Source organism: Mesoplodon mirus (assembly GCF_964341445.2).
Source record: "Mesoplodon mirus genome assembly, chromosome: 15".
Lineage (NCBI taxonomy): Eukaryota > Metazoa > Chordata > Mammalia > Artiodactyla > Ziphiidae > Mesoplodon > Mesoplodon mirus.
Window position 1 is genome coordinate 84944575 of NC_138991.1, and position 288358 is coordinate 85232932.

General features: G+C 47.3%; 2 protein-coding genes across 8 annotated transcripts in view; both read left to right on the forward strand.

The window, feature by feature from the left end:
• The first annotated feature begins 42089 nt into the window (after positions 1-42089).
• CARD11 (caspase recruitment domain family member 11) lies at positions 42090-150178 on the forward strand. Of its 7 annotated transcripts, XM_082600544.1 has the most exons (26): positions 42091-42366; positions 55037-55105; positions 111402-111523; positions 119570-119782; positions 121345-121482; positions 122578-122903; positions 126023-126202; positions 127152-127304; positions 127772-127897; positions 128449-128646; positions 130507-130683; positions 131615-131666; positions 133257-133339; positions 134378-134478; positions 135468-135520; positions 137641-137773; positions 138339-138540; positions 138954-139080; positions 141601-141841; positions 142483-142579; positions 142957-143052; positions 144541-144676; positions 145465-145644; positions 145944-146068; positions 147509-147624; positions 149503-150178. In XM_082600544.1, the coding sequence occupies exons 3-26, from the start codon at positions 111517-111519 to the stop codon at positions 149705-149707; spliced, it is 3465 nt and encodes a 1154-aa protein (XP_082456670.1). In that variant the 5' UTR covers positions 42091-42366; positions 55037-55105; positions 111402-111516; the 3' UTR covers positions 149708-150178. The 7 variants fall into 7 exon arrangements, with proteins under 7 accessions (XP_082456671.1, XP_082456672.1, XP_082456673.1 ...); XM_082600545.1 differs by lacking the exon at positions 55037-55105 and having other exon boundaries at positions 42090-42366; positions 134381-134478; XM_082600546.1 differs by lacking the exon at positions 55037-55105 and having other exon boundaries at positions 42090-42366; positions 127772-127876.
• A 40504-nt stretch (positions 150179-190682) lies between these two features.
• Positions 190683-288358, forward strand: part of GNA12 (G protein subunit alpha 12) — a 116069-nt gene continuing 18393 nt past the window's right edge. Inside the window, exons 1-2 of the mRNA XM_082644436.1 lie at positions 190683-191073; positions 242246-242461. Of these exons, the coding sequence (XP_082500562.1) occupies positions 190762-191073; positions 242246-242461 (528 nt within the window). The 5' untranslated portion in view covers positions 190683-190761. The remainder of the gene's footprint in view (positions 191074-242245; positions 242462-288358) is intronic.

Consider the following 288358-nt stretch of genomic DNA (forward strand, 5'->3'; position numbering starts at 1 on the left):
AGGAAGCCTCTCCTGAAAACCAGCCCATCCAATACCTCCCTACCCCAGCCCCAGCCCCTAATAAATGCAAGAGCTCAGTTTTGAACTCAGATCTCTGTGGTTCTCAGACCAGGGACTCCTGCAGCTCCGTCACCTGGGGAGGCTGTTAAAAGGCAGGTACCAATTCTGTAGCTCTCCAGCGAGGCCTGGGAGTCTAGAACCTATATGTATTATTATTTTTTTTTTTTCCAGTACGCGCGCCTCTCACTGCCGCGGCCTCTCCCGCTGCGGAGCACAGGCTCCGGACGCGCAGGCTCAGCGGCCATGGCTCACGGGCCCAGCCGCTCCGCGGCATGTGGGATCTTCCCGGACCGGGGCACGAACCCGTGTCCCCTGCATCGGCAGGCGGACTCCCAACCACTGCGCCACCAGGGAAGCCCCCATATGTATTTTTAACACGTTCCCCCAAGGGATTTTTATTCATACCGAGTCTCAGAACAGAGCTCTCAGAGGTGGTTTAGCAGTGAAACGTAATGTCTTTGTAAAACTACTTTATCATTTAAATTATTACATACTCATTCACTCAACAAGTATTTGTTGAACTGAGGGTACGACGCCTAACGAGACAGGCGTGGGTCTCTCCTTCTCTGGAACTTCCATATACACTTGTTATTTTTGTGATCGGAAAACGAATTGAATCTGTTTAAAAAGAAATAGAAACATCTGTTGATTGCGTGAAGGGCTGGTCGCTTTCCTGGGCTGCCGGTGGGGATTGCCTGAGTCTGGTGTCCGCCCCCTAAGCAGCCTGCCCTGTCTGGGGCTGACTCAGCCATCACTTGTAAGTCAGTGGTCACTCGGACAGCTTTCTCCAGGCATTCCTACCGGCTCCTCTAAGGCCCCTTTCTCAGAATCGAGTTGTCTTCCTTCCTGATTACAATCTATTGCCCAGTGCAGTGTGCATCTCCTAGAATGTTGGTCCATCAGAATGTTAACAGGCATCTCAGAAAGTGGTTCCACAATCAGGTGACTCTGGGGACATGGTATATTGGGAAGCACAGCACAATGGAGCCCCGCCTTGGAGGTTCACAAAGAACACCAGCATATTAAAGGCTCTGAGAAGTCCTTCGGTGAACATAAAAAGTCAAAACATTGTGCTTCTTTATCTGTGTCTCATCAGTGCTGCCTTGTGAATCTCAAAGAGGAAAGCTCCTTATCCAGTCCCAAACCAACCTCCAACTTTCAAACCATAAACATTGACTGTATGACCTGCTTCATGTCAGCCACCACGATGGATGCTGGGATCATGATAATGAATGAAATGGACACAGTCCTTACCATCAGAGATCTTGCATTTATCAGGGGAGACGACCTATGTATTCAATTACAGTTGTGACCTGGGCGGTGATGGGAAATTCCAAGGTCAAGAGCATGGCTCTCCGAAACTAACCTGCCTGCAAGCTTCTCCACAGACAGAGCTCGGACTCAGCACTCGCTCTGAGAAACATTGGTCCGGGGCAGTGGTTCTCAAACTTCTATAGGGGACCTTTTTGTTGTCGAAGGACTTCACAGCCCACCCACTCCATTCTCTGTCATTTTCGTGTTTGTCTAGAAAAATGTTTTGGTTGTAATAACATACAAAAAGCAATGTTCAGATGTGTATTCATTTATAGGCAAATCATTTCACATCAGAAATGAATAAGCATGTGCAAATATAGTTGTCACAAAGTCTGCTGGAAGGTGTTTATGGATTCCAAGTTCTGAAGGTCCTTTTGGCTGGAACTTGGGCCTGAGAATCCTGGGTTTAAACCAGCCAGGAGTTTTCCAGAATTCCTCATGTGTCCTGTTGCTGAACAGAAATAATCATATTCCTCCTCCTTCCTTGTTGAGATCTTTTGAGACAAAAGACAGATTGATGTTCTCAGCAACCAAGACCCCCTAGGTAACAGGCTACTCTTGGAGGCAACTCAGGCGGTTTCCCAGCTCTTTCCAGGCTGTAACCCCATCCTGGATGGTACCCCCAAACTGGGCATGGAGCAAGGAGGAAGCTTCAGGTGAGAGACTTGAAAATAATCAGGAGAGACTGCTTCTGGTGAGGGGATTGTCTCGGATTCAGGAAAGCAGAGACCAGCCTTGTGGCATTCGGAAGCGCCGCTGCTCCGTGGTGAGAAGCCTTTCTCCTGGGTCGAGAGTAATTCACTTTTCTCTTCTGTAAAACTTTAACACCTTGATGAGAAGATAAATTGTTCTTTTTTCGCCACACACTTGAAGACTCTTTTCCAGGCAACATCCCTTTGGTGGGGAGTGAGGAGGGCAGATCTTTCAAGGATCGGCGTTTCACAGTGAGGTGACTTTGTACTGTCGAGGGGCTGTGCTCTGACAAGGTGATCTGCTCACCCAACCAGGCCTTTCACAGGGACACTCACGTTTTGGACTTTATTTTGCGATCTGCCCCAAAGTGAGGTGACGCCCTGTCTAGACCCGGCTATACTTGGATTATTTCATTGCAGTGAGATACCAAGAGACTGAAAATGGTTAAAATCTCTTCCCCGCTATTTTTTGATCACCTCGGAATGCAACGCCCCCAAAAAGCTGGTTGTACCGCACCTCCATCTGCCCCTGTTTGGAGGTGGGCTGGGGAGCTTCTCATGTTCAAGGGTCCCAGGCCCCGGTCTAGGGTCCCCACCCTGCACCTACAGTCCAGCCTCTGCTGGAACCATTCAGGCCTTTCTGATCCATGACCCTGGTTTATAACTCGGGTGGGAAGAGGTGCTATCTTCCTGAAAAGAGTTCCTTACTCCTTTCTGGGGTGCAATCCCATTAGACCTCTCCGGGCACAGCTCTGTGCCCAGGCAGCCTTAACAGACCTCAACGAAAGTCCTCTAAACATGCTCAGTCAGGGTTGGGTGAGGGCATCCAGGATGGCTACTATACAAAGGCCTGGGTTCTGCCTCCTTTGCAAGTGTTACAGAAGAGAATGAGGTAACCTTCTGGCATACCTTGCTTGGGAACAATATCACACATTTGTAGACATCTTTCTTCCCAAAGGGAAAAGGGACTCTCACGTGGCAGGCTTTGGAGTTCAGGGAAGTCCTACAAACCTGAGACATTAGGGTGGGGGGGGAGGTGCAGACCTAGGGGGCAGGTGAGGAAGCCAGGATGTCTTAGTACAAAACACGCAAGAGATCCTGGATCTTTATCTGGAAAGGTAGCCGTATGCTGGAGGAGCCTTCTGCACCCTGGATTTACTATTATTATCATTATTATTACTATTATTAATTATCAAAGTGAAAATCACATGCACACAATTCACCACTTTAAAGCGTATAATTCGGTGGCATTTAGGACAATCGCAATGTTGTTAACCACCAACTCTCTCTAGTTTCAAAACTTTTTCTCATCCCAAAAGGATACCTGCACCTTGGATTTTAAAGCAATATGTGTTGAGTGCCCACTGGATGTCTCATTTCATCCCCCCAACAGCCCTTCAGGTGTGTATTAAAATTCCCACTTTACTATGGACTGGATAAACAACAAGGTCCTACTGTCTAGCACAGGGAACTCTATTCAATACCCTGTGATAAACCATAATGGAAAAGAATATGAAAGAGAATATGTATATGTATAACTGAGTCACTTTGCTGTATAGCAGAAATTAACACAACATCGTAAATCAACTATACGTCAATAAAATTTTTTTTAAATCCCACTTTACAGCTGAAGAAGCTGAGACACAACTGCCTAAGAGGCTGATTCTCCCGCCCAGGTGGCCGAGATTGTTCCAGCCCACACTCTTGAAACCCCGCTGCTAAGCCTAATGCTAGATGTTTTTAAAAATGCAGGTTCCTGGGTCCAGCTTCAAAGACTCTCATTTCCTGGGCCTGGGGTGGGGCTATAAGCAATCTGAATTTTTAATACTTATCTCAAATTACTTTGATGGTACAGGGGCTTATGTGGCTCTCACCTGCTCACATTTTATCCCTTCTCTGGGAAACAGTCCTTCCTCTTTGAGGAAGGGGTTTTCCACTCCCTGGGGGCCTGTGAGACCCTGCTCTGCACCCCCAGCCTGCACTGCGACCCAGATCAATCTGCCTTGCTTTCGGGTGTCTGCTTCGGGACCCCCTTCACCCTTCCCACCCATTCACTCCTGCACTCCCATCCTCACCTGAAAGGGGAGGATTCAGGTGCCTTTGCCTGGTACCCTGGAGCCGGTTCTAAGTTGGACCTGGCACCATAGCTCTGATCCGCAGCCGTAGCCTTACTGGGGGACACGGTCTCCTCACTGCACCCTGTGTAAAAGCTCCAAGTCTCCATCCTTTGCTCTGAGGCTGCGTCTCTGTCCCAGTAACCTCCTGGGAAGTGATCTCTGGGCCTTTGGAATGTCCTGACTGATAGAATATTTGTTGACTGGGGTCCTTTAGGCCGTGCCAGGTAGACCAACCATGTGATTTATCAGCTCAGCCTCAGGAAGGGCTGGAGCCTGAGGTCAGTCCCATGGCGAGTCAACCATGACCATGCGATGGAGCCCAGTGCAGACTCTGGACACCAAGGCTCAGGGACTTCCCTGATGGCCGACGTTCCATGCACGTTGTCACACAGCACTGCTGAGAGGGGTCAGCTCTGTGCACACCTCCACTGCAGGGCAGGGGGGACCCTCCTGGACTCTGTGCCGTTGGCTGATTTTCATCTATACCCTTCACTGTAATGAACTATAACTGTGGGTATGACAGCTCTCAGTGAATTCTGTGGCTAATTATCAAAACTGAGGGTGGTCTTGGTGTCCGAAGTGAGGAGAGTCTTGCTGACTATGCCCTGACTTCAAAGACCCCCAAGTTTCCAGGGTTAGGACCCCCCTTGTCCCTTCCCAGGCCTCAGGTCCCCAAGCCTTGGCATGCTGGCTGGGACACCGCCCCCGCCCCCCATTCGGCGGTGTGCAGTGTGCTGCCGGCCTGCACACCCCGAGCTGGGCTTCCTGACCTGTTTCCTGCCCTCCTTGCTCCAGGTCAGTCTCCCTAGTCCATCCTGTCCTTGTGCTCCTACCTTTTGGAACCTGGGTTCTGTCTCCCCAGCACCTGCACCTGCGGCTGGATTTCTCCCCTGTCCCCATGCACACGGGCGTCCCTCCAGGTCCCAGCCCTCCCCTGCCATCTCGTCCCCTTTCCTTCAACCTATAGGAGAACGAAGCAGGCCTCCTCTTCCCTCCAGGTAGCGCCATCCTAGGTCCCATCCACCAGAGACACCTGTCGATTTGGGAAAAGCCCAACAGAAGATTTCTCTCTGGACTTTCTGGTTCTGTGGCCCGTTTTCACCCGGGGATGTTTCTCTAGTCCAAGACGGAATCTTTCATTTCCCTTTTTCACAGAACAAGCTTGTATGAGGTTTTTAGCCTCCGTGGGCTCCAGAGATGAGGAGCAGCCCTTATTCTTGTCGTGACCACATTTCCCTCGTTGGGCATCGATTGAGACGCACGGATTTCACGGCTTTCTTGGTGGAGGGAGCATGAAAGGATCTGCAGCGCGGCTGCTTACGTTTCAAAGGAGGCGAGGCTTCCACCTCCCGTCTTTCTTAGCTGTCGGCCCGCAGCTTCTTAACTTCCTGACATTAAACAAAAACGAAACCGAGGTTTCCCTAATTGGGGAGCATAATCAAGAATCTGTCACAGGGTCTCTTAGAAATTAATTCAGCTCGATCTTTAGACCTTCGCTAAGGAGCTGGCATGTCTCTCTTGATGCCAGCGTGTCCCGTTTTCATCCCATATTCACTCCTTAACAAGACTGCATGATCGGCATTTAGTTCCCAAATTAGAAGAAGGGTAATGGTCCCAGCAGCTCGGTCCCCGTGCTCTCTCGCTGATTGCTGTAATGGTCCCACCGACAGCCCTCCGGATCTTTCTCCATAAGCTGAAATTGGTTCCAAGTGTAACTTCGTGTTGGATATTTCCCCCCCTTTCCATCAGTGCTGTCACGGTGCTCTGTTTTCTTTCTTTCTTTTTTTTTTTTAGAACTTCACCTGGTTACCCACCTCATGGAAATTGGAATAGGGTGTTGACATCTTGTATAGTGAATGGAGCTTTCAAAAAATTGATCCTCTGGATTCCGTCTAAACATATCTCTGGCCACCGACATTATGCGTCTAATTCACTTTGGTCAGGATGTGTGACTCTTCACTGAGGGGCATCACTGGGATCGATTCTGATGCAGTGAGGGGCCCCGGCGGGGAACACCCTGAAATTTCTAGTTTTAGTCCAAGGTAGTAACTGATGTCTTGGTCCACGTGGAGCTGGGCCATGGAGCTAAGTGGACCTGGGTTTCCAGCTCATGCCAGTCATTTTCTAGTGACACACCCTCAGGTGAGTTTCTAGCTATGTCGAGCTTCAGGCTCTTCATCTGTCAAATGGGGATAATCACAAACCTCCCTTCCAGGGCTGTTGGGGGACTTAAAGGAGATAAAAACCCTGTGCCTGGCCAGGGTGGGCACCACCAAGCCGCCATCCCTGCTAACCTCCTGGCCCTTCACACGTTCGGTATTTTCCCCTTCGGTCTGGTGTCTGAGGTCTTTGTGTATCTGAAGGCTGTGGTGTCAGTCAAATCACAGTTACAATTAAAAACATCCAGCTTGCAGCTCAGCTGCTCACCCCACCTTAGCTGCACCCGGCTCTCCCCTGTGGGGAAGTCACAGTGCATTATCAGAGAAATAATTGTGTTGTCAGAACCCTGTGCTATGCCCTGGTGCCAGACAGTAGCTGTCGAAGGAAGAAACATTCAGCCAGACTACAATTCTTAAATCATCAACAAAAGCCAGAGAGAGAAGTGAAAAAATGTATGAGTGCTAAATGAATCGATTTTCATAAAATTACCATTATGCTGTATGGTAATGTTTCCCAGTGTAAAGAGGTTTCATATTAATGTTTCTAACCTTGTAAGGATTCAATCGTACCTTTGTGATTATTTTCATCTTTTTTTAATCTTCTTTTCCAAACATAAGAGTTGGCTGTGGGTTGTTTTGGGGTTGAAGGTTTTTTTTTTTTTTTTTTTTGGCCTTTATCTCCAGAATGTTCTGGTGGCATTCTGAATACTTCCAACAGGTAGATCTTGTACCTTTAGTAACGGTTACAAACAACACACACAAGAATCCATCCTGGAGTTGGGGGGACTGAAAAGTCTGCTTCGACACCCAGCTTGAAAACGCTTTTCTCTTTTCCTGTTTCGTTTGCGCTCTTCTCCCTCCTTTGCACGTGGCTTGAGACGTGCCTGGGAACGGAGAACCGCACACGGGGGCCGGCCGCCGCTCCGCCCCTCTGCTGGGGGCTCTGCCGCCTGGAGGTGGGTCTGAGGCGGAGGCGGGGAGCGCAGGTGAGCGGCGGCAGGGCGGGCGCCGCTGCAGCCCCTGAGCCCCCGGCTGGCCTCCCGCGCGGGCCGACTCCTGAGCTGTGTGCACAGAAGGTGTGCCCAGAGCCCCCAGGCAGTGCAGGAAGCCAGCCCCGCAGCCACATCCCGGGGCCTCACCCCTTCAGCCTGGGGGAGGCGGGGAAGCTACCCTTCTTCCTTTCACAGCAACAGATTTTCTGTTTTTTAAGCATCACTTTTGGTTCCTACGTACCAGTGTTTAAAGTTTGGGGCTTCTCTGTGAACCCGTGAGCTCGTCATTTGAGCTGAGTAATGGTGAGAGGCACACGGTTTACCCAACCACCGAGACAAATCACCACGCACGGCGGAAATGTACTGTCTCCCGGTTCTGGAGGCCAGAAGTCCGAGGTCAAGGTGTGGGCAGGGTTGGGTCCTTCTGAGGCTGTGAGGGAGGCTCTATCCCAGGCCCCTCCCCGAGCTTCTGGGGTTTGCTGGCGTCCTCAGCTTGTACGGGCATCACCCCAATGTCTGCCTTCAGCTTCACAGGATGTTCTCCCTGTGTGTGAGTCTCTGTGTCCAAATTCCCCCTTTGTGTAAGGACCCCAGTCGTATTGGATGAGGGCCCACCCCACTGACCTCATCTTAACTGGATCCTCTGCAAAGACTCTGTTTCCAAATAAGGGCGCATTCACGGTTACTGGGGTTAGGATGGCAACACCTTTTATGGGGGACACGACTCAACCCATAACCAGTCCCCACCTCCCTGCCCTCCCCACCTCAGTGCAGACCACCAGCTCCCCTGGCCTGACGCAGGGAACTAATCTCCTCACCCTGCACCCGCTCTGATCCCTTCTCCTACTGTAGGGCCTCAGGCTGGGTGTCCCAGGAAGCAGACTCAGGGAGCTGAATGTGCAGGAGCTTTGTCAGGGAGTGGTCTTAGGAATATCCCCTGTGCAGGGGGAGGGTGGGATGCAGGTGTAGGCAGAGGACATTATCCAACTTCAATCCAGCCTCAAGGAAGGCCTCCAACGACCCCACAGGGAATTCTGGAGATGGGATGACCCCTCGGGCTGTCCTGGGGTTGATCAGGTACCAGATGCTGGCTCTCCTGCAAAGGGGTGTGACTTGGGCCAGCACCCTCTCCAGCAGAAGCCATCCTGAAGGGGTCAGATGCTGAGGGCTTTCTGCCAGCAGCCCTCCCGGCATCTGCGGGACAGGCCTTTATTTCTGCAGAGCTAGCTGATGGCTCATTGCAGAGCCCACCTCAGGGAGCCCGAGTGATCTTCTTACGAGCAAATTTGACCATGTTTCCTCTTTATATCCTTCAGTGGGTCCCCTGCTCTTGGGATAAAGATCAAAACTGCTCAGCTTGGCCCTTGCTCACCTCCACAGCCTTATCCAGCACTGTGTACCCATCCCTCTCGACCCTGACCTCGTTGCTGCCATAGGCCCTCCTGCCCCAGGGCCTTTGCAAATGCTGTCCCTTCGACCCAATCACTCTTCCCTCTTCCACCTACCTAACTGACTCCATCTCATCCTTCAAGGGTCGCTTCTTCAAAAAGCCCTCCACCAGCTCCATGACCAAGTCAAATCCTCTTACTGTAGGCTGTTAGAGCACCATGCAACTTCCCTGGAACACAATTTGCAATTTTACATTCATTTATGTGATTATTTGGTTATCATCTCACTTCGGACTGGATTGTAAGTGCCTTGAGGATAGGGACCAAGTCTGGTTTTTTTTTTTATCACCATTGTTTCCCCAGAGCCTAGCATGAGCCTGGCACATAGTAGGTGCTCATAACTTTCATGAATGAATTAAGGACTATATATGTCCACTCATCAATGCCTAACTCCCCACAATGGAGGAGTTCACAGGAAACCTGGGAGGCATTCATGTTGGCTGTCAAAAAGTAAAAACAGAAAGAAAAGCAAGAACTGGCCGTGTTTGGGTCCCTGAAAGCGGTGAAAGATTGGCTCTCCAACAGGTTAATAAACAGCAGTGGGCCCCGGAAGACACAAGGGAGCCGTTTTTCCAGGCGAGGGCCCGATTTATCTGCTGTGGGGATTTAGTAAATGGCCCCCTGGTGGACTGAACACGAATTCGCTTGCCCAACTTGGGCCTGACCCACCCCCTCCGCGGGTCCCCTGATGGAGGCGGGGAGGGTGTATGTGGCTGTCTGCCTAGAATTCTTTTCCAACAGGTTTACAATCCTAGCCATGTAGGTCCTGGGCTGGGATTATATAGCAAGAGCCAGAGGGAGCAAGGACAGGAACAAGGGTGGCACACTGGCCTTGGAATATTTGCACCTTGAATGATCCACACAGAGTCCCATTTGTGTGTCGCGACGAGTTGGACATGCCCCGGTCAAGCCGTCAAGAAGCTGCCCTCTGGTTTTGGTACTGAACCCAGGTCTGGCTGCTCGCCGCTCGAAAGCCAGTTCTCGAGAGACGAGTGTTGGTAGGAAAGGAAATGTTGCTTTATTTCAGAGGCTAGCAACTGGGGGGTGGGGGGGGGAGGGCGGATGCCTGTCCAAAGGCCGACTCCACCCCCACCAACAATCAGGGGGCAAGAGCTTTTACAGACAGAGGGAGGGGGCTACATGGAGGAACAGCACAGTGAGCTCTGACAGTCGTCTTGAAATTGGTCATCAGTGGTCTGACCAGCGTCATCTCGATTATTTTAGGTACAGTTAATCGTCAGTTCCAGGGTCGGTTTGTTTCCATTTCTTTGGGCCAATTTTTGGAATTGTGGCAGCTTATGTCATGGCTACAGCCTGGTCATCATGTAGTTAACTTCTTCCACCTGGTGGGGTTTCAGTATCTATAAGACAGCTCACAGGATATGGCTCAGAATATTATCTATAGCCCCTAAGGAAGAACTGAAGGTCCTTGACTTTGCTTAATGACTAAACTCTTATTATTTGGTCTCCTTTGACTGTGTTCCTCTGTTTCTGCATTTTCTCACTTCTCTGATTAAACTTATTCTTTGGCTAAATTTTTTCCACAGACAGAAGGCAGGCGGAGGACGTGGCGGGGTGGGAAGGACCATAGCGTCCTGCTCTGTTTCAGTTTGACCCCCTTTCCTCAGCCTCCTTCCCTTTCTGTCACATCCCATCGTTCCTGCTTCCTGGGGTCCCCACGTCTTCCTCTAAACCAGCAGCGCCGACACTGAGCTTCTGAAGGCATCAGCTTGTTGGCAGCAACCTGGCGAGGTTCCCATTGTACAGAAGGGAAAGCTGAGGTTAAGCCATCTGCCAGAGCTTGAGTTCTACCCCAGCCCACGGGCGCCTTGCAAGGTCCACGCGGACAGTGCCGAGTGCAGGGAGCTGGCGGGAAGGACAGGGTCCCGGGAGGGGGTCTAAAGAGCAGCAGAGACAGGTGGGTCATCGGTGGTCAACGTCTGCCCTCGGCAACCATCGTGCTTTCCCAGGCCTGTGACTGGGGCGAAAGGATGCTTGTCTTTCTGCAGGGCCCGGAGGATGGAAAGGCCTCAGACGTGAGACGCTGAGTCCTTGGTGATCCAGCCCGAGGCTCGCTGCCTCTGCCAGAAACCTCTGGCGGTTCAACCTCACCCCCCAATTCCCTTGTTTTCATTCTTTGTTGTTGCCGCACCAGCCCTTTGGAGGAAGTGGGTCCCACCCCGGGGCCTGGGAAACCGTGAAACCAGCCCCAGACAACTGCCTCGCTGCTGTTCTTGGCCCTGGCATAGCTGCGGACACAGAGAAATGCCTCTGGACCCCGGAGTGTCTTCCTGGCATCCAAGCCCTAAATGGCAGGTCAACCAAGGGGCTACCTGACAAGGAGAAGCAGCGCCCCTCGCCTCCCATGGCTTTCTGTTCCCAGCCCTGCTCTGGAAAGTAAATGGTATGCAGTAAATTCTTTCCTAACACATCAGCAGTGCATGACCAGAGCATTTTCCCCCCACCGACAGGATCATCCATCAATGCCAGGAAGTGGGATGCAGGTTCCTGAGCTCCTGGCAAGGCGCTGCAGCTAAAAGCACACACCTGTTTCAGGGAAGTTCTGCCAGGGCAGGAGGATGACAGCGTCGTGGAGAGAATCCCACGGAGGAGAGCTTGAGTCTGAGCTGCTCCCCTCCTCCGGGTGAAAAGAGAAGGGTCTTTAGTACCCCGGTGGGGGGTGACCTGCGGTGGCGAGAGCTGGCCATGGCTCCTGGTTCTTTGGGGACTTTAATGCCATCTTATTAGGGTTAAGGTCAAGCTCTCTGTTATAAGGAAAAGCCGCTTACTTGGGGGTACTTGGGTCACCGAGTGGAACCAGGATCTCCTGCAGCCCCGCTGGGTGCCACCCCAGGATTCGGATGGCCATCTCCCCCTGAGTTTGGAAAGCAGTTCTTCTCTCCGGAATCTGAGACGCCTCATCTTAGATGAGAAGCAGCAGCCACAGCTAATGAGAAAGTGCACTGAAGAGCATCTAAAACACCAAGTGAAAAATGACACTCTTCAGCTCAGCAAAATAGAAAAGAAAGACCGCTCCTGAATTTCTCTGAATGCTTGCTTTGTAGCCTTCAGGCAAAGCTGTCATTTTGGACTAAACTCAGCCAAGGAGGAACTAATGCTGATGCCTTATCAGTGGCTCCCGGCTCTCTTGATTTTGCCTTGTTAATACATCCAGAATAATCCACCCGCCCCCCTCCGGAGTTAACGATGGCTTGTTTCCTGCCTGGGCATCTTGCAGGTATGGCAGTGAGTTCCTTGGGAGAAGATTCCACTGTCACCATTAAATAAATAAGATGAAATCGTCCACTTTTCCTGGCCTGGCACCCCATCTCAAAGTATTAAGTCCCTGTTTTTCAAATATGCAGCCGGCATCCCTATCTGTGATCCGTAAGGACAAAATAGTAAATATGACCTCTCTTCTCTGGCTATCAGCTGAGGACGTGGGGGGGGGGAAACAGCGTCGCAATTCTTCTCTTTATGGAGGTGAGAAGCATCACCCCGAGGACATTATCCAAGTCTGACCTGGAGTCTGCAGTGGTTTTGGTTCTGCCGGCCTTCCAGCCATTGCAAACTTGCAACCTCCCTCTGCTAGTCAGCAGACGGTACCCCTGGGCTTGCATCTCTGAATCTCTGAGCCTCTTCACATTTTCTAAAATGAAAACCGGCTAAACTTACAGGAGTCCAAACTATGTGGGCCGGATGACAGAATCTAAAACAAAATAACACCAAAATATAAGGTGCAAAAAAAAAAAAATTCATCTCATTGGGCTTCTGATTTGGTTTGTTCTCTTTCTTTTTTAAAAATTTTTGTTCTCTATGATGCTGACAGCTGATTTTGCCTGATGTCCTCTATTATTTCCAGGATGCTCTGGATGCACTGAGGCTTTATAGCTTAATTTCTATTTTTGCTTTCAGGGAGTTCATTTCAGACCCATGTACCAGGCTTATGCTGGAAGTCGTTTTCAGCTTGAGAACGCTGGATTTAGAACTGGGGACCTGGATTCCCAGGGCAGCTTTGTAATTGTCTTTGCAACAAGTCTCCGCCATCCTGAGCCCCAATGTGTCTGCTTCCCAGGGACTCAAAATCCTTCCTATACAGTGAAGCTCCATTTGCCGTCCTCACCTAGCACTTGGTGACTTCAGGATCCAACCAATGTCACCCCTGATGTGTCCTTCAAATATTGTCAGATAAGACTCCCCCACCTCGATCTTCCTCTTCTTCTGACCCCCAGAATAGGAAGAGTAGGATTGGGTGTGACTTTCTTGCCTCCCACAAAGCTGGGTCCCCTAACCCCGACCCTCTGCCACTTCCAGGGGGCCTCTTTGGTGCAGCCCTGCCTTGGTTATCTCTCCCTGGAATGTCTCCACTGCTGGCCCCCCATCCCAGCCCATCCACCTCGCCATCTTCAGCTGGACACACGGGTGATCCATCTACTGTCACCACAAAACTTTATGGCTCCTGGTCCACATCAGAATTTCAATCAAAACATCACCCCTGCCCCCTGAATTGCCCCTGTGTCCCACACATCCCCAAACAGGACTGGCATTGCTTCCTCACTCCTGATCAATCCCCTATGTGCCCGGTCCTTCCCAGGGCATCTTGGCTGTCTGTGCCAGCCTCCCAGGAATACCCAGACCCCTCTGGCCCTGACATCTTCCCCACTGGTGACCTTTCAGCTCCTAGTTAATGGTGCCATCAAGCCTCTCCTTGGCCCGAACGAAGCTTGGCCAGGGGCGCTCCCCGTGTCTGTAATTGTCCTACAAATGTCTTCTGATTCCATCCGTTTGATTAATTGTGCGCTATGTACTCTGCCCATATTTGCATAGAAAGTCGGTAATTAGCTGTGGAGCGTTTTGTTAAACTTCCACTTGAAAGATACTAGGGAGAGGGCGTCCCTAGTGGCGCAGTGGTTGAGAGGCCGCCTGCCAATGCAGGGGACACGGGTTCGTGCCCCGGTCCGGGAAGATCCCATGTGCCGCGGAGTGGCTGGGCCCGTGAGCCATGGCCGCTGAGCCTGCGCATCCGGAGCCTGTGCTCCACAACGGGAGAGGCCACAACAGTGAGAGGCCCGCGTACCACAAAAAAAAAAAAAAAAAAAAAAGATACTAGAGAGAAATAAATTGCATCATATTTTATGTCACTCCTGAGCCAGCCCCCGCGTGCCCGGCACCAGCCCGTTTCCTGCTGCATAGCCACCCCGTGCGTTGCTATTCCTGTCTCGACTGCTGGGTCTTTCCAGCCTCAGAATTAGTTTTCAGGGGACAGGGCAGTTTCTACCAACTCCATCCTTTTTCAGAAGGGTCTTATTTACCAAAGTTAATTTTGCTCCTACTGCAACGTGCTTGAAAATAGGTATGAATCTTGTTTATTTTCATTTGCAGTGTTCCACCAGCAAGTGGCAATTGGAACTAAATTGCACGTGTTCCAAGAATGTGCTCGCATATTTCTGAGCTGTTGAGAAACATCTTGCTGGACTAAGCTGGGTTCAAACACAGCCATAAACCAAACCATGGTTAGCTTTAGGCCACCCCAGAGAACGGGGCCGTTGGTGCCATGACAGGCCTACTGGTAGTGTGGTTTGTTTTAGTTGCAAAGCTGGTCACAGTTTTACCACCTGTCTCACTCCCTTCATCTTCATCTCTGATAGCTGCATGGCAGGGACCCCAACCCTTTATTTCTAAGTATTCCTGTCCCCCTTAACCACTCCAAATTACTCAGACTTGAAGTTCGGGTTTTTACACTCAAAATAAAATGTTCAGTAATCCTCTCAGTTGATGGCAAAAATGACCCCATTTCTCCACCCCTCCCCAAACCCACCCCCTTTGCCTCTCAGCTCTGCAGCATCCCCCGGGGGTCTAGTTCCCCACCCCCTGAAGCAGGGCTGGTCACGTGATTTGCTTTGGCCAGTGGGATGTAGCAGAAGTGATGGAGGACCCGCCGAGAGCCAACCCCTGACGGAGGTGAGCTCAGCTGGGATCAGGAGAACCACCTGGCACACCTGCAATCACAAGTGGTCCGACTGGGTGGCTGAGATAACAGAAATTTATTTTCTCACAATTCCAGAGGCTGTCGGCAGGGTTGGTTTCTCCTGAGGCCTCTCTGCTTGGATGGCGGGCGGCCGTCTTCTCCCTGTGTCCTCACGTGGTCTTTCCTGTGTGTGCATCGTGTCCTAATCTCATCTTCCTATATAGACACTGGTCGTGTTGAATTAGGGTCCCACATATGACCTCATTTTACCTTAACCACCTCTTTATTTTGTTTTATGAGTTTTTTTTGATGTGGACCAGTTTTAAAGTCTTTACTGAATTTGTTACAATATTGCTTCTGTTTTATGTTTTGGTATTTTTGGCCACGAGGCATGTGGGATCTTAGCTCCCCGACCAGGGATCAAACCTGCATCCCCTGCATTGGAAGGCGAAGTATTAACCACTGGACCGCCAGGGAAGTCCCTTAAGCATCTCTTTAAAGACCCCGTCACCAAATGCATTCTGAGATCCTAGAGGCTAAGACTCCAACCTATACATTTGGGGGAACATAATTCAGCCCATTACAGGATGTTTTGTTTCACAGCATTTTTACAGTAATTAATAACAGGTGCCCTCAGTAAGGACCAGGCCCTGCATTTGCACTGGGGTTATACGCAAGCGCAAGACAGAGTTCATGCCCTGCCCAGCAGCTCAAAGTCTGTGGGTTTTCTTCGCCTGCAACCTCGTGCCCAGGGCCAGCCACATACATCCCAGTCTGGAGCCATCCATCCCTGGCCGGCAGACTCATGCTCTGCCTTTGCGAAACAGACTCCAAGAAACACAGCGGGAGAGAGAGAAAACGTTCTACTCCCCGTGTATCCTCATATTCAGTCACATAATAAGCGGTTACATTTTGCTGCCCCAGGCAACAGCTTGTTCTGTTTTAATTAACTTGCCTTTTATTGAATTTCCATATCTGTCACCAAACGCCAACGCACCTTCACGTGCTTCTATAAAGTCGGTGGTCACAGCAGCCAGGTGCTCTGGGATGCGTAGGACCTCTGATCCTGGGGAGGAATGGTCTGGCTCCCATTGGGGAGTGTATTCACAGTTTGATGTGCATGATTGGGGTGGGGACAGCAGGAAGAAGGTGGGAGGAGGAGAGGAGAGCCGTGGGCAAGCGGGAGGCGAGACTGGGGCCCTCCGCAGTGGTACCAGGAGCGTAGCATCTGTGGCTTGGCTACACTACGTAAAGGTTGAGACCCGCCTCGCACTGGCAGCTGCATGTAACGTGCGCTTGATTTCTGCTTGTAAGAGCAAGAACCAGAGGCAACGCAGAGATACACCAGGCACAAATCAAATCAAATCAAAACTGAGGGTCGCCTTCTCCAGTCTCCACCAAGACCTCGTGGGGATAAGGCTGGGCTGACAGTAACAAAGCAGGGACCAGCACGACTGGAACAGACGCATAAATTCCACCCCAGCCTAGGAAAGCCTCCTAGTGAGGCCAAAGGGAAAGATGTCAGCCCCACCAGCAGAGGCGTTCTGCCTGTTTGCTTCACGGCTCTGTCTCCAGTGTCTAGAAATAAGGCTTAGCAGCCAGCAGGTGCTCGGGGAATGTTTGTTCTCATGAATGCATGTGACTGCACCATGCCTTGCTCCTGTCTTCACATGGGGTCTGTCTTAGGTTGGGTTTCCCTGGAGCAGATCCTGAGATGAGGACTTTTGTGCTCGCAGGAGAAACTGCTGAGGGAGTGAGTGAGGTGAGTGGGGAGCACGCAGGGAAAAGGTGAAAGAACCCAGCGAAGCTGAGGGGTCGTGGGGACGCACCGTGGAGCGTGGCTTCCGCCCGACCCCACGAGGAACGCGGGGGAGAGATCAGGTCTCCGAGGTGTCTCAGCTGGAGGCGAGGGGCTGGACTTCCCACTCTTACCCTCTTGGGTCAGCTGTGGGTTAAGGACCACCTTGGCAGCAGAGACCCCCGGGTGCTCCAGCCCTCTCTCTGAGGGCAGCCTCTGTGGAAGAGGTGACATCGGAGCTGGGAGACAGCTGCCCGGAGACAGGAAAGGGACCCAAGGGGGTCTGGGTGGGTCCTGGACAGAAGTGTCATCTGGGCGACTGAACGCTAGGTGGGGGTCCCTCACGGTCGGCTCACTGCCCCCTGTGAGGGTTAACTTTCTGTGTCAACTTGGCTGGGCCACGTTACCCAGATATGTGGTCAAACACCAGTCCAGATGTTGACAGTGAAGGTATTTTTTAGACAACATTAATACTTAAATCAGGGGACTTCCCTGGTGGTCTAGTGGTTAAGACTTCACCTTCCGATAGCTGGTGGGAAGCAGCTGCACAGCACAGGGAGATCAGCTCGGTGCTCTGTGATGACCTAGAGGGGTGGGATGGGGTGGGTGGGAGGGAGACGCAAGAGGGAGGGGATCTCTATATACATATAGCTGATTCCCTTTGTTGTACAGCAGAAACTCACACAACATTTTAAAGCAATTATACTCCAATTTAAAAAAAAAAAAAGACTTTGCCTTCCAATGCAGGGGCTGTGGGTTCGATCCCTGGTAGGGGAGCGAAGATCCCACATGCCTCCTGGCCAAAGAAAGCAAAACATAAAACAGAAGCAATATTGTAACAAATTCAATAAAGACTTTAAAAAATGGCCTACATCAAAAAAAATCTTTTAAAAAAATACTTAGTAGACTTTAAATAAAGCAGATTATCCTCATAATGTGGTGGGCCTCATCCAGTCAGTTGAAGGCTATAAGAAAAAAAAAAAAAAAGACTGACATCCCCAAAGGAGGAAGAAACTGTGCCAGTCAACTGCCTCAGGCCAACATCAGCTCTTCCCTGAGACTCAAGCCTGATGACATGCCCTGCAGATTTTGGACTTGTCAGCCTCCATAATTGTGTGAACCAATTATAGATAGATAGATAGATAGATGTATATGACTATATCTACATGTATCTATATCTAGTAGATAGATTCAGATATAGACACATATAGGTATGTATGTAAACAATATATCTATAGCTGTAGCTAGAGCCACATCTACACAAAACCTCCATGGGGGAGGTTAGCTAGGGCTGTGTCACCTGAAGGCTGAACCGGTCTGGAACATCAGTATCATTCACTCACCGGCTGGCAGTCGTCTCTGACCGCTGCCTGGGGCTCCTCCTGTGTCTCCTCATGCAGCTTGGGCTTCCTCACAACATGGCATCTGGGTTCTGAGAGGGAGCATTCCATATATGGGAACTGCAGATGGTTCAGGGTCCAGCCTTGGAGTGATGTAGTGTCCCTTCTGCTGCACGTGTTGGTCAGAGCCAATCACAGGTCAGCCCAGACCCAGTGTGAGAGGTTCTACACAGGACATGAAGATCAGGAGGCATGGCTCACTGCAGGGAGGGGGGAGGCTCCTCTTTGGAAACCAACTATTGAAAACTCAGATTTAGAATTTTTCACACCATTATCAAGGCCCAATTAATCACCAGCTGGCCAGATTTGGTCTATAGCCTGCAAGTTTGAAATCTCTGGTCCAACACCTAATTTTCCCAGAGGAAGACCCCAAGATCTGGTGGGGGATAGGGATGGGGGGGAACTTTTTTAAAATTGAGGTGAAATTCTCATAAGATTAATCATTTTAAAGTGAACAGTTCATTGGCATTTAATACATTCACAATGTTGTGCAACCGTCACCTCTGTCTAGTTCTGAAACATTTCCATCACCTCAGAAGGAACCCTGTACGCATTAAGCTGTCACTCCCCATTCCTTTCTCTCCCTAGCCCCTGGCACTCACCAATCTGCTTTCTGTCTCCATGGATTTGCCTACCCTGAACATTTCATATAAAAGGAATCATAAAACCTGTGACTACTTTTGTCTGGCTTCTCTCACTTCACATCATACCTCCTTCCTTTTTATGGAGGTATGAGTAGTATTCCGTTGTATAGAGATACCACAATTTTCTTATCCACTCATCCACTGACGGACATTTGGGTTGTTCCCATTTCTTGGGTCTTGTGAACAGTGCTGCCGTGAACATTCACAAACAAGTGTGTGAGTACAGGAGTTTATTTCTGAGACCATGCAGGCAGTGAGAAGCAGATCTTAAAACATGTAGGTTCCCTGGCTCCCAACCTAATGTATATTCTTGGACTGTGTTAGACTTAGACACAGCCAACAGATACAAGGATGCAGGTGGGCAGGGAGCCAGGTCCTGGCTATTTCTGAGGTGATTTTAAGAATGAATCAGAACCAGAAATTTGCGGCCGAGTCAGACCCTTCCCAGATGTTCAGACAAGTCTAATATCATACAGATCAAGCCACCTGGCGAAGAGGATTCAAAGAACCAAAAAGCGTTTGATCTTATCCTTTCCTTTAAAAGATAAGCACATGCGTGCGAGCACACACACACACACACAAAATCTCACACACACACACACACAAAATCACACACACACTCCATCCTATCATAAGCTGAGCTCCTGAAACAGCACCAAATATTTTAAATACTTGGAATTGATTCTCAAAAGATTCCTCCGAGCAAAACCCATTCAGGATGCTCCCCTGGGCCTGGTATTTCTTTCATCTTCCCAAGACCAGGAGAGAACCTATGGTAAATGACAGCTACTCAGAAAAGATGAGCATTGTTGCCGGAACAGCCGGAACAGAAAGGACCCAACATTTCCAGCTTTAAAACCTCTGCATTTCACGGGTCCCTGGAACTGTCTTTGCTGCTGTATTTTGAAAGAAACATTATCAGCCCCAGGGGCCCTGGCAGGTTGCAGGCTTTGAGTTACGGCTTTGGATCTTGCTATATGTTGGCTGTTATGCAAAATTAATTCTCTTGGTCATTTGAATGTTTTCCCCAAACATAATATAATCTCACTACAAACTACTCCACACCAGAGTGAATCTCCAGCCAAATTCCATTTAGGAAATTGAAGGTAATTTAGAGTTATATGATTTGAAAAAAACAAAAAGGAAGAAGCAGCCCCTTTCTGTGCTAAATGCTAATCTGGTCTGTCTCTATAATGTAGAAGTGACATTCATTTGCTGGGGAATGGCTGTAAGTGTGTAGGAGACTTGGGGCAATGGATGGGGCAGCTCAGAATTTTTGAGTGAGTTCTCTGGAAATAGACTGTGCAAAAGAATTCTGGGATACAGGCTGCAGAGGACAGGAGGCCACCTGGCTTTCCAGAGGATGGCATTTGTTGGCTGGCAAGCAGGCGAGTCCATGGGAAATATAGCCCTTCTACATGAAAGACAGCTGTGGACAGAGAGAAGGCAAGGCTGTGGAGGAAGCAGAAGGGGAAGGGATGGCACCTGGACCACATGGGCTGGCCTGGTTTTAGCTAACACCGTGTGTATTAGTTTGCAGGGGCTGGGGGGCGGGGCTGCCTTAACAAAGTACCACAGTCGGAGCAGCTTAAACAACAGAAATTCATTTTCTCACAATTCTGGAGGCTGGAAGTCCAAGGCTGCACTGTCTGCCGGGTTGGTTTCTCCTGAAGTACCATTCCTTGGCTTATAGACAACTGTCTCCCCGCCGCCCCCCATCTTTATGTGGTTGGCCCTCCGTGTGCATCTAGGTCCTAATCTCCTCTTCCTATAAGGACATAGTCAGATTAGATTAGGGTCCATCCTTACAATCTCATTTTACCTTAATTACCTCTTTAGAGACCCCATTCTCCAAACACAGTCATGTTCCAAGGTCCTGGGGTCAGGTCTTCAAAACATGAATTCATGGGGTACACAGTTCAGACCATAATGGAGTGTAAAGCCCCAGTGACCCTCCAGCCAGCCACCAGCTTGTCTCACCAGATGCCCAAGAGCTGAACCTGCCCTCCCTGCTCCCACCCTCCCCCATTCCTAGTGCTTTCTGCACACAGTAGCCAGAGTGAGGGATGTTCTTAAAACATCTATCAGATCATGACGTTCCTCCAGGCCTTTGGTGGCTTTCCATTGTGTTTTGAATAAGTACACCATAAGTCAAGGAATGCCGAGGATGCTGACAGCCACCAGAAACTGGAAGAGGCAAGGAACCGAGTGTCTCCTAGAGACCCTGGAGGGAGCATAGCCCCACCAACACTTGGTTTCAAAACAAAGATACTGATTTCAGTCGTCTGGCCCCCAGAACTGTGAGAAAACAGTGTCTGTTGTTTTTCAGTCATCAAGTCTGTGGCCATCTGTTATGGAAACCACGGGAAACCAATATAGGAAGAAAACCAATACTGTGCATGTCACCAAGCAGCTTAGTGCTGTGGGCAACTGGGGCTCAGTCCTGCAGGGCCAGCGGGACACTCTGTGGATCCCACCTCAGAGCCATCCCAGCTGGGGGATGAGGAACTGGGTAATTGATTCAGTCTCATCAGTCATTGGTCAAAAGGCCTTCCTGGGAGGCTCCACTCTCTGTCCCAGGTGCAAACCAAGCAGGTGCCAGCAGCCAGAGAGAGCTCTCAGAAAGAGCTATAGCTACTGCAGTTACAAGCCAGTGGTGGGTCAATGTGCATAGAAATGAGGACTGCCAAGGGCACGTGGGCAAGGCACCAACAATGTCTACTACATGTACGAAGATAAACAAAAAACTCAAAAGTGAAAGCCCAAGCTAGGGCACGATGTTGGACATGCACTAAGACCTTTTTCAGTGAATACATTGGGACGCTGATAGATGAAGCTGAATACCAACCCATAGCTCCAATGTTACCTATTAAGAATGCCTGGAATAGCAAGAAGAGCTAGCACTGGTTGAGTGTTGGCCTTGATCAAACACTTGTGTCCATCTTTCCACTTTCTGTGCCATAATTCTGTATAGAGTACGAGGTCAGTTTCCTAAGGCTGCTGTAACAAATTACCACAAACTGGGGGGCGTAAGACATCAGAAGAATACTGTCTCCCAGTTCTGGAGACCAGAAGTCTGAGATCAAGGCACTGGCAGGGCTGGTTCCTTCTGGAGGCTCCAAGGGAGAATCCACTCCATGCCCCTCTACCCTAGCTCCTGTGGTCGCCAGCGATCCTTGGTGTTCCTTAGCTTGTAGATACATCACTCCAGTCTCTGCTTCCATCTTCACGTGGCCTTCCCCAGGGTGCCAGGGTATGCCTCTCTGTATCCTCTCCTCTTCTTATAGGGACACTCATCCTTGGATTTAGGGTCCACCCCAAACACAGATGATCTCATCTCAAGATCCTTAACTAACTACATCCACAAAGACCCTATTTCCAAAGAAGGCTACATTCTGAGGTTCAAGTGGACATGAATTTAGGGGGGACACCATTTAACCCACTATAAGTAGTTGTAGCATTGGCATTTTTACAAATGAGGGAATTGAGTTTGCCTAAGATCACAGAGTTTGTGTGTGGAACACGGATGATTTCAGCACAGGTTTTTAGGACACCCAAGTGCTTGAAGTCTCACTGGATCTTCTATAGGGAGGCTGCGGAGCTATGGGAAGCTCTAAGAAAACGTTCCCAGCAAGATTGGCCAGAGGTGGACCAGGCACAATTCAGGCTCAATCAATATTAGTTGCATAACTGAAATGAATATTCCTAAAGAACCCCAAATTCCAGGTTCTAAACACAAATAGTGCATTTCTCTTTCATGTCTACCCAGTGGGGACGTTTGACCTGGAAAACTGGTTGCGGGAGGGTGGGGCATGATCTGGCCAAGATCAGTGGTCCATAGTTTGTGCTTCTGTCTACTGCTGTTGTCCTTGGCATTAGAAAAACCCTCAGCCACAATCGATTTTGTAGTTTATTGCATTTTTACCTGGTTCTCAAACAGTTTCAAGTACACTGGAGCATCTTTTATCCTTAAGGATCTGTCCTCCCGAAATTTAGTTTTCGAAACCAGTGAGTAAACAAAAGAAACCAAACCCAGCTTGATCCCAATAACTCTGAACCAAACAAATTGGGTCTTCTTTCTCATTTCTTTGCTGCTTACAGGGCTTTAACGATCTTATGAGCCATTAATTTGTTGGCTCTTGTGGAAGTATTTATGCAGAGCCATTAGGTAGCACAAAGTGTGGAGGGAGGTTAGGATTCTTTATGAATCTGGCCTCTGACCCTCACTGCCCATCTTCTCTTAAAAGGGAAACACAGTCAGGGCTTCCCTGGTGGCGCAGTGGTTGAGAGTCCGCCTGCCGATGCAGGGGACACCGGTTTGTGCCCCGGTCCGGGAAGATCACACATGCCGCAGAGCGGCTGGGCCCATGAGCCATGGCCACTGAGCCTGAGTGTCCGGAGCCTGTGCTCCGCAATGGGAGAGGCCACAGCAGTGAGAGGGCCGCGTACTGCAAAAAAAAAAAAAAAAAAAAAAAGGGAAACACAGTCAGGACTTCCAGCTCTGGGGCTGCCAGTTCATTATAGCCTGGTTTTCAATCCCCAGGCAATCATTTTCCACCCTTATCCTCACTGTGATCAAAAACAGAAAACAAAACAGAAGGGCAGAAGATTTTCTAAGGGGAAAAGCTGGGACCCTGAGTAATGAATTAGTCAAACCCTAAAAAGTGATTTTTCCACCCAGAAATGGCAAGTGCTCATCTAAATTGTATCCTCTTAGCCACGATACAAGGAGGAAACACATTACAATGCAATTCTGACACAAACTATGGGGAGTTGGGTCAAATTTTACAGGTTAAGACAGTCTCACTGTAGACACTGCAAGCTCAGGAGTCCCCAGGCCACCTGCACTTCTGACCATCTGGCTACAGATTCAGGGCCCCCACTGTTCCCTCAGGTTTGGTAATTCACTAGAATGACTCCAAGAACTCAGGAAAGTGCTGTACCAACTATTACTATTTTTTTTATAAAGGACACAAATTAGGACCAACCAAAAGAAGAGACCCATAGGCTGATGACTGGGAAAACCCCAAAGGCAAGATTCTATGTCCTCAGACACTTCACACTCCCCAAACAGAGAGGTCTGATTACCAACAAATAGGGCAATGAGCTTCAGTGTCCAGAGTTTTTACTGGAGTTTCACTACACAGGCATTATTGTTTGATTCATTGGTTACATGGTTTAACTCAATTTCCAGCTGGCTCAGCGCCCCACCCTCTAATCACATGGTTGGTTCTTCTGGTGTGGTGGGTCCCCATCCTGCATCATCTTTCTAGCATAAACTCAGGTGTGGTCTGAGAGGCCTACCATGAACAACAGACACTCCTGTCACATGGGAGATTCCAAAGGTTTAAAAGGCCCCTCCCAGGAACTGGAGACAACCAGACTTGTTCTTATACAACACAATACAATTGGTGGGGCCCAAATTAAGAAAGTATTCTCTCTCCTCTTGAGCTGATAAAAATCTGTTGTCACTGGGTCCGTTTTCCATCACCTAAAGAGAAAGGATTCTTGCTTGCTGGAATCTTATCTACAGGACAGCCTGGGAAGGGGGGAAAAGGGACCCAAGAGCCAGGGCTTGGGAAAAGGTTGTTGCGGGGGAGGATGAGTGGGTGGTGGGAGCAGCTGGGGATCAGGGGCAGTGGGAGGGGCTTTAAGGAGTGCTCGTGATGGTTTTAGGTTGGACTCCCTGTAATATGTTTGGAGAAACATGACGTAGGAATGAAATTCGTTTGGATTTCTTTTGACTGTGGACCCGTGCTTTTAAATGTCTTCTCTCTGCAAAGATTGAGCTGCGAGGCTCGTCCCCCTGGGATGAATCGTGATTTTGTGCATATATAGATCTTCTCCTCCTGATGGTGAACTTTTCCTCTTTCACATGCCATCCTCACACATGGAGCCAGTTCAAATTCAGCCTGTGCTTCGACAGTCAGGTACAGGCAGGAAAGGTGTGAGCTAGGCCCAGTGGGAGCCCAAAGATGAAAAGACAAGGCCCTGGGCCTAGGGGCTGGCAGTTTGGTCGTGGATGTTATCTGTGCTTTTTCCTATATGACTCGGTCCCTCCTGGTGCTGGGTACAGGGCACGGAGTGGGAGGGACAGTGGGAATGTCCGGTTCTACTACGAGTCAGTGGCCACGGGCTAATGACTGAGCTTCTTTCAGTCAGCACTGACTTCCTGATCTGCCAAATGGGGACTGACTCACTCTGAGAATCAGGTAAACACAGCCAGCATCCTCCCCTGGGACCTGACTATTTTCGTGAGCACCTACAGGCTCCCCTTAGCTATACCTGCATCTCTGTGCCCAAGGGATGCTTTCCAGACACTCCAAGAGCTGTTATGTAAAGGACAGTGGGAATTCTCCAGCGGTCCAGTGGTTAAGACTCTGCACTTTCATTGCCAACAGTGCAGGTTCAATCCCTGGTTGGGGAACTAAGATCCCACAAGCCATGCGGTGCAGCCAAAAATAACAAAAAATAAAAATAAAAATATCAAGAACAGCTCCTTTGTCCCCAGGTGAGATTATCCTGATGCCACTGTAAGTCATCCCCCATGGGGTTGAGGTCCTCTTGTTCCCAGTGGTGACTTGCTCATCAGATACCCTGTGTTCACCGCCTTCCCTTCTTGGCCTCATTTTCCCTCACCCCTACCAGTGTTTCCTGGGATCACCTCCCCAATAAACCACTTACACAGAAATCCTCATCTCAGTGTCAGCTTCTGGGGAAGCCCAAACCAAGAGGCAAAGTTATCGTGAGGATTAACTGAGCTTCTATATAAAGAGCTCGCACAGTGCTGACACATAGGAAGGTGCAGTAAATATCAGGTGCAATCGTAGCCTTTGCATGGGTGGGATTTGGAGGGGAGATTGGCCATGGAGAGCATTGGAGGTGGTCCAGGTGGAAAGGAGGTGGTGGACAAAGTCACCAAAGGGTGGTGCTGAGGCAGGAGAAAGAGCGCCACCTAGGGGTAGGAGAAAGAGGCGCCGGAAGAGTAGAAGGGTTGGCCAACATCACCCGCCCCGGAACAGAGAGCTTTATACTCCTCAAGTTCTCATTCTCAGCAGGAATGAACTTAATTTCTCAGGGTCTGTGCCCCTGCTGCCCAGGTTCTGTGTAGCTCTGTCCTTCCGGTGGAAAGGTGGGTCTATCATTGTCCTCACGCCCACAGTTCAGGTAGGAAAGGTGGACTCCTTCACCTAGACTACACATTTTTCCTTCTTTTAAATTATTATTGTTATTTATATCAATTTGGGCATAAAGCTTAATTAGCATCAGAGCAACATGTTATATTTATAAACCGCCTTTCATCTAACACATGTCTGACACTCACCAAAGGCTCTGAAACTTTAAAGAAGCCAAACAAAGGTGGGCTTGACTCCACCCTCCTGTCAAAGGCCAGCACTGGGGTGGGGAAGGAAACGCATCACAGGCTTACTCACCATCCCCACCGACTTCTCACAACAGACCAGTGAGGTAGGAGTTATGATCCCCTTTCCACAGATACAGAAAAGAGCTTCCCAAAAGCAAATTTACTGGCTTCTCAATGTAAGGACACATGACCCAGACCACACATTCCCAAAGGGCCTCTCACACAGACCTGTGAGATCTCCAGGTGAAGTCCACCGACATGTTAGAAAGAAGACAACGTTCTTCATTCATCTATAAAGCAACCCACACACCACCCTGCAGAACGAGTCAATGTCTTTTTAAAATAAATCCCCTAACCAACTTGGAAGAAGCACAATTGGAGTTCTCATCACAAGAAAAAAATTTTTTTCTAACTATGTGAGGTGATGAATGTTAACTAAACTTATTGTGGTGACCCTTTGCTATATATTCACATATCAAATCAGTACATTGTACACCTGAAACTAATACCATGTTATAGGTCAATTATATCTCAATAAAACTCGAGGGCAAATAACTTAAGTGAGATTCTCTAAGAGTAAACATCCTTCTATCATGAGATCATAACAAAACAAGTAAAGACAACTCTTAGCTCACAGACTTTACAAAAACAGATTGCAGGGCAGATTTGGTCCATGGGCTGGTGTTTGCTGACCCCCTACTCTGGCGGATGATGAATTATCTAGAAAAAAATGGAAGTGGCTGGCTTTCCTGGTGGCACAGTGGTTGAGAGTCCGCCTGCCGATGCAGGGGACACGGGTTCGTGCCCCGGTCCGGGAGGATCCCACATGCCGCGGAGCGGCTGGGCCCATGAGCCATGGCCGCTGAGCCTGCACGTCCAGAGCCTGTGCTCCGCAACGGGAGAGGCCACAGCAGTGAGAGGCCCGCATACCACAAAAAAAAAAAAAAAAAAAAGGAAGTGGCTCTGGCCTCTCCTGGTTCCCGAGAGCCCCTCAATCAGCCCTCTTCATTTTGCCTTTCATTCTGTCTTGGGTTGGGGACCCCAAAATGGGACCCTGAAACAAAGATTCGAGGGCTTGTCATTTATATGGGAGGTGGTCCCCAAACTCCCCAGCAGGGCAGTGAGGAAATGATATGGGAAAGGGAAGGCAAGAAGTGCACGGTCTGCCGTTGATCCAGTAAGCACGGCGGGCGGCTGGAGCTGGTCCTGCTGGGACCTCCGGAGACAGAACACACCTTGGAGTTACCCTACTAGCCAGGGGGTGCCTCCGGATAACTGTCCTCCAGCCCCACCAGTTATTTGCTGAGCGCTGCTCCAGGGGCTGCTCCTGTGGGTCAGTGAGGTTCCCCAGCATTTGCAGCTGACAACGGCAGGGCCTTTGTACCTGGAGTGGCGAAGTACCAGGGACCTTGAGTGGGGCCCTGCTAGCATCCTCTCCTTTACAGCATCTTCAGGAGCACACGCTTTCTTTGCAAAAGAATTCCTTTTCTCCCTAGAAATAGTGCGCTCCTGTAAGGAAACGATACCCTCCTCATTTCCCCCTAATCTGTGCAAAAAAATGAAACACGTTTTAAAATATATTTTGACGAGCTCAAGGCTGTGAGCCCCTAGAGGGCGGGAATGATAAAAGGAGGTTGTTTCTCCCCCTTTTTATTCACAAGGCCTCATTCCTTCAAAAGGCTCAGTAACCTAGCCACACTGACAGTCTTCCCATTCCAAGGTGGGCAGCGAAAGGGGGAGGGGCCCTGGGTGGTGGCACCAGGTCAAGATTGCACTTTGATCCCCATTTCACAGAAGAAAAACCAGAAGAGCCGCGGCCGTGGGCCCAGGGTCACACGGTGAGTAACAGCAGAACCACGTCGTCCTCACATGCGCTTGCTCCCCCCAAGGGGGTGCGGACACAACCCCGCAGCCCCTACAGCACTGTCATCCCGTGCCCTCTGCCCACAGGCCCCCGAGAGCAGTGCTGAGAGAGAACAGAGACTGCCAACCAGCCGGTCCCCAGACCGTCTCAGTCGACTCAGCAGGCAAGTGTGAAGGGTCTTCTGTGCAGGGAGGGGAGGCAGACACAAATGGATAAGACACAGCCGTGCCTCTGTGTGATCTGCTGTGCACATCAGAGACAGAACTGTGTCAAAGCAGGGTTCAGAGACTGCCGCTAAGTGGGATGGGCACGGGTGCGCCAGGGGTGGGGCAGTGGGAGCCGTCCGCCCTGGGTGCAGGCAGTAGGGGGCATGTTCTCCATGGAGAATTGTAAAGTAACAGAAACCCAACTGAAAGTCGGTCTGTTTCTATTATCAAGGTGCCAGCAGCACAAGATAATGCCACAATTATATTGTGTATAATTCTACACGATACCAGTGATAAACTGCTCTCCCCTGAAAAGTATCTTTGGTTGGTCTGAGTTCTAAACAATGACTGTGGTTACTGTTGGTTTTGGGGGAGTTTTTTTGACTTTTTTATTGAAGTATAATTGATTTACAATATCATGTAAGTTTCAGGTATACAGCACAGATTCTTTTCCCTTAGAGGTTATTATATAATATTGAGTATAGTTCCCTGTGCTATACAGTAGGTCCTTTTTGGTTATCTATTTTATACATAGTAGTGTGCATGTTAATCGCAGGCTCCTAAGTTATCCCTCCACCCCTCTTTCCCCTTTGGTAACCATAAGTTTGTTTTCTGCATCTGTGAGTCTCTTTCTATTTTAGAAATAAGTTCATTTGTGTGGTTTTGTTTTCATTTTTTTTAGATCCCACATATAAGCAATATCATTTGATATTTGTCTTTCTCTATCTGACTTTTTTCACTTAGTATGATAATCTCTAGGTGCAACCGTGTTGCTGCAAATGGCATTATTTCATTCTTTTTTAGGGCTGAGTAGTATTTCATTGTAGATATGTACCACATCTTCTTTATCCATTCATCTGTCAATAGCCATTTAGGTTGCTTCCATGTCTTGGCTGTTGTAAATGGTGCTACAGTGAACATTAGGGTGCATGTACCTTTTTGAATTATGGGTTTCTCTGGATATATGCCCAGGAGTGGGATTGCTGGATCATACGGTAGCTCTATTTTTAGTTTTTTAAGGAAACTCCTTAAATTGGCTGCACCAATTTACATTCCCATGTTGGGTTTTAATAATATATATGTGAGCTTCAGATTAGCACATTTTTATTACTTGAACTTTAACAAATATTGTACTCTCCTAGGGAGTTAATTTAGTTCTGCAGTCTGCCCCCAATACACACCAACCCAGCTACACAACATGCTCATTTTAAAAGTAAGTTCCTGTGGAACACGACAAGGATACTTGTCTTGGGTACTTCTATCAGAGGGACTGGCCAAGGCAATTAGGCAAAAAGACAAAGAAATAGAAATAAAGAAATGAAAGGCATCCAGATTGGGAAATAAAAAGAGTAAACCTATCTCTATTCACAAACAGATGACGTGCTCTCATACATAGAAAATCCCAAGGAATCCACCAAAAAAACATTAGAAGTAATAATCAAATTCAGCAAGATTGAGATATAGAGGATCAATATAAAAACCAATTGTAATTCTATGCACTAGCAATAAACAATTTGGAAACAAAATTAAGAAAACAATTCATTTACAATAGCATCAACAGGAATAAAATACTTAAGGATAAATTTAACAAAAAAGTGAAAACGTATACACTGAACACTATAAAAACATCATTGAAACAAGATCTAAATAAATGGAAAGACATCCCATGTTCTCACTTCTCAAACTGATGTATAGATTCAACACAATTCCTGACAAAATCTCCTTTTTTTGGCAGAAATTGACAAGCTGACCCTAAAACCCATATGGAAATCCAAGGGGCCCAGGGTGTCCAAAAATATTTCAATATTCTTGAAAATTAAAAACAAAGTAGAAAAACTCACACCTCCCAGTTGCAAAACTTACCACAAAGCTATTATAACCAAGAAGTGGTGGCACTCGCATAAGGATAGACCTATGGATAATGAAATAAAATTGAGAATCCAAAAATAAACCCTGGGCTTCCCTGGTGGCGCAGTGGTTGAGAGTCCGCCTGCCGATGCAGGGGACATGGGTTCGTACCCTGGTCCGGGAAGATCCCACATGCCACGGAGTGGCTGGGCCTGTGAGCCATGGCCGCTGAGCCTGCACGTCCGGAGCCTGTGCTCCGCAACGGGAGAGGCCACAACAGTGAGAGGCCCGCGTACAGCAAACAAACAAACAAACAAAAAACAAAAATAAACCCTAATTAATAGTCAATTGATTTTTGACAAAAGGAGTCAAGACAATTCAATGAGGAAAGAATTATCTTTTTAATTATGGTGTTGGGACAAAAAGATATCCAGGTGAAAGAGAATAAATTTGAACCTCTACCTCACACCATATACAAATATTACATCAAAATGTATCACAGACCTAAATGTAAGAGCTAAAAATATGACACTGTTAGAAGAAAACATGGGAGTAAATATTTGTGATCTTGGGTTAGTCGATGATTTCTTAGATATTTCATGAAATACACAAGTAACAAAAGAAAAAAATAAATTGGACTACATCAAAATTAAAATTTTTGTGCTGCAAACAATACCACCAGGAAAGTGAAATGACAACCCAGAAATAGGAGAAAACATTTACAAATCATAAATCTGATAAAGGACTTGGATCAGAATATATAAAGAACTCTTACAAATCAATAATAAAAAGACAACCTCACTTTTTAAATGGGTAAATGATTTGAATAGACATTTCTCCAAAGAAAATATACAAACACATAAAAAGATGCTCAACATCATTAGTCATTAAGGAAATGCAAATCAAAACCACAATGAGATACTACTTCACACCCATTAGAATGGCTGTACTAAAAAAGACAGACAGTAACAAGTGCTGGCAAAGAAACGGAGAAATTGGAAGCCTCACACACTGTTGGTGGGAATACAAAATGGTATAGCTGCTTTGGAAAAGAATTTGATAGTTCCCCAAAATGTCAAACATGGAACTACCATATGACCCAGAAATTCCACTCTTAGGTATCTACCCAAGATAAATGAAAACACATGTCAACACAAAAACTTGTACATAAGTGTTCATAGTATTATTCATAATAGCCAAAAAGTGGAAACAACCCAAATGTCCATTGACTGATAAACAGATAAACAAAATGTGGGGTACTTACAGAAGGGAATAATATTTGGGAATGAAAGGAATGGCATACTGATACATGCTACGACATGGTGAACCTTGAAAACAATTTGCTAAGTGAAAGAAGCCAGATATGAAAGCCCGCATGATCACAAGCTATAATTTTTGGGGGGGTAAGTACAAATTTTGGTTCATATATGAAATATTTACCTGAATTTGAACACTATCTTTAATATTTAAATTCATTCCTTTTATAACTGATCATTGTTTTAAAACCAAAACACAAACAAATAATGATTGTTACTGATTCTAGTATAATTATTACTGAAAATAATTCTGAAATATAGAGGAGATTGTTAAAAATGATCTGCTCCATGTATCAGATAAGCTGGTGCTACTGGGAGTTGGACATGTCATAAATGGTTGAAAGGACACACTTTAAAGAAACTAGCTGTACCCAGAGTAATATATGCAAGCCCAATGGATCTTAATAGTTATCAATAAGATATTGATATATTTCACGTATCTAGTCATGTACTTTAACACGTACTTTAACATTATGGACCATTTCATAATTTAATCTCAGCATCCCCAAGTACAAAAGCCAATGCTAAAAAAATTTAAAAAACATGTGTATGTATGGAATACATAACTGGCACATGTTGTGTGTACGTGTGTGGTTGTTGGTTGTTCTCGTTTGGTTTGGTTTTGATTTTGCTCCGCGCGTTTCCCATCTTACAGCTCTCAGGACGGGCGGCTCACAGAGTATGCCAGACGAAGCCCTTCCACCTCGGCAGTGGTTAGTGTATTTATTTGGTGTGTTTATCTCGTGGCCTCGGTCCTTTGGGCTGAATAGTTTTGAACCTTATTGGTTCTTCCCAACATTTGCTTCTGTACGATCAACCCTAGAGTGGTTCATTCTTGCTCTCACTTCCAGCCATCCTTTCCTTTCTTCAAAGAAAGAAAGTTTCTTTCTTCCTCCTTGGAACATTTCCTCCCCTCCTATTTGCTCTCTCAACTAACCTTTTATTAGCAGTGGTACAGTTTCTCCATGTTCTTACACAATCAACTCAGCCATTTCTGTACAAACATTTCCAATGGACACAATTCTTTGATTAAGAAAATCAAAGGTCAGAGAAACAAATCTTCCAAACACTCTATGCACAGTTAAGTTCCAAGTAGATAACAATGCACTTAATTTTATAGAATGTAAACAATTCGAGGGCTTAAGCTAAAAGGATAGCATATATGCGTGCGCAGAAATGCATATGATTCTTCTAAATAGTCATAACACAATTGTCACACGTTGGTGTCGACATTGATAAAGTGACAGGTGCTTTTCACATCAGTCATGGACGGCTGACTTCCTCCTCATTGGCTGGAGTGGTCTTGTGAATGCCGTGCCCAGCTGGACCTTGGGGAAATATACTGAAGTGTGATATGCAGATAGATATTGAGAGATGCCTCATAAACACCCCGACTACTATAAAACATTTGGAGAACCACTGGTGTGTAGACGACTGTGTTTAAAGCGGCCAATTCTATAAGTTACAACATTCGTATTTTTAATGAGCCCTGAATTTCCTGCTCAAAGTTGTGTGCTTGGGTGTTTCTAGTTGCTCAGAGCCATTTATATTGCTTGGGTGTTTCTAGTTGCTCAGAGCCATTTATGTTGCTTGGGTGTTTCTAGTTGCTTTCTCTAAAAGCAAGGGGAAGGGGAAAAAAGCAATTGGCAGGCATGGTGATGGATGAGCAGAGCTAAATATTTTCCATTTTCAAACAGGGGGAACCTAAGCAAATATTGGGCCACTCTTAAGGTCCGTGCAGAGAGGAACGGCCTCCTACTTGATGGAGCACCTTTCAGGCCTCTGGTAACCCAGAGCGTTTCAAAGTTGCATGCTGGTAATACAGTCCGTGAAGACAAACAAAGCATCCAGTATGTGCTCGATGCAATTGCTCACACACATTTCTGGTCATTACTGAGATTATTCATTATTTATATAGCGCGCCAGCACATACACCACACTGTAAAATGGATGCCAATTACCCTAACGCTGACTAACCGAGAAAAAAAATGGCGGTCAAGTTTCAGAGACTGTCATCCATCCCCTTGGAGAGGAAAAATGGACAGGATGCAGGAGCGTGCAGTGACTGGGATGATTCTACATTTTCTCGACATCTGCCTCCTGCACAAGATGGCGCCTCCAGGGCCCATCCTGAACCTGCCCTCCTGGGCTTAGACCAAAAAGCCCTAAGCTCATTGCAACAATGGGCCCACCATCATTTTGCACATTTCATGCAGAAATGTCTCCCCACTGTACTGTTTTTAGAGTGAAATTCAAGGTATCTTTCCCCCATGAGATATTTAGATGGCTTTCATCATATTTCATAACTCAAGCAATTGAAAACTACTGAACGTACATTACCAGCCTACAGATGGGGACATTTTCCTCCTGGATTTAAGCCATGCTTAGAAGAAGAAAAATAAATAAATGTGATCCTCATTTTAGAAAGAACTATGATCTTTGCTCTTAACAGTTATTTATATTTGTTGCTCTTTTGTCCTTAAAAAATAAAACTCACATGAAGAGGGACATCCAACAAAAAAAGAATTAAAAAACAAACAAGTCAAGGGTCATTTAAGGTGTTCACCAAAAGGTGGACCTTTCGGTGGGTTGTCTTTTCTTTGTGTGGGATAATGGATACACTGATGCCTTTCTGGAATCAGCTCTCTGTAGGGAGATGGCATTAAAACAATCTGAAACTAAGAGGAATGAGCTTGAAGGGGCAGCAAAATCAATAAGAACATAAAGGTATAAAGTATGTAAAACATAATTAAAGGCCTGGTAGGTTCTGCTTTGCTCTCGACGCTACTTTGCGGTAGGGGTGGGTTGTGGGGGATGTGTGTGGTATTAATACATAGAATGGCAATAAGGGGTGGCATCGGGGAAAAAAGCAATACATTCTCGGATCAATAGTTTGTGAAATACCTTTTTGCTGTCCCAAGCGTGTGACTGTTCCCCTGATAAGGAAGGATTTTCTGGGCGGTGAAGGCAGCCTTCACAGGGGGAGAGTGCTCTCTGGAGGGGAGGGGTGGCCGGAGGGGGAGCACCCACAGAGGAGGGGTCCTTTAAGAGAGGGGAGGAGAGAACCACGTCCTGCCCTGCGTTCCGGGTCTCACTGCATTTGGCTTTCAAGGCAACACAGAAACAACTCAAAGCACAGCACTGTGACCGGAGCTAAGATTTGGCGCCGGGTAAAACGCATCTCTAATTTTTCCCGTTTCTGATCTCCTGTTGGGGCTCAGAAAACTCTGCAGCTGCGATGTACAGCTGAAATTTTTCAGCGGGGAGGAAAACTGAAGTTGGGGAGCGTTTGGCAGACATATTGAGACCTATAGGGGACCAAGAGTGAGAAAGGGGGGGCACAGCAAACAGAGCTGGCAATTCCAGGAACGGAACTGATTTCATGACCTGCCTCCAATTATGCAGCTGAGACACGGCTCCCTGCTGTTCTGCCCTTTCCGTCTCTGAGAGGCTGGTTCAAGGTGACCCCCTCTTGAGAGAAGCCCTGTTACACGCACCTCCCCCTGGCAGCCCTCAGGCAGTGGGTAATCAACCCCAAGCTCCAGTGCTCCCAGAGGGATCAGGCTAGACTCCAGCTGGGATCACCTTCCCCTTCAGCCCCACCCCGCCCCACGTTTGGGAAAGTGGGGTCTCCTGGTGCTCTTCCAATAGTTGCACAAAAGGACCCCTCTCAGGCGTGGGTGTGGGTCTGCCCCTTGCGAAACCTGATTGTCGCAGCCTGTCCTGCGGAGAGAGACCTGTAGCCTGGGCTTTCCCAAGCTCGTCCCAAGCTCCCCCGAGACAGGTGGCCCGGATGGCGAGTGAGAGCCTGCTACAGCCCTTGAGGAGACCCCAGAGCAGAGGCGGCAGGGAGCCTTCGGGCTGGGTAAGACCACGGCAGATGCTCACCCAAGTCAAGAGGGAAGCAGACCAGGACCCTACTGGAGCTGGAGGTCAGCCCTGAATTCCCGCAGGGTGAGGGGCAACCAGGCAAGAAAGAGACATCTTCCTCGTGGTCCTCAGGTCCTCCAAGCCACTTTCTTCCCTCACACTCGGGTGCATCTTGTGGGGAACACAGAGGGAGGGGCGGCCGTAAGAGAGACTAAACATTTTTATTCCAGAAAACCTAAAAGGACTGTTAAGTTACTGGATTGGGCTATATTTTAAGGCAGATAGAGCTACAAGTTTTATTTCTCCTACTAACGTGGAGGGGGGGCCCAGAAGGAAGACAAGATAACTTCCAGATACAATAGAGGTTTTCTCTGAACATACATCCGGTGGTGTGAGCGACACTGCGACCCCAGCAGGGGCTCAGATCATAACTTGAACGCAGGGAGACATGGGAACTAAACTGATCAGTTCCCTCCTGGGTTCTCCCACCCGTTTCTTGTAGACATGATTTATTTTTATTATAAAAGAATTACACAGTATGGAAATACACCGTTTCTGGTATAGAAGGACATCCAGTGAAGACCCTTTGACCCTCCTTGCTCCTTCCTAGTTCAGTCCCTTAGAAATGACCATTTTTCACCAAATACGCCTTTCAGATCCATCTGACGTCATACTTTGTCCAATCCAGTAACTTCACAGTGCTTTCCAGTTCTTCGGGTGGCGAAGATCTGACTGAAAGCTCAGATACATCCTGACTCTTTTTTTTTAGGCCTCCTGCATAGTTGCTATTCCTTTTTATTATTTTCATGGATTTATTTTACTCTTTCCCGGATCCCATGTCTTCCTCTTCCCTAGATTTCTTTTTCATTTCATTGTAGTACCTTCTCAAGTAATTGTTCTTCTCCCCTGCCCCTGCAACATGCACAGCTTCCCACTTTATCAACATTCCCCATCAGAGCAGTACATGAACCTGCAACAACAGATCATAGTCCCCCAGAGTCCACAGTATACCTTACTGTTACATTCTGTGGGTAGTATACATTCCATGGGTGGTTTTTTTTTAACTTTTTTATTTTTTTAAATATTTATTTATTTTATTTTGGTCTGTTGAGGCACATGGGATCTTTGTTGTGGCATGTGGGATCTTTCATTGTGGCGCACAGGCTTCTCTCTAGTTATGGCGTTTTCTCTTCTCAGGTTGTGGCGCGGGCTCCAGAGTCCGTGCGCGCTGTAGTTTTCGGCACGCGGGCACTCTAGTTGAGGCGTGTGAGCTTAGCAGTTGTGGCACGTGGGCTTAGTTGCCCTGTGGCACGTGGGATCTTAGTTCCCCGACCAGGGATCGAACCCATGTCCCCTGCATTGTAAGGCAGATTCTTTACCACTGGACCACGAGGGAAGTCACTGTTTTGTTTTTCAAGTATCCTTTTCTTTTCATATATATGCCTATATATTTACAGATGAAATTATATGATATTTGGGATGTGACTCAAAATAATCTGGAAATGGAGGGAAGTGTGTTGGAGCATAGACAAGATTGGTAATGAGTTGATAATTGTTGAAACTGACTTAGGGGTACATGAGACTTCATTATGTTATGTTCTCTAGTTTTGTTTATTTTTGAAACTTCCCATAACAAACACTTTTTTTTAAGTTAAAAAAAAAAAAGGAAAGTAATTGTGTTTCTGGAGAAGTGCTTGGGGGATCAATTTCCAAAGCCCCTGCATGTCTAAGAATGTGTTTATTTTGCTCTCACACTTGATCAAAAATTTGGTTGAATACAGGACTCTACATTTAAAGTAAGTTTTCGTGAGAACGTTGAAGCATTACTTCATTATCTCCTTGCTGGAAGACAATCCGGTGTTGCTGATGAGAACTCTGAGCCCCATTTGAGCCTCGGCATCAGTGTGCTTTTTTTTCCCCCTCCTACAAGGTCTCAGAATCTTCTCATTATCCATCTTTTCCTTTTCTTTCCTGAAATTTCATGAGAATGTATCTAGAGGCAGGTCTTTTTTTATTTATCACATTGCTTCTCACTGGACCCTCTCATTGTGGAGAATCATGTCACTCTGCAGGTCTGGCAAATATTATTATCATTTCATGATTAACTCCTCCCTCTAGTTTCTCTCTTTTCCTGCCTGGAACGCTTTCTAAGTGGACAAGGAACTTTTCGTGTTGATGATTTATGTCTCAACTTTTCTCTCACACTTTTCCCGTCTTGGTGGGTTTCATTTGTTTTGGCTTCCAGCCCAAGAGACACACTCGACAGACATCTTCTTCCAGCCCTTCTATTAAATTTTATTTATTTTTCCTATTATTTTGTCAATTGTATTTTTAATTTCCGTGAACTGTCCTTTCTTCAGGCAGCCCGTTTCATAGCAATCTGTTCCTATTTTATGGATGTGATTTCTGCTTGCATCTCTCCGAGGACACTCGTTAGAGGGTTTTTTGGATCATTATACTCTGTTCCCTTCCCAGTGATGCCCGTTTCCTCTCCACCCTTGGGAGACAGTGGTTCTATTTGTTCATCTGGATCCCTCACTTTCAAACAGCTGGTTTCTGCCCGTCTCTGCGAAGGCCCAGGGTGACTGATGTCTCCCGACCTCCTCGTCGAGAGGCTGGCTGGGCTCTCAGGGCAGATGCGGTGCCCCAGCAGGCTGCCTTCCCTCCAGGGCCGCACCACGCAAAATCTGGCCCGTGGACCCGTGTCTTCCTGCGCGCTAGTCCTTGACGAGTGCGATGAGAACAGAAATCAAGACTGAGAACTCAGAAACCTTTACAGCGTTTTGACATTGACACGATAACCAAGCGTGATCAGCGGGCCTGTACCTTGAGCATCTTTTTTTGTTTTTTTTTGCGGTACTCGGGCCTCTCACTGTTGTGGCCTCTCCCGTTGCGGAGCACAGGCTCCGGACGTGCAGGCTCAGCGGCCATGGCTCACGGGCCCAGCCGCTCCGCGGCATGTGGGATCTTCCCGGACCGGGGCACGAACCCGTGTCCTCTGCATCGGCAGGCGGACTCTCAACCACTGCGCCACCAGGGAAGCCCGAGCATCTTATTTTTAAATCGATTTTCTAAATTCATTTTTATTATATTTTACAAAAGTATCAGTCTGTAACAGATCAGAATTTTTTCTAAGGCTGTGGGGGATGGAGGGTGTCTCTCACTACAGACAGTTCAGACAGCACTGCCCCAGGGGGCCCGGGCAGAGCGAGGTCTAGGCAGGCCGCCCTTCTGCTAAATGTCACATGGGAAGGGGTCTCCTTGGGCCGCTGCCCTCATTCCAAGAGCCCTTGACCCTCCCTCGGAGCAGGTTTCCTTAGAAATACTTCTCTGGCTTCGCCTGGGGGAGAAGCTTAAGGCGCACAGTGGAAGGTCAGAGGCGGGGAGCGCCCAGGGTACTCTACACTCAGCAATTCCATCCATCCATCATTCAATGTCTGCCCCGCATTCCGCCCTGCCCTACCCTCAAACCTGACAGATCTGTGGGGTTCCCAGTGAGAGAACCACTCCCATCTTTGCTGCTGCCTTTTCCCCTGCCCGCTCTGAGCTGGGGCTTCTGTTCACCTGCCTTCTATTCACCTGTCCACTCGCTTACTTTCCTGGCACCTGGATTAACTCATCGCCCACTGTTCTTTGCTGTCATTCCAGCAGGTTTCCAAAAAGGGAGGTGAATGTTTGCATTTAGTTTGTAGTCTCGAACCATCATCCTTCAAAGACATTCAAAACACCTTCGCCCTGGGGTCACAGAAGAATCAAGTTTTAAAAGGGCATGCCTGACTCTTTTTGAATTATTGTTTTCTCAGGGTATATGCCCAATAATGAGATTGCTGGGTCATATGGTAGTTCTATTTGTAGTTTTTTAAGGAACCTCCATGCTGTTCTCCATAGCGGCTGTACCAATTCACATTCCCACCAGCAGTGCAAGAGGGTTCCCTTTTCTCCACACCCTCTCCAGCATTTATTGTTTCTAGATTTTTTGATGATGGCCATTCTGACTGGTGTGAGATGATATCTCATTTTAGCTATTTATAATGAGGTGGATAGACCTAGAGTCTGTCATACAGAGTGAAGTAAGTCAGAAAGAGAAAGACAAATACCGTATGCTAACACATATATATGGAATTTAAGAAAAAAAAACAAATGTCATGAGGAACCTAGGGGTAAGACAGGAATAAAGACACAGACCTACTAGAGAATGGACTTGAGGATATGGGGAGGGGGAAGGGTAAGCTGTGACAAAGCGCGAGAGAGGCATGGACATATATACACTACCGAATGTAAGGTAGATAGCTAGTGGGAAGCAGCCGCATAGCACAGGGAGATCAACTCGGTGCTTTGTGACCTCCTAGAGGGGTGGGATAGGGAGGGTGGGAGGGAGGGAGACACAAGAGGGAAGAGATATAGGGATATATGTATATGTATAACTGATTCACTTTGTTATAAAGCAGAAACTAGCACACCATTGTAAAGCAATTATACTCCAATAAAGATGTAAAAAAAAAAAAAGGGCATGCCTGGGCAGGAGGGAACTTCCTGGGTGATGGTAGCATTCTACATTATATCCATACTGTCCCATAAAAATATAATGTAAAATTTAAAATTTTCTAGTGGCAACATTAAAAAAGAAACATGAAATTCATTTTAATAGTATATTTTATTGAATCCAACATATCCAGAATATTATTATTTCAACATGCAATCAATATCAAAATTATGAGTGAGATGTTCTGCATTCCTTTTTACATACCATGTCTTCAAAGCCTGGTGCAGTTTTTACACTTACAACACCTCAATTTTCCTTGAAAATACTTCACCTGTATTTTGAGCTTTTATCAAATTTACAGTTGAAAAAGCAGATTAATATACTCAGGATGCTCCCAACATACTTAAAAGTTTTCCAATAACAGAATTGAGTAGCAGTGTTTAGATTTTAATTAAAATTAAATGGAATTTAAAATACGGTTCCTTATTCACACTGGCCACATGTTCAACAGCCAAGTGTGGGTAGTGGCTGCCATACCGGACCACACAGTTCTATATCTTCACAGGGATTGGGGTTACACGGTGTATACATTTGTCAAAACTCATTTCATGATATCATTAAAATCTGTAGGTAAATTTCACCTAAAAAAGCTCTCTAGTTAATGATATGCATGATGAAGTATTTAAAGGTGAAGTATGTTGATGTCATCAACTTTGAAATGCATCAAAAAAACAAAGAAGGATGGATGGCTAGAGGGGACAGATGGTATGCATGTGATAAAGCAAATATAGCAAATGTTCATTTTTAGAATCAGGTGGTGGGATATATGGGTATTCACTATACAATCCTTCTAACTCTTCCCAATGTTTAAAAAGTCTAATAAGGTGTTGGGGAGGAAAAGAGACAACATGTCTTCAACAAACCATACCTGCATGTAATCCCATGGCTAAATCTGAAAAACATCATATTGAACGAAAGAAGCTAGGCGCAGAAGGGAATCTATGGATGGCTCCATTTATATAAAGTTTCTGACCTTTAGAGACAAGACACCTGGCGAAACTGACCTATGCTGCTGGAGGTCAGAAAGTGGTTTATCCTTGGTGGGGGGGAGGGGCTGACAAGTAGGGGTGCGTCAGGGGGAGTTCTGGGGTGCAAAATTCTCTGTTTTGGTAACTTGGGTGTGTTCACTTCATGAACATTCATCGAGCTTTTTTGCAGAATTTCTATCAGTTTTTGTTGTTGATTTAAGGCCTGCCTGCACTTTGTACCCTGCATGAGGAAAACCAGAGTTCCCCTTCAAAACTGCACGGGCTGATTTAAAGATTCACCAAGTGCAAGAGAGATTCCACCCAGGTCCCCAGCGAGTCACTGAGGATGGAGGACCTGGATGCTGTGGGCCTTGGCATTTATTTTAGGAACTTTCTCTCTCTCTGGTTCCTGATTGAGTTTTTGAATATGCTGTGCAGACAGCAAACTCATGTCTCCTTTAGTTCCTGGCCCATGTGCATCCATCAACTGCACCCCTCAAAACCGCCAAGATTTTAGTCTCCTGTGCTTGGACCACAGCACCATCATTTATTGATCTTCGTGCTTAGTTGCTTAATCTATTGAATGCCTTTCCCTCCAGGAGCTCAAGGAACTTTTCTCAAAGAACTTACAACACGAAACAGGAGGGAATGTTCTCCAGCTGTAATGGGGGAACCAAGAGGTGCAGGATGGACAGAAGTCAGGGGTCACTGAGGCAGAGGAGAAGGAGAGGTGCAGGGGCTGGGGAAACCGGCACATGAGCAGAACCCAGAGTTCTCTGGATGAGCCTGGTTGGCCCAGATTTTTAAGTTCATAATTCAGAAAAACCCTTGGGACCTTCCCCCCACTTACAGCCCTGTGAGAGAGTAACACACCCAGGGGCCCGGGCCGCAGCTTTGGGGCCAAATTATTAAACCGATGACATCCAGAAGTCACAATTTCCCCTACAGGTGCTGAGTCTGAGAGCACTGGGCGGGGGAGGGTGGGTGCGGAGGGTCAGAGGCAGTGGGGTGACAGACTCTGTCGCCATCACGGGTCCAGGAGGGGTGTGTGCGGCCCTCGGAGGTGTGCTGACCGCCAGGCGAGCCCCAGGAAGCTTCCAGAACAGAGGCTGAGGGAGAGAAGAGCCCTGGGGGTGCCCAAGGCTGCAGGATCCCTTGCTTCCCACTTCTTTGTGGGAAAAGCCTCCCCCGCAGATCGCAGTGACGCCTCTGGGAGTTCTTCAAAACGGGGCCAATTCCTCCGAGAGGGCAGCTGCTCCAACCCCCCTCCCACGCAGAGCCTGGAGAGCCTTCAAGGGGGTGTCCCTTCCCACGGCCGCTCTGGGCTCTGAGCCGGGCTCGGTGGCCTTGGTATCGGAGCCGGCTGGGGCCTGCGGCCCAGGCAGGGGTCCAGCCTCACGCGACGCGGGGCGGGGCCTGCCGGGGTCTCGCGGCCCCGGGCCCGGCTCTCCCGCCCCATCTCCTCGCCGCCCTCCCCGCGGCCGGGACCCAGGCTCCGCCCCTCCCCCTCCCCCTCTTCCTTATCTCTTTTTCTAACCTTTTGCATTTTTTTTAAGTCTCATTTCCTGTCGGGTTTTGCATTCCCCTCCCCCTTCCAGCCTGTGACACACTTTCTCTCCTTTTTTCTCTCTTTTGCCTCCTTTGGCCTCCGGACTGCTGCCCGGGTGGCGCGCGGCCCCCTACCGGCCCTGCAGCCCCTGGGTCGGCTGCGCCCCTCGGACAGTCCGGGCGGCGGGGACCGAGGGCCGGGGCCCCGGGGGGAAGACGGCGGCCTGCGCGGAGCATGAGCGGCCCAGGTAGGCGCGGCGGACGCGGGGGTGGGGACACGGGGGACGGCGGGGGCGCGCTGGGGCGGCGCGGTCGTGGGCAGGGGGCACGCGGGGGGCCCGGGGTCCTCGGCGCGCGGCGCGGAGTCGCGGCGCCGTGCGGGGGTCTGGAGGGGCTCGCTTTTCTGGTCCCCCGCTGCCGGACCGCCATCCCTCTCTCACCATCTCTTTCCCCCTTTCCCCTCTGGCTCCATCTCTATCTCCCTCTCCCCGCCTGCCTTTGGAAAACTTTATCTCCACTTTCCACCTCCCTGTATCCCGCCTCCGAGTTCCTCTCGGACCGTCTGTCTCTGGGTGGCCCCGCCTGGCAAAGTCCCCAGCCCCTCAGAGAAGAAAGGGATGAAAGGGGGGGGGCGGGCCCGGCAGGGCGCCCCTCGGTGCCCCTGCCCCAGAAGGAGGAAAAGAACTTTTCTAAGACCTGAAAGGACAGGAAGTTTCCAGACCACAGCCGGGCCTGACTCGGAGGCTCCCGAGAAGGTGGAGCCCCTGGGAGGGGAGGGGAGGGCAGGGCAGGGGAGGGCAGAGGGAAGGACAGCCCCTCCCACGGGGAGAGTGTGGAACCAGGAGGGGCCCAGGTTCCCCGCAAAGCCAGGATGAGGTCCTAGTGGCCCCGTGCCTGAAGTCCCCACCCCCGTGACACTGACCCCCCCCCGGCCCCCCGTGGTCTCCTGAACTCTGGGCACAGGCAGGGGAGAGGGCTTCTCTGTCCCTTCAGAGTTCAGAGAACAGTTGGAGGGGCCCCAGGGAGACAGTTACGGTGCAGGGAGCAGGGCCTGCTTGACGGGGGCGTGTGTCGGAGCTCCCAGCTTCCTGGCACCTGGTCTGCAGAGTGTCAGCAGAGGACCATCCCCACAAACCTGGTCCTGTGGACCAAACCCATCTGTGCCCAGCCTGCCCCCAAACCTTTGATTTGTGGTAGGAAAGAATTTCTTCTGACATTTACCACCTCTCCTGAAAGTGTAAGGCTACCAGCCTCCCAAGGAAGGAAAGAAACGTTGGTCCATCCCTGGGCGATTATTGGGTGCCTCCTCTGTGGTTATTGGGTGCCGGAAGTCCCGAGCCCGAGCCGTAGGTTAATGCGAGGACAGGAATTTAGCCACAGCGTTCCACTTGTGTCCTTGCCCTGAACCTCCACTTCTCAGGCCGCTGTAAAGAAATGATGGTCCCCGCTGTGGGCCGGGGCTGATCAGAGGGCAAAGGGAGCCTGGGACTGATTCAGCCTCATCACATCCCAGCAAAATGGTTTGGATGTCTGTGCATTTTATTAGCACCCATATCAAAAAGGAAGTCTCTTAGCCCCACCAGCCCATACAGTCCTGACTCTGTGTACAAATGCTCCTTTGTGTGATTTTTTTTTAATTGTGGTAAAATACACATGACATAAAATTTACCATCTTAACCACTTCGAAGTGTATAGTTCAGGGGTATTAAGTACATGCACATTGTTGTACAACCATCACCACCATCATCTCCAGAACTTTCCGTCCTCCCAAACTGAAACTCTGTCTTAAACAACAACTCCCCATCCCCTTCTCCAGCCCCTGGAAACCACCCTTCTACTTTCTGTCTCTATGAATTTGACTCCTCTAGGGACCCTATAGAAGTGGAATCCTGCAGTATTTGTTCTTGTGTGACTGGCTTATTTCACTGAGCATCGTGTCTTCAAGGTTCATCTATGTTGTAGCAGGTGTCAGAGTTTCCTTCCTTTTTAAGGCTGAATAATATTCCATTGTGTGGATGGACCACAGTTTGTTTATCCATTATTCCTTTATGTGATCTTTTATTTTATTTTTTATTTTTTTTAAGATTTAATTTTATTTACTTTTGGCTGTGTTGGGTTTTCATTGCAGTGTGCAGGCTTCTCCTTGCGGTGGCTTCTCTTGTTGCGGAGCCTGTACTCTAAGCGCGCTGGCTTCAGTAGTTGTGGCTCACGGGCTCTAGAGCGCAGGCTCAGTAGTTGTGCCTCGCGGTTCTAGAGTGCAGGCTCAGTAGTTGTGGCGCACAGGCTTAGTTGCTCCGTGGCATGTGGGATCCTCCCGGACCAGGGATCGAACCTGTGTCCCCTGCATTGGCAGGCAGATTCTTATCCACTGCGCCACCAAGGAAGTCCCTATGTGATCTTTTAAAATGACTTGTAAACCTAACTCTTCTTCTTAAGGTGGTGGCCCTTGTTTGAATCACTCAGTGGACACTGTCTGGGTGACACTGTACCAGGTACCGTCGGGGACACACAGAAGGAACTAGAGACCCAGACATCCTCCCCTAAATAGTTCAGGCCCTACAGTCGTGTTGCCATGACCAGAGGGTGGCAGAGACTCAAACTAGAGACAAGGATTGAGGGAAAGAAGGATGGCAGGAGGCGAGTGTGGGCGATGGTGGGACTCAGGGAGCCCAGCAGTCGGTGGAAGGTTCCAGGCTGAGACTGTGCTGGTGGGGCGACATCCCAACTGACTTCTCCACTTTCCGACACGCGTTTCTCCACCTTTCCAGTGGAAACCTTGCGGTGCCTGGTTTGCTGATTATAGCACTTCATGCGTGAAGGGCCAGATCGAGTCCCAGTGCTCAGGTGATTATGGTGAAAAGGGACACCAGATGCTGATAAACGGAGCTCCTCCCATAAAACTGCCTTCCGTTCTCTCTTGCTTTGTCCCCACCCTTGGCCTTGAAGGCAGGGAGTGCCTCCTGGTAATCCGGCCGATGGTGAAGTCCCGCGAGGGCCAAAAAGCTCAGATGACCACCCCGACCGTAGAGCGTGACCAGATCTGTGAAGCTTGGGTTAAAAGAGGTCAGATTGAGGGGGAAAGGCCTCAGGAGGTCCACGGTCCACCTTCTGGATCGGAGGCCGAGGCGGGGGGTGGGAAGGAGTCTCGGGCTATGTTCCAGACGCGGCTTCCAGTCGTGACTGCCCACCTGGGCCGGCCTGTCATCCCTTCAGCTCTCTGGGAGACATCTCTCCCCAGTGAAATCAGGATGTTAATACTGATTCTTTTCAGTCTTGTCAGTTACACCAAGCATAAAATGAGAAAACTCGAGCTGTGCCATATTCTTCCCGTTGCTGTTATTCCTGAGATCCGGGGAGGGTGGACGCTTAGGTCCAGACCTGGGGCCGGAGTGCGGCTTTCCCCACCCCGCGGCGGGTGGACTTCCTTTCTTAGTCTCCTGCTCTGCAGTCCTAATCTTCCAGAGCAGCCGAGAGGATTGAAGGAAATCTACCCTGTAGATGTACTGCATTATCCAGGAGGTCTGGAGCATTTTGAATTGATTTAAATACGAGAACAGAAAGAAAAGGAAAAGAAGACTATCAAGGAAGCCCCTTAAAACCGCTTTTCTGCTAAGGAAAAATTAGATTGGCATATTCCCAGGTGCCACCCTCCTCACCCGTGCCACGGCACATGGGAAGAACACGGCTTGTGCGCTTCACACGCAAGGAACACGCCCCGTACACCTTCCCCCAAAGTCTCCTTGAGCAGCTCCTGCTTTGTGGGTCAGTGGTTTTAATGGGGTGACTATTTCCAGGGGGGCTCACCTTTTTGGTTGTGATTTGTTCAGGGCTCTGAGAATATAACGGTCGCTGTCAGATTGGTGTAATGGGCCAGTGCCGCGGGGTAATGAAGGGTCCCTGCTCCTGCCTCTGGCAAAAGCACTCTGTCTTCACTGGTCCAGTCCCGCAGTCAGGCTCCCCAGGCTCATGTCTTATGTCCCGGTCCTCTGGTCCTCCCAGCTCCTCACTAGTGGGTGAGCCAGAGCAAGGGCTCCATTCTCCCCGGGTGGTTTCTGTGTCAGGGGTGTAACCTTCCTTCTCACCCCAAATCCAACTCTGGAATGTACGTCCTCATACTCGAGTGTGGCGCTGACAAAGCGGGGCCCCAGGCTCTGTCCACATACCTGACAAATCCTGCAGGTACCACAGCAACACCTGTCACACTCTGCTTTGTACAGTCAGCGCCATCCCCCGTGCTGGACCCGTCCACTGAGAGGCAGGCTCCTCCGAGTGGAAACATCTGCGGACTTGGAGCCAGGCAGAAAGGGTGTGACCTCGGCAAAGTCACCGGTGGCTCTGAGCCTCAGTGGCCACGTGTGTAAAATGAAAGTACCACCCCTAAATTAACATAGACCAAAGTGTTTCCAAATGAGAGCTTGCTCTGCTTTTAAAGGTACTTCTGACTTGGTTATTTTTGACAGAGTTGGGGGTAGGAGGTAGAATAGAGTGATGAATTTGATGCAAAAGTGAATTTATCTGAGAGAGCTATTTCCTTAATTTACAGAGAACTCTGAAAAGAAATCAGTGAGATGCAGGAATCGGCACACTTCTTCTGTAAAGGTCCAGATAGTAAATATACCTGAGGCTCGGAGAGCCAGAAGGTCCCTGTGGAAACGGCTCTGCTCTGTTCTTGCCATGTGGCCGGGTTTGGCCAGTGGGGCAGGATGGGCAGTGCAGGGGTGGGCACTCCACTGCAGTTTGCTGACTCCAGAATTAGAGAGAACTCGCCCGAAGAGAAAAATGCTTAAAGGATGTGAACAAACAGAATATGAACAGACCAATCAATTTACAATGAATAAATGCGAAGTAATACAACAGAGAGATGCCTTTTTTCACTGTCAGACTGGCAAAGATCAAAACATTTGATAAAACGTTATATTGGTGAGAGAAACGGGAAGCAGGTAGTCTAATACGCTATGGATTTGACAGTAGGTACCAGCATGATAAGTGAATCAACCCAAGAATTCCACTTCTAAGAATTATCTCACAGATAGACTTGTCCATCTTTTTGTGCATGCTGATGTTAATTGTAGCATTGTTTTTAATGGGAAAAAACTTGAAACCACACAAATGCTCCTCAAAAGCAAGATCCATCCATCCATTGGAATTCTGTGAGGCCATTAATGAGACAGGGGCATAGAGGGAGTTTCTGGAAGAAAGCAGTAGCACGTATAAGAAACTGCTCTAGTAGGACGTCTAGGGAATGGTGGCTGGGTGGACGAAGGGGAAAATTCTAGTATTCATTTTTTTTTAACATCTCTATTGGAGTATAATTGCTTTACAATGGTGTGTTAGTTTCTGCTTTATAACAAAGTGAATCAGTTATACATATACATATGTCCCCATATCTCTTCCCTCTTGCATCTCCCTCCCTCCCACCCTCCCTATCCCACCCCTCTAGGTGGTCACAAAGCACCAAGCTGATCTCCCTGTGCTATGCGACTGCTTCCCACTAGCTATCTACCTTACGTTTGGTAGTGTATATATGTCCATGCCACTCTCTCACTTTGTCCCAGCTTACCCTTCCCCCTCCCTGTGTCCTCAAGTCCATTCTCTCTAGGAGGTCTGCGTCTTTATTCCCGTCTTGCCCCTAGGTTCTTCATGACCATTTTTTGTTTGTTTGTTTAGATTCCATATATATGTGTTAGCATACAGTATTTGTTTTTCTCCTTCTGACTGACTTCACTCTGTAAGACAGTCTCTAGGTCTATCCACCTCACTGCAAATAACTCAGTTTCATTTCTTTTTATGGCTGAGTAATATTCCGTTGTATATATGTGCCACATCTTCTTTATCCATTCATCTGTTGATGGACACTTCGGTTGCTTCCCTGTCCTGGCTATTGTAAATAGAGCTGCAATGAACATTTTGGTACATGAATCTTTTTGAATTATGGTTTTCTCAGGGTATATGCCCAGTAGTGGGATTGCTGGGTCATATGGTAGTTCTATTTGTAGTTTTTTAAGGAACCTCCATACTGTTCTCTTCTGTATCAATTTACATTCCCACCAACAGTGCAAGAGGGTTCCCTTTTCTCCACACCCTCTCCAGCATTTGTTGTTTGTAGATTTTCTGATGATGCCCATTCTGACTGGTATGAGGTGATACCTCATTGTAGTTTTGATTTGCATTTCTCTAATAATTAGTGACGTTGAGCAGCTTTTCATGTGCTTCTTGGCCATCTGTATGTCTTCTTTGCTGAAATATCTATTTAGGTCTTCTACCCATTTTTTTATTGGGTTGTTTGTTTTTTTAATATTGAGCTGCATGAGCTATATTTTGGAGATTAGTCCTTTGTCCACTGATTCGTTTGCAGATATTTTCTCCCTTTCTGAGGGTTGTCTTTTCATCTTGTTTGTAGTTTCCTTTGCATTGCAAAAGGTTTTAAGTTTCATTAGGTCCCATTTGTTTATTTTTGTTTTTATTTCCATTTCTCTAGGAGGTGGGTCAGAAAGGATCTCGCTGTGATTTATGTCATAGAGTGTTCTGCCTATGTTTTCCTCTAAGAGTGTTATAGTGTCTGGCCTTACATTTAGGTCTTTAATCCATTTTGAGTTTATTTTTGTGTATGGTGTTAGGGAGTGTTCTAATTTCATTCTTTTACATGTAGCTGTCCAGTTTTCCCATCACCACTTATTGAAGAGGCTATCTTTTCTCCACTGTATATTCTTGTCTCCTTTATCAAAGATAAGGTGATCATATGTGTGTGGGTTTATCTCTGGGCTTTCTATCCTGTCCCATTGACCTATATTTCTGTTTCTGTGCCAGTACTAAACTGTATTAATTACTGTAGCTTTGTAGTATAGTGTGAAGTCAGGGAGCCTGATTCCTCCAGCTCCGTTTTTCTTTCTCAAGATTGCTTTGGCTATTCCGGGTCTTTTGTGTTTCCATACAAATTGTGAAATTTTTTGTTCTAGTTCTGTGAAAAATGCCATTCGTAGTTTGATAGGGATTGCATTGAATCTGTAGATTGCTTTGGGTATTATAGTCATTTTCACAGTGTTGATTCTTCCAATCCAAGAACATGGTATATCTCTCCATCTATTTGTATCATCTTTAATTTCTTTCACCAGTGTCTTGTAATTTTCTACATACAGGTCTTTTGTCTCCGTAGGTAAGTTTATTCCTAGATATTTTATTCTTTTTGTTGCAATGGTAAATGGGAGTGTTTTCTTAATTTCACTTTCAGATTTTTCATCATTAGTGTACAGGAATGCCAGAGATTTCTGTGCATTAATTTTGTATCCTGCTACTTTACCAAATTCATTGATTAGCTCTAGTAGTTTTCTGGTAGCATCTTTAGGATTCTCTGTGTATAGTATCATGTCATCTGCAGACAGTGACAGCTTTATTTCTTCTTTTCCGATTTGGATTCCTTTTATTTCTTTTTCTTCTCTGTTTGCTGCGGCTAAAACTTCCAAAACTATGTTGAATAATAGTGGTGAGAGTGGGCAACCTTGTCTTGTTCCTGATCTTAGTGGAAATGGTTTCAGTTTTTCACTATTGAGGACAGTGTTGGCTGTGGGTTTGTCATATATGGCCTTTATTATGTTGAGGAAAGTTCCCTCTATGCCTACTTTCTGGAAGGTTTTTATCATAAATGGGTGTTGAATTTTGTTGAAAGCTTTCTCTGCATCTACTGAGATGATCATATGGTTTTTCTCCTTCAATTTGTTAATATGGTGTATCACGTTGATTGATTTGCGTATATTGAAGAATCCTTGCATTCCTGGAATAAACCCCACTTGATCATGGTGTATGATCCTTTTAATGTGCTGTTGGATTCTGTTTGCTAGTATTTTGTTGAGGATTTTTGCATCTATATTCATCAGTGATATTGGCCTGTAGTGTTCTTTCTTTGTGACATCTTTGTCTGGTTTTGGTATCAGGGTGATGTTGGCCTTGTAGAATGAGTTTAGGAGTGTTCCTCCCTCTGCTCTATTTTAGAAGAGTTTGAGAAGGATAGGTGTTAGCTCTTCTCTAAATGTTTGATAGAATTCGCCTGTAAAGCCATCTGGTCCTGGGCTTTTATTCGTTGGAAGATTCTTAATCACAGTTTCAGTTTCAGCGCTTGTGATTGGTCTGTTCATATTTTCTATTTCTTCCTGGTTCAGTCTCGGAAGGTTGTGCTTTTCTAAGCATTTGTCCATTTCTTCCAGGTTGTCCATTTTATTGGCATGTAGTTGCTTGTAGTAATCTCTCAGGATCCTTTGTAGTTCTGCAGTGTCAGTTGTTGCTTCGCCTTTTTCATTTCTAATTCTATTGATTTGAGTCTTCTCCTCTAGTGTTCATTTTGTGTCCTTTTCTTTTGTTTTCTAACCCTGAGCAACTGTTATCGTTCTGATTAAGAAAGCAAGAAGGAAAAGCCAGGTTCATAAGAGAACAGCAAGGGTGGTCCCCATGAACTGCTTTCCCGCTTAGTCTTAGCTGTCCTCATTCCCAACCTGCTGGGTTGCAGGAAGAGAGTTCCTCTTGCAGTGACTTCTGATTTCAGCTGTGTCCCAGTAAGAGAAATCACAGGGCCTCTGCGCTCCTGTGGAAAGGCAAAACTGATTGGTTAAAAAAAAAAAAAGGATTTATTTTAAATTAAGGCATAGCACACACACAGTACACGTCCCAAATCTGAAGTGCACTATGGGGGAGGTTTCACACCCACCCACGTAGCCGATCATCCAGATCGAGACACGGGTCCTTTCCAGGCCTCCAGGGGGTAGGGGTCTCATGCTCCTTCCCGGTTGCTAAGCCCCCCACCCCTTTTGCCTGTCCTTGAATGTCACATAAATGGCATCACACAAAGGGCGCTCTTGTGTCTCCAGCTTGATTCATCCATGGGTGTCGCAGTCATTGGGGTTTGTTCCTTGCTGTATAGTGTTGCGCTGTGAGCGTTGACCACAATTTATGTATCCATCCTACCGCTGATGAACGTGCGCGTTATGTGCCGTTTGGGGCTATTGTGAGAGCTGCTGCGAACACTCTTGGAGAAGTCTTGGTGGTGATGATCCACTTTTTTTTAAATCTGAGGGCAAACAGAAACCTTGTGCCGGCATTACTGGAGGTTTAGCCAATTGTTATTTCAGTGGATGAATGGGGATACGAAGTAAAACTGCGTTTTATTGACATTACTGCTTTGTTCCCTGCCTCTGAGTAAGGATTCGCTCATTCACTGAACTTTTCTAAGAAGAACTGGCCTTCTTAAAAAGGGATTCGAGTGTAGCTGGTTCGGGGGGGTGTGGGGGAGTGTGCGGTTGAATAATAATGATACCTTGCACTTCTCTCCGAGTCTCCTGGCTTCAGTTCTCAGATGCTTTTCAAAATCAACTTGTGAAGCTCCGCGGTGCCTGGGGAGCTGAGGCCACAGCCATAAGCCGGTTTGCGGGTGGGAGGCAGAGACGCATGGCGATTTCCAGTTCCTTTGGGAGTTCTCCATCCTCAAAAATCGTGTCTTCTGTACTCTTAGAGGAGGTTCTTTCACGGGGCCCTGGAGACGCAGGCGTTCTGAGTTTGGGGAGGTTTAGGCTGTAAAGGAAAGTGGCCCTAGGAAGGAGAGGGTGGTTTCCTGTAACTGCACCGAGCAGGGGAGACCACCCAACGACAGCAGAGCAGAGGGCTGTCCCCAAGGAATGGGTCAATCTCCTTCCCCCTCAGTTTTTTTTTTTTTCTTATTTTTATTTTATTTTATTTTTTTTACATCTTTATTGGAGTATAATTGCCTTACAGTGGTGTGTTAGTTTCTGCTTTATAACAAAGTGAATCAGTTATATATATGCATATGTTCCCATATCTACATGTAAAGTATGAGATTAGATCACTCCTTAACACCATACACAAAAATAAGCTCAAAATGGATTAAAGACCAAAATGTAAGGCCAGACACTATCAAACGCTTAGAGGAAAACATAGGCAGAACACTCTATGACATAAATCACAGCAAGATCCTTTTTGACCCACCTCCTGGAGAAATGGAAATAAAAACAAAAATAAACAAATGGGACCTAATGAAACTGAAAAGCTTTTGCACAGCAAAGGAAACCATAAACAAGACCCCCTCAGTTTTGTACAGAAATTCTGTGTAATGTTGTATCTTTCTTAACTGATTTAAAAATATGCTTTTGAAACCCAACCATTTATGTCGGACTACCTGGGCCCAAGAGGCTCCCCTGCCCTAAGCTGATGACCATCCTTGGTCCTTCGAACCACCAGCCGCCCCCCGCCTCTCCGGGCCCCCGGCCCCCTCCTCCACCGGCCTGGTCCTGCCTCCACGCAGGCACCAGAACCACCTTGTCCATGCAGAGATGCTTCTGTAGCGGTTGTCTCCTTTTTCTCCAGTATCATCAACTTTTTTCCTTCTCTCCAAGGATCATTCCGACCAGAGTACAAATATGCTGCAGTTCCCCCCATCTTTAAAGGAAAAACCCAGACCTGCCTTGATTTCATATTCCCTTGTAGTTGTCACTGCCTTGCTCTGTACCCCTCTTCTGTTAGTCTTTCGGGGCTGCTGTAACAGAGTACTGCAGACCAGGGAGCGGCGGGGGTGAAGGGGGGTTAAACAATTGAAGTTTATTCTCCCAGTTCTGGAGGCTGGAAGTCCGAGATCAAGGTGTGGGCAGGGCTGGTGTCTCCTGAGGCTTTTCTCCTTGACTTGTAGGTGGCCGCCTTCTAGCTGTGTCCTCACGTGGTCAGCCCTCTGCGTGCATGCACCCCTGGTGTCTCTCTGTGTGTCCAACCTCCTCTTCTGACAAGGACACCGGCCCCCCTGGATTAGGGCTCACCCTAACGGTCTCACATGAACTCAGTCACTCCTTAAAGGCTTTATCTCCAACTACAGGTAGTGGGGCTAGGGCTTCAGCATATGAATTTGGGGTGATGCAACTCAGCCATCACACCTTTACAGACAGTCTCTTTGAAAGTGTTGTCTACACTGTCTATCCCCATTTCCTGTCCCTGCATTCTGTCCTGGACCCACTTCAGTGAGACTTCCGCCCCCAGAGTCCCCAAGTCCAGGTCCACTCTTAGTCCTCGGGGGAATTAGCTCAGTCTGTCTACCTCTCCTCTTCGGAGTGTGGCGTGGGTTCCCTCTCTTGGTGTCTCCCGCCTTCCCGGCCACTCCTTCCTAGTCTCTCTTTTCTGATTCTTCTGTGTCCCCTGACCTCTGAGGTCAAAGGGCCTCGGCCTCTTCTCCCTCTGCACTCCTTCCTGGATGGTCTCATCTAGTCTCACGGCTTCAAAGCCATCTCTGTGCTCATGACTCCCAAGTTTATGAACTGTGCACTTCAGTAGCCAATGGTCTTGACTACCTGGACATGGAGTTGATGTGATTTTCCCATCCCTAAGTCCTCTCTTCCATCCTGCCAAGCGCTCAGGCTTTGAAACCTTGGGGTGGTCTATGATTCCTCTCTTAGAAATAGGAATGTGTCCACTTGCTCAGCACAGAAAACGCAAGTGTTCTGGCTTGGTCACAAAGAATGTCATTCCCATGCCTTGTTGGTGCATCTTTCAGGGGACTTGTACCCCTAACAGATGGGGCACAGCATGATGTGCTGGAGAGAACCCGGGGCTCGGAAGGCAGGGGTGAGATTCGGGTTCTGGGCCACTAACCCATTGGGCCGTCTTGGCCAAGTCCCTTCTCTGCTCTGGGCTCAGTTTCCTCATATGTGAAGTGAGACAGGAGACGGGGCCGGGGATGACAAATGGGTTTCACCTTGAGGGCCAGCTCCGCGGAAGAGAGTTCTGTGATCGATTGTCCATGTCTGCTGTGGGTGTGAAACTGACAATTGGAGCCCGAGTGCCGCCGATTAGTCACCCCTGCCCTGGTTCCTTACAGCCACGAACCCTTCCAGCTTTAAAAATCTGTGAGCGCGCCCTGACCTTGAGCAAATCACTTCACTGTCCCAGGATTTTGTTTCTTCGCAAGCGAGGTGGAGATAAATAATCCCTGCCTTCCTACCACACAAAATTGCTCTGAGGAGCGTATGAGATAGTGGGTGAAAAATTGCTTGGAAAATAGCAGCACGTTATATAAATGCAAGGTTTCCTTGTTATTAGCTGACCTCCCTGGTCATGATTTGTGTTAGTCATGCCTTCCTCTGAACCGTCTTCTAGGGCTGGGCAAGAAGCCTTTGCTTTCATTTTTGCCCCTGCCCCCCACCTCGGGCAAAGTGCCATTTGGATTTCCCTTGTGAAGATGAGAAAGGAGATTAGTATGGATGCTGGGTGTGCGGTGATCTTTCTGTGCTTGGAAGATCTCAGCATCTTTCACAGCCCCCGGGGCAGGTGAAACCAGGAAGCCTTCTCCAGAGCCTTTCAGCTACTCGGCACCATCTTACCCTCGCACCGTCACCCCACCACTTTGTGACACTTCTGCACAACAGGTGGGGAAAAATCTTCCCAAAGTAAATTTTTGTCTCCCTCAAGGGTTCATCTGTATTATCCAAATGTCTGGAATTAAATTAATTCTCTGGTTGGGCAGTTGGGAGTGGTGGGTCTCCCCTGAGCCCTGCTGAGCACAGCTCTGGTTAATTTCTGGAGCAGGCTCCTGCCCTGAAGCCTGTGGGAATCCAGGGGAGATATCCAGATAGAGCTATTTTTGTTACCTGATGAAAAAAGCATCCCTTCCCTCAATCTACAATTCTCCCCTCTTTCACCTTGAATGTTGTTAATGCCCCGTCTTTTCTGCCAAAATCCCAAAGAGAGTCTGTTTGCAGCTTCCTGTGTGCATTAACTTTTCCCAGAGACCCAGGGGAGCTATCTGTTCCTACATTATTTGGTGTAAGCAAAGCTTTGGGGCATTTCTTCTTGCCAGCGGTGTATTCTGAGTTGGTTTCTTTGCTCAGGCTCATATTTATTGGTGAGTGCGTCTCATTTCCTTCTTCGCTCCTGCAGCCTTTGTCGTGAACAGTGTTCGGTGCGGTGTGAAATGAGCAGCATTCAGAACTCTTCTAAGACATAAAGGTTTGATTTTTTTTTCTTTTCTCTCTTTTTTTTTTTTTTAAGTGCTAGAAGAATAAAGGACTTGAGTTTCCTGTAGGCCTGGAAACAGTGAATCAGATTTTTGTTTTGCTTAAAACCTGAAGATCTCAGGCAGCAGTTGAGAGTCTCTGGACAGAGTGCTGTGTTTGGGGGTTTAGGGTTATGTCCCTTCCCCGTGGGCCATTCTACGGGAGAGGGGGTGGCCACCCACGGAGACTGATTTGAGAGGGACCAGAAAGGCTACCTGAGTCACAGAGCTGCCCAAGGCAGAGTGGGCACTGACACTTCCTGCCTTGCCTTTCCTGCTCCGTGAGGCGTTTCAGGGATTCAGTGCATGGTGTTACCCACAGACTAATGGGTGCAGTGAGCGTGAGCTCTCCCTCTCCCAGCAGGCGACCTTGGACAAGTCGCTGAAGTCATTGGTGAAATGGGGATAAGACGGCACCCTTCCCACAGGAAGTTAGATGAGTGCCATGAGGCAGGCAAGACATCCAGGGAGGCACGGTTGGGACAGGTGTGCACTCGTGATACAGGTGTGCCATGCTCGTTAGCAGGATGCCCTGGAGAAGGTTCAGAAGGGCCCCTGACAAACCTATAATCTAGCATGAGCCATTTGCTTACATCCCTTGCCTGATCCCCATTCGTTAACATCCATTACTACCATTATCCTTTTATTCATCCCTTAACGAGTACCCAGTGCCTGCGACTCCCGGGCACTTCGCTAGGTGCCAGGGATAAAAAGAGGTAAGGGCGGGGTCCTCACCCCAATAAGCCGGTACTCAGGTGAGGAGACAGTCAGCTGCAAGATAAAGGAGGCACGCATTGAAGACGGGTGTGAGAGAGAGGGGCACCCGGGTCTGCCCAGGGAGACAGAGACCCCCAGGGCCAATAGAAGCTGAAATGAGACTTGGAAAATAACGAGGCTTTTGCCAGGCAGAGACGTGGGAAGGGCCCTCTAAGTAGAGAAACCGCACGTGCCCAGCCTTGGAGGTGTGATGAGTGTCAGTGTTGGCAAAAAGACGGGAAGATGTGGGGATGGGGGAGGAGGGGCCCCCGAGAGCCCCCGGATGCCTTGCCGAGGGAGCAGATGCTGTCCTGTGGGCGAGCACCAGATACTGGGGCGACTGAGCCGTGACTGGGGGCCAGGATGGACGTGCAGGTTCGAAAGATCACACACAGCGGTGCGGAGAACGGATGGGAGACTGGGGGCAAGAGGCACGGAGGGCCCCCTCTGATGGGACGTGGGCCAGGATGAGCTGTGTCTTTATTTTAAGTAAACTTTGTATGGATGCATAACATTCCTGCAGGAGGCGTGCACACATCCTAAGTGTGCAGCACGACGGATTTTCGCAAAGTGAACACACGGTGTCCCCAGCACCCAGATCAAGAAACAGAACGTGACCAGCTGAAAAATAATATTTTAATGAAAAACAATGATGGCTTTTCATAGCATAGTAATTTTTAGTATAAGTCTGTCCCCAATACTGCACGGGACATTCACGTTCTTCAAAATGATCGGTTATTCAAGATACGAGTCTAACTGAGCGCCCTGTGTTTTACCTGATCACCCTGGATGCACCCACACTGCTGCAGGCGGCAGCAATTCTTTCATGTTTTTATTGCCAGCAAGAGTCTGCCTTCTGACTGTTGCACAGTTTATCGAGTCTACCCCTGATGGATAACTGAGTTGTTTCCAATTTGAGGACATGATGAAGGAGGCTGCTCTGAGCACCCTTACACTTACCTTCTGGAGCCACGGGCTCGTATTTCCACCCAAGAGTGGATTTGCTGGATCTTAGAGCATGTTTCTCTTCAGCTCTAATAAATACCACCAAATAGTTTTCCAAGAACGTTGCTGCAAACTACACCCCGTCAGTAGTGGAAGAGCGTTCCAGTTGCTCCACATCTTTTCTCACACAGCATTGTCTGTCTCTTCATTTAGCTATTCCAGTGGGTGTGCAGTCAAAACAAAGCATTGTGTAGTTTTAGTTTGCGTTTCACTTGTGGCTGAGCCGAGTGCCTTTTCATGTATTGATCGGCCATTTGGGCTGTCCTCCTCTGTGAAGTGTCTGTTAGAGTTTTGCCCACTTTTCTGTTGTCATGTCTTTTTCTTACTGAATTGGAGTAGTTCTTCATATATGAGGAGTCCTTTGTCAGATAAATGTATTGCAGATATCTTCCTTCAGTTTATAGCTTGCCCTTTCGCTCTCTTATTAGAGTCTGCTGATGAACAGAAGTTTTTAATTTTAATGTAGTCCAGCTCGTGTAGGTTTTTCCATCATGGTTCACTCTTTTTTGAGTCCTGTTTAAGAAAGATATGCCTTATTAGTTTATCCAGTTTCATTACATTTTTTAATGTGGCTACTTAAAAATTAAAATTATATGTGTGGTTCAAAAAAACAAAAAAGAAGGAAAGATATGTCTACCCCAAAGTGTGTGTTTCCTCCTAAAAGCTTTATTGTTTCATCTTTCACATTTAGACCTATAATCCATCTAGAATGGATTTTTCCTTTAATAAAGGATAACGTACGTACAATAAAACACACCCATTTTAAGTACACAGTCCAGTGAATTTTGATAAAAGTATATACACATGTAACCACAACCACAGGCAAGATGTAAAAGATTTCCATCACCCCATAAAGTTGCTTTATGTCCTTTTGCTTCTCAGAGTGTGGTCCATGGACGAGCAGCATCGGCCTCACCTAAGAGCCGGTTAGAAATGCAGACTCTCGGGCCCCACCCCAGGCCGGCTGAATTAGAATCTGCATTTTAACAAAATTCCTAGGTACTTTGTATGCACTTTAAAGTTTGGAGACAATCTGAGTTCCTTTGAAGAAAGGTGACAAGCAAAAAATGCTTTTTCTATTGTTATTAATGATATTGCCTGAAGCAAGACAAGGTAAATGATAGATTATTGAGTTTGCGGAAAAAATGAAAGAGAAGAGAAAGACAAAGTTGGAAAGAAATTTTGAAGTCATTATATTACAGGAGCACCCTCTATTCCCTGGACCACTTCCTCTCCTGGAGACCTGGCCCCACTGACGTCCTGCAAAGCAGAGACACAGTATTTGCCGTTGGGGAGGCTTGGGCTCCTGGGGCAGTGCTTCCTGGTCTGTGCCCTGGACTAGCATGGAGAAAGCCATCCTAAGGACCAAGTCCAGAAAGACCATAATTTTTGGTTTGTTGTGGTTTTTTTTACTTTTCTTTTTTTTTTAAAGTTTAATTTTTATCTTTATGTAATATATGTACTGCTTTAAAATATCGAATACTTCCACATGGCTTATAATAAAAAATAGCAGTTCTCCAGCCCACCCCTCCCCACTCCTCTGACATTTTAATCGCCTACTTTTTGGATGACCCCTTATCCCTCACACCGGAATCCGGTTTTCCAGTGAGTAAATGTTCCTTCTGCCAGAGCTGGGGAGAGGGTCTGGGGGTTTAACTGCCCCTTTTACATACCTTCAGCCAGTCCTCCTGGTGTTAATCCCACCCTGGTTGTCCCCTTCTGTGGTCCAAGGTACCTCTATTTTCGGGGCTTTTCTGGGATTCTGCAGAGCAGTTGGCTTTTGTTCCTTCCAGCTCTTCTGCCGTTAAGCACTTAGGTTTTCTTCTCTACTCACATAAGACGTTTTTACATTATAAATTAAATTTCTTTTTTAAAAAATCAAACAAAAGAATATATACATATATTATAAAGAATACTAACAAAAGGCTTCATATTTCAGTCTGTGGAATTTATTTTGTGAGTGGTTTGAAATCCAATTAAATGTGTTAAGTTAAATTAAGTTTATTTCCATAAGGGCTATCCCAGCCCCATCCCTTCCCCTCTGACCTGCGGTGGCGAGTTTCTCATGCATTATATCCCTGGCTCTAAATCTGAGCTCACAGTTCTGTTCCTTAGATCTTTTGCCAAAAAAAAAAAAAAAAAAACAGGCTATCTTTTTCCCCCTTTGTTTTCTGCCTTCTCAGGTTTTAAATGAGCATTCATGTTCCCATTTTACCTCTCCCAGCATCTCAATTGTACTTCTTGTTAAGTTGTTGTTAGTGGTTGCCCTGTAGTTAAGAAAATACATTTTAAACTAATCCACGTCCCCCTTGAAATGACACTGGATGGTTTCACATGTAGAGCAGGCGCCTTATAACCCAGTGTTCCCAGTTCCTCCCTCCCCACCTCTGAGATTGTTGTCCATCATTTCACTCATCATCCACTGTCAGTTATGTGATATGTTGTTACTATGATTACTTTAAAAAACAGTAATCTTGGGCTTCCCTGGTGGCGCAGTGGTTGAGAGTCCCCCTGCCAATGCAGGGGACACGGGTTCGTGCCCCGGTCCGGGAAGATCCCACATGCCGCGGAGCGGCTGGGCCCGTGAGCCATGGCCGCTGAGCCTGCGCGTCCGGAGCCTGTGCTCCGCAACGGGAGAGGCCACAACAGTGAGAGTCCCGTGTACCACACACACACACACAAAACAGTAATCTTGTAGATCAATTAAGAATAAGAAAAATAAGGAAATCCCTGGCGGTCCAGTGGTTAGGACTCGATGCTTTCACTGCCGTGGCCAGGGTTCCATCCCAGGTCAGGGAACTAAGATCCCGCAAGCCAATGGGCGGGGCCAAAAAAAAAGAAAAGAAAAGATCTCATTTGACTTTTATTTATTCCTGCGCCAGTGCCCTTCCTTTCTTTGTTTTTTTTTTTTTTTTATGTTTTTCTCCTGCCCGAAGATCCTCTTTTAACATGTCTTGCAGGGCAAGCCTGTTGGCCATAAATTTCTTCCATTTTTGTTTATCTGAGAAAGTCTTCATTTCTCCTTCACGTTTGAGGACGATTTCGCTGGAAATTGACTTCTGAGCTGGTAGTCTTTTCTCTCTTAATACTTGCAGTATTTCACTCCACTCCCTTCTTGCTTGCTGGTTTCTGATAAGGAGTCCACTGTGATTCTTATCATTATCTCTTCATAGGAAAGGTGTTTTCCCCAACTCTGGCTTCTTTCAGGATTTTCTGTTCATCTTTGGATTTCTGCAATGTGGATCTCATGTGCCCAGGTGTGTTTTTCTTGTTATTTACCCTGCTTGGTGTTCTCTGAACTTCCTGGATCTGGGTGGTTTGGTTACAGACCCATTATTAGTTCAACTATTAGTAACGTTCTTGGCCGTTATTACTTCAGCTGTTTGTTTTGCCTTCTTCTCCTTTGCTTCTTCCTCTGCTCATCACATTACACTACACGTCCGATGTCATCCAGTAACTCTTGCTTATTCTGCCCTGTTTTCTTTTTGTTCTTTTTTCTCTTTACACCTCAGTTTGGAAGTTGTATTGACCTATACGCAAGCTCGCTGATTTTTTTCCTTGGCCACATCCAGTCTACCAATGAGCCTGTCAAAGACACTTTATTTCTGACACTGTGTTTTTGATTCTTCCTAAGAGCTTCCTTCTCTCTGCTTACGTTACCCTTCTGCATGGTGTCCAGCTTTTCCATTAGCGCCCTCAACCTATTACTCATAGTTATTTTAAATTCTGTCTAGAGTAATTCCAGTATTTGTGTCATATCTGAGTCTGGTTCTGATCATTGCTTTGTTACTTCAAAATGTATTTTTTCTTGGCTGTCACTTGAAAATGTATTTTCTCTTGCCTTTTGGCATACCTTGTGCTTTCTTATTCAGAGACATACATGCTGTGTTGGGTAATAGGAACTGAGGCAAAGAGGGCGTTAGGGCTTTAAGTGTGAGGGTATCTGTTAATCTGGCCAGGCTTTGGGCTCCGTTCAGTATTTTTTGCAGCTGTAGGTGCCAGAGGCTTCAGCTTCTCGAGCACCCTTGCTTGTGTCTCCCTTCTTGACCCTGGGCTTCCCTCTGTTCTCGTCCTTAAAGAGAGTCTGTTTTTTTCAGCTCTTGTGGCTTTAACCACCGTGGTACTGGAGCCCCGTTGCTGTGGGGGGAGGGAAATGGTCTATAATCTACTACGAAATTTCAGTCTTTTCGTGGGCTGTGTTTCGGGGCTGAGGCGTTCACGAGGGATTCTCCGGTGATGTCATTTTCCCCTCTGTTGTTGCCCCCCACTCCCTCCCCAGGTGCAGCATTCCCAGTCTGTCTCCTTGAAGCCCGATCCTGTTGACTATGGTCTCCCCTCCCGCTTTGGTGAGACAGGAAGGCTGGAGGGGTCCAGAGAAGGGAGGAACTTCTTCACCTGGGTGGGATAAGGCTTCTGAATTGCATCTGGCCAAGTCCTCTCCCCTGGAGAAAAGGCCTTTGTTATGACTAAGGCTCTGGGTCTACTTCACAGTGGTTCATCTTCCCCTCCCTCTGCCAGAGACACCAGGGGGTCTTTCTGAGATCCTCACCATGAAAACCTGGAGGGGTTCCTGGGGGTAAACCCAAAAGGGTGTGGTGGCCCCCTAAGCCTGTGTCCCCTCCAGTTTTTCACTTTCACGCTAGTCCTCACTCAGCCTCCAGCAGTTCATCAAAATCACCATTTAAGTGTTCCTTCCTGTTTATGGCTCCAGCAAATTCTTCTCCCTATAAGTAGATCTCATTTGCTGTATCCCTCTAGATGTCCCCATCTCTCGGGCCTTCAGGATGCCATTTGTCCTGTGACCTTAGTTCTCTGATGGGCCCAAGAAAATTGTTGATTTTCAGTTTGTCCAGCTTTTTCTTGGAAGGATGGAAATGATAACTTTCAAGCTCTTTACATGTTGTAGCTGAAACCAGAGGTCAATACCAAGCTGTCTTCATTACTGTAACATATTAGTTAGGGTCGGCTACACTGCGTAACAAATAGACCCCCCCCAAGTATCAAGGTCTTAAAGAGCAAGAGGTATATATATTTTTTCTTATGTAAAATCAGGGTGGCTTTCAGGTCAGCAGGATAGCTCTCCTCCATGCAGTGCTTCAGGCACCCAGGCTCTTCCCATCATGTGCCCCACCATGCCCAGGCTACAGTGTTGTTTGCATCCAGGCAGCAGAAAGAATAGGGCAGAAAGGTGCACGTATGGGAGGTTTAGTATGGACCTGGCCCAGAAGCAAAGCACAGTACTTTTGTTCACATTGCATTGAGAAGAACTCAGTCCATGCACCCAGAGAAAAGGAGAATGGAATTTCAGGAACAGCTACCATCCTTGCCACGTACTGCTTTACATTAGCTCTACCAGTCTACTTGACCATGTTCTTTGTCAGATGTGTCTTGACTCTTTTGGTCCTTTGCTTCTCCTTATGTACTTGAGATCCAGCTTCTCGTGTTCTGTTAAACACTCTGTTGGGATTTCAATTGTATTAAATTTGTAGATCAATTTAGGGGGGACTGGCATCTTTATGATAATAAGTTTTTTCATCTGCGAACTTGGTTTGTCTTCCCATTTTTAAAGATCCTCTATAATGTCTTCCAATAAAGCTTTACATTTTTCTCTGTAAAGATTTTGCTTAGTTTTTGTTCAACTTATTCTTAATATCTTTTGGTTTTTACTGCTATTATAAAGAATATCTTTTAAAACTTTGCATTTATGTTGTTACTAATGTAGAGAAACACAGTTGATCTTTTTTATATTTAACCTTGGATTCATAACTATACTAAACTCTTTTTAACATTCTGATAACTAATCTCTAGATTTTTTTCATTTTTCTAGGTAGATAATATCATTTGTGAATTATGACAGTTTTTTCTTTTTTTCCATTTCTTAGATCCTTTGTTTCTTTTTCTTTTCTTCATTTATTTTTTTACTGTGCTGGTTGGCATCCCCAGTAAAGCATTGAATAGTAGCGGTAATGGTGAGCATCTATGCTTTGGCCTCAATCTTGAAGGAAAAGCTTTCAAAGCTTCACCTTTAACTATTGTGTTTGCTAGAGGATTTTTGTGGATATATTTAGTTAGGTAATAATGTTTATTTCCTTTCCATTCGTAGTTCACCAATATGTTTTATCAGGAATGCATGTCAAATTTTATCAAGTGCTTTTTCTACACTTTTGGGTTTTTTTTTTACTGCAACGACTACACAGGCACACCGTGGAGATACTGCAGGTTCGCTTCCAGACCACCTCTGCAAAGCAAGTCATGTGAGTTTGTTCGTTTCCCAGTGCATATAAAAGTAGATCCTTGTTGCTTATCTATTTTTGGATAGTAGTTTGTATCTGTTAATCCCATACTCCTAATTTGTCCCTCCCCTCCTCCCTCTCCCCTTCAGTAACTGTAAGTTTGTTTTCTATGTCTGTGACTTTGTTTCTGTTTTGTGTATAGATTCATTTATGTTATTTTTTAGATTTCACATATAAGTGATATCATATAGTATTTGTCTTTCTCTAGTCTGTCTGACTTCACTAAGTATAATATTCTCTATGTTCATCCATGTTGCTGCAAATGGCAATATTTCATTTTTTTAGTGGCCGAGTAATATTTCCATATCTATTTTTTTGTTGACTAATTCTCACCTCAGGTGTATCTGTTCTACTGTTTAACCATCCTTTGAGGGCTTTAAAAGCCACATGACTAAGGACAATTTCAAACATACAAAATAGAGAGATTCAAATAAGGAACCCCCTCCTTTTTCCCATTGTCCAAGTTCAGTAATTATCCACACATGGCCCTTCTTCCTGTATATCTTTTTTTTTGTAATATTTATTTTTTTGGGCACACCAGGTCTTAGTTGTGGCAGGCGGACTCCTTAGTTGCAGCTCCAGGGCTCCTTGGTTGTGGCATGCGAACTCTTGCAGCATGCCTGAGGGATCTAGTTCCCCAACCAGGGACCGAACCCAGACCTGCTACATTGGGAGCGCGGAGTCTTATCCACTGCGCCACCCGGGAAGTCCCTTCCTGTATATCTTTACACCCCACCACTTCTCCCTTCACAAGCTTGCTTTTTAAAGCAAATCCCAAATTCCACGTCATTTCATCTCTAACCATTTTAGTCATAAAGTTTTTAATTTCAATGATTATAGTTTTTCATTTCTAATTCTATTTGGTTCTTTTAGAAGTCTGCCTGTTTGAGTGGTTATTTACTTTTTATATTTTGGTTCTCTTTTTTATTTATTTAAACATACTAAATATCATAATTCTATATTCTGTATTTGATCAACTTCTAATATCTGAATTCCTTGTGTATCTGATGCTGCATTTGCTGTCCTGCTAACTATTGGTTATTGGGCTTTGTTTCATTTTATGATTTCTTTAAAATCGTGAGCTCATGTTCTTTGAAACTTTATCTACAGGAAAATTTTGAAGTCTGATTGAGGGTTTGCTTCCCCCAAAGATGGCATGGGTTTGTTCTGCCAATGACTAGGTGTAGTATGAATGGATCACTGTTTGTTTAATGTGACAGCTTTATTGAACTATAACATACATACAAAAAAATACAGATCATTAGTGAACAGCTTTTGTGACCAAGAAACAGAAAATGATCAGAACTACAGAATTCCCTCCTACTCCTTCTAGTTACTTCTTCCCCTCAAAGGTCACCACTGTCCTGAGCATACCAGTTTTCGTGTAAATAGAATCATCCAGTCTGTGCTCTTTTTTCGTACCTGGCCTCTTTCACTTAGCATATGTCTGTGAGTTTCATCCAGGTAGACGCATGAGCGGCAGGGTTCATTTTGCTTTGTTGTATAGTATTCCATTTTGGTTATCTCTTCTATGGCTGGTGAGCACGTCAGTGGTTCCCACTTGTGGGATGATGACGGTGCTTCTGCAGACTTCTTGTGCATGTGTTGTGGGACATACCATGGCTTCCTTTCAGATTCATAAGTAGGCATGGATCTAAGGGTGGTGGGCATCCACAGGATACTGCTGCTTTAATACTCACAGTTTTCCAAAATGGTCGTACTGACTTATATTTCCACCAGCAGCACAAGAGTATGGGGTGATTTAAATTAAATCGTCAGCTTGGTGCTTTTTGGTCCATGAAGTCGAGTGAATTAAGGTCCTCAAGCCACATGAAAGTGGTGGCTGCAAATCCAGAGAGAAGACTTTCCCCTCCACTCAGCTAAGGCCGAGACTGTTGGGTTTCCTTGCAGTCTCCGTCTGTGGGTTGTGTAATTCATCACTTCTCTAGGAAGGCAGCCCTTGAGGGGTCCCATGCTGTAGGCCTGGGTCTCTGGTCTGACTCCCCATTGCAGTCTGGCCCTAATCGGTTCACCTGGGCTTAGGAGAGGCCTTCCGGGCAGCCTGAGCACCTGTTCCCTCCCTAACTTCTCTGGACTTCTGCAGCCGATTCACTTTCGGCCCCTGAGGACTTCTCTTAGTGTCTTGCCAGGTCAGTTATGCACTTTAATAAATATTTTAAAGTATTTTATCTGGCATTTTAGATATATTATGGTGGAAGTGCTTTTAGACCACATAATCTTCCCCAAAATAGTGGTCCCTTTCTGCTTTCCATTTTCCAAAATTTTGCTGACATCTCTCATCTGCTGCGGTCTTCTCCATTCTGTATGACCATGTGAACATACACACACACACCCACACACACATTCCTTTACTGTTGAACTGATGCATTTTCAGGAGAGAGCAGAGAGAAATGTGTATGCATTTAACTGGAAATTCAGCTAAAAACATTTTTCTTTTTTTTTTTTTGGCCGTGCCACGTAACGTGCAAGATCTTAGTTCCCCAACCAGGGATGGAACCCGCTCCCCCTGCAGTGGAAGCATGGAGTCTTACCCACTGGACACCAGGGAGGTCATAAAAGCATTTTAAGTAATGTTTTTCTCTGCATTTACTGATAACTCTTCTCTGGTGCTCCTTTCTCTTCTCAAAAGTCTGGTCATTAGACCAGCAGCTCTGATGTCTCTTGGATTCTCGTTAGAAATCCAGGCCCCTAGACCCCACTCCAGACTTTCTGAATCATTTCAAGAGCCCCAGGTGAGGGACTTCCCTGACGGTCCAGTGGTTAAGACCCCGTGCTTCCAATGCAGGGGGCGCATGTTCGATCCCTGTTCGGGGAACTAAGGTCCTGCATGCTGCATGGTGCGGTCAAAAAGAAAAAAATGAAAGAAAGAAAACAATAACTGAGAAAACAAATTAAAAAAAAACTATTATATATAGAATGGATAAACAACAAGGTCCTACTGTATAGTAGAGGGAACTATATTCAGTTTCCTGGGATAAACCCTAATGGAAAAGAATATGAAAAAGAATGTACATATGTATAACAGAAGCACTTTGCTGTACAGTACAAATTAACACAACATTGCACGTCAACTATACTTCAATAAAATAAATTTAAAAAAAAAGAGCCCCAGGTGATTCCTCCATGCAGTGAACTTTGAGAGGCACTGGTTGGCACCGAGGGTCTCACCTGGGCCCCTCCCCTTTCCTGTGCCTCCTCCCATCCTGGCTCCCTGCCCCTCTCCACCTTGGGTCCCTGAGAAAGCCGGGAGCTTAGGTGCAGACGTTCTCCACCTGGAAGTTAGAAGCAGCTTCCCGAGCTGACCCTGCCTGGGCAACACCAGGGCTAATCACATCCTTATTTGGGGCTGGGCTCTGAACTTAGTACTGTAAAGCCTTCACAGGAGATACTAAGGTATACCCAGGAGAGGCAGAGATGGTGAGAAACAGCCCTTGACCTTAAGACATTCTCAGCCTGGATCTGGGAGAACATCCTAGAGAACCAGAAACAGCCCCGGAGGGCAAACAGTAGATTCCTGCGCATTTAATGTAAATTACACGTTGTTACACTGGCACTTTATTGTCTTGGAGTCAGATGCCTGGACTTGTCATAAAAGCCCCAGAGCTTTGTTTTCCTGGGACCTTGGATTCAGTCGAAGCTCCCAGTGTTTTGCTGGCCAAGCTCAGGCCTCAGGTGATAATGTCATCCCACTGAACTCCATCCCTTGATCCAGGAGCCGCAGGGGGACCCAGGATGGATGGGAAGAAACACGAGACAAGGTGCCGTCGAACTCCATTCCCTCATGATCTTTCTCCCCAGACGCTCTGGCCTTGCCCTCGGTGGCCTTGTTTGATCTCAAAGGTGGAGGGGCCCACCCTTCCAGAAGTCTCAGGTGATATGAGTTGGGTCACCCCGGCCCCTCAGGTAAAACAAGACTCTGGCCGCCTGACATTCCATATCCTTCTAACGCCGCATCCTAGTTTTACCTGTTTCTAAGAACCAGGCCTTAGTGCCCTAACATTACTAAGTGGAAGACGGGCACTCTCAGAGTTCCGTTCTCCAGGACCGTTGCTTTCTCATCTGCCAGGTGGATGAGTCACCTCAAGTTCCACCGTGATTCTGTGAGTTTTAACTAACAGTGCTATGAAAGTGGTTTGAGATTCCTTGACGCAGCCTGCGGTGAGTCAGTGCCTCATGTTGGTATTTTAAGTAACAGAGGCTCAATGCCCTTAATTACTTCCCTGGACGGGCTCTGGAATCAGTGTGGAACCTGCTGCCCACGCAGAGTCACCTGACTCAGCCAGGGGAGGAGGGGGCTGGCCTGGGAGCCACTCCATGCCGAAGGCCCCTGAGCAGGGGGAGTGCTATGGGCTGAATTGTGTCCCCTCCCCAAATTCATGTTAAAGTTCTAACGGTGAGTACCTCTGACTGTAGGTGGAGATGGGTCTTTACAGAGGTGATTCATGTAAAATGAGGTCACTAGGGTGGGTCCTAATCCAATAGGACTGGTGTCCTTATAAAAAGAGGAGGTCAGGACACAGACACCCTCCCTGGGCGCCAGAAGTCGTGGTGCGACGTTAAGTACCGCAGCTGGCCGCAGTGCAGCTCCTGGGCTCAGCGGAGATCTTTCTCACGTATCTACAGCCCTCGGGTCCCCAGAGCAGGGCGGGAGGGTTGGCTGCAGGAGAAGCATTTAAGGTTCATGCTGTCCCCCTCATCCCCCGCTGCCATTCCCGGTATTATGGAGCACCTCGGTGGGCATCGTGCTGAGCTAATTTGTTTTAAATTGGCTCGCCCGACCCTCTGTGGGAGCTTCTGGGAGTTCATTTTAAAGTCAGAGAAGAAGCAGGAGCTGCCTAATTCCCTGGTCCAGTCGCACGCGAAATCTCGTTTGGTATCGTCCCCGAGTGACACGTCTCTTTCATGACATTTGGAAGCAGATGACAGCTCTGGGTGCCCTACCTCTGCACAGAGGGGTCAGGACAAAAGAACGACCTTGTTACGAGGCCCCCGCCCTCCCTCCAGGCCTGTCTGCCTCTTATCGCAGACTTCCCATTATCCACTCAGACGCAAAGGGGCACTGGTGACACACTCCCGAGGCCACCTCTGCTAGAGGGCCCTCAAACCACCAGTCAGGTAAGCTTTCTAGACTCAATGTATGCACTCAGCCTAGCTAGTCACCCAGACGCAGGCCCCACCTGCAGCTCCGCCCCAGGGTGCTCCGTGCCCATGCCACCTGCTCTGCCATCAGCCGGTGCAGAGCCCACCTGTCATGTGTCTCACTGAAGCCCCATGAAACCTGTTCTGGCTTTTCCTCAGCACTGCTGCCTACCTTCTCTGAATTTCCATTGCATTTTGTGATTAAAAAAGAAAGCATGGGGCTTCCCTGGTGGCACAGTGGTTGAGAGTCCGCCTGCCGGTGCAGGGACATGGGTTTGTGCCCCGGTCCGGGAGGATCCCACATGCCGCGGAGCGGCTGGGCCCGTGAGCCATGGCCGCTGAGCCTGCGCGTCCGGAGCCTGTGCTCCGCAACGGGAGAGGCCACAGCAGTGAGAGGCCCGCATACCACAAAAAAAAAAAAAGCATGGTGGGAACGTAAAATGGTGCAGGTGCTGTGAAAAAGTCTGGCAGTTCCTCAAAAGGTTAAACACAGAATTACGATGTGACCCAGCAATTCCACTCCTAGGTAGGTACCCGAAAGAAACGAAAACAGGTTTTCAAACAAATCCTGCACACAGATGTTCACAGCAACACTATTCACAAAATAGTGGAGAAGCCAAAAGGGGGAAATAACCTAAATATACATTAGCAGATCAGTGGATAAACCAAGTGTGGTAAGGCTGTTATTCAGCCATAAAAAGGGATGTTGCAGTGACACAAGCTACAATGAGGAGAAACCGTTGCGCTCAGTGAAAGAACCCAGGCACAAAAGGCCACTTATTGTAGGGTCCCACTTTATGAAATGTCCAGAATTGACAACTCCAAAGAGACAGACAGCAGATTAGTGGCTGGCAAGGGCTGGGGGAGGACCTGACTGCGGAATGCATTTGGGGTCTCCTTTAGGGGTGATGAAATGTTTGGAATTATGTAAAGATAATGGTTGCACAGCATTGTGAACTTATGAAATGCCACTAAATGGAACACTGAAAGTGATTAATTTCATGTTGTGTGAATTTCACCTCCATAAGAAGGGAGAAACCGTGGATTCTTAGAGCTGGAAGGAACTTTGATCCAGTCCAACCTTGTAGGGGATGCAGGAAGACACTGTAGGGTGTCCCCGACAGTCTCCCTACCTAGTCACCCATGATGTATGAGAGGTGACACCTGATGAGGAGAAGGGGCCCAGGCAGGTGACAAGCATTCAGGTGTGGGAAGGTGGCCCTCTCCTCCTTTCTCTCCTTCCCTCCCCTGTTCAACAGTCGTGTGGAACATTACCAGTTCTTATTTTAGCCTTTGGTTTCCCAGCAACGGCAGGTGGAGAAGCAGCATAGCTCAGTGGCTATGTTTTTTCAACTTTGGGGCTGGACAGGTTCGGTTTAAATCTGGCCTCTGCCAATAGGAGCTCTGTGACAGTGGGCAAATTCCCAACTTCTCTTAGCTCTGGTTCCTCTTCTGTGAAATGGGGGTGTCATCGGGATCTATCAGATATATTTAAGTGAGACATCAGCTCTGTGAGGCTCAGGGCCACGCCTGGCACAAAGCACCCGAGAACAAGGTCAGTCGTTGTTGGTATTTGTGATCCCAAGTCCCTCCACTGTCCTTGTTTGGGTTTTCATATTAATCACCAACTCCATCTTCTCCTGGGTAGTTAGGGTGACCTTATAACTTACTGTCCAAACCAGGACACTTTTCGTCTTAATGAACAGATAGAGGATTGACTCCCTTTGGTGTGTAGTTCTATGAATTTTGGCCCATATATGGATTCAAGTGACCACACCACCACAATTCAGATTCAGAACAGCTCCATCACCCCAAATAACTCCCTGAAGCTGCTCCTTTGTAGTCCACCCTTCCCTAGTCGCAACCCTGGCAACCACTGATGGGTTCTGACACTATAGTTTTTTCTTTTTTAAGAATATTGTATGAATGGAATCATTTGGTATGTAGCCTTTTGAGACTAGCTTCGTTCATTCAGCGCAATGCCTTTGAGATTCATCCATGTTATCGTGTGTATCAATAATTTGTTCCTTTTTATTGCTGAGTAGTATCCATGGTATGGATGTACCATGTTTGTTCACTCTTAGGTGGATACTGGGGTAGCTTCCATTTTGGTAATTAAAGAGTGCTATTATAAACATCCGTGTACAGGATTTTGTGGGAACATAAGTCTTCATTTTTCTAGGGTGAATATCTAAGAGTGGGATTGCTGGGTAAGTTTATATTGAACTTTATAAGAAACTGCCTAAACAGTTTTCCAAAGTGGCTTGTATGTGCCAGTTTTCAGTCCCATTAGCAGCATGTGAGAGTTCGATTTGCTTCACGTCTTCACAGGTACTTGGTACTGTCAGTGATTTTTATTTTAAGGATGCAAAGAGGGGTGTCGTGGTATCCATATCTCATCATGGTTTTAACTTGCATTTCCCTAATGGCTAACAATATTGATGTCTTATCATGTGCGTATGTGTCATTCATATATCCTTTCCGATAACATGTCTAAGTCTTTTGACCATTTTAAAACTGGGTTGTTTTCTCAGTGGTAACTTCTGAGAGTTCCTTCTGTGTTCTGGATCAAGTCCTTTGTCTGAAAGGTGATATGCAAAAATTTTCTCCCAATCTGTAGCTTGTATTTTCATTCTTTTAATAGTGTCTTTTGCAGAGCAAACTTTTTAATTTTCAAGATGTCCAATTTGTCAATTTTTCCTTTCATGTACTTTGCTTTTGGTGTCTTGTCTAAGAATTCCTTGTCTAACCCATTGTCACAAGTATTTTTTTGTTTTCTTCTAAAAGTTTTATAGTTGGATGTTTTATATTTAAACATGTGATGAGTTTTTTTTTTTTTTTTTCTCTTCCGTTGCGGAGCATAGGCTCCGGACGCGCAGGCTCAGCGGCCATGGCTCACGGGCCCAGCCGCTCCACGGCATGTGGGATCTTCCCAGATCGGGGCACGAGCCCGTGTCCCCTGCATCAGCAGGCGGACTCTCAACCACTGCGCCACCAGGGAAGCCCTGAGTTAATTTTTATATAAGGGGTAAGGTATCTGTTGAAGTTAATTGTTTTGCATAGGGCTGTCAGTTATTCCATCACCATTTATTGAAAAGACTGTTTTTCCTCTATTGAGTAGCTTTTGAACTTTTGTCAAAAATCATTTGGCCATATTTCTGTGGGTTTAATTTCTGAGCTCTCTTCTGTTCCTTTGATCTATGTGTCTATACTTTCACCAATACTCTGTTGATGACTATAACTTTATAGTAGTTTCAAAATCAGGTTTTCAAAATCTTTTTGATTATTCTGGTTTCTTTGCCTTTCCATGTACGTTTTTAAAATCAGCTTGTCTTTATCTACAAAAAGTCCTGCTGTGATTTTTATTGACATTGGGTTAAATCTGTAGATCAGTTTGGCAAGAATTTACATCTTGACCATGTCAAGTTTTTAAATCCATGAACATGGTATATCCCCCCCTTTATTAAGGCCTTCTTTGATTTCTTTCATCAGTGTTTGTTCAGTAAATAGATCCTGTTCCTGTTTTGGGAGATTTTTACCTAAGTTTTTTATTTTGGGTTTTGGTTGTTTTTTGTTGTTGTTTTGGGTTTTTTGTTTTTTGTGGGGGTTTTTTGGAGCTCCTTTAAATCAAACTTACTCTTAAGACTAAGAAGAGGCACTATTAATAATTACACCAGGGCAATAGGCATAAACCAGTGTCGTCCTGGGCAAATCGGGAATTATTCTGATAGAGCATGATGCTCAGCCTGGACACAGAACTCCAGATGTTTTCTGACCTCCCAACACACCATGAGGCTGTAATCTCCCACTGTTAGGAAGGAGCCAAGATTGCATTGTTGTTTGGGTTTCTTTTATATTTTATTTTTATTTCTAAAAACTCATACATGAAAACATTCTTTAAAATTTTTCAAGTAATGTAGACAGAGCTCTTAGGTTTCCCTTTACAAGCATATCATCAGTGCTGGTACACAGCCTGAGGAGGGCCGTCAGTCTGGCGTGGCACCTTCCAGACCTCTCTCTAGGCATGTGTGTGCAGCCACAGAAATACATGTTTTGGTTTTGTGGGGTCTGGTTTCCGAAGTAGCGTCATACGGTACTGATTGTTCTGCAGCTTGTTTTCTTCACTTGAAAATTCGTCGTGTGGATCTTTCCATGCTAGTGTACGTGCCACCTCATTCTATTGACACCTGCAAGGTCTTCTGCAGCATAAAAGCATTATGTTCAGTGTAATAGCCCTCTATGGATGGGCATTTAGGCATGTTTCCAGTCTTTGCTCTTCCTTGTCTGCACATGCCTCCTGTGCAGAGAGGTGAATGTTTCTCTAGCTTAGGTGCCAACACGGAATTGCCAGGTATAGGGTACATGTATTGTGTGTCTTAATGGATGTTGCCAAATTGCCCACAAAAATTGGCTGGACCAACTTATATTCTCACCAAGACAGTGTGAGAGTATTGTTTCCTCACACTCTTGCCAAAACTTTATTTTACCAAAATTGAAACTTTTTGCTGCCCAGATTGCTGCAGTGTGCTAAAGGTAATCATAGCTAATGCCTATAGATCGTTGATTATGTTCCAGGCACTGCCCCAAGAGCTTTACTTGTATATATTGACTCATTTAATCCTATAACAATCTTTTGAGGTGGGGTCCTTTATTGTTCCTGTTTTATAGCTGACAAAACTCAGGTGCAGAATGAAATCTTATTGTTTCAAATTTTTCCTCGATGATTACTGAGCCAAAGTATTGCTTCATGTTTACTGATCACATAAAACTCTGTAACTTGCTGGTTCATTTTCCTAATTTCCTTTTCTACCATATTCCTTGTCTTTTTCTTATTGTCATTTTGCACACTAATCTTTATTTCACATATTACAGATGTTTTCCTAGAACACAGCTTACATTTTAACTTTGTTGCACTATTTTCCATCACACAGAAATTTTAAATTATGATGTACTCACATTCATCAATCTTTCCCAGATGACATTAGCATATTATGCCTTGTTTAGGAAGGCCTTTCTTATCCCAAGGTTATAAGCATATTTTAAATTTTGTTTCCTATGAAACTTTTGGAATTCATTATTTAATTTTAAGTCATTAATCTATCTGCAAATTATTCCTGCAAAGGGTCAAAGTAGGAATTTAATTTTCTCCAAATTGTTAGCAGATTATGCCAACAGTTATTGAATACTCCTTTTACCTCTGTGTTGATTTGAAACGTTACCCTAATCATGCACTAAATTTCTACACATAGGTGAGTTGTGTACCAGGCTTTTGTTCATCGGTCTAATTATCTGTTTCTGTACCACTATAGCCTATTGTTTCTCAATATGTTTTAATACCTGGAGAGATACAAGTTAACTTGTATTTAGCTACCTTACTGAACTCTTATATTCTAGCAGTTTATGATCTCCTTATTGTTCCTTTAAAAATAACTTTTAATTTATGTTTTTATATTTCTTTGGTGTATAGATTGGAGATGGTATTCTTCTGCAATTTAAAAAAAATTTTATGTTTTCATCAGCAAATATACCACATGTTATTTCTGCTTTTCATTATTGCTTGAATTTTTTGTGGCTAATACATGGTGAATTTTTGTAAAATTTCCACATGTATTTGAGAAGAATTTGTATTCCCTGTTTGTTGGGTACAGAGTTCTGTAGATCCATTAGGAGCAAACATGTTAATTATTTTGAATCCTCTATAACCATGCTTATTGGTCCCCTTCTTAGGGGCTTTATGAAGTCTCTTACTGTAACAGTGTCTTTGCCAATTTCTTCTTGTATTTCTCTCCGTTGTGCTTTATGTGCTTCAAAGCCATGTTGTGAGGCACATAAACATTCATGATAGTTGATAGCTCCTCTTAGTAACATAAAATCTGCTTTGTCCTTTTTAATGTTTTCCCTCTCAATTTTCTTGTTAACCCTTTTATATTTGTTGTAATTTATGATGCATTGGACTTATTCTTAATACCTTAACTTGTGATTTTTTTTCTCAAAGGTTTTTTTTAAGCTTCTTCCCTTTTGCAGCATAAATCAAGTTCTCTTTGTTCTACTTTTTCCTGTAACTGTTTGCTCATCATTGTTTCTTATTGATCATCTGTCTAGTTGTTCTGTTCATTATTAAAAGTGGCTTACTGAAGTCTCCAACTATTACAATTTCTCCCCTTAATTCTGGCAATTTTTGCTTCATGTATTTTGGGGGCTCTGTTGTTAGATGCATATGTGTTTATAACATATTTAATCGATTGATTGACCCATTTATCAATATATAAAATCCTTCTTTGTCTCTTGTAACATTTTTAACTTAGAATCTATTTTGTTTGATATTAGTATAGTCACCCCAGCTCTCTTTGGTTACTATTTGGATGGAATATCTTTTGCCATCCTTATTAGGACCCCATCCTATGGCCTCATTTTAACTTAATCACCTCTTTAAAGACCTTATCTTCAAATACACTTACATCCTGAGGTACAGGGGGTTTGGTTGTCAGCATGTATACTTGGGGGACACAATTCACATCATATCAGACAGCTACCATTGTTTCTTATATCCTATTTTTTCCCCTTGGAATTTCTTTCCTCCTTACTAATGTGCATCATTTGGTGATTGTTTAATTAAAGGTATGTGGATGATAAATATTTTGAGTCCTTGCATATGTGAAAAATATGTTTTTTCCCTATCTTATACTTGAGTCATTGTTTAGCTGAATATAGATTCTAGTTTAAAGATCATTTTCCCTTGGAACTTTAAGGATAATGCCCCCATTATCTCCTTGAATCTGGTATTGCCAATTAGTCGATCTTATTCTATTTCTTTGTAGGCAGTATATCTCTTCCAGCTTTTAGGACTTTTCCTTGTGAGCCTTGTGTTCTGAAACTTCATCACAACGTGAATAGACGTGGTCTTCTCTCTTGGCATCTTCCCTGCACTTTTGTGTGTCCTTTTAAGCTTTTTTCAATTCTGTCTTTTTTCAATTCTGGCATTTTTTTTTCTTAGAATGTCTTTGAGTTTATCTTGTCCATTCTTTTCATTTTCCCCTTCTGAACCACCTATAGGAGAAATGTTGGAACGTCTGGGATTCCATTCTCTTGACTTTTCTTTCCTTCTGTCCAGCATTTTTTTTTTTTTTCTTTTTTCTGGATCCTGGGAGAATTCCTCAGTTCAGTCTTCCAGCTCAGCAAGTCGGTTATGGGCTGTATCCATTCTGCAAATTCAGTCCACCTGCTGGTTTTTGTTCCAGTGTTCTTTTAAATCTCCATTGGCTGAGCCCATATTGCTTGCATCTTTCTGGGGACGTTAAGTGTGCATGGTCTAGTGCTTTGTTGTGCTGGCTCTGTGAACCGCTCCCCTGGTGCAGGCTGTTTGTTGCACGTGGTTGTTCCTCTGTCGTGGTGTTGCCTTGAAAGTCTGGTGTTTCTTGGTGAGGGGACTGTATTTACATTGGACATTTGTTCTCTATAAGCTGTCTGTCATGGCTGCATCTGTTCACTGCAGCCTTTGTGTGAGACATGATCCCAGGTGTGTTGTGGGGAAAGATGCTTCAAGAACCCCTTTTCTTGGCTCTGAGACCGCCTGTTCCTCCAGGGTTTTACCTGCACACCCTATCCCTTACCCCAGATACTGCCTTGCCTTTCTGACCCCCAAGCCCATAGTCACAGCTCTCACCTGCAGGAAGATGGCCTCAAGGTTTGCTGCCTGGCCACGGGAGGTGGAGGGGTTTGCAGGGGGTCAGCCAGCCTGGCTGCTCCTGCCCTGGGCTGGGTTCTAACTCGTCACCCTAGGGCCACTGCTGTATCTGGCACTTTCAAGCTTGGAAGTGACCTTTTCTGCTGCCATTTGGACTCATGTTTTCTCATTCAGTCTTCTAGTTATCAAGAGATTCTTCATAATTTCTCATCCACTGGGTTAGGGATGGGAGGAAAGGGAGAAATTCCATCATGTACAGAATTTTCCTTCGTCATACAATCTTACATTATTTTTTAAGTACCCATTTTACATTATTGTGTCACTTTGAACATTAAGTTAATCAAAGGAGCCCAGGATGTTTTTTGTTTCTTTTTTTCTTTTTTTCTCACAAGTCTCTGCCATGCCAAATCTCCCTTATCCTGTCCTTGTGCACTTTTTCAGGGCAAAATTCAGCACTGTACATCTCTTTCTGTTGAATTCCACCTTGTGGTTTGGGCCTTATAGTCTTGCCTGTCAAATCTCTTTGAATATTGATGAGAGCATTTATCATATTAACTATCTCTTCCAACTCTGTGTGACCTGCAGAACTGATAAGATTCTCCTTTATGTCTCCACTCCCATCATTGCCAAAAATGTTGGACACAGTGGGGCTAGAAATGAGCTCTTTGGTGTCACCGCTTGCAACCTTGCCCAAGGTTTATTTATTTATTCAACAAACATTTATAAAGACAGAGCTGTTGTCAGTACCCTTTAGGTAATGCTGTTCAACAACTTGTGAGTTCACCTATCAGGAAAAACAGTCGATCCAAATTCTATTATCTTACCCTCAAGGTTATCATGAAAAATTAGTCAGAAGCTACCATCGGACTGTACTGGTTGTTAATCCTAGCAGATTAGCATATAACTGTCTTGCTTTTTCCCGGTTGCTCTGGTGTATTGGTTTGCCTTCCCAGATGGAGAATGGGTTTCGTGGGGAAGGGTATTGATGTCATTTCCTGCGGTGGGGGGATGTATAGTTATGCATACACACTCATTCTGACATGGAAGCCATGGCAGCCAATGCTTTCTGAGTATTCGTATTAATATTAGTATTAGTATTAATTAATTATCTAATTCACCACACCGTGGTCCTGGAGATGTTATGATTTCGATTTTATAGATGGGGAAATACCTTGCATAAGTTACCCAGCTGGTTATAGTGGAGTTGGTTTGACTGTCTGTCTCCAAGCCCAGGCCTCTGCATTGCACATGCTTCCTCACGATTTGGGAAGAGGTTCAGAAAATGCCATCCTCGGAAATTCCAACTGACAAGAATTGAGGTTAAAATGAATGAGGTGATCCCCTTTTAGGGGGTCACCCACCTAAAAGGTCAATTGAGCTGGCTTGCTGGAGGGACTGGCTCCTTCCCCCACCTTACCAACAAGCACCAAGCCAAGTTGTAACTGAATGCAAGGTGATGTCATTCACTGAGCCTGTCCCTTATGGCGCCATAACAGAAGGGGGGCACTCTTACCTAAGAGTAAGAATCGGCCACGTGCTTTGTACCTGAGCTGCCCTGGGGAGGCCATGGCCTGAGGCTACTGACAAGTTCCCACTTCCCAAACAGACGCAGAAAGGCCTGGGGAGGACCTGAGTTCATCAGGCTTCTCCAGGTGGATCGATGCGTGCCCCGAGATGGTGTTTCTCAAAGTGGGTGCCGCAGAACATTAGCCCTGTGAGTTGTCTCATGAAACAAAGATTCCATGGTCAGACAGCTTGGGGAAGGCTGAATGCTGCGCCTCCCTCAGGGAGATTCACACGCAAAGGCTTTGAAAAGTCCTGCAGTAACCCAGGTTTCCAATCAGTTTGACCGTATCACATACTGGACTGCTCGCCTTTTTTTTTTTTTTTTTTTTTTTGGCTAAACACACTTTGAGGGACGTCCTGACCCTGAAACCTTCCTTTCTTTACTCTCATTTGAACTTGTCCATTGGGCAGGTACCCCTCTCCTTTATCCTCTCTCCGGCATAACATTCAGTTTACTTCCTTCTGATCTCTTATCGCAGTTTCTTAAGATGGGCTTATTTCTTTCATGCTAGGGCGCCACCACTGGACCGTAAGCTCCATGAAGGCACGAATCACACTATTTTACTCACCACTGTAAACTTAGTGCCAAGCAAGCGCCGGCACATAGTAGGTCCTCAGAAGGATGTGTTGACAGAATAAATGTGTTGCTGAGTTTCCACGTGGCAGGGCCTGAGCTAAGCTCTTCCTACACATTATCCATTTCCTCCTTGCAGCCATCCTGTGAAGCTTATACACTGTCCTCACTCCCATTTTACAGGCAGCACCTTCGAGGCTTGGGGAGTTGAAGCCCTTTTCCCCACTCACTCAGCTAACAAGCAGCAGAGCCAGGTTCAGACCCAGGCCGGCCTCACTCCAAAGTCCACTGTGCCGTGCTCCCCTAGGGGAAAATGACCACGTATAACGATAATAAAAATAAAGTTGTGTTCTGGTTTATGAGTCGGCCCCTTAAGAGTCCAGATGACCCAGAACGAAGAGGAAAGTGTTACATTTCTCAAAACTGAGCCCTACACCCCAAGGGGAAGGTGACCCCACGAAAGCATCACCAGCTCCCTGGTCTCTTTCTGGAGATTTCACTTTCCTCTCTGTGGTCAAATTTTCCTGCCAAAAGAGACCTAGCATGGCACTTGGCATGTTAAAGCACACCGTAGACAGCTGCAGAAGCAACAGTTGAGATTAGCTGGCATGAGTCCTTACGTGGGAAGGCCTGTGGGGTCTTCATGGAGGGCTGGGACTCCGAGGGAGCTGCTCACCTCTCTCCCAGCCCATAGTTGTGCTTTACAGCCAGTGTCTGATTTCTTTAGCTTGCTGGAGGTTGGCCGTTGGTTATCCTCAAAACGCCCCAGGATGCTGCCCTCGGCTGGGCGCGCTCCCAGCAGGTAATCTCAGCTGTTTCTCCTCTTTTGGCCTCTCTTGCAGTTTCTTTCCCAGACCATTTGGAGCTTTGAAATCTCCACTCTAGCCGGTCCCGGGTCTCACAGCCCCTTAACCCATAACACTCGTTCCCCCGGCAACTCTGTGAATGTCCTGTCCCCGTGGGGACCAGACATCCCGTCTCCATAGTAGCCTGCAGAAAGCTCGTGATGGCCGGGGACCTGGAGTCCTTGGGTGTGGCCTCTCCCCACAGGGACCCCAGGTGGAGAAGAAGTGATTTGGGGGGAGGGGACGAGGAGGTCGCAGTGCCTTCTGGGGCAGATCGGAGGCATCCTGTCCTGTGCCCTTCCTGACTTGGCGTTCTTACCAAAAACGTATCGTGGAGCTGATGTGACGCTGGATTACGGCTCGTGAGAGGCCCTTCAGGCAAAGATTCATTATTCATAGGCCAGGTTGTGATGATTAGTTAGGCAGGAGAACAGCAGACCACCTGGGGAAGCTCATGCAATCTGCTTCAGTGCCTACGGCCTCCAAATGACTGGGGGCTCAGAACCAGGTAGGACTCGGCCAGCACTCGGTGACTGTTTAATGAGGTCTGGGCCAGGCACCAGGGAGACAGGGGTGAGTGAAAGGGACGTGGTCTCCAGTGTCAGGAAACCTTCGGGATGGCAACAGCAGTAGCGTCTTGTATGCGCACACCATCCGGTACCTTAATAAGGTCCTTCTCCGTGGAAACGGTCAGCCCTTCCACGTCCACTGCCAACATCCGACGTCCAAGGTAACTGCCATCCTCTGCCTCCCAGGCTGTCCCCCCTCCTCCATTCTTGTCTCCCCAGAGTCTGTTCCCCATCTGAGCCTCTTCAGTCTGTTTCAAATGCAAAAGCCACATCCTGTCAGTCTCAGACCCGAAGCCCTCCAATAGCTTCTCCAGGGTCCTTCCCAGGACCCTCAGGGCCCCCCTGACCTGGCCCTGCCGCCCATTTTGATGACACATCACGCCTCCTCTCCGTGTGGTCCCAGCGCTCCAGCCCCACCCACCGTCCGACAGGCCCTCCCTCTGCGCCATCCAGCGCGGGGGCTGCTCCCCAGCGAGGCTGTTGGGCACTTGAATATGTTCTGTCCAAACCGAGATGTGCTGTACGTGCAAATACACTCCGGGTTTCAACGTCTTAGGATGAAAAAGAAAAAGGATGCAGAAGATCTCATCGATGTTTTTTATACTGATCACATGTCCAAATGATCATATTTTGGTTATATGAGGTAAAATACAATATGGTATTTAAAATTAACTTTACCTATTTTTTTTTACTTTCTTTAACGTGGCTGATAAGGAAATTTAAGATGACACTTGTGGCTTGCATTCCTGGCCAACGTCTTCCTGTTGGACATCGCTGTCCTGGACCACTGCAGGCCCTTTTATTCTGTATCTTTGTGCCAGGATCTCTGGCCCCCTGATGTTTCATTTAGTTGGTTCCTCCTCACCATTTGGGTCTTGAATTAAGACTGACATAGGCCTCCCTGACCTCATCCAAGTGCCTGCACCTCGGTCAGCACCTGTTGGTTTCTTTCCTGGCATTAATCACACTAACTGTTGCAATTTATTGTGTCTGTTCCCCAGACACACGATGTGCCAAGCACTGTTCTAAGTCTTTCGCATGTATTCACTTTCTAAAGCCTCACCACCACCCATTTTACAGATGAGGAAACTGAGGGATCCCCACCTAGGGGTCTGGTCTCAGAGCCTGCTGTTCTGACCCAGCAAGGGCAGGGACCCCGCCTGCCTTGAGTTCCCATTTGGTACATGTTGTGCAAACTAAGTGTTTGTTAACAATCCAAATGTCCATCAACAGATGGACGGACAAGCACACTGTGGTCCATTCACACAACGGAATACTATTCAGCCATAACTAGGAATGCGGTGCTGATGTGTGCTACAGTATGGATGGACTTGGAAAACATTACACTAAGTCAAAGAAGCCAGACACCAAAGGCCACGTGTTGTAGGATTGCACTGATGTGAAATGTCCACAGAGGGAATCCATAGAGACAGAAAGCAGGTTAGTAGTTGCCAGGGGCTGGAGGAGAGAAGGAATGGGGATTGACTACTCATGGGTACGGGGTTTCCCTTGGGGGTGGAGGACAGTGTTCTGGAATTAGATGGTAGTGATGGTCGCACAGCCTTGTGAATAGATTAAAACGCACTGAATTAACTATACACTTGAAACGGTGAATTATGACATGTGAATTAGAGCTCAATTAAAACAAACATATATATAAATCGGGTGTTGATTGGATGAATCCTCACAGAGGCAAATGGGAAAGCCCAGGGTTCATCACCTTTCTCATGGAGCCACCAGGAAGCTGCACAGATGCAAAGAAAAGTTGTACCCGAGTCATTACTCATCGGTATTTCTCCTGCATCTGCAGAGATGCCGGGCACTTTGCCAGGCATCACGTGCCCGCTTCGAATAAGACAGGTGGGGTTCCTGACCTTTGGGCTCCTGCAGGGAAGACAGGTGGTTCTATGAGTGCTTACAAGGGAATGGGAGGAGGGGGACCCCTGGGGCAGGGTTTCTTAACCTGGAGCTCAAAGGCCCCCCTAGGGATCCACGGAGAGAATTCAGGAGGCACATGAACTTGGATGGAAGAAATTACATCTTTATTTTCGCTAACTCTAACGAAAATACGCCATTTCCTTGAATTATGAATTCAGGTGACAAGCCATAGTCGTATCAGAGGCACTTTTAACTTTGTCGCCCACAGAAATCACAGATATTTTCTTTCATATCCCATTATGGTTTTTGCAGATACCTCAGGATATGGTTTGTCTATTCCTATTTCAAAATCGGGGCAGTTGTTAGGCCTCAGTGCTAGATATTAGTTCATGCATTAATAAGGAGGCACACATATTAAAAATTCACAATTCTTAAAGTATTTGATAACTCTGTTTCAATATACTAATTTGTAATCCTCTGTATGTTATTTCATGTATTTAAAAACATAATTCTGGAAGTGGTTCCAGATCCCAAATGGATTTCAGAAAGTTAAGAAGCGCCACCCCTCAGGGACAGGGACGCCCCTCCTTGTTCTGTAATGAAGGGAGCAGGCAGGCCTGAAAAGGCCTCTGACAAATAAGGGCCCAGGTGGCCACACCAGGGCCCAGAGGAGTGATGCTCGCATTCTAAAAGTGGCCGCAGGGCAGAGTGGAGCTTGTCATGTCTGGTCCTCAGTGGGCCCCAAAGAATGTGAGTTGTCGTGTGTTGACAAAGGACAAGATGGCCAGAGAGTTCTGGGGTCCTCGGACAAAGGACAGCTTCTTCAGAAGGAAATTATCCTTCTAACCAGCCTTCGGTTGTAGGGTTTGGCCTTTGTTGCTTGAAAAACACTTTGAGGAAGTGTAGATGGAGAAAGCTCCAAGGAAGTTCCAGAAATACACAGTTAGGGTTGGCAAGCCCTTGTCCACTTATTCCAGTATAAGAGGGGAGCCTCCACTTCAGGATGGTGATGAAGTGGTCCCCCGTTTCTGTTGCAGGAACGGCAAAGGCAAGGAAGGCGCATTACGAATGGCGCGTCAGCCATAACTCTGAGTTTCTTGGTTTTATTGGTCTGTGTCATAACCTTAACATTACTTAAACGTAATTTGGTGGTGTTTTTTAGTACGGTTTCCCCTTCTTTTCCTCACGGCCACTAACATCCCCTGTCTCGGGAGACCTTGTCACCATTATCCATTACTGCCACCGCCCTGCCAGGATGTCCTTGGAGGGGATTCTTAATGGAGCAGTCCTGGTTAAAGAAATTCAATGTGATTGAACTGCAGCGAAGAATCAAAATCCAAATATCTGAAAGGGATGAATAATGACTAAGTATTGAAGCATATTGGTTATTTATTACTAGCAGAAGGCAGGAAAACATTAGCATGGAAAAAGCTGTAAATTAATCACAGCTGGGGATAGGAAACCTGAAAACGTCACCTCTATCTTCGTGAACTCTGTTTTGTTATTCTTGATGTGTCTCCACTTCTGTCCTTCCGTGATAGATTTTCATCCCAGCTGGCTAGCTGCAGGCACGGAGAGGGGAGATTAAACCCCCAAAATGGTTAATCTCATGTCACCTGGTGTTTAAAAGAGGGCAGCTGGGGGAATGTGCGTCTGTGAGCTGACCTAGATTCAGACCGTGGCCACACTACTCACTACCTGTGACCTCGGACAAGTCACCTGACCGCTCCAGACGTTGGGTCTCCAGTCTGTCAAGTGCAAATGATACTAAAACCTTCCTCATAGCACTGTCACAGGGATTACATGAGATCCTGCCTTTGTGTGTTTAGTCCCGTGTCTAATGACTGCTGTTGGTGACAAAGGGACAGAGGCCTTGCCAACTCAAAGTGCTGTCAGTGGTCCAGCGTTGCATTAACGTGCAGATTCCCAGGCCCCACCTCTGGCCTCCTGTATTAGAGTCTGCATCCGACAAGATCCCTGGGTGAGACAATTAGACCTTAATGTTTGAGAAGCCCTGACACAAGTGTTCTTGTACATATAAGGGATTTTTTAGTGAACTGGAGAAAGGGTGTTCTGTTTTATGATAAAACCAGGAAAAAGCTTATTCACGTTCAAAGAATGCATTGACTATTTGAGCTGAAAGGTACGCTGGAAGGCTTTGAATCCTGCCCTCTTTACCGTTGAGGACTCTGAGGTCTGGAGAAGTGAAGCCTCTGTCTGAGGCCACAGAGTTGGTGTTCTGGTTAAATGCTGTTGCATAAAAACCACTCCAAAACGGAATGACTTTAAACCACAGTGATAATTTATTTCGCTCACGAATCGGCATCATGGGCTGAGCTTGGCTGGAAAAGCGTGTCTGCTCCATGTGTGAAAAGTCTGGGGAACCAAGACAGCGCACTCCATGGCCATGGGCTGGGAGCTGGGACTGAGGGCTGGGAACCTCCCTTCCGCTCCACAGGGGCCTCTCCCTGGCTGCTTCAGCCCCCTTATAGCATGGTGGCTGGGTGTTTAGAGTGAGTGTCCCAAGACACAGGCTGTGGGAGCTGCCAGTTTCTTGCTGCCTGGGTCCGGGCCCTGGCTGTGCATCACTCCACATTTTTGTATGGATCAAGGAGTTGCAGAACCCAGATCCAAGGGAGGAGACATAGGCCCCACCTGTGGATGGGAAGAATGGCAGAGAATTGGGAGTCATATTTTAAAACTGCCACAAGTAGCCATTAATAGAACTGGGATCCAGCACGGGGCTCTTTCTACAGTTCCAAGTTCAAACTTCCCTTCTGCTCTTTCCTTGAGGAAAAGTAGACCCTGTCAGCTTGATTTTGCATGGAAATAAAAACTCCATCTTTTCACTTTACAGTGTGAGCTCAGAGCCCAGGGCCTACCTGGACCGTCATCCTGTTCCTAGACAGAGCCCCCAGGAGCGGCCATGGGGCATGTCTCCGCGGCAGCTGCCTTCCCTGCCACGGGCCTGCTGGGCTCAGGACTGACTGAGTTAACACAAGCCCCCAGTAAGGCGTGGCCTCAAGCTTCGGCTAGCTCTGCCCACCTGCACAAGCCCAGGGCCTTGCTCCTCCATCCCACGCAGGTTGGGCTGCAGGCAGCTTCTGGGCTTCCCGACTTTGTTCTCCCTGAGAAATGGTGCGTGTCCATCTGCCTGGTTTAACGTTTGGGGGTGGGGCTTTGTGTGTGTTGTTTGGTTTGAATCCAGTGAGCCTTTGTTGGAGCTGGGATTTGAGCTCAGCTTCACCTGCCCACAGCTCTGTCTACTGTTCCAGACCATGACGTCATCTGGGTTCCTTCAGAGTGGTCTATGAGACAAGGATTTGAACTGGGATCACAGAGCAGGGAAGTGGGACAGGGAAGGGAAGGCAGCTGATCGATGAAAGCCTTGGTTCCACTGGTGAAAAGAAGGGTCTCCTGCCTCAAGGGCAGATCCCTGAACAGAGAAGGCACGTGGGCCGAGTACAACCCGATGTGACAAACGCTGTTCTGAAAGTCGGGTTTTGGGAGACACGAGGGAGGGAGCCACACTGCTGCTGGGGGGCGGTTCAGGCAGTGGTGGCTCTGGGCCCTGACGGGTGTGTAGGAGTCTGCCAAGTGGACACAGCAGAGGCATGGCTAAAATGCTTTGGCATGGCTGCTGTGTGGGCTCTATACCTTTTCCAGGGATGATGTCACACACACAAAATGATTGGAGTCCTCTCCTTTTGCAATTGTTTTTCAAGCTTTGGGACTGTAGCTTGTAGCGCTCTGTAGCTCCCTCACTGAGGGCATTTCAAAGGAGTTTCCGTCAAATTTGTTGAGCAGTTGCAGCGTTGTTGGAAAGACTGTCTTAAAGGACTGTGTTCGTTTGGGTGTCATCAGTGAAGTCTCTTTTGTTTAAAAAAGTCTATTTTGGGGCTTCCCTGGTGGCGCAGTGGTTGAGAGTCCGCCTGCCGATGCAGGAGACATGGGTTCGTGCCCTGGTCCAGGAGGATCCCACATGCCGCGGAGCGGCTGGGCCCGTGAGCCATGGCCGCTGAGCCTGCGCGTCCGGAGCCTGTGCTCCACAACGGGAGAGGCCACAGCAGTGAGAGGCCTGCGTACCGTGAAAAAAAAAAAAAAAAAAAGTCTGTTTTGGTTCATACATCCCGTCACGTTGGGGGAAGAGGAGGGATGTTTCGTTACTGCTTAGGGACTGAATTGTGGCCCTCCCTAAATTCATACATTCATGCCCTAAGCTCCAACGTGACTGTATGTGGAGACGGGGCCTTTGAGGAGGCAGTTAGGGTTAAATGAGCTCATAATGGCGGGACCCTGATCCAGTAGGGCTGGCATCCTTATGAGAAGAGGAAAAGACACCAGGGGTAAATGCACCCAGAGAAAAGGCCATGTGAGGACACAGTGGGAACAGCCGTCTGCAAGCTAAGAGAGGCCTCCCCAGAAAACAACCCTGCTGGCACCTTGACCTTGGACTTCCAGCCTCCAGAACTGGAAGAAAATCAGTATCTGTTGTCTAAGCTGCCCAGTCCAGGGCGAGCTGACTAATACAGTTACCAACAGAGAACTCAGCATTTTTAAAGGGGGCATCTTTAAACATTCTTGCAGACTTCTGAGCTCTGTCTGGCATTCATGTGTGGACACCATTGCAGCTCAACCCTTTACACATACGTTTTCTCGTGTGTAAACAGTGTTATGTTTTTGCCGCCCCTCCTTTTCTGGAAAAGTTCTGCCCCTCCCCCACCAACACACACACTCAGGTCGCTGATGTTTGAAAACCCTCAGTCAGGCATAGCTATTTTCATGGTTCCGGAACAGGTGTTCATAGAAGAGATGACCAGCTGCTGAGCCAGACGTACCTGAGCGGGGATGGGGCCTGGCCAGTGCCCACTATGTTACTTGGGCAAGGAATTCACGTGAATTAATGTGCACAGGAATATCTGCATCCCAGGGGTGTGTGAGCCCGCTCCACCTGGAGAAGGCAACTGGAGGCTCTGAGTCTCCCCTCTCCATGCCTTTCCTGAGAGAGGGTCTTGATGGGACAAGATTAAAGAGACATAAGGACTCTTGAGTCCTTGGTGGATAGAACGGGGGCCCTCCTGCCTGGAGAAGGAAGAGGGGTGGGGTGTTGGGGTGTGTCAGGGCAGGTTTACTGAGAACCAGCTCTGCAGCCAAACCTGCAGGAGGTTCCCCAGCTGAGGATCAGTTATTCACCCTGCAAAGGTTAATTCCTCTATGGCGAAAGCAAATGGCCTTAACTCCTTCAAAGAGAAAGGTAAAGGCAACTCTGACCAGAGCAAAAGGCCCAGCCTTTGGCTCTCTCTGTGGATGGGAGCTTCTCCCCAGCACAGCCCACTCCTCTTTCCTTCAGACTTAACAGATGTATGTTTGATTTTATGAGAACTGCCAAATTATGTTCTAAAGTGGTTGTACTATTTTACAGCCCCACCAGCTGTGTTTGAGAGTTCCGGTTGCTCCACGTCCTCATCATATTTGATGTCATCAGTTTAAAACTTCTAGCCATTCCGCTGGTTGTTTGGGGGTATCTCATTATAATTTGCACGTCCCTGATGACTAACGATCTTGAGCTCTTCTTCATGTGCTTATTAGCCATTTGTATTTCTTCCCTTCTGAAATGCTCATTCAAGTCTTTTGTCCTCTTTTTATTAACTTGTTGCTTTTAGTTTTTATTTATGTTCTTTATATGTTGTGGGTACAAGTCCTTTATCAAACATTTATATTGTGAATATTTCTTCTATGACTGACCTGTTCATTTTCTTACTAGTGTTTTTGATGAGCAGTTTTTCATTTTTAAGTTTTTTTGTTTTGATGAAGTCCAGTTTATTCATTTTTTTTTCAGTTTTGTATTTAGTACTTTCTGGCTCTTGTCTAGGAGATCTTTGCCTACCTCAAGCTTGTAAAGGTAGTCTTCTTTTTTCTTCTAGAAACATTGTAATTTTGGATTTTACGTGTAAATCTGTGATCTACTTTGAATTAATGTTAGTGTCCCGTGTGACATGGGAGTTGAGGTTTATTATTTCCCATGAAATGGATATCCAGTTGTTACAGCACCAACTATTGAAAAGACTTTCCTGGCACCTTTGAATTGTTTTCGTGACTTTGTCAAAAATTAATTGACTGTATAGCTATAGATCTATTTCTGGACTCACTCTTCTTTTTCATTGATTTATTACTTATCTTTACACAAAAACCACAGTGTCTTGATGATTGTAGTTTTACAGTAAACCTTGAAATTGGGTACTTATATTTATCTAGAAAATATTCATAATATATAAATGATAATACAATATATAATATGTAAGTATATATAATTAATACATATATTAATATGTATTCCTCCAATTTTTTTTCAAAATTGTTCTAGCTATCAAAGTCCCTTTCCTTTCTATATAAATATTGGAATTAGTTTGTTTATACCATACCAAAAAAGCTTGTTGATATTTGATTGGAATTTATTGAAGTTCTAGGTCAATTTGGACCTAACTGGCAGTAATATTTAGGAGCCTTCCAATCCATGAACATGATATATCCCTCCATTTGATTTAGGGCTTCTTTAACTTTTTAAAGCAATTCTTTGTAGTTTTCAAGGTAGATATTTTACACCTCTTTTTTATATTTAAATCCTATTTTTTTATATTAGGTTTTTAAAATTTTTTTGTATATTGACCTTGTATCCTGTGTCCTTACTAAATTATTGTATGATAATTTAGTAGTTATTGATTATTACTGATTCTGATAGTAGGTTTCTTTTTTTATAGATTCCTTTGGATTACTTTTCTGTACACAATCATGTTGTCTACAAATAATGACAGTTTTACGTCTTGCTTTCCAATCTTTGTTCCCTTTAATTCTTTTTCTTGCCTTATTGAACTATCTAGAAACCCTAGTACAGTGTTGAGTATAAGTGCTTAGCATAAATATCCTTGCTTCATTCCAATTCTTAGAGGAAAAGCATTTAGCCTTTCATCACAAAGTATGAGTGAGGATAGTTGTTATCAGGTTGAAGGCAATCTATTCCAGTTTGCTGAGAGTTTTAAAATATGAATAGGTGATGAATTTTGCCAAATGATTTCTGCATCTATTGAAATAATCATATGCTGTTTTCTTCTTTATTCTCTTAATATGATGAATTATATTGGTTGATTTTCAAATGTTGAACCAGTCGTGCATTCCTGGAATCAGTCCCACTTGGTCATGATGTATAATCTTTTCTCTATACTTCTGAAATTTTGTGCTGAAATTATGTTAAGGATTTTTTTTGCAACTATCTTTATGAGGGGTACTGGTCATACTTCTCTTTTCCTGTAATGCCTTTGTTTGGTTTTGGACTCAGCATAATGTTGGCCACATAAAATGAGATGGGAAGTATTTCTTCTCCCTCTATTTTATGTAAGAGTTCATGTAAAATTGGTGTTATTTCTTCCTTAAATGTTTGATAGAATTCACCAATGAAGCCATATGAGTCTAGAGCTTTCTTTGTGGAAGGGTTTCTGATAATAACTTCAAATTCTTTAACAGAAAAAGGGCTAACTCAGATTTTTCTGTTTCTTCTTGGGTCAATTTTGAGAATTTGTATCTTTTGAGTAATTTTTGTGCTTATCATCAGTGTTGTAGAATTTATGGTCATAAGGTTTTTCATGATATTTCCATAATATCCTCTCAATCCCTGGTGGATCTGTAGTTATAGCTCATCTCTCATTTCTGATATTGGTGATTTTGTTTTCTCTGTTTTTTAATCAGTCTAGCTAGAGGTTTATCAGTTCTGTTGATCTTTTCAAAACTTTTGATTTCACTGGTTTTTCCACATTGCTCTTATATTTTCTATTTTATTGTTTTCCACTCTTATCTTTATTATCTCTTTTCTCTACTTACTTTGGCTTTTCAGGCCTCTTAATGTAGAAACTTAGATGATTCATTTTAAATCATTCTTCTTTTCTAATATTAGCATTTAAAATTATAAATTTCCCTAAAAACATTGCTTTAGCTGCATGCTAGAAAGTTTGATATTTTGTTTTTATTTGTATTCAGTTCAAAACATATTCAGATTTTCCTTTTGGTTTCTTTGATCAATGGGTTATTTAGGACTATATCATTTGATCTCCAAATATCTAGGGATTTTCCAGATACTGACATTTAATTATCAATTTCTGATTTAACTCCCTTTTGTCAGAGAACATATTTTATACAATTTTTATCCTTTTAAAGTTATTGAAACTCATTTTATGGCCCAACCAAAAGTCTTGGTGACTGTCCCATATTCACTTGAAAAGCATATGTATTTTGCCGGTATCCTGCAGTTGTTAGCTGGAGTGTTTCATAACTGTCAGTTAGTTCAAGTTGGTTGCTAGTGTTGTTCATATCTTCTGTATTCTTAATTTTTAATCTACCTGTCCTAACAATTACTAAGAATGTTGAAATCTACAACTGTAATTATGGAATTATCTAATTCTTTCTGTTTTATCCATTTTTGCCTTATGTGTTTTGAAGCTCTGTAATTAGGTGCATTCAGAATTGTTATATTTTCTTGATGAATTGACTCCATATCATTGTAAAATGTCCCTCTTTATCTCTGATAATACTCTTTTTCCTGAAGTCTGCTTTTCTGGTATTATGTATCCATTCCAGTTTTTATGAATAGTGCTTCCTTATTTTACTTTATCTGTGTCTTTACATTTAAAGTGAGTCTCTTATAAACAGCATATAGTTGAATAATGTTTTAATCTACTCTGATAATCTCTGCCTTTTAATTGAAGTGTTTAATCCATTTCCATTTACCATCTAAGTGTTTTCTTTTTGATGCGTCCATTCTTTGTTTTATTTGTTCCTCCTTTTCTGACTTCCTTTGGATGAATCAGGGTCTTTTTTGATATTTCATTTTATCTCCTCTGTTGACTTGTTAGCCTATTTTTGTTTTATTTGTGTACATGTGCAGTTGTGCTATGGTTTATACAATGCACCTTTAACTTACCACCGCCTACCTTGTATTAATATTACATCACTTCGCATATAGTGTCAAGACTTATGGCAGTATATGTTCACTTAACCCTCTCTCATCCCTTGTGTGATTATTGATTGTCATGTATTTTATTTCTACATATGTTATAAACTGCACAATAGATTGTTGTTAGTTTTGCTTTAAGCCATCAATTATGTTTTTAAGAAATTGCAAATGGAAGAAATTTTATCTTTACTCACATATTTACCATTTTGGCACTCTTCAGTCCTTTGTGCAGATCCAAGTTTCCATCTGGCTTCATATTTCTTCAGTCTGAAAAATATCATTTAACATTCCTTATACTGCAGGTCTGCTGATGATGGATTTTTTTCAGCTTCTGATTTATCAAACAAAGAGCCTTTATGTCATCTTATTTTTGCAAGTTATTTCGCTGGATAAAGAATTCCATGTTGGCCTTTTGTTTCAGCAGTTTAAAGATGTGGTTCCATTGTCTTCTTTCTGACATTGTTCATTATGAGGAGTGATCAGTATTTTTATCCCTAGTTCACTGTATGTAATGTATCTTTTTTTCTCTGTCTGCTTTTAAGATTTTCTTTTTATATTTAATTTTCACCAGTTTATGATATGCTTATGTATGATTTCATGTTTATTTTGCTTAGAGTTCATTGAATTTCTCGGATCTGTGGGTTGATATTTTTCATTAAATTTGGGGGGAAAATTAAAGTGATTTTTCTTCCACAATTTCTCTTTTTCCTCTCCTTCTAGGACTCTAATAACTACATGAATGTTAGACCACTTGATAGTATTCCTCAATTCACTGATTTTCTGTTCATTCTTTTTAGTCTTTTTTCCCCCTCCATGCCTTAGGTGTGTAGTTTCTATTGCCCTTTTTTCAATTTCACTGATTTTTTTCTTCTGCAATGTCCAAATGGTTGTTAAGCCCATCTATTGAATTTGTAATTCATATATTCTAACTTTTAGATTTAGAATTTCCGTTTGGTTATTTCTTGTTTCACATCTTTTTCCTTATTCCGTTCATATTTCCTTTAAATCTTTGACATACTTATAATAGCTGTTTTAAGGTTTTTGTTTGCAAAGTTCAACATTTCTGTAATTTCTGGGTCCATTTCTATTGACTGGTTTTTCTCCTTGTAATTTGTTGGCTTATGCACATGTATAGCAAAACTTTTTAATTGAATTCTGGTCATTGTGGATGCCAAGTTTCTGGATTTTGTTGCCCATAAGTTGTGATAAATTTTGATCTGGCAAATAGTTATGTGTGGATAGGCTTGATTCTTTTGGAACTTACTTTTTTTTTTTTTTTTTAATCTGTGGTACACGGGCCTCTCACTGCTGTGGCCTCTCCCGTTGTGGAGCACAGGCTCTGGACACGCAGGCTCAGCAGCCATGGCTTACGGGCCCAGCTGCTCCGTGGCATGTGGGATCCTCCCGGACCGAGGCACAAACCCGTGTCCCCTGCATCGGCAGGCAGACTCTCAACCACTGCGCCAGCAAGGAAGCCCTATAAACTTTTTTCTAGAGTGTAATCGCATGTGCCTTGAGTACAGAGGAAGTCTAAAGTTTGATGCTGCAGACTCCATCAGGAGAGGGTGTGGCCCTTTCTCACATCTAAGAGGTACTCGTGTTTGGGAGTCCATGCACCTGCTCCCGTGTCCTGTAAAGGACACATGTCACACCATCCACACGTTCTTGGATTTTAGACACTGTAATGCAGAACACACTTAACAATCACGTTTTAACCTCAGCTTCTTGGATAACGCTTGCAATAGTCCATTTCTTCTTAATAGGACGTCAGATGTTAGTAAGTTCTCGACTTTGGGTTTAACTAATGAACTCATACACGGATGATAATGATGAAAGCTCCCATTAATTGAGCATCTACTATATTCCAGGCAGGTGCTTTAGAAACGTGTTTAATCATCACTAAAATTCTGCCAGCTGTGGGCATTATTATTCCCGTTTTATAGATAAACTGTTTATACGTTATTTATGGGTTCCTATTTACAGAGGAACCGAGGAGAGGTAGTTGGAGGAACGGGGTGGGTGTCTGGTCTGGCATGTTTTGTGAAGTGTAGGCACCATGAAGTCACTCACCCACCAGTGTTCAGCGTCAAGGAGAGTCACTGAGCTCTCTTGAAGCTCTAGTGGCTTTTCCTTCAGCTTCTTGGCAAAGACTCCACTTTCTTCCCAGCCCCTTTGTTCTGCCGGGCAGACAGAGCCAGGCCTCTGACCAGGCCAGCGTGCCCAGGAACTTCTCACCAACCCAAGGAGGGGGACATCTGAGCCCACAGACACATGCAGTTCTCTGCTTGAGTGAGCTCCTGGCCCCCGTCCTTTCTGGCCTCTCTGCTCTCCAGGCCTTGCAGGGGATGAGGGGCAGAGGGAGAGGCGAGAGTTAACGGGAGGCCGGCTCTGTTTTACACGGGATATGCTCTCTTCCCCTCTCTGTTTCCATGGCAACTGCTAATTAGCAAGCTACTAATTAAAGTTCATATTTATGATCAGAAAATAAAATCATTGGACCTTTCCGAAATAGGATTTTATGAGTTTTGGCTCCAGCAACTGAGTCAGCAGTGAAGGGCCTGTGGTGTTCAGGACCGCGGTTTCAAGGCGGAGATAAATAAGCAAACAGCGCGGGGAGGAGGCTGAACCCAAGTCCTTGGGCAGGGCTCGCCTCGGCGGGACTGCCGGCGGGAAAGATGGGGCTCTGGGACGAGGTTCCTACCCCGAAGCCGCCAGTCCACGTCGGCTGTGTTTCGTCTCCGGGGTCACCGAGCTCCCGTGGGGCGGGTTTCTGTCGCAGAGCCACCTGTTTCTGTTCTTTTCTGTTCTCGCCATACGAGAAAAATCATCACCCACAAGCTCAGGCTCGAACCTCCCCAGGTGTGTGTGCAGGAAACTCTCAATGCCACTTCCTTTCACGTGTGACTTGGTTACTGCTGCTTCTCCGAGGGGTGTCCGGGCACCCTGTCCACCGTGGCCTCGAGGCACCCCTCTTCCTGGAAGAATTCAGCTCCTTGGGCCCTTGGAGGTTGGCTGCATCCCTTTTGTGGGCCCTTGACGAGCCCAGTGGGAATCTCCTCACCCAGTTGTGGAAGAAGTGTGCCATCTACGTTTGGTCTCTCCGACGGGGCGTGTTTCAGAATCCCAGAGTTGGAAGGGACTTCGAGGGCATCTGGTCCCCCCAGGGAACATGGCTGCACGTCCTTCCCCTGAAATCTCCCCCAGGGCCAGGCAGCTGCCTTCCGCTTGCCTTGGGCGATGCCATCCTTGCTGCCTGCCCTGCCCGAGCTTGGAAGGATCAGCTTTCTCTGAGGGGCAAAGGTGGGGGCGGGGGGGTGATGGAAGGTCAGTGTGCCGAGCTGGGAAGACCACCGTCAGTCCCCACTCCTCCCCTCACCCCTTTGGGGGTCCCAGGCCCGGCGTTCAACGCCTCCACCTGTGGACCGTCTTCTGCAACACGGAGGGCAGAGGGCCCTGTCCCACTGGGGTGGGCGGCAGGAGGGGACACGGACGGACGGCCCAGCAGGCACGGAGCCGTTCTCGCAGGGCTGTAACTCAGCCAGTCCTTCAGCTCACCTTGGCTCCTTCCGGCCCCTGGAGTGTGCGAGGCCGTGCTGGTGCCTGAAACGGCCCCCGAGAACCCTGCCAGCTCTGAAACTCCATTAGTGTGGGCTCTGACCGTGTAACACTGAATCCTCACGCTGTGCTTAGCTCCCATCGATTGGCTCAGGGAGTCGTCACTCCGTTGACGAAGTCCCAGTGATGCTCACAGCACAGCAGGTAACGAGGGGGTCCTGAGCCCACGGGAGGTCCAGCGGGTCCCCCCTCGTCCCGTGCAGAGCCAAACCGGCAGCACTTCCCGCCGCTTCTCACGGGCTGTGGGCTGAACGCTGGGCCCCCGAGTTCACATGGTTGAAGCCCAAACCCACAACGGGATTGGGGGCGGGGCCTTCGGGAGGGATGAGGGTTAGATGAGGTCTGGGGGGGACCCTCATGATGGGATTAGTGATCTTAGAGAAGAAGAGACAGCAGAGCTCCCCCGCCCTCCACGAGCTCAGGAAACGTGAGGACGGCGAGAAGGCGGCCGCCTGTGACCCAGGACGGGGTCTCTCACCAGACACCCACCTGCCAGCGACCGCTGGTGGGAAGGCAGGGTGACAGGGCCACTCTTCCGGGAAACAGAGTGGGGACTTCTTACAGAGTTCAGCGTGCACCTCCCAGACGACCCATCAGAAGACATGACAACATGTGCCCCCGCGAAGATGCATACAGGAATGTCCCGATAGACAAATCGGGCCAACAACCTAAATGTCCGTCAGCAGACATATGGATAAACCATGATCCACACATCAGTGGACAGAAAGGGACAAGCCAGACCCTAGAGAGAGCTGGCCGTGCTGATCCATTTTCCTGAGTTCCAGAAAAAGTTAAAACTGAGAAAGCACAGTCGTGGTTGCCTCTGGGGTGGGCGTGGGGAATAGGATGAAAAGGGCCGTGAAGGCACTTGCTCGGGTGGTGGCCGTGCCGTTTCTTGATCGGGGTCTTGGTCACGGGGTGTCTTCTTTGCAAAACTCATTAAATTTAAGATGCATGCAGCTTACTGGTCATACTGCAATTTTTAAGAAAAGGAAAGGGAACAGAAAGGCTACAGACTGGGAAATAGAGGAATTAGGCAGAACTGGTAGGTCTGGGCTCTGTTGTGTAGGGCCGCGGAGAACAGGGTGAGAAGCTCCTGTCTAGCTGAGTGGGACCAGAGGGGCCTCGCAGGCTTCTAGGAAAGGGGGAGGGCCAACCTTTAGGGATCTCCTACTTGTGCAGGATGCTCGGACAGGACAGGCAGGCAGGCGACTGTCACCCGTCACCTCAATCTAACTTGCGCTCTCGCTGAGAGTTGGCCAACCCATGCTCCTCCAGGCATCTATACTGTAGGGCCTGCCTGGGGTGGGGTGGTGGGGGTGGTCCCAGCCCTGCTGCAGCCCGCAGTGGAGGTCCAGCTGGATTGGGCAGAGAGAAGACACAGTTGTCAGAGGACCTGGGTCAGTGGCCAAGGCGGATACGGGCAGGGGAGTACGAGATGTTGGAGGAGAAAAGAGGGTGATGGTGTATTTGGCTCTGGGAAGCCCCGCGTGAGGCCCACAGGAGCATCCTCCCTGGAATGTTCTAGGCCCCGCACCTTCCATTAGCTGGCCTTCCTCCTCGGTGCAGTTCAAAGTCAGGACCATGGTCTCCGGGGTGAGGGCTGGCACAGCCGCCAGGGGCAGCAGGAAGGGCGGGGCTGAGCTCCTGACCTCCCATCCTCACCTTCCCCCATGGCAGACACGGCTCCCGCTCTCTGCAGCACACCCCCTGCCAGAGAGAACACAGTCTCCTCCTCTTCTCCCAGCCTCCCCCTCTGCAGAAAGTCACCCACAGCCTCTGCTCAGAACAAAAATAAAAAGGGAAGTATGGCAGCCCACCCCAGCCCACACCTCTGCCCCTGCTAAAAACAGAGGCAGCCTGTGAGTGGGGTGTTGCACCAGCTTCCGGGGGGGGCCACTGCTCCCTGCAGCATCAGCGCTTTCTGGGGGCCTGGCAGCCACTGTGCTGGAGGAGAGGGAATTTGAGAGGACCGCGGAGAGACCCCCTAGCCAGACCTGGGGCCGAGCTAGTTTGCAAACACGTGAGTATACTTTCCAACCGGCCGGTCCTCTTTACTCTGACACATGTGTGCCCAGCTGGTGAATCCACATCCTCAGTCAGGGAGCGTCTTCTGTGGCAGTTCTGGGGGCTGCCGTGGAGCCCGCCACCCCCCTCGCCAATCGATCGTGCTCTCCTCCGAAGCACGAGCTCTCATGGCTCCACGCGTGTTCTTTTTCCATCTTAATTTCCTAAACAACAGGGGAGACTCGACAGTGGGTGCTGGGGCAGCTATTTTATGCTGTAGCTTTGATTGCACAGAGCGTGGACTTGAGCCCAGAGAAGCCTCTCAATAAATGCCTGATGACCGATTTGGACCAGAACGCTCTCATTTTTACGTGCTGGTTTTTTTTTTAACTTTCTTCTGAGGGAGGACGCTGCAGAGGACCAAAGGAGTGGGGGCGGGTGCCTGGCGTGTGTTTCTGTTGAAGGAGTGAGATGCCCGCAGCCCAGCTGGGTGGAGGGGAAGTGTGTGTGCATCTGTTCCCAGAAGCTGGGGCCCTTGCCTTTATCGGCAGCTCGCAGCCCCACAGCCTTGCCCTCTCTGGGGTTCCCGCCCTCCCCGGGGAGCACCTTTCAATCAGTTCCTCCGAGGTTTATTGAGGTTCCGTATGCAGAGAAACGAGCCTGTTGCTAAACGTTGTCCAACAGCTAACGCAGGCCCAGGCCCTGCCCGGAAGCAAAATGGCATGAGAGAGAGAGAGATGGCAGAGCCAGGCCAGGCAGGAGAGGTTTGATCCAGAATCCGGGGAGGAAGGGCGCAGTGCCGGGCGAGCGGCTTACCAAGCAGGCAGAAGGACCAGGCCCCCAGGGACGTCGCCCCTGCAGTACCTCTTGGAGGCATCTGAGAAGGTTCCTCATTTCCTAACGACATGCTGCAGGAATCCAGTGAGTCCTGGGAGGCTGAAGAAACTTTTGCAGCAGCCCCTGCCCGTCTTTTGCTTATCAGAGACTGGAGTCTAGTTTTCGGGGGTGGGGGGGGAATCAAACTAACGTCACTGGTTTGAAGAAGTCAGCTGGGTCGTGGAGGCGTCCTGTGCAGACATGTCACCGCCTGCCGGGTGAAGCCTGGGCCGGCTCACAAGCCTGGCTTCCTGCGTGGACTCGTTCAACGATCACAAAAGCAGCGGGGTCCCCCGACGCCCTTGCTACGCAACATCTCTAACGGCCTCAAGTCAGTAACCGTCTACAGTGTCTGGGTTTCGTTTTGATGGGCGCCTTAATTACTGGTGATTGTGTCACTTGGCACATGCCAAAAAAAAAAAAGCCTTTCCAGTTTGCACCTTGACTCATAAGCTTTCGCTTACATGGCAAGAAGCTAGAGGTGATGTCTGAGCATAAAGATTCCCGCATTCCCATCACTGTTACTTTCAGAGACTGGGTCAAGTTATTTCCATCCCAACTGTGTGGGAAGGATACAACATCAGAAAAACACGGGCTCGTATTTGCTGGTGCCTGGTGGCAGAGAAAGTGACAAAGAAACGCCCACCAGCCTCCAACCCCGACAAGTTCAATCAAAGACACCTTGTCACAGCAGACCATTCAAAGAGAGGCGGGTGACACCAGCCCTCCTCAGAAGGAAAGTCCGCGTGTTTGGAGACGTTTTGCGACGTTGCCTTCTCTTCCTGACTTCCCTGATCTCGCACAGCTTCGTGGAAAATGTGAGTCTCGGTATTTGTATGTTTCGAGCTCGCGTGTGGCTTCAAAACAGGTGAGCCGGATTACAGGAAATTGCTCAGGTTCACGTGCGCGGCGCTGGGGAGCTTCCAGAGGCAGGATGGGACTGACACGGATGCAGAGACAGCGGCAGTCCTTCCTGGCTTCCCTTTTCCGCAGCCCTCCCGGCGCCCGGCCCCCAACACTCCTCCCTTCACTGCGGCGTCTTGCTTCATTTCTCTGCCCTTTTCTCGGCCCCGCACCTGCGGGTACTAAATAAAGGTCTGAGTTCCGGTTCCTTTTTCTCTGTCCCCAGCGTCTAAGCCTCGCCCCACCTCCCTCTGCCGCCCCCTCTTCTCTCTCGCCGTTTCCTGGACACCGAGGCTCTCAGGACCCCCTCGCAGGATTCCCAGTCTCCCGGAACCGGAGGTTTAAAAGCCGACTGAGAAAGACGCGACGAGCACGTGACTCCCCGACTCCCCTCCCCCCTGGGGTGTCCCCTCCCCCGGCCGTGATTCCCTGACTTCTTCATCAGAACTGATGGTTTGAAGGGTTCGGGTTAGTCTTGGTTGGTGACCCATCGTAGCTGTTTTGATTGACGCGATGTGATTTGATTTGAGGTGACATTTGCATAACAAAATACACCGTTTTTAAGTGAACAGTTCCTTGGTATTTAGCACATTCACAGTGTCGTGCAGCCGCCACTTCTGTCTAGCTCCAAACCATCCTCGTCACCCCCAGATAAAACCCCGTACCCGTCAGCGGTCACCCCCTCCGTTCCTCCACCGCAGCCCCTGGCCACCGCCAGTCGGTGGATTTGTGTCTGCGTGCGTTTCCCCGATCGGCACATTTCATATCAGCGGAATCCTGCAGCACATGGCCTTTGGAGTCGGGCTTGTCTCGCTCAGCATAACGCTTTCGATGTTTGCGTCCGTGTTGCAGCGTGGCTCAGTACTTCGTTCCTTTTTTACGGCTGAATAGTCTTCCACGGTGTGTAGAAGATGTCTTTGTGTTTAGGGCCTCTGGTGCTGAGGGTTCGTGGCTGGCAGGTCTGGAAGCGGGGCTGGGCAGAGGGAGGTGGGAGAGGTGGGAGAAGCGGGAACTTGGCCCGTGGCCCCCGCCCACCCCCAGGGCGGTTCTGTCCTGGGGCCGTGACAGCTCCGAGCCGCCCCTTCGAGGGGCGCGGGGCGGGAAGGTGCAGCTCTGGCCAGCCTTCCCAAGCTGCGGTTCGGCTCTCTCCTGAGGACATTGTAACGGTTAATCACAGCCAGCCCTTGATTATCCGAAGGGGTAGCGCATTGAAATGTGGGGCCGCACGGTGGAAGCAAGGGAGGGGGCCCCGTTCCGTGAGAGAGCCGTGTATTTCAGAGTGAATTTTGAGTAGGGAGACTCTGTCTGAGTCTCCCCTCCCCTCCCCCCTCCCCTCCCCCTCCCCCTCTCCTAAGCCTTGCCGCACGCGCAAGCCTGTTTCGTTCCCAATGTAGCGGATGCTCCACGAATGCGTTTGAACTAGCCTACTCCGTTGCCATCTCTTTGGCAGAGCATCTCAGGATAGAAAATCTGGTTTGGATTTCACTTCCCTCGCAGGGAAACGCTTATTGTTGTAACAGCAGTGGCAAAGAGAACACTGTATTCTTCTAAAAATGCCTCCAGTAAATGAGGATGCTGCCGCAAGACGCAGAGACGAAGGGGAAATAGAAAAAATCGGGCGTCTGGAGCCGCCCCAGGCTGGGCCATCGGTCCCAGAAGGGTTGGGAGACGGTCGTTGTCGCTATTCGCAGCTTGCCTGTGAGTCCTTTTCCGAACCAGCAGATGTGCTGGGTAGTGAGGCGCCTCTCTTGTTTTCCTGCCCAGTTAAAAACTAAAACTCGCTGCTGTGTCCTGCAGTTTTCCATCACCGGCGTCCTGATTGTCCCTTTCCCGCTGGGAAGCAGGCCCTTGCCGTCTGGAGTCGTCCTAGATGAGGTGCCAGCACACCCCGCGATCTCGTGGGGGGCAGGCCCGCCAGCTCTTCGCCCTGCAGCAGTCTCTTCTTAGATCTGCCTGCTCCGTCCGCCGGTGGTTTTGTTCCTGAGTCACTCTGTGCCCTCCTCAGATCTGGAGCCAGTGCCCACTGGGTGTCAGGCACCCATGGCAGAGCAGGCCTTGTGCCTGAGGTCCAGCAGTGTTTCTTCTGAAGGTCCGCTGGGGACACAGTTTATGTAAACTTCCTGTCACCTCCCATGGTGAGGGGTGACGCGTGAGGCCTACTCCCCAAAATGCCGGCTGGTGTCGGGTTATCCATTTTCAAAGAATTAGGATTTCACAAACGGAACCCCAGCGCCCCAGTGGCTAGAACTGGGTCTCCTTGAAAATGCAGCAGGTGCTTCAGACTCCAGGAGTGCCCCACGGAAGGAGCACGTTGCAGAAAACCAGTGGTTGCCATAACGCTGACGCCTGTGTTGGGGAGAGTGAAGGCAGGTGGAGGGTTCTCCCCAGCAGAATGGAGGGCCCGCGCGGGCGTTTCTGCGTTTCACCCGGTGGAGATGGTTCGTGACAAGATGGCTCTGTCCCTGTAGGTCAGAAGCTGGAGGGATGGGTATTCTATTTTATTTACTTATTATTTTACTGGAGTGTAGTTGCTTTACAGTGTTGTGTTAGTTTCAGGCGTACAGCAGAGTGAATCAGTCATACATATAAGTGTATCCACTCTTTTTTAAGTTCTTTTCCTGTACAGGCCATTACGGGGTACTGAGTAGAGTTCCCTGTGCTCTACAGTAGGTCCTTATTAGTTATCTGTTTTATATATAGTAGTGTGTATGTGTCAATCCCAGTCTCCCAGTTTATCCCTCCCCTGCCCCCCTGGTAACCATGAGTTTGTTTTCTACATCTGTAACTCTATTTCTGTTTTGTAGATAAGTTCATTTGTACCCTTTTTTTTTTAGATTCCCCATATAAGCGATATCATATGGTATTTGTCTTTCTCTGTCTGAGGGATGGGTATTCTGGACTTCCAGTCCACCACTGACTGAGACTACAAGATAGATTGGCACTTAGATCTGAATTGCAGGCACAGCAAAACCAGTTGGATATGACTGAAGGGCATACGATCCTGTCAGCCAGCTGTCATGTGAAAACCCTCCCCACAGCCGCCGAGAGAAAGGTCTCACCTACCGAAGAGAGGAAACTATAACAAGAGAGCCAGCACTTAGCCATTGGAAATCAATCACTTTATAAATATTAAACACCTATTTGTGAAAGATACTTGCTAGACCACGGGCTGTACAAGGAAGCAGGAGGTGGTCCTGCCCAGAGGATCGTAAGCAGCATGGTAGACAGATGCTCACACCACCAGGTGGGAGAGTCGCAAATCAGAAGCCCAGACAGAAGGGTTGAGGACAGACCTTTATAAAGTTTTTCTTTAAAATCTGTTTGGTGTGGAGGTAATTATACAGAACGCCAAGGCAGAGACTTCTCTCCGTCTTGACTTTGCCACGGGCTCCCGAAAGGGTGGACTAAGTGATAATTGATTAAGTGCCTCCCTGTGTGCACTGCAGCAACCCTAAGATGTAGGTGCTCCGTGTCCAACTTTACAGAACAATAAATGGGGGCTCAGAGAGGTTAAGCCACGTGCTCGAGGCCACACAGCTGAAAAATGGCAGAATCCAGGACCATGTCCTTTCCTGTAGAACACAGGGAAAGCAGAAGCTGCTGGTTTTCTCTCTTGAGGCAAAGATTTTTTGGTTTGATTCTTTTTGTTTGATTAGAGTAGAATTCCTGCAGTCCTTCTCCCACGGCCCCCATCTTTTTTTTTTCGCGGGGAAGTGGGGAAATCCATGTCACTTCCCACCCACAAACACAATGTATTTTAACCTCTGGAGGGCAGGAGTTACATCTTGTTGTGGGGGGCGGGGTGTGCTTCACTTGGAACCTCAGTCCCCCAACTCTCTAAGCCAACAGCGGCAGGAGTCTTCCTAGAATCACTCTCCCCCAGCCTTCACCACCTCCTGCTTTCCTTTCTTCTGCTGCCCGGAAATCTGCCCAGGGGACTGAGGTCTGAGAAAGTACAGTTCTGACCTCAAGCTTTGCACACCTTGGGGTGTTCACGGAAGTCTGAGATCTACATAAAAGCCTGGTCTGCTGCTTCCTGCACCGGCGTTTTGACTGGCCCCAAAGGCTTTTCTAGAAAGAGTCTCGGGCAGCCCCGTGCAGCCAGGGAAAGCCAGAGCCTCAGGCCTCCTCCTTGGCTTCCCTGCTGTGGCCGGGGTGACCTCCGTGATTTCAGCAGTTGGTATTCTCCCCGGATGGTGATGGGAGAATCAGAAACACCCCACCCTCCAACACGACCACCCTGTGCCCATATAAAAAAACCTGGAATGTGCCTTTTTCTAGATACTAGCCTAGTTGATTGAAGTCATTGGCAGCATTGTGTTCAAACACATGGAAATGCGTTTAGGAGTATTACTGCGTTTACCTGTCCCCGTAACATTTCAAAAAATAGACGGCCCCACGACTAGAAATGCATTTTAAATTGATCGCCATATCGATCCTAAGTAGATTTTCAGTGTGTCTTATAAACGCAGAGGGAGAGAGCTGTGCTTGTTCTGTGTGCAGCCTCCTCGCCCCGAGGCCTCAAAGGATGCAGCTCTGGGCCCTGGAGATAACTCCGTCTGAGCTGCAGGGGACAACTCAACCGACCTGCATTCCCCAGCCCTCCCCCGACACGCTGCACTGTGCCTCTGATTTGCATTCTCAGAGCTAATGCTCACCTTTCAAGTAAGGGCCGCGCCCGGCTGTGGTCCAGGCTCCTCATCCTGTTTTCCCTTCTTCACCCGTCACTGCTCCCATCTTTCTCTCACCTCTTCTTCCGATGAATCTGCGAGGCTTTCTTACCTTTGTTCCTTCAAGTTTCTTCCTCTGCCTCCTTTGCTCTGCTCTGAACATCCCTAAATGTGTCACTTGTGTCTTATCCTCACTTGTCCTTATTTTTTTTTCTCCTGAACCTTCTCATAGTCTCTTTCTTTTTCTTACACTTCTGTCGTTCTCTGCTAGTAATGCTTGTTGAATCCGGTGGATGGGTGTGTGGATGGGTGTGTGGATGGGTGGATGGGTGGATGGGTGTGTGGATGGGTGGGTGGATGGATGGATGGGTGGGTGGATGGATGGATGGGTGGGTGGATGGGTGGATGGATGGATGAGTGTGTGGATGCGTGGATGGGTGGATGGGTGGATGGATGGATGGATGGATGCGTGGTTGGGTGGATGGGTGGGTGGGTGGATGGATGGATGGGTGGATGGATGGGTGGATAGATGGATGTGTGGATGGATGGATGGATGTGTGGATGGGTGGATGGATGGCTGAATGAGTGAGGTTTCCACTCTCCTGCTTCAAGTCTACTCTGACGTGTCCTCGTTACCAGACTCTGAAGACATGCCCCCGTAGACGTCCAAGGGCCTTGGACCCCCACCTGGTTTCCTTTTTTAACCTTGTCCCAGGCTCCCATGGGATTCCTCTGCAGCCACACGAGACAAGCAGGAGATAAAGGGGGAGGTTTAAGTCTGCACGTGGCTCCCACAGAAACTTCCAGCTCTCATTTTTGGCTGCTCTAAGAGTGGGCTTCTTGTTTGATGACGCTGGTGACCTTTCCTGTGAAATGCAAGGACCCAACCTTTTCACTTAGAAGATTCTTGGGGCCACTGGGCTCAGCCCACACTCACGTGCCAGCCCCCAGCCTCCCAGGAGCAGGACTTGGCTTGTCAGTGCTCACGTTTAGGGCCGTGCCTGCCCCATGTCCAGTTTTGTCCCTTCCCAACTGCCTCACCCAGACCCCAACCTGGAATGGAACTCATGGTTTCCACCCACCTCTCCTGTGCTAGAATTTAGCTTAGATGAAGCCAACGGTCTCTCTTTGAAAGCACAGAGGGCTCCAGAATTGGAACCAACTGGTGGTCTTGGTGACTTGACAGCCCCCGTGGCCAAGGCAGGCTTGCTGACCAGGCCTGGAAGGCACCGCAGGAGAAAACAGTGTTTCATTACCATCAGGGCTGGCCCGGAGCAAAGCTGCCCTTCCGGGAGTGAGAGAGGGTGACCTCACGCTGGGCTTTGGGTTTGGCCAAGGGGTGTCCAACCACGGCTCACGGAGACCATCGGAGCTGTCAGTTTGCTGTGTGCGCAGCTCTGGAATCTGGACGGAGCGAATGCTTGCAAAGAGCCAATGTGATAAATTGATACACATTTCAGAACAATTTAAGTTTGTCATTCCTAATTCTGCTTTTCACAAAAGCTTCTCTGCAGTAGTGGTAGAAAAATGAGAGCTGGCGGGGGGAGAGAGGGGAGCGATATCCTTTGGTCATGCGAGAGGTGTACGCCCTTCCAAACTCCTCTGCCCTGATGGGCGCACGTCAGAAGCCACTACAGGAAATGTCTGGATATGTGGCAGGGCCTGGGGAGGGGGAGGGTCGGTGTTTGCCATGTCCCCCAACCACCCCCAAATCCTGACTACCCATAGATGCTTCCTCTTTTCCCGAAAGCTATCCAGTTGAGACATTTTCATGCCACAGAAGCCATTGGCCCTCTGCCCGGGTCACCTGGAAGTGGATGGGTGGAGCACCTTGAGGAGTGTCAGGTGGAAATATTACCTGGTGGCCTGGTGCCCAAGGAGATGCTCTGCAGGTGGTGGGCAATGCCCTAGGCTGAGGGGCAGGACATGCCTCGGATGATGGCTGAGAAGTTTGGCTGTAACTCGAGTTGGGGGGAGGGTTGCCTGTTGAATAAAGAGGAGTAAAGAGAAGAGATGGATTCCAGTGGATGTGATGGAGGCTGGAGATGTGACCAGAGACTGGCTGAAAAGTGAGCGGCATGGCTCCGGTTTTGAGGCAGGACCCAGCGGGCAGGATAAAGCACCCGGCGTATGCGTTGGACAACGGTGTGCTGTCAGTGATCACCTCCTGGGCAGTGCCCCATCTCCCTCAGAGTCATGCTGTTTGTTTCTGTCCCCTGCAGGCCTTTGTACATGGGCAGTACTTAGTGCTTATTGATTGCTTACTCTGGTTTTGTATCTAGAAAAAAAGGAACAGGAACAAATAGATAAGGAGGTTGCTCAGATTGTAGGGCTTAAGAGTGTGTGGCTGGGACCAATGTGATTTTCTCAAAAGGCTTAGATCTTGTTTGTAATGTGTATCTGCTGGGATGATTTTTGGCTGCAAGTTATAGAAACAAAATCACAGTTTTATACATACTAGGGATTTTGTTCTTCTCATGAACCAAGAACTCAAAGGTTAGCTTGGACCCGAAGTCCGTGAAGCATCCTATGCAGCCATACTTAGAGTGTGGACTTTGTCTTCATGCTCACAAGATTGCTGCTCTTCTTCCAAGCATTGCATCCACATCCCATGTAGGAAGACAGGGACAAACAAAAGTGCTTCTCACCTGATTCCTGCTCCTCTACAGACCCTTCCTAGATGTCTCACTCAGAAACTTCCACTTACATCTCATTGGCCAGAATTGTGTCACACACCCACAATTCCAGCTGCAAGGGAGGTTAGAAATACAGTTGTTGTTTTTTTTAAGGTGGGTACAGTAATGCTCCAAACAAAATTGGGGCTCTGTTGATAAGTAAGAATGGATATTGGGTCGGCAGCTGGCAGTGTCTGCCACTACATTGTGAATTTAAAATGATAATTGCTGCTTTCAAAATATGTATCAGCGAAGCTCTACTGATTGCTATACACATGTTAATTCATGGGAAATATTATCATCTCAATATTTCAGTTGAATGAGCTGAGATAGACAGAGATTTAAAAGTTAACTGGTTCGTGCCCCGGTCCGGGAAGATCCCACATGCCGCGGAGCGGCTGGGCCCGTGAGCCATGGCCACTGAGCCTGCGCGTCCGGAGCCTGCGCTCTGCAACGGGAGAGGCCACATCAGTGAGAGGCCCGCATACCAGAAAAAAAAAAAAGAAAAAAAAAAAGAAGTTAACTGGGGTGCCAGAGAAGAATTTTGCAGGAGGAATTTTCTAGCTGCTTCTCTAAGTGCCCTTTTTGTAGGAATGAAACGGATTGTAGGGCAGGAGACACACAGGAAGGGCTGCATCTGGTTCTTTCCCACTAAGCTTTCATTTCAGAGCTGTAAACACAGTAGACATTGCTGGTGTGTACCGGTGTCTCCAGCCTGTTCTCACAGGCAGTAGATCATCCTTCTCAATAATCTTTCACCCGTTTTTATGTCAGAAGTCCTTTCAATTAAGCAGAGGTTTCATTGGAATAATTAAGCCCTCCATCTCAAGCCTCTCACTCCAATCATCCAGGCAGATCAATTAACCAGAGACGCATTTATCTAACTCATGGTTGACCCCCTTCTCATTCCAGAGCTTTTGCGCTGGGGCAGCCCGCGGAGAGGAGAGATGTCTGTCCCACAGAGACAGCTCATTTCCAAAGGGCTTGGCACTCCCTGGATCTGAAGTCATTGCAGCCTCCTTGTTTATTTTATTCAGGTTCTGACTTTTATTTATTCACCCAACAAATATATATATTGAGCACCTCCTAAGAGTCAGGCCCTGTGCTGAATTTTACCGGGGAGGTGGGAGTGAGGGGGGGATGCAAAGATGAAGCAGACATGTGACAGGTAGCTGAACCCCTCTGAACCCATTTCCTCTTCCATAAGTTGGGGATAGTAGTGGTATCTACCTCATAGGGTTGTTGTAGTAAACAAGGTAATCCACATGGAGCATTTAGCCCAGTGTCTGCTTATAGCAACTACCATGTCCTTTTCCTAGACAGCTATTAGAGGATATGCTCCTGCAAAATGAGGGAATAAAGCAAAAAAAGAGAAAGATACGGAGCCCAGGAAGCAAGGAATCTGATTAGTTAGATTAGATGCTGTGCTTCGTCAGTGTTAGCTGTGATGATGGCGAGCTTTAGACCAGGTGATGCTGAGTCGGTGAGGGTTGAGGTGGAATCTCTGCCCAGCCACTTAGTGGCTGTGGGATCTCACCCCGTTACTTAACTCTCTGATCTGACCTCCTCGTCATAAAATGGGAATCCTAAAACCGACCTTATCAGGCTCCTGTGAGTGTTAAGCAAGGCAGCATCTGTGACGTGCCCAGCACACAGTCCGCGCTGCTGGTTCACGAAGGGGTGAGCCGTCTGACAAGTAGAATATAGTACGTGTTCAGAGGACGGAGGAAACTGATTGATTCTTTATACTGAAATGCCTTAAATGGTTCCAGCTATTGACATAGGTCATTTTTTTTACCATGATAATACATACGTCATGCAGAGATAAAAAGTAAAGTAGACTTGTCATGAAAAACATCCATCCCCAGCCCTGATCCCCAGAGGCAGCTACTTCTCTTTTTCTCCATGTCGCTTTCTTCTGTTATTTACCTCCTTATTTCTAAATAATATGCTTATGTTGCTATTTATCGATATGTCGCTTTTAAGACATTATTTATTGACACGCCTTTAGGTGGATGATAATTTAGCTCCCTTTTCCTAGTTCCCCACTCCATGCACTTCACCACCACCCCCCTGCCATCATCTAGGTATATTTAGATCAGTTTTACCTGTTACATTATCGTGACCAGGTAAATATTGTTCGTGTTGAAGCAAGTTGTATGCTGAGATTATGTTTCCTTTCCTATCTTTTTGTTTTTTCCAAAGTTAATATCGCCTCTCTTTTTTTTTCACTTGCTGAGGCTTTTTTAATGTACCTATCCTCAATTTTTTCTTTCTGACTCAGACCTGTCATTTGCCTAATAATAATATTTCCTAAATTATGAAATATATCAGATAATGGTTCATTATTTTCCCCCTGGCAGTCTGCATCTCGTGGGCCCTCCATGATCCTGCCAGAATCTTGGCCAGCTACTTTTTACTGCATCCCTCTCATCCTGCAACTTTCCTTGCTGCTGTTTCCTGGCCTTCATACCTTCTTTATTGTTTTATTCCCTCATTTTACTGGAGCATAGCCTGCAGTAGCTTCCTAAGAAAGGGTGCCTGGGATCTAAATGTTCAGAGTCCTCGCCTTTCTGAAAATAGCATCATTCTCTTTTCACACGTAATAGTTTGGGTAGGTATAGGATCCTAGGTTTAGAAGTATCTTCCATTGGAAATGTGAAGGCATCACCCAGCTTCCAGCATTACTTTTGAAAGACCTGATGCCAAACTTACTTCTAGTCCTTTGCACATGACCTGATGCTTTCTCCCAGGAGGATTTTAGGGTCTTCTCTTATTCCCTGGTGGCCTGAAATTTCAGAATGATTTTCTGAGAAGGTTCTTTTCCACTGAGTATACTGAGCACTCAAAGGACCCTTTAACACTGAAGACTCGGGACTTTTCCTGGTGGCGCAGTGGATAAGACTCCGTGCTCCCAGTGCAGGGGGCCCGGTTTCGATCCCTGGTCAGGGAACTAGATCCCACATGCACGCCACAACTAAGAGTGCACATGCCACAACTAAGGAGCCCTGGAGCCTCAACTAAGGAGCCTGCCTGCTGCAGCTAAGACCTGGTGCAACTAAATAAATATTTTTAAAATAATAATAAAAAATAAATAAAACTGAAGACTCATGTTTTTACATTTGGAGAATCCTCTAATACTATTTTCTCTGATAATTTCATCCTATAATTGATATTGTATCACCACATGATATACAGGAAAGGAAGCATAATTTCTGCATGATTTCTATTTATTGGATATTAGACCTTCTAAATTGACTTCATTTCCCTCCTTTCTTATTTTCCTTCTCTTAACTTTTTGTTAACTTTCGGGGCGATTTCCTCAACTTTATCTTCCAAACTTTCTATCGATTATAAACTTCGGCTACTTTATTTTAATCATGAAGAACTCTTTCTTGTCCTTTGCTCCCTTGTCAAAGCACCCTACTATTGTTTTATGACTGCAATATCTTATCTAATCTCTTAATGGATTTTAGTTATTGGATTGTGTTTTTTCCGTTTTCTCTTAACGCATTGTCTGCCGTTTCCCTGTATCAGTTTGTCTATTTCGATCTCTTCCTTTCATGTGGAGACTTTGCTTAAACATTAAGTGCCCCTTGCCTCTCTGTTTATTCTTACGTTGGAGGGAACAAAAACTGCATGCAAGTTCTGCTTGCATAATGGGCCTCCCTGGAGCGTGAATAATCACTGGCTGCCTGTGCTTGAATAACACCAATGACGAGGAGCTCATAACTCACCAAGCAATTGACTCCTCTTTTGAGAAGCAGGAGTTATTCTTTTGAACCCTGAGCCAATATCTGTCATCTTAGAACTTTGGTTTTAGTTCTGTCTTAAGTTTGTGTGTTAAAGTGATATTTCAGGGAGATTTTGTACATACACTTTCTGGTTAGAGTCATTTAAAAGGTAAACTTTTTAAAAAAAGGCAATTCTAGGGTCTGTATGGTAGTGATTAAGTCCAAATCCAGCCTTCCACGCTAATCATATGACTTTGAACCTCTCCCAGGTTTGATTTTCTTGGCTATACTGTGGTGATGACAGTGATGATGATGGTGGTGGTGGTGATAAAACCACCTGTCTCAAAGAGTTCTTGAGCAGTTAGGCTTAGCCACGTGCCTGGCAGACTAAGTCGTCTATAAACACAGGGATGATGTTTCCACCAGTTGAATGTCATACCTCTGAGTCAATCGCTCAGGAGACGTAGCTGATACATTTTCCCTGACCTTAGGACCAAGTTTTCGAGGGTGAACTCAAAACTCAAAGGGCAGAAATAGAAAGTTCAGCCTCATTACTGGGTGTCTTGTACCTCAGTTTTCCCAAACTACATTGCACAGCATCGGATAGTACAAACCTGCTTTCCCTTTCCTGCAATTAAAACCTCTCCTACTATGAATTTTCTTAAAGCTTTTTCTTCTGATTATAAAAGAGGAAAAATGCAAATGCATACTTCTTTGTTTAATGCAAATACAGAGAAGTATCATTTCCCTGGGCCTCACTGGGCCTTGGTTTGTTGGGCTGAGGACGGCCCTGCCGATATTGGCTAGGGCACCTGGCCTGCCCGTAGATTTCCTGCTCCCCCAGCCCTCGCCCGGGGCCCCACAGCCAAGGAGACCAAGGAGACAGTGTCCTCCAGAGAAGCATGTCGCCGCCACCTCCCCGGGGCTGAGGGTCTGAGAGAGCTGACTCCGATCCAAGCTGACACCCAACAAGAAGAGCTGCTGTCAGCCCTGGGAGATCTGGTGTCATCTATGATTAATCCTCAAAGCCAAAACCCAACAAGTTTCTGATTAAACGATGGCATCCCAGAGTCCCCGTCACCCCTGAGTGGAGCTGTGGGTTTGGAGCAGCTGTCTGGGGCCCCTGCCAAGGGACCCTGGCAGCTGTCAAGACAGCTGTCGGGGACTTCCCTGGTTGCGCAGTGGTTAAGAATCCGCCTGTCGATGCAGGGCACACGGGTTCAAGCCCTGGTCCGGGAAGATCCCACATGCCGCGGAGCAACTAAGCGTGTGCGCCACAACTACCGAGCCTGCACTCTAGAGCCTGTGAGCCGCAACTACTGAGCCCCCGAGCCACGACCACTGAAGCCCACACACCTAGAGCCCGTGCTCCACAACAAGAGAAGCCACTGCAATGAGAAGCCCGCGCATCACAACGAAGAGTAGCCCCCGCTCGCCGCAACTAGAGAAAGCCCTGCACAGCAATGAAGACCCAACGCAGCCAAAAATAATCAATCAATAAATAAAATTGCCATCTCTCAAACCACTAAAAAAAAAGATTAAAAAAAACAAGAAGACCGGTGTCGGCCCCTCCTCACCTTCTCAGGGTCTGCGCCTCCCCCTCCCCCTGCCCCCTCCTCCACCGCCCTTTCTCCAGAAGGAGAGCCGGCCCTTTCCCTCAAAACCCACAGCCCCAGCTGGGCTCCTGGGGGGACTGGCTGGGCATGACAGCCTTGCCAGTCACCATAAGGAACGCCGCCCTGGGGAGGTGACAGCGTGTTCCTGCCCAAAACCGCGGGGATCAGAGCTGAGACGTCATTCCCAGTGACGGGGACGCTTCTGGACTCAGGAGCGTGGTTGGCTGCTTTTTTTTTTTTTTTTTTTTTTTTTTTTTGCGGTACGCGGGCCTCTCACTGTTGTGGCCTCTCCCGTTGCGGAGCACAAGCTCCGGACGCGCAGGCTCAGCGGCCATGGCTCACGGGCCCAGCCGCTCTGCGGCATGTGGGATCTTCCCGGACCGGGGCACGAACCTGTGTCCCCTGAATTGGCAGGCGGACTCTCGACCACTGCGCCACCAGGGAAGCCTGGTTTGCTGCTTCTGACCTGATGAATTACTAGCTGATTAGAACCTCTCCACTCTGCAAATGCTTCTATCAAAGACTTCTAACGAGCTTCCACGCGGCCACGAGCAGCCCCACAGTTACCATGTGGCCTTCTCTCCATTCCCAGAGTCTTGGGACCTCGAGGCCAGTGGCCTTCCCGGCTGTCCATCGGTGGGAACAAAAGCCCTTCTCCCCCAGCAGCTCCAGGCCGTGGTCCACTGCATCCCCATCACCTGAAGAGATGCCCTGGGATTGTGTGGCCTTTGCTTCCAAAGCAGCGGGCCCCTTTGCTGCTTGAATGGTTCTCTGTCTGCAACCTGTGGCCTTGTTTCAAGTCATATTATCTTTCCTCTTACAGATCCTGCCCATCAGACCTCCACATCCAGAAGGAAACTGGCTCAGGGAAGGACCAGCCCCAGCCAGAAGGAGTAAAAGGAATACAAGTCACCTCCTGTCTATTGGGTGCCGACTCTATGCCAGGTACTTCACGTGTGTCTCCTTTATGTAAAATAAAGAGAAAGCGAGGTTACCTGAGACTTGCCAGGGGAGTGGGGAGGGGTGGGTTCCAGGCCGAGGGAGGAGCAGGAAGCAGGTTCTGAGCAAGCGGGCACCTGGTGGAGAATCAGAGACCGTCAGGCGAGGCGCAACCATGGGCGCTGGTGGGGGGCCACCCTCAGCTCGGAGGTCAAGACAGAGATGCTGAAGTGTGTCACAGCAGCAGCTGGGGCCACACGGTCCATGTTTCCAGCGAATGGCGGGGGAACGTGAGACCAGCAGCTGCCACGGAGTTTGTCCACCGGCAGGTAGTCTCCTTGGCCTGTAAAAACTTGAGCAAAATAGCCCTTCCTGTAGAATGTGGCCCAGGAGCCTTGAACCTGCTTTTTCTGGCTGTTGTGTGTAGAAAGACAGATGTGGTCTAGGGTTTGACTCAAGACCAAGCCAGACCCTGCTGAGGGTACTGTCCGAGTTGCCATCAACTCTGGCTACAGCTGAGGGGAGGGAGGACTGTCCAGCCTGATAGGTTGTTAAAGCTCAGGGCCTCGGCGTCTAAGAGTGTGTTTCCGAGCAGATGTTTCATCCAGGTTCCTCCAGGTGATGGGGCCAAGTCAGGCTGAGTTACAGGGAAGCGTTTGAGAAGAGAAATACATTTGAAATTGTGGTCAAGGTGGGTTTTTTTTCTTTTGAGCCTAGCTATACTATCCAGAGTTCCTGCCCGTGAAATATTTCATACATTTTTATACATACACACACACACACAAATAAAAATGTATACGTGTATCTATGAAACAACAGTAAAACGGACACGTGTGTCCCAGCTGAAGCAGTATTTCCCAGGATCACACATGTCACCTATGTGTCCCACAACGTCACAGCCATCCTGCTGCCCTCAACCTTCTGACGTTTATCAGACCCCTGCTCTTCGGTACAGTTTTGCAGTATATCCTCAACCATATAGCTGAGTTGCGTGTGTTTGGGAAATTTCATGGGTGCTCCCCTATCGCACGTAATCTTTCGCGACTTGCTTTTACACTCAGCGTCACCTCCCCGAGGTCCGTCCGTGTTGACGCATGGAGCCGTAGTTCTTTTCCCCTGCCCTGCTGTAGGGTATGCCATCGTTGAATACGCACATTAGTTACCCACTCTACTTGTGTCAGGATGTCTGTATGGTGTCCAGGTTTTCTGGATACACGACGCCTCTGTTGAATATTCATGCCTGAGTCTCCAGCTCAAATTAATGGGGAGATTCTTGAAGGTCTGTAGCAAGGACCAGGCATCACATGTGGCCAGGCTTACAGGGCTGGGAAGCAGAGTTATGCACCCAGAGAGTGGCCTCTTGCCACTTCTCAGGGGCCCTCGGGGTCTCTCACTGCAGCTCTGCCTGGCAGACCAGCTCCCTCCGCTTCCATAGCCTCGACCTGCCTGGGGCTCTGCTTTACTGTGGCCAAGTTCTGGCCTCCACTGTGGGCACCCTGATGCCACCTTCTAGCTAATTCCCCACAGCACACTCACCCGCTCCACTGTCTCTTTGGCCCATAGGAAATTCCCAGGTCAAGGGATTGGACTAGTGCACCCAGCCTCGGGATTGGTCCTCTTTGGAGCAGGTCAGTCGGCTGTGGCTGGAGGGTTTATTTGGTACAGACAGGATATCAGGGCTGTGGCCATCTGAGGACGTGAGCAGGAAGGCAGATATTACATTTTGGCGTATCTGTTTCCCTAGACTTGGCTGTCATCTTTGTTCATTTTTCTTTTTCTCCTTTTTCAAACTATACACATAATACATTGATACGTGTGTGTGTTGTAAACACTAAAACAGTATAGGTAACGTCCAAGTCCTCCTGGCCTGTAACCTCAGAATTCCTCCCTCTTCTTAGATAGAATCACTATAATCAGATCCTGTCAAACTTTTCCCCTCCCTCCTTCTTTCCCTCCCCTCCCCTCTCCCTATTTCTCTCTCCCCTTCTCTCTCTTTCACACACAAACACACACACACATACACACACACACCCCTACCTATATAATTATAGGTGTTGCATTACATGAATGATTTTATACTGTGTTGTGATATTTTTTCTGACACCAAATGTACAGTCTTTTCTTGACACCAAATACGTGTCATAGTTTCACACATCCACCAATTCTCTGACACCAACTGGGTGTCCAGCAATCCAGTTCAATTCTGACACTAACTGTCCAGAGGCAGCAAAGATGCCACAGGCTAAGGGCTCAATCCCACAAGCCTGCCCCCGCCTCGGATGTTGGCCCCAAACCCAGGGCCACCTGCCCTCTGCCTGAGCAGCTCTAAATCAGGGTCTCCCACAGCCTCCTCGCCAGGTGCAATAATTTGCTGGAATGGCTCACAGAACTCAGGAAAACACTATACTTATTATAACAGTTGATTTTAAAGGGTACAAATGAAAACACATATGAGGAGGTCCGGAAGGGTCCCGAGCACAGGGGCCTCTGTTCGCGTGGAGTTGAGATGAACCACTCGCCCAGCATGTGCTTGAATTCAGAAACTTGGAAGCTCTTTGCCCCCCATCGTTGAGGGATTTTCATCAAGGCGCTATTATGTGTGTGATTGATTAAATCATTCTCTGTTGGTGACTGAGTCCAATCTCTAGCCCCTCTCACCTCCCCTGAGGCAGGAATGTGGGGCTGAAAGTGACAACCTTCCAATCACTCCCCTGGTTCTTCTGGCATTCAGCTCCCATCCTAAAGCTACTAGGGGCCCCTTACCCAAGAGTTATCTTGTTACCATACAAAAAGCATTCACACTCTTGTCACTCTGGAGATTACACTCTGTGCTGGGAACCCGGGGCAAAGACCAAATATATTTTTTAATTATACCGCATGTATGTGTGTACATTTTTACTTTTATATTTTTATTTTTTTAACATCTTTATTGGAGTATAATTGCTTTACAATCGTGCATTTGTTTCTGCTTTATAACAAAGTGAATCAGCTATACCTATACATATATCCCCATATCTCTTCCCTCTTGCGTCTCCCTCCCTCCCTTTACTTTTTTAAATAAACGATGTCTTGGGATCTTTTTATGTCACCACATCCTTTCAAAATGTTATTCTATAGTACAAAAGGATCATGAAGTATCTGCTGAAGAATGTTTGGATTGTCTGCATTTTTGTCCTATTATAAATAGTGCTAAATTTTCAAGTAAAAAACCGGGGGGGAAATTAAATATCCATTATAGGGAAATGAAGAAATAAACTATGGTATATTCTTGCAATGAAATAATACATCCAACAGTTAAAAATGAATAAACCAATAAAAATTAAGGGATTGCCAGATTAGATTGAAACAACAAGATCACACGTATACTATCTACAGGAGGAAAAACCTTACATCCAAAGGTACAAAGAGGTTGAAAGTAAAAGGATAGAAATATAGACTATGCTAAAAAGAATCATAAAAGAGCTAGAGTGGCTTATATCAGACAAAATAGACGTTAAAAGTGTTACTAGAACTAAAGAAGAGATTTCATAATGATAAAAGTGTCAACCACCAGGAAGTTGTAACAGTTATAAATATAACCTAACCCAAACAACAGAGCCTCAACATACATGAAGCAAAAACTGACAGAATTGGGGCTTCCCTGGTGGCGCAGTGGCTGAGAGTCCGCCTGCCGATGCAGGGGACATGGTCCGTGCCCCGGTCCAGGAGGATCCCACATGCCGCGGAGCGGCTGGGCCCGTGAGCCATGGCCGCTGAGCCTGCGCGTCCGGAGCCTGTGCTCCGCAACCAGAGAGGCCACAACAGTGAGAGGCCCGTGTACCGCAAAAAAAAAAAAAAAAAACAGAATTGAAGGGAGAAATGTAAAATTCAACAATAATAGATGGATGGAGATTTTTAATACTCTACTTTCAATAATGGATAGAACAGTAGACAGAAGATCAACAAGGAAATAGGAGACTTGAACTTGGACTTGTCTATAGTACATGCCACCTAACAGCAGAATACGTACTCTTCTCAAGCACCCACCTGGAATGTTCTCCATATGCTGGTCCATAAAACAAACTAAAGTAAGTTTAAAAGGATTGAAGTGATCCAAAGTATGTTTTCCAACCACAATGGAATTAAATTAAAAATCAATAACAGAAAGTAATTTGGGAAGTTAACAAATATGGGAAATTAAACATCACACTTCTAAATAACCAGTAGGTCAAAGAAATCACACAAGAAAATAGAATATTTACTTTGAGACAAACGGAAATGAAAATGCAACATACTGAAACTTAAGTGGTCTCACTAAAGCAGTGCTCAGAAGGAAATTTATAGCTATAAATGTTAATACTTTTAAAAGATCTCAAATCGGTAACCTAACCTTCCACTTTATGAAACTAGAAAAAGAAGAGCAAACTAAAACTGAAGCAAGCATAAGAAAGGAAGTAATACTATTAGGACAAAAATAAATGAGTTAGAGAAGAGAAGAGCAATAGAGAAAATCAATGAAACCAAAAGTTGGTTCTTTGAAATTTCAACAAAATTGACAAACCCTTAGCTAGACTGACCAAGAGAAAAAGAGAGATGATCCAAATTACTAGAATCAGAAATAAAAGAAGGGACATTACTACCAACCTTACAGAAATAAAAGGCAAAATAAAAATAAAGGAATAATATGAACAGTTTTTTCTAATAAGGTAACTTACATGAAATGGACAAATTCCTAGAAAGACAAATTACTGAGACTTACTCAAGAAAAACAGGAACCTACAACAAGTAAAGAATTAGTAATCAAAAACCTCCCTACCGGGGCTTCCCTGGTGGGGCAGTGGTTGAGAGTCCGCCTGCTGATGCAGGGGACACGGGTTCATGCCCCGGGCCGGGAAGATCCCACATGGCTGCGGAGCAGCTGAGCCCGTGAACCATGGCCACTGGGCCTGCGCGTCCGGAGCCTGTGCTTAGCAACGGGAGAGGCCACAACAGTGAGAGGCCCGCATACTGCAAAAAAAACAACAACCTACCTACCAAGAAAAGCCTTCCTTGGTGACCTCTACCAAACAAAAGACAAAAGTATGCCAATTCTTCATAAACTCTCCAAAAAAGTAGAAGAGGAAGAAACACTTCCCAATTTATTCTATGAGGCAAAATTTACCCTGATGTCAAAACCAGTCAGACATCAAAGAAAACTACTGACTAACATCTCTCATCAGGTATGGATGCCAAAATGCTCAAAAATATACTAGCAAACCAAATCCAACAAGTCCATAACTAACTGGGATTCATAGCAAGAATGCAAGGTTTGTTTAATACCTGAAAATCAATTAATGCAATATATTAATAGAATCAAAACTAAAAACTATATGGTAGTTGAATGCAGAAAAAGCATTTGACAAAATCAAACATCCTTTTGTGACAAAAATACTCAGGGAATTTCCTCAGCCTGATAAAGAATGTCTGAAACACACACACACTTAACCAGGTAACATCATACTTAACAGTGAAAACTGAATGCTTTTCCCCTGTGATCAAGAACAAGAAAAGGATGTCCATTCTTGCCTCTTCTATGTAACACTGTGTTAGAAGTTCTAGCCTGGGAAATTAGAGGGGAAAAAAGAGAGAGAGAAGAAAAGAAAAGGCATCCAGATTGCAAACACAGAAGTAAAACAATGTAACTGCAGATGACATTATCTTATATATAGGAAAATCATATAGAAAATGTCCTATCCTAAGGAATCCACTAACAAACTATTAGAACTAATAAATGATTTCGGTACATTTGCTGGATGGAAGAGCAATATACAAGTCATTTATTGCATATCCATATGTTAACAATTTTATTCAACAAATAACATTAAGAATACAGTCCACATTTACGATGCCATCAAAAAGAATTAAAATACTTAGGAATAAATTTAGCAAAAGAAGTGTACGCTGAAAACTACAACACATTGCTGAAAGGAATTAAAGACGATCTAAATTAATAGAAACACATCCCATATTCTTGGAGCATGACACTTAATGGTTAGATAGTAATACTGTTCAAACTGATCTACATATTCAACAGATTCACTGTCAAAATCCCAACTCCTTTTTTTTTTTGCAAGTATTGACTAGTTGATCCCTAAAATTCATATGGAATTGCAAGGGGACCTGAATAGCCAAAACAATCTGAAATGGGAAGCACAATGTTGGAAGCCTCATACTTCCCAATTTCAAAACTTACTGCACATTTACAGTGATGAAGACAGTGTGGTACTGGCATAAGGGTAGACATGTAGGTCAATGGAAGAGAATTGAGAGTCCGGAAATGAACACTCACATTTATGGTAAATTGATTTTTGACAAAGGTGCCAAGACCAGTCAATAGGGAAAGAAGAATCTTTTCAGCAAATTGTGCTGGAACTGAATATCCACATGTAAAAAACAGTTGGACCCTTACCTCACACCATACACAAAAATTAATTCAAAATGCATCATAAGCCTAAATGGGAGAGTTAAAAGTATAAAACTCTTAGAAAAATAAATAGAAGTAAATTTTTATAACCTTGAATTAAGTAATGGTTTCTTAGATACACACCAAAAGCACAAGTGAAAAAAGAAATCGGACTACATCAAAATTAAAAACTTTTGTGCTACAAATAATACCTTTAAGAAAGTGAAAAGGTAACAACAGAATAGGAGAAAATATATGCAAATCATATATCTGACTTGTATCCAGAACACATAAAAATTCCATATTAAAGACAAAGATCCAATTTAAACATGGGCAGAGGATTTGAATAGGCATTTCTCATGCACAAATGGCCAATGTGCACATGAAAAGATGCTCAATATCATTAGTTAGTAGGGAACTACAAATCAAAACCACAGTGAAATACCACTTCCCACCCATTCAGATGGGTGTACTAAAGAAGATGGACAAGAATAATTGTTGACAATTAGAACCTCATACATTGCTAGCAGGAAAAAATTAGAACCTCATACATTGCTAGCAGGAATGTAAAATGGTGCAGCCACTTTGGGAAACAGTTTAGCAGTTCCTCAAAATGTTAAACACAGAGTTACCCTATGGCTCATCAGTTCCATTTCTGCATATCTGCTCAAGGGAAATAAAAACGTGTTGACAAAAAAACGTGTACATGAATCTTCATAGTAGCATAATTCATAATAACCAAACAACCCAAAGTTATCAATGGATGAATAAACAAGATATGATATATCCATACAATGATAAAGTATTCTTCAATAAAAAGAAGTACTGAAACATGCTGCATACAACATGGATGAACCTTGAAAAGAAGCCAGTCACAAAAGACCACATGTTGCATGATCCCATTTAAGTGAAATGTCCAGAACAGACAAGTCTATTGAGACAGAAGATAGATTAGTGGTTGTCTAAGGTTGGAGGAGCAGGTATTGGAGGGAAATGGGGAGTGACTACTAAAGGGTATGAAGTTTCTTTGGGGGGTGATGAAAATGTTCTAAAATTAATTGTGCTGATGGTTGTACAACTCCGTGAATATACAAAAAAGCATTGAATTGTACACTTTTAAAAGGTGAATTGTATGGTACATGAATTATATCTCAACAAAGCTGTTTTTAAAAATGAATGAATTAGGTCTGTATGTATCAACCTAGATAAATCTTAGTAAATGCAGAGAGAAGAAAGCAAGTTGAAAAAGGAAACAGGAAAGCATATAGTATGATCCCATTTATGTGAAACTGTAAAACAAAAAGTATAGCATATATTGTTTTTGGAAATATAAATTCTTAGTAAGATATAAAAACTTGGAAGGAAAGGATATACTCCAACTACAAAACTCTCCCTCTCTCCCTATAATTTTTGCTTTAATTTTATGGCTTATCCATCCATCGTTTGTGTTTAGTACATAAAGAAATATATGTCTATTCATATCCCTTCCTTGCTCAAATAAAAGGTAGAATATATATGCTTTTCTCTACTTTTTTTTTCACTTAACAGTGGATACTGGAGATCTCTCCAAAGTTTATAGAGCTATTCCGTGAGGCTCTTTTATTAACCTTGTTGGGGTTTATGTCTAAAAGGAGGGGCGCCAGAGATGGATGACTATATGCAGACACTGAAGGATGAGGAGGATGCCTTGTGGGAGAATGTGGAGTGCAACCGGCACATGCTGAGTCGCTACATCAACCCAGCCAAGCTCACCCCCTACCTGCGCCAGTGCAAGGTCATTGATGAACAAGATGAAGATGAAGTGCTTAATGCTCCCATGCTGCCGTCCAAGATCAACCGGGCAGGTAACCTCAGGAAATAACTTACAGTTAGCTGTAGCAAAATGAAGTTTCTCTCAGTCAGGGATGTTTAACTAGAGTCCATAGACCTCTACCCACCCCTGGTCCCCCACCAAACTGTCCATGGGTAGAGAGGGTCTATTAACTTGGACAGGGGGAAATAACATCTTTATTTTACCAACCTAAGACTTAGCATTCCCTTCAATTATGGATGCAGGTAGGCAACAAATCACAATGATTAGCAATACTTGTGTCTTTGTCAACAGTAAACATTACAGATATCTTCTTATCACATTACAGCTATTACAGATTTCCAAAATATCATTTACACTCATCTTTCCCTTGACATTATAGTAGTTATTAGACCTGCCAAGAGATTGGGTTATTTAATGCATTAATAAAGAAGCACATTTATTACTGAGTCACAAATTTAATATTTGTTAACTGTATCTTATTATGATAGATTCCCTTTGTAATCCAATGCATTTTATCTGTTTGAAAATGTTATTCTGATAAAGGGTCCATAGGCTTTTCCAGACTGCCTAGGGGTCCATGACCCTTTATCACATTCATTAAAGGTAGGTAGTAAGTGTGATTTGTGAACATTGTTTTGGTTTTATATACATCTGTGTGTGTATTCACATATATGTTTGTAGCAAAATATGTCTTTGTGTGTAAGCATGCGGTCACAATGTAAAATACATTTCTTTCTGTGGTTCACAGTTTAAGAGGTTTGAAACCCACTTGCCCACAGTATGACTGGTGATAAGTAGCTCATATGCTACGCCTCTCTTTTGCATACATGACAGACATCACTAATCGCAGCATGTTTTCCTACTGAGCTTGGATGTAACTTTAGAATCCCTCTCAACACGGTGCTCCAGGCAGCTTTGACAAGCAATCAGTTGACACAAGATGAAATTTATTTATTATGTCTACCCTAGGGGAAGGATTGAGTTTTAGGACCTCAAGGGAAGAAACAGCTGAAAATAAAATGCTTAAGGAAGGGGCAAGAAATGTAAACAATAAGTGGAACCAGTAGGATAAAAACTGAAAACTGCCAAGGAAATTACACTTAGATTAAAAATGTTTCCAGACTATGTGATAATCCCATTGAAGAACATGGAGCTATTCCTGCTTCCTGTGACTTTTCCTAGCTCCCCACCCAAATACTAATCTTCCTGGTCTGAGTCCCAGAGAACCATATGTTATTCTGTAACCACTGCTGTACATCCCTCCTCCTTCAATCACAGATGCCTGTATGGTTAATTTTAGCCCTGGTCAAGCGGGAAGCTCTTTCAGACTGTTGGTTTCCTATGGCTGCTTCTGGTTCTACCAGTCTTTTGGAGAAAGGAAACTAACACTCAATATCCCTGCTGAGGGCCTGGCACTTTGATTTACATTATCTGGACTGTAAGATATAACTCAGGAGTGACAGGTTGTGGTGAGACTATCTTCTTAAGAGTGTACTGACTGGATGTGAGCCCAGCATAAGACTGGATTTGGAGACTTGCATCCAATCAGATATGTACGCTTCTGCCCACTGAGTGATTTGGCCTTTCCTCTAGGCCGACTGCTGGACATTCTACATACGAAGGGGCAAAGGGGCTATGTGGCCTTCTTGGAGAGTCTGGAATTTTACTACCCAGAATTGTACAAACTGGTGACTGGAAAGGAACCCACTCGTAGATTCTCCACCATTGTGGGTAAGTGGCTTTACCATCAGCATTCGGACTGCGATGGGAGGGGTGTGTGTGTGTGTGTGTCCAGTGGTGGGACAGTTCTAAGGTTATGGATCTGTGACATCAGGACAGTGCCCCAGTGGCACTTATGAACTGTCAACCACTTACTTCTGCCTGATGATGAAATGTAGGTCACAGAGGAACAAACTGAATCAAGAGGCAAGAGAAGTGGGTGTTTACTGAACACCCCCCCATGAATGTTGGTGGGGTGGAACTCCCCCTACCCTCTGGATCTTGTCCTTGCCTTGCCTACCCTCCTGCCAGTATCCCATGAACCAGAGCCCGTGGTCAACTTGTCATCTTAATTTTCCTTCCTAAATATTCTTAAATCAGTCTTTTCTCCATATACACCACTATCCTAGTCAAGACCCATACAACCCTCTCAGCTCTTCATATCCATTCCTGCTCTGATCCAGTGAGTTCTCTACCCCTCATGTTCCCCTCCCCTACTTAAAACCTTTCCATGGCTTTCCACTGTTTCCATCTAAAGACCCCAGGGCAGCCCACAAGGACCCTACATGGTCCAGCCCCTGATGATACTCCCAGCCTCACCTTTCTGCCTCTCCCTCTCTCTAAGCTCCAGCCACTTTGGTCTTCCTTCAGTTTCTGAAATGTGCCAGGTTCCTCTTCCCTTCCCATAGGACCTTGGCAATGTTGTTCCACCTTCCTGGAATGTGTTTTCTCTCCTCAATACTGGAGCTCATCCATCAGCAGCCTTCTCTAATGCCTCCGTCCACTCAGCTGGATCTGGTCCCCCCCCACCCCATTACACACTCTCATAGTCCCCTATACCTTTACTTTGTGCAGTCCTCTCAATCTGTAGTTTTATTTGTGTGTGATCACTTGCTTTTTTAATGTCTGTCTCCCTTACCAGACCTAAGCTCTACCGGGACCAAGGCTGTCTTGCGCACCCTGAATCCCTGGTGCCTCATGGGTAGTAAGAGCTCAGTAAAATGTTGGTGAGTGAATGAGTGGACGAATGATACCTGCCCCACGTCTGGAACCCACTTCTTCCCCTCCCCAGTCCTCAGGCCTGACTGGGTGCCCCCCTCTCCACAGTGGAGGAGGGCCACGAGGGCCTCACGCACTTCCTGATGAATGAGGTCATCAAGCTGCAGCAGCAGATGAAGGCCAAGGACCTGCAGCGGTGTGAGCTGCTGGCCAAGTCACGGCAGCTGGAGGACGACAAGAAGCAGCTGACGCTGACGCAGGTGGAGCTGCTGACCTTCCAGGATCGGTACTACAAGATGAAGGAGGAGCGGGACAGCTACAACGATGAACTGGTCAAGGTGAAGGACGACAACTACAACCTGGCCATGCGCTACGCCCAGCTCAGCGAGGAGAAAAACATGGCGGTCATGCGGAGCCGGGACCTCCAACTCGAGGTGAGGGCCGCGTGGCGGGAGCTGCTGGGCCAAAGTGAGGGAGCGGGGAGCGAAGGCCACTGGGGCAAAGACCAGCAGGCAGGCTAGGGCAGGGTTTAACACCTGGCCAGGTGAGGGAGAAGGGAAGACACAGGAGTTCTGGGAGCCTGGATCCACGGTGCGCATGCGCATGCCAACCCAGTGAGGCTTGGCGCCACAGTTTAGCGCCCAGATCCACTGCGCATGTGTGCACATGTGTACACAGACCCAGTGAGCTTGGTGTCCTGCTCAGGAGCCCTCTGGGCCACTGTGCGCATGTGCAGACTTGCGCACCTGGACCCGGTGGAGCTTCCCTCTTGCTCCGGAATGAGGACCCACCAGGCACATGAACCAGACATGCGCACGTGGGCCCAGCACGTGGGCCCTGCACCCGTGCTGGGTGAGGGGTAAGATGGAGGATCAGGGGCCTGCCCAGCTCTACGGCCCTCGGGAAAATCAGCGAGGAGGTGGGCACAGCACCTGCCCCGTGGATTCATGAGATCCTGGAGGCCGGGACTCTGCCCTTCACAGCTGTATCCACAAAGCGCAACATGTCACGGTGGAATAGTCACTTATCAATGAACAATCCAGCAGCCAAATGATAGGTGTCATTCATGAGTTTACCTCCAAAAGGGAGATGGAGAAGGGATTGCTTAACTCATTCATTCCTTTTATTGTGCACCGCCTCGCACCGGGCTCTTTTCCAGGGATACATAACTCAAAACCAAAGCCCTGCTGTCGTGGAGCTCCCATTCTAATCAGAAAAAAAATGCATCAATAGCTGGTAGTAATACGTGCTATTAAGAAGAGGAAGAAAAGAGTTTAGGGATGGTGAGTGAGGGGTGCTGTTTTTTTTTTCTTTGCGGTACACAGGCCTCTCACTGTTGTGGCCTCTCCCTCTGCAGAGCACAGGCTCCGGACGCGCAGGTTCAGTGGCCATGGCTCACGGGCCCAGCCGCTCCGCAGCACGTGGGATCCTCCCGGACCGGGGCGCGAACCCGTGTCCCCTGCATCGGCAGGCGGGCTCTCAACCACTGCGCCACCAGGGAAACCCTAGGGGTGCTGTTTTAAATAGGATGGTCAGGAAGCGTTCCTGAGAAGGATACGCAGGAGCAGAGATCTGAGGAAAGGGAGGAGCCAACCATGCAAGTCTCAGGGGAAAAGCAAAGAGCAAGTGTAAAGGCCCCAGGTAGGGGCCGTGCTTGGTGTCTTTGAGAAACAGCAGGAGAACCAGTGGGGCTGGAGCCAAATGAGCAAATGCGAGATGGCCAGGGTCCAGATCCTGGGGGCTTGGTAAGAACTTTGGAATTTATTCCAGTAGTGATGGAAGCCACTGAGGGATTGAGAGCTGGGAGGGACAACTGATTTATATCTAGAAAGATCACTCTGGCTGCTGGGTGGAAAATAGACTCTCAGAATATTTATTAAGCACCTGCCATGTGTAAGGCACGGTGCTAAGCACTGTGGGGGACATAGGCATAAATAACCTGATTCGTGCCCAGGTCACTTACAATTTCATTGAACCAGACAGATCAGTAAACAATCCACTAGAATTCAGGTGAATTGAGTCAGTGGCATAGCAGGCAAAGAGCAGGAGCTTTTAAATCCTTTGGATTTGACTTCAAATCTGACTTCTGGCTTCTGGCTTTACCACTTAGTTGGCTCTTGGCCTCAGTTTCCTCATTTGTAAATGCCAGTTACATGGAAATGAAAATAATACCTACGCCCTAGGATTGCTGAGATACTGAAATATGTCTTTGGCAAGATGGCTGACCTAGTAAGCACCCACTTTGTGTCCACTTGGATGGGACTGGGGATCTAGACCCAGAACAGGTCACTTGGGTTCATCTTCCAAGACTCTAAGGAGGAGTGTGTGTGTGTGTGTGTGTGTGTGTGTGTGTGTGTGTGTGTTTGTGTGTGTGTGTGTGTGTGTGTGTGTGTGTCCAGGAAGCAAGGTTTCTGTGCTGTCTCATCTAGGATTTGGAGGTGTTAACCTGTGGCGGAGCTTTAAAACTTTCTCTCCTAGAACTTTCTCCCGTTTTATGTTTTTCTGGCCATATAGTAAGAGTGAGAAACCATATCTAGAACTTGAAAGAACATCTGGCCAGCTGAGTCCTAGGCCATTTCTCAGGCCCAGGCTGCTTCCCTGCATTCCTCTTTGTTCCTTCCCTCAGACCACAGGCGTACAGCCGAGGTCCCTTCCTTGCTGAAGCCACCACCCTCTACCTGCCAGATTTCTTGAGATGTTCCCCCCATAAGCCTAGAATTTGGTGCCCTCTTCCTTGCAGACCTTGAAAACAATCTTCTTCTTCTAGGTGTTTTGCCAAGGCTGATCAGTTTGGGGAAGCAGCCAGGCTAAGTCACAGAGGTTTGAGAAGCTTCCTCCTGGTCTCAGTTCCTCACACTCGCCTCCTGGGTGAAGCTCAGCACAGCTGGAGAAGTTGTCCCATTTCCAGGGGTAGTAACTGCCTTCTCCTCCAGGAAGCCACTCTTTCTTACACACTAGGTCTGGGCAGGTCCTTTAGGCCAGAGATCCTGTCAATGGCAGCAATGCCATTTGTTCAACTAAAATCCTGTGTGAAACACAAGAGGCCAAAACACGTGCATATGCAGAGCTACTGTGGGGTGTGAAGTCAGGGGGGGCCCGGATCTCCCCACTCCCCATCTCTTTGCTCCCTTCTATAACACGAAGGTTCTTGAGGGAATCTTGACTTCTGAGGATCAGAGTTTGAAACCCATCCTAAAAGACCTTTAAAATGGATAACATACCTCAGGGAAACACCAGGTTGGGTACCTTTTATACTAGTCTGTAATCTGTTCCACCCCACAAAAATTGCCAGAGGGAGTCTTCCAGGGGACATAACTGCTTTAGAACTGTTCTAAATTAATGGATCAGGACCTCTTCCTCAACACGGAGGGGGTGGTTCGTTTCACTGGAAGGGGTTTCTTTGAGGCCTTCTCTGTCACCAACTGGAGGAAGGAGAGAGGGGGGCAGAACGCACAGGTCATGCTGGAAGTCCAGGAGGATCTGCGAGGCACTGCCTTTTCTGAACGTTTCCTGCCAACTGCCTTCTCCCCTCGGCACCCTGTGGGTGTTTCAGATCGACCAGCTCAAGCATCGATTGAATAAGATGGAGGAGGAATGCAAGCTGGAGAGGAATCAGTCGCTGAAACTAAAGAACGACATCGAGAACCGGCCCAAGAAGGAGCAAGTTCTGGAGCTGGAGCGGGAGAATGAGATGCTGAAGACCAAGATCCAGGAGCTGCAGTCCATCATCCAGGTGAGGGCCAGTGCGGGCACAGTGGGCAGAAGGGAGGATGAGGGTCGGGGACGGACATGCCTGCCTGGGTGTGAGTCCCAGAGCCACCACTTGCTGACCGCAGGACCACAGAGAATTCATGTCGTCCTTGGGCACCTTAGTCCCTCCTCTGTCAGCGGGGGTGACCACACCACCCACTTCTCAGAGACACGACATTATGTGAGATAAAACTTGTGACGATGTTCCCTTGGCCGAATCACTCCATGAAAATCACCATTCACACAAAATCACTGCCCTGGGTGCTGTGAGAAAAGTACATCCGAGAAATCTTCTTGCCTTAAAGATCCCAAGAAACTCAACTCTCAGCTCTGTGTGATTTGTTAAAACTTCAAGAGCCTCCCCACCTTTGCCATCACAGGATCATCTGTAGGTACAGAGGAATAATATCCCAAAATACATATGCAGGGAAAGAGAAAAGGCACCCGCCCCTTCCTCCAGAATGATTCCCCCCACCCCCCAGGATTGGCTGCCTGGCGTGGAAGGCTCTAGTTCAGAGCAGAGGATGAGTCCCGGTTTAGTCGGAGAGATAAATTGGTATTTCAGGGGAGGCATCTGGAAGGCAGACCAGCCCTCTCTTTGTGGTCACCCGTGAAGTGTGTGGAGCAGCAGCAAGTGCTCCTCTGAGCTCTGATAAGAGCCGGGACAGAACAGTAGGCATCGAGATGTGTCTGCGCAGAAGTGGGTTTTATGCTTCTTTCCAGGTGATAAAATTCATAAATAAGAAGCTGCTTAAGGGCCCCAAGAGACAGCGACCCTTGCCTCTCTCTGCTCCCCTGGCCCAAAACCTTCTGCTGGCTCAGTGTGTCACCGGCACTGTCGTCTGCCGCCTTCCGGGCCCCACGCTCCCTGCCCTTCCCGTGCCCCCAGCACCGTTAAATGTTCCCCCCTTCCGCACTCCCTGCCCGCCCAGGCCGGGAAGCGCAGCCTGCCAGACTCGGACAAGGCCATCCTGGACATCCTGGAGCATGACCGCAGGGAGGCCCTGGAGGACCGACAGGAGCTCGTCAACAAGATCTACAACCTGCAGGAGGAGGTCCGCCAGGCGGAGGAGCTGAGGGACAAGGTGGGGCCCCTGGGAGGTCGGGGCAGCACCCACCCAGCTGGCATCCTCGGGCTGGGAGCCCCTGTGCACGGATGTGCGTTAGTGGAACCTCCAGAGCCCACACTCTCTTCCAGGGGCCAGGTCTGGCCCCTGGTGTAAATTCCCTGTGCGTCAGCACCTGCAGTTGCTTGTGATGACTAAGCGTCAGCACGGCACCTGTCTTCCCCATGGCTGAAGGCCACAGGAGGGCGCACGTGGCATCCACCCTGCCTCCCGCTCATTCCCTGGCACATAGTAGGTCCACAGCAGATCTCCGTTGATGGACTGGCCTTTTACCTTGGTCCCATCTGGTCAGAGAGCTGACTCTCACAAGGTCAGGCCCTGTGGGGAGGGGCAGGCCGGCTCCGGGAAGACGCAGCCAGAAAATGGCTCTCGGCCCCGATTGATGACCGCTTGATGCATGTGTTGATTTCCCCCTGTGCTCGCAGTACCTGGAGGAGAAAGAGGACCTGCAGCTGAAGTGCTCGACCCTGGGGAAGGACTGCGAGATGTACAAGCACCGCATGAACACCCTCATGCTGCAGCTGGAGGAGGTAGAGCGGGAACGGGACCAGGTACGGGCTGCCCAGGGCAGCTGCGCGGCAGGCCTGCGGGCTCCGGGCTGTGGGATCCAGCAGGAGGTTTTGTCCGGGGCAGTGTCATTAACTCCGCCGGAATCGCTCGTGAATCCATCTTTCCTGCTTCCATTCCCAAAGTGAATCCTATCCCAGTTCGTTTGAATAGCATGGGGGCCTGAGCTGGACCCCGGCGGCCTGGGCTTTAGAGTAAGATGGCCAGGTCCAGACCCTGTCACTCTTCAGACGCGTGGCTGCAGGCAAGCTGCCACTCCCTGGAAGCCTCGTCTGTGAAATGGGAAGAATAATAATGGTGCCACTCGCTAGGGCGGAGGGTGGGCTCCAAGGGACACAGCCGGGGCTGGACAGACGGGGGCTGTGGCATGTTGTTCAGGATGGTATCGACTGAAACGCCCAAGGGTCGGAGTCCAGAAAAGGGCCAGAGGCCGTGGGACTGACGCGTGGGCTGGGGAGCAGGCGTCTGGGTCTGACTTGGGAGCGTCGGGGCGAAGAGCCAAGCGGCCTCGTCCTCCTCCTCCTCCTCCGGGCAGGCCTTCCATTCCCGGGACGAGGCGCAGACCCAGTACTCCCAGTGCTTAATCGAAAAGGACAAGTACAGGAAACAGATCCGCGAGCTGGAGGAGAAGAACGACGAGATGAGGATCGAGATGGTCCGGCGGGAAGCCTGCATCGTGAACCTGGAGAGCAAGCTCCGGCGCCTGTCCAAGGACAGCGGCAGCCTCGAGCAGGTGGGGCCGGCCGGGCGCGCGTGCTCCCGCGAGGAAGCACACCCTTCCCTCCCACACCCAGAACGGCCGTGCCCCTGAACCGTCGCGTGTCTGGGTTGTGATGAGTAGAAGCCGCTCATTTGGAAGCTAGAAGAGGCAGGACAAAACCCTGGCCTGGCCGCTTGCTGGCCGGGTGACCTCGGGCGAGTCCCTTCCGCCTCAGCTGACCTCTGTCAACCGTTAGCCTGCCACTGGGTTTCCTTAAACCCCTCTGGACGGGCATCGGGTGTAAGACGCCCTGCTCCCTTTAAAGTCAGTAGGGCCTGTGAGGAAACCGTCATTTATCTCGATATGAAGTTCAGGCACGTGTCACAGCGGGGCCCCAGGCGCTCCGAAGTGAACGATGCCATGATGAAGGCAGATGATGTTATCACTCTCATAGCTGTGGGCTTGGGTGCCTTTGTCTGCAGGTACTGTGCTAAGTGCCTTCCGTGCCACAGGACTGCCCGCCAGGACAGTAAGATCGCTGTCTTCCTTTGCCAAGGGTAGAATCCAGACACAAGCGGCTGAGTAACTTGCCCAAGGGCATCGCTAGTCAGTCACCTGGAGAAACCAGGATAGGACCCACCCTCCCAGCCCCTCGCCCAGAGGACTCAGATCTAGTGCTGGACGCAGATCCAGGAGCATGACATTTCAACGCAAGTGTTGTAAATTACGCGTTGAAGGGGTGCTGCGGGCGCCCAGGGGAGGAGGCCTCCATTCTGTCAGGCTTCCGGGAAAGACTCCCTACAGGAGAAGCCGGCCTCGGGACCTCCATTTGGGATGCTGTCCCCGGACTTCACCTGGCCAAGTTCTGACCCCCTTCTGGGGTTGGCTGGAGTGTCAACTTCCTCGGCTAGGCCTTCACTGGTTCCTGATGGAAACCAGGAGCCTCTGTGTCATGCCCTCAACTCTTGCGCGTTTCCCACAGTTTGTAATCGCGCAGAAGCTCCATGTAGGCCCCTCTGTTTGTCCAACGTGTAGCACGGTGCCAGGCACAGGGTGGACCCTCGGGGAACAGCTGCTGAATTTATGAACGAAAGCTGTGACGGTGCCTGGCTAGGTGAGGAAAGATGGGGCTGTATTCCAGCCCACAGGGACACCACAAGCAAAGGCCTGGAGGTGTGACAGCCATGGCATGCCGTCGGCAGGCCGCGGTTGGCAGGTCTGTCTGTCATCCATGGAGTGGGAGGCGGGGACAGGCAGGAGGTGGGCTGGAGGGGGTCGCAGGAGGGAGCAGGGCGGGCCCGTCGGCTGAGGAGCTTGGTCGCGAGTTATTCTTGGACGTGAAGGATTTTGTGCGGGGAAGTAAGGCCAAAAGCTTTGGGTTTGGAGGCAACGTAGCGTGAGGGTGTTGTGTGGCTCTGAGGGGATCAAGCAGAAGTTACTTAATATTCTTGCACCTCAGCTTCAGATAATGGCTGTAAGGTACTTAGGACAGTACCTGGCACTGTTTTTCTCATGATCCAGTCATTCAGCCACGCTTCTTACATTTGTAGCTTAGGCACAGGGCTAGAAATTGTGGATCTGACGGTGGTGTATCAGATGAGGGGCCAAGACCATCTGGGAGGCCGTCCCTCTACTACTGTAAACAGCACAGTGCGAGGGTCTGCGCCAGGGCCCCGGCGGGAGGGAGATGGGGGCGGGGGTCTTGTGAGGAGGAGGGGAGCTAGAATGCTAGGTCTTGGCATCGGGCCGGACGCGGGGGTCAGGGAGGAGGCGGCCATCCTGCGCTTCAAGCTCGGGTGCCCGAGGGAGTGGTGGTGCCATCAGACCTTGTTCCTGCGCGTGGCGGCTGCTCCTCGGCGCTCCGTCACGGACACGGCCTCCCCTTGTCTCCAGAGTTTGCCCAGGAACCTACCAGTGACCATCATCTCTCAGAACTTTGGGGACACCAGCCCCAGGACCAACGGTCAGGAGGCTGACGATTCTTCAACCTCAGAGGATTCGCCAGAGGACAGCCGCTACTTCCTGCCGTACCACCCGCCCAAGCGCAGGATGAACCTGAAAGGCATCCAGGTGCTCGCACGCAGCCGGGGAGGCGCCAGGGTCCTCGTCGGGCCATCCTGGGGCGGGGGTGGGGACCGGGGAGCTGGGGGCCCCCTGCCGGCGGGGGAGCAGGCAGCAGGGCCTCCCGTGGGCCGGGGGCAGGTCTCAGACCCCTGATGCGACTTGACCGCCGTCAGCCCTAGGAACGGAAACCGTGCCCGCTTGTGCTTTTTGCTGGTTTGTTTTGGCTCATTCTTCCATCTCTTACGAATGTAGTACAAGTTAAGGAGAGGAGAGAGAATGAAATAAGCACGATCTCCGAATTCATTGGTTTCTTCAGCGCATAGGTACTGAGTGCCTGTCGCGTGTGTCCTGACGTCAGTGGCTTGTGACGGAGCTGGAGCTACAGCCCGCGTCCTGCCTGCTTTGCTGTGCCTCTAGTGCACTCCGTCAGCTGAGGCGTGAAGGAATGTGACGGAGTGGAGGGGACGGTCTCCCGCGCGGGGCCGGGCAGTGTGACCTCCCCGCCCTCGCACACACGGAGCGGGAAGGCGTAGGCCAGCGCCCCGGAGGCCGGCCTGGAACCGCCAGCACCTCATGCCAGGGGTGGCCGGGGCAGCTGCCCAAAAGCCTCGCCCGTTCCTGAAAATTCCCCCGTGCCGTGCAGCCTCACAGTACCACCCCACCTCCACTCTCGGCCCTTGTACCATCCGAGCCACGGGGCACCGCCTCCCGCGGGGCGAGCGTGTCTGTACCAGCAGCTGCCTGCGCTGGGCCGGGGGAGCCACGGCCGTGGAGCATCCGTGGGCATCCTGCGCCCTCCGTGGTTCCTGCAGCCACGTGACGAGGGCGGCGTGGGCTCGCCTCAGTTTCTTTCTTTGCTTAGCGCCGGTGACGTGTGTCTCAGGCCTTGTTTGATGTGTGTCCTCTGTCTCCTTTCTTCCCCTCCCCTCTCTTTCAGCTGCAGAGAGCCAAATCCCCCATCAGCCTGAAGCGAACATCAGATTTTCAAGGTTAGCGAGACGCCCGGATCCCTCTCCTGTCTGTCACTCTGACTCTCGGTCCATCTGTTTCTCCCATCGTAGGCATCGATCCTGCAAGGTTAACCCGGGAGGGGTCTCGGGGGCCCTGGGGCCCCGGGGTGGCAGGGTGTCCAGATGGTGATGACTGTTCGCTGTCATTGGAGAGGGCGGGAGCCCTGACCACGGAAATGTCACATCTGAGGTCCTCTCCCCATGGGTCCGTCTGGAGCCCCGATACTTGGCCTCCCTCCCAGACTTCTGGCCAGGCAGTCCCCGGCGTGGGAGGCCACCAGTTCACCCCTAAGCCCCGGAGTCTCCGAGACACACTCTCCTCAGAATTCCTCTCACTCATCCTCAGCGCCACTCTGGAGCGACAGCTGGCTAGCGAGGGTTTGCCTGGGTGAACCGGGCACCTACTGTGTGCCAAGTGCTGGCAGGTCCATGTAGACGCTTCCAGAGCCCAGGTACTCGGGCAGGGCCATCGGTGAGGAGGCGGAATGTGGCTCTGGACACCCAAGAGAGTGGTTGGAAGAAGGCTGGAGAAGGATCTGCCAAGAAGGGCACGTGCAGACGGGGTGTAGAAAAGGGAGAATTGAGGCCGCTGGGCACGGCCTCCGGAAGGGCCCCCGGGATGGAGCAGGAAGCAGAGACACGGACGTGTAGCCTGGAAAGCATGTGATACAGAAAGCTGTGCTGCCTCCTGGGGTCAGAGCAGGACGGCACCAGGAACGAGCCCGCAGAGGTTGACGGCCAGGCCCGAGTTCACGGACTTCCTCCCTCCGAGGAGAGCAGGGCAGCCAGGGGTCCAGATCTGGGCTGCGCCTGGTGGGGACACCGGGGGAAGGGGAGCCCTAAGGTGGGGGCCGAGCCACTTCCCTGGTGGCCAGACTAGGTGTTTTAGGGACCTTGTACAGAAGGGAGGTGTAAAGGGCCTGGGGCCAGCAGAAGTGGAGAGGGCGTTTGTGCCGAGGAGAGGGAAAGGGGTGCAGCGGAGACGGAGCCTTGCCGGCTGCCTGACGGGCGCTGGGCCAGGGAGGGAACTGTGGTTCGTCCCCTCGAGGGCGCCACGGACCAGGGTGCACGTGTGCAGCTGGCTGGGCACGTACACGCATGCACACACACCAGCGCGTGGGGCTGTGGATAGGGAAGCTGACCGCTCCCCTGCAGCAAGACGAGGGCCGAAAGGGGTGTGCATAAGCCCCCAGGCGGCCTCGAAGGAGCACAGGGGCGCCCGGGGCTGCGCGGGAGGCAGCACGCCCAGCCCATCGGCCCCGGTCCCCAGTCGGCCTGCTTAGTGGGGACGTTCCGGCCCCAGTACCCGCTGTTCCACACGGAGTGCAAGCCGGGATGCCCACCTTGGCCCTCAAGACAGAGGGCATCGTCCAGCCTTGACGAGGCCGCCCTGGGCCTGTGGGGCGGGGGGGGGGACGTGGTGGTGAAAAGACCCGGCTCTTCCTCAAGCGGAGGGGAGAGGAGGCCGGCCCCAGGGGCGCAGTGCCTCAGGGGCCCCCACTGACCCTTCCCTCCCCGTCCTCCCCCGCCCCTTCCGTCTGCGCCTCCTGCCCGATTCGCCGAGGACAGGGAGGGGACACGAAGAAGACGTCATGGACGCCAGCCCCAGCTCCTCCAGGTCACTGCCCGTCACCACCTCCTTCTCCAAGATGGTGAGCAGGGCCCTCACCGCCCTCCCCGTTCTGGCTCAGAGCTCGGGCCAGGCCCCCCACCCCGGCCTCGCCGCCTCGCGGGCCCAGCCCGCTTGCTTTCCTCGCCCAGGGCCGCAGCCCAGGCCCTGCTCCACGTCCTCTGGCCTCGCGATGTATTTACACCTTCTTGCTGCCTCCTTTCCCAATTTAACGCTCGGTGGGCGGAAGAGCCGGGCCTCCGCAGGGCTGCGGCGAGTTGCACAGGCGGCTGACGATCCTGCGGCCGCTTCTCAGCCCCTGGCGACTCCGGCAGCTGGAGGGGGGCAGCCGGCGGGGGCCGGAGCGGCAGAGCAAGGGCGTTCCTCCCTGCAGCCCACCTGGGCCGAGCCTGGCAGGGTCATCCTGCTGCCACTGCTGCCGCCACCACCGTGTCACTCCCCCTAGCCAGGCAGCCGGAGGCGTGGGATTAGAAATTCTAACCCCGAGGGGAAGCCCTGGGAAGCTGGCCAGCTCCGCTCCCAACATCAGGCCCTGGAGGAGAGAGACGTGACAAGGATTGGCTCCTGTCTGAGCCCAGCTCTGGGACGGGAAACCCCAGGCACTCATTTCAGGCAGCCCTTGCCAGGAGCCAGTGGGCTTCGTCTCAAAGGGCCACCCTCCAGCAGCCGAGCTGTCTGCGTGGGCATCTGCCAGCGCCAAAGGTCTTCCTCTTGTCCAGAGCAGGTGCCCAACGCTGGGCAGCTCTGGGGACGGAGAACGCTGCCTGTGCTGGGCACAAACAAGGACCGCCCCTCGGGTTCCCTCCCGCCTCCCCGCTTCCTGTTCCCGGGGCGAGCAGATGTGCACCAGGCTTGGTGGCTTCGGCCGCCCTAGGCTGAGCACGAGCCTTTTTCGGCCAAGGTTGCGCTGAGAACCAGCTTGCGGGCCCACACTGCCTGTGTAGCAGGCAGGGACGCGTCTGAGTTAAATTTAGTCCGTGTGTATATAATATTTATGCCCGCAGAGGCGCAACGTATAAATATCCAGCTCCCCGTAACATATCTGTGTGTGTGTTTGAAGCAGCCCCATCGAAGCCGTTCCAGCATCATGTCAATCACGGCCGAGCCCCCAGGAAACGACTCCATCGTCAGACGCTACAAGGAAGATGCGCCTCATCGGAGGTGGGTGACAGGTGGAAGGAGGGGGCGGGACATTTTCCTGGTGCCTGTTGTGCCGCTCGGAAGTCCTTAAGGGAAGCTTGAAATATAGGCAGGATGGTGCCCATTTTACAGATGAGGAGGCTGAGGCTCAAAGAAGGGACATGGCTTTCCCAGGGCCCCCCAGCTAGCTAGCAAATGATGAAACCAACATCACTTTGCTCCCTGCTACCGAGAAATCAGGCTTCTCCATCCCATGGTTCCAGAGCTTGGCTTTTTCTGCCAAAGAGTGAGAGACCCTGTGAGTGTCCCCCTCATTCCTCCTCCCTCTCCCCTTTCCTCACCTCTTGGACACCAACAGTGTCCCCATTGTGGAGACCACAGTAGAGATATGCCTGGGCATCCAGATGTTTCCAATCAGCCAGATATTTAGCATCTTACGTTCAGAGTCAGAGGTTGGTGGTGGTTCCCAGAAGGGCCAAACCAAGGAGTGGCCGGTGGGGCTGGATCTCCATCTTGGGTCCTGCCAGCCACCTGGCTTGGGCCTCATTACTGCATCACAGGAACAGCTTAGAACTCTTGGAACACATGCCTCACTCCCGTCCGGTCCTGTCTGAGGGAGGCTCAGCTGTTTGGGCCCGTCACACAACGCAGCCCGTCCAAGTATAAACGCTATCAAACACTCTTCGTCCAGGGAGAGGAATGAGTGGGAAGTAGCAGGTGGGGCTGCCGGGGACTCTGCTCACCAGCTCTTCGTGTCTGTCCTCACACCCGCTAATGTGGCCTCTGCAGGCTCTGGGGCCGCCCTGCCCTCCCAGCAAAGCACCCAGCCTCGTGCAGCCCTCCCGTGGCCCACAGCCCTCCACCCACCTGCTGACCTTCCTCTGCTGCCCATCCTGCCCTCTCAAAACCAAAGCCTCTCGGACAGCCAGAACATTCCAGAAGCTTCGCCCTCCCTTGCCCACCTGCACACACAGTCAGGAGAGCTCTCATGTCCCCCTTATGTCTTGCAGCACAGTTGAAGAAGACAATGACAGCGGTGGCTTCGATGCCTTAGACCTTGACGGTAGGTACCCAGCAGATCTGAGAGGCGTTACAGGTGTGGCAGCCACGTCGGCCCCATCCTGATCCTCCAGCAGGGCCTGCCTGGGGCGAAGCCTTGCACACAGTAGGTCCTCAGGACACGTGTGCAGAGTGGATTCTGAGAGGGCTGTCTGTGCACAAGGAAGACAGGCCTCCGCCCGCTGAGTGGCTTGGGCCGGGAAGTGCCTGAGGAGCCTGTCCTTTGTTCTGCAGACAGTAGGAACCATCCCGATGCTGAATCAGAGTTCGGTCCGGGTCTTTAAGAAAGCATAGCTCTCGTGATTGTAGCCAAGCACTGTGATTCAGTTCCAGTGACTCTCAGCAGCTGTTTTCAGAGATGCTGTTGTCCTCGTTTTGCAGATGAAGAAACAGAGTCTTATGGAGACTGAGGAGGAGTGTGGGGGAGGAGGGACTGGCAGCAGGGGGACCTCTTAAGAAGCCAGGTATTAATGAAGCTGTTAACCAGCCTCAGCGAGACGAGTGGCAGGCATGGGGCTGGGGCCCTGGGATGGAGATGGGGCGGCAATTAAGGTTGGTTTTCATCCCCTGAAATTGCAGGTGTGGGGCAGGCAGGCACTGGGGAGACTGGAGGGGGTGTGGTAGCCCTGAACCCGCCCCATGGGCAGAGCTGGTATGATGGAGGGGATATTCCCTTGGCCCAGCATGTTGCCACGCAGAGCCAGAAACGAAGGCTCCGTCTCCAGGGAGTAAGCATGCACGCAGCACCCGCCAGCCACCACCCCTTACAGCCGCGAGGCCCAGCACACATTGAGTTCCTGCACCTCACCAGGCCCTGCTACAGCTGCATGGGACACAGAAACCTGTGTCCCTGAGTTCTTGCTGTGGCAGAGACCATGGTGGCATAGTTGAGAACCAGTGGGGAGACCAATGCAGATTTGCAGACCTGAGCTGCTGCTGCTGTTTTTTGTTTTTTTTTTTTTTAATATTTATTTATTTATTTGTTTTATCATTTATTTATTTTGGCTGCGCTGGGTCTTAGTTGCGGCATGTGGGATCTTTTAGTTGCGGCACGCAGACTCTTAGTTGCAGCATGTAGGATGTAGTTCCCAGACCAGGGATCAAACCTGGGCCCCCTGCATTGGGAGAGTAGGGTCTTACCCACTGGTCCACCAGGGAAGTCCCCAGACCTGAGCTTCTGACTGGATGGACAGGAGGGAGAAGAACAGGAAGGGTTCCGGCTTCTCGGGAGATGGCTCGGCGCCTTGGGATGGTGGCAGCGTCCTCGGGCCCCGTGGAGCTGGCAGCGTGGAGGCGGGCTCAGAATCCTCCGGGTGTGGCCTGCCAGCCCCTTCGGTTCCAGGGCTCCCACCAGCCTGCCTCCACCCACCCCTCGCCAGCTCAGGCTGCCAGCAGATAAAATGAAAGATTAGTGGCTCTCCTTAATTGGGGACCATCAGAAGCTTTCAAGTGTTAAAGAGGTCGGCACCTAATCGAGGCTGGGTCATGGGAAGAACTCCAGTAGTTTGGAAAGGGGAGAGCTGGGAGGAGAGTTCTGGGCAGCTGTCCAAGGCGTTTTGCAGTGTCTGGACAAATTCTCTCTGCAGAGAAGGCTTTGTTATCAGCCCAGAGCAGGGCTTGCAGATCTCCCGTCCCAGCGGCCTGAGCTGTGCAGGGTGGGTGTCTTTCCCTGGGGGGCTCAGGGTTCCGCTGAGTTGGGAGGAGAGTGGGGGGCTTCCTTACTCCGTCCAGACGCTGCTCCTGCAGCCCCGCTCTGGACCCATAGAGGCCGGTAGATGGTGGTTAGACCTGACATCCCCAGATGAAAATTTGGACCCCGATTCCAAAGCAGAGCAAGTGCCTGCTAATGGCGGCCCCTTTCCAGATTCCCCCCTGGAGGCGGGGGAATGGCTCTGATGGAGAGGATGCCGGGACTGGACCCTGTACCCCCCCGGGCCTCCGGGACCCGCTGACTGAGGCTGCTCCCTCATCCGGGGCGGGGGGGATTTGCCAGGAGGCAGAAAGGGAGGAGTGGGGGCTGGAGGGCCCGCCCTGACCCCCCTCGGCCACCCCGGGAAGGCCATGGGCCGCCCTCCCTCCTCCGTCGGCCACTCGGGGGCCTGAGGGTCTGTTGCTCCTTCGCAGATGACAGTCACGAGCGGTACTCCTTTGGACCCCCCTCCATCCACTCCTCCTCCTCCTCGCACCAGTCTGAGGGCCTGGACGCCTATGACCTGGAGCAGGTCAACCTCATGTTTAGGAAGTTCTCTCTAGAAAGGTACCGAGGTCACGGGAGAGGGGAGGCTGGGGTGAGGGGCCGGGATGAGGTGAAGGCTGCTCACCCCTCGATCCCCTGCAAAGGGGATCGTCCACAGCACCCATATTCTAGAATCAGAGTCTGGGAATCATAGTGTCCCAAAGTCAGAAATCACTACCCCTGACCCCCAATCAGGCCCATGTAGGAAGGGGCTTGCCCAGGGCCACACAGCCCGGTAGAGGCAAGGAACGGGACTCTGATGTCGGACTGGCCCCGGGCCCCGCCAGTGACTCCCCAAAGCCCGGTGGGCTGTGCCCACGCGGCCTTCCCGGTGTGCGAGGAGGGGCCGGCGGCCCTTGCACCCGATGCGAGCAGCCGGGGCATGTGTGACCTCAGTCTCATGGTGGCAGTGTCTCCTGGGGCCCCTGCTTCTGGTCTGTGCTGTGACAGCAGGAGCCGGTCGCCAGCTCAAGGTGGCTGCTGCTGTGACTCCCAGGGACGCTGCAGCCCAGGCCCCGCTCTCTGGGTGTCCCGGCCGGGAGTCCTAGCTACAGCTGCCTAACCCCCGTCTTATCTCCCGACCCAGACCCTTCCGGCCGTCTGTCACGTCCGTGGGGCACGTGCGGGGCCCCGGGCCCTCGGTACAGCACACCACGCTGAGTGGCGACAGCCTCATCTCCCAGCTCACGCTGCTCGGGGGCAATGCGCGCGGGAGCTTCGTCCACTCCGTCAAGCCGGGCTCCCTGGCAGAGAAGGCCGGCCTCCGCGAAGGCCACCAGCTGCTGCTGGTGAGGGGCTGGGGGCTGGGGGAGGCAGCGGCTCTGATTCCTCTGCTCATCTGCTGCTGGCAGCGCAGGGACCCCCCACCCCCAAGCCTGCATTAAGCTGCGGATTCCCGGCCAGGAGGAGGGGTTGCCAGGGGGTGGGCCTGTCAGCTCCCCTCTGGAAGCCCCTCCCAGGGCCCTTCTCTCCACGACTCTTTGCTCGTGTTTCTAGAGCCTGTGCACATGCACACGCGCTCCGGGCGGTGGGCAGGAGGCATGTGAACCCCATTTAAGTGCGATGCTTTCTTCCTCAGCAGCGCTGAGCTGGTCTTTGTTGAGCAGCGGTGCTTTTGTTCCCTGGCGGGGCAGCCTCACCCCCGCAGCTCCGCTCGCCTCGCCGTGGAGCCCAAGCGGGACAATGTGTCTTTGATATCTAGCTAGAAGGCTGCATCAAAGGCGAGAAGCAGAGCGTCCCCTTGGAGACGTGCACGAAGGAGGAGGCGCACTGGACCATCCAGAGGTGCAGTGGCCCCGTCACACTGCACTACAAGGTCAACCAGGAAGGTGAAGACCCCAGACGGGGCGGGAGGCCCCTCCCCTTGCTCACCTGCTCATCAGGAGGATAAGCAGCCCCGGCCCGTCAGGAGGACCGAGGGGGCAGGTGTGGGGCGGGAAGGGCGGACGCGGTGACCCACGCGGGCACACACCTGCCCTGGCACGCCTCGGGCCTCCGCCCCGCTCACGGTGGAGGCGGCTCGTCCAGCCACAAGCAGACTGCCTGGCCAGCTCCCCCCTCTCTCTGCGAGGCTGAGGTTTGTTTTCTCTCTCGGGCTTCCCGGCCCTGACGTAGGCAGTGACTCTGGGGTGACCGCCCCTGCACCCGCAGGCCCACTGAGCCACACCGCGGCCAGGCCATCTGCTGCAGGACAGCCGGGCCTCACCCCCCTCTCATCTGGCCCCCCGGCAGCTTTTTCACGGTGTCTCTTTCTCGGCCCAGACTCCTAGGCAGCGTCTTCCTTGTCCCAAACTCTGAGTTCTCATTCTCACCTCTGGGTTTTTTCTTGCATGATTATCTCTGCAGCTGGAACTTATTTTTAACCACCAGGGGCTCATGAATGTTTCAACAGAGCATAAATAGCCACGCTCTCTCTAGCCGTTCCCCACTGCCGCCTGCCTGCCCGTGCTCCTTTCCGGCAGTGCCCGGTCAGTGCGGAAGACAATAATGATGCTCTGTCCCCAGACCCAGGGCCCAGCCTTCTCCTCCTGCAGGCGGGCTCCTCCCCTCTGCCAGGCTGGCATCCCAGCCCAGCAGTAAGTCTCCGGGCGCGGCCCTGCCCACCAGCCCCAGTGCCATAGAACCCAGTATGAGCAGCGCCCCCTGGCTTTGTGTCGCAGCAGCCCCGCGTCTGGAATTCAGTGGGAGGAGGGTTCCCTCCGGCAGGATCCTGTTGGTAGGGCCTGTCCTCCCGGGTGGTGGAGTACTCCGATGGTAATCGGTGTTGACTCCACCCAGGTGGGTGGGAAGGGCCCAACCGGGAATCCCCGTCTCTCCATGAAAGGTGATCCGACGGGCCTGCTGGCGCAAGTCTCCCTGGCCTGTGAGGTGTGGCCTGTGAGAAATAGCATTGGAGGAACTGTTTCTGGGCCTGGCGATTAGGACTGTTTTAGCTTCCACTGTGTTATGGCTGTCTGCATGTGGGGCTGATTTCAGGATTTATATTATGGATTGATGTCTTGGACATTTGCATTTGTTGTATTCGTAATTTTATACCCTGCTTCCTTCCAAAAGGAGTCAAAATTTCACACTAAAGGGCAATGGTGTTAACTAAGGTTAAAACATGTGCCGTGGTCCTACCACTTTGGAAGACCATGTGGCAGTATCTACTGAAGCTGAATGTATACACAGTCAGTGACCTAGTAATTCCACTTCTGTGAATACATCCAAGAGAAATGAGTACATACGTCCACGAAGGTGTAAGTGTTCATAGCAGAGGTATTATCCATAGTAGCCGAAAACTGGAAATGGGATAAATGTGCACACCAGAGAAGGGATAAATCAGAACCACGTGGAATACTCTACAGCAATGAAAAAGAGCATACCGGACTTTGCAGTGGTTGGGACTTCTCCTTCCAATATGGTGGGGTGTGGATTCGATCCCTGGTTGGGGAGCTGGGATCCCACATGCCTCGTGGCCAAGGAGCCAAAACATGAAACAGGAAATATTCAATGGGGACTTTGAAAACGGTCCACATCAAAAAAAAAAAAAAAAGAACACACGATGCTACGTTGCAGCATCGCGGTTGAATCTCAGAGGCGTGACGTTGTGCAGTGAATGCCAGACACGTTCTGGCAGAAGAGCGCGTACCGTCTGCTTCCACTTACATGAAGCGAAGCAGAGCCTACCTGTGCTGCTGGCAGTCAGCATAGAGGGAACCCCTGCAGGGTTCTGACATGGGCATGAGGGAACGTTCTGAGTGGTGGTCACCCAGGTCTAGACATCTGTGAAAATCCGTCGTGCGGAGTGCTGACGGTTGATGGGGCTTACTGCATGTAAGTTACCTAGCAATTAAAGACAAAAATGATAAAACACAAGCACTGTGTATCGGTAGGGAGGGACATGGAGATCGCAGCAGAGGTCCTAGATTTGCTGCAACTTGGCACAAAATTTTGCTCTGAGCTTCTTGGCAGCCAAGACAAAGAGAGAAAGCCATCAGTAACTCAGCTGCTCACTCACCGGGGAGGACAGATGTTTCCCTAGCCATGCCCCCGTGATGAGAGGACCACATCACGGGGGTGTCATCTGCGGGGAGCCCAGCAGTGGGAGGCCCTTCACCGATGGCCTTTTTTTTTTTTTTTTTTTGGTACGCGGGCCTCTCACTGTTGTGGCCTCTCCCGTTGCGGAGCACAGACTCTGAACGCACAGGCTCAGCGGCCATGGCTCACGGGCCTAGCCGCTCTGCGGCAGGTGGGATCCTCCCGGACCGGGGCACGAACCCGTGTCCCCCGCATCGGCAGGCGGACTCTCAACCACTGCGCCGCCAGGGGAGCCCCACCGATGGCTTTTGCGTCTTCTTCTTCCACAGGGTACCGGAAGCTGCTGAAGGACATGGAGGAGGGCCTGATCACGTCGGGGGACTCCTTCTACATCCGGCTCAACCTGAACATCTCCAGCCAGCTGGACGCCTGCTCCATGTCCCTGAAGTGCGACGACGTCGTGCACATCCGTGACACCATGTACCAGGACAAGCACGAGTGGCTGTGTGCGCGGGTTGACCCCTTCACGGACCACGACCTGGACGTGGGCACCATCCCCAGCTACAGCCGGTGAGGCCGAGGGGGCCTGGAGCTCAGCAGCGGGGCTCACAGAGGGGAGCATTTGCCTGCCAACCAGTGACCGCCCCCCATTCCCTCCTCCTCTTTGAAGCCCCCCAGGAATATTGCTCTCTTAAATCCCATTGCTTCACTAAATCCCAGAGCGCCGTCTTTCCATCATTACTGGACAGCTTAGAGCCTGAGTTCATGCTCCCTGTGTTCGACAGTCATCTTTTCCACAGCCCATCTCCCCAGCATCGTTCTGTAATTGTATAGCAGTAGCCGCCAAGGGCTGAGCATCAGTCTACCCCTGGTTAGATGCCCCGGGCATCTGTAAAGCATCCACAGACTCTGACTCTGCTGCCCAGGCCAGCCCTGCAAGGCCAGCCTCAGTAGACCCGATTTACAGATGAGGAAACTGAGGCTCAGAGAAGTTAAGCAACTTTGCCCCAGTACCAAGATGAGTCAGTGCCAGAGGCAGGATTCAAGCCCAGATGCTCAGTGCCCAGTCCTCCCTGGTGTACCTCGGGGGCTCAGAGCTCACACGCTGTGTAGAGCCCCCTGCCCGGGCCAGGCCCCCGCCGGCTTCCCCAGGCTCGGCCCTGGGGTCTCTCCAGCCCCTGAGGCTCCGCCCTCCCCTCTCGCCTCCCCAGAGCCCAGCAGCTCCTCCTGGTCAAGCTGCAGCGCCTGATGCACCGGGGCAGCCGGGAGGAGGTGGACACGGCCCACCACACCCTGAGGGCCCTCCGGGTAGGTCACCCAGCACCCCGCCGGCTTCACACCACCTCCCGGGCCCTTTTTGGAGGGGATCCCGAGTGGGAGCCATCCATCTCCGTGGGATGGTGGATTGCAGGGAACCGGGCTCCTTAGGGCCGCCCCCTCCAGAGGGAGCCCCACCTCTGCACCCTTCCCAGCTGTGGTGCACGCTCCCCTCGGCCCGCTCTGGTCATTGTTGGAACAAGTCCCGAGGCCCCTCCCACCCCCTGAGCTTGCTCCCCTGTCAGGAGTGCTTTGATCCGCAACGGGTGTTCTCCCCCCGTGAGCATGGAGCGGGGCTGGGAGCCGTCTCCCGTACTCAGCGGCATCAGTATGCCAGCGGGTCTGACTGGTTGATAAACTGATTTCAGAACACCCTGCAGCCCGAAGAACCACTTCCCACTGCGGACCCCCGGGTCAGCCCCCGCCTCTCACGAGCGAGTTTCCTTTTCGGCCAGCTCCTTCAGGTAAAGCTCTCGGAGCACCTGCTGATCTTCAGCCACATTTTGCCGCAGCCCTGCCCTCTCCCTACCGAGAAGAGGAGGCTGTATCAGAACAGCAGTGCTCTATGTTTGTCCCCCACTTGCAACTTTTCACGGCACCTTATATCTTCCATCCCATTTTATTCTCACAGTGACGGGTTGGTAGACAGTCTGCACCTGTTGGAAGCAAACCTCGCTTTCATAAAAGATTTGAGCAAACTTAGGGCTAAAAGAAACTTAAACATCTTAGCTGCTCAAATATTAATGGAAAAGTGAGGAGAGGAAAACAAACGTTCAAGATATCCAGGTCCTCAGATTGAGCATTAAATTTATCTCTGAGCATCCTAGCAGCCAGGAAAGAAAGGGAAACCCAGCAGAGTCTTTATATCTTACCTGGTGCCAAAACGTTTTAGCTCTTTGGGACCAGGAAAAATTTTTCCCTTGTACTTGATTCTAAGAGGTTTCTTTTCTTTTTTTTTGGCATTGAACAGCCTCATGGGTGATGTGTTCAGAAGTGATTTCACATAAACGCAGAAGCATTCCACGCAGCCTTTTTCTCTATCACCAGTTCACAAAAGCTGAGAGTCCTATTAAGACGTAGCCCCGCAAGGATGTCCTGTGTTGGCTCTGTGCTGGCCCCAGCAGAGCTAGTCTGTCACTCCACTGCTCCATCCTAATGTTGGAACGTAGGAAACCCAAAGAAAGGGTTCACGGTGTGACCCTAGAACCCAGGCAGAGGCAAACAGGTAGCAGGAAGACACGGAGGGGGAAGGGAACCCTGGTGAAGTCCGAGGCACCCCTGAAGGCAGGACCACGTGAGACCACACTTTTTTGTGCCCACACGTCATGCATGAGTCCAAAACCCTGAGTTTTTGGGTGACTTGCTCGAAGGCTGGTTAACAACAGAGCAGGGCTGACATCCCAGCTCCCTGGACTTTCCTCCCTGCAGAGGGAGGGCGTGGAGAGTCTCAAAGTAGCCCAGGGAGTATGGTGTCCACCGCTGGGCATCCCTTTCCGCCCTCCAGGACTCAACTCTGAATGGTAGAAGGGTGCAGGCACTCCCCCGGAAGACTCGGGGATGCTGAGGCAGGGGGTGAAGTCACCTGCACCCCCCGCCAGGTGGGCCGTTTGGGGGCGGCCAGGGGTCTTCCACAGCCAGAGCGCTCCAGGCCTCACAGAGCTCGTGGATCCCCTAGATGTGGGTGGGGTTGCAGGGGGCTCCACTGAGGGCCTGCTTGGGACCAGCCCTCTGGCAGGTTACGCCCAGCCGGGGAAGAGAGTGTGAGCATTTGTTCACTTACTTGCCTACTGACGGCGTCCCAGACAGCTAAAGAACTTGCGCCACCTGCTAGGTGTCCCCTGTGTTGAGAGGGGTCGTGACTGACCCAGGCGCCCGGGGCAGAGCCCAGATCTGAACGGAGGTCTCCCGAGCCCGGGTTACGCCTTCCTCCACCCCCTCTCCTCTGTCCGCAGTTCGTCAGCAGGTCCGAGAACAAGTACAAGCGGATGAACAGCCACGAGCGCGTGCGCATCGTCGCGGGGAGCCCACGGGGGAGCCTGGCCCGGTCCTCACTGGACGCCACGAAGCTCCTGACCGAGAAGCAGGAAGGTGTGGTGCCGACCACCCAGCCCCTCCCCGCCCCATGCGCGCCCGGCGGCCTCAGGGGTCTGGGCGGGCCACAGGGGCCCCCGAGAGTGGGGCTGGGACGTCTGCTCCCTCCAAAGCAAGGGTACCGTCTGGGAAGGAGCTGCCCGGCCCTGGCCAGGAGGACCGACAGCCGCCCGGGCACATCCTGCCAAGTTCCCCCGACCGATACCCGCCGTACTTGGTTTGAGCCCAGACGCCCGTGTTATTTGGAGCTGTTTGCTGTGGAGCGTTTACTTATTGATTCTCTTCCTGCTGAGCACCAACCGCCATTTATCGTGAAGCCAGTGAGGGGCCTCCCGGTGTGCGGTCCCCTATGGAAGGCCCTGCCAGCAGCGAGCAAGGCTTCCCAGGGCCACGCCAGCCCCGACACTGATGGTGACGAGGACCAGGGGCGCCTCTCCACTGCAGCCTCCGCCCAGGCCCTCCCCGGACAGCTTAGCACCTGGGGTGTGTTACGCGCTTCTTGCAGGCGCCTCCTGGCCTGTGAGCAGGGCCGTCTCCCTGGCCCAGCACTGTTGGCCCAGCTCCCAAAACAGAGCCCGGTCCACAGGTCACTCCATAAACTTGCCTGGATAGCGGAAGGGCGTCCTGGGCCGCCGGCTTGCGTCGATTTGCGCAGCGGTTTTTGAGAACTAGCCCCCGGTGTCCCATCCCCACTCCCAAATGGTCTTCAAGGCTCCGTGGAGCCAAGAGGGCACCTGGGCTGCCCCTGCCCCAGGCAGTACCAGCCCTTCCCTGTCCCCTCGCAGAGTTGGACCCCGAGAGCGAGCTCGGCAAGAACCTCAGCCTGGTCCCCTACAGCCTGGTGCGCGCCTTCTACTGCGAGCGCCGCCGGCCCGTCCTGTTCACGCCCACCATGCTGGCCAAGGCGCTGGTCCAGAAGCTGCTCAACTCCGGGGGCGCGATGGAGTTCACCATGTGCAAGCCGGGTGAGCCCCCCGCTGCAGGCTGCTCTTCCCCCCTCCCCCGCCTGCTGCATCAGGGGCTCAGGAGCCGACGGGAGGGCGTGGCTGGCTGGCTGCCGTGGGCACTGTAAGGTGGGACCCTGACCTTGCCCTCCATTGAGAAGCCTCGGGGTCTAGTGGAGGAGACGAGATTTACTTCCACGTGGCCAGAAAGGGATCAGACACGCAGCTCTATCGAGCCCAGGAAGCAGGGCGGAGCCTGGACGGGACAGTCGGCCCGAGACCACCTGTGCTGCCCTCAGGACCGGCCCCTCTCCCCGCAGATGTTGTCACGAGAGACGAGTTCCTCAGAAAGCAGAAGACGGAGACCATCATCTACTCCCGAGAGAAGAACCCCAACTCCTTTGAATGTGTCGTTCCCGCCCACATCGAGGCTGTGGCGGCCAAGGTGAGGCCGGCTGGAGGCTGACAGGGCTTGTGAGCCACGTGCGCCGTGGAGAGGGTGATGCTCTCACCTCCCCGCGGGGGAGCCTTCTTCCTCTCCCTCTACCACGCGCTGACATCTCCAAGCCCTGTCCTGCGGCTCTGATGTGCATTTATATTTGGAACCTCCTCTGTTTCTGATGGCTTCCGGGTGCTGGTCCTCTGGTCCGCGTTGTTCAGGGATGTGTGTGCGCCTGGCTGTGATAACAGGGGCCAGAGATAGCGGGCAAGCAGGCGACAGGCACCGTGTTCGCCAAATGGGGGCAGTGGACCATCAGAAGGGTTCTTGGCAGTGACGCAGAAAAGGCGTCTGCACGCAGTTTGGAGTCTTCTGGAGCCAAGCTTTGAGACCCTGGCTGGCCCTGAGCGTGGAGTTCTTCCTCGCTCCAGGGCTGGGTGAAGGCAGGGCTCTCGGCCCACGAGGATGGTCACGGCCCCGGAGTCTGGGACGGTGACCTGGGGGACGGCAGGAGCAGGAGTCCAGCCGGAGATTCCGAACTTGCCGCCCAGCCGATGGTCACTCCCGCACCCTCCTGCGTCGTCACACGGATCGAAGCACGGTCAGAGCTGTCAGCCAGCCTTGAAGAGTTTGTTGGGTTTAAAGCTTAGGGAATTGTGACAGCCGGAGCCGATGGACAGTGAGTGGGCAGGGCTGGAGCTGAGAACATTCTGGCTGCGAAGGGGTTCCCATCCAAGAATGCGTGCTGTTAGAAACCCAGCAGTGGCTCTGCTGGCGAGACAGAGGAGCGGTGACCGGGGGCGCAGGGGCCTGGGGCTGGCCACCTCTGCCTCTGGACCTGGGTGCTGGTTCCACTGGCACGTTCACTTTGTGAAAGTCCACTGAGCTGCAGGCTTAGGAGCACGTGCACTTTTCTATATTCAAGTTCTGTTTCAGTGCAGAGGCTTAAGTGGCACCTTCAGCAAAACAGGGATTGTCCTTCTTCAGAAACGACGCGCTCTCAGGCCCCAGGGAGTCGTGCTGGAGAGCCCTTATGTCCTCCCGGGGCCATCCAGCCGCCTCACCTTCCCTGTGTTTTCCACCCACCCCGTCCTAGTACCAAGAGCGCCTCTGCAGGCAGAATAGAGGAGCAGGTGTTCTCCACACTGACCTGGGTTTTTATTAGGACTCACGCACACTGCCTGATTCACCCCGGGCTGGCTGCCGGGCTCTGCCAGCACCCATCCCTGTGCAGGGGGAGCCAGGCGTCCGGACCGGGGGCCTTGTCTCTCAGAGGTTGGGTTCTGCCTGGCTCGTTCTCTGGTTCAGCGGGGGGGCACGCGGGGCTGTCTCGCCCCCGGCTCTGTCCCGTGGAGCCAGACCCTGCCCGGTGGACCCGCCCCAGGCCACCCACACAGGCCGAGGAGGCAATGGGCCCCCGCCGACCACCGGCCACTGTGTCTGCAGAACAAGCACTGCCTGCTGGAGGCCGGGATCAGCTGCACCAGGGACCTGATCAAGTCCCGCATCTACCCCATCGTGCTCTTCGTCCGGGTGTCGGAGAAGAACATCAAGAAGTTCAGGTAGGGCTCCGGGACCTCCCCGCAGGGGCCCTAAAGCACCCCTCCTCTCCCCCGACCTCACCAAGCCTCTGGGGTTCCCGCCAAGAACAGCTGGCTGTGTTGGGCCCACCTCCTCCCCCGAGCATCCCTTGAGTGAATCCTTATCGAAGGTCAGTCCCCAGTGCAGGGGGACATGGCCCTGACCCCTCCAGCAATGGAAACAGTAACACACGCACACACACACACACGTAAAACACGTCCAGGAGGATGGGTGCCGGGAGGGATGGGGGTGCCCTGGGACCCAGGTGGTCCGGGAAGCCAGCATTGGAGCAGGACCCACCACAGCGAGGCCAGGCCGGGCAGGTGCAGAGGGCACAGCTGGCGCCCAGACCCCCAGGCGGGGATGCCCAGAGGAGGCCAGTGTGCTGGGCAGAGCGGTGAGAGGTGACTGGGCCGAAGGGGGTCCAGGCCACACCGGGCCGTGTCGGTCACGGAAGGATGTGACATCTCCTTCTGAGTGAGACGGGAGCTACTGACGGTTTTGAGGAGTGACTTAATCTGCTAAGGGATGTAAAGGCCCCGCTGGCTGCTGCGTTGAGACACAGGCATCGTGACAACCCACACGAGGGGTAGTGATGCTGGGACCACATCCTGTCTGGCGGGCGATGAGGAAAGGTCTGATTCTGGGTCTGTGTTCAAGGTCGGGCCTGTGTGATTGTTGAAGGGTTAGCGGTAAGATTTGATAGGAAGAGGAAATCAGGGTGATGCTGAGGTGGGGAAGGGCGTGGCCTGCCTGTCACGTGGCACCATCTCTGATCCCCACCCTTCCTTGCAACACAACTGCAGCTGACACTGAGAGAGGTCAGGCCACTCCATTCTCTCTGCAAATATTTACCGAGCGCCTATTAAGTGCCAGGCCCGGGACCCCATGAGTGAGCAAGAGTGCAGAGTCCCCACCGCACCACCTCCCACACGTTAGGACGGCCGCTGTCCAAAAAGCAGGAACTCACACCTGTGGGCCCAGATGGGGAGAAATTGTAGCCCTTGCCCACGGCTGGTTGGGAACGTAAAAGGGTGCAGCTGCCGCGGAAAACAGTAAGGAGTTTCCTCAAAACTTAAAGTAGAACTACCACGTGATCCAGAAATCACACTTCTCAGTCTATACTCAAAAGAATTCAAAGCAGGGTCTTCAAGAGGTATTTGCACACCCATGTTCACAGTGGCATTATTCACAGTAGCCGAAAGGCAGAAGCAACCCAAGTGTCCACTGACAGATAAATGGATAAACAAAATGTGGTCCATCCCTACGAGAGAATATGATTCTGCCTTAAAAAGGAAGGAAACTGACACATGGTGAAACATGGCTGGGCCTTGAGGACATGCTGCTCAGTGAAACAAGCCAGACACAGAAGGACAGACACTGCATTTCCACTTCTACGAGGTCCCTGGGGGGGTCAGATGCACAGAGACAGAAAGTAGAGGGGTGGGTGCCAGGGCTTGAGAGGGAGGGGGAAGTGATTGTTTAATGGGTAGAGTTTCAGTTTTGCAAGACGAGAAAGTTACGGAGATGGATGCAGTTCGCTGCGAATAACTTACCACTGCTGAAATGTACACTTACAAGTGGTCAAGATGGGAAATTTTATTTTACGTGTACTTTACCACAATTAAAAAGACTTTCTTTTTAAAGTCCCCACCTCTTAGGATTCCCTAATGAACAGAATAAAAGGGGACAGTGCGTAAGGTGCTAAGTGGTAGACGCGATGGAGAAACAAAGCGGGGAAGGCAGCGTCCGTAGGGTGGCCAGGGGTGTGGGCGGCAGCACGGGGTGGTCCCACAGCACGGGTCCGCCCAGCCAAGCCACGCCCCTGTGCGTCTCCCTCGCCCTCCGCCCGCCCGCAGGAAGATGCTGGCCCGGCCGGAGACTGAGGAGGAGTTCCTGCGCCTGTGCCGGCTGAAGGAGAAGGAGCTGGAGGCCCTGCCGTGCCTCTACGCCAGCGTGGAGGCGGACATGTGGGGCAGCGTGGAGGAGCTGCTCCGCGTCATAAAAGACAAGATCGGGGACGAGCAGCGCAAGACCGTCTGGGTGGACGAGGACCAGCTGTGAGGCGGGGGCACCGCTGAGTCCCAAGGGGACTCGGGAGGGGGGTCCGGATCCCGCGGGGCCACGCCGAGGGGCGAGGGGCGTCCTGCTGCCTAGACGGCCTGGGAGCTCCGTCCTCCCGTTGAGGGAGACCCTCCAGGGAGCCCCCCCGGGGGCAGATGGTGGTCGGGAGGGAGCAGGGAGCGGTCCGCTCCCCCCCGGGGCTGACCTGCTGAGTCGGCCAGCCCTGCAGGCGTGAGTCAGGAGACAGGACCCCACGAAGGACACAGAGCCAGGTCGGAGGCCAGCGGCCCCTGGAAGCCGGAACAGCAGTTGAATGTCACGCGTGGAATAGGTGTGCTGCCCGTAGGGAGGGGACCTGAAAGCCAGGCATCCCCCAGCCCTCGGGACACAGGATATGCACATTTCCAGGCAGAAGGGGAGGTGTGCCCTGCTGTTATTTTTTCCTGCATTAAAATTTCTCCAATTCCTTGTTTTCAACCAATTGTTTAATAGTTTGCAGAGGCTTTCGGCTCTTGCACCGTTCCTCACCTACAAACCACCCCCAGCGAGCTCAGTTCAGGCCCCATGTCATATGCAGGGTGAAGGTAGGGTGACCGTGCATCCCAGTTTTCCCAGGACAGGCCTGATTTACAGCTGGGTTTGGGACTGATCACCAACAGCACCCCCTCTGACTAAGATGCGTCCTGATTTGGACGATAAATTGTATCGTCACCCTGGGAAGGGCCCCCCCTTTCATAGGCTGCCGGGAAGGTCTCGCTGTCTACACCCCTGCGTCCCCTGGCTGCAGCCGCAGGCTAGGCCCTCCTGACTCAGCTCCCCCGCACGTGTGCTCCAGCTCTCTGTGCGGGGAGCATCCTACGTGATGCAGCCTTGCTCTATCTTTCAGTTCAGGAAGCAGCACGTGGGCTAAGGCCCTCCGGTGGGCTTACTGCCCACAGCCCAGGAGCCACACTCCTTCCACAGCAGACAGCAAAGGCTTTATGGGCTCTAGAACCATTCTTCTTCTTGACCCTCTCAATGCAAACTTCCTGAGTACAAACCCAACAGGCACAGCCAAACCAGGCCAGCTCCAGCCAGGCACCATGGCGAGCATTCAGCAGCTGGTAGGTAGCAGGCTGGGGTTCAGACCTTGGTCTGTGTGTTCATGGGAGTTGTGGGAGCAACTGTTCGTTGATAATCCACGTCTACACTGCCTTTCTCACCAACCGAATCCTGATTTTATCCTCGGAAACCACACGCACAGCTAAAAAACCATAGTCCCCAGCCTCCCTGGCAGCTAGAGTAATCAAGGAAATGTAAGGTAAGGTTTAGGGTAGAGACAAAGCAGACAAACAGCCCTTCCTCCCGTTTCCTGCCTAAAATACAGACGTGATGGCTGGATCTCCTGCAGTCATTTTGGATCTTGAGGTGCCTTTGAAGAGGGAAACCCTGCACAGAGGATGGTGGAACAGAAAGCCAGAGTCACTGATGACACTTTGGAGCCCAGGACTGCTGCTTGGCTTTCTTTTACATGAGACTGAAACAAATTTTTATCTTGTATTAAATGGCTCTTATTTTGGTTGTCAGTTACTTGCAGCCTTGAGCAATTTTTTTTTTTTTTTTTTTTTTTTGGCGTTACACGGGCCTCTCACTGTTGTGGCCTCTCCCGTTGCGGAGCACAGGCTCCGAATGCGCAGGCTCAGCGGCCATGGCTCACGGGCCCAGCCGCTCCGCGGCACGTGGGATCCTCCCGGACCAGGGCACAAACCCGTGTCCCCTGCATCGGCAGGTGGACTCTCAACCACTGCACCACCAGGGAAGCCCAGCCTCGAGCAATTCTTAATAGACATAGTTTTGAATTGCTTTATGGTTTCAGATACCATGGACATGAGTTGGTGACCCTCTGGTAGGTTTTATTGAAGATACGAATTATTAATAAAAGAACTCTTAACAAATACCTCATCCTAAAACAATAGCGTGTGTCCTGTAGCAATTTCTAGCATTTCAACTCTTAGAAATAGCATCAGCACCACAGAGCCCTGGGAGGTATGAGTTGGGGGTGGGGGGTCCTAGGAGGGGGCCAGGTTCTCTCCTCCCTGTGATGACCCATCTCTACAGCACAGGGTCTGAGTTTGCCTGGGAATATGATGCCTTAAAAAAAATAGAAAATTCCTCCAGGGCTTCCCTGGTGGCACAGTGGTTAAGAATCTGCCTGCCAATGCAGGGGACACGGGTTCGAGCTGTGGTCCGGCAAGATCCCACATGCCGCGGAGCAACTAAGCCTGGGCTCCACAACTACTGAGCCCGCGTGCCACAACTACTGAAGCCCGTGTGCCTAGAGCCCATGCTCCGCAACAAGAGAAGGCACTGCTGTGAGAAGCCCATGCAGCGCAACGTAGAGTAGCAACGAAGACCCAACGCAGCCAAAAATAATAAATAAATTTATTTTTTAAAAAAATTCCTCCAAGAGCCAGTAAGCAATGCTTCTTTCTCCAAAACAGCCCCCAGAAACAAGCTGGATGTGCTGGGTGTGGAGAGGCCATGATTCCAGAGGTCCAGCCGTGATTATTTAGGGCCAGATAAACTGCCACACAAGGAGATGCAGGAGCTGGAAGGTCTTCTGCTTCCATCTTGTTAGAGCTCTAAGTCAAACAGTAAATTTTCCCCAAGCCCAGGCAATCGTGTTTCCACTTAGAAACCGTGCTTCCTTGTAAGTACTTAGAGCCAAGGGGACAGACGTGACTGGAAAGGAGTCCCGGAGTAAGAGGCTGATTTATTTATATTTATTTAACTTCAGAATTCTCAGGCTTGTGCAGAATAGCCAAACCCGCAACTCGCATATAATTGGGGGTGGGTGGGTGGTGGACAAGAAGGGGTGAAGACAGGCCACGCTTGGAGAAAATATCTTAAAAGAATGTGTGGTGGGGGTTTTTTTCCCAAGTGATTTCAGCCAGGCTCCAGGACACAGGGCTGCAGGGTTGTATCTATGTTAATCAGCTGGTGTGGGAGGAGAGAAGTGAGGGATGAGTTCCGTGCCCTGGGTCACTCCCTGCATGAAAGAAAGTTGGGAGAAGGCGGTGGGAGGCGGGGGTTTGGTACCCCAGGGAGTCAGGCCACGTGAGGATTTCAAAGGAGACCCGTGACAGCATCTGCTCAAGCTCCGGGCTCCCGACTGGCCTGGGAAGGAAAGGGGCCTGCGGGGCTGGGTGGTGAGGGCGCGCGTGGAGCTCTCTGCAAAGTCTGGCTGCAGCTGGAATTACCACACCAGGGCCTGCAAGCTCAGTGTTTCCTTTGGAGCCAGCCCAGGACTCCAGGAGGCTGCCCTGAGCCACACAGTGAGGCATGCAGCCTGCTCAGCAAGCCCAGGCCCCAGGGTCTGGAAACGACCCTGTGCCAGGCGGATAACACCGCTGACAAACACTTGGTCCACCTCCAAGGGCCTCAGCCACGCAGCTCAGAGCCCCAGAAAGCACGCTGTACGTGTAGACCTACATTTTTCTCGGGAAGGTCCAGGCTTTCTCAGATTCCTAAGGGGTCCTGTAATCCCCAAAAGATTAAGGACAATTGCTCTTGGGTTGGGCAAATATTAACAAGTTTTTGAGCTCCTACTCTGTGCCAAGCTCTTCCTAAATGTCCTTCTACTTACTGATCCCACAACTCTTCTCCAGGGCTTCCCTGGTGGTGCAGTGGTTGAGAGTCCGCCTGCCAATGCAGGGGACACTGGTTCGTGCCCCGGTCCGGGAGGATCCCACGTGCCGCGGAGCGGCTGGGCCCGTGAGCCATGGCCGCTGAGCCTGCGCGTCCGGAGCCTGTGCTCCGCAGCGGGAGAGGCCACAACAGTGAGAGGCCTGCGTACCGCAAAAAAAAAAAATTTTAAAATAAATAAATAAATCTCTTCTCCATGTTATATACGGGAGAAAATTGAGGCTCAGAGAGGTTCAATAACCTGACCAAAGTCACACAGCTGATAGCTGGAACTCCACCCAGCCCTGGCTGATTGGCTACCTGCAGGCTCTTAACTGGATCTTCTAAGTCAGAGGTGCTATTTGGGGCCCTGGTGACATCTGTGTGCTTCTCCTCTGCTCTTCCAGTGACTGGGGAAGTGGTTGGTGTCCAGGGCAGTGTCTGGTTTGGGGCCAGGTCACTCAGTGATCAGATCAAGAGGATGTGGATTTCCTCTCTTGGACCGAGGCAGCAATGCCACCTGGGCAGGCCCTGGGTTTCTACCTCATCAGGCCACAGTCTGGGGGCGAGGTGGGTGGGAATGCAGGAAAGGAATGTCTTTGAGCTCCAGTGCCATGCTGTCATGCTGCTGTCAAAAGCCATTGCATCCAAGGGCCTTGTTCTCCTGTAAGTGTGTCCATCTGGGTTGGTGTCCCCCTCCCAGCCCTGTTTCGCTCCCTCTCCGAGGTTTGCCTTTGCAGTCCCGCCAAGGTCAACAAGGATGCTATGGCCACTTGATGGGGAGGCCCGGCTCCCAGTGCCCTGCTCCAGCCCATCGTATTATCCAGAGTGTTCTGCAGGGGTTCCAACAACTTCCAGAAAGCCCCTGGCACCAGAAGGGGAGAAATGCAAACTCCAGAAGGGGAGGGGGCTGCTCTAGCTGAGGCTGAACCTTGGCTTTTAGTTTCAATTTCACACCCCAGGAACCCAAACCGAAAGCAGCAGGAAGTGTTCCCCACGCCCACTGTTCTGGCTCCCACCCTCCCACCCACTCAGGCCAGCTTACTGCCCCCAGAGGCCCGCATCCTTCTGGGGTCACCGGGCTGTGGGTAGCTGGGGAGAAGAAGAGAGCCCCCGGGGGGCAGCTCCATCCTCAAGGGGCTGTGACCAGCTTGAAAGAAGCAGCAAGTGCAGAGCAGCTGCCGGGCCCATCCCCAGGCGGTCGTGGGACACGGGGACATGAGGGCATCCACCCGTCACCTGCACGGTACCGGGAACCTCAGAGAGGGGAGAGGCTTCGAGGAAACGTGGTTTACCATCGTGTTTAGTCTGGAATTTTTGTATCTATTTTTAATACAACATCCAGAGTTCAGAAGCCACACGTTCTAAAAGGCCATCCATTTAAAATTCTCACCTCTGCCCACCCTCATCCCCCCCATACACACAGGAAACCACCTTTCTTAGGTCTGTGTGCCTTTCACAGTTTTCATGCACAGACGAGCGATACCCACGCCTATTCCCCCTCTGCTGCACGACCGAAAAGACATTATTCACACTGTTCTCTGCTTGCCTTTATTTATTTTATTTTTTTTACTGAAGCATGTTTCTGGGGGCTCTTTCCTTATTCTTTCTCACAGCTGTCTAGTGTCCCCTGTCTGGATCCTGTCATTTCCTTGGCTGCCCGCATTGATGACCCAGGGAACAGCTGTGCCTCTGCATCCCTTTACCCGGAGGCCCTGCAGGACATGCTCCCCTGAGAGGGGTTTGCAGTGGCGGATTCCCTTGCCTGGTCCACACTGCCCTCTGCCGGGCGCTGCGGGTCCTCACAGCCTGGGGCTTCTGCTGCTGATGGCCTGGCGACCCGCTCTGGGACTCTTCCGTTCGGGCCCGTGGGACCCACAGGGGCCGCTGGCTTCTGGAGGGCCGACTCGCCACCACCTTCGTGTCTCGGTTACACTTGGTGGTTCCAAGACTGTGACATCTGGAGCTGATCTTTGCTGCCAAAAGGTGTGTGTGGTTTGTGAACTGTGATCCCTCCCAGGGGCTTGGGGGGTTGGGGGGAGTTTGGTGCTGGGACCCCAGTCCACCTCCACGAGATACAGGCCGACCCCTCCCCCATCCTCTCAGAGACACTCATCCACACAGGCCTAAAACTGAATTCACGCCTTCACCCCGCCCGTCCCTGACCCAGTCACTCAGCCAGAAACCTGGTTTTCGTTCTCTCTCTCCTGCTTCTCTCTGTCTTCCTGTCTCTGTTTCTGTCTCCGTTTCTCTCTCTCTCTCTCTCTCTCTCTCTCTCTCTCTCACACACACACACACACTCTCACATCACTGCATTCTCCGTCACCTCATCTCACTGATTAAACCCTTTACTCCCTACTGCATTGGCTTACCTCTCCCCTGTCCCCCAGCCACCACCCTGGTCCAGGTGGTCCTTTCCTCTCACAGGATGGCCAGGAGACCCTCCCACACCACACTTACCACACCCAACCACATCAGCCCTCTTGCTTTTCCTTTGGACCCTGGGGCCTCACACACACTGTTCCTCTTCTCTGAAACACTGTTCCCTTCACTCTGCCTGATTAACCGCCACTCAGCCTTCAGGTGTCAGCTGAACCAGCACCTCTGGGAGGTGGAGAGGCTCCCTCCCTGGCCTGAGCTGAGGTCCACACCCTGTCACAACCCTCATCTTCCCGCGTTGGAATGACTGATGATTGTCTGTCTTAACTGTGAGGGTCACAAAGGTGGAGAGCGTGCCTGTTTTGTTCACCCCTCGCCTCCAGTGCCTGGGTGCTGGCGGCCTGCTGGGATGGACACACAATTAAGCAAGTCATTGCATTGCCATTGGAATTTCCCAGGGCCCAGCAAGGATGTTCAAGAGTGATGCAGGCCAGAATAAGGCAATAGGGACAGGTGGGGACCATAGCAAACTGGCAAACACATAATCCATCCAAAAGGGGCAGCTGGAACTCACCCCCACCCAGTTGCTTGGTTGCGTGTAAGAAGCCAGAACCTGACTTGCCAGATCTTCTGATTATTCATCAGAGGCGTCCCCCAGTGTTCCTACAGAGTTTGGACCAGGCTGCATCAGGCATCCACCCCTGGTGTGACCAGCTGTGGGCACCAGCAGGCTGGGGTTGGGGGACTTGCCATTTGCAGAAAAGGAGTCATAAGTGGAGGCCCCCAAGGCACTCCCACAAGCCCCAAAGACGTTCCCCACTCTGTGATTCTGGCTTTCCCTTGTGGCCTTAGCCTTCAGAGGAGAAAAAATCCAAGCAAGACACCAGAGGGATAATTTTCCATGTGGGCGGCTCAGAGATGCAGCTCAGAGAGAAAAAAGACAGAACATGGCCGCACCCACTCCTTGACCTTTCCTGGACTCACAGCTAACTTTTCTCTGGGTCCAGTTGTGTTGTTGAATTTTTAGGCATTTTTTAAAATGTAAACTGAAGGTGGAGGTCACTTTTGTTCACGGGGCTCATGGGTGTCTCCGGGGAGCTGGGCCCGGCTGGGATCCTCCTAAGGGGCCAAGTCCGCCCCTCGCAGGCCGGGTCGGGGATGCAGTTGGCCGGCCCAGAAGCTGCCGCCCTGTGCCAGGCAGCTCCCCGGCCTCTTGTTAGCAGAGCTCTGCTGATGGATGAAGCAGCAGTCCCGGGGTGGGGACGCCGTGGCCCACGCAGGCCGCCTTCCCACACTCACATCAATTCCTCATCACCTCCCATTTATTATTTATTCACGCCTGCCTCTGAGCACCGCTTCGGGTGAGCCCTGCGGGATTGCTGCTCCCTTTGGTTTGGGGGCCTTAGACCTCTGACCTCAAAAAAAGACCCTCCAAACTAGCCGAAGAGTGCCGCCCCCTCCAGCGGACCAGTGCGCCTACTGTGTGCCAGGCACATTCACGAATGTCATTTCCAAGCCTGGCACCCATCTGTGCTGGCGGCACATATCACCCCATTTAATAGATGGGGAAACTGAGGCTCGGAGGGGCCTCACCGCCAGGAAAGGGCAGAGCTGAGACTTGAAGAGGGAAACCTCAGGACGCTCGTCCCAGCTGCCTGGGGCTTCCCTGGTGAGGGTCACCTGGAGCTCATATCAGGCTCCGGTTTAGGGGCGGGGGTCAAGGTCAGACAAAAGTCAGGGAGGCTGGAGTGCTCAGGAGGGAGCGCTGAAGAGAGGGATGCCCCCAGCCCTGTGCTGGGGGGCCTGTGGGAGAGGCCACAGGTACCGAGACGCAGGTGGGTTTGCCTCCTTCCGTCCTGTCCCCTCACCGGCCACTCCTCCGTGCTGACCCCGCGCCTTCACTCCCTGCACTGTCCCTGCTGCCAACAAAGCCCTCTACCCCAAGGGCACTCGGGCCTGGGTCCCTGGGCCCCTGGGCTTGCCCTCCGTGGCAGGGCCGCGGCAAGGCGGCAGGAAGTCTGGGGCTCCCGGCCGTGGGCAGAGCCGCAGCTGCCTGTGAAGGGGGTGGGCGGGGGGCGGGCATGGAGGAGAAAGAGGAGCAGAGGCTTGGGGCTTTCTGGTTTGTTTGGATACTAAAATTAGCCATGGGTGAATGAGGGGGCCGAGAGCTCACACTAGTCTCTGAGCCCAGGCTGCTTCGAAACCCCAGGTGCGTGGCTAAAAATTGTATTGAAAGTTTCCGAGCCAGTCGGGGTGACTGGAAATGAATCTCTAATACAGGAATTTCTTTCTTTCCTATCACATGTCCTGTTCGGTTCTGATCTTGTTTTGACCGATGCTGCGTGTCTCCTCCAGCATTTGTGTCTCTGACTGAACGTGAATGTGGGTGTGAGGCTGTGAAATTGTGTTTGCCTCAGGGTGGAGGTGGGGAGAGATGGAGAGGAGCAGAGAAACAGAAAGAGACAGACACACAGAGGGACAGAACTCAAGACTGAAAGGCCCTCGCATCCTCCAGAGCAAGGCCCGCTCTTCCCCTACTGTGCCCCCAGCCCAAGATCTGACACGGGGACAGCAGGCATCTTGGTGACAGGTGTGCTCAGGTGTGGCTGCACAGTGAGCGCTCCTTGGGTATCTGTGGGCCGGAGATGCAGCATCCCAGGGATGGAATGGAGACTTCTGAGTTCTAAGATAACTTTCTATGACCCACCCCAGCGAAGGTCATCTGTAAAGTGAGACTATAAAACCTGGGTGATGTACCACATGGAGTCACTGTGGGGACCAAGCAAGCTCACACAGGGAGCCCTCTACTTGGCATCTCTGGCTCAGCTGTTGCTAACTGCAGGTCTAGTGAGGCCAGGGCCCCTTGGCTTCTCCAGTAGCATTTGCCCAAATTAGATGTTCAAAGCCAAACAAATGTGCCATTTCCCTCCCCAAGCTATTCCTCTTCCCCCTCTGTATATGGCATCACCCCCTCACCAGTCACTCAAGCTGGAAGGCTAACACTCAGCCTCAATTCATAGCTTAACCTGCTTCTCTCCAGCCCCCACCCCCGGCCAGCCCTCCTGACTGGATCACCCTCTGACTGGTCGGCCAGCAGCAATTCTAACCCATTTTTGTGCCATGAACCCTTGGGCATCTGAAAACCCAGAGACTCTCTCAAAATAACATTTTTAAAAATTGAAGTATAGTTGATTTACAGTATTGTGTTAGTTTCAGGTGTACAGCAAAGTGATTCAGTTATATATTTTTTCTTTCCATTATAGGTTATTATAAGACATTGAATAATAGAGTGCCCTGTGCTATACAGTATATCCTTATTGTTTGTCTATTTATATATAGCGGTGCGTATCTGTTAATCCCAAACTCCTAATTTATCCCTCCCCCCTTTTCCCCTTTGGTAACCATAAGTTTGTTTCCTATGTCTGTGAGACTGTTTCTGTTTGTAAATAAGTTCATTTGTATTCTTTTTTAGATTCCACATATAAGTGATCTTATATAATATTTGTCTTTGTCTGACTTCACTCAGTATGATAATCTCTAGGTCCATCCATGTTGCTGCAAGTAGCAATATTTTATTCTTTTTTATGGCCGAGTAATATTCCGTTGTGTGTGTATGTGTGTGTGTGTGTATATATACACACACACACACATCTTCTTCATTCATCTGTCGATGGACACTTAGGTGGCTTCCATGTCTTGGCTATTGTAAGCAGTGCTGCTATAAACACTGGGGTGCACGTATCTTTTTGAATGAGAGTTTTTGTGTTTTCCAGATATATGCCCAGGAGTGAGATTGCTGGATCATATGGTAACTCTATTTTTAGTTTTTTAAGGAACCTCCACACTGTTTTCTGTAGTGGCTGCACCAATATACATTCCCACCAACAGTATAGGAGGGTTCCCTTTTCTCCACACCCTCTCCAGCTTCAAAATAACATTTTTTCATGCATAAAATAAAATGCACAGGCTTGCAAAGGAAACTGTCTTTGTTGAAATACAGTTATCAAAATATTTAAAGAGCAAGCCCGTAATCTGGTAATTGATGCCTTTGTTGTAAATGCGTTAAATAACAATATTCAACAAGAAGATCCAGTGATGGGGCGGACCACTGTCATTATCCCAAAGTTGTGATGAGCCTGGCGGTATTTCATGTCACCTGTGACAGTCACAGGAGACACAAAGATGCCGGGTTTCTGTCAGTGAGCAAGTCCCAGAGCTGCGCCCACAGCCCTGTGGTCATCACGTCCGTTCACAGTGGAAGGAAACACTAACTTTCAGTTAGGGGTTAAGAGAAAATGAAGATGTAATTTTTCCAGTCAAAACTCACAGACTCCCCCCCCGACCCGGATCCTGTGCACGGACCCAAGCGCAGAACCCCTGTCGGAGGGGTCTTCCCAGAACACGACTGGGTCACATCATTCCCCTGCTTTAGACCTTCACCCTGGGAGATGCTGGGGTTGGATGAGAGTGACTGACCCTGGCCCAGCAGCCGGCCCCATCCAGCCCCTTCCGGAACATTCTTCCTCCTGCTTTCCACATTCAGCCACGCTGGTCGTGCTCCCTCTGGGTCCCCCAAACTCTTCCTGTCTGAGGCTTGCAGAGCTGCTGCTCCCTCTGCCAGGGATGCACCCCCTCAGCCCTCTCTAACGCTCCATGTCCCCCCAGATAGGTTGAGGAGCTAACCCCCAATACCCATGGAGATGCCCTTATTTGGAAATAGCACCTTTGCAGATGTAATCACGTTAAGATGAGGTACACAGTTTCAGTTATACAAGATGCATGAGTTCTGGGAATGTGTAGCCCAGTGAGAATGGGTAAAAATACTGCATTGTATACGGGAGTTTGCTAAGAGGATACATCTTAAATTAAGAGTTCTTGCAACACACACAGACTGGCAACCATGCAAGGTGATGGATTAGTTATTTAACTTGATTATGGCAATCTTTTCACAATGAATGCATCTATCAAAACATCAAGTTGTACCACTTTGAGGTACACAATTTTTATATGTCAAAGAACTTCTCTGAATGCAACAAAGGAAAGAGGTCATATTGGATTGAGGGTGGGCCCTAATCCAATGGCTGGTGTCCTCATAAGAGAAACGAGAGGGAGATTTGGATACAGGGACACAGAAGGAAGACGGCCCTGTGAGGACAGAGGCAGGGATTGGGGTGAGGCAGCCACAAGCCAAGGAACGCCCAGGGGCCCCCAGAGCGGGAAGAGGCAGGAAGGATCCTCCCCTGGAGCCTTGGAGAGAGAACAGCCCTGCAGACGCCTTGATTTCAGACTGGTGGCATCCAGAGAACACATTTCTGCTGTTTTAAGCCCATGGTTTGTGGTAATTTGTTGCGGTGGCCACAAGAAACACACAGAATGTCAACTCCAGCAGAGCCTGGGCTGCCTTCTCTGTCACTAAGTCACATGCCTGGCACACAGTTGGTGCTCACGAAGCATTCGGAAAGGGTGAATGTGTTTCCAGAGAAGTAAACCTCCGTCCCGGCAGGGGCGGTATTTTTGTCCTCAGCGACACAGGCACCAGGTCTCAGTGCTGACCACCCCCTGGACTCGGGCTGGGTTTGCAGTCGGGGTTGGCTCTGCCGCTCCCCACACCCCTGGGACCCCCTCCTGAGTCACTGTCATCCTTCTGTTCCCCAAACCTAGCAAAGCCTGGAACCATGAAGTGGTGGCAGGATGGGAGCAGGGAGCCAGTCCTGAACCCATGGTACAGGGAAGAGAGACAAGGTCTGGTGTGCAGGGGAGAGCCGAGGACGGACCCAGGGCCCACCGAGCGCACGCTCGGTCCCCAAGCCCTGGCGAGAGAGGGCCCGGGTCCCCCGGCAGAGGCCCCTCCAGCCTCCTTACAAGTGGTCCTGAGGGTGTGTCTGATCTTCAGCATGGCTGGGGGCCCCTAAGCAGGAAGGCAGGCAGACCTTCAGACAGAGCTTGAGCCTGGGAGGCCTGGCCCAGAACTCACCTCGAGAAGAACCATCCCTCCCTGTCCCTGGAGCCCTGACAGCTTAAAATAAACAACTACCCAGATACTCACCATTGTCCTGTGCACCAGATGGGAGGGAGGAAAGTTATGCTGCAAGCCCGGGTCAAGTAAGAACAGTCATGCTGGCCCTGGTTCTCCCAGAGAGATGGCAAGCTGGGCGTGGGACCTGGGCTGCATCCACCCAGGCAGGGGAATCTGGACACAGCAACACCTGCTGGACCCATTTCAGGTCGCAAGTGGGAAGCAGGATGGCCAGCTAAGAGCCATCTGAAACGCAACTTCTCACCAACCCCCAAGCTCTTAGTGGTGCAGAAAGAAGTTAGGAGGCGGGTAGGGAAGGAGGTGCCCGGATGCCCCAAACCTGGAGGAGGGGTCAAGGCAGCGGGTGTACATGTCGGGAGAAATCTCAGAGCAGCTGATTGATCTCGGAGGGGAAGCATTAAATATCTCTGTGAATATGGCACAGCCCCATTCGTACTTTACTACGATCAGCCTCCAGGATTTATAGCCATCGTCAGCTTGAATTACCATCAACTGCTATATCTTTCTAAGGATTTTCTTTTCTTTTTCTTTCTGTCCTCCCTTCTTTCTTTTTTCTTCTTTTTTGACTCTGTGTGTGTGTGTGTGCACGCCTACGTGTGTGTGCGTCAATTTCAGCAAATGAGTTTCCAGGCCGGGAAGACGTCTAGTACCCTCTAGTGGTGAGACGGGCTTCACTATGCTGTGTAGGTGTGTACACGTGTGTGTTTGCGTGTGTGTGCACGTTTATGTACATGTGTTTGGGTATGCACAGATGTGTGTGTGTGTTTGGGGTGTGCATGTGATCTCTGTGTGTGTGCTCATGTACAGGCATGCACGTGTGTTTGGGTGTGTGTGCACACATGTCTGCTCATGCTGAGGTGTGGGGTGTCAGGTCTGTGGTGGTGCACACTTGGGTGCTGGGTCCCCGGTCACAGGTCACACATGTGCAGAAGGACCCCAGCCCCACTGGTGGCCCAGTTCCCTCCAGGCTGTGCCTGCCACCTGCCCCTCCGTGCACCCACCCTCTTCAAATTCTCCAAAACAGGCTGCTGCCAGCTTGGCAAACCCAGCCTCCTGCAGACCCTCTCCCTCAGGCCCTTGGCCCACCTTTCCATCAGAGCGACAGGGAGGGGTGGCTGGGGTCCTGTACCCCCAACCCAGAGTTCTGCAGTCCTTGGTGACATAAATCTCTCAGGATGACACTTACCCCGGATCTGCGGAGAAGGGGCCTCACCTCGTCACCCCCGGGGCCGCAGACTCCCCGCACTGGCTCCTGGAGCAGGAATCGGTGGCTCACCTTCTGGGAGACAACACGGAGCAGAAAGGGCAGGCTATCCTGCCCTCCTCTGAGACCCAGCACTGCCCAGGAGGTCCCCAGACCCTAAAAGTCGTCCTGATAAATCCAGTGCTCTCCACCGCTGGCCCAGGGTGGCCTGGCTGGAAGGGAAGCTTCTCTCCGGGCCCGCCCGTGATTACTGAAGGCCCCAGGAACAGGATTTGAGCCTGGCTGGCCCCTCACAACTGTGTGAACTTGAACAGCTGTCTCCGTATTTCCAACTGTAAAATGGGTATGGATCTGTATGAAATTGGAAAGCAACACCGCATATATCATATAGGGTTACATATAATATGCAGTAACAATACACATTCATGCAATGGAGAAGTAAATAACCAGTGGGGAATGTGGCTCTCAGGGGAGAGAAGGGAAAGGATTGGGGTAAGGGACATGACGAGAGGGGCTTCAGCCACACCTGTCATTGTCTATTTCTTTCATAAAATCCCGGGAAAGCACCTGCACAGGAAACATTGGAACTCTGGAGCTGGAAGGCGGGGGTCCCACGACAGGCTCATGCTGCTACTTTCTGCGGCCTTCTGTATGTTTGAATTATTCCACGAAAAGATAGTAAAATGAAGTGGGGATATTAAAACCCCTCCGAGAGCTGCTGGGAGGATGGATGCAAGGCACCTAGCCCAGTGCCAAGTGCTCACCCGACACCCAGCCCACTCCGTCCCCAGCCCCTGCGGCCAGCACCCCACCTCCCGGCCAGCCTGGACCTGGGCCAGAATGTTCCTCCCCAACCCCAGCAGACCCAGCCCGGCCAGCGCATCCTCGTGAGTGGGTTCGCTCGTGCTCAAATTGTGCACGTTTTAGCAACACCCGGCACAGCAGTAAGACCTTCACCCGAAAGCACCCAGCCACCGGCTCAGAAAAGGGAGTGTTTCCAGCATGCAACACACAAGTGATCTGAGAGGTATGTGGGCTTTTTTAATAAGATAAAATATAGTATAATGATATATATGTGATATATAGAAATAATATATACACATATACATATATATGTGATATACATTATAATGTAATACTATAAGATGTGTTGAAGACATTTATTTTTATGTTATTGTCTATTTGGGCAAACAATGCTGGTTTCCCATAAATCACGGCAATGTATAGTTTTCTTTTATCATCAGTTTGTGTATATTGAAAAAAAGGTGACTTAAAGACACAGCTGGGGTCAGGATGGCATATTGGTGTGGATCAAGGCCTTTTGCACCAGGGTCTGAGTGGGGCTGACTGCCTGTGCCCACTCTCCAGGACACACTGGCTGTGGCCGCCCAGAGGATGGGCATTTTTTTGTATCTGAAGGAACTGTCCAGGCACCAAAAATTGTAGGGGTGGAATTTGAACTCTGGACCAGAAAGGGATGTCAGGACACTCGGCCTCCTTTCTGCCCGATGACACAGGAACAACCTGCCTTTTTGCCATCCCCCTCATTCCATGGGGCCCACAGTCCTGATGACGCCACACCCGGGTCCATGCCAAGGTGGCCCAGGCTGGTCCCAACTCTCCCGCTCACTTGCTGTGTGACCTCAGGCAAGCACCTGTCCCTCTCTGGGCCTGTGTGTCTCCATCTGTAAAATCAAAGGTGGGAGCTGGTTTCTAATGCTTGTTTGTTTTTTTATTGGAATAGAGTTGCTTTACAATGTTGTGTTAGTTTCTGCTGTATGACGAAGTGAATCAGCTATATGCATACATATATCCCCTCCCTCTTGGACCTCCCTCCCACCCCCTCCATCCCACCCATCTACGTCATCACAGAGCCCCGAGCTGAGCTCCCTGGGCTATACCGCACGTTCCCACTAGCTATCTAGTTTACACATGGTAGTGTATATATGTCAATCCTAATCTCCCAATTCATCCCACCCTCCCCTTTCCCCATCATGTCCACATGTCCGTTCTCTACATCTGTGTCTCTATTCCTGCCCTGCAGATAGGTTCACCTCTACCATTTTTCTAGATTCCACTTATATGTGTTAGCATACGGTATTTGTTTTTCTCTTTCTGACTTACTTCACTCTGCATGACAGACTCTAGGTCCATCCACGTTTCTTCAAATGGCACAATTTCGTTCCTCTTTGTGGCTGAGTAATATTCCATTGTATATATGTATCACATCTTCTAAAGGTGCCTCAACACAGACAGTCTAGGGCTCCCCCTTTTCCCCCACTCCTCTGCCATGCACACACCCTGTGTCTAAACTGATGGCTTTACTTGACATGACAGATCCAGCCAGCAGAAAAGAGTTTCCACCTGAAGCCAGTGATTTACATGTGGCTCATCAGCCTAATCAGCTCGTCCCAGCTTAGTGACGGAGGCAGCATTGCCTCCTGGCCCCTCCACTGGCCCCTGGTACCTGCCGGCGGGGCTGGGAGCAGGACCGGCCCAGAGGCCCTGTGGGTGCCTGGATGGACGACAGTCAGGGCACAGGGTAGAGAAGAGTGCACAGACCCTCAGGAGCCAGGCCACCCCCACTGCCTTACTAACAGGAGGCCTGTGGCCTGCAGCTAAGGCAGCTTGCCCGGGGTCACACCAGAAGCCACTGGCACGGCCCAGACGGACATCCAGGTGTCTGGCAGGGCCTCACAGTGGGAGGGGCAGAGGAAGTTCCAGGTGTTGCTCCCGGCCTCCCAGGCCAGTCGGGGGAGGCCTCAGCCCCTCCTCGCCCCTCCACTCTGCCCCTCGGTCCAGCTTCAGGGAAGGCCCTGGCCCTCCGGTCCTGCCCCTGGCAGGGATAACCCCTGCTCCTGGGATGCCCCAGCACCCTCGCCGCTCTGTGAAGCCCCTTCTCCCTGGGCCCAAAAAAAGACCCTCATTCTGCCTTGGCCACAGTGGTGGGTGCTGGTGGCACTCACCCCACCAGCCCCACCGTGTCGTCTGCTGAGGCCTGAGCAGCATCTGGGGAAGCTCCATTGAGAACGTGGCCTGCACTGTGGGCCAGGCACTTAGGAACACGACCTGCCAAACCCTCGAAACACCTGGGGTGGAGAAGTTCTCCTCGCCTCCCGCCGAGGAAGGGGGAGAGCGGGCAGTGCTTCCCAGGGCAGGAAACATGCAGCGGGGATTTGCAGGCCGGCCAGTCTCACCCGGCGCTGTGAGCTCTGTCACGTGGCCCTGAGAGCACGTGTGTGACGGGTGCACTCGGCAGAGAGGTCAACGCCACCCAGGGCGCCCCATGCTTGTCAGGCTTTGGAAAATACTGCATTCATGTGGCCACCAGCAGAAGCAGGTTTGAAAGTGTCATCTTTGGACACCTGGGACAGGTGAGTTGGAGACCCCCAAAGAGACTCCCGAATCATTCACCCTCCCCTCCCCCAACATCTCATCCCCACCTGGTCCTAGCACCTCGTGGGGCTTCCAGTGCCCACGAAAGGGCGGGATAGGGACCCTCCCTTCACTGAGCCCACGGGAGGTTTGTACCTGAGCCAGGCAGCTACGACCAGACGGCGCGATGAAGCTCAGGGAGGTCCCACAACTTGCCCAAAGCCCCCTGCTGGCAGGACTTTGAAACTTTGGGGAGCAGATGCCACCCTGGGCTGCCCATCACTCCCTCCTCCTTGGCTGCTGGGGCCCCCACCCCGTAAAGGAGCCCCCGTCCCGGGGCTGAGCCCACTTCTGCCCAGGCGCTCCCCACCGCCACCGTGGGCTGGGTATAAATTAACATTCAATTTCATTAAGCTAGTGAGCAACCAATCCCTGGCTCTGGCTGACAGTGCCGGGCAGGGGGCCTCGCTTCCGCCGTAATTCACTTGGCCGCCTCCGCTCTTGTCCGCAAACTGTTAGAGCTGCACTTTCTGGCTGCCCAAATTTATGGCGCTGGCAGAGTCGGGGGCCTGAGTTACAGCTGCAGGTTTGATGGGGGACTGCATTAGTCTGCATCTAATCTTCACGCCCTGACAGCCAGGGAGGGGCCTGCTGCTCTCCTGGAGCCGGGCGTTGTTCTCCTGCTGGCCAGGTGCTGGTGGAGGCCCAGATCCTGGGCCCAGGCCCAAGCCACCCACGCCCAGGCAGAGACCTGGAGTCAGAGAGCTCATCCCACACGGGTGGTAACACCCGCTGAAGAGTCAACCATTTCATCCTGTAAAGGAGGGAGTGGAATCCCATTTCTCAGATCAGCAAACTGAGGCACAGAGTTCAGTGACCTGCCCAGGAGATCTGGGCCTCAACCCCAGGACTGGCTAACAGCAGAGCTCACTGTTGAGCCAAAGCCCAGAGAGCCGACTCAGCCTCGGCGCTGCCAAAACACTAGCCCAAGTGCACACCAATTGTGTCCACGGGTGCCTGAGGCAGCCTTGCTTGTAATTGCCCAAAAAAGAAGAATTCAGTAGGCCACAGAGAAGCAAATAACGGGACCCACAGAATTCTAGGTTCATGAAGTAAGCGAGGGAGCCCCATGTGTCCTGACGTGCAAAGATGTCCGGCAGACACTGGCATGTGGAAGAAGCAAACTCTGAAACTATCTGTTACATGTGCCCAAATCATGTACATGTCTAAGTGTGCCGGCCTGCATGTTCACAGAAAGGTCTGGGGATGGAGATGCCACACGTCAACGGGGCTCACCTCTGGGTTTAGGGACTGGAGGGAGGAGGGCAGTGCTCCCTTTCCGCCTTATAAGGATCTGAATGTTGCAATGAGCGCATATAATACTTCTGTAAAGGTAAACACCATAGAGCGTCTCTCAAGACCCACATTCCCACTCACAGAGCATCTGGCTGCATCTGGAAGTTTCCACACCCCCATCTGGGCGTCAGGTGTCCAAGAGGGTCCATAGGAGGAGGGCTCAGTAGTTCATGCCCCCCACGCCCACCCCACTGGGACCCCCTGGGCACCTCCCACAAGGACTGGGATGCCCAGCCAGCCTCCCTGTCCTCTGACCTCCTCCTTGGGGGAGGGGAATGTTGACTCAGGGGCTGCAGAGTCTCAGGGGAGACATTGGGATGGCCAGAGCTGGAAGCCCCAGGCAGGGAGGAAACAAGAAGTGTGGCCCTGAGGCAACATCTCTTTCGGAGATGCTGTGGGTTCTGAGTCATCATTTCTGCTCCACTGGGCCCAGCCGGGCCTCCGCTTCTGCTCACAGCCTCTGTGAAACAGGCTGATGATTCCTACAGCACCAGTAAGTTCCCAGAGCATCGCATGCTCCACTTTGGGGGTCAGTAGAAGGTGATTCTCTCCCCATTTCACATTTTTCTGTTTTGAGAACTAGTGTTTATGAAAGCCTCTTTCGCATCCCTGAGCGCTGCAATTCCCAGACAGGATCCCTGCCCTCCAGGGATTCACGGCTTGGAAGAGCAGCAGAACGAAGTGCGTGGAGAGTCAGGCGGGGACCCAGGGTGAGCCCATGCCAGCCTGGGCAGCGGTCCAGCCTCGAGGGCCACGGGGCAGGGGTGCCACGCACAGTCCTCTTCCCCTCGTGGCCTCCACCCCGAGCCCAGGCCACCATCACCTCCCGCTGGACACAGCAAGGGTCTCCCGCCTGCACCAGCTCCCTCTGCCCTCCTCTCCTCTCTGACATCCTCCCGGGTCCTGCGCATCCTTCAGTGGGAGGGGCGGGCCGCAGCCTCTCCACAAAAGGGACAACTCCTGGTGGGACCGAGATGCTCCTTGCTTGCTCACTGGGCTTCTTTGTGACTTGAAATGTATTTTTCCCGTTCCTAATTAACTCGCTGCCACCCTGCTTGCAGGAAAGCCTCATTTATTTCTGCCTTTCTGCATGCAGGGCACGGGCTATTTAATCTCCGCCAGTGCGGACTCCAGCACACTGTCTCAATGAAATGCAGATCCCTCATCCCGTTCGCATCCTGCCGGCACTCTTCCATCCTCCCACTGTCCACAGGCCCAGCTGTCCCGGGCCACCACTGCTGGAAATCACACAGTCTCTCTTTCCTAATAACACCCTCTGCCCTTTGGCCACATCTGTCAGCACAATTCTGAAAGCAACAGCTGATTGCTCTCACCCGTGGGCAAATCAGGCCTCCGAGAGGCCTGGGCTGGCTGATCCCCTGGGAAGCCAGGTGTCCCCCAAGTCTGGTCCCCAAAGCCACGTCCAGATCACCTGGAGGCACATGCCTTCTGGAGCCCTCTGCCAGAGAGCATGCCCAGCCAACTCCAGGGCAGTCCAGAGGGCTAGAGTTAGCTCAGACCCCCAACCAAGGAGGGGCGGGAGCAGTGTGGTGAGTTGGTAATTGAAGGAAAAAGTAAAAACCCTGATTGGTAAGGTTCCCCAATTTCTGTGGTGTAAATACTCCTCCCCGTGGCCAAGGTCAAGCTAGCACCATGCTGCTGATGAATGCAAAGTTGAGAAGAGATGCCCACCAAGTCTTCAAGGCTGGTCTCAGCCGGCTCCACAGGGTGGGAGCGGGTGGGGGAACACCTCAGCCCCTCACCTCCGGGGGTACAGTTCTGAGGCATGTTCCACCAGCCTCGTGAAGGATCACCAGAAAGACTGAACCCCAGCAGCCCACAGCTATAACCCCCTCTGTTGTGGGTTGAATTATGTCCCCCCAAAAAAGATAGGTTGATGTACTAATTCTTGGAACCTGTGCACATGATCTTATTTGGAAATAAGGTGTTTGCAGATGTAATTAGTTAAGATGAGGTCACACTGCAGTGGGGAGGGCTCCAATCCAATGACCTGTGTCTTTATAAGAAGAGGGAAACTGGGGCACACAGAAAGGAGAACGCCATGTAAAGACATATTCAATGGCTCAAGTGGGAAGGAGGAGACATTTGGGCTGGGTATGAAAGGGTGAGTAGGAGCCTGACAGACAGAAGTGGAGGGGATGGCAGGGCATCTTCCTGGGAGAGCAGGAACAAAGCCAGAAGTGCCAGTAACTTTCATGGCAACTTTTAAATTTGTTTCAGAAATTGTCTGCAGGGCAGGACAGTCTTGACCAAAGCATGGCGTTACCATGGCACCCAAAACGGCATCTGGCATTGTATGAACACCCTCCTCTGACTGCAAACAGATGGATGGATTTCTTTTCCAGAAGAATGAGCCTCTGAGCTCTACTTCATGATGGCAACCACCCAGGTGGTTTTTGACAAGTCGTAAGTTGGGTCCCCCAGCCAAATTTTTTTCCTAAAGGCGTTGAACTACATTCTTCAGAGCCCAAAGGCCCAATGTGTTTTCCAGTCCCATTCAGCCACTCTCTAGAAGTGGGACCCAGACCAATCCTCTGGATATAAGTCCCCACACCTGTGAAATGCAGATGCCCTAGACCAGCAGTGTTTCGCAAACTCGAGTGGGCATAAGAATAACCAGCGAAGCTCGAACAACGCAGATCCCTGGACCCTGTCTCCGGAATTCTGATTCTGCTGGTCTGGAGGGGGACCCAAGACTCTGCACTTCTCCTAAGCTCTCCAGTGATGCTGATGCCTTTGCACCACAGATGGCATTTTGAGTAGCTCTGGACTCCAACCCTCCCCCCACCCCTGCCTGGATGTTCTCCAAACCCCACACAGAAGAGAAGGTTCTTAGACCTCATCCTAGAGCACCAGGCCAGCCATATGGGGCGGAGGGCTTGGAATGCCGGAGAACACTCAGGTGGCATTCCCAAGGCTGGTTGGGGGGTCTGGGGCCAGGACCCGCACCAAGTCAGCAGGGGAGGCTTGGTCTGAGGCGGACCGGCTGTTGGAATAAAACAAATCAGAGGACAGCACCAAACCCCCAAACGTGGCCCTCAGGCTCTTCAAGACTGGCCCTTGCCACTGTCACAGCCTCGCCTCAAACCATGATTCCAGTCCTCAGTTTGCTCCCGAGATGCTCTTTGGTCCAGTCCCTCAGAGATGTTCTGGTCCCTGCCCCCTGACACTCCTGATCAGCTCGGTTCTTTGTGACCACCTAGAGGGTGGGATAGGGAGGGTGGGAGGGAGACGCAAGACAGAGGAGATGTGGGGATACATGTATACGTATGGCTGATTCACTTTGTTATACAGCAGAAATTAACACACCATTGTAAAGCAATTATACTCCAATAAAGATGTTAAAAAAAAAATGTTGGCTGTCGGTCATCTCCCTGCCCTCTGCCCTCGGTCGAGAGCCTGATGCGTGAGCCTGTCCCCCTCCCCGTAGCAGTAACGCTGCAGTGCTGTGGTGGTCCCGGGCGCGCACCATTCAGCTCTCCTTTCAGGAGGCAACCGCCAAGAGAGCACAGTGAGGTGACGGCCTGGGGACAGCACCTGGGGCCTGAGGGGGCCATTCCCACCCACCCGGGACCTCACAGAGCCCCTTGGGGCCAGGCCCAGACACTGCCAGAGCTGACCGCAGCCCAAGGCTCTTTCTACCCAACCTCCCTTCCTCCCCTCTGTCGTTCACAGGCATCAGACCCGCATCAGGGTCCGAAGGTGTTCCCTACCTGTCCTCACACCCTCTCCCCTTTATCTTGCACTGACATCACCTCCAATAAATCTCTCCCTCATCCACCTCTGCCTTGGCCTCTGCTTCCCAAACAACCCAAACTGACATGTGTAACCAGACGACGACATCTGTAATGAGCTCCCTGAAATCTGTCCCCCCTTGATGGACTGCAAGCTCCATGAGGGCGGGACTGCATCTTTCCGGTGCATCACTGAACCCCCAGCATCCAGCGTAGAGTTCCACAGGCCGTATGAGCTCAAGAATTACCCGCTGCATGAATGAGCAAGTTAATGAAGACGTCCGAGGGCAGTGGGGTGTGGACCTCACAGACTTTGGAGGGGCCTGGGACTCCACTCCTCATAAGGCGGATGGTCTCGGGCAAGTTTTAAACACACGGAGCCTCAGTCTCTTCACCTGTAAAATGACGATGATCACATATTCACCTTGCAAAGTTGTTGTAAAAATTCAATAAATGTGTGTAAAGTATTTAACACATGGTGAATGTCCAAGACTGGTAAGGTGTTATAAATTTTTTTTTTTTTTTTTTTTTTTCGGTACGCGGGCCTCTCACTGTTGTGGCCTCTCCCGTTGCGGAGCACAGGCTCCGGACGCGCAGGCTCAGCGGCCCTGGCTCACAGGCCCAGCTGCTCCGTGGCATGTGGGATCTTCCCGGACCGGGGCACGAACCCACATCCCCTGCATCGGCAGGTGGACTCTCAACCACTGCTCCACCAGGGAAGCCCCAAGGTGTTATAAATATTAACTGGGCCGGGCACACAGCTTCTTTGTTATTGTTTATTTTCAGACTGCATTTTTTTAGAGCAGTTTAGGTTCACAGAAAAACTGTGAGGACGGTACAGAGATTTTCCATACACCCCCACACACACAGGTACAGCCCCCCCACTATCAGCACCTCACCAGAGGGTGCGTCTGCTACAACTGATGAAGCTGCATTGACACGTCACTGTCACCTTAAACCCATAGTTTACATTAGGGTTCACTCGATGTACATTCTATGGGTTTGGACAAATGTATAATGACATGTATGTACCATTATAGTATCATCCAGGGTAGTTTCACTGCTCTAGAAATGCTCTATGCTCCTCCCACCTGTTCACCCCTCCCTCAAATCCTTGTCAACCACTGACCTTTTTACTGTCTCCATAGTTTTGCCATTTCCAGAAGGTCATATAGCTGGAGTCATACAGTGTGTAGCCTTTTCAGATTGGCTTCTTTCACTTAGTCATGTGCATTGAAGGTTCTTTCATGTCTTTTCATGCCTTGATAGCTCATTTCCTTTCAGTGCTGAATAATATTCCCTTGTCTGGGTGGACCACAATTTATTTATCCATTCACCTACTGAAGGACATCTTGGTTGCTTGCTTCTTTGCTTTTTATTTTTAATTGTGGTCTAATCTACAAACACTAAGATTCACTCTTTGGGGCATACACCTGTATGCATGAATGGATACAGCCGTGTAATGACCACCACCATCAGAATACGGGACAGTCGCATCACCCCCAAAATCTCCCCGCCCTGTGGAGTCCACCCTTCCCCCACCCCCCGCCTTGGCAACCACTAATCGGCTCTCTGTCCCTGTAGTTTTGCCTTTTCCACAATGGCGTACAGATGGAATCACGCAGCGTGTTGCCTTGTGACTCTGGCCCCGTCCAGGCCGTTATATGCATCTGTTGTGCATTCCTGTTGTGCTGAGTGGTGTTCCACTGTACGGATGCTTATCCATTGACCAGTGGAAAGGTGTTGCAGTGGTCTCCACTGTTTGGTTCTCATGCATTAAGCCTCCATAAACATTCTCTCGCAGGTTTTTGTGTGAACCCATGTGTCCATTTCTCTTGGGTAAGTATCTAGGAATGGGATCATGGGAATAACTTTATAAAAAACTGACAAACTACTTTCCCAAGGGACTGTGCCACTGTGCATCCCCACCAGCGCCATGTGAGTCCGGGGGCTCTGCATTCTTGGCATCACCCGTGTTGTCTCGTGGTTACTGTTCTAACCGATGTGTCTCTCCTACTGGTCTTCATCTGCCTTTCACTGATGGCTAATGATGTTGAATGCCTTTTCACGTCCCAATGTGCCATCCAAATATTGTTTGCAGCAAAGTGTCTGTTCAGATCTTCTGCCCGCTTTTTATGAGGCGGTTTGTTTTCTTGTTCATGAGTGTTGAGAACTCTTTGTATATTATGGATACAAGTCCTTTGTGAGTTACATGTTTGGCTGCAGCCTCATTTTAAGACCAAGGCCCAGACCCCAAGGGTGTGTCTCCGTGTACCTCTAAGTCACATTCATTTATTTTAAAACAAATCTGCCCCGGGGACCATTCAGTGGTGTGGTCAGAGCCCTAAGGCCAGGGCTGGGTCATCTGGAGGAGCCAGCGGGAGGCCATCCTGGGCACATGGGCAGAGCCGATGGGTTAGCCTGGTAAAGAAAGAGGAGAAAGTGCAGTGGGAGAAGGAGAGAGCATTCCAGACCAGCTCTGTCCGGGACGGTAGCCACTGGACCCAGGCAGCTCCTGAGCTCTTGACATGTGGCTTGTGAGACAAAGGAACCACATTTTAAATTTTATTCAATTTTAATTTAAAAACTGATATCAAGGGATGGACAACAAGGTCCTACTGCATAGCACAGGGAATTCTAGTCAATGTTCTGGGATAAATCATAATGGAAAAGAATATCAAAAAGAATGTAGATATATGTATAACTGAGTCACTGCTGTACAGCAGAAACCAACACAACATTGTAAATCAACTATACTTCAATTTAAAAAAAAACAAAACTGATATCAGATTCAACTACTGGGAAACTTTTAAGTATGTTTGGTCAACTCGTGTATGCTAACCTACTTTTCCGACTGTTAGTTTCGTGAAATCTAAATACAGGTCAAATATTGCTGGTTAAAACGTAGCGTCCGAGTTGAGATGTGTTGTAAAACACGCGCCAGATTTCAGAGACTTCATGCAAACAGAATAACTTAAGCTATTCACCAACAACTTTTATACTGATTCCATGTTGAAACGATGGCATTTGGCACCTATCGGGTTAAACAAAATATATTCTTAAAATTCATTCCACCTGTCTCTTAACGGGACTAGGAGACAATTTTCGGTTACCTACACAGCTTGTGTTTGTGACCTGCATTCTGTTTGTAAGGTCAGATCTGCTCTCAGAGCGGAAGCAGAAGCCCAGCACGCTGGTAGCCCGCATTCACAGCCTGGCACACACCTGCCCCAGCCCACGGCATCCAGTTCTTAGGAATGAGGCCACACCCCTGTCACGTGGAACAGGAGTGGCTCCGAGGGACCAGGTGGAAGGACCTGGAGCGTTAACACATGTGAAGCACATATACACGGGCATGCACGCACGTGCACACACTTCTTTCCGACCCTCCCTGTTGGGTGGGCAGCCATTCCCGCAGAGCAGAGAACTTAATGCAAAACCTTGACCATTATGTTTTTTTTTTTTTTAATGTGGTTCTAGAAAGACTTGGGAAGAAAGTAAGATCCCGAGAACATCCGGGTTCTCCCCGCTCCCAAACAAGATGGAGATCCCTCAGTGGAGGGCTGAGGAGAGGCCCAGCGGAAGCAAGCAGGTCGGATGCTACCAGGGGCTCTGAGAAGGGGTCCTGACCCTCAGGCAGTTGGGGCACAAGAATCCCCCAGAGGCTGGACACCTGAGGACAGATGGAACCTGGGGAACTGGTAACTGGAGGCACACGCAGGGAGGCGGGGAGGACGAGGGCCCAGAGGTTCACACGGGCCAGCGAGGACAGGCTGACACAGAGGAAACATGCTCCATGGAGGACGGGGCACCTGGAGGACGCCTAGAGCGGGGGGACCAGATGTGACAGTGTTCCTTCAGGGGACGCCAGCGCCGGGGGGCTGATGGAAAACCAGGCGTACCCCAATGCCGTAAGTCCCCATAACACCCTAGAATGTAGCTGCCACTCCAGGCCAAAGGAAGGGCAAAGGGCCACCCCCAAACTGTCTGAGTTCGAATGATCACGTTTACCTGGGGTTGGTTGGCCAAGGTGACTTTATCCGCCATCAGTCAGAATAGGGGCCCGGTAGCCGCTGGGTTGAGTCACAGAAACACACAGGCCTGGTTTTGCTTCGCCTGAGTCCGTGCAGTGAGAAATGCATCCCCACTGCCCGAGTGACCACTTCCTTCTCACACAGCCAGGAAGCTTCCAGATCTCGGCTGTGTGGCTAAAGACAGGAATGGCCGGATCCCTGGGGCTTGAAGCACACACCCCGAGCTAAGACCCTGCAAAGGGAACAGGGCCAGCTCCCTTGGAGCTGTGTCAGGAGGCTGACCTCGCTCCTCTGGGCCGGCTGAGCGTCCAGATAGGGCAGCCTGGGCCGGGGAGTGTTGGGCGGCTGATAGACGGCCCTGCACAACCAGCCTTCCCGGAACGGCCAAGGCCAAGGCTGGTGGGCAGGAGTAGTGGTCAGTGACAGGGCTGCTGGATGAATGGAAGTGATGGTCACAGGCCTCCCGGTTCTGGCCCCAGGGACCCCTCCCCAAGGCCATCCTGCTTCCTCACCTACAGCTGCCCATAGCTGGGGAGGGGGGCCCCCTCAGCCCACAGCGCTGGTCACACCTGTCCTGGAGGGGGGACTCCGGGCGCTAGTGAGGACAAACGGCAGCCCCGAGAGCTCATTTGTGGCCCGCAGATGAGATTTCCCGGGCCCTACGCGCCCTCGATTCTGGAGCCCCACGCTGGGTGTCCTGGTGTGGTGTGAGCGACACCTGGTGGTTGAAAGCGGGAACTGCAAGTCATGTTCTCCAGGACGCCAGGGACACCCCCAGGCTGGACCCCACCCTCTGCGGGCAAAGGCGGGACCACCACGGAGCACTCCCTGAGGACTTCGCACAGAGGCAGCAAGGTAAAGCTACAGGGACCGCACCTCCCAGTCAGGCGGCGTTCATTCTTTCCCTCCCCCAACACTACTGAGTGCCCCCTGCATGCAGGGCATTTGGGAGAGAGAGAGAGGTGCCTGGCTTCACGGAGCTCACGCCACAATGGGGGAGGCAGAGGGCAGGCATATAAGTCATGAGACAATGTCATGCTGGGTTAAGCGCCATGAGAAATTACAATGTTCAAGAATAGAGTCCAGGCTTCCCTGGTGGCACAGGGGTTAAGACTCCACCTGCCAAGGCAGGGGACACGGGTTTGAGCCCTGGTCTGGGAGGATCCCATGTGCCGCGGAGCAACTAAGCCCTTGCACCATAACTACTGAGCCCGTGGTCTAGAGTCCGTGAGCCACAACTACTGAACCTGCACTCTAGAGCCCACAAGCCACAACTACTGAAGCCCGCATACCTACAGCCCGTGCTCTGCAACAAGAGAAGCCACCGCAATGAGAAGCACGCGCACCGCAACGAAGAGTAACCCCCGCTTGCCAACTAGAGAAAGCCCGCGTGCAGCAATGAAGACCCAACGCAGCCAAAAATAAATAAATAAATTCATTTTAAAAAGAGAAAGAATAGAGTCCAGAATCTTTCTCAGGGCCTCCTGTGAGCCTCATCTCGGCTTCATCTCCCAACACCAGTGCTGACACAGGCCGAGCCCCACCCCCATGGAGCGCCCTGTAGGTCCTGATCTACGTTGCCGTCCAGGCCTCAGGGCCTTTGCACATGCTGTTCCCTCCAGCTACAGAGCCCTTCCCACCTCATCCCCCGACAAACCCCACTTGCCCTTTACAGCTAAACACAAGGGTCACGTCTTCCATGAAGCCTACCCTGGTAGTCCACGGGCAGAATCAGCCCTCTTGCCCCCCACCATATTATTCCTGCACCTTGTGTGGACTCTTCCAGAAGGTAAGAGAGTGGGGTGACCATGAGCACTGGACTTGGAGCTGGGGAGACCTCGTGTCCAGCCCTGAATGTCACTTCCTAATTTTGTCACCTTGGGCACCTTTCTTTTTTTTTTTTTTTTTTTTTTTTTTTGCGGTACACGGGCCTCTCACTGTTTTGGCCTCTCCCGCTGCAGAGCACAGGCTCCGGACGCGCGGGCTCAGGGGCCATGGCTCACAGGCCCAGCCGTTCCGCAGCATGTGGGATCTTCCCGGACTGGGACACGAACCTGTGTCCCCTGCATCGGCAGGCGGACTCTCAACCACTGTGTCACCAGGGAAGCCCCTGGGCACCTTTCTTAGCCTCAGTTTCCTTGCCAGTGAAAAGTGGGACTTTTAATAGCACCCATCTCCTAGTTATGAACATTTAACGCTTTAATGTCAGTGAAGTGCTCAGCACGTCTCCTGGCACCCAGAAAACACAGTAGGTAAATGTTAGCTGCAGCTGGTATTGGTCTTGCTATTGGTATTGGTATTGGTATTGATATTGTAATTATATCCTGAGGCCAGACAAGCAGCTGTTTGTTGTCTGGCTTCCCAGAGAGACTCTGAGAGTCTTATCCTCTTGTGTTTTGTCTCATGGAGGGGGCTTTTCCTGTTGCCTCTGAATTGTGGTCTGGGACTCCAAGCTGGCGGCAGAGGGATATCAGGTAACCCCAGCCAGCAGCAAAGGGGGTAAGAAGGCTTCTCAGGGCTGAAGAGGTGGCCAAAATGCTGCCCTGCCCTCCCCCCCCCCACCCCCGAATCCTTCCACCCCCAGGCACATAAGCAGGAGACTGTGGAAGAGGCAGAGAGAACTTCAGGAGTCCTAGGCCAGGGCCACGGGGCAGGGGTGGGGGGTGGGGAGTTGGGGGGGAGGGCTGGGGAGCGAGTTAAGCAAGAGGCTTGGGTTTTTCCCTCCCCCAACACCCACGGCCCAGCAGAGAGGGAGGAAGAGGAAAGAAAGCAGGCGGTTGCCTCTCTCCCTCCTGGAGAGCAGGGCACGGCCTGGCTGCTCTGCGGGAGGGGACAGGATGAGGGTGAACTTGGATTTGAGAAGGAAGTTTTAGATTCAACCAAACCGGCGACTTTATTGCTCAGAATTCCCCGGGAAAGGACGGAGTCCTCCCGAGCCCCAGCGAAGGGACGGGAAGCAGAGACTGGAGAGAACGAATCGCCAGTGGGGAAAAAATCAAGTGATTCCCTTTGCCTTTGTCCCGACAGGCGAACCGCTCAGCGTGTCTCCCAGCGCCTGGAGCAAGCTGGTGGCCGACCCAGCCTCACTGGAGGACGGGTCACTCCCTCCACCAGGGAGTTCCATGCCCCAGACGTGCTCCCATGAGGGTCTTGGCCCAGGACGCCCTCTGCCCCCCAGAGCCCATGCTCTCAGCAGACTCAGAGCCCGTGCACAGAAATGCCCTGCTTGGTTTGATGCTCTGCTGTCCCCGTCTTGAAACTCTTAAGACCTTTGCGAACAAGGGACCCCACATTTTCCTTTTGCACTGGACCCTGAAAATTATTCAGTTGGTCCTGGGATGGCTACTTTCTTCCCAAGGTCACAGCCAGTGAATGGAACCCACTCCTAGGTCCCAGGGCTCCTGTGAAAACTGCTCCCCATGGCACCTTCTGGGGGTCTCTGAGCCCAAGCAGGCTCCCTACCTTCCTCCTTCCCCAGAAGGAAAGCTCTGAGACCACCACCCACTTTGTCTCTCTTCTCTGAGAGCCTTGGCCTGCACAGACCACCAGAAGAGGGGCCCCAGCCAGCAGGAGCGGGTCACCATAGGACACAGCTCTTGCCCATTTTGGGGGGGAGACATGGGGTGGGCAGCGCTATAGGTCCTCTAGGGCACAGAAACCTACAGGAAGTTACACAGAATTTCCAGAAGCTGCAATGGAATGAGAAGACCAAGGGCAAAAAGGGAGACAGTCCCACAATAGGAATCAAGTAAGTGCAAAGACTTAGTACTTCCCGGGCGCCAGGCTCTGTGCTGAGTTCCCTACATTACTGGGGTCAGTGTGTTAGCCCGCTTAATCTTCACAAGCATGCCGGCTTGGCTATTTCATCTCTATTTTACAGAATAGGAAATGAGACACAGAGAGGTAAGTAACTGATCCAAGAGTCATTGTAACTAGTGAGTGGCAGAGCCCCGGTGTCCCCAGGGTATACTTTGTGCCCTGGGTGTTTTCCATTTGTTATCTCTAACCATTGCAATAGCTCCACAATGGTGATTAATGCTAACCAAAGATTTCGGATGTCTTCATGGTACATGGTAAGATGGTACTTTCTGGCCCCTTTGTTGGGGTGAACTCAACTAGATCTGCATTAGTTTGGGGGTTCTCCAGAGAAGTAGAACCAGCAGGAGATTATATTCATATGATGTTACATATAATATATATTATATATACAATGATTATGTAATAATTAGACATAATATAGTTATATGTGTCCAAAGATTTATTTTAAGAGGTTGGCTCACACAGTTGTGGAGCTGGCAAGTCCTAGATTTGTAGGGCAGCCCAGCAGGCTGGAAACTCAGGCAGGCGTTGATGCTGAGGGCTTGAGACGGCGCTTCTTCGCTGGGAAACCTCAGTGTTTGCTGGTAAGGCCTTTCAACTGATTGCATGAGGCCCAGCCACAGTATAGAGGGCGATGTCGTTTACTTAAAGTCAACACACCTCCAGAACATTTTCACAGCAGCATCTAGATTAGTGTTTGATTAAATCACCGGGTGTGATGGCCCAGCCAAACTGACACATAAAACTAACCATCACCAGTTCTGACCCGTAAGCCCTGTGCAGAACTTGCTTGTCACATGCAGGTGGTGCATTTAATTGTCAGTGCAAAGCCCTCCAAACCTCCTACTTTTGCTCTGCTCAGTGACCAGCAAAGTTCAAGATGGGGGCTGCCAGGTCAGCCTGGGTCCTGGACTGAGGTGACGTGAAAGAGATTTCCCATACAACCTTGATGTGATTGAAGGGGGAGCCAGGAAAAAAAAAAACTTGGATTTGGGAGAATTTTGTGAAGCTAAACCAGGTCTAAATAAATTGGGTCCCTCTGCTTCACCTTGCATTCGTGCAACCCTCGTGAACTGGCTTGCTGTTTCTTGAGCATCCCCCAGAGGCATCCCCTCATCCTAGCCTCCCCTCATAGGTGGTGTTATGAAAGGCTCCACAGTTGCTACCGAGGATGAAATAACACACACCAACCTGTGATGTTTGAACCTTGGTCAGCGTCAAACTGGAAAGTCACCCAGCTGTCTAGCCTGCTGACCTGCTTCCTAAAACTGCTGACTGTTTGTTCCCATAAATGTTCTCCTTCTGAGGTTTGGAGGACAAAGAAGTAGATCCTAGGTTCAAACAGGGAAGTGCCTCAGCACCTGAGACCTGGGTCCCACAACTAACTCTTCCTTTAAAACATGTTGACTTTGGCTGAGATAATCATCCAGCAAGACAACTAATTCTCTCTTCCAAACCATGGCTGGCAGCACCCTGGAGAATCCCCTTGTCCACTTCCAAGAGAAGTGACGGGGCCTATCCTAAAGAGTGGGCCCTCTGTGATGCTCTCAAGACCCTTGAAGAATATGCCTGCCTGCCACCCATCCATCTACTCATCCATCTGTCCACTTGTCTATCCATCTATCTACTCATCCCTCCTTCCATCCATCCGTCCAACCATCCACTTATCCAACCATCCATCCATCCATCAACTCACCCATCCATCTATCCTCCCATCTTTCCTTCCTCCCTTCCTTCTTTCCTTCCTTCCACTCATCTACCCAACAAACAGTGATTTGAGTTTCTACTATGTGCAAGTGCAGGGCCTCCAGCTCTACACTGAGAGACACAGACCCTGCCTCATGGACGTAGTTGCGGAGACAGACATTCAACATGTAATCGCAGAAATAATTTTAAATGTGATAAATGCTAGGAAATGAAAAGTATGGGACACTAGGAGGAAAGATAATGGGAACTGGGCCTGGTTGAGTGGGTGTGGTGGGGAAATCTCAGGTCAGAAAAGGCCTCCTGAGAAAGTACTGTTTGAGCTCAGCTCTAAAGGAGGAAAGTCTGGGAGAGAACTGAGGGTGGGAAAGAAATACCAGGAGCGAAGGCCCTGAGGCAAGAGCAGTCTTTCCCAGAATGTGAGCCAGGGTTGCCAGACTCTTCAGAGTGGATGGGCCTCTGGGGAGGCAGGAGGAGGAAGCAGTAGAGACCCTCTTCTTAGTCACGTGGCGGGGCTGTGCCTGGGGAGAACCGTGATGCCGTAAAGGGAGCATATGGGGCTCCAGGTGAGGCCAGGAGACTGGCATTCAAATGCTGGTTTTGCCACTTCCTCAGTACATGATTTGGGGCAAGAGACTTTACATTGCTCAGTGTCCGTTTTATTGTATATGATATGGAGATAGTAACAATGATTAACATTTAGTGAGATCTTACTTGGTGCCAGTCATGCTTCTTAGGACTTTACACATGTTATTCAATCAACAATGACTTCAACCTTGCACTCTTGTAGTACCGTTATTATTCCCACTTGACAGATTAGGAAAAGTGATGCACAGTGAGACTGAGAAATCTTCTCAAGGTCACACAAGTAGTAGAGCATGGAGATTCGAATGCGGGCCCATGGGCCCTGCTGTCCATGCTCTTAACTATTAGACCACATTGCCACGTGCAAGTTGTATCAGTAAGGATGTGTTAGGTTATGAGGCAGTAACAAACAGCCCCAGAAACTTTTTTTACTGTGATGCAGTAACCAACAAATTGAACACACTGGGCCGAGGTCATTCAGAAGGTATATTTCATTTCTATAACTTTGGAGTTTTTAGAAGATGTATGTATGTTAGTGATATCAAATTTCATTGCACTATGATCAGAGCCTGTGGTCTATATGACACCAAGCTTTTAAAATGTGCTGAAACTTGTTTTACGGCCAATTATGCACTCAATTTTTGAAAATTTTCCTTGTATTTGAGTATAACATTCTCTACTTACTGGGTGGATGGATAGATAGATAGATAGATACAGAGGCCTATCGAGAGCTATATGTATATATACTTTTTTTTAGGTCAAACTTGTTAATTGTTGCTTCAGTGATCTAATGGTACATAGCAAGCCACTCCACAACTTAGAGGATTAACCCATTTTCTTTGGTTGTGATTCTGCAAACTGGGCAGGGCTCAGATGGGCAGTTCTACTTGTCCTTCCAGTGGCCGTATTCAGTTGCAGATCGACTGAGGGCTTGGCTCAGCTGGGACACTGGGGTGGCAGAGGGTCTTTCCAAGTAGTCTCACGGCCTTTACCTTTTCCCGTGGTCTCTCCAGCAGAGTAGCTGGACTTCTTAAATGGCAGCTCAGGACTCCAAAAGCGCAAGACCAGAAGCCATCAGGCTTTCTTAAGGCTTAAGCCTGGAACTGGTGGAATGTCACCTCTGCCACATTCTACTGATATTTGTCAAAATGAGCCCCAGGTCTGATCCAGATTCAAGTGGAAGAAGAACCAGGAGAAGTGGTTCATTTAGGTTTAGTGGTTTAGTGGTTCATAACACAATAGACTACTAAAATTGTATTTTTCAACTACTTCAACTATTAATTACTAAAAGAGGCATATTTAACCCACACCCACATCCCAGCAATGATGGTGGATTCCTCAGTTTCTCCTTGAGTTTTGGTCAATTTTTTCCCTTATATATTGGAGGCTATGTTATTAAGGGCATACAAGTTTAGAATTGTTAGCAATACATCTTACCAGTGAATTAAACCTTTTATTGTACAAAGTGACTCTTTATCACTAGTAATGCTTTTGGACTTAAAATCTATTTTGTTTCCTATGTATGTAAATATGTCAGACTTCTTTTTGTTAGTATTTGCCTGGTAAATCTCTCCATTCTTTTACTTTGCTCTTTTCTGGGTTGTTAGGTATGTCATTTACAAGCACATAGCTGGACCTTGTTTTTATTTTATCCAGTCTGACAATATTGTCTTTTAACTATTTTAGTCTGTGTACGTTTATTCTGATGACTCATATATTTGGATTTATTTCCACTTTCTTATTTTTCCCTATTTGTCCTGTGTTTATTCTTATGTTACTTTTTTCTTCATTTTTCACATTCTTTTGTGTTGATTGATTTTTGTTTTCCCATTCCATTTTTCCCCTCCACTAGTGTGGAATTTATGCACTCTATTTCTCTACTTGTTGTGTTTACCCTAAAAATTTTAACATGAATATTTAACTTGACAATGTTTAACATGAATCAAAATATTTATTCTCCTCTCAAACAGTTCAAAGACCTTAGAACACTTTAATTATGACTGTCCCCTCCCTACATATACACCTTTAGTGTCCAGTATTTTAGTTCTATTTTTTTCTTCACTCTGCAAGTTAGAATTATTATTGTTGTTTAATACATTCTCTAATGAGGATTACCTATATGTTCGCAAAACAGCCAGCATTCCCTTTTGTGTGGCACACCTTCCTTTGGGGATTATTTTTCCTTCTTCCTGAAGCACATTGCATTAGATCACCAGGGCTGCCATAATAAAGTACCACAGACTAGGGGGCTTAACAACAGAAATTTATTTGCTCAAAATTCTGGAGGCTAGAAGTCTGAAATCAAGGTGTTGGCAGGGTTGGTTTCTTCTGAGGCCATTCTCCCTGGCTTGTAAATGGCCATCTTCTCCCTGTGTCTTCACATGGTCTGCCTCTGCCATATTGGGTCAAGGTCCACCCAGTGACCTCACTGTAACTTAATCACTCTTTAAGATGCTATCTCCAAATACAGCCACTTGCTGGGGTACTGGGGGTTAGGACTTCAACATATGTATTTTGGGAAGGAGACACAATTCAGCCCATAACATACATTATTAGTATTAAATAATCTTCTATTTTTATTTGTTTGAAATGCTCTCATTGTCTCCACTTTCTTGAAAGATATTTTACTGGGTTTATAATTCTAGGTTAATGGTTATTTTTTTCTCAATTTTTTTTTTTCTTTTTTTTTTTTTGTCTGTGCCGCAAGGCATGAGAGATCTTACTTCCCCGACCAGGGATTGAACCCACGCCCCCTGCAGTGGAAGCATGGTGTCTTAACTACTGGACCAACAGGGAAGCCTCACAATGTTTTTAAGATATTATTTGTCATCTGGCTTCTACTTTTGTTGATGAGATATCAACTCTCTGTTTATGCTGTTCCTTTGAAGATTACATGAGTCAGTACCTGCAAAGTGCTTAGAATGGTGTCTGGCGCCTAGTAACTATTATATAAATAGTAGCCATTGGGGATTCCCTGTATTCCCTGGTGGTCCAGCGACTCAGCGCTTTCACTGCTAAGGGCCCAGTTTCAATCCCTGGTCGGGGAACTAAGATCCTGCAAAGCAAAGCAGAGCGGACAGAAAAACCACACAAATAGCTGTTATTATTTTCTCTCTGGATGCTTTTAAGATCTTCTCTTTGTCTTTGATGTCCTTGAATTTCATGATGGTATATCTTGGCCTGGATTTTTTTTTATCAAGCTAAGCATTTCATGCCATTTGTCAATTTAAAACTCTCAGCCATTATCACTTCAAATATTTCCTCTTCCTCCTCTCTGTCCCCTTCTGGGACTCTGGTTAGATACATGTTCAATATTTTTCCTCTGTCTTTCCTGTTTCTTTCTTATCCTCCATATCTTTATCTGTGTTGGATTCAAGGTTATTTTTTCAGATCTATAATCCAGTTTATTCTCTTCATCTGTGTCTTAATCTGCAACTTACCTACTAAGTACCTATTACAGTTATTATATTTTTTATTTTTAGATGTATTATTTGGTTCTTTTTCACATCTGCCCAGACATTTTTAATATTCTCTTATACTTTCAATACCCTCTTTTTCTTCTTTAGAGATATTAAATATATTTATTCTATGACCTGTGTTTGATAGTTCCAGCATCTCAAACCCTTGTGGGTGCAATTCTGCTGAATGTAGTTTGGGTGGACTTTTACTCATGATGCATTATTTTCTTGTGTGTTTAGTGATTTATTTTTATTTTTTAAATATTTATTTATTTTTATTTATTTGGTTGCGCCGGGTCTTAGTTGCAGCATATGGGCTCCTTAGTTGCAGCTCACAGGCTCCCCAGTTGTAGCATGCGATATCCTAGTTGTGGCATGCTTGTGGGATCCAACTCCCTGAGCAGGGAACGAACCCAGGAGCCTGCATTGAGAGCTCAGAGTTCCATCCACTGTGCCACCGGGGAAGTCCCAGTGATTTTGTTTTTAAATGTAAACTTACTCTCCTTGGCATTCAGTCTCTTGATAAGTGATTGATATCCATACAGCTGATTTTACTAGTTTACCCTTTCACTGAATGTATAGTCCTTCGTGGTCCTGGGTTTAGGCAGTCATCTCCTATCAGACTCACTACCTTCAATGATCTCTAGGTTTTATCTCCTGTCCCTCACCTGCAGCCAGGAAAATAGAAGGTCAGGTTTACAAGGGTTCAGCAGATGTCCTCAGGGCAGCTGGAGACCACCACTAACCAGTTTAACTCTGAATTTCTGCTTCTACTTTGATTTTGCCCTCTGAGACTTCCTTACTCAGCTTGGTGACTCTTTTAAAAAGTTGTAATAGTTTATACAGCATTTTTCATTGTTGCTGGAGGAGGGTTGTGGTGTTTTGGTCTACCACACTGCCAGAAAAGGAAGTCTATTTATTATTTCTCTCCTCCTTCTCTTCCCCCGCTGCTGGAACTCTCACAATTCACATGTAACTCTCTGATCCTTCCTCTAAAGATTTCCATCTCTTTATACTTTTCCTCTGCGTTTTGAGATATTTCCTTCACTTTATCTTCCAGTTCTCTCATTTTGTTCTCAACCCTTCTCAATGGTTACCATTCTATCTTATATGGGAAAAAAAATCGTTTGTTGTTGTTGTATAATGTCTTTTTATGCCATGAACAATTCTCCTAAGGTGGGGTGATGATGGTGACAGCGATAGTGATGACAGTGGTGATGGTGATGATGGTGATGACAGTGGAGATGATGGTGGTGGTGATGATGGTGATGATGACTGTGATGGTGGTGGTGGTGATGGTGATGATGGTGATGATGACTGTGATGGTGGTGGTGGTGATGATGATGGTGATGACAGTGGAGATGATGGTGATGATGATGGTGATGATGGTGATGACAATGGAGATGATGGTGGTGGTGATGATGGTGATGGTGATGATGGTGATGATGGTGGTGATGGTGATGATGGTGATGACAATGGAGATGATGGTGGTGGTGGTGATGGTGATGATGGTGATGACAATGGAGATGATGGTGGTGGTGATGATGGTGATGATGACTGTGATGGTGGTGGTGGTGACGGTGATGATGATGGTGATGATGATGATGGTGGTGGTGGTGATGGTGATGATGATGGTGATGATGATGGTGATGATGGTGATGATGATGATGGTGATGGTGATGATGGTGGTGATGGTGATGATGGTGATGATGGTGATGACAATGGAGATGATGGTGGTGATGATGGTGATGGTGATGATGATGATGGTGATGACAGTCGAGATGGTGGTGATGGTGATGATGGTGATGACAGTGGAGATGATGGTGATGATGATGGTGATGATGGTGATGACAATGGAGATGATGGTGGTGGTGGTGATGGTGATGATGACTGTGATGGTGGTGGTGATGATGGTGATGATGACTGTGATGGTGGTGGTGGTGATGGTGATGTAAATTTTCATTTATTTACCACAAGTTGAGATGTTCTGTTTTGTCTTCTTCTCTCTGGCACCTGGGTCCCCTTAGGCCTATTTAAATTTTCTTTTTCTTGCTCAGAGCTCTTTGGCCTTCAGTGAAAGCTTTTAGGGTCTCTTTTGCAGTGATGAAAGCCGAGGTAACAAGCCAGCTGTTGCTACCCTGACGAGCACTGAGAGGAAGCTCCCAGTTGTCAGTAGCTGCAGTGTGTTGACAAGCTCCCAGGCCCCTCGCCCATGCGGCTCTCCCACATCCTCCCCAGGCCAGAGTAGCCCTATAAGCTCGCAGGAGACTACAATGGGGCCCAAGGGGACCCTTTTCCTTTTAGGAACCCCAGAATCTTGGGCCTTATCCTAGGCTTCTGAGTTCTGATCCCCTCACTCCCACCTAGCTGGAGGGTGAGAGAGTTGGTGGCTGTTCCCTTTTCTAGAGATTCTGGAAGAGCTCTCTGTTCCACATATATGCTCCAGGCCCTGCCATCGGACACTCCCTTCTGGCTGCCCCTTAGCTCAGGAGGTGGAGTTGAATACAAGCTGGCAGGAACTTTCAGGCCACCCTTCCCACCCCCTCTGCCAATTTTAAAACACACAGTGGCCATCTATTTACAAATTTTGGTCTTGCTTATTCTTTTTAGGAACCATATGTTATTGCATTTATATGGCTGTATGTTAATTTATTTAACCTGAGCTTTTCCCAGATTTTGATTTTTAATATCATACAGTGTACAGTCCTTATGAATCTTCATCATCACGCCATTATTATTATTCTAAATTTGCAGTTCCTGATTCCCAAAGCTCCATGATGATGATAATAAAAATGTTAGAAATTACTGAATGCCCATGATGTGCTAGGCCGTTACATGTGTTAACTTATTTAACACTTATTTCACAGCCCTATTTTTATCCTGATTTTACAGATAAGGAAATTAAGTCTCAGAGAGGTTAAGTGACTTATTCAAGGTCACACAGCTAATAGGGGATGGAGGCAAGCTTCAAAGTTCTCATGCCTTCACTATTTCCATACCCTGCATGGAGAATACACTGGGTCAGATTTCCAGTCCAGCTTCTGCAATTTAATAACCATACTTCCCCTGACAAGTGACATTAGCTTCTTGGGACCTAGATTCTTCTATTACAATAATCTCTGCCTTGCCTCCCTCCCAGCAGTGTGGAAGAGGTCAAAGAGATCGTGTACGTGGAAGCACTTTAAAAACTATAACGTGCCATACAAATAATTGAGATTATTTCTGAGTACACATTTAAGCTTCTTGATTTCAAGCACTGTAGCCCTTTGACAAATGTGAAAGAGATGTCCAGAGATCTAGTCAAATCTCCAAATTGGATACTATATAATGATTGCAGAAACAAGGCATAGCTGTTTTTAAAGATACAAAGTTATTTGTAAATGTCTGGAGCAGTTGCTCCAAGTGTTTTCTGAATCACCTTTTCTTAATTTCTTTTAACTGAATGACAGACTAACTCTAGTCCACTGCTGAATTCCACATTCCTCTCTTTATTTGTTCAAAATTCCTTTTTGTGTGTGTGTAAGAAACATTGCTTTCTTAGGCCTCTCCACTTCCTCTGCACTTCTGTCATACACTAGTGTTTGGCTTTCTGCGGAAGGCCATTTTCACAAAGAAACAAGACTTTATTTTTCATCATTTTGAAAGATGAGAAAGTACTAGATAATGTGTTGATTCATAAGTGGTACAAATTCACACCTCAGTAATTGACAAATGCCACACACCATGGGCATTCAAGGTCCCGAGAGAGTTTATATTTCTGAGTCAAATCCTTGAATACCGCGGTTCTATGGCAGAAACTAGGCACTCCTTTAGTCTGTGCTTTGCCTGGTAACTAGAGCAGCCTGGCTCCCTTACCAAAATCTGAACATTTCTTGATGCAAAGGCTGCATCTTCTTTATCTTCAGATTCTTCTCCAGAAGTCCCCAGTGCCTGGTGTTTTCATGATTATGCAAAACTTATTTGTAGAACTGAATGGCATCATCTCCATGAATTCTTTTTTCCACTGTGCATACCCTCTCTAGTTAGAGGCAGAGGGGGTTCTTGTCCGCCTTTGTGTGGGACGGCATGTCAGTCATTTGTAGACTAGTCTTTATTTTATCCACCTGGTGAGAGGGAGGGTTTGGACAGGATGATCTTTAGGACCTACTTAATTAAACAAGGAGGTGTCCCTAATGCCCTGGCAGCCTACAGGAGCAGACCAAAATTTAAGCCTGTGAATGCTTCAAGGTTACGAAACCAAACCAAAAGACAAACCAAAAGACAATGCAGATAAGCTTGTTGATTTCAAGCACCTCATCCTCTTAACAAATGTGAAAGATGTGTTCAGAGACCTTGTCAAATCCCCAAATTGGATACCATAAGCTAAAGACAACCAATCACAAACAGCTAACTAGCCTTTAAGCTGTAGCCAATCAAATAATTTCCTATCTGCTTTGCACATTCTCTCTCTATCAGTTTCCCCTGGCTCCCTGCTGCAAAGTGCTCCCAACTGGGTTGACACCACCCTATTAGAATTGATTTTTGCTCAAATAAACTCTTAAACTTTTAAAATATGTCTTAGTTTATCTTTTAACAGACCATGGCTCCCAAAGCCCACCAATCTCCTGGAGATTAAGAGATACCTGAGCTCCTTCCTGGAGGTTCTGACTCCCAGTAGATCTGTGATAGGTAAGAATTAGTAATAAGATCTGCTAACACTTATCAAGAACTTGCTTGGGTCTAGGCATGGTGCTAAGTGTTTTACAAGTTCATGTTCTCAGTTTACATCTTCACAACCATCTGAGGTAGTTGCTATTATGGCCCCTATGTTATAGAGGAAGAAATTTAAGCTAAAAATGGGGGGAGGTGGGGGTAGCTGCCTAGAAGGTTATATAACTACTAACGGGTCGACAGGAGACTCCATCTCAGATCCGTGCTACAGGAGCCTTTGGCGGGGTGGGTTTGGGGGTGGGGAGGGGCTCCTGGTGATTTTGATGATCAGCCAGCTGTGAGAAAAGCCGCCCAGAGGCCCACGCCACCCTTAAAGGATGCATCTGTTTGCAATGTTTGGCCCATCCCCCTCCAGTGTTTCTGGAAAGAACAGCTTTCTCTCTAAACCTAAGACGAGCAGCTGGACCTCTTATCGACCTTTCCCAGCTTTCGGGCAACGCCGAGTCCACTCCGCGAGCCTCTGGGTCTCACAGGTTACCCCAATCTGGGAACCCAGAGAGACTTTCTGTACACCTGGCACTTCTGGTCCCGCCCCGTTTCTCGACACCCCCAATCCTAAGCCCGTTCTTCGCGATTGACGTGACCCCAGAACAGTTATAATTGGTTATGACGGACTGCCGCTCCGCCTCCCCGAAGACTCCGCCTCCCTTTCATTCTGAAAGAAAGAACCTCGGCCCGGGCGCCCAATGAGAAGCGCCCCCACCCCAAAGGTCCCTCCTCTTTCGGCGCCGACACCGCCCCCAGGGCCGGAGAGATGCCCGCCTTTCGGCGTAGCATGGCCCAATCGGAGGGCGCGACCGTCCGGACGGACGGCAGCCGGCCCAATCCGCGGGCCTCGGGCTGCGTCGCCCCGCCCCTCCGCCGGGCCGAGCGGCGGGCAAGAGCGGGCCTCGGGGCGGCGGCGGCGGCGGACGCGGCCTGAGGGAGCGGCCGGCTGCCGCCTCGCCCGCCGCGGGGTCCATGGCCTGAGCGGCCATGTCCGGCGTGGTGCGGACCCTCAGCCGCTGCCTGCTGCCGGCCGAGGCCGGCGGGGCCCGCGAGCGCAGAGCGGGCGGCGGCGGGGCCCGCGACGCGGAGCGTGAGGCGCGGCGGCGCAGCCGGGACATCGACGCGGGGCTGGCCCGCGAGCGGCGCGCCGTGCGGCGCCTCGTCAAGATTCTGCTGCTGGGCGCGGGCGAGAGCGGCAAGTCCACCTTCCTCAAGCAGATGCGCATCATCCACGGCCGCGAGTTCGACCAGAAGGCGCTGCTCGAGTTCCGCGACACCATCTTCGACAACATCCTTAAGGTGCGCTCTCCCCGCGTCCCCGCCCGCACACCTGCGCCCAGGTGCGCACAGGTGCGGCCCCGCGGACTCCTGCGCCCGGCCGGCACCGCGGCCCACGCCTTTGTCTGCCCCTGGTCTGGCCGCAGCGGCCCCGTGCCCCCAGCTTTGGGGGAGCCGGCCAAGGATGCGCACCCTGTCTCCCCGTCGGCCTGGTGGCCTTCGCCCCTGCTCTTCTCGGGGATTTGGGGACTGAGGAAGCGGGGAAGCCGGACGCCTTCTGGGGCTTTGGAGGCGCGGGGGTTTTAGCAGTGGGGAGGGCCCCTCCTGGATTCAGGGTGCCGTCCTTGCCCTGCCCTCCCAGTAGGTTCAGAAGAGCGGTGTAGACTGGAGAGGAAACCGGCCGCACGCCTCTCCTTTTAAACTGGTTATTAGGAAAAATTCCAACATATACAGAGTAGAGAAAATAGAAGGAACAGTAAGTACCCAGGCTCCTCTCCACAACTTCAGCAGTGATGGATTCAGCGCCCGTCTTGTTTCACCTGTACCTCTGCCCCTGTGATTTTGAAGCAAACCCCAGACACTGTATAGATTCACTAGAAAGTGTTTGTTTACAGAGCTCACAGATAAGCGTGCGGTGGTTACGTTTTTTTAAATGATGCCTTATGAACCCTGAAAATTTAATAACTCCTTATCATGGTAACGTACCCAGCCCGGTTCAGATTTCCCCCATTGTCCCATAACTGTTTTGTTTGCGCTAGGATATAAATTAAATCTTTGCATTGCAATTTTTAACATATCTCTCAGGTGGTGGTTAATCCCCAGGTGCTCCTTCTGTTCCTTGCTCCGTTTTTATCATTTGCTACTTGTTTGTAGGAAAAAAAAAAAAGCATAGAGCTGACCAAGTTTGGTTTCTAGTTTCTGTGTACTGTGTGAACCTGTAGTAGAGGGCCCCAAAGAAAGGAATTCTGGAGCAACCTGATGAGGGGAAAATCGAGCCTCTCCTGTACCTAGAATAGGGTCATTTCCTTTTTTTTTTTTTTTTCTTTCTTTCTTATAGTTTCTTACCTGTACCCTTTCCTTTCCCCTTCACCTGCCCTTTCCATGGCCCATTTTGGGGAAACCAAATTACAGGTATGAGGAAAGTTGTCTCAAAACAGAGGTAGAGGGAAGCTTGTCATACCAGCATCCTCTCTGGAGACGAGATTTTGTGGTGCCTGAGGAACTCTAAATTTAGCAAAGGGCTGTAGAACCAACCCATGGGCACATGTCTTTCACTTCACCCATGAGGAAGCTCTGGGCCTTGGTGATGAAGGGGGCTCCCCGCTGGGACCTGGAACCCCGGGCTCCAGACTTCAGGCCTGCATCAGGAATCTCACACCAGTATTCTCACTTGATGTATTCGTTAGTAAAACATTTCGTTTTGATAGAAATAGCTCTTTTAGGATCCTGCCGGGAAGAGAATAATTTGAATGATAAAACACCCGTTTCCTTTTCACCTCTTTCAAAAGCCTCTCTGTGAGTCAGAGCTCTGGCCCAATACTTCATAAACTTTAAAGGCTAGGTGCCCAGTATGATCCAAGGGATTAACTGTGTGTTTAAAATTCCCCTCATCTTCTGGGGTAAAGTTCGTTTGATTGTCTTTCTCTGTCACAGAGCTGGATTTTATTTTTGTGGCTTTTCTGGACCTCTTAACCAAGCAGGTTATAAGATTTGGCTGATGGACTCGCAGTTTCTTTCAACTCGGGAGGCAGAGAAAATACTTAGAAACAGAATCTTAAATCTAAATCAGTGTATTAAGTGCATTTTTAGAAAACTCAGTCTTAGCTTTTCCCAATGCATATAGACACTAACTTTTACTAACTTCCTTACCAGCAAGAAACAAGATTTGTTAATCGGTATCCTATTTTCCTTGTCAACTTTTTTTCTTTTTAAGTTCACTTTGTCTGTTTTGACCGTTTCAATGAGTAGTTAGCAATTCATCTTTCAATGTAAAACCAATAATTACCTCTCCCCTCATTTGGACAGATCACTTTGGGAAGAGACTTTTTAAATAAATTGCGTTTTAGTGGCTCTAGTAGCAGGTACTTGAATAATAACTCTGCAGCATAATATTTGTGTCTACAAATAGAGTTCGTGTTAACAGGCTATTTTTAAAGCACTAGCTATGTGCCAGGCCTTTTCATATATGGCCTTTAATTTTCCTAACGCTTCAAATGGTATTGTCGCAGCGTAAGGTCAGTTACCTAATTCGTAGGTGACACAGCTGGGAACCAAACCTGATCTTTTTTTTAAATTAAACTTCTAATGCTGAGAGAATTGTAGAGTCCCATGCAGTTTTAATAAATAATAGAGAGCTCCTATGTACCCTTTAACCAGTTCCCCACAATGGTGAGATCTTGTAAAACTCGTACAATATCACAACCAAGATACCAACGTTGAGAAAGTGAAGACACAGAACGTTCCCATCACAGCAAGTATTCCTCACGTTGCCTTTTATAGCCACTGCCACCCTTCGCCCTCCCCCGACCTGGCAGTGACTGATCTATTTTCCAATTCTATAATTTCGTCATTTCATGAATATGATATAAATGGAGTCTTGCAAGATGTGACCTTTTGGAATTGGCTTTTATCATTCAGCGTGATTCCCTAGAGATACACCCCAGTTACTGTGTGTGTTCACAATCAATAGTTCCTGCCTTTTAATTGCTCAGTAGTATCCATGGTAAGGATTTACCACCGTACACCATTTAACCATTCGCCTGTTGAAGGACATCTGGGTTGTTTCCAGTTTCTGCCTATTACGAATAAATCTTCTGTGAACATTTGTGTACATGTTTTTTGTAAGTACATAAATTTTCATGTATCTGGGATAAATGCCCAAGAGTGCAGTTGCTCAGCTGTGTGGCAGTTGCCTGTTTAGTTTTATAAGAAACTGCCAAACTGTTTCTGAAGTGGCTGTACTATTTTACATTCCCACCAGCAGTGTATGAGCGAGCGATCCAGTTTCTCTGCATCCTTGCTAGCATTTGGTGTTGTCACTGTTTAAAATTTCAGCCATTTCGGATAGGTGCGTAAGTGCTATGTTACTGCCATTTTAATTTGCATTTCCCATGGCTAATGATACTTTCCTGTGCTCATTTGCCGTCTGTATATTCTCTTTGATGAAATGTCTCTTCATACTTTTTAGCCATTTTGTAATTAGGTTCCTTGTTTCTTTATTGTTGAGTTTTGAATGTTCTTTATATATTCTAGGTACCACTCCTTTGTGAAATACGTGTTTTGCAAATATTTTCTCCCAACCTGTAGCTTGTCTTTTCATCCTTTTTAACAGGGTCTTTCACAGAGCAAAAGTTTTTAATTTTGATGAGGTCCAATTTATCAGTTTTTCCCTTTATGGATCATGCTTTTGGTGTCAGGTCTAAAAACTCTTTACCTAACCCTAGATCCCAAAGATGTTCTCCTATTTTAAAAAAAATTTTATAGGTGTACATTTTACTTTTAAGCCCCTGATCCATTTTGGGTTGATTTTTGTATAAGGTGTGAGGTTTAGGTGGAGATTTTCTTGTTTTTTCCTCTGTGGTTGTCCAGTTGTTCCAGGATTATCTGTTGAAAAGACTATCCCTCCTCCTTTGAATTGCTTTTGCATCTTTGTCAAAAATCAAGTGGGCATATTTGTGTGGATCTATTTCTGGGTTTTCCCTTCTATTCCACCGATCTATCTCCTCTTCTGCCAATATCACACGATGTTGATTGCTATTGCTATATAGTAGGCTTAATATCAAAGTCATTTCTCCCACTTCATATTTATTTTTCAAGATTGTTTTAGCTATTCTAGGGTCTGTGCCTTTCCATTGTAAATTTTAGAATAAGGTTTCTTATGTCTGTATTAAAAAAAAAAACTTGCTGTGATTTTGATAGCATTTGCATTAAACCATAGATCAGTTTGGGGAGAATTGACATCTCTCCTATGTTGAGTCTTCCAATTCATGAACATAGTATGTCCTCATTTATTTAGGTTGTCTTTGATTTCTTTCATCAGCATTTTGCACTTATCAACATACAGATCCTGTACATGTTTTGTTACATTTATACTTAAGTATTACATTTTCTTTAGAGCAGTTGTAAGTGATACTGTGCTTTTACTTTAAGTTTCCACATACTCATTGTTACTATGTAGCAATAGGATTGATTTTTGTGTCAATCATGTGTCCTGTGACCTTGCCAAATACACTTAATGGTTCTAAGAGCTTTCCTATAGATTCTTCGGGATTTTCTATGTAGATCATCATGTTATCTGCAAATAGGGACACTTATTTCTTCTTTCCCTAAAGTTAGGTATGCTTTTATTTATTTTTCTTGCCTTACTGCAGTGGCTAGAACTTCCAGTATTAAGAGAGGTGAGAATAGTCATATCTTATGTTTCTTTCCTGATGTTGGTGATTTGTGTCTTCTCTTTTTATTTTTCTCAGTCTTTTAGAGGCTTATCACTTTTACTGATTTTTTTTCCCCCTGAAAACTAGCTTTTTATGTCATTGATTTTTCTTCTGTTTTCAGTTTCATTTATTTCTGCTTTTTATTATGTTTTTCCTTCTACTTGCTCTGATCTTATTTTGCTTTTTTTTTTAAATTTCTTGAGGTAGAGACTTAGATTATTTACTTGAGACCTCTCCTCTTTTTTAATGTAAACATTTTAAGTGCTATAAATTTCCCCCTCAGCACTGCTTTAGCTGTAGTCACATATTTTGATATGTGGCATTTTAATTTTTATTCAGTTTCATATGTATTTTTCTTTCTTTTGAGATAGCTTCTTTGGCCCATAGATTGTTTAGAAGTGTGTTACAGTTTCCAAGAGTTGAGAGATTTTCCTATTATCTTTCTGTTCTTGATTTCTATGACTCCATTATGGTCAGAGGACATACTTTGTATGACTCAGTTCTTTTAAATTTTTTGAGGTTTGTTTTATGACTCAGAATATGGTCTATCTTGGTATATGTTCTGTGGGCCTATGTTGGTGAATGTTCCGTGGGTACTTGAAAAAAATGTGTATTCTGTTGTTTGGTGGCATTTTCTGCATATGTTGATTTGATCGGTTGCTTGATGGTGGTGTTGAGTTCTGTATCCTTGCTGATTTTCTTTTTAGTAGTTCTGTCAGTTGCTGAGTGAGGTGTTGAAGTCTCCAACTATAATTGTCCATTTCTCCCTTAGTTCTGTTGGGTTTTGCTTCATGTATTTTGAGACTTCGTTGTGTGGTACGTAAACATTTAGGATTATTATGTCCTCCTGATGGGTTGGTCTTTTTGTCATTATGTAATGTCCCTTTTGGTCTCTAGTAATTTTCTTTGCTCTGAAGTCTACTTTATCAGCTATTTTAACATAGCCACTTTTTTTTTTTTTAATGAATGCTTTCATGGTATATGTTTACATCCTTTTAACCTACCCACATTGTTGTTTTGAAATGAGTTTCTTATAGACAGCATATTATTATATCATATTTTTTTATCTACTCTGCCAATCTGTTAATTTGTATATTCAGATGATTTACATTTAAGGTAAGGTAATATTAACATGTTACGGCACAAGTCTCCTATTTTATTATTTTATATTTTTGTTTTTGTTTCTTCTGTTTCTATCCTTCCTGCAGGTTATTTAAACATCTTGATTGATTGATTTTTTGAGTAGCGTATCAATCAAAGCTTTGTATCATTTTCTTGGTAGTTGCTCTAAGCTTACCATATACATATGCAATTTATCCCAGTCTACTGGAAACTGTGTTTTACAACTTTAAGTGAAGTGTGGGAACTTTATTTCCATTTAGATCCCTTTACCCTCCCCACCTTTTTATAAAAAGTTTATTTGTTTATTTTTGGCTGCATTGGGTCTTCATTGCTGCACGTGGGCTTTCTCTAGTTGTGGCAAGCAGGGCCTACTCTTTGTTGTGCACGGGCTTCTCATTGTGGTGGCTTCTCTTGTTGCAGAGCACGGACTCTAGGCACGAGGGCTTCAGTAGTTGTGGCTCACGGGCTTAGTTGCTCCACAGCATGTGGGATCTTCCCGGACCAGGGCTGGAACCCATGTCCCCTGCATTGGCAGGTGGATTCTTAACCACTGCACCACCAGGGAAATCCTTACCCTCCCCACCTTTAAAATATCAGTGTCTTAAATATTTCTTATACTTTGAGCACCACATCAGATGGTTTTACTTCAGTCATCAAATATGGTTTAAGAAATGCACGAGAAATAGGAGAATTTGTTATATTTATGCCTGTTTTTACCTATTCTGACTGTGTCCTTTCCTTGCTGAAGTTCTAGCCTTCTCCTGTTACTCTCTCCTTTCTCTTTGGAGAATTTCCTTTAGCCAGTCTTTAAGCATGGATTTGCCTGCAACAAATTCTCACAGCTTTCCTTGTCCAAGAATGTCTTTATTTCACCTTTAATCCTGAAGGATGTCTTAGCTAGCGATTGGACTCACAGCTGACACTTATTTTCTTTTAGTCCTTGAAAAATGTGCCACCTTCTTCTGACCTCTGGTTTCAGATGAGAAATCAAATCATTCAAATTGCTGTTCCTCTGTAAGCTTGTCATGTCTCTCTGGCTGATTTTAAGATTTTTTCCTTTGTCATTGGTTTCCTGAAGTTTAATTATGATTTGTCTGGACATAGGTTTCTTTCAGCTTATTATATTTGGGGTTTGCCCAGCTTCTTAAATCTGTATATTTGCCTTTTGCCAAAATTGGGATATTTTCTGCCATTATTTCTTCACATACTTTTTCAGTCCTGCTCTTTTTCTCCCTTCCTTCTGGGACTCTGTCGATAGGCATCTAGCTCTTGTTCCTGACCTCTGGGTCCCTGAGACTCTGTTTCTTGTGGAGTGGGGTTCCAGCTCCGGCTCTCCCTAGGCCTGGCTGACACCAGGGAAGGCGAGGGGGCAGACGTGGCAATCGGCCCAGTCCCCCCGACCTTCTACCCTCTGGGACTGGGTGGGGTGGCACTGCCCTGGTTGGGGATTGGGAGCACTTCCTGTGTGTCTAGGCAGGGATGGGAGGTGAGATCCCTGTGTGGCCCCACTGCCAGCACGATGTGGTGGGCCACTTGGAACATGCCTGGTTCTGAGGCACAGGAAGGGGATATGGAAGGTCTCCTTCCCTTTCAACCCCACTGAAACCTCAGAGGACGATTCTGCAGTTTTTCTGTTGGTTTTTGGCTGGAATAGGGTGGGTGTTGTCAAAAACGTTTTCTGTTGTACGACCACCCTTTTCCTGGCCCTTGGGCTGGGGAGACAAGCTGCTCTTGGAGCTCTTTCCATCTGCCTTTTGGCTTTTCCAGCTTGGAGGCACTGGCAGCACCCTGTCCTGGGCAGGTACCTGGGGGACTCACTGCCACGTCTTTCCTCAAGTCCCGGATCCCAGCCAGCCTGTCGCCTTCTTCCCACCCCATTTCCTATGCTTGTTTTGTTGTGTTGTTTCTAGAGCCTTTTCACTCGTAATGGGGAGGGCCTGGGAGGAATGGAGCTACTCTGTCTTGGCAGAACCGGACCAGACGTCTTCATCTTCCTGGTCCTCGATTCCAGGTTCAGGGCTCTTCCTTCGTGATCACAGTTGGGCCTGAGTTTGAACACATTGTTTCTTTAACCTCATTGCCTCACTCTAGCCCTGTGATGGAGTATTTGAATCTACTGGTTGCTTTGACTTCCTGTAAATATTATCCATAAGACTTCCTAATCTTTCTTTTCATTTTATTTAATTTTATTTATTTATTTATTTATTTTGCGGCACGCGGGCCTCTCACTGTTGCGGCCTCTCCCGTTGCGGAGCACAGGCTCCGGACGCGCAGGCTCAGCGGTCATGGCTCACAGGCCCAGCCGCTCTGCGGCACGTGGGATCTTCCCAGACCGGGGCATGAACCCGTGTCCTCTGCATTGGCAGGCGGACTCTCAACCACTGCACCACCAGGGAAGCCCTCTTTTTATTTTTATAATTATTTTTTTCTTAACATCTTTATTGGAGTATAGTTGCTTTACAATGGTGTGTTAGTTGCTGCTGTATAACAAAGTGAATCAGCTATGTGTATACCTATTTCCCCATATCCCCCCCCTCTTGCATCTCCCTCCCACCCTCCTTATCCCACCCCTCTAGGTGGTCACAAAGCACGGAGCTGATCTCCCTGTGCTAGGCAGCTGCTTCCCACTAGCTCTCTATTTTACGTTTGGTAGTGTATATATGTCCATGCCACTCTCTCACTTTGTCCCAGCTTACCCTTCCCCCTCCCCATGTCCTCAAGTCCATTCTCTACGTCTGCATCTTTATTCCTGTCCTGCCCCTAGGTTCTTTAGAACCGTTTTTTTTTTTTTTTAGATTCCATACATATGTGTTAGCATACGGTATTTGTTTTTCTCTTTCTGACTTACTTCACTCTGTAGGACAGACTCTAGGTCCATCCACCTCACTACAGGTAACTCAGTTTCGTTTCTTTTTATGGCTGAGTCATATTCCATTGTATATATGTGCCACGTCTTCTTTATCCATTCATCTGTCGAGGGACACTTAGGTTGCTTCCATAGTTTTATAGTCTTAAAGATGCTAGTCTGTCACTTCCCAGGTGGGCTGTCCCACATGTTCATGTATTTGGTGCTTCAGAAATTATTTAACAAGGCCTCTGGTGCCTAGCGGGGGCCCCAGTACGTGTGTGGGAGACTTTACACCAGCCTGGCTTCATCTCACCGTGCTTTCCGCTCCCTCATCTGTAATTTCAAGAACCATTTTTAATTAACCGATTTTTACATCCAGTTAGAGGTGAGTAAAATGTTACCTGTGTGAAAGTCCTTTGTTACGTGGACTGGAAATCGAATGCAGAATCGCATGGGTGCATCATTTAACCACACAAAGGCAGACCTTCCTTGTATATATACGTATTGATGATTTTAAAACCTTGTGAGTAATTAAATTATTAGAATTAGTGGTCTTTTGTTGGCACTGAAACAAAAGAATTCAATTCAACAAAATTTTTGGACCATGTATCCAAGGATTTGTGCTCTGTGCTGGTGGGGAGAGGGATATATATATATATATTTTTTAATTGATTGATTGATTGATTGATTGAGGTACACGGGCCTCTCACTGCCGTGGCCTCTCCCGCTGCGGAGCACAGGCCCCGGACGTGCAGGCCCAGCGGCCACAGCCCACGGGCCCAGCCACTCCACAGCACGTGGGATCCTCCCGGACTGGGGCACGAACCCGCGTCCCCTGCATCGGCAGGCGGGCTCTCAACCACTGCGCCACCAGGGAAGCCCAGAGAGGGATATTTAATGACAAGTCCTGCCCAGTCCCTACCCTGCAGGCACTCTGACTAGCTGGGGAGACAGTTGCTCTTGTAACTAGTGTTGAGTCGGAGTGTAACCAGACTCAACGCCAGTGCAGGGGCAGGGAGGCGGCCCGGTGGCGAGTAGGGAAGGGTAACTCTGGCTGAGGTACCCAGGAAAGCCTGCCAAGGAGGCGTGATGTGAGCTGGCCTGCGAGGGCCCTGCAGGAGTCCAGCAGGTGGAGAAGAGCTCACAGCTGAGACCATCTCAGTGCCCTACGTTTGTCTATCAGTTAAGACAGAGTTCTAGTAAGTAGAGGTATTAAAGAATGAATGTAGGAGTGAGACAGAACTTCCTAGTGCCAAGGACTTGTAATGAGACGGCTTGCTAGGGACCTGTGGTCACGATGCTCTGTGGCTGAAAACTGGACCTTCTTCCTATGAAATTTGTGTGTGCACACAGTTTCAAGGAGCTCCCTGGACATGCTAAATCCCAAGAGTGGGCCTGCATGTGCTCTGTGGACTGCAGTTGAAGAACTTTTGTTGTAGAATACCAAGATTATGTTAGGTTTTAAAACATTTATTATTATTATTATTTTTTTAGAATTGTTTGCTGTATTATATTTACCTTTTTGTTAAGGTGAGGAAGACTTAGAAGAAGCCTCCACTGCTGTCTGGAGTTTTTAAGCACTTTGAAACTCCTGACCTGCAGAATCTTTGTTTCTTGGGTTCCGAAGCAGCACTCTGGGCTTGATGCTACAGTGGGTTTGCGTCAGAGCAGAAGCACAAATGTGCTTCCGGGGTCTGGAAGAGCAGTTGGGTTTTTATTGCTTTTTTGGCAAATTGCATTTAAGTAAGCAAGTTTACTTTTACATGTGGACACAGATGGTTGGTCCTTTAGTAATGCCAAAAAACAAAAACAACAACATCTTTTTCCATTGGTTAAAAAAATCCAGAGACTGCCCTCTGGCCATTGTTGGGGATTCAGAGCACATGGACAGTTGGTTTTCCCCTCCAGCTTTCAGGTTGACATGTTGATTATTTTAACCAAATCTATTTTTCAGGGAGCAGTATTTGACCTTTAGTCATCTGTCACATGGGATTTGGGATATAGCTGTGCTTGATGCCAGATAGTGTTCTGTTGGCAGCTCATAATTATTTTTTGTTGTTACATAGTTGAGAGTGGGGACGTGGATCTTATCGGTTTTAAATAGAACTGAAGATTTAAACTGAAGTCTTACCTACAGATCTAATTATAGGGTGATCTTCAAACCAAAGAAGCTAATGTTGTGTAATGGACCTAATGCTTAACTTGCATTACCTGAAGGGCAATGCCGTCCCTTAAAGATGGGCTGGTTTACTTCATGTTGTAACTACTATAGTTTGTAGTTAAACAAAAACAATAGAGTCCTCTTTGCATCTTCTGTCGAGTGGGCTGGACAGAGCAGCTGCTCAGTTGCAATGCATTGCCCTCTGAGAGTGAACAAGATACGAAGAATAGTTGCTGACCATGTGATAGTCATCTTTTTGTATGATTCTTTTGTGCATTAAGATATTTATCTCACATTAGGTTAAATGTTCAAGTAGGTCCAGGTATGTGGTTTATGGAATGGAAGACAAAGTTTGCATCCTGCGTTAGCATGTTGGTTAGAGAAGCCGTCGCTTCTGCCTTGGTATGGTGAACTGAATCATTTGGAACTTGTGCTTTGGAGGTGCAGCATCCAGAGGACAGAAAAGGAACAGTTGTTACTCTTGAGAGTATTTGCAAGAGGATAGAGGTGGTGGGAGAGCAGCACTGCCCTTGTTCTGGATGCCAAGGGGAGGAGAATGTTCCTGATCCTGCTTTGTTAAGGAAGCACAGGCCAAGTATTGAATAGCTGGCACTTCTCTCTGAACCTGGGCCTCCATTTTACTGTGTGGTCTACAATCCACGGCCCCAGCTTTGTCAAATAGCCCTGTTAGACTCAGCAGCAGACCGGCCTTAATGAACATTCACTGGTGTTAGCCAGCGCACCCAGGCCTTAGGTAGTCAAGTGACTGTGTAACCTTGAGCAAAAACTCTAAACCAAGGGAATGCTTAGACTCAGGGAATTTGTGTCCTGTGCTGTGCTAATACTGTCATTACCCTGGTGGAGTGTTCTGGTGATTGTGCGTGGTGTGGATTCCACCGAGGCCTTGAGTGCCTTCTGGGGCGGTCACATGGAGGTTCCCTGCCATATCCAGGGAAGGCCAGGGTAGAGGTTAGGGCCATGGGAAACCTGCACCCATCATTCCGGGCCAAGCCCTTTGTGTTGTGCTGTGTGCATGATGGCGAATCCTCCTTTCACGGTGCTTCTCTGCCTGGTTGGCTTCAGTGGGGATGGGAAACACAAGGGAGGGCAGGGCAGGAAAGGGGACATCCCTGGTTAAGTCACTGGCAGGACCGGGGAGCCCTAGCCTAGCTGAAGGAGGCTACCACGTTGTACAACCGAATACAGGTTGTATGATGAGATTCATCTCCACTAGTGTGACAGTAAATATCCTGGAGCCACATCACTGACTTAGACCACGGAGAAGCTTGTAGCAAGCTCCATGGTCCCTGACAGCACGCCCTGTGATGCAGATTGCATTCGTTTTCAAGGTAAATCTTTGTGCATCTCTGTAAGACAAGATACTCAGTGTTACAAGCAAAAGACCTGACATTTACCGAGAAAGGAAAGGAAGTAATTAAAGTCTCACCTTACTGCTGGTTTCCCTTACAGGTAAAAGGGAACAGCTGCTTCAGAGGTTTGTTTTTGGAATTTTTATAACACCTGTCAGCAGGATTTTTAATCTGTGTTTTCCACTGACACTCAGTTCTCCATCTACAATTGTTGGCACACAGGAGATGACCCCCAAATTATTTATACTTTTTGTGGCCACTTAAAGTGTTGGGATTTTTTGTTTTTTGTGGTTTTTTTTCAAGGAAATGAAGTTCTATAATTTTAGTTTTAGGCTGGGGAAAGGAAATGTTTTCCCCAGGAGTCTGATGACTCGATCAGGGAGATGGAGGTTGAAAGCTCTGTTAGAAGCGTGCAGTGACGTGGAACACAAGCCGGGGTGGGGGGGGGCAGGGGGCGGGGACTCCCAAGATGAGCCGATCGGAACAGAGGACTAGAAGGCTGGCTGTTTCCCTTCCTATCAGTACATATCTGATACAGCTATAAAGTAATGGGACTGTGTTTTTAAACAAACAAGCCAGAACTACCAGAACAGACTGGTTAAGGCAGATGTCTCATTAAAAGTAATCATCTCAGGAGGCCACGTCAACAGCTCCTTAAGCGTGTGTTTATGGGCTGGGCACCGTCTCTGCCCGGAAGGAGCAATACCTTTCCTTGGTGTGGGGAGCTTCTGGGTTTGTGTTTAAAGCACCTTCTCTGTTACCTCGTTGGACCCGCTCAGGCGGCTCATTGGGGTTTCTGACTCTGACGGGAGGGATGGTCCTTTCCCAGATGCAGTTGTATTTTTGCCTCTCTCGCCATCCCTCTGCCCGCTCCGCAGGGGGCGGGGAGGAGTGGGCTCAGCCGCCTGCCCACAGGAGCCGGCTCTCAGCCCTGAGCTGTAGGCGTGGCCCTGCCTGTGTTGGTCCAGCTGTGCCAGGGAGCAGACCTACTTGGCTGCAAATTGCAAACCAAACTCTCCCATCTGGCTTTTATTAGTAGGAAAGCCAGTATTTTGATCTCCATCTATCTATCTCTGACTCCTGTTTTGATCTCCACGTTGACTCTAGACTTGGGAGCGGAAGAGGAAGATCGAGACTCGTGAGTACGAGCTTGCCTGGGGCAGCCACTGGGCTGGAACTCCCTTGTTGACGTATCCGTTTGGCTCTTTTTCTGCCACGAGAGGAAATAGCAAAATGATCATTATTTTAGGAATAAGTGTAGTTGTACCCGAAGGACACCATCACTTTCTGTTTCCTCATGGAAAGTAGAAGAAGTTCGCTGTGCTTACTGGCTTCTGTGAGATGCAAGCCTAGGAGTTGCGGGTTTCTAACCTCCCACTTCTCCCATGTCGGGGAACTCACCTCACTGAAGGAGCTTCCTTGACATGGATATGTTTTGGAGACTCTGACACACTTGGACCCATTTGACACAGTGTTCTATGGAGCAGCACAAAATACAGAGCCTCCTTCTACATGAATTAGTTCACCCCCCTTGAGTGAGTTAACTTATTCAACAGATTCCCCAGGTACTGTGATATAGCAAAGAACACGACAGAGAATTCCTCGCTCCTGTGGGTAGAGCTGCCATCAGCCCCGTGCCGTATCCTTACAGCCTTATGCATCCTTACAGCCTTATCCTTATGCATCTCTCAGTGGGGTGTTCTGTAACTCCTGAAGGAAGAAAAGGCACAGCCCTGTGGCGAGCTGGAAGGAAAGAATTCACACAGAGGAAGCAGGAGCAAATGCCCTGAGGCAGGAAGGCCAGAAAGAAACTGGAAGGAATGAAAAAAGCTCTGTGGAAACCTAATGGGTGGGGAGGTGGGAGAGGGAACCTGGGTGAGACCTGGCAGGGCCTTCCAGGCCGAGGTGATCCTAGCGGCAGCAGGAGGCGGATTGCAGCGCTTCAAGCAGAGGATTGCCTTGATCTCCTTTTTCAAAGCTCCGTCTGGGGGAATGTGTTAGAGTGAGGCAGGATCAGAGAATCTTCTCCCATTCCCTAGTGGTATAGCTGCATACATAAACAGCCATGTGTGCATTTAAAAAATAATCTTACATATGAATATAGGAAAATTCAGCAGAAGTAATCAAGGAAGGAAAAAGAACATGATTACACATGTAGTTTACACACGTGAACTGTATAAAATTCTGATATTTGACCCTTTTTGACCTATAAAAATGTCAGTATTATATGGTCCAACCTAACATCTGAAAAACACTGCATCCAGGGACAAAAAGAGAGGATTCTGGGGCTGCGTCGTGTGTCTCTTACCCTCAGCTCCTCCTTCTGAAAGTAACATCGAGGAAGGAAGGTGAGTCAGCAGAATCCTGAACATTTGTACTGACGGCTTCCAGTTTGGAGAGAAGCAGACCCGGGGCCTGGAGAGGTCTGCTCCAGCAGAGGGCCGGCTGCGAGGGCCAACCGTGCGCTGCCGCCAGAGCACGGCGCCGAGCCGAAGCTCATGAGACCGGGAGGGGAGGTGGAGGTGGAGGGCTTTGGGTGGGGTTTCGGAAGAGAATCCATAGTTTTCAGCTTTCTTCACCTCCATGCCCTCAGACATAAATTGAAAGCAACATACATTGTCAAACTCTAATTCTGATCTGGGATGTCAACTAAGGTAGAAGTGGTATCAGGGAAATTGAAGTCAAAGAATAAAGGTTGGTGGTGGAGAGTTAAGCAAGAGAAAGTTGGAAGGAAATGGCATGGCGCCTCTAGCGTGCAAAAGACAGATGAAAAACCAAGTCTGGAAAAAAAGGTAAACAGACACAGAAGTAGACTGCCCAAGAGTGCTTTATATTGTATAAGAACAAGAAACATCTAGATGATATAAAACCAGAGCTCAAGGGTATGATAAAACAATAGAATGAGAAAAAAGGAAATTGCAGAGTTAGTGAGATACACTGAAAACTCGGGCAACACCATTACAGATCTCATAAATAGGTCAGAAACAGGAAGGACCTGAATGGAAAATTAATCACGACATGGTTGGCGGGGTGTCCAGTCTGACTCACTGTTGATCCCCCCGTGTTTGTAGACTTAGGACTTAGAGAGACACGTGCATGTAAACTTATCCCTAAACTTCCATGTCCAAAGAAGCCCTGCTGTGCCCGCAGAGGGAGATAAATAAAGGTGTTTCTGCCGACTTTACGGTCACTTTGCTCTCCTCTCATCTCATGTCTAAACTGTCCAGGGCAGGGACTGCAAGTGGACTTCTGTGCTTTCAGCCCATCGCCGTGTGACCCCTGTGAGCCCTTTGTACTTCCCTGTGGCAAATGGGCCTTTTAGATGTGGGTCTGTCCCCTAAAGAAGGACCTTTTTGAGTAGAGAGAACTTCATTTATTTAGCCACCTGCTAACCTGAGGTCCTCAGCAGCAGGAATATTTTCCCTGGTTTCTCTTTCCTGGTGTTTAACCTGGTGCCGACACGTCATGGGAGAAGAGAACTTGGGGCGGCACCTGCAGAGTTTGGTAAGAACCCTGTCCTTTTCCGTCTCCTCCTCGGCACCATGTAACCGAAGTGACTGCTTTCGCGCGCGCGCGCGCGCGTGTGTGTGTGTGTGTGTGGCTTCACAGTTTTCAAACCCTCTTTCACATAATTATCTGGTTTGTTAACTGTGGCAGCTTTACAGTAACCGGAGAAAGGCAAGGCGGGGTCTATGCTGCTGATGAGAAAATGGAGGTGGTCCCCTCTTTGTGACATGTGACTCTACCTGCTGGGGAGTAGGTGACGGGGGACCATGGGGACTTACGTAGCCTCACCTTTTTAAGAAATGGGAGTATTGTTCACATGGTGATAATGTTCCCAGCAAGTTTAGTTTTTCCTGTATTATGACGTCAGCGGTAGATTTGGGAACTTTGCTAGCATAGACTGATGATTGTTACAGGTGAGCCGAACCACAACTGAATCTCATGTAGGATACAGTGCAAAACTCAGGGAAACACACACACACTCACACACACACTCCCACTCACTATAAAATAGTTCATGTGTTATGATACTGTCATAAAAATAGATGTAACCATACCTTAAACACTTATTTTGGTATGCTTCTGATATATTTTTATTTCTATGAAACACTTATGAATTTGTGTTTTTTAAAATACACTTTCTACAGTAAACATTATTTTAAAGACTGCCTTGGTAATAGTAATTTTATAGTATGAGTCCTTAGGAATATAATTGAACAGTCCAGGAGTGATGATTTAATGCTTTTATTTCCTTATGTACTTTACTGCAGTTACCAGGACATTCTCATTTTGAATCGTAGGTGTTCTTAAAAAAAAAAAAAAAAAAAAGATTTGTGGTTTGAATCTGGCTTTAGAATTTTTGTAATCTTGAATATTTTCAGAATGTGTAAATATTTGCTGAGGAGACCACAGCATCTTCAGCATTTTAAGTGGGAACTTGCTTCTTAATTCTTGGTAACTTCAGGAAAAGAGCCGCCAGGTTGCCTGAGTGCTCCTTCCTCTGTCTAGTACAGATTAAAACTCTTCTGACAAAGTAAAATGCCCTTTTCTAGTCTTTCACAATGTTTTTTACTAATAACATTCTTAAAAATAAAAGTATTGGGAATAAGGAGAATGTTTTAAATGTAGGTGTTTTTGAAGTAGATTAAAAGACTTAAATCTCATTTTATAGAAGGATAGTTTATGTACAATGTTGTGTTAGTTTCTGGTGCACAGCAAAGTGATTCAGATATATATATTCTTTTTCATATTCTTTTCTATTATGGTCTATCACAGGATATTGAATATAGATCCCTGTGCTATATACATTAGGAGCTTGTTGTTTTTCCATCCTATATATAAGAGTTTGCATCTGCTAATCCCAAACTTGAAATCCATCCCTCCCCCATCCCACCCCTCACCTTGGCAGCCACAAGTCTTTTCTCTCTGTCTGTGAGTCTGTTTCTGTTTTGTAGATAAGATCACTTGTGTCATATTTTAGATTCTATGTATAAGTGATATCATAAGGTTTTTGTCTTTCTCCTTCTGACTTACTTTGCTTGGTATGATAATCTCTAGGTCCATCCATGTAGCTGTAAATGGCATTATTTCATTCTTTTTTATGGCTGAGGAATATTCCATTGTGTATATATACCACATCTTTAAAGACTTAAATCTTGAATTGAACCTTCTAAAACAATTTTGTCCAATATTTATATAGTTAATTAGCGATGTAATAAATATACCTAAATAGTTATTTTCTTTTATGTTGTTTTTATAATTAATACTCAGGTGACTGTTTCCTTGAATGTGACTTTTTCCCCCCAAATAGTTTTGACATTGATCCTGTCATCTGACCTATCTTATATAAATGACATGATCAGAGAGGAAATCATTTAGTGCTCAAATTATAGATAACAGTCACAAATACTTAGCAGTTAGAGTGCCTGAAGGTGTTTCAGGGACTGAGGAAAAGTTATCCCTGCACAGAGACATTTTTATTTCAGACTGGAACAAGTCAAGAATGCCAACTACTAATCTAATAATTCAGTGATGTTCTGGAGATTCTACTCAGTTAAATAAAAGAAAAAAAAGTAGGTGTATCTACTAGAAAGGAAGGAACAAAATTAACATTATAAGTAGTAAACCCAAAATGTCATCTAAAAGTTATTGGAATTAAAAATAGTTACAGGAGTGGCTGGATACAAAGTAAATGTTTGTGCCTGAATGTGTTTGCTTCTCTGTAATAGAAAAATCTCCCACTCATAACCAACAAAAAAGATAAAATACCTAGGAATAAGCAAGAAGTGAATAAAATCTATTTGATGAAAGCCATAAAACTTTACTGAAGAACATAAAAATCATGGAAAAATTGATTATTTTTTGTGAGTAGGAATTCTTGTTATTGTAAAAATGCCAGTTTATGAATTGAGCACACCACCAGTCAAATCCCTATTTATTTTTCTTGGAACTTGACAGAACCATTCTAAAGTTTGTGTGATGAGTAAATGATAATAACTAATAAAATTCTGAGAATGCATTGTTTGGGGTAGTTATCATGAGAAATATTAAAGTATTATGGAGCTACCGTAATTAAAGTAGGGCAGTACTGGCTCAGGCATGCACAGAGGGTCAGTGAAATAGAATAGAATCCCAGACAGACCCACATGTGCTTGGGACTTAAGAATATCATGAAAGAGGGTTTTCAAAACAGTAGAAAAAGATGGATGATTGAGTAAATTATGCTGTGAAAATGGCTAACCATTCAGGAAAAAAGATCTGTTTCTAATGCAATAATAAATTCCATATGGTTTAAAAATAAAAATATTAAAAAGGGGATCATGAAAAGACAGAATAGAATGTAGATGAACACTTTTAGGATCTCAGGATAAGGAAAGCCTTTCAAGTTACGACACCAAAGACAGAAATGATCAGGTCAGGGGGTGTATGTTTTTGACTCCATAAATTTTAAAATTCTGTTTGGCCAAAAAGAGCATGAAGTCTAGTGGGAAATAGTATTTACAACATGTGGTAAAAAAAAATTGGTGTCCTTAATCCTCTAATATTCGTCCACCTACCAGTAACTTCCAAATTTATATATGTAGCCCTGTCTGTACCCTTGCTCTTTGGACTCCTGTATACCACATTCTCCTTGATGTCTCCACCTCTGTCCGGTGGGCATCTTGAACTCGACAAAGAAAACCAAACTCCTGAGCCCTCGTCCCACTCCCCTCTGACATTTCAGCTAGTGGCCCCACTGCCTGGTTGTCCAGTCTGAAAACCGAATCATCTTTAAAACCACTTTGCCCAGCATCCAGCCCATTGGTGTGTCCTGATGACACGCGTATCCGGAGTCCTCTTCTCTCCTGCTCTGTGCACAGCCTAGTCGAAGCCCCGCTGGCCTCTGGCCAGTTGTGCAGCAGCCCCCCGAGTGGCCCCAGGTGGAGTCACTTTGTGGTTATTCTTTCAGTTGAGGTGTTTTAAATCAGGACGACAGTGTTTGAATTTCTATGGGACATCAAAAAGGTCACCTAGGGCCTCCCTGGTGGCGCAGTGGTTGAGAGTCCGCCTGCCGATGCAGGGGATACGGGTTCGTGCCCCGGTCTGGGAGGATCCCATATGCCGCGGAGCGGCTGGGCCCGTGAGCCGTGGCCGCTGGGCCTGCGCGTCCGGAGCCTGTGCTCCGCAACGGGAGAGGCCACAACAGTGAGAGGCCCGCATACAGCAAAAAAAAGAAAAAAAAAAAAAAAAAAAAAAAAAAAAAAGGTCACCTAACCAGATAGAGTTTCTTTAATATGACCTTTTTATTTTTACTCTGCTTTTTTCATAATCAAGGTAAAATTCACATAACATAAAATTAACCACTTCAAAGTGAAGAATTCAGTGGCATTTAGTACATTCACTATGTTGTGTAACCATCACCTCTATCTAGTTCCAAAACATTTCCATCACCCCAGAAGGAAACCTTGACTTGCTAAGCTGTGACTCCCTGCTAGCCCTCCCCCCAGCAACCACTAATCTCTTTTCTGTCTATGAATTTACCTATTCTGGATATTTCATGTAAATTGAATCATATCATGGGTAATCTTTTGTGTCTGGCTTCTCTCACTTAACATTTTTTTATCAATAGCTTTATTTTTTTTAGAACAATTTTAGGTTTACAGAAAAACTGAGCAGAAGATAGAGTTCCCACATACCCCTCCTAAGAGTTTCCCTATTATTCGCATCTTGCCTTAGTTAGGTACCTTGTTATTATTGATGAACCGGTATTGATACATTATTATTAACTAAAGTCCATAATTTACATTAGGGTTCAGTCTTTGTGTTATATATAGCTCTCTGGGTTTTGACAAATGGATCCACCATCACAGTATCGAACAGAATAGTTTCACTACCCTAAAAATCAGAGCTCTGTTCCACCTATCCATCCCTCCATCCTTCCCCCCACCCCTGGCAACCACTGATCTTTTACTGTCTCCATAGTTTTGCCTTTTTCCAGAATGTCATATAGGTGGAATCATACAGTATGTAGCCTTTTCAGATTGGCTTCTGCCAGTTAGCAATATCCATTTAAGGTTCCTCCATGTCTTTTTATGGTCTGGTAGCTCATTTCTTTCTATTGCTGAATCATATACCCTTGTCTAGATGTACCACAGTTTGTTTTTCCATTTACCCGTTGAAGGACATCTCAGTTGCTTCCAATTGTTAGCAGTTATGAATGAAGCTGCTATAAATAGTTGTGTGCAAATTTTTGTGTAGACATAAGTTTTCAGTTCCTATGGATAAATACCTTGCAGTGCAATTACCGGATCATATGGTAAGAGTATGTATAGTTTTGTAAGAAACCACTACACTGTCTTCCAAAGTGGCTGTACCATTTGGCATTCTCACCAGCAGTAAATCAGAGTTCCTGTTGCTTCACATCCTCGCCAGCATTTGATGTTGTCAGTGTTTTGGATTTTAGCCACTCTAGTTCCAGTGGTATCTTGTTTTTTTTTTTTTTTTCTTTTTGCGGTACGCGGGCTTCTCACTGTTGTGGCCTCTCCCATTGCGGAGCACAGGCTCCGGATGCGCAGGCTCAGCGGCCATGGCTCACGGGTCCAGCCGCTCCGCGGCATGAGGGATCTTCCCAGACCAGGGCACGAACCCGTGTCCCCTGCATCAGCAGGCGGACTCTCAACCACTGCGCCACCAGGGAAGCCCGGTATCTTGTTTTAATTTGCATTTCACTGATGACATAAGATGATGAGCTTTTTTCATATGTTTATTTGCCATCTGTGTATCTTTGGTGAGGTTCAGATCTTTTGCCCGTTATTTATTTGGGTTGTTTGTTTTCTTGTTGAATTTTAAGAGTTCTTTGTGTATTTTGGATACAAGTCCTTTATCGTATATGTATTTTGCAGTTTCCTCCCAGTCTATGGCTTGTCTTTTCATTCTCTTAAGCATAATGTTTGAGAGATTCACCTACAAGATATTTTTACAAGATTCATCTACGTTGATGTTTACAAGATTCATCTACGTTGTAGCATGTATCAGTACTTCATCCCTTTGTATGGCTGAATAATATTCCGTTGTACGGGTGTACCACATTCTGCTTATCCATTCATCAGCTGGTGGACATTTGGGTCGTTTCTACTTTTTGGCTCTTATTAATTAATGCTGTGAATGTTTTTGTATGGACGTTTTATGTGAACATGTTTTCATTTCTCTTGGGTGTGTACCTAGGAGTGAAATTGCTGGAATATATGGTAACTGTGTTTACATTTTGAGGAACAGCCAAACTGTTTTGCAAAGTGGCTGCACCATTTTATGTTCCCGCCAACAGTGTATGAGGGTTCCAGTTTCTCCACATCCTCACCTATACTTGCTATTGTCTTTTTGTTGTTGTTTTTAAATAGCCACTGTGGTTTGGGTGTGCATGTCCCGATGGCATTGAAGGTCTTTTCATATGTTTATTTGTAGTTGTTGTTCTGCTTCTGATTAAGCTCTTCTTTCTATTTATCAAACCTGTGTGAGGATTCATCATATTTTTATAATGATCATATATATTTGGCGGCTAATGACCATTTCTGCCACTCAGATGCCAGAGAATTGGAAATATCCAGTGATTTTAAAGAGTTTTATTATTGTTTTTAAGAGAATGTTGGGAATGTGAAATTGGAATGAAAACACTTCAAAGTCTTGTTCTTTTCAGCCATCGTCATTGCTTCGTGCCTGTGTTTCCACAGCAGCCCTTGTGCTGGTTTGTCTGCCTTTCATCCTCCAGCATAAGCTTTCTCAGACGTTCTTCAATAAGGCCATCATCCTGCTTCCAAAATTATAGTGGTCCTTAATCTCCCTTCAGATCAAATAATTTCCAAGCCAGGAAGGACCCCAGCAGCTGTGTGCTGGCACAGACACCCTCCTGCCCCTGCTGAGATAGCTGCCTTCTCTCTGCTGCCTTAAGTTCTATTTTACTTTCCTTACCACTTGGCTGCTAAATATCATCACATAAAATGAAAACACAGCCAACTGGGGCAGAGGGAAAGGCTTCCTCGGGTGCTGCGGTGGCGCGGCACTCCAGGGAGTCCCGTTTGCCCCCAGATCCTCGCTCCGCTGTTCCCACTCTGCCCTCTGTCCTGTGGGCTGACAGTGCAGGTTTTGTGCTCCCGTCTCTGCTTGGCTAGAGGAGGGAGGGCGGGAGGGCGAGAAGAGCATGAGATCAGGGTGTTTATCCCCCCAAAGCATCCTCCCTGTGCACCCACACCTTTGTCCGTAATCCCTAATTCAGGTGTGCCGTGTATGTTTCCTTTCTGGAACCCGGATTGACTTGGGGTGTGAATTGGTATTCTCTCTCTTTTGAGGGCAGTTTGATGACTGAATATGGCCACTGGAGCTTGTGCAGCGGGGGCCAGGGCGAGTGGGTGGTAGGGGGCAAGCACGGCTCCGGTGACCCGAGAGAGAGGAGCCTCCTCGGTCTGTGCTGGGCTTGCTCGCCGCACCCTGGTCCAGGCCCGTCCGTGTGCGCGGAAGCCCCTGGCAACCTTGTGCGGGTGCAGGTGCCAGCTCCGTAGGCCTGGGATAAGGCCTGGGGTTCTGCACTCCTGATCAGCTCCCGGGGAGGTTTGTGTCGCTCAGACCACCCTCTGAATAGCGAGCACAGGCATTGAAGTCGCGGTCTTCACAACACCCGAACTGCCCCCGGGGTGGCGGGGGTGCGCGGTTAGTTACAGCGTGGGATGGGCACCGCACAGCCAGTAGTAATCGCCCCTGAATCAGCGGAAATTTGTGGTGCTTAGGAGGCCGCAGTCAGAACAAAACCAAACAAACCCCTGTGCTGCCAGAGCCGACATTCCGTGTGGGAAACGGACGGGGTAACTTCTCTAAAATGTCAGAGGGTGAGAAGTGCTGGTGGGAAAAGAAACGGAGCAGAGGGAGGGGTGGAGGGGAGGGGCCGGGGAGAGGGGCTGTCAGAGGTGGCATGTGAGCGGAGGAGGGGGTCGCGTGGGGACAGCGCTTCCTGTGGAGGGGCCCCGGGAGGTGGGGCTTCCGGCGGGAGGTTAGAGACCAGGAACCGGCCGGAGCCGGTGCAGGTCCCAGGGGCCTTGCAGGCCGTCGGAGGGACTCCTCGGGCTCCACTTGAGGTTGGAGTGACACTGCCTGGTTGGACACTCGAGAGTTGCTGGCTGCCACTGGAGGGAGACCAGGGTGTTAGGAGTGGTCAGGGTCTGGAAAGGCTTTGAGGGTACTGATGCTGGAAGTAGTGGTTTTGAGACATGGAAGCATGGTTGTGATGTGTTTAGTTGAAAAAGGAGTCAGGTTTTTTATGTTTTTAGGTCCAAATTTTGAGTGTAAAAAAATTAATGGGGGGACGTAGTAATGATTTTCACCAAAGTGTAATATGTATTTATTTCTAATTAAAGGGGATTTACTTTTATTTTTCCTACTTATGTAAGAACATATATTACTTTTATAGAAAATAAAAACAACTTTTCCCTGTTTCTCTGTGTAGTTCTACTGCATGTCCTTTATTCCATCAAGATCATTCATTTGCATTGCATTTTATAAAAAACATAGTTTGTACTTTGTCTACAAAATGCGTCTTCAGTTTGCCTTTAATTAATTAATTTATTTATTTATTTATTTTTGGCCGTGTTGGGTCTTCATTGCAGCGTGCAGCCTTTCTCTAGTTGTGGCGAGCGTGGGCTACTCTTTGTTGCAGTGTGCGGGCTTCTCATTGCCGTGGCTTCTCGTGTTGCGGAGCACAGCCTCTAGGCGCACAGGCTTCAGTAGTTGTGGCACACGGGTTCAGTAGTTGTGGCTCATGGGCTTAGCTGCTCCGCGGCATGTGGGATCTTCCCGGATCAGGGATCAAACCTGTGTCCCCTGCATTGGCAGGCAGATTCTTAACCACTGTGCCCCCAGGGAAGTCCTTCAGTTTGCCTTTTTAGTTAATTGTATGTGTCTAGCCAACGAGAATGCAAGTTCCTCTGAAGTTCAGGATTTCATTTTGATGTTCTCTCTGCTCTATCTTGTAACAGATTCTGAGTCTTATTGAATGAGTTCTGATTCTTTTGAGCAGTGACTGGGCCTCTTCCAAAACAGTTTTTTTTTTCTCCTCAGTCTGCAGAGGTTTATTGTTCGCACGATTGAAAGAGCAAGAATGTCTAAGTCCTTCAGGTTCTTTTGTTGTCTTCATCATGGTCTCTGTTCCAATTACTTCCCTGGATACTCTCCCCCAGACCATCAAAAAGTTCCTAATCTGAGCTCATAGAAGCTGTAATCTCAGGATTCGCTTTTGCCCATAGTGCTGTCAGTATTTCAGTAGATAAGTAGCCTTGTATGTAAATAGTTCCCTCTTGTCTCTGTGTAGTTATAGGAAGGCAGGTCCCTTGGGTTTAATTGTGTATTGTACGTAGTAGGGAGGAGGACCCATCAGTGCATGGGGCTGGCTCAGGACCATGTGGACCAGGATGTGTGGGAGAGGCCCCTCCCACAAAGCCTGTCATAATACCTCAGACCTGACTTCTTGTTGTTCTTGTTACAAATGATGTATGAATAATCCATAAGAATTAAAGTTACGGACTTCCCTGGTGATGCAGTGGTTAGGAATCCACCTGCCAATGCAGGCAACAGGGTTTGAGCCCTGGTCCGGGAAGATCCCACATGCCGTGGAGCAACTAAGCCCGTACGCCACAACCACTGAGCCCTCACGCCACAACTACTGAAGCCCGTGCTCCGCAACAAGAGAAGCCACCGCAATGAGAAGCACACACACCACAAAGACCCAATGCAGCCAAAAAACAAAAAAAAAACCCACAACACTGTAAATCAACTATATTTCAATAAAAATTATTTTTTAAAAAAAGAAAGTTACTTTTCTCAAAGCTATAGCAGTTATTGGTAATGGCAGTTTTCCTGAAAGACGTGTTGTTTGTAATCTCTTAAACTGCATTGAATTCGGGTAAATACGAGGTCAGGAGATGGACGTTAGGAAGCCTGATGATAAATTCCTGTAGCATCTTTTAAGTCAGCGCTTTTAGGAGTGGCATTAGCAGACCATCTTGGAGATGGGGAGGGTTGAGAATGTTAATTTTGTTTCACTCCTTTGCAAGTCACGGTCTTTGATCTTTACTAGGGGCTTCCTAAGATGTATCTTAGACTTGGGAGATAAGAGTGCACCAGGTCTAAGGCCCCGTAATTCAGAATTACTACTCTTGGTTACTGGACACTCTGCAGATGTTAGTTCAGGCAGGTAGATAGTCTTTGAATTCTGAGAATATTGTCCCAGTGAAATCTGGGAAGGGAAACAAAAAACCCACAAAGGAGAACATCTCAAAGGAAAAGTAGCTTCCGGTAGTAGCTTCAGAATTTGTAATTTAAGTAAAAAATTCTCAAAACAGAGAATAGGAAAACTGAGTAAATACAATCTAATCTTTTTTAACTGGATTAAGAAATTTTGGTGTCATTCTGAATCTTCATGTGTGTGTTCCATTTTTACATAGTTCTAGTTGGGTGCAACCTGGAATATCAGACCTGGGCAGGCTTGCAGGGACCTGGTCTCATGCCCTTGTGTCTCTCAGGCCTGGTGTAGCACCAGCACACAGTAGGCATTCAGATATTTGTTGGATGTATGAATACACACTTTAAGAGGAAGAAAGTCTGAAAGAACTTGAAAACCAAATTTTAATCTTGATGATCTTGTAAAACGAAATATTTTTCATGTTTTAAGTACATGAAGGTCAGGATTCTACTGAGCAGGAAGATAATCTAACGCTGTGTTTCCTGGCAACTAACCCTGAGCCTGTAGACTTGCCAAGGGAAGAAAAAGAGCTTACCTGGTTATGTGTAGCCAGCTCTCGTGCGAAGATGGAGGGGAAAGCGGAGGAGAGGGCCCGGAAAATAGAATAACTGGAGGAATTGCCGCTATCCACCGGGGGGGGGGGGGGGGGTGTTGTTCCGGGGTGAATTGATTTGCTCGGGGCCACCCAGTGAGTTAGTCAGGAGTTGCAACAGTTGTTCCCTTAGATAGAGTCATTCATACAGTTTGGGAGTTTCAAGGGTAGCAGCTCGCTATTCATTATTCTGTGTAACTGAAAACACGTGGCTCTGACTTCGCTCGCTGTCAGCTGGAGACTGCCATCCATTTTCGCACGCTGTGGGCCCCACGGCTGAAGGCGGTGCTGGTTGGCTGGTTCATTCACGTGATCTTTCGCGAGGGGCGGTACCGAGACTTGGGCCCCCGGCCACCGGAAGAAGTGCGCTTCCCGCTGTTGAAATAAAGTTGGAGCGATCAGAGTGATTTTATTTCTCAGCCTGTCCTTGTAGAACATCCGCAATCTAAGAATCCTCACAAAATTCTCAAGCCTATAATAAGCGGAATGTTACTCAGAAAATCAGGAAGCATCTTTCACTTACCTGACATTTTTGTAGAATGTGTTTCCCGTGGGATTTTTGTCTGTGTTGATTAAAATGGGGCTACAGTTTCCTCTTTATAAAGTTGTAAGGAAGAGGCCGGGGTGGTCCCCTAACCAGGAGATCATAACTGTGAGAGCAGGTCTGGAAATGAAGCCGCTGGCAGAGGCCCGCAAGGAAGTGAGCCACCCTGCGGTCTGCGGAAAGAGTGCTCCAGGCAGAGGGAACCGGGTCTGGGAAGCCTGGAGGCTGGGATGTGCCCCCGGGGGTGGGGGTGGGGTCGGAGAGAAGAAAGGCCAGCGCGGGTGTAGACGGGTGAGCAGTCAGAGATGGCGGTGGCTGGGATGGGGAAGTTACAGAGTCCTGTAGGCCGTGCCAGGGATGTCACATTGAAAACGGAGTTCAGCGGGAGGCCACTGGGATGCTCAGAGTAGAGAAGCGAAACCACCCGACTTGGGATTTTAGAAGGGTTGCTCTTGTGTACTGCTAAGTGGGGAACGTAGCCGGGGCTGGGGCGGTGGGAGCGTGGGCCGGAGTGGAGGTGGGAATCCCTGGGAGGACCGCAGGCGTCCGGCGCGTTCTGTTGGATGTCTGCTGAGGTGGGAGCAGAGGAAGTGGTTTTCTGTCCTCTCACCAGCCTCGGTTTTTCATCTGTGAAGCGGGGATAATTGTGCCTGTCTCACAGTAGTTGTAAGAACCGAATGAGTTGATGCTTGCTAGGTTTGTGCCTGGACGTGGTGAGGGTTCAGTTAACACTCGCTTTGTTTTTGTTATGACCCCTGCTTCTACTACCTTTCTCCCCGGAGGCAACTGCTGTCGTGAGTTTTGTGTGTATTCAGTCTGTGTCTTTATACTTCTACTACCTACATGTATATCCATAATCCACATATATATTTATGTCTCTTTAAGAATTTATGTAAGTGGTATCATTTTGAATGCATCATTTAAAACATTGGCTTGTTCAGCGGTTTGTTTGCATCCTGTCCATGTTGGCACATACTGATCTAGTTTGTTCATTTTAACCATCAAAGTAATTACCACGGTTTGTAATCCATTTCCTAGTAGCGCAGTTAGTTGTTTTCTGTTTTCTTTGCGACCAGCAAGTGCCTCACTGGATGTCCTTGTCCATGTCTGCAATGCACTGTGGCCAGAGTTTCTCTGGAGTGTATGCTTGGGTGTGGACTTGCTGGGTCAGTTCTATGCAACTTTACTGGATATTGTTTATTCCAGCTTTACTGGACTATTGCTTCTCAAATATGTCAAATATTGCTTCTGTGGAGAGTCTTAGTGAACAAAGCTGTTAAATGAACCGGGAAACCTCAGTCCTTATTTCAGATCATGAAAAATCACTATGTATGTGCTTGAGTAGACAGATTAGGGAGCCTCGCTGAGTCCCTGCACTGCAGAGGGGAGCAGGGGAGTGAGAGGGGACACTCCCAGGGTTTGTTTTAATCAGGAATCGAAAGGCTCCCAGACGTGGAAATGATGGCCTTGAAGGAGGAAGTCTACACTGACAGATGCCTAGCAACAGGAGGCCCAGCACACCATGCAGGGCCATGCGGGGGAGCACCAGGGTCAGTCTGGAGGCAGCGGGGGTAGGAAGAGCCTGGCAGGAGCCTTTATGGTATTTTGTGGGAAGGAGTGGGCAAGGCAGGGGGAGCAGCTTCGGGTTGAATGATGCGGTGGGCCCCTGGCAATGGGGGTGGTCCCTGCTTGTCCAGTACCTGGCGCTGGGCGATGAGGCCAGAGGAGCCCTGCCTCCTGGAGTGTAAAGCCAGAGAGAGAAGGTGGTTCGGGAGGATGGGCTCTGGACTGGTTGGTTTCCCTGTGAAACGGAATTAGCTCACCCGGAAGGGGCAGTCTCTCCAGGATTAGCAAGTCTCCTAAGATGTCAAAGCATCATAAATACAGAAAGTAGAAGACGTGATTAACACAAGGAGAAATCATCCGAAGATGATCACTGTGCCATAGACTGGGAGTGCCGAGACACAGGAAGTCGCTCATTTTTTCCCCTGCGAGTGGGTTGCCCCTCCGAGTTCAGGTCGGCAGCAGTCAGGGCAGTACAGTCATCTGAGGAGCTTTCGGAAGTGCCCACCGTGGGCTCCACCCCCAGAGACCCTGAGTTCATGGGCCTGGGATGCAGCCTGGGTGTCAGGATGTTTAAAGCTCCCCGGTGATGGACGGGCAGCCAAGCCTGAGAAGCACTGATCTGAGAGAGAGGATTGTGATCACCCACTCGGGGTGGTGGCGGCGGGGTGGAAGGGTCTTAACGTCAGATAAACTGCCTTGGAGGGGAGAAGCCAAAGCCGCAGAAGTCGGCCAGAGAGTGTTTTAGGCTCTGGAGGCCAGGGGTCGATATCAGGGATATTACCTAGGTACCCCTAACGAGAAAGAAAACAAATGTCCAGAGATTTTATTGATAACTTGAAAATGCTATAGTCGTGACAACTGAGTATACTTTTTGTATAATGCAGGTTTACTGTTGGAAAGCATGGAATTCCTTTGTGGGGAGAACATTTCACTTAGCTGGGGCTGAGTCAGTGTTCTTACCATCGAATCAAATGCAGAGATTCATCTCTGAGAACCGTCCTCTGCTCACAAGCCAGACACAGTCAGGACACAGGATGGGTTCGGCCCGCAGGCTGTCGTAGTCTGCCGACCTGCCCCTCCCTGGACACAGCAGGCTGAGGGCCTGCCTAGTTCTGACCCAGGGCCAGGAGTCCACACTGCGGGCAGAGAGTGGTCCCTCCCCTGCGGTGGTTCTCAGACTAGGGGGGCATGGGGAGAAACTTTCATTTACCCTTCGCTGTTGTGATGTGCAGCCCGCTTACCAAAGTTCATCTCAGAAGAATATGGGGCCTCAGGTGACCTCAGAATAAAGGTGAATGCTAGAGGTTTCAATTTGCCAGCAAATACGAACAACTTCCTGAAGTCTCTGCCTGGTTCCCCTGCTGTGCAATGAGGCATGTGTACTCGGGATCCTCCGTTTGTTTTCCTCTTGACCGTTGGTGAGAGAGCCTTGCCTTCTAACTTGGGTAAACTAATAACCCAGAAACCCACCATCCCAAATCCCAGTGCCATTTCTGAGTTTACTTTGGCTAACTTTCAAAGATTGTTTGATAAAACGACACTTTGACATTAAATTTCTCCTGGTTCTGAATTATATTTTATAATTGAACTGTGGTCAAGGAAAAATCCAGATGGCCCCCAGGGAGCCTTCGCTGCCTTTGTGGCCCTGCACATACATCTCACGACTGACTGAACGCCCTCTCCCTCACCCTCCGCCCTCTCCCCTCGCTCACCAAGCTCCAAGCCTCTCTGAGGTTTAGTTTTTCAGAAATGCTAAGCGCAGGGCCCTTGCTTCCTTTCCGCTAGGAAAGCCCCTTCCTGTCGTCAAGGTCAGCTTCCACGGCACCTAAGTGGCCTTCCCTGACCACCATGCTGACAGCAGCCTCCTTTACGCTTCTCTCTGCTGAGTATTTTATTTCCTTTAGATCCCAGATCGCAAGGGCTGGGCTGCAGTTTGTTTCACTTTCTGTTGAGTTGCACTTTGAAATGCTCCTCCACTCGCAAGGAAGCTTCATGCGGGCAGGAGCCCCTCTGTCTCCCTCTCTGCCGCAGCCTCGGTGGCTGCCACAGTGCTGGCACCTGGTGTCTTTGGATGAACTGCATGGGACCAAGGCTGCAGGATAGAAGTGGTTTCCTTCTATCAGAGTGCCCGCTGTCCGTTAGGCTCCAGAAGTAAAAGGTCATTGTGTCGCAGGCACTGCGCTCAGAGAGCAGGTGGCCTCACGGGGCCGCACGGAGGTCATTTCAGCTGTTGAGAGGTACAGGTGAGGACGGGCACCTCGGGGACACGGGAAGGGTGCTTAGGGGGTTTGTGGGTAAGTCAGGAAGTCCTTTCCGGAAAGTGAGTCTGACAACTGTTTATAGCTGGAAGGCTGTTAATTATAAGGGATTCACACCTGCAGGGGGACCTGATGCAGCCCCTTTTAGGGTTCGTTCCAGCTCTGACCTTCTGTGAAATTCTGGGCCATGAAAAAAGCAGGAAAAGGAAATGAGGAATTTTGTGGGGCTGTGGTTTTAAATAGGGTGGCCAGGTAAGGCCTCAATGAGAAGGCGACTCCTGAATATTCAAGACTTTACGTTTGCAGAATAAAGCCCCTGACAGTTTCAGGCTGTGACACTGACCTTATTTGTGAATTTGGACAAAGTCGAGAGGGGTCTTTATTCTGCTCCACTAATTGTCTTTAACTCAGGTACTTGGGATTCCTAAAGACGAGCGTGGGCTCACGGGAGTCGGGACAGAGGGTGGGAGCTGCCCGTCCGCCTGTTCTGAACACAGGCTCGCTGCCAGCCTGGGTGCCGGCGGGTCTTCCTCAGGCCCTGAGGAGTCCGCAGACGGGCAGGGACAGCCTGGGCCTCACATCCCAGAGTCTTCTAACTCATCCCGGTGTGTCCCAGTTTTCCATTCCTGTCTGGGATCAGTCCAGTGCAGTCAGACCCTACCTGCACGCTGGTCCTCGGGCTCCGTTTCCACCCCGCGTTCCCTTCCTGCCCGGTCCCCCCACCGCCTCTGCTCTTCGCCGTGACTTCATCCAGCCTCGTCCTCTCCAGGTGCAGCAGGTCAGTCGGTCCCTGTTACCCGCGTGCTTCACATGCATCGGACAGGGAGTCTCCTTGGTGTCTGTGACCCGTCAGCATGCTTTGCTGACCAGGGCTGCCGTGTCCTGTGCGGAGGGGATGCCAGGCAGCAGGACCCGGCAGGTGGGAGACTTGTCACCAGATACCCTTTTGTCCCTGATGAAGTTTGTGCTGTGAGCATGGCTTCATATACTTGTTAAATAATTAGAAAAATACAAAGCATCATCCTATTGAACAAGAGCATTCTGTTTCATCAAAGCTGGTAAATATTTGTAATTTTAAAACTTCATTTCATCTTAGAGCTGTAACCTCTTCTTACTTGGGACAAAGCAATTACACTTTAAAGGTACCAAGTTCTTTTGATTTTTATATATGTATTTATCCTTAAACCCATCTAAAAATGTTGAGTAACTATTTCATTTGCCAGCTCTATCATTAGTTAGGGGTAGAGGTTTTGTGGGGTTTTTGTTTGTCTTTTCTGTACTCACCCCACATTAGCTACATGGACCTTGAGGTTCATGATAAATGTCCGTACATTCATGTGGCTTTGGTAGAAGTCGTAGAAACTGGGAATGGCTGCTCAGGAGCATGAAGTTACCTGGTTTTAGCAAATGACGAACGTCTAAAGACTGTCTGTTAATGTCTCAGCAGCTTTAAAAGAAAAAGAAAGTAAGCTAAGAAAAACACTGTCTGAATGATTTATCATAATTTTGAGGAAAAGCAGATGTGGGTCTTTAAGGAAGTAGTCTTCCTTACTTGAAAACTGAAAGTAGTTTTTTCACAGAATTAGTAACAAAAGGATTAACTCAGTTTGCGAGTTTCTAATGAAGAATGCTCTGAAATGCTTGTTCTGTTGAGCACTTGGAAGCCTTTTTGTCTTGTGGCATCGCATTGCTAGGGAAACTTTCCAGGAGGTTCCGTCCACACTCTAAATAACGAATGCTTTAGGTGCTAAATACCAGATTTCCTTTGGTTTTATATGGAAGCAAAATTTGACTTCACCTGGTTCCCAATGGAAGGTGCTTTTTAGGAAGTGGACATCGGTGGTGTGTGTGACCTGCTGGACTGTCTTTGAACCAGTGATCAGAATCCATTCGATGGAGCACTTGCTTCACATGTGTGCAGCTGGAGTACGCTGTCGACTGTTAGAAACCAGCATTGCTCCCCGTCCTGCTGGCACAGCAGCTCCTCAGTGAGGGCTGGCAGAACAGAATTGAATCGAGTGTAGCTCCTTGGGAGCCTGTCAATAGAAAGAACTCTCATTTTACAGTCTTCTTTCCTACTCTAGAGCCTGTGGAGTACGGGCAGTGCACTTTCAGGTACATTGATTGTAGTTGGAGGTCTCTTCTCAAATGAGTTGTTTAAGAAGTCTATATAGTAAACAAAAGTTTGGTAACAGTTACTCTAATGGTCATTATATAAAGTTTATCTGAGGACTATGAAGCAGCTGACATGTGCTGAATGGAGGTCCAGTTTGTCTGCCATGTAAGATGGCTTGATTCACCTCCAAACATGCGGGTCTGGAGCTGGGACGTGGGAAGGCACGGCCCGAGGCAGAGCCAGCCCTGCCCGGGTGGGAGCTGGGCTTTCCTTTCTGGGTCTCTTGGTGCCAGTGCTGCCCGGCCCTTGGGACACACCCCCCATCTGCCAAGCCCAGGGGCCTTCAGGCTTGGGCTTTCAGTAAGTCTGTGCTCTCTCTCAACTTCTAATCTCTTGGTTGTAGAGGATGGCGTCCCGTCACTCGACTACACAAGAAGTCTCTTCCTTCCGGTTCTGCACCTACTGTCGACAAAGGCTGACCTGCTGCCTCGGTGTCCCTGGGAATGAGATCTTCCCTGGGGCCCCACTTCCCCAGTTCTTTCTTCTTATCTTTCCAGCGACTGCTAGGATCTGTTGTTTGGGGTCCAACTTCTTCTTCTTATTATTATTAGGATCCTAAGTTCCTCCTAAAGGAAATGCTGTGGTTATTATTATTACTTCTATTATTTTACCCATTGCAGCAAACCCTGAACATTAGCGCTAGAGATTTCACAAGAGATCCCTTCTACTCCTGGGGTTGATCCCTTTCTAATGTCAGAACTTCTCCCTACAAGAAAGTGATTGTATTTATTGTATCTGTTGACTAGGAGAAGGCATCGTACTGGAAGGCTGCTTCAAATTCAGTATGCTTTTAAAGAATTACTTGTATCTTATTAACCAGAAAAGCATCAGTATGCTTTTAAAAGAAGTAAGAAAAAGGACACTTAAAAAAAAATGTAAGGATGTTTTCCATAGTTTTCTCCTATAAATTTCATTATTTACCTTTAAAAATTAGACCAAAAATCCAATCAGAATCAACTCATGTTGTGGGTAAATATTGAAAGTTTTTTTGCAATGATGCTAACACATTTCAAATCATTTTGAAAAGGTTGTATTAAAATGTTGTTTTCCTTTAAAAAAAAGTAATATACATATATGTGAAAATTGCTTCTATTTTAAACTGTCACTTTGCAGATTTAATTTACTTGTTACAGTAAATTAAGCTCTTTGGTTGAACTTTTCCTTTAAATGGGCTTTTCTTTTATCTTTGACATATGAAAAGGAGATAGTTTTAAAAGGAATTTTCCAGACCTGTTATATAACTGAATTGCTTTCAAATAAAATATGGGCCAGTATTAGTGTATTAACCTCAATAATGATTCCTCATGTGCTGAGATGTCCAGGGAGAAATAGATTGAAATGACTAATGATGTTTGGTTCATGTACTATCTGACCAATTTTGGTACAAGGCAAATCTAATTGTTAATATACAATATCTCTTGCTTCAGATATTCCTCGCTGCAGACCGGGAGATAGAAAGGATTGTTCCCCTTGTTTAGCAGATGAAGAACCTGAGATCTGTGTGTTTATCCTGTCCACATCTGTAGATCTGTGGGTGGGGACTGGAAATACTGGGAGTGAGCAAAGCAGACAAAGGAGCCTTCCTCAGGGGCCTCACGCTCCAGTGGGGGAGAAATATAATAAACCAGATAAACAAGTAAACTGTCAGGTACACTAACTGGCTAGCAGCAAGTGCTCGAGAGATAAGCACAGAAGGGATGGGAGGGGTAGGTATGGGGTGGGAGCAGGTGGAGGAGAAGATGGCCAGGGAAGGCCTTGCTAAGCTGACATCTGAGACTCACAGGAGACTCACAGGAGACAGAAGTGAGTTGTGTGGATATCTAGGGCAGAAGGGTTTCAGGCATCAAGAACCAGAAGTGCAAAGGCTCCGAGGCAGAAGCATGGTGGCCACGTGACTGGCGTGGAGCAGGCAGGAGGAATGGGGTCAGAGAAGTAACAACGCCAGATCAGGCCTTCTGGGCTTTTCCTCTGATGAGAGAGGGTTTGGGCAAAGAGTGCTGTGAACTGACTTATTTTGAGAACAGACTGATGGGGACAAGTGTAGACATGAGGAGACCAATTAGAAGATTCGCAGTGATCGAGGTGAGAGATGACGGTGGCTAGGCCAAAGCGATGGCCAAGGGAGTGGCAGTAAATGGTCACGCTCTAGACCTGTTTTGAAGGTGGCACCGGGGCACTTGCTGGCAGCCGGGCGATGGGAGCGGGGCTGCTGCTTACCACTCCGTGCTGCAGGCTCCTCCTGTGGGCGTGTGGCCCGGCTTTGTCCGGCGCAGGCCCTCTCGACCCCGTGTGAATGTTGGCCTCCCGGGGTGGCCGCTGCGGGTGCCAGGGTGCAGGGGGAGGCGCAGGCTCCAAGGGCAAGTAGGTCTGTTGGCCCCTGCCTGGGCGCCCCGCAGAGGGTCCTGCAGTCACTTTCCAAAGGCACAGGGGTGGCAGAGCCTGCGTCCTGCCGGCCTGCTGCTGAACTGTGCTGCCGCGCGTGCTCTACGTGCCGGCGTGAGAGGCCACAGCACGTCTTGTCCACGTTGGTACGAGTGAGAGGAGATGCACGAACGTGAAATATGGATTGAAAGTCGTGGAGACCAACTCTTTGCTCTCTATAAGTGCTAATTAAGGCATGAATTAAGAGTTTCATTGTTTGCCTCCTAAACTACTGCTGGTCCATTCCATAGAGAGGTTCTAAAGAGCAGGATCAAGGAAAGAGCCCAAATAATAGAGTCTTTAGGCACCTTGACCTTGTTTTACCGTGCTCCTCCGTGGGGCACGAGAGCGGGTTTGTCGTGTTCTAAGAGCTCTTTTTAGTGAGCTGAGTAGCTGCCCTCTCCTCTCTGCGATGACCGATTCTGCTCAGTTCCTAAGACTTGATTTGCTTGAAATGCTGCAGTGTCGAAGCAGTTCAGTGCAAGTCTACCTAACGCTGACATGTCCAAGTGTGTTGTCGGTGCCGTTTATGTTACCGTTGAGTTTTATTGTGTGGCATAGTCATTGAATTCTGCAGTAGTCGTTTTATCTTCTTTTAACTTTTCTGTAGTCAGTCTTTGACCCAGCTTCAGATGGGAGAGGTGGGGACAGTGAACAAGCTGACACGTTGTCCAGGCTATTTTTCCCCTCTTACGCCTTCTCTTCAGGCCTCATTATTTCAAGGGATTTCTGTTTATATAGACACAAGTTGATGTTAACTTTCTCATCAAATTCAAGGCTCTCCTGATTTGGAAACTTCTCCTAAGAACTTGGGCTAAATGTTTTGAATTCTTCTTTATGCCTTGATGTCAAATGTTTGTTTGGAAGTGTTGACTGATCTACATTTTCTGATTGGAAGTGAGAGACTTTAGACGTCACACATGCTTGGGAAAGTCAAGCATTTTTATTAGTAATGGTTACTTTATTATTATCTTCTCCATTATTTTAATTAACTAATTTATCATTCATTATTTTATTAACTTATTTAGCTTATTACTTTTTAATGTTATTAGTAGGACTTAGAGGGGAAAATGAATACTTATATAAAAGCTTATTTGAAATATAGAAGGCACATGTCTATTAATTTTCTATTTTTTTCCCCTAACTGTTGTCAGTATACACACACGCACGCATGCATGTACGCTTCATTTTCAGTTGCTAATTATTGTGATTTCTCATGGAGCTATGGTTTGAGAATGTGACAGGTTAAATATTACTGGAGGACAATTTTAGCAAAGCAAACAGGCCAAAAAAAAAAAAAAAAGAACTTGGGGAAAATTAAAGGAAAATGAAGAGTTATCAAATATAAGTGTGTAAATTAGTACAGCTTTTCTGGAGAGCAGTTTAGTAATATTTATCAAACTCCTCAAAATATGTTCACACTCTGACCCAGCAGTTCCACTTCTAGGAATCTGTCACAGGAGAAGAGTCAGGTATGTGCAGATACGCCTGTACTGGGGAGTCCCTGACATATGTTCACACTTCCCATGCATTGGAAACAATTCAGGTGTTCAGCAATGGGGCATCAGTTTAATTCTAGTACATCCCAGTGTTGGATTGCTATGCAGCAATTACAAACCTCTATGTTTTGAAATATTTAATGACATGGGGAAATGTTTGATATATTGCTTGAAATGTTTTTAAAGATTTATAAAATGTTTATACACACAAAGAGAATTTATATACAGAATGATACAGATAACATTCTAAGATGTTAACAGAAGTTATTTCTAGTTAGTGATATTTTTGAGGATTTAATTATCTTTTTTATTCATTTCTGTGTTTCCTCTATTTTCTACACTAAAAATATTTTTGTAATCAGAAAGAAACAAGTTCCATTTTAAGAAATGTGCCCATAAGCAATGCTGTCCAACAGAAATGTAACATGAGCCACATCTATACTTTAGCCACATTAAGGAAGGTAAAAGAAACACAAAAATAATTTTAATAATATATTTTAATACCTTAAACTACCCAAAATGTTATAATTTCAACATGTAATCAATATTAAAAGATAAAATACATTTATCTTTTCATAGTCAGTCTCTGAAATCCAGTATGTATTTATTAACACATCTGAATTCAGACTGGCCACCTTCCACTGCTCACCAGACACAGGTGGCTGGGGGCCTCTCTGTTGGACAGAGCGGCCACAGGCTCTTCTAATTCTGTGCCAAGATAATGTATATGAGGTTTTTTACTGTTTGGAGATTAAAGTAGAATCTGAACTTACTAAATTTCCTCTAATTTAGCCAGGCGTGCAACATATCCCATACTTCTAGATTTAATTACTGCTTTAAAAAAAAAATTCTGGAGAATACCAGAAACACTGCGTCCATGGAAGGTCAATTCAGATGGTTCTAGCCTCAGTGTCTGCTGTCAACTGTGTGAAAAACAACGAATAGGGCAACTTCCACCTCCTGCCTCTTTCTTTGCTCCCTTATCTCCCCAGCCACACCTGTAGAAGAAGAGAATATAGATGAAAAAACACTAGCCTGAGAGTCACTGAATCACCCTCAGTGGCTGGGTGATTGAGCTTCCATTTTCTACTCTGTAAAATGGGCACAATACTACATACCTCGCATGGTCACAAAGATGAAGTGAGCTAATACACGCACACACACCCCCATCCATATGTGTCTCTCTGTATATCAGCATATCTGTCTAAACTGAAATTGGAATTCAATGAAGCACTTACCTTTACTATTTACAGTTTATTCAGATATTTACCACTGTATTTTATTTTTTTAATTCTTGCTAAATTATTTCACAATGTGAGTCCCAACTTGAATTTTGAAAACCCTGAACTAGCACATTAAGCTGTGTTACCTGTTTGTAGTGTTTGCAGGAATTTTTTCCCCTTGGAATGATACTTAGTATTTATTTATTCTCAAGTTTCTTTAATATTTTCTGTACATAACAGGAAGGCTTCACTTCCCCTCGTACCATAGTTTGTCTTTATAACGTTTAGTGAATCATTTAGTCAAGCAGCTTCCAGTGCTCACACACCTGGAAGAGTGGATGAGAGACAGGTTGGTTGGTTCGTGGCGCCAGGATATGACTTCACAAGCCTCCAGTCAGCTGGCTCTTGAGTTCTGAAATTGAGCGTGGATTTTCACATTCCAGTTTAGGAGATCTGAGGAATTCTGAACTGATGCGGAATTCCTTTCTTTTTTTTTTTTAAACTTCTAGGAGAACCAACCTTTTCTAGGCAGCAAAAAAGAGCTAATGGTGCTTCTCCGTGCACTTCCTACACCTAGAATTTTTCTTGCACTTCCATCTATTTCCTGAAAATTTTGCCTTGGATTTCCCATTGTCCTGTTAAATTTAATTTGTCATAAACTCACCCAAATCTCACCCCTCCCGAGCCATCCCGCGCTCTCCGCTTTTAGATCTCCCTGTGCGTCACCTCCGTACGTGAGAGCCTCGGCATCCCTTCTGAGCGCCCTCCCCACCTGCAGTTGCTCCTTCCCTGACCTTGTCCTGCTCCTTCCCAGAGCCTTGATTGCTCCCTGCTTCTTACAGAGTAAATTCCAGACTTCTTAGCTTGCCACAGTCTGGCTTTAACCTGCTCCTGTCACTGATGTGTTGTTGCCGACTGTCCCAAGACCTTTCATCTACCCCTGATGGTGGTGTTCACCTCTGGCCTGTGCTTCCGATGCTCTGCCCCGCTCCTGTGATAGTATTGGAAGCTCTCGGAGCAGGCGCCACATCGAGCACCTCTTTGCCCTTTCCCCCGTTCCCTGGCACTTTTCTCTGCCAGGCAGCCTTCAGTCTAGCTGCAGGGAGAGCTCTGTAGGTGGCTTTCCTGGAGAGGGGGTGTGGTGAGGGACCGTCTGTTCTATGAGAGCAATGCATTTGTTCCGAAAGCTCACAGGACGAGGAGGTGTAGTGGGGACAGGACCCTGGCCCGGGAGGCCGTCCAGCTCTGTGGTGTAAAAATGATGGCGCTCTGGTGACTGGTTTGCTGCTTGCCACATCCCCTTCCTCGCTTTTTCTCCGACCTCTAAATTAGAAGGTAGCCTCCACTCCAGCCTCAGAGAGGAACTGAGAGGAGCCGTCTGCCTTTGCTTGCTGGACTCATTAACTTAAAGAAATGTATCCTGTTTACATTTCTGGCAGCATTTCTTTTATTTGGATGCTGGCCAAAGGCAAACAACTCAGCCTAGTGGGTTTACAAAAAAAACAAAAACAGAGCTTTCCAAGTACATATGCTGTTATCTAATTGGGTGAACATGCAAAACCTTAACATTTTCTTCTTGTACCTTTCATTCTGTAGAGAAAGCTCATTTGATCTGCTAGCGTTTTACATCTTTCTTAGCTTTAGTATTTATGGTGGGAAGATTTTAGTAAGGAATGATTAATCTAAAAAGATTTGGGTTGATTAGGGGCTAAACTAACAAAATCTAGTTTGAAACGAGTTAACAGGATTTGCAGTTTTTGGTCTTCATCCAGTAAAACCGAACACACACACACACGCAAATCTGCATCCCCAGCAGACAGGGAAGCTATTCTTTGACTAAAAGTTTAAATTGCTGGATTTATAAGTTGTCTTAAAAATGTGTTCTTTGAGCAGAAGCAAGAAGAACTACAATTCTGCCACCTGTGGAAGGAAAACCACATTCACAGAAAGATAGACAAAATGAAAAGGCAGAGGACTTTGTACCAGATGAAGGAACAAGATAAAACCCCAGAAAAACAACTAAATGAAGTGGAGATAGGCAACCTTCCAGAAAAAGAATTCACAGTAACGATAGTGAAGATGATCCTCGGAAAAAGAATGGAGACAAAGATCGAGAAGATGCAAGACATGATTAACAAAAACCTAGAAGAACTAAAGAACAAACAAACAGATGAACAATACAATAACTGAAATGAAAAACACACTAGAAGGAATCAATAACAGAATAACTGAGGCAGAAGAACGGATAAGTGACCTGGAAGACTGAATGGTGGAATTCACTGCCACAGACAGAATAAAGAAAAAAGAATGAAAAAAAATGAAGACAGCCTAAGAGACCTTTGGGACAGCATTAAACACAACACCATTCTCATTATAGGGGTCCCAGAAGGAGAAGAGAAAAAGGACCTGAGAAAATATTTGAAGAGATTATAGTCGAAAACTTCCCTAACATGGGAAACGAAATAGCCACCCAAGTCCAGGAAGTGCAGGGAGTCCCAGGCAGGAGAAACCCAAGGATAAACACGCCAAGACACATAGTAATCAAATTGACAAAAATGAAAGAAAAAGAAAAATTATTGAAAGCACAAGGGAAAAACGACAAATAACATACAAGGAAATTCCCATAAGGTTGACAGTAGATTTCTCAGCAGAAACTACAAGCCAGAAGGGACTGGCACAATATATTTAAAGTGATGCAAGGGAAGAACATACAACCAAGATTACTCTAGCCAGCAAGGATCTCATTCAGATTTGACGGAGAAATCAAAAGCTTTAAAGACAAGCAAAAGCTAAGAGAATTCAGCATCACCAAACCAGCTCTACAATAAATGCTAAAGGAACTTTTCTCAGTGGGAAACACAAGAGGAGAAAAGGACCTACAAAAACAAACACATAACAATTAAGAAAATGGTAATAGGAACATACATATCAATAATTACCTTAAACGTGAATGGATTAAATGTTCCAACCAAAAGACACAGGCTTGCTGAATGGATACAAAAACAAGACCCATATATATGCTGTCTACAAGAGACCCACTTCAGACCTAGGGACACATACAGACTGAAAGTGAGGGGATGGAAAAAAATACTCCATGCAGGGCCTCCCTGGTGGCGCAGTGGTTGAGAGTCCGCCTGCCGATGCAGGGGATACGGGTTCGTGCCCCGGTCTGGGAGGATCCCATATGCCGCGGAGCGGCTGGGCCCGTGAGCCATGGCCGCTGGGCCTGCGCATCCGGAGCCTGTGCTCCGCAACGGGAGAGGCCACAACAGTGAGAGGCCCGCATACCGCAAAAAAAAAAAAAAAAAAAAAAAAATACTCCATGCAAACGGAAATCAAAAGAAAGCTGGAGTAGCAATATTCATATCAGATAAAATAGACTTTAAAATAAAGAATGTTACAAGAGACAAGGAAGGATACTACATAATGATCAAGGGATCAATCCAAGAAGAAGATATAACAATTATAAACATATGCACCCAACATAGGAGCACATCAACACATAAGGCAACTGCTAGCAGCTATGAAGGAGAAAATCGACAGTAACACAATAATAGTGGGGGACTTTAGCACCTCACTTACACCAATGGACAGATCTTCCAGACAGAAAATTAATAAGGAAACACAAGCTTTAAATGACACAATAGACCAGATAGATTTAATTGATACTTATAGGACATTCCATCCCAAAACAGCAGATTACACTTTCATCTCAAGTGCACATGGAACATTCTCCAGGATAGATCACATCTTTGGTCACAAATCAAACCTCAGTAAATTTAAGAAAATTGAAATCATATCAAGCATCTTTTCCGACCACAATGCTATGAGATTAGAAATCAATTACAGGGAAAAAAACGTAAAAAACACAAACACACGGAGACTAAACAATGTGTTACTAAATAACCAAGAGATCACTAAATAAAGAGGAAATCAAAAAGTACTTGAGACAAATTACAACGGAAACACAACGATCCAAAACCTATGGGATGCAGCAAAAGCAGTTCTAAGAGGGAAGTTTATAGCAATACAAGCCTACCTCAAGAAACAAGAAAAGGGGCTTCCCTGGTGGCGCAGTAGTTGAGAGTCCACCTGCTGATTCAGGGGACATGGGTTCGTGCCCCGGTCTGGGAAGATCCCACATGCCGTGGAGCGGCTAGGCCTGTGAGCCACGGCCGCTGAGCCTGCGCGTCCGGAGCCTGCGCGTCCAGAGCCTGTGCTCCGCAACGGGAGAGTCCACAACAGTTAGAGGCCTGTGTACCGAAAAAAAAAAAAGAAGAAGAAAAATCTCAAATAATCTAATCTTACACCTAAAGAAACTAGAGAAAGAGGAACAACAACAAAAAAAACCCTATAAAGTTAGTAGAAGAAAAGAAATAAAGATCAGAGCAGAAATAGGTGAAAGAGAAACAAAACAATAGGAAAAATCAATAAAACTAAAAGCTGGTTCTTTGAGAAGATAAGCAAAATTGATAAACATGTAGCCAAACTCATCAAGAAAAAGAGGGAACGGCTTCCCTGGTGGCGCAGTGGTTGAGAGTCCGCCTGCCGATGCAGGGGACGCAGGTTCGTGCCCCAGTCCAGGAAGATCCCACATGCTGCGGAGTGGCTGGGCCCGTGAGGCATGGCCGCTGGACCTGCGCGTCCGGAGCCTGTGCTCCGCAGTGGGAGAGGCCACAGCAGTGAGAGGCCTGCGTACTGCAAAAAAAAAAAAAAAAAAAAAGAGGGAGAGGACTCAAATCAATAAAATTAGAAATGAAAAAGGAGAAGTTACAATGGATACCGCAGAAATACAAAGCAGCATGAGAGATTACTACAAGCAACTATATGCCAATAAAATGGACAACCTGGTAGAAATGGACAAATTCTTAGAAAGGTGCAACCTTCCAAGACTGAACCATGAAGAAATAGAAGATATGAACAGACCAATCACAAATAATGAAATTGAAACAGTGATTAAAAATCTTCCAACAGGGCTTCCCTGGTGGTGCAGTGGTTGAGAGTCCGCCTGCCGATGCAGGAGACGCAGGTTCGTGCCCTGGTCCAGGAAGATCCCACGTGCCACGGAGCAGCTGGGCCAGTGAGGCATGGCTGCTGAGCCTGTGTGTCTGGAGCCTGTGCTTCGCAACGGGAGAGGCCACAACAGTGAGAGGCCCGCATACCGCAAAAAAAAAAAAGTCTTCCAACAAACAGAAGTCCAGGACCAGATGGCTTCACAGGTGAATTCTATCAAACATTTAGAGAAGAGCTAACACCCATCCTTCTCAAACTCTTCCAAAAAATTGCAGAGGAAGGAACACTCCCAAATTCATTCTATGAGAACACTATTGCCATGATACCAAAACCAGACAAAGATACTACAAAAAAAGAAAAATACAGACCAATATCACTGATGAATATAGATGCAAAAATCCTCAACAAAATACTAGCAAACAGAATCCAACAACACATTAAAAGGATCATACACCATGATGAAGTGGGATTTATCCCAGGGATGCAAGGATTCTTCTATATACACGAATCAATGTGATACACCATATTAACAAATTGAAGAATAAAACCCATATGATCATCTCAATAGATGCAGAAACAGCTTTTGACAAAATTCAACACCGATTTATGATAAAAACTCTCCAGAAAGTGGGCATAGAGGGAACCTACCTCAACATAATAAAGGCCATATACGACAAACCCACAGCAGACATCATTCTCAATGGTGAAAAACTGAAAGCATTTCCTCTAAGATCAGGAACAAGACAAGGATGTCCACTCTCACCACTATTATTCAACATAGTTTTGGAAGTCCTAGCCACAGCAATCAGAGAAGAAAAAGAAATAAAAGGAATACAAATTAGAAAAGAAGTAGTAAAAGTGTCACTGTTTGCAGATGACATGATACTATACATAGAGAATCCTAAAGATGTCACCAGAAAACTACTAGAGCTAATCAATGAATTTGTTAACATTGCAGGATACAAAATTAATGCACAGAAATCTCTTGCATCCTATATACTAACAATGAAAGATCAGAAAGAGAAGTTAAGGAAACAATCCCATTCACCACTGCAACAAAAAGAATAAAATACCTAGGAATAAACCTACCTAAGGAGGTAAAAGACGTGTACTCATAACTCATGAAAGAAATCAAAGATGACACAAACAGGTGGAGAGATATACCATGTTCTTGGATTGGAAGAATCAATATTGTGAAAATGTCTATACTACCCAAAGCAATCTACAGATTCAGTGCAATCCCTATCAAATTACCAGTGGCATTTTTTACAGAACTAGAACAAAAAAATCTTAAAATTTGTACGGAGACACAAAAGATCCCGAATAGCCAAAGCAGTCTTGAGGGGGAAAAAGTGGAGCTGGAGGAATCAGACTCCCTGACTTCAGACTATACTACAAAACTACAGTAATCAAGACAGTATGGTACTGGCACAAAAACAGAAATATAGATCGATGGAACAGGATAGAAAGCCCAGAGATAACCCCACGCACCTATGGTCAACTAATCTATGACAGAGGAGGCAAGGATATACAGTGGAGAAAACACACTCTCTTCAGTAAGTGGCGCTGGGAAAACTGAACAGCTACATGTAAAAGAAGGAAATTAGAACACTCCCTAACACCATGCGCAAAAATAAACTCAAAAAGGATTAGAGACCTAAATGTAAGACCAGACACTATAAAATCTTAGAGGAAAACATAGGAAGAACACTCTTTGACATAAACCACAGCAAGATCTTTTTTGATCCACCTCCTAGAATAATGGAAATAAAAACAAAAGTAAACAAATGGGACCTAATGAAACTTAAAAGTTTTTGCAAAGCAAAGGAAACTACAAACAAGACGAAAAGACAACCCTCAGAATGGGAGGAAATATTTGCAAACCTAAATAGACGTTTCTCCAAAGAAGACATACAGATGGCCAAGAAGCACATGAAAAGCTGCTCAACATCACTAATTATTAGAGAAATACAAATCAAAACTACAATGAGGTATCACCTCAAACCAGTTAGAATGAGCATCATCAGAAAATCCACGAACAACAAATGCTGGAGAGGGTGTGGAGAAAAGGGAACCCTCATGCACTGTTGGTGGGAATGTAAATTGATACAGAAGAGAACAGTATGGAGGTTCCTTAAAAAACTAAAAATAGGGCCTCCCTGGTGGCGCAGTGGTTGAGAGTCCGCCTGCCGATGCAGGGGATACGGGTTCGTGCCCCGGTCTGGGAGGATCCCATATGCCGCGGAGCGGCTGGGCCCGTGAGCCATGGCCGCTGGGCCTGCGCGTCCGGAGCCTGTGCTCCGCAACAGGGGAGGCCACAACAGTGAGAGGCCCGCGTACCGCAAAAAAAAAAAAAAAAAAAAAACTAAAAATAGAATTACCATATGACCCAGCAATCCCACTGGGCATGTACCCAGAGAAAACCATAATTCAAAAAGACACATGCACCCCAATGTTCATTGCAGCACTATTTACAATAGCCAGGTCATGGCAGCAACCTAAATGCCCATCAATAGATGAATGGGGGCCTCCCTGGTGGCGCAGTGGTTGAGAGTCCGCCTGCCGATGCAGGGGATACGGGTTCGTGCCCCGGTCTGGGAGGATCCCATATGCCGCGGAGCGGCTGGGCCCGTGAGCCATGGCCGCTGGGCCTGCGCATCCGGAGCCTGTGCTCCGCAACGGGAGAGGCCACAACAGTGAGAGGCCCGCATACCGCAAAAAAAAAAAAAAAAAAAAAGATGAATGGATTAAGAAGATGTGGTACATATATACATATATACAATGGAATATTACTCAGCCATAAAAAGCATTAAAATTGGGTCATTTGTAGAGACGTGGATGGATCTGGAGACTGTCATACAGAGTGAAGTAAGTCAGAAGGAGAAAAACAAATATCGTATATTAATGCATATATGTGGAACCTAGAAAAATAGTATAGATGAACCAGTTTGCAGGGCAGAAATAGAGACACAGATGTAGAGAACATACGTCTGGACACCAAGGGGGGAAAGTGGCAGTGGGGTGGAGGTGGTGGGATGAATTGGGAGATTAGGATTGACATATATACACTAATATGTATAAAATAGATAACTAATAAGAACCTACTGTATAAAAAAATAAAATTCAAAAAAATGTGTTCTTTGAACAGTTGAAAGTGTTACATAGTATTGAGATGAAGTCATCAATCTGCTTAATATTTTAACTGTTTATACTTGGGCAACTGAATGAAAGTGTATGGTTATTGAAAAAATTAATACTTCAGTAACACTGTTACCGAAAGAAGGGCTTTTTAAATAGCCATTACTGAGACTTCAGTAAATTGTTTTCTGCCTTAGTTGTTTTTTCTTCTGTGAGTATATATGGATTTTAGAATTGTCCTGGCCTTTGTGTTTTAGGAAATTGGTTTTTTATTGGAAAAGGATGGGGCAAGATGTTTTATTATTCTGTTATGCCTGCTGTATTTGTATTTTTTAAGACTTAGCAACTCTATATCATGATGGGGATTTATATAACTATCATTTCTGCAAAATACAGCGAATGTAACATTTTCAAAGACCTTAAGCTCCCACTAAAAAGGAGGAAAAAGTGGACTCAGATTTTAAGCGGATGTCCCAGAGTAGAAAAGTTCCATAGAGCTCAGCTTTGTGATTCAGAACAAAGTTAACAGAATAGTTCTTGACTAGAATAATGTAAAATAAGGGCAAAAGAGGAGATGTCTTTTTTTCTCGATGCCCTTTCCCTCCAAATGAAGTGAGGAAGATATAGAAAATGGACTATAGCTCACTGGTAGAATTCAAAGTTGGTCAGCAGTTTTGCCAATTTCCCTGAATTTCTAAAAGGAGAAATAAGGAGCCTTTTCTTCGTGTTTGGGTGAAGTTAATTTGGACCAGTTCCAGCTTGCCTGGGTGGCAGTGTGCAGTGGGAACACAGGCTGCTTTTGGATACACCGGGCTTTTTTAAGCCAAACCTATGTTCACCCCAGTAATTAGGGCAGGCCTGGTCTGTGCAGCATTGAAAGCAGTCTTGGTAAACGATGGCTCAGGCTTCTAAAGGCCTGTTTGGTTCCCTGCCTTTGCCTCCAACATCGATTCCCGAGGGAGTAGAGACTCGCTTTAACCCATGAGTGAGGCTGTGTGTGCTCCTTGGGAAGTAAACTTTTTAACTCGTAAACAGAGCACTGGAAGGACAGCTCTTGTGTCAGGTTGGAGGTGCTGCATTTGAGTCGTGCGGGCAGGGCCATCATGAATGGTAGGTGTGTTGGCTGCCTGACTCGGGGGCAGGTGGGGCTGAAGTCCTGACCCAGCTTCTTGCCGAGCCGGCGGGAACCTTCCTCTGATTCACACAAAGGTGCTGTGACCCTTTGCCTAGAAGCTCACCAGAGAAATCGCTTCTCCCTTCTCTGTGCTCAGATGCTTGCTGTTGCGTGTGATGTGGAGAATGTGAAACATCTTTGTCTCCATGGTTCTGGAACATTTTCACTATTGTCCTCTGGGGCGGGGGGAGTCGGGGTGATGTCGCCAGAGAGAGTGCAGGAATGGGTGGAGGAGGGGGCAGGGAGGAAGGAGAGCTGAGGATTGATTTGAGTCCTGTTTCCCCTCTGGGTAGGTTCTGACCCACTGTTGCCACTTGTTGAAATTATTCGGCGCTTAGGGTTTTCTGAGCCTCACCTCTTCCTACCAGTCTCTCTTCCTTTGGCCTCTAGTAACCTTCCCTTTCCACACCATGTAATTGGAACATATATCGCTGTAATTGCTAGTTAACTTTTTTTTTACTTTTATTTTGAAATAATTACAGGTTCACAGGAAATTTTCCCTAGTGGTTACATTTTATGTATCTATAGTGCAATATCAAAACTAGGAGACTGACATTGGTACAATGTATGTGTGGGATTCTGAGACTTACTGTCACCTGTGTAGTTTTGTGTAACCAGTGCTGCTTATCAAGATACAGAACTGCCCCATCACCGCAGAGATCCCCCTCCCCTCTTTAGTCACACTCACCCTCTTTCCTCTACCAACCCTAATCCCTAGCAGCCACTAATTTTGTTTTCCACGCCTATGATTTTTTCACTTCAAGAATATTATATAAATGGAATCACATAGTATGTGACCTTCGAGATCCATCTAAGTTGTGTGCTTTAGTAGTTCATTCCTTTTCGTTGCTGAATAGTATTCCATGGTACAGAGGTACCACAGTTGAACCGTTTGTTTATTGAAGTACATCTGGGTTGTTTCTAGTTTGTGGCCATTGTGAATAAAGCTGCTGTGAACATTCCTGCACAGGTTTTTGTGTGGACATAAATTTTCATTTCTCTGGGATAAATGCCCAGGAGTGAGGTTGCTGGGTTGTATGTTAAGCGTATGCTGAATTTTTTTAAGAAACTGAAAAACGATTTTCTAGAGTGTTGTCCCATTTTACATCTGCACCAGCAGTGTGTTAGAGATCACATATCTCTGCATTTGGTGGTGTCACTGCTTTTTGTTCTAGCTGTTTTAATAGACGTGTAGTGATGTCTCATCAAAGTCTTAGTCTGGGGCTTCCCTGGGGGCGCAGTGGTTGAGAGTCCGCCTGCCGATGCAGGGGACACGGGTTCGTGCCCCGGTCTGGGAGGATCCCACATGCTGCGGAGCGGCTGGGCCCGTGAGCCATGGCCACTGAACCTGCGCGTCCGGAGCCTGTGCTCCGCAACGGGAGAGGCCACAACAGTGAGAGGCCCGCGTACCGCAAAAAAAAAAAAAAAAAGTCTTAGTCTGCTTTTCCCAGATGGCCAGTGAACTTGGACATCCTGTTTTTCATCTGCTTACTTGCTGTGTGTGTGCTCTCTGGTGAAACAACTCTTCATGTCTTTGTCCACTTTCCAACTGGATTGTTTGTTTTTTTAACTATTGAGTTTTGAGCGTTCTTTGTATATTCTAAATATGAATCCTTTGTCAGATATGTGGTTGGCAGATATTTTCTACCAGTCGCTAGCTTGTCTTTTCATTTTCTTAAGAGTCTTTTGTAGAGCAAAAGCTTTAATTTTGATGAAGTCCAGTTTATCGATATTTTTCTTTTATGAACCATGCATTTTCTGTCATGTCTAAGGACTGTTCGCCAAGTTGTAGGTCCTGAAGTTTTTCTCCTATGCTATAGTTTTACGTTTTGAGTCAATTTTGTATAAGGTGTGAGGTTTAGGCTAAGGTTTTTTTTTTTTTTTCCCTTGGCTTATGGACATCCAATTCCCCCAACATCATTTATTGAAAAGGCTACTCTTTATTTAATTGCTTTGGGATCTTCAAAAAAATCAATTGACCGTACTTATGTGGGACCATCTCTGGGTTTTCTGTTATGTTCCATTGATCTATGTGTCTAGCCCTTCACCAATACTGCGTAGTCTTGCTTACTGTAGCTATGTAATAAATCTGAAATTGGATTCCTCCCCCTTAATTTTTCTTTTTCACAGTTGTTTTAGTTAATCTAGTGCCTTTCCATATAAATTTTAGAATAGTTGTATCTATACCCATAAAAGATTTTGCTGGGATTTTATAGAAATTGTTAGGCCTATATATCAATTTGGGTGAATTGATATCATTATTATGTTGACGCTTCCAATCCATGAACATGGTATGTCCCTCCATTTATTAGATCTTTGATTTCTTTCATCAACACATTTCTTTCATCAACACATTTTATAGTTTTCAGCATACAAGTCCTGTACATGTTTTGTTAGATTTATACCTAAGTGTTTCATTTTGTGTGATTATTAATAGTATTCCATTTTAAATTTCAATTTCCATATGTTAATTGCTAGTATATAGAAAGACAGGTGACTTTTGTAGGTTGATTTTTATATCCTACATCCTATATCCTTGCTGAATTAACTTGAATTCTAGGAGTTTCTTTGGTATATTCCTTTGGATTTTCTACATAGACCATCATTTCATCTGTAAATAGGCTTAGTTTTATTTTTTTTCTCTCTAATCCATGTACCTTATATTTCTTTCCTTCACCTTACCACACTGGCTAGAACCATGCTGAATAGCAGTGATAAAAGTGGGCATCCTTGTCTTGTTCTCGTTCTTAGAGGGAAGCATTCAGTCTTTCACCATTGATTTTGATGTTAGCTGTAGAGTTTTTGCCAATGTTCTTTATGAAGTTAAAGAAGTTCTCTATTCCTAGTTTTCTGAGAGTTTTTATTATTAGTGGGTGTTAATTTTTTAAATCCACATATCTGTCTCCCTAGCCAGATTCTGAGTGTCCAGAGCTCGGACATTGCTTCATAAGCATTTTGTTTTCCCACAGTGCCTATCTCAGGGCTTTGCCCCAGGGAAGCATTAAACAAGTTTGTGGATCAGAAGGACTGGCCATGGTCACCAGTGGCAGATGGGCCTGGACCCTGAGGAGGGAGCTCACCGGAACATCTCTAACCAGGCAGTCCAGGTCCCTGGGTCTGGAGGGGAGACTGTAGCTAGTTTCTGGTCACCATTACCACTCACCTTGGTGGTTCAAGGCAGCTGCTACAGCAGAGGCAGGCAGCACGGACTCATCTCCTTTGCCCTGGTTTGGGGTAAACCATCAAGCTGCACACTGTCAATGGGGGATTGTATGTTATGTGACTTATACTCCAACAAGGCTGTTCTTTGTTTTAAAAAAAGTAAGTGCCAGCTGGGCAGTGATGTCCTGCCATTCTCTGTGCTAAGGGACAGGATACTGCTGTCCATCGTTCCAGGTCCCCCAGCCACTCGGAGCCAGCCAAGGCCTTTCCAGGTAGGGAGGGACCCTTCTGCTCTGGCTCATCCAGTACTGATGCTGCCAGGGAGTATTCAGGGGGTCCAGTCAGAAGAACTTAGAAACTTCCTTAGATGCTGTGTTGCTAACTTTGAAATACTAACCTGAGAAAGATGGAATAGACCTACTTCCTTCCTGCCCAGAGAGGCAGTTTTCACCACGACAGTATTTTCCACAATTTGGCCACTTTCCCTAATACTATTTTAGTTTAGGCTGTTTCTCTGTCCCCTTGACCCTGTCAGTGAGGTAAGGAAAAGGCAGAAAATCCTAACTTTATTTATTTTAGTTTATTTTTTACATCTTTATTGGAGTATAATTGCTTCTAACTTTATTTTTAACAGTGAGGAAATAAGCAAATCAGTGAAAAATAGTTTCTCATCATCGCAAATCTAGAACGTGATCCCCCAGCTCCTGTTTTCAGTGGGCGGGCCGCTTGACTTGTGTCCATTTCGGTCTGTTCCCGTCTCGTGACTGCCTGTGTGTTTACGTTCCCCACTCCTTTTAGGTTGGGATGAGCATTGCATCCTCTGGTGTTGAGGAGCTGCCAGATGTCAGCGATGATGACAGCCGTGGTACTACAGCTGTAGTTGTCTGAAAACACTGTCTCTTTCACTGACGTGGTTCACGCTTCATTTTCAAATGTCACTTTGCTGAGTTTGTTGCCGCTTCCTCCCCATTCAATTTTCTGCCTTCCGGGACCTTTTCAAATGAGTGACAGCAAAGGGCAGGCCTGTGATGTGATCTGTGTGTCCATCTGTCTTAATACAGTTACATTCCTGGGAGCAAGACATTCATGCCAGGACAAACCAAGAGACAAGTCCTGGTTGCAGCTTGTGAGTTTCCTGCTGTATGACGATTAATGCCCACGTCGAGGTTCTCTGCTGTGATTTAGCCTTGGCAGCGCAATGAAATCCTTTGATTTCTTTTCTTTCCTAGGGCTCAAGGGTTCTGGTTGATGCACGAGACAAGCTTGGTATTCCTTGGCAGTATTCTGAAAATGAGAAGCACGGGATGTTCCTCATGGCTTTTGAGAACAAAGCAGGGCTGCCCGTGGAGCCTGCCACCTTTCAGCTGTACGTACCTGCTCTGAGCGCGCTCTGGAGGGATTCGGGCATCAGGGAAGCTTTCAGCCGGAGGAGCGAGTTTCAGCTGGTGAGTGAGCCCTCTGTCTGGACTACACGACTGTGTTCTTGACCTTTGGTAGAATTTCCTTTAAAAACTGTAAAAGTACAGGCAAGCTATAAATTGCTCTAAACCCTGATATTTAAGAACAGAAACACATAACAGAGGCTAATTGAGCTATCTAAATGGTTTGAGAGGAACAAAATTAATTAACTCAGGCTAGATAAATGTTTCTGTCCAAGGAACATGAAGGATTCATAAAATAGTCAAGATTGGTGTAACTCAAGGAACTCACATTTTCTAGATCTTGTTCATAGTAGGAAATTAATGTGTCCTTAAGAGAACTTTCCAGGTGTGAAGTATGGGTCCTGCCTGGAAAATCATGAATGTTTTTAGATCTATGCCTGGGAAGCTAATCTGAACCCTTCCAAGTTGTTCCCTTAGGAGTCTTTCCTTTTATTTTAAGGTCTGAAAGTTTCACAAAGCCTCGTCATCTTTGTCACTTAGCTTCATTTAGGATATGAGTCTTTAAACAGAAAATTTGGGGTGTTTAGCCTATTTGCATTCTGTTTTTTTCCTAAGTATCCTTCAACATTAACTGCATATGAAGATGAGTATCATATTTCTCCTATAACTGGAATAGATGTGCCCGGCTGATATAAATGCACCCCCTGGGGGGTATCCAGAAATTGCACTGACCTTCACATCACTTTGCCCCTGAGAAACAGGTTCCCAAGTTTTAAGTCACCAGTCCCTTGCCTTTCTTTATGGTGTTGCCGTACTATGTATTTATTTTTTAAAAAGAGTCTTGAGTTTTCCCTGTTTTCAAACTTTACGTAAATGGTTTCATCCTGTATGTATTCTTCCGTGACTTGCACTTTTCACCCAGTATTTTGAAATTTATTCATGCAGTGCATGTGGCTGTGGTCCTTTCATGTTCGCTGCTGTCTGCTATCCTATTGTGTGGACGTACTCGGATGCATCCGTTCTCTCGTGCATATACTTTGGAATCATTTTCCATGCTTTGCTATTACAAACAAATCTGCTGCGCTCTCTCCCGTGCGCCCCAGATGCACGTGTTCAGAGGTCTCCAGGACATCTACCAAGGAGGGGAATTGGCCAGTTGTAGGGCATATATGCCTCCAAATAGACAAGGTAGGTCACGTTATTTTCCAAAGTGATTATACCAGTTGTGCTTCTGCCAGCAATTTTTAAGAATCTCCTTTTAGCCGAAGGAGCCAAGGTATGCTATATTTTTATAGTATCTCCTTAGGGTTTAATTGACGTTTCCCAGACTTATTGGCTGTATGTGTTTCCTCTTCTGGGAAATGCCTATTCATGTCTTTTGCCAGTTTTTTCTAATGAGTTATGTGTACTTTTCTCATTTATTTGCGGGCTTCTGCACAGTCTGCCTGATAATCCTCTCAGTTCAGCTTCCTTGTACTCTTCACCTGATCTCCCCTGATGCTCAAGTCTTACACAATCGTAGCACACTCGTCAAAAGCGGGAAATGGATGTTGGTATGGTACTGTTAATTAACCCATAGACCTCATTCAGGTTTAACCGCTTTTCCTCTAAAAGCCCTTCTTACAAGGCAGGATCGGGCTCGGGACCCCACCCTGCATTTAGTCCTTGTTTCTCCTGAGTCTGCTGTCAGTGACAGCCCCTCGGTCTCTCCTGGGTTTTCATGACCTTCACACATTGAAAGAGCACCAGTCAGTCATTTTGTAGAATGTCCCTATTTGGGTTTGTCTGGTGTTTTCTCATCATTAGAATGAGATGATGCGTTTTTTGGCAAGAAAACCACTGAAGTGATGTGTCTGCTCAGAGCATCCTGTCAGGGGTACATGCTCTCGATATGTCCAGTTCCTGGCGATATGAGCCTTGATTACTCGGTTAACAGGGTGTTTGCCAGGTTTCTCCACTATAAAGTTACTACTGTTCTCTGTAACATAAATATTTGGGGGAGATACTTTGCAACTATGCAAATATCCTGTTTCTCTTCAAGCTTCTGCCCACTAATTTTACTGTCCATCGGTGTATCTGAAGGATGACATTTTTAGAACTCTTTCATTTTCACATTCATTCTCAAGTTAAGTTTAAAAATTAAAGTGAAAGAGTCAGATGAACTAGAAGACAGAGTTGCCATAGAAAGGAAATTTTAATCTTCTAAAGGGCAGGAACATCAGAAACAGCGAGGGAATACACAATATCTAAGTGTGAAATTGGGGTTTTAAGTCTTCCCTTCCCCCTCCGCCCCAATAAACTCACATGGTCTGGGGAAGAAGATTCTACTCTCTTTAGAGCTTGGATGGAAATTGCTGTTATCAATTGAGAATTTACCAAAGAAGGAAATATAAACGTCCTGAGCTGAATATTTGCAAGTAGTGTTTAACAGCGTGGTGGGATGGTTTTGTGAGACTTGTGCGTTCGCCGTCCTCGGTGGGGCGCAGTGTTTTGGAGCAGGGAGGGCCCTCCTGGCTGGTACACGGAGCCCTTGGCTCACTACACACGGGGAAATAAGCCCAAAGTTCATAGCTTCCCAAAGCCCTATCTTCTTTTTTTTTTTTTTTAAACCGTGACATACAGGAATCTTTGTTCCCTGACGAGGCATTGCACCCGTGCCCCCTACAGTGGAATCGCAGAGTCTTAACCACTGGACCACCAGAGAAGTCTCCAGGGCCCTGTCTTCTTAGCAGTCACTATGAGGAACTCGGGCCTAAAAGGCCAGTCTGCTTATTTCTTTCTATAGTCACTTATTAGTTAAGAATTTATGGGGCACCTACTGTGTGCGAGGCACTGTGCAGTATGCTGGGGACATGGCAGGGAATAAGACCAAAAATGAGCCTGTCTCCAGAGAGCCTTTGCTCTGGACCTGAACCTGGCGAGTGATTAGGGGGAGGTTGGCTCCAGGTGGGTCCATCATCCCATCGTTTTGATCTTATGCTTCAAACAGCCCGACTTTGTGAAGGTGTGGTTACCTGACAAGTGTTCACATGTTGTGTGCTTTTGAACTGCGACGACCGAAAGCAAATATGGAACTGCTGATTTTGTTTATTGGAGGGTAGGTATTTGAGTGTCTGTTATTCTGATGTTTCATACTTTTCTATATTTTTATTTAAAAAATTATAGAGCATCTTGTTAACTCGATGGACAATAGGCCCTTAATAGTCTTTATGTCAAGATAGACAGTTGCAACCTAAGCGTCTTAACACGGTGTGGTCAGTTTTCTCTTCAGATCCTTTGCTTAGTGTCAGAAACCTTTCCAGGGTGATGTCTCAGCAACTAGTTTTGTTACCTTCCCTCCCCGGGTGACGGAACTCTTAGAGCCTTTGACAGTCTCTCAGTGGAGACCCAGCCGCCGTGAGACCTGCTGTCAGCCAGGTGTTAGACGCTGCCTGTTTCCTCTGCTCCCTCGGTTTTCCTTGCCATTCCAGGCAGAGGCAGAAACAAAGAGGGGAAGAAGAAAGGCAGTGTCTGGTGACTGCCTTGTGAGGGCCTTTCCTCCTCAGAGGGGTCTCGCCCTGTCCCGAAAAGGAGAAACCTTGCCCTTCTCACAAGTCACCTGTTCCTGCATATTCACTGATGTCAACTGCCATTTAGACACAGGATTCGATAGCACTTCTCTGGCTTCATAAAAAAGAAAGGAAGATAACCTTGCTATGTTAGACCTTATCTTTTAAAACACATTTGAGGAAGACATAGCAGAACACTAAAAGAGAAGTTTTTGTCATAAGTATAAGTCGCATAAATAACGTCTACTTACATGCCCTTTCTCCAGTAAGAGAATTTCGAACTTGTTAAACACATCTGGCAAATTATCATTAACTAACGTGCTTATGATACAGCACATGGATAGTATTTCCACGATCTGCTTTCTGTTACATACACCTTTTAACCCGGGCTCTGGTTCTGGAATGGTGCAGCAGATGGACCGGCGGTCTTTTGTGTGTATGTAACTCCTGCACTGATGGTGACTGGGAGTTTGTACATCGCGGTCCTCCCTGCCGGGCAGTGTGGCGGGCGCCCTTTCAGTGAGCCTGTTCTGTGTGCTGGGCACTCTGCCGAGGTCAAGTGCAGTTTCCTCAAAGAGCTGGTAAGACAGATACCCAGCAAACAATTGGAATAAAGTGTGCTAAGAAGTATAACAGGAATATCCAGCTACATTAGGCATAAAGGGAAAAGGTAGGCAGTCCCACCTGGCGGGAGGAGTGGGGAGATGTTTTTGGAGGAGACCTTCTCAAGATTAGGTAGGAGCGAACCGGGGGCACGGTTGGGAGTGAGGTGGCAGGGGGAGCCTCGCCAGGGAGCTGCGGAGCTCTGCGCAGCCCGAGCAGCGGTGCTGCCCCAGGAGAGGCCGCCCCGGCCGGTCGGCAGGCTTTGGTGTGCAGGGAACAGCTCTCCCACTCAAACTGCCTTAACGACAAGGGACTCGGTTGGCTAAGTGCGGGGCTGGGGGCGAGGCGGGGGCTTTACGTGTGGTTTGCGCTGCTTCTCCGCGCTTTTCGTGCCTCTGCCCCTCCTCCGTGCCAGGTCAGTTCTGGCCTGGCTGCCCCTGAGCAAGGCCTCGGCAGTGCCCGCCACCTCCTGGAGCAGAGGGGTCCTGTGCAGAGAGGTGCTGTCCAGGGCTGCCGAGGCCTGGGTGTCTCCGCCCCTCACCCTCCTGCCTGCGGGCACGTGGTCTGCAGGCGGCACAGCGGGGGTGGGGGGGTTGACCACGCGGGCCACACCGAGCAGCTGGGAGTCACCTGTAAGCAGAGGGGCCAGTGAGGGGTGTAGAGAGAGAGGAGCGGACCCGATTGCCAGTGCTTCCAGAAACCTCTGTCGGTAGCATGTACGATGGGCTGAAGGGGGGCAGACTGGAGGCGAAGGCCGTGGGGGGCTCCTGTAGGAGTCCGGTTAAGGGACTGTGAACTTGGACCTGGGCAGGAGGGGTTCCCTTAGCCTTAGGCCTTAGTCTTAGGATTTACCACTCCTGGTTCTTTGCACAACTCTTTGCTTGTTATCTAGTTAATCATCCTCTTCATCATCGTCGTGCCCTCCAAACATGCCATGTGAGCAGGGAAGATCAGTAGGTACAGAGCTGCCAGGATAAACGGAACCAGTTTTTGCTTTTCACAACTGTACTCTTGAAATTGCAGCCCAGCAGCTGCATTTAACAACTTACTGTTCCTATGGGTTCGGTGTGTCTTTTCTTAGAGGATTGGACAGTCACAGGGGAGTTTGGTACCTCTGCTCGAGTCCTCACCTAACTTCCTCTTGTCCGATTATGAGCCTGGCATTTGCTTGTTCAGAAGTTTGGGGGACTTTCCACAGATGAATGTTCAGCACACATGGAGAGTACAGTTTGTTCTCTCCTCGGATGCTTTTTGCTTCACACTTGGATATTAAAAAAAAGTTCACTGTATTGTGAATCGTTTTTTACTTCCTTCCGGTTCCTATTTCAAAGTGGCAGGGCCTTGTGCTTTCTTGAAAATGTCTTCATCCTCTTGGCTTTGGAAGATGGAGCTGGAGACTCAGTTCAGAGGAGGGGGTTTATGTTGATGGCACAGTGTTTCTTGATTTCTGGAAGTCAAGTGATTGTGCTAATTACAGAGGTTTCTTTTTTCTGTAGTGTTTAGAAGAATTGAGTCTTTGTAACACTACCAGAGATGGCTAAATTGCTAGAAAAGGCTCACTCTAAGGCTGAATTTTACATGTAGAGGAGAGATCCATCACGGTTGTGTGTGTGTATGCTGCTGCGTTAGAACCAGTTGGGTGTGAGGTTTTAAGAGGAAAATCACCCTGCGGCGAAGTGAGTGACGTGCTATAACTACAAGAAGAATCACTGGAATTACCCGCCTAGTTCCTGACATAAAATCCACGTGTTGGGCTCAATTTTTGTAATGTCTGGGGCTTTGGAATTACTCCGGCTTTATTGCATCAGCTCACGGAGGCATGGTCCACATTGTCAGCACGGCCTGTGGTCTTTGCCCACCCCTCACCCGATGGATGTGCTTTTTAAGGGCTGGAGAACCATGGTTTACAGGTTCTCAGGCTTGGAATGCTTCTTTGGTGAAGCTCTGGGATAAAGTAGTGCCCAGAATTCTCCTTTGCATTCCTGAAACAAACATCAGCTTGTGCTGTGTGGTGGTTACATCTTTTTAGAAAAAAAAAAAAGAATGAACCAATCACTTTCCAGAAAGGCCTGACACCCCAGGTTAATGTTCCTTTGGAAACTTGCCTGTGCTTTTGATATTATTTTAATTGGGTTTCAAAATTCTTTCCCTGAGCTTTCTTAGTAAGGAAGTTTTTGAGGTGCTAGAGGGCGGGGCTAAGTGGAAGATGGGGTGATTTGCAGCCACAGTAACTTTTTGTAACTTTCTTTGAGTCCACATGAAACAAAGTGACATGTAGTGAACAGGCAATTTGGGGCATTTTCCGTGCCCAGTCCCCTGTCCTTCTAGGAAAGGAATCTACTCTATAATGGCTTGGTGGTTACTTTGAGCAACTTGAGGGACAGTGTCACGGTGGCTGGTTGACTAGGAATAAGTCCTGAAGTAGCAGCATGTTTGGCGAGTGACAGGTGACACCCGTGGGCTATTTGAGGGTAGCAGTGCTGTGAGAGTCTAGAGGTCTCTCTGCCAGCCTTGAGTGTTTCCCAGGTCCACCCCTTGTTTGTTGTAATCCTTTTGCTTCTTCCTCTTTTCTCTGCTATTAAGATATCCTATCTCTTGATTTTTTTAAATACCGTAATCCACAGTTTAGATCAGAGGGAGACAAGGGAACCCCCAGAAAGCGTGATAGGGACGGTGCCTTCAGCCCAGATTTTCCTGTGGTACAGTCTGGAACATTTCAAAGAGTCTTTCTACTTCGAAACGCCAGTGGTCCCCTGCTGTTTGTGGCAGGCGGCAAGATTCCTGGGTGTCTGTACTTTTACCGTGAAGCTGAGTTTCATGTGATGGGAAACCCCAAACAGCAGTGACTCTTCCTTTTCCCTGTCACATGAAAGAAGGGGTAGCCGGGTGGGTCTCTGTCCAGACCCTTCCCCGTGTCCTCCTCCGTGGCGCCTGTCCTCAGACGTGGCCACCAGCCTGCGTCCCAGCCAGACAGGAGGGGGCGAGGGGGCGAGGGGGCGGAAGGAGAGTCCACGCCCTGCCTTTTAGGGCGGCTTCACGCAGGTGCAGCCCAGCGCGCCCGCCTCGCCCCCGCCCCTGCCCTCGCCCCCGCCCCTGCCCTCGCCCCCGCCGGCTGGTACTGGGTCCTGCAGCCTCTGCCAGAGCCCTTTTTGGACCTTTTGCCTCTGAGATGATGGGGGAGGGGGGCGGTGATGGGGGGCGGCTGGTACTTTGTGTGGACCCCAGGGAAGGCAGGGTCGGGCGTGCTATTCTCGCAGCGTTATATTCAGGCTGTGAAATCTCGCAACTGCGAAATCTCGCAACTGTGCTTTCGGTCTTGTGTGTCTTTTTTAGCTTCATGGAATTCATTCATTCAGCAAATATTTGTGGAGCAGCCACCCCGTGTCAGGCACTCTTATAAATCCTGGGAAATAGTAGCGAACAAACGAAAAAATCCCGGCCCATGTGGAGCTGACTTTCTGACAAGAGGAGAGAGACAGTAAATAAATTAGTAATAGACGTGTGTGTGCACGCGCACGTGCATTATGCGTACCAGTATGTGCACGCATGCACGAGCATACATGTTGTGTGATTAGAGAAAAGTGGAGCGGGGAACTGGGTAGAGAGTGTGGAGAGGAGCCTCGATGGAGAAACAGGGTGGTCACGGGGACTTTCCGTAGCGATTCTTGGGCCTCCCCACCTTTTGTTTTCCCTTCCATCGTGGTGGCCGAGCTGGGAATGTGGCCACAGGGCCAGGCTGCATGTTCTACTCTCCCTGGTTGGGTGCAGCTGTGGAACCAAGATCTGAGACTGGCCCTCAAAATGACCGGACAGTCCGTCCCGGCCTCTCTCCTCCTTCCCGCAAGCCGTCCAGTGTCGAGAACGTGGGCAGTGGGCAGGCAGCGCAAACCTAAGAGGAAGCAACACACACCATGTGGCCGAGGCACCCCAGCCCACGTTTGTTGAAGCCTCCATGTTTTCGCTCATTGCCCTAACTGATGGAGCTCCCCTGAGTGGCGTTTGAGAACTCTCTGAAGGAGACGGGAAGGCAAGCCCTGGGGGAAGAGGGAAGCGTGTTCTAGCCCAGAAGAGTAACAAGTGCAAAGGCCCTGGGGTGGGGGCAAGTGTTGTGTCCCAGATGGGGGGAGGGGTCTGCAGAGCAGAGGGGCTTATGGAGGCCTTGTGAGGGGCCACTGGAAGGACTTCGGCTTTGGGCAGAGGAGTCATACGGTTTGATTTACGTTTTACTCGGATCACTTTGGCAGCTGAATGGATAAAAGAAACAGGGAGGCCCTTTGGAGGCTTTTGCCATAATCTAGGTGGCAGGTGACAGTGGCTGAACTGAGTGTGGTGGTGCCAGGGGCGATGAGGAGTGGTTGGGTCTGAGTATCTGAGACCCGGAGAGGAGTGTGTAGGTTATGTAGTGTCACTGCCCGTCCAGCTTAGGGATTCTCTCGGCATCAGGCCTGATGGTCGATATTGAGCCCGGTATTTTATCTTTCAAATTTCGGACACTGGTGGAGAGTCCATTTCTCTTCGTTGTGATGGCTCCCAGGCTGCTCCACGTGTCTGGACCAGCACCCAGAGCACAAAGCATGTGCAGCCACACCCATGTCCATCCAAACGTGTCCGGCACCTTATTCTCGAGGTCCGTGCTCTCCGCCAGGACACACATGCCGTACTGTATGACCCAGCCGTTCTGCAAAGATCAATTGCCCTTCATTTCTTCAGGTCTTACCATTAAGAATGCCAAGAGGAAAGATCTTGAGCTGAGGAAGGCGCAGTTAAAGCAGCTTAGAGACCCCATACCTCCCCCAGGTGCTGTCAGTCCCAGTGTGTGCTGGGTAGCCATGAGTTGTGTTCTGAAGTCTCCAGGTAGTATTTGGTTATAGGGTTTAATTAGTGAAAACTGCAGCCAGCAAATTGTACCAGTTTACACTCCTACCAGCTGTACCTTCTTGAATGGTGTATGAGAGGATTTTCCTCCAATCCCTCAGTCATACTAGTTTTATTCTTCTTCTTAAATTTTTACCAGCCTGATAAGTGAAAATTCCCATGATTTTTAGTTCTTTTCATGTGTTGATTAGCCATTTATATTTATTCTTTTGTGCGTTGCTATTGATACCCTTTGCTTCTTTTTTTCTGTTGGGAATAAGCACCATTAGGTGCTCCTTTTTTCTAATACATTTTGTTTTTAACTTTTTATATTGAAATAATTCTAGATTCACGGGAAGTCTAAAAGATAGGACAAAGGGGTCCCTCACATCCTTCACCCAGTTTCCCCTAATGGTCAAGTTACATCTTATGTGACTACAGTCTGATATGAAAACCATGAACCAGCCATCGGTACCCTGTGCATGTGTGGTTCTCCATCGTGTTATCACATGGGGTTGGCATAACCACCACTTTGATCAAGATAAGACCTGCCCTGTCCCCACAGAGATGGCCCTCCTGCTGACCCTCTATAGTCACCCTGCCCTCCTCCCTCCCCCATCCCTCACCCCGGCAACCACTTATTTGTTCTCCATCTCTAACATTCTGTCATTTGGGGAATATTGTGCAAATGGAATCAGATAGAATGTGACCTTTGGAGGCTGATGCTTGTCACTCATAATGCCGTTGAGATAGATACACCCAGGTTGTTGCAGTATCGATAGAATATCTTTTCTGAGCCATATTCCATGGTGTGGAGGTGCCACAGTTTTTTTATCTAATTATAGTCAGATACACAGACATATACACATATATGTACACATACAGCTAGATATACACATACATATATTTGAAGAATGCATCATTTTTTTCTGACGTCAGAAGTTAGTGAATAATTTCTAAAGAAAATGGAATTATCGGCAATTACTTTCTTAGTTTGGGTTTGATACGGTGTGTGTGTGTGCGAGTTTTTAACCTTTCAAACTAAATTAACTTTGCTAGTGTGGTCCATAGGGGAAAATCCCAGTCTTCCTAAAACTTACTGTTAAGGTCAGAGGGACTTGAGAAACCCTCTAACCAAATCCTATTTGATACTGAGACAATTTGCGGCCTGGGAGTTGAAGAAATGTGCCTGAAGTGGCAAAGCTGATGGGTGGCCCAGCCAAGATTAGGGCGCAGGAACCTTGACTAGCTCTTGCTGGAGGCATGTTCAGGCCTTGGACCCAGCTCTGCAGAGGGCGGTGCTCTTAGTTTGCCTCTGGGGTGGCTCTTGCCTGAGGACACAGAAGCAGGAAGTGGAGGTATTTGCTATTCTTGGATCCTGTGCTGGTGAGAAACTTACGTGTTCCTACTTGTGATGCTGGCCTTTCCCCTCCATTTCATTAATCACAAAGAGTATTATATACTTACAGACCTCAAAAAAGCTATTCCTTAAAAAAATAAAAATGAAGTGTTACGCATTTTAACGTAGATCCTTGTGAAAAATGTTGCTGTAAACCTTTACCTCTGGAGGGTGTGTAAGCCAGTGACATAATGGCCCAGGGGGGAAATGTGATATATAGTAGAATCAATAATGGAATATGTTGCATGATAACAAGGCCAGAAACCCCAAAGAAAGAGAATAATGGATTTGACTAAGTAAACATTTTTAACTGTTGTATGGGAAAAGTCAGCATAAAGAAAGTTAAAAGACAGATGACAAATTAGAAAAAAAATCCACAACATAAAGATGTTTTCTGTATGTTAAGAGAGGGTATAAAACAGCTGCAGCCTGCGTGAGAGAGCTCTTGTAAGTGTATAAAAGAAGCCTGAGTGAAAGAAGAAGTAGGATTACCAGCCTTGCTACTAACTATGGAAATGCAAGTTAAAGCAGTAATGAGATAATCTTTGTCGGTTAGATTGGTGGTGATTAATAATGTCCTGGGCTGATTGGGGTCATAGGAAATAGGTCCTGCATACACATAGGTGGTGGGAGTATAAAGTGATTCAGTTTCTCAGTTTGTGTCAAAACATAAAGTGCTATATCCTCTGGAGGTAGTTCAACTTCCAAGGAATTTATCCTAAAGCCATAATTATAAGATTTCCGGCTTCTAATTACAGTGGACTAGTTATCTAGAGACTTCTGCTGAAAATAATTTAAAATGCTAGATAAAATGTTAAAAATAACTTTATGAAAGCAGCTAAGCGCTGACAAGATTATAAAGTATGACCAGGCCAAATCCTAAGAGAGAGTTGAACCTCGAGAGATAAGCAGACCCCGAGCAGCGGTTTTTTCCTGAGAGAGCTGGTGATCTAAACCATGAACCTGAGCTATGATGTTTGACAGACTTTTCAGGGGCTCAAAAAGAGGTAGAAACTTAAGATCATCAAAGTTGAGGAATTGGTAGGAGACTCTTCCATAATAAGCTGGGACCTCAGAGGGTGAGGATGAGCCAAAAGTAAAGCCACAAAAGGGGGAGAGAAGAGAGCTTTGTTTGGCTGCTGAGCCAGGGCAGGGAGGAAGGAAGAGGCAAAAGAAAACCCACCTGTGGACTGGCTCCTCAGGGGACTTGCCACCCAGAGTTACAAGAGCAGTCCAAGAACCCCAGTGCTCTGAATTTAGGTTAAAGTGACACCAAACAGGTAGTGTGCCCAAGTAGCAAATGGAAACCCTCTCTGGAAAAGACACTCGAGTCCTAAACCTTGGAGATTCCCCACAAATGATGGGTTTTTTTGGTTGTTTTTTTTGTGTGTGGTACGCGGGACTCTCACTGTTGTGGCCTTTCCCATTGCGGAGCACAGGCTCCGGACGCGCAGGCTCAGCGGCCATGGCTCACAGGCCCAGCTGCTCCGCGGCATGTGGAATCCTCCCAGACCGGGGCACGAACCCGTGTCCCCTGCATCGGCTGGCAGACTCTCAACCACTGCGCCACCAGGGAAGCCCACAAATGATGTTTTTGAGGACAGAGGGCATCACAGAGATAGCCAAAGTCACAAGGACAGGGCACGATGCCTAGAATCAGAGGAAAGAACAGACAGCAGAAATGGACCCACAGTCTTCAGGTATTAGACTTATCAGACACAGATTTTAAAACAACTATACTTTATACCTATGTAAAGTTGTACATATAAAGTATGTGTATAAACAACTATTCTTTCTACATATATAACTTTATATGTGTATAAAGAAATAAAAGTTAGAAAATATCTTCAGGAAAAACTGGAAACTTACTAAAAGTGCTGTAACATATTTTGAAAGAACAAACCAGAACTTCTAGAATTGAAAAATACAAAAACCAAAAGTAAAAACTCGGTAGTTTGTACCCCGTAAAAGAGAATATTAATAAAGTAGAAGAAATATTGGAAGAAAGTATCAAGAATGTAGAACAGAGAGACAAAAACAGGGAAAAGATGAAAGATAGGTTGAGAGGTATCAAGGATGAAGTGATTTAAGTAGGACTTACAGGAAGAAGACCAGGCCAGGGGCGGTACTGGAACAGGTAACGGCTGACAGAGTGTGTCAAATCACAGGGTCAAGAATCCCAGTGAATCCCCAGCAAGATTAGTAATTTAAAAAGGCTATACCTAGATAAATCATAACGAAACTGCGGAAAACCAAAGACAGAGGAAAATCTTAAAAGTACCTACAGAAAAAGGTAGAGATGAACTCTCAGTGAGTGACAGTATGACAGCTTTCTTCTCCAAAGCTGCAACAGAAGCCAGAAAGATAAATGATACTTTGAGGTCATGCCTGTGAGAGAATGTAACTCCTAATCTAGAATTCTCTAAAATTGAGGGCACAAAAGGGACATCTTCAAACAAAGTTGAACATCAGCAAATCCTCCCTAAAAGAATCATAGGGGCTACACAGGAAGCAAGAGGAAAGGGATTCCAGGTAGAGGGTTTGAAACATAAGAAAGAATGGAGACTAATTTGCCTGGTATGTTTTCTTTTGTTGGTCATGCTTTTGGTGTCAGATCCAAGATCAGGAAGGTTTACACCTGTGTTTCCTTCTTATATTTAGGTTGTTCGACTACATAGTGGTTGTCTATCCATTCTGGGTGAATGTTTTGTGTATGGAATGAGGTAGGGGTCCAGTCTCCTTCTCTTGCACGTGGACATCCACTGTTCCAGCACCATTTGTCGAACATCTGTTCTTTCCCCATCAAGTGATCTTGGCACCCTTGATGAAAATCAATTGGTACATGTCTGGGTTCATTTCTGGATTCTCAGTTCTATTCCATTGGTCTATGTATCTGTCCTTATGCCAGTAACACACTATTTTGATTACTGTAGTTTTGTAGTAAGTTTTGAAATCCGGAAGTGTGAGTCCTTCAGCTTTGTTTTATTTTTCTCATTGTGGTTTTGGTTTGCATTCCCCTGAGGATGAATGATGTCACACCACTTTGGAAGAAGAATAAAGTGGGAGGGACTTGCTCTTCATGGAGGTCAGCAAACTACTGCCTGAAGGTGAACTTTCTTTTGGCTTATTTTTGTTTGAACCCCTAGTTTAAAAAAAATTTTTTTTTTTTTTTACATTTGAAGAAGAAGAATATGCAGTAAAGATGACTGCATGTGGTTCCCCATAACCTAAAACATTTACCATCTGGTTCTTTACAGAAAAAGTTTGCTATCCCCTTCTGTAATAGATACTGAGATTTATTTTTTAAAACAATTTAATAACCAATATAGTGGAGGTATTGGAACAGAATAAGGTAAGCAAATTGGTGGAACCACATAGAGAACAATGAAAATGGATCCCTATACACACACCCAATTTCAAGTGGCTTAGAGACCTAAATATGAAAAGCAAAACGATGTATCTTTTAGGAGGTGATGTAGAAGAATCTTCATGATCTTGGGGGTGGGGAAGAGTCGGAGTCATTAAAACTGCAAATGCAGAAGGAAAAGATTAATACTTTGACTACCATCAAATTAAGAACTTCTGTTCATCCAGAGAACACGTTCACCATCTATAACCTGCAAAGGAAACGTGTCCAGAATGTTTAAAGAACCTCCATAAACCTGCGAGAAATAGGCAATTCAATAGAAAAATGGATTCAAGGCTTGAAAGGCATTTTTGAGAAGAGGAAATGATATTATATGCTCACCAGATTTCAGAAACTAAGACATTTGACAGTTCCAAGAATTGGCAAGGATGTGGACAGGAACTTTCATATTGAATACATCCTGGTGCTGGGGTGGGGGGTGTAGATTGGGGCCCCCAATTTAGAAAACAGATTGGTATTGTTCACTAAAGCGTAAGATATGTATTCCTTGTGGCTTAATAGTCCCACTCCTAGGAACACATAAAGGCAGGTATGCAAATGTTCATAGCAGCATTATTCATAATTGGAAACAATCCAAATGTCCCTCAAGAGTAAGATGGTAAATACACTGTTGTTTATTCCTGAATACTGCAGAGAACCTGGGCAGAGGACAGCTCCCCTCAACAGACGTGTGACGTTGAACTAAAGAGGCAGACACGGAAGAATACCCGTTGCGCGCGTGCACTTTCATTCCATGAAACGTACATACGCACAGCATGGTTACCTTAAAAATGCAGCCACAGTGCTGAGGAACACATGCTTATGGGATAAAACTACAAGGGAGAAATGATAGGTCAAGAAATAGTATCACCAGCATCAGCGTCGAAGTCAGAGAGCATATCATGAGGGCACTTCTGGGCTGCTGGTCATGGTCCACTCCTGACTCTGGTGGGTTGCTGTTTTCGTAGAAGTCAGAGAGCATATCATGAGGGCACTTCTGGGCTGCTGGTCATGGTCCACTCCTGACTCTGGTGGGTTGCTGTTTTATCAGTTCAGTTGTGCAGTTTTCTTTTATGCACTTTTCTTACATGATGCCATAATTTATAATAATAATGATAAGAATTTGAAAGGGAAAATATAATTAGATGAATATGCAGAAATTATTTGTGAACAGTGTTGATTGTATTGCTTATAAAAGCAAAAACAAAAAGGAAATAATCTAAATACCATCCAGTAGGGGTTGGCTGACTAAATTAGAATACTGACCATGTGACAGAATGCTGTACAGCTGTTAGAAAACCTAGAAGAGAACTGTGTGTTGGCATAGAAAGAAGTCCCTGAAAAATCAAGTGGGAAAAGCAGATTAAAAATCAATTATATATATATAGGCGAGTCCTGTCTCTGTTTAGAAAGAATGCAGTGAGAGAAAAGTAGGGACCAGGGTTTGAATTTGCCTGGTTTAGAATGCTGATGTAGAAATAGTAAGGTAGCTCTGAGACACATTCAGCCCTGATGAGCCACAGGACAAGGAAGCTCTGCTTCTTCCTCTGCCATTTCAGGTCTGGTATAATGTTAACAAAACTCGTTACAGGAATCTCTGGGCAGTAAATGGGTTTTATTCCTTGAAACACAAGTTATTTTTTATTCACAATCTGGCACCTGCTCCTTCCATGACAGTGTTTCATTGTAAAGTTCTTAAAGACCAAACTAATGGTGGGAATGAGATGCTTTGGTGACGTGGACACACGACATTGGAATAAGCGGTTCTGGTTGGAACTTGTTTTAATAAGACTTTGATCTCCCCCCTTAAGCGATGTTTGATATAAAAGGAATGCCATTGGCTGTGGTCTGTTGCACTGGGCATTCAGCATCATTCTGGGGCATTTTAGCAAATCCTCCAGAGCTTTTTTCTGAGTTTGTATGTCTCAAGCAGTATAATGGGACAAGCCTGGCTGTCTCACCAACACAGTTCATGTTTCAGACCAAATGTGACTGTCCCTGGAGTCCGGGCATCACTCCTTGCTCCGCTGAGCCAACGGGGCAGTGACTTCTGTGGTGACCAGTGCAGCCCCCAGGTCCCCTCTTCTGCTTAATCCAGGCTCTGCTCTCAACTTGCTGATCATCGGCTGCCTGTTCTTGCCTCTCTCTTCTTTTCACTCTCTCTTTCACAATTCTCACATTTCAAATATTTTATCCTTCAGCTTCTCTTCCAGGATACCTTTCTCCACCCAGCTTTTGTCCACAGGGATGTGTTCCTCCTCTTTGCTGGTGTCGTGGCAACTGCAGAATTGCAGAAGTCTGCTCTAGTCAGAAGAAGACTGGCGGCCCGCCAGCGCGGCCCCAGGTGTTGTCCTGGGGAAGGATTGGGGGTGGCTGAGAGAGGGAAGAGGGCAGCAGATGAGCAGGAGCCACAGAGTGGAAGCCAGGAGTCCTGGCCTCTCCTTCTCTGACACTAACTTTAATCACTCACACTCCTCAGAGCCCTCATTTCCTTCTCACTGTCTCACGGGTGTGCTGCCTGCCAAGACAGTGTCTGCGGAAGTGCTCTGAAAGCACAGGCACCAGGTAGGGGAAATTTACAAGGCTGCTGTCCAGATGATACCTTCAGTATCCTTCAGCGGTCCTCATGTATTAACGGATCTGGCAAAGAACTTGGGCCACAGTTCTGTTTGAGACACTGGGCAGAGTGGTCCTCCTGAGCTCTGGTGACTAAGACAGAGGGATTGCGAATCAAGGCTCTATTTTCAGATATTTTTTCTTCCTCTCTGTTATTCTTTACCTGTTCTTTATCTTCCAGAACTTCTTACTTAAATCTCAGTCTCCCAAGACTGTTCAGGATGGCTCTATATCATTCCAGTCAATGTATATGGTGATATTGAGCCCCAAACAAGGTTTTAAAATACAGAAAAAGCAGGGTAGTAACTCCAGAAAATGGACAACTAGATCAAGCCTATTAAAATAAAACCTTAAAACCCAAGGAACTAGTTGCAGTGGTTGCCTGTAGAGAGGAGAGCTGGGTAGCTGGGAGACAGACTTCCTTCTCCAGTGTCCCACTTCCCACCCTCCCTTTTTTTTTTTTTTAACTTTTAATTTTGTGCTGTGTTGTATTACCTATTCAAAAATTTCCTGGTTTCAAACCTTACTACAAAGCTATAGTAATCAAAATAGTATGGTATTTGCATAGAGACAGACATTTTGACCAATGGAATACTATAGAGAACCCAGAAATAACCCCTTGCGTATATGTTCAAGTGATTTTTAGACAAGGGTGCCAAGACCATTCAATGGGGAAGGTACAGTCTTTTCAACAAAAGGTGCTGGTAAAAACTGGAACTTCACATGAATGAAGCTGGACCCTCGCCTAATACCATATACAAAAATGAACTCAAAGTGGATTATAGACCTAAATATAAGACTGAACACTATAAAACTCACAGAAGAAAACATGGGGCGGGCTCCCCTGGTGGCGCAGTGGTTGAGAGTCCGCCTGCCGATGCAGGGGACACGGGTTCGTGCCCCGATCCCGGAAGATCCCACATGCCGCGGAGCGGCTGGGCCCGCGAGCCATGGCCGCGGAGCCTGTGTGTCCGGAGCCTGTGCTCCGCAACGGGAGAGGCCACAGCAGTGAGAGGCCCGCGTACAGCAAAAAAAAAAAAAAAAAAAAATCAAAAAAAAAAAAAAAAAAAAAGAAAACATGGGGCAAAACTTCATGACACGGGATTTGGCGATCATTTCGTGAATATGACGCCAAAGGCACAGGCAACAAAATGAAAAATAGACAAATTGGATTCTACAAGAAAATTATAAGATTTTGTGCATTAAAGGACACTATCAGCAGAGTAAAAAGACAGCCCACAGAATGGGAGGAAACATTTGCAAATCATGTATGTGATAAGAGATTAATATCCAGACCATATAGAGAATGCTCCAAACTCGACAAAAAAAAAAACCTATCTGACTCAAAAGTGGACAAAGGACTTGAACAGACACTGCCAAAGAAGATATGCAAATGGCCAGTGAGGATATGAAAAGATGCTCAACATCACTGATTATTAGAGAAATACAAATCTTCCACCTCATACCCATTAGGATGGCTACAGTTTTTTAAAAAATAATTGTTGGTGAAAATGTAGAGAAATTGGAACCCTTGTGCACTGTTGTGGGATTATAAAAAGGTGTGGCCACTGTGGGAAACAGAATGGCAACTCATCAAAAAATTAAAAATAAGATTACTGTATGATCCAGCAATTCTACTTCTGGGTATACTCAAAAGAATTGAAAGCAGGGTCTTGAGATATTTGTACACCCATGTTCATAGCTGCATTATTCACAATAGCTAAAACATGAAAGCAACCCAGGTATCCATCAGCGGATAAATGGATAAGCAAAGTGTGTTGTATATACATACAATGGAATATTATTCAGCCTCGAAAAGGAAGTCCTGTCACGTACTGCAGTGCGTGAATCTTGAGGGTCTTATGCTAAGTAAAATAAGCCAGTCTACTAAAAGAGAAATACTATATGATTCCAGTCACATGAAATACTTAGAATATTCAAAATCATAGGCACAGAAAGTTAAATGGTGATTGCCAGGGGCTAGGAGCAGGGGAGAATGAGAAGTTATTTTTTAATGGTTACAGAGTTTCTGCTTTACAAGATTAAAAGAGCTGTGGAGAATAGTGGCAATGCTTGCACAACATTATGACTATGTTTAACACCACTGAACTATTAAGCAGTTGTATACAAAAGACAAAAAGAGGGGAGAAAACAGGAACAACGAAGGTAACAAGTAGAAAACAGTAACAAATGTGACAGGTGTTAATCCAGCTATATCAATAATCCCAAAATACTGGAGATTAAACAACACACTTCTGGAGCTTCTCTGACGGCACAGTGGTTAAGAATCTGCCTGCCAATGCAGGGGACACAGATTCAGTCCCTGGTCTGGGAAGATCCCAGATGCCATGGAGCAACTAAGCCTGTGCACCACAAGTACTGAGCCTGCGCTCTAGAGCCCGTGAGCCACAACTACTGAGCCCGCATGCCATAACTACTGAAGCCCATGCACCTAGAGCCCATGCTCCACGATAAGAGAAGCCACTGCAATGAGAAGCCCACGCACCGCAAAAAAGAGTAGCCCCCGCTCACTGCAACTAGAGAAAGCCCACGCACAGCAATGAAGACCCAACACAGCCAAAAATAAATAAATAAATTTAAAATAAATAAACAACACACTTCTAAATAACACGTGGATAAAAGAAATCTCAGGAGAAATTTTTAAATATTTTGAACTAAGTAAAAATGAAAACAAGACTTATCAAAATTTGTGGGGTGCAGCAAAAGCAGTGCTTAGAGGGAAATTTGTAGCATTGAACGCTTATAGTAGAAAAGTATCTAAAATCAATTATCTAAGTTTTCACCTTAGAAAATTAGAAAAAGAAGAGCAAATTAAGTCCAAAGTGAACAGAAGAAAGATTTAAAGCAAAGAATTAAATTGATGAAATCGCAAGCAGGAAATCAGTAGAGAAAATCAACAAAACCAAAAGCTGTTTTTTGAAAAGATCAATAAAATCGATCATCCTCTAATCAAGCCATCTAAGGAAAAAAGAAAACATGTAGGTTACTGATACCAGAAATCAGAGAGGACATCATTACAGATCCCATGGTAATTGAAACTATATTAAAGGAATATTATGAACAACTCTGTGCCCATAAATTTGATAACCTAATGAAGTGAACCAATTCCTTGGAAGTCACAATCAGCCAAAACTCACACAAGAAGAAGTAGATGCTCTGAATAGGCCTTTATCTATAAAGGAAATTGAATCAATAATTAATTACCTTCCTAAACCAAAAGCACGAGGCCCAAGTGGATCCACTGGTGAATTCTACCAAATATTTAAAGAAGAAGTTATACCAATTCTCTGCAGTCTCTTTCAGAGGATAGAAGCAGAGGGAATAGTTCCTAACTCATTCTGTGAAGCTAGTACTACCCTAATACCAAAATCAGACAAAGACATTCCCAGAAAAGAGAACTGGAGAACAGTCTCTCTCATGAACATGATGCAAAATTCTCAACAATGTTAGCAAATCAAATTCAGAAATGGTATAAAAAGAATTATACACTATGACCAAGTGGGCTTTATACCAGGTACGTAAGGCTGGTTCCACATTCAAAAGTCAGTGTGATTCATCACATCAACAGAGTAAAAAAGAAAAATCACATGATTATATCAATAGATACAGAAAACTCATGTGACAAAATTCAACACCCATTCAGGATAAAAACTCTCAAACTAGGAATAGTGGGGAACTTTCTCAACTCAGTAAAGATGATCTACAAAAAGCCTACAGCTAATAACGTCATGCTTAGTGGTGAGAAACTCAAAGCTTTCCCATTAAAATCATGTACAAGGTAACAATGGCCCCTCTCACCACTTCTTTTCTACATCATATTGGAAATCCATACTAACACAGTAAGGCAAGAAAAGGAAATAAAAGGTATACAGATTGAGAAGGAGGACATAAAACTGTTTGCAGAAAACGTGATCATCTATATAGAAAATCCAAAAGAATTGACAGAGAACTCGCAGAACTAATAAACAATGATAGCATGGTTGCAGGATGCAAGGTTAATTTCCAAAATTCAGTTGTTCTCCTATATACCAATAATGAACAAGTGGAATTTAAAATTTAAAATACAATATCATGTACATTAATGCCCCCCAACCAAATGAAGTACTTGGGCATAAACCTAATAACAAAATATGTACAAGGTCTACATGATGAAAACTACAAAACTCAGATGAACAAAATCAAAGAACTAAATGGAGAGATATTCCATGTTTCATGGATAAGAAGACTTGATATTGTCAAGATGTCACTTCTTCCCAACATCTATAGATTCAGTGTAATCCCAATCAAAATCCCAGTACATTATTTCATAGATATCGACAAACTGATTCTCATGTTTATATGGAGAGGCAGGGACTCAGAATAGCCAATACGATATTGAAGGAGAAGAAGAAATTTGGAAGAGTGATGCTACCTAACTTTAAGGTATGTCCTGGAACCGATTCCCGCAGATACCAGGAGACGAATACATATAGTGACAGAAGCAGGACAGTGGTTGCCTGGAGACAGGAAAGGACTGCAGGAGAGAGGAAGGGACATGTGGGAACTTTTGAGGGTGATGGATTCATGTTCATTACCTTGAATGTAGTGATGATCCCCCAGGTGTATGCATATGTCAAAAGTTATTAAACTGTACACTTTGAATATGTGTAGTTCCTTGTATGTCAATTATACCTCAGTAATGCTCTTTTAAAAAAAATAATTTTCTTAATTCACTGGATCAGGTTTTAAATGGATTCTTTTCCTGGTGCCATATGAAAGTAACTCATTGAAAGGCAGCTTCTTTGAATGTCACTGTCTTATTATTATTATATTTTTTAAACATGTACTCAGTTCTCCAATACCTGGGATGTGACTTGATGATGGGGAGGGGAAGGAAAAGACTGCCTTTCTTAAAGTGTTCCCAGAACAAAGCAATCTGGGTGCTACCCTAAATCCCAACTGATAATACTTTGTAATGTGTAGCCTGTGTGCCATAATACTTTCCAAAATCTGAAATTTCTTTTTTAAAATTTATTTTATTGAAGTATAGTTGATTTACAATGTGTTAATTTCTGCTGTACAGCAAAGTGATTCAGTTATACATATATATACATTCTTTTCATGTTATCATCCATTGTGGTTTATCATGGGATATTGAATATAGTTCCCTGTGCCATACAGTTGGACCTTGTTGTCTATCCATTCTATGTATAATAGTTTGCATCTGCTAATCCCAAACTCCCAATCCACCCCTCCCCCACGGCCCTCCCCCTTGACAACCACAAGTCTGTTCTCTATGTCTGTTTTCTTTTTTGTAGATAAGTTCATTTGTGTCATATTTCATATTCCACATATAAATGATATATGGTATTTGTCTTTCTCTTTCTGACTTCACTTTAGTATGATAATCTCTAGGTCCATCCATGTTGCTGCAAATGGCATCATTTCATTCTTTATATGGCTTAGTAGTATTCCATTGTATATATGTACCGCATCTTCCTTATCCATTTATCTGTTGATGGACATTTAGGTTTTTTCCATTTCTTGGCTATTGTGAATAGTGCTTTATGAACATAGAGGTGCATGTATCTTTTCGAATTATAGTTTTGTCTGGATATATGCCTAGGAGTGGGATTGCTGGATCATATGGCAACTCTAGTTTGCTGAGGAACCTCTATATTGTTTTCCATAGTGGCTGCACCAATTTACATTCCCACCAACAGTGTAGAAGGGTTCCCTTTTCTGCACACCCTCTCCAGCATTTGTTATTTGTAGTCTTTTTAATGATGGCCATTCTGACCAGTGTGAGGTAGTACCTCGTTGTAGTTTCGATTTGCATTTCCCTAATAATTAGCGACATTGAGCATCTTTTCATGTGTCTGTTGGTCATCTGTATGTCTTCTTTGGAGAAATGTCTAAGTCTTCTGCCCATTTTTTGATTGGGTTTTTTTTGTTGTTGTTATTGAGTTATATGAGCTGTTTGTATATTTTGGAAATTAAGCCCTTGTTGGTCTCTTCATTTGCAAATATTTTCTCGTAGGTTTTCTTTTTGTTTTGTTTATGGTTTCCTTTGCTGTACAAAAGCTTGTAAGTTTGATTAGATCCCGTTTATTTTTGCTTTTATTTCTATTGCCTTGGGAGACTGACCTAAGAAAACATTTGTACGATTTATGTCAGAGAATGTTTTGCCTATGTTCTCTTCTAAGAGTTTTATGGTGTCATGTCTTATATTTAAGTCTTTAAGCCATTCTTAGTTTATTTTTGTGTATGGTGTGAGGGTGTGTTCTAACTTTATTGATTTCCATGCAGCTGTACAACTTTCCCAACACCACTTGCTGAAGAGACTGTCTTTCCTCCATTGTATATTCTTGCTTCTTTTGTTGAAGATTAATTGACTGTAGGTGTGTGGGTTTACTTCTGGGAGCTCTATTCTGTTCCATTGATCTATATGTCTGTTTTTGTGCCAGTACCACACTGTTTTGATTACTGTAGCTTTGTAGTATTCTCTGAAGTCTGAGAGGGTTATGCCTCCTGCTTTGTTCTTTTACTTCAGGATTGCTTTGGCAATTCTCGGTCTTTTATGGTTCCATATAAATTTTTGGATTATTTGTTCGACTTTTGTGAAAATGTCATGTGTAATTTCATAGGGATTGAATTAAATCTGTAGATTGCTTTGGGTAGCGTGGCCATTTTAACAATGTTAATTCTTCCAATCCAAGAGTGTGGGATATCTTTCCATTTCTTTGAATCATCTTCAGTTTCCTTTATTAATGTTTCGTAGTTCTCGGCATATAAGTCACCTCCTTGGTCAGGTTTATTCTTAAGTATTTTATTTTTTGATGTGATTGTAAAAGGGATTGTTTCCTTGCATTCCCATTCTGATATTTCATTGTTAGTGTAAAGAAATGCAACCAATTTCTGTATGTTAATCTTGTATTCTGCTACCTTGCTGAATTCACTTATCAGTTCTAGTAGCTTTTGTGTGCAGTCTTTAGGGTTTATTATATACAGTATCATGTCACCTGCATATAATGACAATTTTACCTCTTCCCTTCCAATTTGGATACCTTTTATTTCTTTTTCTTGTCTGATTGCTATGGCTAGGACTTCCAGGACTGTGTTGAATAGAAGTGGTGCTAGTGAGCATCCTTATCATGTTCCAGATTTTAGCAGGAAGACTTTCATCTTTTCACCATTGAATATTATATTGGCTGTGTGTTTGTCATAAATAGCTTTTATTATGTTGAGATATGGTCTCTCTGTACACACTTTGGTAAGAGTTTTTATCAATAATAGATGTTGACTTTTATCAAATGCTTTCCTACATCTATTGATGATCATGTGGTTTTTGTCTTTCCTTTTGTTGATGTGGTGTGTCACATTGATTGAATCATCCTTGTGACCCTGGGATGAATCCAACTTGGTTGTGGTGTATGATCTTTTTTATGTTGTTGGATTCAGTTTGCTAATGCTTTGTTGAGAATTTTTGTATCTATATTCATCAAAGATATTGGCCTGTAATTTTCTTTCTTGGTAGTGTCTTTGTCTGGTTTTGGTATCAGGGTGATGGTGGCTTCAGAGAATGTCTTTGGGAGTGTTCCCTCCTCTTCAGTCTTTTAAAAGAGTTTGAGAAGGATCAATATAAGTTCTTCTTTGTATGTTTGGTAGAATTTGCCTGTGAAGCCACAGGACATCATAGGACTTCTTTGTAGTGAGTTTTTTTTTTTAATTACAGACAAAATCTGAAATTTCTGAATTCCAAAATACATTTATCTAGTCCTAAGGGTTTCAAGGAAAGGGATTATAATACAAATGAAGTGAAGAAGTAAAAAATTAAAATTTAAAATAAGCCAGTCAAGAGATAACTTTAACTCCTAAAAAGACTGGGAGATACTTGTTCTCATGTGTGTGAGAAACTTACATAAAGAGTATTCATGTCATCATTGTTCACAATAGCAAAACACTGGAAATACCCTAAATGGCTGTTGATAGGCTCAACTAAGTTTTTGTACATGTATTCAGTGGAATGCTGTATAGCAATTTCTTTTTAATTCGGACACTTATAATACATAAGTTAACTCAAAATGTATCAAAGAACTAAACCTAAGACCTAGAACTAGAAAACACTTAAAAGAAAACTGGTGGAGAAGCTTCATGACATTGGACTTGGCAGTGATTTCTTGAATAGAACCCTGAAAGCACTGGCAACAAAAGCAAAAATAGACAAATGGAACTACATCAAACTTTAAAACTTTTGTGCATCAAAAGTTGACACAGTCAACAGAATGAAAAGGCAACCTGTGGAATGGGAGAAAATATTCGCAAATCATATAGCTGATAAAAGGTTAATATCTAAAATATACATATATATATATATATATTAAAAACCTCTACGACTCAACAGCAAAAAACAACCCCTATTTTTAAATGAACAAAGGATTTGAATAGATATTTCTGCAAAGATGATAAACAGAAATGGTCAACAACATATGAAAAGATGCTCAACCTCAGTAATCATCAGTGAAATATAAATCAAAACCACAGTGAGATATTATCTCTCACACCTGTTAGGATGGCTGTGATAAAAGCAAAAAAGAAAAAACAAAAAGTAACAAGTCTTAGTGAGAATAATGAGAAAGTGGAACCCTTCTGCACTGTCGCAGGGATTGTAAAATGGTGCAGGTGCTGTGGAAAACAGCATGAAGGTTTCTCCAAAAATTAAAAGTAGAACCACAGCATGACCCAGCAACACCACCTTTGCACACGTATACAAAAGAATCCAAAGTAGATTCTCAAAGGGATAGTTGCATACCCATGTTCATATCAGCATTACTCACAATAGCCAAGCAGTGGAAGCAACACAGGTGTCTTTCGACAAATAAACAGATGAACAAAATGTGGTCCATCCATACAATGGAATATGATTCAGCCTTAAAAAGGAAGGAAGTCTTGTCACATGCTACAGCATAGATGAACCTTGAAGACATTATGTTAAGTGAAATAAGCCAGTCACAAAAAGACAAATACTGTATGATTTCACTTACATGAGGTATCTACAGTAGATTCATAGAAACAGAAAGTAGAATACCAGGGGCTGAGGGAGAGGAATGGGAAGTTGTTGTTGAATGGGTTCAGAGTTTCCTGTTTTCAAGTTGAAAATATTCTGGAGATCCATTCACAACAGTATGAAGGTACTTAACACTATGAACCACACACTTAAAAATAGTTAAGATGGTAAGTTTTTTGTTACGTGTTTTTTACAATTCTTAAAAAAAAAAAAAAAGGTGTGTGTGTTAACATGCAACAGAGCATACAAGATACATTGTTGTGGATAAAAACAGGATACAGAACTTCCAACTTGTTACTGATTTTCTTTACCTTTATAAAAAAAATTTTAATAGATCTTTATTGGAGTATAAATGCTTTACAATGTTGTGTTAGTTTCTGTTGTACAACAGTCAGTCAGCCATATGCATACATGTGTCCCCGTCTCCCTCCCACCCTCCCTATCCCACCCCTCTAGGAGGTCACAAAGCATGGAGCTGATCTCCCTGTGCTAGGCAGCTGCTTGCCACTAGCTATCTGTTTTACATTTGGTAGTGTATATATGTCCATGCCACTCTCTCACTTCGTCCCAGCCTACCCTTCCCCCTCCCCGTGTCCTCAAGTCCATTCTCTACGTCTGTGTCTTTACCTTTAATTGAATGTTTGAGCCACAGAATTCAGGAGTTCTCAGCTTTAGAGAGTACCCACTATTCCTCCTCATTCACTTAACAGAATCTCATATTGGCCTCTGCCATCAATCAGCCTGGCAAAATTGGTGTTACCTTTCCTTTAAATTTTAATGAAAGTGATAAATGTCAAGGGTTAAAATTTTGGAAAATTAGTTGGGGTTCCTTGGGATCCGAGTTCCTAGGATTATGCCTCCCTTCCCTTCAAGGAAAGGTCTTCATTTTCCTCATGATGCAGATTATTACTTTTTCACCGCACAAAATCTAACAGACCTACCACAACCCTTTGTGCATTCAGCCTGAACAGAAGCATTTTAAATAATTAATTCTTCCTTAAGTCTCCAAGGATTTTATTCTTTAAGAGGATCGGGCCAAAGTAAGTACAGCTGTAATTAATCTCTGCATTCCCTTCAGGATTCGTTGGCACCTGCCATGAGACATGAGAGAGGAAACTTCAGGTGCCTCCCTAGAACCCAACTGTGGCTGAAACCTCCAGGGCCGTTTATTCAGCTCCCCTCCAGTCCCAGAGAAACAAAGACGACTCCACTGCACTCACATGCAGCCCCAGCTCAGAGGACAGGCCGTGGCTTTGATGAAGCTAGCTGATAGGCACTAGGTTAGAGGTGGTTTTGGTTTCTTTCCCTCAAGTAAGAATATTAGAATTGAAGCCTTAGAAATTGTTTTGAATTCTTTTCAAAGTTATCACTTTCACAAAATATTTGAGTAAGAAGAAATTCTTTAGCATTAGGTGAAATAAAATTATGAATGTGGATCCCTAAGCTATGGTAGAGAAAGTCATTCATTTATATGTTAGAAACAAAACCTGCTATCCAGATGTCAACGGAGAGGAGTCTGGATTATGAAATAAAAGTGAGCTCCCCCATGATATTCACAAATAAGCTGTTTGTTAGGAATGATTTGGAGGATTCAAATAGCTGGACAGATAAACTTCATGCCTAATCTCAACTGGAATCTAGTCAGCAAATTCCCGGGAACACGAATGATAAACCAGTGAATAATAAACAGCAATAAGCCAGAGAGGCTACCAGTACAGCAGCCTTCGGGAGACTGGTAGAAAATGTATGCCTTTTAGGGGAGAGCTGTGGACCCATTCTCCTGTAACATCTTTATAGGGCAGTTCATGCATGACCGGGCAGACACAATTGGTCCTATCTGTGAGTCCCTAAAGCAGCCCTTCTACAGAGCGGCACCATCTGATTATTCTTACCTGTGCAAGAGGATTTCTGGAAACAGACTCTGAGTAGGTATTTCACTGGCCTACTTTCTGAAGTATTGTTAACAGCCTTCCTCAGATAGCATTTGTGCCCATGTTTACAAGCACAGAATGTCTCCGATTATCATTTTTAATTTCTTTAACTTTTTGTTTTGACATCATTTCGAACTTACAGAAAAGTTTCAAGAGGAGTGCTGAGGACTCCAGTCATCGGCTTTCTCTCATTCTCTCCCCGCTTCCTTTCGCATTCTCTATCGCATATAATTTTTTCTCTGAATGCTTTTTTTTTTTATCCTTGCCTTATGTCAAAATTGTAAGACACGACGGCCTGATATACTTCCAGTCAGATGCCAAAGTGTTTTAATAAATTAACAAGGATAGTGATTTTCCCCCTTTTTCATAAGGACACATTGTAAAGAGGGTTTTGTTTCTAAAAGAGGGTACACTTTTAGTCTAATGTGAAGGAAGATTTTGGCAGTGAATAAATGTGAGAAAAATGGGTAAAACGCAGCTAAGCAGGCCTCTCCGGGCAGAATGTGTCCGGGCCTCTCGCGATGCTGCAGCTCCCAGGGAAGAGGGGCCGTTTGCTTTGGCTCAGACCTCGCTCCAAGGACGTCTCGGCAGAGGGGATGCACTTTGGGAATCCCTGGACTAGAAGGTAGATAGGCCAACACCAAAATTCGCTTTCGCCTTCCTTCCTTAGGGGGTTCTGAGAGGCCCAGACTCGCATCTGCACAGGAAGGAAGGTCAAGCTCAGACCCTCCAGAGGTCCCAGTGCCATCCTCCTCCACTCACTGTGGCAGCACCAGCCTAGGCCTGGGGGGCCGGGAATGGGGGCTCATGCAGGAGCCCGTCGTTCCATTTAGTGACAACTTGGTTTCCGTTTAAGTGACGTTCAGGGCCTGTTTAACTTCCTGCTGCTATTTTGTTAAGTAGCTGTGGTTTAATAAAGATGAAAACAGCCCTATAACAGACTTTATAGTTGGAGTTTTACCTGCCCTGAAAATTTTGAGCCCCTGAAATAGTTCTTAGACCTGAACCAATGTTCACCTACTTAGGAGTCTTTAAATGGAGATGATTAATTCTCAGTATGAGCAAAGCAGCATTTTTGAATAAATAACTTGATTTTATGGAAACTTTTTTTTATGCAGCTTTTTTAAAGTGTACAATTCAGTGACTTTTAGTAAACTTGCCACGTTGTGCAGCCATCACCATAAACCAGTTTTAGAACATTTCCATTGTCCCAGTAAGGTCCCTCATGCCCATTTACACTGAACCCCAGTTCCCAGTCCCCGACAGCCCCACATCCACTTTCTGTCTCCGTAGGTTTTCTGGATATTCCCTATAAATGGAGTCATACAATGTATGGCCTTTTGTGCCAGGCTTCTTTCCCTTAGCTTAATGTGTTCAAGGTTCCTTCATATTGTAGCATGTGTCAGTATTTCATTCATTTTTATCCCTAAGTAGTATTGTTATGTGGGTAAACATTTCCTTTATCTATTCACCAGTTGTGTGATGGGCATTTGGGTTGTTTTCCACTCTTTGGCCAGCAGAAGAATGCTGCTGTGAACATTCTTATGCATCATTCTTAAAGGAAATATAAATATATTAATGGTGCTTACGAGAGGGAGGAATATTTGCTCTTTTGGGGTGATTTTCACGATAGGTGATATTTTATTTTTTCCCTGTCTTTCCTTCTACCCAGCATTGCATGAGAATTTAGGGTCCCTTAACGATGGTGAGTTGGTGGTCGGTTCTGGTGAAAGGAAAGGGCGAGCCTGTCTCTCCAGAGAAACTCCATGGAGCACCATAAATCAGCAGTGGTGGCCCCGCGAGGGAAGTTCCCCCCCTTTCTCTCATTATTGCTCATTTCGGCCTTGGCTGAAGCTGATCACCAGGAACAGCTTTTAGTTTATGAGGTTGGAAGTGGGTCGTATAATCTCTCCTTTGGCTTCTCAGTGAATATTCTCTTTTAAAAAGGAACGTGGTCTACTAGACTTAGTGCCGAATGTGATAGAATGTTGTGTCTTCCCTGAGCTTTCAGAAGCAAGATTTTGTGAAATAACCCTACAATTCACCCTTTTATTTACTGAGCTTAAAAAAGTGTTTTTTTGGAAATATCAAGCAAAACTCCCCATTTGAGAAGGTGGAAAACATGTTGTTTTGAGAAGCAATTTATTGACACCTTTCAAATGTGCCCTTTGTCAGGAGGCCCCGCTGCTCAGGCTGTGGGTGGCTTACGTCTCATTTGGCTCTGCTTCTGAGCAAATCCCTGATGTTGTTCTAAGGAGGAACCCCTAAAGTAGCCCGGACTGGGGCTTCTGCACATTCGTGGCTGCTGCACGGGAGCACGCCCTCTGGGACGTGGCACTTTGCTCACAAGGGCCAAGGTCGAAGTTCTCTCTGGCCGGCTCTGGTTCTTGAGGGAAGAAAGCCAGCTGGATATTTATTTCACATCCCATTTTCTGCTGCAGAGAAAAGAGACAGGGATTGATCAGGAAGCCTAGTTACTGACAGAGGTTGGTTCTCCAAATTGCCTGGCAAATCAGTTTCACAAAAATAATGTGTTAAGACTCATCTTGTGTCTTGAATTGCACATCACCTTTATAGGTGATTTTGACAGGCTGATCTTTGTATTGAATGGTCTCCTTTGGTGACAAACTAGAATCTAAATAAAAATCACTTTATTCAGCCTGATTTGTTTTGTAACGTAACCTTTTTTAAGGCAGAGGTTTACTGATGCGATTTTTTTTTTTAGGTTAGTTTTAAGAGTAGTTACTGGAAGTGCTGAATTTTGAAGTACCATAGCATGACCCAGTAATAAATACAACACAGGTACCAGTCAGTGCCTGCTTCCAGAATCTTCTTTACGATGCTTCTCATTGGGAAACATACATGTTTTTGTGGCAGCTCTCTCCAAGCATTGCAGATCTTGAAATAATTCTTTTTTGTGTAGTCACTGAAAAATGAGTGAGTACACGTCTGCAGAGCTTCATCCCACCCAGCAGAGCTGCGTGGTGGCCGAGGTCGAGGGAGCCCGGGTAGCTTTTCCAGACGAGCATGTGCTCAGACAGTTGGCAAGGCCAAAGGAAGAAGCCCTTGGTGGGTCACCTGTGCTGGACTCCGCGTGTTCTCTGCCAGGTGAAGCAAATAAACGTAGGTGCGGAGTGCACACTGGCCCGCCCGCGGCCGTGAAGCCGTCCTGTTCTAAACCTCCCTGGTTCCTGTCACATGTCGCGGGAACTGAGTCTCTCCTGTGAATTGTAATACCTTTGGCATTTACACTACGCCGTGTGTTCTGGTGGGGTTTTCCTTTTTGGTGGGGGGTGTCTCTTATGAAATCCTGCTTAACTTCCCGTCAGCGGCAAACTGGAGGCATGGCTAAGGGCAGAGAGGCAGTGGGCTCGTGGAGGGGCCCCAGGTGCAGAGGGTCTGCTGGCGGGGGTGCCGAGCCCGGAGTCCTGGGGCCCGGACCTGCCCGCCACGGGGGCGAACCGCCGGCCCCGCCCACGGGAGTGTCTGGCGCGGCCCCGCCCCTGGCCTCCGGTTCCCTGAGCAGAGCTTGCTTTTCCTGCTTCCGAGCGCCAAGCGGCGAGCCCTCGGGTGAGTCAGGCTTTGGCAGACAGAGGGCTGCTTTGAGCCCTTCTCTTCCCCTTTTGTTCGGCCGAGGTGGGGGAGGATGGAGCGGCCCGCTGCAGGCGCCCTGGCCCGGCCCTGGCGCCCTTCCACCGTGGGGGCGGGGCCGTCCGGTCGACGTCCCCCCTCGTCCCGCTGCCTGGGAGCCCTCTCCGGCCTTCGTGGCAGGAATGGGATTCCCATGCTTGTTCCGATCTCTTAACTTAATTCCTGGGAAGTGCCCTCGCGCTTATCTCTGGAGGCTGGCGGGTGGTCTCTGGTCGTGGGTTACAGCCCAGCCCTGCAAGTGGAGGGGTGAGAGCCTGGCCTTGGGGTTGAGCAGCCTCTTTGACCTTGAGCAAGTTAGCTTCTAAACTTTGCTTTCTTCCCCTGGGGAGCAGGAATAATCATACTATGTTTGGATCAAAGAAGATAACATATGTCGCCAGCGTAGCACAATACCGGGCACCGAGAGCCTATAATTGGCGTTGTTGCCCAGCAGGGTGAGTGGTTTCCGCTGATCCAGCCCCTTGCGCGTCTGTGATTGTCCATAAATCAAGTACCTATGAGCACTTGTTAGCCGGGCACTGTGCTAGGCCCTTATAACTCCTCCTAGAAGTGAAACCTGTGTTCACCTCCTCAGCCTCAGAGTCAGAGCTTTGTGGTGTCTGAATCAATATTTTTGGCATGTCTTCATTCCACGGATTTCTCCACTGCTTTAAATTTTTCTTTAGGGGCTGGGGGCAGAGCTGGTAGTTGTGGTAGGAATGAGGGTAGAGCCCAGCATTTCTGCAGGCCTGTGAGGTGGTCAGGTGACGCCAGGCTCCTGTAATGGCTCGGCTGGTGGGCAGCTGGACAGCCTGTGTTGTTCTCAAGTTCTGGCATTTTGTTGGTGTGACAGATGGCGTGACGTGGACTGGTTGGAAGTTGAATTTTAAGTGTCGTCTAAAGAGCTGCTTGGCACCAACCACTCCCGAGAGTATGAATGCAGTCCTTCTAGTTGCTGCCTATTCACATTTTTATCACAACTGTGCTGGTGATTTTTTGTTTTCCAGGAGCCCATTCTGGCAACTATTCATGATTTTTTTTAAAAGCAAATGCAAGTAAACGGGAAAGAAGAACCATTAGTTTCCAGATTGTAAATCAAGTGAAATTTTATTTGGGTTTAGGGTTGAGAGGCTTGTTTTGGAAGCATGTGCGCTATAAAGTGGGAATTGTCTCTATCCTTAGGAATTAAAAGAGGTGAGCTAGTCATGATTCTGGAGAATCCCACAGTCACTTCCATTAGCTACAGAAGAGGATGTAGGTCTTTAAGCTTTCTCTTTCTGTGTAGCCTGAACACCATCAGGTAAAAAAAAACCTCACTGGGTTTTCTCCTTTCCTTTTACTTCTGTGGTATCTCAGAGTCTGTCACCAGGTCAGCCATCTTACAGCCCTGTGTGACAGGAGGTCTGGTCTCAGCCAAGGAACCACTTTCCCTTTGGAGAGCCCACACCGCCAGAGAGCCGGCCACCGCAGTGAAGCCCCCCGAGCAGGGGCTTGAACTTCGCATGAACTTTTGTGCAGGTCGTCGTCTTTTTCCTTCCATAAGTATAACTCGAAAAGGATTCCCACGGCTGAGATCCAGGTGATGTAGGAAACCAGAATGGGTTTTGTGAGGTCTGTGCTGCATTTTGACTCCGTTTAAATTTTATTGCTTTGGGTTGAAAATAACAAGCCGTCCCAAGATGAGACAGGGACCGTGAGGGTTGACCAGGCTGACCTTGTCGAGACTGTGGAAAGGATAGAATGAGCTGGAGTGAGGAACGGTTCGCCCAGAAGATGCTCCCTCCCTACCACACCCCGCCTCCCCCCCCCAAAAAAAAAATGTTGTGAGGAGAGACCCCTTCCTACCAGGGATTTGACAGCTGCTCTGCTTTGATTCTTCTGGGGAAGCAAGTGCTCTGTGTTGCCAGGGCGGCTCCTCCAGCTAAGTCGACTTCCCTGGAGGAAAGATTAGCGTTTGGAGCATTTGGTAGCTAAACTTAGCTCCCTGGATAAGCTGCCAGGAGAAGGAAGTGAAGATGGATTTGGGGGGAGGGGGTTGGGAAGATTTAAAGGGACAGCGACAGGTTGTAAAAGATGGTTCTGGGACACTTGTGGGATGTGTGTGTTTGGATGGATCCTCCCAGGCTCCCATGTGGCGTCTGTGAGTGTGGTCACCGACCTGCCATCGTGTCAGAGGTGTGTCTTTGGAGCAAAGAATAAACGGTGCCCAGAAGTAAGGAAAACCATAGTGTGGACTTCTGGGTGGAAAGGCATTTTTAGAGCTAAGTCCTTCGTGTTGGGTGTGGGAAAGACCAGTAGGATTGATTACTTAGGTTTGTCAACGAGCAGCCCCACTGGGGTTCTGATGAAGCGCTTGTTGACTCAGGGATGTGTAGGGAATGAGATGTGTGGACTTTACAAAAGGCAGCACTACCCAGAAGTAAGCCTGAATCATTTGTTTGGGAGAAGTGACCTCTCTCCTACTTGGAAATCCTGAATAATTCATAATTTACTATCGTTTTAGTCATCTCTCAAGTTTTCTACTTCTTCCCCAAGGCAAAAACACGGACAGTAGGAAAGAGCAGAGCGGAGACCGACTCTCCAAAAACACACAGACCTCATCACATGGTGCTTTTTTCTTTTCTCAGCCATGTACCCCACTTAGGTATTGCTAACAGAGGACTTTCTTTTTGACTTTTAGTTCCTCAGCCTTGAAATACCAGGTGTTTTTCTATTTTAATGCTTTAAATATTGAGTATCTGTGTTGTTTTATGTGTTTATAGTCATATGACAAGGCCACTGGTGGCAGTCTGGTGGCAGGAGATAAGGTGGTAGAAAGAAAGTAGCCCCAATCGTGGGACTTGGAAAAAAGTGGTGGAATGATTATATTTAATGAGATCTGCACACTTTTCAGAAAAACCACTTGGAGGGAGTGGCCAGACCTCAAGCGGTGTTTTGTAATGCCCTTCACTGTGTTTCCTTCTCTCTTGCTCTTTTTAAAAATTGTAAAATATGTAAATGTTTTTCATATCCTGTACAGAAGAGGGTTTGAAAACATATTTAGTTTAAAACAGTTTAAACAGTTTAAAAAATAAGCCGATCACGTCTGTACCTACCCCTCAGATTAAGAGTATCAGCAGTGACTTACAAACCCCGTGGACCCCACTGTGACCACCGTTCTGATGGTATTTTTACCGCCTGTGTATCCCTAAACAGGACCAAGGAACCATATGACTTCCCGTCGGCCAGGTTACTTAAGCACTGTTTCAGTTTTCTCATCTGTAAAATGGGGAGAACAGCATACCTCCCTCCAGTAGTGTTGTGAGGATTCATTGAGTCAGTACGTGAAGAGCACCCAGAACGGTGTCTGGCACATAGGAAGTGCTGCTCTGTGTGTTTTAGCGGCTGTGACTGTTGTATTATGTTTAGCTCTGCCTGTTTTTAAACTTCATGTGAGTAAAGAATAGTGTAAATCTCTGACTATGACTTGTCTTTCCAGCTCCCCATTTTGTTTTGAGATGCACATGGTGGTGGTCCTCTCATATTCATTCTCCTGTGGTTTTCTGTTCTAAGAGGATGCTGCAGTTTATGTATGCATGAACTCCGCATAGACCTGGGGTCGTTTCCAGCTTTGGCTTTGGTGATTATGCTGCACCAAAGCTCTCTAGGGCAGTGATTCTCAAAGTGTGGGCTGGAAATCCCTGAGACCCTTTCAAGGGCCCCGCAAGGTCAAACTGCTTTCATAATAATACTAAGACATTATTTGCCTTTTTCACTTCCATTCTCCCAAGAGTGTAGAGCAGGGTTTTCCAGAGGCCATGTGACATGTGACAGTGTCATCACTGGTGGCTAACTAGGGATACGCTTGTATGTTTTTGTATTTTTTAATTCTCTCAGGTTTAATTTCTAATACGATAGATATTGGTAGTTTGGGAGCTATTGCGTTTTGGAGGCTTTTTTTCTTTGTGTTATTTGAATGTTAGTAAAAATACAGGGGCTTTCCATAAAAAGCCTGAAGAAACCTGACTCATCCTATTTGTTTTGAGTTAGGTAATGACTAATGCCTAAGCAAGAGATTTTTCAGACATTTATTGGGTTTCTAATGCTTCTATTTTATGTTAATCAGGAAGGAGGAGGAATCATTTCTTAGTATTGCTATTCTGATGGGGGGTGGGGGGAGAGCAAGCTTTTCTAAATAGGTCCTAGACAGCAAACAGGTCAGGAATTCACTGTTATTAAAGGAAATAATGTTTAAGTTCACATTAAGATTCAGCTTTGAAAAAATACGCATCTTCCTTCAGTAGGTACTAATGCAAGCAGATATACAAGTGAAGTGACCTTTTTCTCTGATGGTTCATGGGGTTCTGCCCTAAGAAGTGTATTAGTTTAATTGCTGTTTACAAGTTATTACAGTGTAGAAACTTCACACAACAGCACAAATGTGCTGCCTCACGGTATGTGCCAATCAGGAGTGCTGCCCCGGGTTGACAGGGTCCCCTGCTCTGGGTCTCGCCAGGCTGAGGTCAGGGTGTCAGTGCGGCTGCAGTCTCATCTAAGCTCTAAGGCCTTTTCCAGATGACCTGTCTTTGGCAGAATTCATCTCCTTGCAGTTGCTTGACTGAGATCTCCATTGTTTTGCTAGTTGTTGGCCGGGGACCATTCCCAGCTCCCAGGGGCTGCCCTCAGTTCCCTGCCCTGTGGCCCCCTCCTCTCACAACTTAGCTGCTTGCTTTCCTCTAGGCCAGCAGGAGAGGCCTCTTTGAAAAGCTCAACTGATTAGATCAGGCCCACCCAGGATCGTCGCCCTTTGAATGAGCTCAAGGAGCCGTCCCATACCAATGTTCTACATTTTCCAACGAAGAGGTTTTTTTACTTTTTTTTTTAATCGTTTTGGCTAGTGCAATAAGGCAAGAAATATAAGAAAGGAAATATAAAGCATACAAATCAGAAAAGTTGCTATTATCAGATGACACAGAAAAATCCCAAGGAATCCACCCCAAAAGCCACAGAACTGGTAAGTCAGTCCATCCAGGTTACAGGATATAAAATCAACATAGAAAAAAAAATCAATTTTATTGCTATATACTAACAATGAACACATTGAAACAGAATTTAAAATGTAGTACCATTAACAATTTCTGCCCCCAAAAGAGAAAAACTTTGGTGTAGATTTAGCAAAACATATATAGGACATAAAAAAACTATAAAACATTTATTAAAGAAATCAGAGAAGATCTGAACTGATGGAGAGGCATACCGTGTTCATGGATTAGGAGACTCAACATAGTAGAGATGTCAGTTCTCCCTAAATTTATATACAAATTTAATACAGCTCCTACCCAAATCTCAACAAAATCTTTTGTAAATATAAATATGATTATTCTAAAATTTAAATGGAGAAGCACTAGAATAGCCAAAACAATTTTGAAATTGAAGACTAAAGTGGGAGGAATCACCTCTACCTTACTTCAGGACTTTTTGTGTAGCTACAGTAATCAAACTGTGTGGTGTTGGCAAAGATATAGACACATAGGTCAGTGGAACAAACCCAAAGATAGCTCCATACAAGTATGCCCAACTGATTTTTTTTTTTTTTTTTTTTTAAATTTATGGCTGTGTTGGGTCTTCGTTTCTGTACGAGGGCTTTCTCTAGTTGCGGCAAGTGGGGGCCACTCCTCATCGTGGTGCGCGGGCCTCTCATTATCGCGGCCTCTCTTGTTGCGGAGCACAGGCTCCAGACGCGCAGGCTCAGTAATTGTGGCTCACGGGGCTAGCTGCTCCGCGGCATGTGGGATCTTCCCAGACCAGGGCTCGAACCCGTGTCCCCTGCATTGGCAGGCAGATTCTCAACCACTGCACCACCAGGGAAGCCCTGCCCAACTGATTTTTGACAAAGGTGCAAAATCAGTTCAATGAAGGAAGTATCGCCTTTCGATGATTATTATTAAATGGTGTGGAGCAATTGGATATCCGTAGGCAAAAAAAGGAAAAAACAAAGGACCTTGACCTAAATCTCATACCTGATACAAAAGTTAACTCAAACTGGATTACATACTTAAATGTAAAAGTGTAAAACTATAAAACTTGGAGAGAATAACATAGTAGAAATTCTTTGGGACCTAAGGCTTGGTGAAGAGTTCTTAGATATGACACCAAAAGCACGACCCATAAAAGAATAAAATCGTTTTTTTGGGGGGAAAAAATCAGTTTTAGTTTCATCAAAATCCAAAACTTTTGCTCTGCAAAACACCCTCTTAAGAGCATGAAAAGGCAGGCTACAGACTGAGAGAAAATATCTGCCAACCACATATCTAACAAAGGACTCATATCTAGAGTATATAAAGAACACTTAAAATTCAACAGTAATAAAACAAGTAGAAAATGTTCAAAAGATAAGAGATTGCACCTAAGAGGACATACAGATGGCAAACTTCACTAGCTATTGGGTCACTGCAGATTAAGGGAAATGCAAATAAAAACCATGTTGAGACACTTCTTAGAACGTGAAAACTAGCGAACAATACCAAAGGCTGGTGAGGATGTGGAGAAACTAGATCCCTCATACATCGCTGGTGGGAATGTACAGTGATACAGCCACATCCTGGAAAACAGTTGGGGAGTTTCTTTAAAAAAAACTAAACGTATACTTAGCGTAAAATCCAGCCATCACATCCTGGGCATTTACCCCGGGGAAATGAAAACTTTGTCCCTACAAAAGCTGTACGTGAATGTTGATAGCAGCTTTATTTGGAATTCCCAAAATGTGGAAACAACCAAAATGTCTCCAGATTGGTGAGTGGTTAAATAAGCCGTGGCACGTCCATACCAGACGTTACTACTCAGCAGTAAAGAGGACAGACTATTGACACACACAACAGCTTGTTGAACCTCAAGGCATTTTGCCGAGTGAAGAAAAAAAAGCCATTTTTAAAAGGTCACTTGCTGTATGAGTCCATTTAAAGTACATTCTAGAAAAGGCAAAACTATACAGACAGAAAACAGGTCCATGACTCTAAACTGTAGAGATGGCAATCAGATTAGTGTTTGCCAGAGATGAGGACTGGTAGAGGAGAGAGGGTGGGTGTGGCTATAAAGGGGGGCTGGACGGAGATCCTGTGGTGATGGATCAGTTCTCTCTCTTGATCGGGGGAGCAGAGCCTGGGGGGCTGGCGCATTACAGGAATCTACAGGTGGATAAAAGTGCGTAGAACTATACACATGTGTTGTACCAGTGTCAGTTCCCTGATTTTGATATAATTACATAAGGTGTAACCATTGAGAGAAATGGGGTGACAGGTACACTAGACCTCTTTCTGCTATCTCTGCAACTTCCCGTGCATCTGTAGTTATTTCAAAATACAAAACATATAGCAAAACAAAAAAATTTTTATTCCTAAATATTTTATGTTTCTTAGTACTATGTGGAACTGTTTTTTTCAAATTTTAAATTCCAGTTGTTTGCTGCTAGCATGTAAAAATACACTTGTTTGTTTTTTTTCTATATGAACCTTGTATCTTCTGAATTTGCTAAACTCACTTCTTGGCTCAAGCGTTAGCTTTTTTATAGCTTCCTTAGGATTTTGTATGCGAACAGTTACGTGATCTGCAAATTCAGTCTTATTCCGTGCTTTCCGGTCCTTATGCCTTTTATTTGTTTGCTTGCTGTTTTGCACGGGCTATAGGCTCTCCAGAACAGTGGTGACCAGAAGTGGTAAGAGTGGGCATCCTTGCCTTGTAACCAATCTTAGGGTGAGCGTAGTCAGTCTTTCATCATTAACTATGATGTTAGCTGTAGGTTTTTCATAGATGCCCTTTATCAGAGTGAGAAAGTTCCTTTCCATATATACAGTTTGATGAGAGTTTTCAACTATGAATGATGTTGAATTTTATCAGATGCTTTTTCTGCATCTATTGAAATGTTCATCTTTTCTCCTCTTTGTTTTGTTGAAATGGTTTTAATTTTCTGTTTTATTGATGTATTGTCCTTTTTATACAGTGTTGGTTTTGACTTGTATGGAAAAACACATTCCTGTGTGTCTCCTTTACTGTTCACAAGAACACTGCTGTGCCTCGATGTGTGGGGATTTTCCCCACACCCAGCAGTTCTCAGATCCTCCAGACACCAGTTGGGTGTCCTACAATTTAACTCAATTCTGACAGTATCTACCTGGAGGTAGCATCAGATCCCAAGGTTGAAGGCTCAGTCCCACAAGACTGTCCCCCAGTTACATACTTCACATGCCAATCACAAGTCCAGATTGTTACCTGTATAATCTGAATCACGTTGCTGTTTGCCTGAAACATTGTAAGTCAACTATACTTCAATAAAAAATAAACTAAAAAATAATTTTAAGAAATATTCTCCTATTAGCCTTTTAATGTCTGTAGTACTGGTATTGTAACTTCTCTTTCATTCCTGGTACTAGTGATTTGATTTCTCGTTTTCTTACTTGATTACTCTAGCTAGGAGATTATCAATTTTGGAGAACCAACTTTTGGCCTTGTTAATTTTTTCCATTATTTGTTCATTTTCTGTTTCAGTGGTACCTGGTCTTGCCTTTATTATTTCCTTTTTTCTACTTACCTTGGGTTTACTTTTTGCTCATTTTTTAGAAGCTCTTTGAAATGGAAACTTTGGTCAATGTTTTTGGATCATTTTTCTTTTCTAATTAAAAAAAAAAAACAACCTACAGATTTCTCCCCTAAGTACTACATTAACTACATCTTACAGATTTTGGTGTTTTATTTTCGTTATCTTTCCATTGAAAATACTTTGTAATTTACTTTGTGATTTCTTCTTGGTTTCTAGCATTTCCATTTGAATCTTGGAGTTTCCATCTCTCGGCTTATATTACCCAATCTATTCTTGCAGATGTCTCCTTTTTCCATTAGTGACCTTAGTATATTAATCATAATTATTTTAATTTCCTGATCTGTTCATTCCAGAGTTTTTGCCAGATCTGAATCTGGTTCTTATGCTCACTTTGTCTCTTCAGACCGTGATTTTTGCCTTTTAGTATGCCTTGTAATTTAATGAAAACCAGACCAGATGTATCAGTTGCTGGCTCCAGCCATGTCTTCTGTTCCTGGTAAGCCGTAATTCTCTGTATTTGCCTGTCTCTCCAGTTGGGAGAACAACAATTGGCCCTGAAACATCAATTCTCTGATGGATCTAAGAAGAGTTGTTGATTTTCAGTTTGTTCAGCTTTTTCTTTGTTGTGAGGACTGGAGTGACTACTGCCAAGCTCTTTGCATGTCAGACAAAAAAAAGTGTGTGATGACTTCTTTGACCCATGGATTATTTTAGAAGTGTGTTGTCTAATATCCTTGGTATGGTTTTCTTCATATTTATTGTGTTTGGAATTTGTGGAGCTTCTTGGAATCTGTAAATTTATGTCTTTGACCAAATTTGGAAAGTTTTCTGCTTTTTTTTTTTTTTTCTGCCTGATTCTCCCTGTTCTTTCTTGTTGGATTCCAGTTAAGGTATGTTCAGCCTTTTGAAATCACCGCCAAAGATGCTGGAGTCATTATCTTCTTTTATTCATCTTTTTTTTTCTCTCTCTCTTTTCGGGATTGGATAATTTCTATTGCTGTAATTTCAAAGTTCACATTCTTTCCTGTGTCATCTCCAGTCTGTTAAGTCCATCAGTTAAATTCTTTATTTCATATATTACACATTTTAGTTCTAAAATGTCTGTTTGGCTGTCTTTGTATTTTGTGTATCTGCTAAGATTTTTTTGTGTCTTTATTCATTATAAGCATTTCTTAACCTAATTGAACGTAAAGTCTTTGTTTAATAATTCCAATATCTGGGTTGAGTTGGTATCTATTGATTATTTTTCCCTTGAAGATGAGTGCCATTTTCCTGGCTTTCCATACATTGAGTAATTTGGGATTATATCCTGGACATTATGAATGTTGTTTTAGGGACTCTAGATCCTGTTATGTTCACCAGTCAATGTTGATTTTTTTGCTTTAGCAGGCAATTAACTTGGTGAGACCCAAAGTCCCAACTCTGTCATGCCTGTGTTGGTGGTGGCTCAGATATCAGTTCAGACCCCTTCCAGGGCCCTGTGCACAAGTGGTTGAGGGACAACCAGAGTCTGGGGCAGCGTTTATACACAGAATCTGAGGTTTCCCTCCTCACCCCCTGCCAGTCCTGGTTGCCCAGGCTCCTTCCCCTGGTTCCTCTGGCCAAAGAGATGGGAGCCTTTCCATCAGAATGTTAGTTTTTGCCACATCCCACCGGACTGTGGCTGACCTCGGGCAAAGCCACGGGAATTCGCCCTGTGCTGTTCACTTCCTCCAAGTTTCTACTCCCCTCCAAAAATGGGCCTGCTTTTACTCACTCTCCAGAACCCTCAGATCTTTGTTTTTTTGTATTTTGTCCAGAGTTTATGGTTGTTATCTGCAGGAGACTCTCTTTGCTAAGAGTTTAATCCTTCATGCCGGAAGTGGAACCACAGGAATCGTTTTTAATGATTAAACATTGAAAGTTTTCCCTCTGAGATAGAAGCAGGCAAGCTGCAGTGTCTAACCAGCTCCACTGAGCACTGTCTTAGAGCCCTCAGCCAGTGCTCTAAGGCAAGAGAGAGGAAGAAACCAAAATGTCTTCCTTTACAGACGATGTGCTTGTATACCTGGAAAATTAACAAGAAAGTACAGATACACTGTTGGCATGAATGTGAAGCTTAGCAAAGTTACTAGACACAAGTCAATGTACAAGAATCAATTGTATTTCTATACACTAGCAACAGAATTAGAAAACGAAAAATGTTTAAAGATGCTGTTTAAGAAGCACCATAAAAGGTTAAATACTTAAGAAGAAATCTAAGACAAGACGTGTAGAACCTCTGTGCAGAAAAACTTATAAAGCATTACCAGGAGGAATTAAAGGCTGTTCAGGTTTTTTGTGGGGAGGGAGGGTAGAGGTTGACAGCTGGTTTCAGAACTAAGAGGGAAACGCAAAGGAGCCAGAAAGGGCCAACACCGTCTTCAGTCCAAGCACCAAAATAATTAAGGACAGGAGCAAACTGCAAACCTTGAGAAATACAGGCATCTATAAGTCCATGTAGATAATGAAGAGAGAAACAGGAGAGAAGGGAGGACTCTTGTTTACAAGAGAATGTCAACCACAGACCAGTGGTTGTAGCACTGATTGGAAAACCATTTTGCAACTGTCACGGTAAAGATTGGAAACATGACCAAAACCCCCACCTGGGGCGGGGGGCAGCTGTATTCTTCAAAAAGATCAGTGTTTGAGATTAAAGGAGGCAAAAGAGACATGACAGCTAAACGCAGTACTTGGTTCTGGACTGAATTCTGTGCTGGAGGAGGAAATGCAGCCAGGATAAACGGATTACATCAACATCAAGTCTCCCGGGGTTACAGGGTCGTAGAAGCAAAGGTCCTTGTTCTTAGGACGGGTCCACTGAAGTTTTCAGGGGTAAATGGACGACTTCCTCTCAAATGGTTTTAAAAAAAGAAATATATACACAGTTGACCCTTGAACAACATGGGGGTGGAGGGCGCTGACTCCCCTGCAGTCAAAAATCCGAGTCTAACTTTACGCTTGGCCCTCTCCATCTGTGGTTCCACATCCGCAGATTCAAGCAACCTCAGATCATGTAGTACCTATTTCTTGAAAAAAATGTGCATATGAGTGAACCCATGCCAGTCAAACCCATGTTGTTCAAGGGTCAACTGTAAATTGAAAGGAAGGGAACAAAGGTTAAGCAAATGAACGAGGCACAATGTTCACTATGGGTGAACCGACGCAAAGGGTGTATGGGTGTCCTTTGTATCCTCCTTGCAACTTTTTCACATGCGCTTCTATCCTAGCCCCAGTGAGACTTGGAATTTGGGTTCTGGCTGCTACATTGCAGAGGCTGTAATCCTGATGTGAATTTCCCCAAAATGTAGAAAGACGATAGGCAGCCGTGGTTATGACACGCCCAGTATATCATGTACTAAGTTTCTAGGGATTCTGTGGTGGAAGCTATAAAAATTGGCTAAGCCCTCATCTTCCCTACACCCCATGGTGCTTTCTTATCTGGAGAAAGAGAATATCTAAAAACATGCTCTGGAACTTCTTTCTAGCTCATTTTTCTATGATGGTCTGGTCCCTGAGATACAAATGTAGGATCTAAATCCATAGTTTTAAAAGCTGAATCTGTAATTTGGACTGTTAAACTTTATGAAACATCTAACATAATGAGTCTAACAGATACTCCTATACCCACTCCCATTAGTAACATATGTTTACACTTTGCCATCTTTGCTTCTGATATATAAAAATCCACCAGTTCGTAGTGCTACAGACAGAACCACCATAACACCCAGACAAGACCATGAAGAGATGCCACTTCACACCCACCAGGATGGCTACAGTTTAAAAATCAGAAAATACCAAGTGTCGGTGAAGATGTGGAACCTTTATACCTTGCTGACGTGAATGTGAAACAGTGCAGCCACTGTGGAAAATAGTTTGGTGGTTCCTCAAAAACATTAAACATAGAATTACCAGGTGACCCAGTAATTTCACTCCTAAGTGGACTATATACCCAAAAGAATTGAAAACAGATGTTCAAGCAAACACTTTTACACGAGTGTTCATAGCAGTATTCACAGTAGTCAGAAGCTGGAGACAATCTAACTGTACATCCGCTGACACATGGGTAAACAGAATAGGGACCATCCATTCAGTGGGATATTACTCAGCTGTAAAAAAGAGGGAAGTCCTGGCGGCTGCTACAACATGGATGAACCTGGGAAACATGCTGGGTGAGATAAGCCTGAGGACACAAAAGGGCACATAGTATGTGGTTCCCTTTGCAGGAAAGATTCAAGGCCGGCAAATCCATAGAGACACACCAGTGAGTGGTTGCTGAGGAATAACGGATTATGGGCACAGGGTCCCGTTTGGGCTGATGAAATGCCTTGGAACTGGGTACAGGAGGTGGTGGCACCGCCTTGCCAATGTGCTCAGTGCCTCTGTGTTGTACACTTTAAAATGGTTAGTCCTGTCATGTGGATTTTACCTCAGTTTAAGAAACAGAAGAATCCCAGACACGAGGGGCCTGGCGCTCTGGTCTGTGACTTCAATGCCATTGCACAGGCCAAGGAGACCCACCCAAGCCAGGCCAGCTTCCAGGGCCTATTTGGGCCTTTTCCTGGGGTCTCACCTTGGTTGCCAAGGGGCAGCCGTTGTCAGGATCTCAGGTGGGGGGCTTGGAGCTTGGGTACGGGGACTTACGCACAAGCCCGGGCACAGGCCTGCATGGCGAGGCTAGAGAGCCTGTGCTCCAGGGCAGAAGGTCGGGGCCTCCAGCTTGATACACTGTTAGGGTCCTTTGTTTCAGTTTGCCTAAATTTTAAGGGGGTGATTATTTTTTAATTTAATTTTGCTTTTAATTATGTAAGATGTTAGCATGGTTCTAAAGTCAGAATGCATTCAGAGAGGTCTGCTTCCACCCTGTCCCACCTTCCCTGTTCTCCCCTCCCTGTACATCATCGTTTTTACTTCTTGCTGGTTTATCCTTCAATGTTTCTTTTTTAAAATATAAGCAAATCGTATAGATGTTTTCATTTCCCCACCATTCCTTCTACAACAGGAATCACACTATGTGTTCCATTTTGCACCTTGGTTTTTTATCCGTCTGTAAGTCACTCTGTAACTGTCCCTAGAGGCCCCTCATTCCGGTCCACAGCTGATGGTATGGGCATTTGGCTTGTCCCCAGTCTTCTGATGTTGTAAAAGTGCTGCAGCCAACAGCTTTGTGCATCTTCTACTTTGCCAGTGAATCTTTTGCCTAATACATTAGGATTATAATTAGCAACAGACAATTTATAGGCACCCAAAGTAAAATGTGAGAAACTTAATTTTTCTAATATATATTAATATGATGCTTAATCTTTTTCCAAGTACTTTCAGAGCTATGATAACAATTTTAATCTCGCAAGATCCCAGTGAGATATCGTAGGTACTAATTTTTAGCAAAGCCTGATTTCAAAGTTTCTTTTGGGGAATTATATAATATTTTTTAAAGTATTTTTTAACATCTTTATTGGAGTATAATTGCTTTACAATGGTGTGTTAGTTTCTGCTTTATAACAAAGTGAATCAGCTATACGTATACGTTCTCGTATATCCTCCCTCTTGCGTCTCCCTCCCACCCTCCCTATCCCACCCCTCTAGGTGGTCACAAAGCACCGAGCTGATCTCCCTGTGCTATGCATCTGCTTCCCACTAGCTGTCTGTTTTACATTTGGTAGTGTATATATGTCCATGCCAGTTTCTCACTTCATCTCAGTTTACCCATCCCCCTCCCCTTGTCCTCAAGTCCATTCTCTACGTCTGCATCTTTATTCCTGTCCTGCCCCTAGGTTCTTCGGAACCAATTTCTTTTTTTTAGATTCCATATGTATGTGTTAGCATATGGTATTTGTTTTTCTCTTTCTGACTTACTTCAGTCTTACTTACTAGGTCCATCCACCTCACTACAAATGATTCAGTTTTGTTTCTCTTTATGGCTGAATAATATTCCATTGTGTATATGTGCCACATCTTCTTTATCCATTCATCTGTCGATGGACACTTAGGTTCCTTCCATGTCCTGGCTGTTGTAAATAGAGCTGCAGTGAACATTATGGTACATGACTCTTTTTGAATTATGGTTTCCTCAGGGTATATACCCAGTAGTGGGATTGCTGGGTCGTATGGTAGTTCTAGTCTTAGTTTTTTAAGGAACCACCATACTGCTCTCCATAGTGGCTGTATCAATTTGCATTCCCACCAACAGTGCGAAGGTTTCCCTTTTCTCCACACCCTCTCCAGCATTGATTGTTCGTAGATTTTTTGATTATGGCCATTCTGACTGGTGTGAGGTGATACTTCACTGTAGTTTAGATTTGCATTTCTCTTGATT

Excerpts from the sequence above, each read along its gene's own strand:
- CARD11 (XM_082600544.1), top strand. Across the intron at positions 121,483-122,577 it reads TAGATTCTCCACCATTGTGG|TGGAGGAGGGCCACGAGGGC; the intron begins GTAAGTGGCTTT and ends CCCTCTCCACAG. Across the intron at positions 130,684-131,614 it reads TGAACCTGAAAGGCATCCAG|CTGCAGAGAGCCAAATCCCC; the intron begins GTGCTCGCACGC and ends CCTCTCTTTCAG.